Below are 209,262 nucleotides of genomic sequence, written 5' to 3'. Positions count from 1 at the left end.
TCCTTATTGGGCAGACCCCATGTCGTGGAAGGAGCACAAGAGCCTTGGGATTATGGTTCCATTGACGAGCAACTGTAGGGTTATTCTTGCTGACTGGGTTTGGGGAAGGTATCAGCGCCCGGGAGGGTACGTGGATGTCACATACCCTCACCCCAAGCTCAATGGCGGAATCTGAAGAAGGCAGGGACTGGATCGAGCTTCCACCTAAGGTGGGGCGGAGCCAGAGGAGACCTGGGTTGCGCGAGTCTCAAGTCTGAGCTATCCATCGCTACAGACCCACCCCTGGGGGGCGGGGCCATTGCTCCGCTGGATGAGTCTTTGTCTGTCCCCACCACCCAACCTGGCAGCTGCTCCCTCCAGGACAGTCGGCGCGTTCGAGGCCTCGGCAAAGCCCCATGAGCAAGGTCTGTCCCGTGCTGGAAGTCAGGCAGACTGAATGGGAAAGCCTGTGGTGAACTCGCACCACCCAAGGCGCTCCGTGTCTTCTGCATCTTGTCGCACATCCACGGAAGTCAGAGAGATCGTGCTGGTCGAACCGCGTTAGTGGGGAGGAAATTACACTGTCTGAAGAACAGTTTTCACTCTCGGCCTCTCCCCAGCGGGCGTGTCTTCCCTTGAGACGATCCAAGACGTCTCCTCCTGGGGCTTGGGGTGGAGGCCATGCCCAGGGACGCAGAGCCTGGCTTGTTTACTTAGGCACAAGGTGGACCGAGAGCAGGGAGAGGTGGCAGAGACCAACTCCCCTAGCTCCAGGCCCGGAGGGGCATAGCATCCTTAAAAGTGCACTGCCAGAGTAACCAGGGTGCTGTGGCTCAGAAGCTTGCGTGTAGGTGCAAGAGCCCAAACATATCCCAAAGGCCCTGGAGAAGAGTGCAGAGATGTCTCAATATGTGGACTGGCAACCTGAGCTACCAGGGGACCCTGAGGAGAGCCCAACTAGGCCTAAGGTCAGGAGGACTGGGATCATGCAGAGAGAGCACTTGAGACGTTTATCGTGGATTGGCTCATCCCTGAGGTCATAAAACTTTTCCTGCCCTGTTCTCTGTACTCATACCTGTGCTGGTCCTGGGGACACAGATAAATTAATCTCCCTTCAGGCATCAGGGAGGGGAGGCCAGCAAAGCTATAATCACTGTGCAGAGATTAGGGCTGTGCCAAGAGCTCAGAGAAGGTACATAATCCCCCTGGCTGCAGGCTTCCCAAGAGTCTAGGAGGTATTTGGAGAGATGGACAAGGAGTACAATGGTTCCCTGCAGAGAACAGATATCCAAAGACTCAGAGACCAGAAAGTATATGCAGTGAACAGAAAGCAAAGGTAAGACCAGATGAATGGCCAGAGTGCTGCATGCCACTCCAAGGTATCTGGACTTATTCCTGAGGGCAGTGGGGAGCCATGAAAGGGTTTAGAGCAGCAGACTTCCATGTTCAGAATTCTGAACGAATCACTGAATTGAGTGGAGAGGATAGAAGCAGAAGGTAACAGTAGTCAAGGAGAGAGAGCGAATGGCATTAAGTAGGTGAAATATCCTTCCAATAAGCTGTCCTGCCTTCACAGGATCTCAACTTTGAAGACCTAAGTGTGGAATTTAGAGCCCCAACGCCACACTAACTGCAAACTTCTGCCCAGGGAGATGGCTGGTCTATATGTAACATGACCCTTAATATAGTAAAAGGCCCCAGAAGCTTCACCAGTTCACATCCTCCTCCTCATAAAACAATGCAGTTTCAGGATGTGTTCCCCCAACCTCCCCATAATACCTCCCAGGTTGTCATCTGGAGAGAGAAAATGTGCCTTCTGCTTCCAGATATGACTTTACCTGAACCAGGGGCTCAGCCAACTGAGGGGAAAGGCAAGAGGAAGACTGACCATAGAAAGGTCCACCCCAGCACTGGGAAGGGGCTACAGAAACTACAGATGGCTTGAAAAACCCACCCATTCATTAAATGGTCAGCAATGCCTCTGTGTTCCAAGCCACCGTGCACCTGGAGAACACATAAAAGGGGCCATGACTTGGGGAAGGTTTCTGCTCTGGAGGAAACTGAGAACCCTAACCTGGAGTGATAAGGGCTGGGGCAGGGGTGGGCACCAACTGCAGCAAGAATGTCACCACCTTTGTGAGAAAGGCAGCAATGGCTGAGAACTCTGCAAGCTGTGACGAATCAATATACACACATCATACACACACTCCCCATTCCCTTTCCTTAGCTAAGGCCAAGACCTCCCTCAGAAGCTCTTCCTCAGGCCAGCTCCAAAGCTTTCTGAGATGGCAGGAGACCATATGACCCACCTCCAGCCCTCTGAGAACCCTGCGAAGCCAGGAGGCCCAGAGACCCATTTTAATAGAGAGTCGCCCAGACTGGGCCAGGCAGGTGGACACAGGCTGCGTGCATTTCTGTCCAGCCCCTCTCCCTCCTGTGTGAATGCCAGCCAGGCCTAAGTTGAGGGAAAACCATCTCTTTCATAAGCTTCACAAGCTTGGCTCTGAGCCCCCATGACTGAAGGCTCTCCTGTGGCCTCTGAGCCATGGGATGGTCTAGTTAAGCTCAGTCCAGCCCCCCTAGTTCCACATTAGGGGGAATAGAAGCCTTGGAGGAAAGTCAGAGTTTAGAAAAGCTCTTTCTCTCCACACCACACATTCCCCCTCCCACCCCCACCCCACGAGCTCTTATTTGATTTTTCTTCTGTGCCCGCTCCCCACCCCAACATCCAGACTGACCAAAGGGGACACAAGGACTGCCAATGAGCAGCTCCCTATCTGTGCAGAGGCAATAATGCCAGCCAACTACAAGTGAAGAAAGTAGATTGCTGGAGTCAGCACATGGCACTGAGAATACACGGTCAGCACTCTGTCCTCAAATGCTAGGCCAAGGAGTTTGGACTTGATCCAGAGGGCACTGGAGAGCCAGGGAAGACTTCTGAGCAGGAGTGACACCTGGAAGGACTGAGCGGGCAGGACTGCAGGAGCAAGGGATTCCCTGCTTGCCTTTGCACCAAGTCCAATCTGCTTGCTGTGGCCTTCGGAAGACCTGCCAGCCCTCTCCAGCCTTATCCCTCCTTCTCATGCTCATATTTAAACCATTTGTCCCCAGAATGTGATAAGCTAAGAGGAAGTCGTCAATCAAAGTGGCTGGACTGATGGATAAGTGTGATGGCTACTACCCCAGAGAGGGGTTTGGCATCTAAGTGGCATGAGTTTAAGGTGGGCATGATGAGAACAGTGAATGGAGCTTTCAGTCCTGACTGGGCCCTCCAGTTGGTCCCAGGTCTTGGTCAGGTCACTTTGACACCAGGGCAGGTGGTAGTTAGGTGGGATAAAGTGAGACCATTTAAGGGGCAACATATTCAACCAGGATCTTTTCCAGACGTTCTCAGTCAGGGAACACATATTAGTCCCTCCCCACTCGCTCCCCTGAGACTGACCCTCTCCCCACTACTTTTCCTGGGCCCTTAAAGTCCCCACACTCTAACCTCTATATTCACAGCTGACCTCTCCTTCCCCATAGTCCAGAAATGAATCCAACCCCTCCAGAGAAGGGGCTTCCCCAGGGAAATCAGACTGGTGGGAGAAGAGGTCTGAGCACAGAGCCCAAGCCCCCACGGAAATGGATCTTAAGACTTGGTACCTGGCCCACACAGGGTCCTCCCACAATCTCTGACTAGCTCAGGATTATGGAAGGGGTCCACTGGAGCCTCTCCGTCTTTCCTGTTTTGGGTGGAGTATCAGGAAAGACCAAGGCAGCTTTTTGACTAAAACAGTTTTTTGAAAAATCAGAAATAAATGGTGCCTAAAGCTTGAGGGCTGAGACTGGACCAAACCTCGGTTTCTCTCCTGGGTGGGGGCCCTTCTCTGGAAGTTAGTCTGGCCTGGGAAGTTAGTCAGGTCAGCCTTGGTATGGAGTGACCCCATTAGCTACAGTCTCTACCGCAGGGCTGGTCTATTTATCTTCCAGTCAGCCTCAAGCAGGAAGCCTTGAGCCGATTCCACTCCCAGCGAAGGGCCCTTGGGCCCAGCAAGGACTTGCCCAAGGTCAGAAGTAATGGGCTCTGGGAAGCAACGAGCAGTGCTAGCGTGGTATTCTTATCTGCATGCAGAAGGGCAAGTGTGGGTGCAGGGAGGGGCTGCCCAGGACGCAGACAGGGGCCTCACCGGCCCAACCCCTGACTCGGGTCAACAGGGCCAGGGGTGTGGACTAGCACAGGGGCCTGACCCTGAGGAGAAGGGAGGAGCACGGCCTTGGCCAAGAGGGGAATCCCCTGTCCCCACAGAGCTTTGCAAAGGGGAGGAGAAGCAGCCTGTTTACAGCTGAGGAAGCAGGGGTGGTGCTGGGCAGGGACCTTTGGTCAGAACACCCGCCAGGTCAGAAGGCCCCTCCCAGTAAGCGGGGGAGGCCCCACAAGATGTGGTAGCCGATTGTTTGCTTCTCACTGCCAAGAGGAAATTAAAGAGAATCTGCCACTTCCTTCCGGCCCAAAGGGGGATGGTGGGGGCGGAAGGCGGGAGGGGGGGAAGGGGGTGGTGAGCCGTGTGGGCGGGCAATTGCAAGGGCCCCAAATTGCTGTCACCAGCAGTCTCCCATGTCCTCTGCCCAGAACAGGTACCTCACAGGTCTGAGCTCCAGCTAGGTGGGATTTAGACCTAGCAATCCACACTTGCCTGGGCTGGACCCTTACTGGGGTATCAGATATCCTCATCGTCCCCCCAGATTCTCTATTACCTCTCAACAGGAAAAGCAACTGATGGCCAGTGCCTCAGGTTTACCATCAGAAGAATGGGCTTCTTGGGCTTTCCTGGTTCAGCTCAAGTCCAGTGAGCATTAAAGGTGATACCCCAACCCCCAGCTTTCTAGGATGAGGAGAAATGTTTTAGGAAGCGCCAGCTCTGCAGAGGGTGGGGATAGAATAATTATGCCAGGACATTAGTCAGTATGTGAAGGTGCCAAGGCTGAAGCAGCCAGCCATGGGTAAAGGTGGAGGGTGTCTTTATTGCACTGTACCAATGTCAGGTTGGGAGGTGCCACCTGAAAAGTTCCTGTTTTCAAAGAAAATACTGAGGTCACTGGGAGTTTTGCTTGCTACTCAGACCCACCAAGGGAGATGGGCACTCGGGGCACCCCTTGGCCTGAGCTCCAGGTGCTGGCCTCTCAATTCCTGCTGAGCAGGGGCAGCAAAGTGTCCAATGGCATCTGGCTGACACTCTGCACCCACAGCCATCCTAGGGCCAGGCCCAAGGAGGGGGTGACCAGGGGAGGGATGGAAGTCACCAGCCTTGCAGGGGGCTCTCTTTACCGCTTGCCAAGGCTACAAAGGGCTTCTTGCAGAGCTCCCCAGGCACAGCTGGCTCCTGAGCTGTGGGGTCCCCAGGGTCTTGGTCAGAGGCCTCCCGCTTGCGCTTGTGCAAGGAGGGGCTCTCCTCACCCAGCCGACCCTCGGGGAGGCCCTGGCTCCGCAGACAGACGATGGCTGCAGCCTGCTCCGCCAGTTTCTTGGACTTGTCCCTGGGCAGATGAGGCATGGGGCAATAAGGCAGGGAGGCAGGCAGACCGGTTATAGGACTAGAAGTTGGGAGGCCTGACTCTACACACCCATGGCAGAGATTCTGACAAAACTGGGGAAGGGGTCATCGCCCAGGGACACCACTGCCCAGGTAAGCCATCCCCCAGCCCTCCCGGGCTAATGCTAGGATCAGACACCACCCCACCCCTCAACCCACCTGGCCAAGCCTCATGCCCACTGATGAGGAAACTCACCACAAGGTGGATTGGTACTTCTGCTCAGCAACAGTGACAACAGAGCAGAAGAGGCGATCCATGGGGCGCTGAACCTGTACAGAGAGAGCAAAGGAAACAGGGATGGCTGCAAGAGGGACAAGCCCTGGACACCCACCTGCCAGGGTCACAAGAAAGACAGATAAAAGGAAGTACTTCCCACCTAAGTCAAATGAAGGCTACCTTTATTACATGCTCCTCCCCAGTAGAAGTGTCTGGTGCATTTTCCAGGGAAGAAATGCAGATACACAGTCAATGAACACGAAATAGCCAGTATGCCTGTCAGGAGTTCTGTCATGGACCTAAGCAAAGGGCCATGAGAGCCCTTAGCTGCATGTGACTACAGAGCTTCCTCCTACTGACATCTGTGTGGGCCAGGTCCCCCCAGATGAGGAGGAGTTCACCAGATGGCAAAAGGGTGAGAAAGGACGATGGTAAAGGGGACAAGGACTGGGGCAAAGATGGTACGCCTGGCAGAGAGACCAGGTGATGTGGCAGACGGAGAGCCAAGTGGATGAGACCTGAAGCAGAAAGACATGTGAGGGTCTTGTGCTCCGTGCTGAGGTGGTAGGGCTTGATCCCAAAGGCGCTGGGGAGCTGATGAGGATGTGAGCAAGAGACAGAGGGCAGATTCATTTTGGAAAAGTCACTCTGGCAGAAGGGGACACAAGGCCCAGAAGGTACAAGGTCAGAAGGTCAGTCCAGAAGAGACAGAGCAACCCAAACAGGCATGCCCATAGGGACCAAAGGAAGTGAAGCAAGACTGTCTCAAAGTTTCTACTGAGGGGCCCCAATTCTATGCCCCACTGGCTGAGGCCTGGCCCAAAACATGTCAGTTTAACTTTTAGATTTGAGCATCCTGCTTAAGCCAATCAGTCCTTTCCAGAGAAATCTCCCGTGTCTAAGCAACGCCACCAGCAGGGACTGGCCCAAGTGGCCCCTTACTTATGGCTCTAGTTCAGTTTCAGTGGCCAGAAGTAGACAACAGGTCTATGTCAAAGGGAAGGAACTCGCAGCAACTGGCCCACGGAGGGCAAAGCCAGGCTCCAGCCAAGCAGTCTGGAGTTGGTACGAGATGTGGATGGCAGCAGCTGTGAGAGTGCCAAGGGCTGGACGCAGGGCAGGCCACAGCCAGGAACTCACCGTTTCATATACAGGCTGTGCCAACTTCTCCCTCCGGCACCACTCCAGCAGGCACATCTTAGGGGTGATCTGGGGCGAGTATGCTCTCCTAGGGTAAGAGAAGAGGGAGTCATGGCCCATCAGCACCCCATTCCTCAGCAGCGGCCCTACTCAGGTCCTGGTAGGAGCTGTAGGAACTGAGACAACACACTGCTGCCTTAAGACCCCTGTACCTATTCCCCTGAGCTCCCATTTCTGTCCTACCAGTGGCTTGGGGCCTGAGTTCTACCTAAAGGGAAGATGAACTTTAGCTGCTCAGAGAATTGGGGTGGGAAGTGAACTCCAGCACTCTGAGCTCCAGCCTGGAAAACAGCCTTCAACAGCCAAGAAGGAAGGTACAGTTTTCCTCTCAAGACAAGGTCAGGAGCGAGGGGGTAGGAGTGGGGAACACGACTAGCCACATGGTGGTCGCAGGAGCTAGCTCAGTGCCCACCCTGCTTATGCCCACCATGTGCCAGGGTGATCCCCTGCTGCCTTGGGCACAGTAGGCTCTGGTTTCAGGGACAGTCAGTAACAGGGTGGCAAGTGCCATGTTCCAACTTCCCACTAGGAGCTCTCCCTGGATATGACTGCTCAACAGCTGTGCCCACATCCTTGCTCCCAAGTCATTGCCAGACAAGAGTGACTCCTGGTCTGGGCCCGGGGACCAGAGAAAGGCTCAGATCCCAGATCACAGAGGACAAGGATGGGGGCCCCATTCAAAACTGAGTCGCAGTCTGAGGCAATAATTGCTATGAAGCTAGTTCTGCCTAGAGAGGGCATCACAGGGCTAGCGAGGGGTAGTGACGGTGGGCTACTCAGCCAGGTGAGGACCAAGGTCTCAGTGCTATTGGGGAGCACCTTATAGGCAGCTAGTTCCTCAAGACCAAGGAAAAAACACAGACTTGCAGGAACAGAAGGGAACAAGTCCCCCCGGCCTAAGGTGGGGGAGGGGGTAGGTCAGGGAAATGGTCTAGTAACCCGAGGGACAACATGCACACCTGACAGTGCGGCCTGGGCTTTCAGGGACTATCTGCTCCAAAGTACTTTCTTTGGGCTGCTTCAAACAGAACAAGCGGCCAAACCAAGGAGACCTGTGATCCCTATGCTTGGCATTCACAATGTGCAGCAGCCAGCTTGTTGGTCCAGTCGGCCTGAGGACACTGGCCCTGGCCCAAGCTGGAGCCAAACTGGACACCTACCGGTCAAACTTGACAGCCATCTTAATGACGCCAGAGGTGTCTTCGGCTGGCTCTTCTGTCTCCTCTGGGCTCCTGGCCAAGAGTTGGGCCCGCCGGGCCTCCAGCTCTCGTGTGGTCTCCTTGTAGAAGGCACCAAGGCCAAAGGCCTCACTAGGAAGGGACAAGCAGAGCAGGGCAAGCCCCTTAATGGCAGGAGCCCAACTACTGCAGGAGCCCAAGGTCCCACCAATGAGAAAGGCCCCCACACACCAAAGTACCACCCAGCCTGGCCATCAGAGAAGGTGCTTCCTACCTTCCCTATGGTCACCTGAACAGAAAGATGGCACGTGAACATGGGCCCCTGAGGATGAGCACTGGAGGGCAGGCCGGGCTGAGGGAAAAGGTTCTGAAGGTCACCTGTACCACCTAAGCCCAGCTTCTCTTCTGAGGAAGAACACACAGGCAGCTGTCCCTAGTCCATAAGGGAAGACACGGAGGCCTGACCACCGACTGGTTCCCCACTTCCTGCCCTGACCACAAACAGTTAGGCCAAGCCTTAACTGAGGTACCATCCAGAGCTACAGAGTGACACTCTTGACAGTTATCCTCATGAACTCACAAGATACCTAGGTGAAGTTGGTTAAGCTATGTGGGGTAGGGACAGAAAGAACACCACAAGCCCAGGGTAAGGAGGAAGGTTCTGGCAAGGCTCTTCCCTCCAGGAAGCATTTTGAGGGCTGGAAGACGTTCACAAAGATGGATGCCTGTGGGCAAGCATGGTTCAGAAAGGCTCTGGAGGAGGGAGGGTGTAGACAGCTAACATGACAGAGAGTTGTCAGGCAGAAGAACCGGTACAAGCACAGGCAGACAGGGAGCTCTGGGAACAGGCACTAGACCAGGTAGTGAGGGGCCCCAAATATTAACCACCTGAGCTGAAGCTCTAGCAGATCTAGAGGACCAAGAGGTGGCCTCTTAGACCACAGAGTGACAGGATGTGAGTATAGGCTCAGGCCAGGGCCTCCATTCTATAACCCCAACTCTCCTAACCATTGGATCTTGGTGGCCTGCCGTGAGAAAGAGCCCAGCCCTAGAATTCCTCCATCCTACTAGTGCCCTAGTTCCCGAAGCTCTGCTGCTGAGATCAGTCCAGGAATGGGAAGTTCTAAAGCTCTGTAAGTACCCGCTTCTGCGAGGCGAGGCTGTACCACTTCCTCACTCCAGCACATCCACCTCCAGGAGCAGTCTCCCAGGCACCCCTGGTAGAGTTAGCTTCAGGCTCAGGGTCAAGTCTGGGTAATGTCTGCAAGGCCAGATGAACAGCCCATTGCCCCTCTCACCAAATTTCCTGGGAAGACTGGGCGGCATGGAGCAACCTTCCCTGGGGCGACTCCAGTTGTTCACGTAGCATCTGGCACAGGCAGTACTTGGTGTTGGTGTGGTGGTTGTCATACTGCACCGCCTGAGAGAAGAACTGCCATGAGCCCCCCGCCTACCAGGCAGGCTCTGAGGCCTGAGCTATGCTCTGATGGCAGGGAAAGGGGCTCTGAGGGGATATCAGAGGTGTGCTTGCAGCCAAGGCAGGGTGACTCCATAAAAGAACCACCTCCATCCTGGCCACCAACTCCTCCAGTTAGTGACACAATGCTTGAGGCTCACAGCTGAGAAGCACACTCTACCGGACAGTCTGACTAAGGTCCAGATGTGCAGGGGGCCCCTCCTGCATCAGCTACCACAGAGGACCTGCTGCTGGGCATCCTCCAAGGTGGGGAAAGGGGACCAGCGCCTGGTATGGCAGGACCAGTGCCAGGACTATTCCTTGTAACGTAGTGGATACCGGCCCTTCCCATATCTTAAACAGCCTGTCTCCAATTTCCCCCTCCACAGGAAAAGCACAGCGCCATCGACCAAGCATGTTCGCATGTGTTACTCATCACTTCATCGAGCCAGACAAGCGTGTGGTGCAGCTGTTACCACTACTCAGACTGGGAAATACAGGCTCCAGGAGGCAAGACAACTACCCAGGGACATGCGGGAGCTGGCCTGGCTGCGGCAGGCCGGGAAAGCAGTGGGTAAAGGGTGCCCCAGCCTCCCAGAACCCACCCTCACTTTGCCCCCAACACCCATCTAATACCTCCACCTGGTCTTATGTCTTTGTTGCCTTGCAGACATCATGGTACACTCAGGACAGAGCCCACAGGGGAAAGCCCTGGCCACCAGCAAAGCCTTCATTCAGCTTGTCTGGGACAGGAGGCACCTGGCCGGACCAGAAGCAGCCTTGAAAGCTGCTCCCTTTCTCTGGCCCAACACACTCTCTTGAGGAGCTGCCAAGGGACAGGCTGAGCAGGAATGATAACATCACCTTTCGCCCACTGAGCAAGTTAGGCTAGGGAATGTGCCTTCTCTGCCACAGACTTGCCAGCCAGCCGACCTAGACTGAGGAACCCCCAGCTGCCTCTGGCTGACCCAGGCCACTGGAGAGCCTGGTCATCAACCTGCCCAATGGGATACCAAGAACCAGGGAGATGAAGGCCAAAGCATCAAGCAGAAGGAGCTGTAGAGCAGAGGCTGCCCAGCTTTGGACACAGGCCTCAGGGCCTGTCACCCCCAGCTTGCACAGCCCTGGGGACACCAACATGCCATGGCAGCCACAACTGCCCAGGCATGGTCATGGTGGTCGGAGGATCTGAGAAGCTCCTGACCCCCCAGGCAGGTGGAGCTCCAGGACTGAAGAAGAGGGAGGACGTCTGCTTGGGGTGAGGGCCATGCTCTCCACTCAGGCCCAAATCACATCTCTGCCTACAGACATGCACAGCTGGTCACACGATCCCACAGAGTTCCAGGGTTGTGCCAAAGGGATAGGGTAGGTGCCAAAAAACTCCTTTATTGGGAAATGCCCCTGGCACTACCGTTAAACTCCTGGTGAGAAGAGAAAGCTATTTCTTGAGAAGGTTAAAGTTAGGCTATTTCCCAAATCACAGGTTAAAGCATTCTGGCAATCAGCGAGACAAGAGTTTTAGTTGTTTGTTTGTCTTTTTTAGGGCCACACCCACTGCATATCGAAGTTCCCAGGCTAGGGGTCAAATTAGAGCTGTGGCCGCTGGCCTATACCACAGCCACAGCAACTCAGGATCCAAGCCACATCTGTGATTTATACCACAGCTCATAGCAACACCAGATCCTTAACCCACTGAGTGAGGCCAGGGAACCCGTGTCCTCACGGATAATCAGATTCGTCAACCACTGAGCCACGATAGGAACTCCAAGAGTTTTAGAAGTGATTATGACTGATGACCAGGTGACACATCTTTAAGGAGAGAATCTGTCCTCAAGAACAATAGTTACAATGGCTCCTCCTGGCTGTGGCTGCTCGGGCTGACCCACTGGCATGAGCATCTTCAGTGACACACAGGCCACTGTCATTGTGCATCTGTATGTATGTATAGGGTGCAGAGGGGTGACAGGAGACTAAGAGAAAGGCATCATGTATTTGGGGCTCCAAAAGCATCCTGGATCCAGAGGCCCTTGCCATGACCCCCTCATCTTGGAAGCTTTAGAAGAGGATAATGGCACCCGTCCCCAGCACCCCACTCTCTTCACACCACATCCAGGGAGACCCAATGCTACACTATACTAAAAAGAAAAGGAGGGGGACAACCTGGGCTTCTGGGGGCTGGAGGCTCACCCAAAGCAGTTTCTGTAGAAAAGTGGTGAACAGTAAGAAATGTTCGTTTTAAAAAAGTACAGAGGAGTTCCCCGGTGGCCTATTGGTTAAGGATTTGGTATTGTCATTGCAGTGGTTCAGGTTACTGCTGTGGTTCAGGTCTGATCTCTGGCCTGGGAAATTCTGTGTGCTGCCGGCATGGCCAAACAAAAAAAAATGCATAGACGTACGTATCTGATGTACTTCTGCATGACCTCCTCCAAGGGTCGTGGACCCTCCTTGAGGAAGACAGACGGGTTCCACATGGCTGCTCGGGCCACCATCACTGAAGAAGCTGCCGTGGCTTGTCGAAAGTCCTCTATATCCAAATACTTTTGGATGTGGTCGTGAGATCCTCCACTGAAAAGCAACAAAGGGTTGAGGGGTAACCCGATCCTCACACCAGCATTTTTAGAAAAAGGCTACTCCCAGATCTGCCACTTACTGAGTGTGCGACCGCGTCCTTCGGTTGTGGGAGCTTTGGGAGACTGGAGACTGTAACACACACCCCACTTCGGGCTCAGGAGCACCAAGTGAGGTAAGAGCAAAGCAGCTCAAACGTTCCTGGTACTTAATAGGTACTCTGGAAATTTTACCTTCCGCCCCCCCTCCTCCTGAACAGTGGCTAAAGCCAGCCCACATCCGAAGGACAGGGGTCTGTAAGTGGATGCAGGATCACAGGAAAACCCCCAGGCTGGGGCTCCCGTATGCCTACTAATGGCTGGGTCAAAACCCTGGAGAGGGAACAGACACAGTGGTGGTCATGAGAGGAAGGAAAGAGGCCCAGGTTGGTCACAATTTCCCTTCTTGCCACCCTGCAAGGGCCCCCTTGGAAATCGCTCTGTCTTTGTCTGTTTTATTAGGAGCTAGGCAGCAGCCTCAGCAGAGACAGCACTGTGTGCAGGGACAGGGGTAGAGGGAACCCCCCTCAGGTGACAGCAGCAACAACAGGGTCCAGGGTCTTGCACAGTCCTACCCTTTCTCCAAGCCATCCGCTAACACTCCTTGGAAGTCCAGGCCTGGCTCCCTCCCTCCCTACTCCAGTTAGGCATGCCTTTTGTCAGGGCTTCAGAACTTCTTTGTTCCCAACCTACCATCAGGCAAGTATAGGGCTGAGATGGACTCCCGACTGGCCTATACAGGCCAGCTCCCTGGTGACAAAAGGGCACTGCTGTCCTATGCTAAACGTTTGGGTTGATCATCAGTACCTCATGACCGCCAGCCTAGTTCCTAGTCCTGTCACTGCCCAGATGTGTACAAGGTTTTTGTCTTTTGCTTTTTGCTTTTTGGCTGCACCCTCAGCATGCAGAAGTTCCCAGGCGAGGGATCTAACGCGTGCCACAGCAGTAGCCTGAGCCACAGCAATGACAACCCCAGATCCTTAACCCGCTAAGCCTCCAGGGAACTCCACTTGTCTAGGCTTTAGGCTGTGACCTGCCTCAGGCCCCCTGAGCCATGGCTCCTGTGCTCTGGCTTGGGACACCTCACCCTACATCCTGCACATTTAACTCTGGGTGTGGCATCACCTTCCCTGGGTCTGTTTCAGGAGCCACTTTCTTGCTCTTTGCAAACACTCCCACCTCTACCAGCCCATCAGAATGTCCTGGGCCCATGCCTACTGCATCCCTACATTGGGCACTCACCAGAGGCCAAGGGTCATGATAGGCACTTCTCAGGCTCATTCCCAAGTTCATTTTGTTGTTTTGTTTTGTTTTTTGGGCCGCACTCACAGCATATGGAGGTTCCCAGGCTAGGGGTCTAATCGGCCTACACCACAGCCACAGCAATGCCAGATCCTTAACCCATGGAGCAAGGCCAGGGATCGAAGCCGTAGGGTTCCTAGTCGGATTTGTTCCCACTGCACCAAGTTCATTTCTTTTCCTTTTGCCCCACTCTTTTTTTCTTTTCCCTTCCGGTTACTTTTTGATACTATCTTGTTACATTTTTGTATGCCAGTTCAAATCCCTTCTGAGTGAGATGAGGCATAAAAAGGTAAAGGAGGAGGAAGAAGGGGGGCTTACTTGGCTATGACAGGAATAGAGAGGGTTTCTGCGATGGCTTTGATGGCTTCACAGCTGACAGGGTGCTGAGGTCGCTCCTCCCGCTTCCTTGGAGATAAAGAAAAGAGATGGGGCTGAGGGCTGAGTGCAAAAGCCAAGGCACAGTTAGCACAGGGTTACATTAGCAGGGCCCTACTGTCCTCCTTACTGAACCTCAGGAAGGCCGTGGGGCACAGGAACAGGGTTCTGGGTTACAGGGGCCAGCTCTCCCTGACCTCTGTCGTGTGGGGCAGGGGCAACACAGGTCCACACTGAGAAAGCAAGTCCAGCTCTGGGAGGCCTGCAGGTGAGGCATGGCTGCAAGAGCCGAGGAGGTGGGTGATCACCGCCGTTCCCTAGCTTCCCCTCACCCCCACCAGAGATGAGGGACAGTGCCTTAAGAATTCTGCCCCTACTGTCCTGGTCTTGCCTTCTCCGAGGGACTGGAAACAGCTGCCGCCTCTCAGTCTGGCCACTCCCACACAGCTGCCTGTGCTGAGGCCAAGGCGGGCAGCTGATCCTGGGGAGAGGCACCTGGTACAGGGAAGGCCTGGCAACCAGGGCAGGCCACACTCCCTGGCTGTCCCAGAGAGCCACAGGGGAGGTAGGACCACAACCCGAGACCCAGTATCCAAGGTCAGCTACCGAGAAGTTTTTGTGTACAAATGAGTGAATCTTAGGGATGCCAAGGTAAGCCCCGACCTGAACTGTGCTCAGGGACAAGCCAGAAAGATGGTTGACCAGATAGCCCTGGTCCAGGTCTGCCTGGGTGTGTCCCCTCTGCTACACTCCTCCACAAAGATTCGGGGCCAAAGGGCCTTAGAGCCCCCTCAACCCAGCCTCCACATCCATCTCCCTACACACCCAGCAGCCCAACTCTAGCCCACCCTCAACAGTTTTAATGGCCAGAAAGCCCCTCCTTAAACTAGCCCAACTGTCTTCCTAGTGTTTCCAACTCCTGGGAAAAAGGAGTAGCTTTATTTATTCAGAGGACACTATATGCCAGTCACTATGCCAAGGCTGCATATTCACGATCTCATAAAAGCCTCACAACAACCCTATAAAGCATAAATTATCTTAATTTCCAAATGATGACTATGGTGCTCAGAGAGGTTAAATGATTTGTCCAAGGATACACAGCCAAAAAGCAACAGAGCTGGGATTTGAAACCAGGCAGTCTGAGCCAGGGGCCTGCTGCCTAAAGGAGGGGCTCCTGTGTAAGCACGTGGCCTTTCACTTCCCCCTGCTGGCTTCAGCACGCACAGCTCTGCTCTTCTCTGTTTTATATGTGGGAGTTCTAGGTTCCCTTTCCTGAAATAGACAACCAGCAAAAAATGGGCTGCTTTTACAAGACTCCTGAACTCAAAGGAACATAACTCAGAAGAGAGGTTGCTCTGGCTGAAAGAGTGATGATCTGGGATTCCATAGAAAAGTACAACCTGGACACAGGGAGCAAGGTGGACTAGGAACCAAGAGTTGCCTCCAGTAACACTTCTGCCCTCAGTAGCAAGCACATCAGCTACAGATATAAGGACTGTTAAAAAGTAGTCACCGTGACAGCTGACAGTCCAACAAAGGCAGACAAAAGAGGCAATGGCTTAAAAGAACAGCAATCTGCCCGTGGTCATTAGAGGGAGAATGCAGTGGAAAGAAAATGAGATTCAGAGTCAGAGTTCTAATTCCACCACTTCCTGGCTACGTGACACAATTTTGAGCAAATCACTCAATCTCTACCATTTACACATCCTGAGCGTGCGGGGGGGGGGGGGGGGGGTTCCTCCTTCCTCTTGGTCTCTTTGCATCTCTAAAGCTCATGCAGTGCCTCCCACCAGTAGATGCTCAAAGAATGAAACAGAACAATGCAGCCCAGCAAAAGGTTTGACTGCCCTCAGGATGTGACAGGGATATCTAAGAGCTGGGCAGAGCTAGGCTGCATGCATAGAGGAGCTGTAGTCATCTGGGGTCCGGAGAAGAATCCTTAGGATGGCTGAGAACCTTCCTGCAAGTCAGTCACTAGAAAGGTAACCACTCACCTCCCATGAACTGCAATGGCAGCAATGCCAGTCCTCTCTATCCGCTTCACAAGGCTCAGGGTATCTTCCAGCTGAGGGAGAGGACCACACAGGGTGATTACTGAAGCCAAAGAGGGAGCAGCTGCCAGCTCCTAAAGTGGGATCACCTCTACTCCTCCTCCAAACCTACCTCAGCCCCTCAAGAACCATCCACATCTCACAGAAAATGGACCTTCAGATGTACCCACACCACCCTTACCGACGGCAGGAGGCGAATCTTGCAGGTCACAGGTCTGCGTGTCCCTTTAACAAGAGTGCTGAGGATCTGCAAAAGGAGAACACAAGAGTGTCTGTCTGCTTCTTCCAGAACAAACACCACAACTGCTTGTACTAATGAGTTCTGCTCCAGACCTGTGAGGCCCTATGTCCACGTCTGTGTCCACGTGAATGCCTCTGTTGTGTACATATATATGTAAACTCCATAAGGGAAGTTCACCTTTTCTCTACACTAGAGCACCAGCCCCAGCAACCCCTTGCCTGGGACACAGTGACATTCATCACTTGGTAAATGAATGAATGAATGCGTGAATAAATGAATGCATGAATGGATCTGCATGCATCCTGTGTGGAACACAGTGATCCTTTGCCAGGGCAAACATCAGAACCACCTGGACAGCTTAAGAAACGCAGAAACTTAGACTCCACCTCTTATTCCCTGAAAGAGTTTCTAGGGGCAGGGCTTGGGCATCTGTGTTTTCAAAAGGCTCTCTGCCCAATACACTCCCTCCTCAAAATGATTCTGCGCCCTAACCCTGGTAGAAAACACATGGCTCACAGCTCCATTCCAGCTTCAAGGCAATGGTTCCTGAATGCTGTTCCAGGATCTGCCAAGTGAGGGAGCAGGGAAGATTGAACAGGTCCTGGGCCCTATCCCCAGGAACCCCTCTCTTTAGGGGAGTCAGATATATAGGAAAGAAACTGGCAAAAGGAAAAGACAACACTGTCAACATATTAAAAAGTATTTATTTGGCACAGTAATGGCAAAGGACTTCAAAGGAAGATCAAGAAAGTCATACAGCAAAGTGTCTGGGAAATAGCGAGACCAGACCACATAAGAGCTAGAGATTGAGAAAGGTGTAGATGACACGGCATGTCTGCAGCATGACTCTCTTCTCCCCTCATCAAAAATTTCTGGCCAAGCAAGCCAGGGGGAAGGTGACCCCAAGAGCTCTCTTGTAAGAAAACTGATTGCCTGTCCAACAAAGCAAGGGGGGACATCCAGGCAGCTGCTGCCAGTCTTGGTTTTAGACAAGTGGGGGCAGCAGAGAGCCGAGTTACAAGAACCAGTGAAGGAGGCCTTTCTCTCAGGGACAGACTAAGGCAGGTCCCTCCAGGAGACATCAGACCAAGAGGCTGGGCTGATAGATGGCTGGACAGATCATGGGCAAGACAGGGCCTGCTGGCCTAGGCACAACTGCCAGGGACTGGCAGGAAGGAACATCCCCAGGTGTTGCACCAGGAGGCAGACGGGGCCTGAGGTCTTAGAGTCACTCTGGCAGGGCTCAAAGGGGCACTTACCCTTTAAGGCGGGGGAGGGACTGCCAGATCCACGGAGACACAGGATAAAAATTCTCACTCTGGTCCTCTCCCTCAAGCTGACAGTATCATCTCTGGGAGTTTCCTTTGCAAGTGCTGACTTAACTTCCTCTATCTTTGGTAATTTAAGCAAGCAACATCAGCTGGTTCGATCTAATTCTGTTTTGCAGAACTTCTCTTGGTGTATTTTATCCAAACAGCTGTCTTCAAGTACCTTCTTCAATATTTTTGTTCATTTCAGAGTTCCCGTCGTGGCTCAGTGGTTAACGAATCAGACTAGGAACCATGAGGTTGCAGGTTCGATCCCTGGCCTTGCTCAGTGGGTTAAGGTTCCGGCGTTGCCGTGAGCTGTGGTATAGGTCACAGACGCGGCTTGGATCCCACGTTGCTGTGGCTCCAGTTTAGGCCAGCAACTGTAGCTCCGATTAGACCCCTGGCCTGGGAATCTCCCTATGCCGCAAGTATGGCCCTAGAAAAGACAAAAAAAAAAAAAATTTTTTTTGTTCATTTCATGTGTGTGTTCAGGACCAGGAACAGAATTAGTAGCCAAAAGTCCCAGGCACTTGCAAGAGTCACACACACTGAGGGGAAAGGGCAACTAGAGTCTATCTTCCTGTCACGCTCCAGCTGAACCTCACTGAGACCCAAGTCTCCCAGAATTAAGCTATACCCTTGTCTCTGTGGTGTCAAAGTCTGTGGCAGAAGAGGACTTGAGACATGCCTATATCTGAGCAGATAACAGCACATCGACCCATGGGCAAGCTCAATCCATCAGATCCACCAGCTGACTCAGAAAAAGCAGACTTTGGAGTTCCCTGGTAGCTCAGCAGGTTAAGGATCTGGCATTGTCACTGCTATGGCTCTGGTTACTGCTGTGGTGCAGGTTCAATCCCTGGCCCAGGAACGATAAAAAAAAAAAAGAAAGAAAGAAAGAAAAAAAAAAAACGGAAAAAGAAAAGCAAGGAGGATGGGAGAGAATAAGCTTGGGAACTAGTGAGACCTGAGTTTAGTCCTCGCCCTGCCGATTGTTAGCCATGGCCCCAGTGCAGTGCAAACAAGGAGGAAACCCAGGGAAGCTGGGGGCCCAGGGAATCTGGGGCAGGAATGAGAGAGAAGATACTACTGATATAAGGTCTTAAACTGAGGTTCTTAATCCAGGGAGGGTACACCAGAGTTACACGGGAGGCTTTTTCAAAAGATTAATACCCAATTCCCTGCCCTTATCTCCCACAAGAATGTATGGAATTTTTCATAGTCAGCATCCTTTTAAAAAAATTATTGTGCAAAAAAAAAAGGGAGTTCCCGTCGGGGCGCAGTGGTTAACGAATCCGACTAGGAACCATGAGGTTGCGGGTTCAGTCCCTGCCCTTGCTCAGTGGGTTAACGATCCGGCGTTGCCATGAGCTGTGGTGTAGGTTGCAGACGCGGCTCGGATCCCACGTTGCTGTGGCTCTGGAGTAGGCTGGCAGCTACAGCTCCGATTAGACCCCTAGCCTGGGAACATCCCATATGCCTCGGGAGCGGCCCAAGAAATGGCAAAAAAAAAAAAAAAAAATTATTGTGGAGTTCCTGTTGTGGCGCAGTGGAAACTAATCCTACTAGGAACATGAGGTTTCGAGTTTGATCCCTGGCCTCGCTCAGTGGGTTAAGGATTCGGCGTTGCCATGAGCTGTGGTGTAGGTTGCAGATGCGGCTCGGATCTGGCGTTGCTGTGGCTGTGGTGTAGGCCGGCAGCCATAGCTCCAATTGGACCCCTGACCTGGGAACCTCCATGTTCCACAGGTGCGGCCCTGAAAGACAAAAGACCAAAAAAAAAAAAAAAATTACTGTGGTAAAATAAACATAACATAAAATTGTTACACAGCAAAAATTATCAACTATACGTCTAAAAATTTTTAAAAATGAAAAAAACAAACATAAAATTGTCTGTTTTAACCACGTTAAGTGGTTAAATTCAGTGGTATTAGTTCACAATTTTGTACAACCATCACCATTATTAATTTCCAAAATTTTTCATTGCCTCAAACAAGCATACTTTTTTGAAAAAAATGTGTGTGGGTGGTCCTGAGATGCTTCCACAGATGGAACCATGGACCTGAAACACCAAGCCTGGAAGGACCTACAAAGCTCCCCCAGTTTACCAGCACAGTTTGAGCCTGAATCAGCCCACTCATCCTGGGTCTCATCTGGCTTTACTGCAGAAGCCTGCCACCTCCCTTCCATGAGACAAACCTCGTTCACTAGTCTGACCTGGCTCATCTGACCACCCCACCAGTCAGAGAATTAGGGAAATGAACTGAGCTTCTGAGGTGGGGTGTTAACTCTGCTGCTTCATGTGTGAAATGTGCCCCAAAAGGGCAGGGGCGAGGACAGAGGCAACAGCATGAGTGGGAGCAGTCAGAAGACTGGAGGACAACAAAAATTCCTGTATGTATATGGCATGAAGCAAACCAACTGCTATCAAGGCCCCTTCCCCTGTGTTGTCCACATCCACTCCATCCTGCATAGAGGTGTCTGACTGGAGGTTCCTAAGTCCAAGTATCCACTTGCCTGTGGCTAGACACTTAGAAACTACACCCAGGCACCCTCAAGCTGAGATGCTACTGAGAGGAGGCACTGATGCTGGGGTAGCAAGACCATGGCTCTAGACTCAGCTTCACCTGCTTATATTTCCTACATGATCTTGAGCCAAATTGTTTTTATCTTTCTGTGCTTTAGTTTTATTATTCTTTTTTTTTTTTTTTCTTGTTTTCTTTTTTCTTTTTTGGCTGCCTCATGGCATATGGAGTTCCCATGCCAGGGATCAGATCTAAGCTGCAGTTGTGACCTACACACAGCTATGACAACACTGGATCCTTAACCCAGATCCTCAAACCAGTGTCCCAGCACTGCAGAGACACCACTGATCCCAATGTGCCACAGCGGGAACTCCTAGGTTTTTATTATTTTTGATTAAATGGAGAGAACAAATGCCAACCTTGTCTACTTTGAAGGATTTGGGGAACAAATGCTGGAATTACTATGGAAAGGAAATTACCCTATAAACAGTATCTATGCCTGTCTGCACACAGGAAAAATAAGAAGGCACCTAGCCCATAAACATGCTGGCCTTCCTATATCCCAGACGCGGTGGAGCTGGAGGAATATACAGGGTTGAGCTGCTTACACAGCAATGGCAGCTCTTATTGGTGGTGCCTTATCGCAAGCTGCTCTAGCCTGTCAGAGGGCCTGAGAGATTTAGAGCCCAGAGATGGAAGCAGGGATGGAGAATGAAAAGGAAATCAAAGGAGCTAAGAGGAGCAACAAAGAGAAAGCTGGTAGACTGAGAGAGGCCAGTAAATGGTGCATATTATGCAGCAGAAAATGTTACTCCTACCCACCCAGACAGTCCACAACACTGGGTGGCACACATCAACCTGACCCTAAGGCCTCATAAACCAGGCCACCAGAATCCCCAGGGGAAGGGGAGCAGAGGAGATTAACTTCAGCTTACCTTGTATGGCCCTGGCCTGGCCTGCTCTCAAAGGCTGATGGTGGACTCTATCCATATGCACCAGACCCACTGCTGCTCTCCTCAAGCCCCCTGGGAAAGGCCAATCCCCCGCCTGCCTACACACTGACACACACGGCCACTGAGCCTGTCCTAAATCCACAGGTCGCCTGGCCTATCCTCTTATGATCTTCTCAGAAGGGAAAGAGGCAATACAGAGGCGGCTCTAAATGAGTCCTCAGGGCCCCTGGCTCTCTGTTGCTATGTCCCTACCTCTGGATTCTAATGGACTCCAAGGCCACTGTAGGCTGGTTCAGGGACTCGTGAAGCTGGTTGCATGTCCAAATCACTGGGAAGACTTAGAAAAAATTTCCAAATTTTTTGAATGACTGATTCTCTAAATCTGGGGGAAGAGTTGGGGAGGTGTTCCAGGCAACTCCAGTTCATATGCATGTTTAAGGCTCTCTGCTTTCACTCATGCAGGACTTACCTTCTCAATCTTATCAGGATCTGATAGCAGGGCAGCTCCCATTCCTCCCTAAGGAAAAGCACACAGAAGAGCTTCTTGTAGCTGGAGGAGGATGGTTCCTCCCTGCGGAATGGCAGCCTTGCAGCACCCCAGCACTTTGCCTCCAAGGGACAAAGGTCCATGGGCAATCAGCACTTCTCCTACGCAGCGTCCATGCCCTCAAGATGGGGGATCAGAGATCGATGAATTCTAAAGTCATCATTCTAATCCTCTCTTAGCAAGACCCAGAGATCTGTGTAGAAGTGGGTTCTGAAAAATCATTTTCCAGAACTGCCCATTTCCTACCTAGGGTTTCAGTGCCTTAATAAACTAAACTCCACCATCTGCCAAGCCCTTAAAAAAACAATGGATCATTCTTCCTTTGAAATGAGATCAAATGCACCTTCTAACTAGCTTACTTGTCTTGACACCACCATTACCAGCAAAGCCACTCAGAGGCACACAACCTTGTCCGGGCGCTGCTCCTCTGCCAGCAACAACTGCCCGTCCAGCCCTTAGCACCCAGACCAATGTCAGACTCTAACAAAAGCCCCAGCTAAGGGAAACCAACCACCCCTGGAGTCATTTAAGTCTTAACAATAACAAAATAACAACAGTGATTGACTCCTGATGGTGAGATTACTAACGATTTTCCTGGGATTTTTTTGTTTTTGTTTTTTTTGTTGTTGTTGTTGATCTCAGGGCCCCACTGGGACATATGGAGGTTTCCAGGCTAGGGGTCAAATCAGGGCTGTAGCCGCCAGCCTACACCACAGCTCACAGCAATGCTGGATCCTTAACCCATTGAGCAAGGCCAGGGATCAAACCCCCAACCTCATTGTTCCTAGTGGGATTAGTTTCCGCTGTGCCATGAAGGGAACTCCAGATTTTCCTGCTCTTTTATGTACTTTCCTTTTGTGTGTGTGTGTGTACTTTCCTTTTGTGTGTGTGTCTGTGTGTGTGTGTGTCTTTTTAGAGCTGCACCTTCGGCATGTGGAAGTTCCCAGGCTAGGAGTCAAATCAGAGCTGTAGCCACCAGCCTACGCCACAACCACAGCAACACAGGATCCAAGCTGCACCTGCAAACTACATCACAGCTCACAGCAACACCAGATCCTTTACCCACTGAGGATGGAACCCATGTCCTCATGGATACTATCTGGGTTTGTTACCACTGAGCCACAACAGAACTCCTATGTACTTTTCTATATTATCCAAGTTCTGGAAAATGGTATGAATTACTTTAATAATCAGATGGGGATGTATGTTAAAAATCTAAACCCAGAGTTCCCATGGTGGCTCAGTGGTTAACGAACCTGACTAGCATCATGAGGATGCGGGTTCAATCCCTGGCCTTGCTCAGTGGGTTAAGAATCCAACATTGCCATGTGCTGTGGTGTAGGTCATAGATGCGGCTCGGAGCCAGTGTTGCTGTGGCTGTGGCATAGGAGAGCAGCTACAGTTCTGATTTAACCCCTAGCCTGAGAACATCCATATGCCAAGGGTGAGGGCCTTAAAAAAAAAAAAAAAAAAAAAAAAAAAGAAACAAATTCTGTGTACAGACTGCATATTAATGAATACTCACAGGATGTGCTCAGAAGGTTTAAATTCAGTTACAACAGTTTAATTTCATATCTAAGGATAACACATTAGAACAAGAGAGAACACTGAACCAGCACAAACTGAGCCTGCATTTCAGAGGAGACAGGAAGAGCAGTGGAGCTACTAGCCCTGGACTACCTCAGATATAAATCTTGGTGGCCTTGAGGAAGCCCTAGCCACTCACGCTGGCTCATCTGTCCTTCTCCTCACATAATCCAGCCCTTCCTTGTAGAATCGCAGGATCTAAAACCAGTCTCAGTGCCCCTTCTACAACGATGGCTTTCCCAATTGGTATTTCCTTCCTTCCTTTCTATTTAACCTGTTAACTTGCTTTTTGCAACAAGCAAAACATTAAAAATCATAAAGGTTCAGAAGAATAAAGAGTAAGAACTCTCCCTCCCTGAGAAGGAGGGAAAACTACACAATTTTTTTTTTTTTGGTCATGCCCACAGAGTGTGGGCATTCCCTAGCTAGGGTATTGAACCCAAGCCAGAGCAGCAATCCCAGCCACTGCAGTAACAATGCCAGATCCTTTACCTGCTATGCCACAAGGGAACTCAATTCATTTGTTTAATATGATTTCAATTTTTGAATCATAAGAAGAGAGCAGATATTCAGCTGGTATGTACTGGTATGCCACATTGGGAGGTATCTGTTCTGACTGGTCAGTGCCAGTGCTGCAACAGTTGTGAATTATTATTTTGAGTAGCACCACTACAATGGGTATTTATTCCCTGTGCAAAACCAAATAAAACCTTAGTTTCCTTCCCCAGGGGAATCAGTGTCACTAGTTTCTAGTGTGTCTTTCCAAATATATTCTATGAAAAGGAAAAAAAAAAAAAAATATATATATATATATATATTCATTCCCCATCCCCCACGTATAAATGTTGATACACCATATACAATTCTGCTCCTTGCTTTTTTCACTTCACGATCTGTGGGAGAGTATTCCAGTTTCAACTCTGCGCTATATATAACTCAGAAGCACTAAGGAGTAATTAGAAGGCAGAAAAACAGCCTGATGTTTTCAACTCCTCACAATTTCAAACCTCCATGATTCCTAGAACAGCTATGCACAAGGCCCTCTTGTTTTCAAGCGCCTAAAGGACCTTTCCCTCAGGCAGTCTCCAGCCTCCTGACCTAAAACAAAGGTCCCCAGGGCAAGTAACTCCTGACAGCAGAGTGGCTGACATTTGCTATGTCTACACTGCAGACCCTGACCTTGCACCCTGTGATAAGGTTCCCAGGGGCAGCCCTGCAGGAATCCCTGTGGTACTGCACACTCAGTCAACTCTAAGGAATCCTTGTTATCCACTCCAAACATCCTTTTCTTCCAGCAGTCCCGTGAACCCTGAAGACCAACCGTCCTCCTGGCTGCCAGCCTTTCCTCCCTCTACCCTCATCACTCACCTCACTTCCCAACGCTCCCAGTCAAATCATTTGACAGCCAAGCGCTGTCAAATTCTACCCCAGTTTGGCTTCTCTTCTTTCCACCCCTCGCCTCTCCTGTGGACCCAGGACACTTATCTCCTATATCGTGTTCTGACCTCTAGCTTCTTTCCACTCGAATCCACTAGTCATATGGCTTCCAGATTAGTATTTCTAAATATTCCTGATGTATTTATAGAGTATATTTAGAAAGACACAAGAAACTAGTAACACTGGTTTTCCCTGGAAGAAGAAACTAAGTTTCTGATCATGTGTCTTCTCTGTTCAAAAAAAGGTCGGAGATATCTAAAATCAAAGTTCAGGAGTTCCCACAGTGGCACGATAGGATTCCACTGCAGTGGTTCAGGTCACTGCAGAGGCTTAGGTTCAGTCTCCACCCACAGCAGTAGGTTAACAGATTCAGCACTGCTGCAGCAGCAGCGTAGGTCACAGCAGTGGCTCAGATTCGATCCCAGGCCTGGAATTTCCATATGCTGCAGATAGAACCATAAAAATATAAACAAAATAAAACAGAGGTTCAACTAATCTGGTCCCAAACAAGATGTTCAAGTCTGTGTCCTCTGCTTCCTCTTTACCTCCCACCCCTCAACACTCTGGTCAAATCAAGGTTGTCGTCATGGGCCACTCCCTTTGCACACAGGGTCCCAAGTCTCCTTATCAAGGAGCACATTTCTCCGTAAGATCCTGAGTTTAAGGGCTGCCTTTCTGCTCTTATTCATTTCACAGCAGCCTTATATATCAGAACTTTTCTGATATGACAATGGGGACATATGTATTGCATCCTCTATTTTTTTAATAATGTATGTCTTGGTTTTATTTATGAAAAGATAAAACCCTCTTCATAGTCTTCTTTCTTTTAACATTCACATCATTTGTTTTATTACTTAGGCACAAGTGCTGTGTGTGTGTGTTTATGTATATATGTTTATGCGTGTATGCACGTTAAAATTTCCTTAAGCATTTAAGGAGTTGCCATCATGGCTCAGAGGTAAGCGAACATGACTAGCATCCATGAGGACACGGGTTTGATCCTTGGCCTCGATCGGTGGGTTAAGGATCCGGTGCCGCTGTGAGCTGTGGTGTAGGTCAGAGACACAGCTCAGATCCCGAGTTGCTGTGGCCGGTGGCTATGGTTCCAATTGGAACTCGTAGCCTGGGAATCTCCATATGCCGTGGGTGTGGTCCAAAAAGAAAAAAAAAAAAAAAAAAAAAATGATGGAGTTCCCATCATGGTGCAGTGGAAACAAATCCGACTAGGAACCATGAGGTAGTGGGTTTGATCCCTGGCCTCGCTCAGTGGGTTAAGGATCTGGCATTGCTGTGAGCTATGGTGTAGGCCGGTGGCTATAGCTCCAATTCGACCCCTAGCCTGGGAACCTCTATATGCCGCGGTGCGGCCCCAAAAAGACAAAAGACAAAAGATGAAAAAAAAAAATTTCCTTAAGCATTTGAGGGTAATAACATATATTATAGCCCTTGACTCCTAAATATTTCAATGTGTTTTTTTTTCCTTTTTCGGCCAGCCCATATAGAGTACTCAGGTGAGGAATTGATCAGATTCAAGCTGCAGCTGCAACCTGTGGCAACAATGGATCCTTTTAACCCACTGTGCTGGGCCAGGGATCAAAACTCCATCCTGATTCCTGCTGATCAGATACACTGCTGATCTTGCTGCTCCACAGGGGGAATTTCAATGTGTATGTATCTCTCAGGAATAGGGATGTTCTTAACATAACCACAGAAGTTAACCACTTCATATATTTAAACTGCTAGAGTATTTTTAGCAAATTTACCATGCTCTATATTCCAATTTTGCCAGTTGATCTAATAATATCCTTTTGAACATTCTGCCTATTCGTACAGGATCTAGTCCAGAATCAGGTACTATACTTAGTTGTCCCTTGTCAGTTTCCTTTAATCTGCACCCTATATTTGTGAAGAGTATAAAGAAATCAGTTTACCTTGGTGGAATATTCTTTTGGACAGCCCATGTTGACGTCAATACCAGCCACATCATTTTCTCTGGAAAAACATGAAGGAGAAAAACTAATAAATATTCGACTTGAGGGCAGGATGTAGAGTCAAAGGCATGGGTCTGCACTCATGAAATTCCTGCTATGTCCCTGGCCTCTGAAACACACCAACCCTCAGGGTCAGAAGCTGAAAAATCATATCTCTAAAATGTGCAACTGCTTCCCCTTCTGAGCAGAGCTTCAGAGGAAGAAGATGAGGTGCTCACACACGTAGGAAGGGTTAGTCGTAGAGGACTTTGCCAGATCTGAGTTGCATCAGGTAACTCGAATACCGAGTGACAGCCACATTGCCCTCGATCCCAGAGTTCCCATTCTACCTGGGTCATGAAAGCCATTAGCCAATGCACAAAAGTAACATGAGCACAAGAGCCCTCTCCCAGAGCACTGGTTCTAGTGGAAGGTGCGGGACTATCTTAGTGTGTTAGGCTGCACAGCTGGCTTCCTCCAACAATCCTCATGTGTAGAAAGAACCCTGTCCTCCTATTTTGGTACATACACAGTTAACTAATGCCTGAGTTCCTTCTCACCCTTGTTGTAATTGATAACAACAGCTCATACTTACTAAGCACTCTCTGCGTGCCACATACTGCAAAGACATTGATATGCATCGTTTCATTTACCCTTCCCTATAACGCAGAGGGAGGTGGTACAACTAGTCTCATTTCACAGATGAGCAAACTAGGTTCTCAGTGAGGTTAAGGAACTTACCTCAGGTCCCACAGTCAGCGGGTAGCAAAGCCAGAATTCCAAGCCAAGCCTGTTTAACTCAAAAGCCTGTCTCCTTAACCACATTACTCTCCTGCCTTCATTAATTTAGGAAGCAGTCTTATCTAAACTTCATGAAATTTAAAGACCCAGGGCTCATAGTCCATGAGAGTCCCTGGAAAGGGAGCTTCATGAATAGACTCTAAAAAATCAGCTCCCAATCAGAGGTTCTCTGGGGTCCAGACGCAGGGACTGGAGTTCCCGGGCAGCCCTCAGATGGCACAAATAGAAAAGGAAACCTGACACTCTTAACCTGGAAACCAAAGGTAGTAGGCTAGGAAGCAGGAGGGTAGTCACCTCCAAGTTTACAGGACAGTGAGACCTCACAGCCCACAGGAGAGGCAAAGATAGTCCTAAAGAGAAAAGAACTTACACAAGCTTGGCCACGGCAAGGGCTCGCTCTGCATCTGAAGTCCCCTGGGAACACAAGAGGCTGTATCAACCACTGCCCTGACACAGGTACAGATGCACAGACAAACAAACCTAGGCATGCCATGCACACATGCACACACACACATACACATGCACACCGGTGGAATCCAGCTGGCATTCTCTTAAACAGCTGGCCCACTGGACTAGCTCACTGTTGATGGCCAAAAGTGGACGGAGAAGGCTGAGAAAATGCCATCCATGCTGGGATTACTTTCAGACATACAAAAATGTTGGGACAAATTTATAGTGAACATTCATATACCCATCACTTTGTTAATATTTTTCTATATTTACTTCATCATTGTTACCAATTCTTTACAAACCTAAACATCACTCAGGAGGTATTTCTGAAAAAGTACCAAGAAATACCCAAAGCGGGAGAAGAGAACTATAGAATCACTACAACCCTAGCACAAATCTTAACTACTCTTGAGCAAACCTCATTTCTTTTAACGGGAAAACATGCAGACTACATAAAACAAAGATCAGGATCTGAATAAACAATGCTAGGGAATAAAGATATATAAGTCATACCAAAGAGACAATCCCTACAATGAAGGAAATTAAATTTGAGACCGTAAGCATGTAACAGACTCCTAATAGCTGGATTTTCATAAACTGTTTCCAACAATATAATCACTCAGGAGCATATCTTTGAAAACCAGTAAAGCAGGGTCTTCAGAAAGACTGAAGACCACCATGCAGTGGAGCCCAGGCAAGTAACACTGGCCTGGCCCAGGGCAGGAGATGGGAAATGTGCTCCGCCTTGGGATCTCATACCATCTGGAAGACAACCCTGCTCTGCTCCCTTTCGCAGGTGCGGAAGACCACTCGGTCATCAGGAGCGACAAAGTCCACTGTGCTGAGCGCCTCTGCAAGAAAACACAAACACACGGGGCCACCCAATGAAAAGCAGGTTCACCTGAGCCTAATCCCTGGAAGACAACTCAGCAAAAAGTATCACCTTGAAGGGAAAAATGAGATGCTGGAAGTGCACCATTCTTAGAAGAAATCATTGCATTCAGGGGAGACTTCTGACATGCTGGTGATGGTCTACTCTCTGACCGAGGGATGGTTAGTTACATGGTTGCTCGCTTTACAGTTACTTGTTAAATTGCCTTCTTGTGTTTTATGCACCTCTCTGCACAGTATTTACAATTTGCCATTTTTTTTTTTTTTTTGCTTTTTAGGGTTGCACTTGTGGCATATGGAAGTTCCCAGGCTAAGGGTCAAACTGGAGCTGCAACTGCCTGCCTTCACCACAGTTACAGCAATCAATTTGGGATCCAAACCCCATCTGTGACCTACACCACAGCTCATGGCAAAGCCGGATCCTTAACCCACTGAGTGAGGTCAGGGATAGAACCTGCATCCTCGTGGGAACGAGTTAGGTTCACTACCACTCAGCCACAACGGGAACTCCTGAGGTTCAGCAAAGATAATGTTTCTTAATTACTTACCATGCAGTAGGTACTATGAGTGGAAATTTATGACACAGTCAATCCTCATTATTTGCAGTTGTGTATTTGCAAATTTACCTGCTTGCTAAAATTTATTTGTAACCCCCAAATAAATACTTGTGGCATCTTTGTTATTCACAGACGTGCATAGACTGCAAAAAATTTCAGTCACCAATGCACACATTCTCAGCTGAGGTCAAAAAGACAACGCACTGCCTTCTTGCTCTCATCCATAAACAAGTGCCTTTATGGTGGTATGTTTAATGCCGCCTTTTTTTTTTTTTTTTTTTTTTGCATTTTTGTGCTTCTTGTTGGTGATCTCACTGTTCAAAATGGCACAGTGTTGCAGTGCTGTCTAGGGTTCCTAAGCATAAGAAGGCTGGGAGGAGTTCCTGTTGTGGCACAGTGGAAATGGATCTGACTAGGAACTATGAGGTTGTGGGTCCAATCCCTGGCCTCGCTCAGTGGGTTAAGGATCCAGGGTTGCCATGAGCTGTGGTGTAGATCACAGACACGGCTTGGATCTGGCGTTGCTGTAGCTGTGGCATAGGCCGGCAGCTGTAGTTCTGATTAGACCCCTAGCTTGGGAACCTCCATATGCTGTGGGTGTGGCCCTAAAAAGCAAAAAAAAAAAAAAAGAAGAAAAAGGCTGTGACGTGCTCTGCAGAGAAAATACACATGTTAGACAAGTTTATGCAGACATGAAATCATAGCGCTACTGAGTGTGAGTTCAATGTTAATGAATCAACAGTATATATTAAAGAATTGTCTTTTAACAGAAACATACATAAAACAAGGTTATGTATTGATCTGTTAATGAATTAGCTTGCAGGAACCTAATCCTGTATTTTCCCTAGGAGCAACATTCCAGTATTCACTAACTTGGTGTTTACAGAATATAACTATTGCAAACAACAAGAATCCCTCATGCTCTTCACGATGAAGCTCAAGAGTAAATACTAACATTATTAGCTTTCAAAGATGACTAGCACATGGAAGAGTCCAATGTGGCAGATAGGAGAATATGCCTATCTCAAAGGCTATCCTAAGAAATAAATGAGATATTTAATGCAAGTAAAGCATTGCTTTCTTTTTCTTTCTTTCTTTCTTTTTTTTTTTTTTTTTTGCTTTTTAGGGCCACACCTATGGCATATGGAAGTTCCCAGGCTAGGGGTTGAATCTAAACTGCACCTGCTGGCCTATGCCACAGCCACAGCAACTACGGATCTGAGCCGCATCTGCAACCTACACAATAGCTCTCGGCAATGCGGGATCTTTAACCCACTGAGCAAGGCCAGGGATCGAACCTGCAACCTCATGGATCCTAGTCAGGTTCGTTAACCGCTGAGCCACAAAGGGCACTCCAAGCATTTCTTAAAGGGAAGCTGTTATTAGCATCCCAGCACTGAACAGATTAGAAGGTTTAAAAGGTGGGGTAAAGGCAGAGACGTGTTGGGAGAGATAATGGAAATGATCGCTAACAGCAGAGACTGCTCATGACTGATAGCGACAAGTCTGAGAGAAGAACCACAAAAACTTAGTTCATACTACAGCTTTATGTTTAACATGAAAATACTGAAAGTCCTGTTAAAGTACTGCTGAAATCAACTCTGACACAGTCATCTGCAGGTACTGATATGGGAAAACATCCCAGTAGAAAAGTAAGTGGCAAAACAAGTATCATGATCCCAAGTGTGTGTAGGGGGAAGAGTATATGTAAATACGTCATATTTTTATACATACACTTTATGAAATGTGTAAAAAGTACATTTTATTTCTCTTTGTGATTATTCTCCAAGTATGGGATTATGGGGGATTTTCACTTTTCAGGTTATATACATCTATAACACTGAATTCTTCATAACACAAATAAAACATAAATCTAGGAGTTCCCATCGTGGCTCAGCAAAAACAAATCTGACTAGTAGCCATGAGGTCTCAGGTTCCATCCCTAGTGTTGCTGTGAGCTGTGGTGTAGGTCGCAGACGTGGCTCAGATCTGGAGTTGCTATGGCTGTGGCATAGGCCAGTGACTACAGCTCCAATTGGACCCCTAGCCTGGGAACATCCATATGACATCGGTGCAGCCCTAAAAAGACAAAAATATGTGTATATATATATATATATATATATGTGCGTTTGTGTGTGTGTGTATATAAATCCAAAACAAAGACAAAATTGACAAAAGTTCTAGTGAATTTACATAAGATTTCACAATGTGGGATGTGGAGAGTTCCCTTTGTGGCACAGTGGAAATGAATCCGACTAGTATCCATGAGGATTCGGGTTCAAGCCCTGGCCTTGTTAGTGAGTCAGGGATCTGGCATTGCTGTGGCTGTGGTGCAGGCCAGCAGCTGCAGCTCCAATTCAACCCCTAGTCTGGGAACTTCCATATGCTGCAGGTGCAGCCCTAAAAAGCAAAAAAAAAAAAAAAAAAAGATTTCACAAATGTGTATACATTTCAAATGTGTATACATTTCAAATATCTCAATACCACAATTCTAATCAAAGCACAATCAGTCTCATCAATAAAGCAGAAGCAAAACCACAATTCAGCACAACCACTTCCATTTGCAAGTACTTACATCTCCCTTATCTTATTTGATCCTCTCTCCAACCCTACAATTTAAGTAAAGTAGGGATTATAATTTTCATCTTATAGCTAAAGAAACTGAGGCAGAGAGGTTATGTCTGCCTCAAGAGAGGTCACTTGTCCAAGGTCATAGTTAGAAAGCAGCAGAGCCAACACCAGTGCCGAGGCTATCTTGACCCCAAGCATCCCTCCTGTTCTATGAAACCTGGTGATTTCTACGCCAGAAAGCCTGCAGGTAGAAGGCATTCTCAGCCTATTTCACATCTGGCTATTTGTCACAGTCTCTGGAGAATAGTGACTATTTTCAAGAGAGCATATGATCCACAAAATTACAAAGCTGGGCAAGGAGCACCCTGGAGGACACTGTCACCTGGGCAAGGGCAGTGGTAGCACAGCTTGAGCATGACCGGGTACACACACAATCCTGGGACCAGAGGTGCACTCACCATTGACAACTCTCTTGCACTGAAGCATCTTGAGATCTATCAGCTCCTGCAGAGGAATCAGAGGGCACCTGTCAGTCTCAGACACGCAGGTCCTGCGCACAGTGGATAGACCTTCATCACACACTTGCTGGAGGCTGCTTCGGTCATCCTACCACCACATCAAATCATGGCTTTGGGGAGTTCCCATTGTGGCTCAGTGGGTTAGGAACCCAATATAGTCTCCATGAGAATGTGGGTTCGATCCCTGGCCTCGCTCAATGGGTTAAGGACCTGGTGGCATTGCTACAAGCTGCAGTGTAGGCCTCAGCTGCAGCAGCGTAGGTGGCAGACACGGCTCCAATCTAGAACGCTGCTTAGGCCCACAGCTGCAGCTTCAATTCCACCCCTAGCCTGGGAACTTCCATATGCTGCAAGTGAGGCCATAAAAAGAGGTAGGGGAGAAAAAAAAAAGAAAGAAACATAAAAATCATAGCTTTGGGGACACATAGTTCTGTCCTCCCCCACCAAGCATGGCAAGCAGTGACCTGAGTGAGCTCCCTTCTGTCAGCTGCTCCTCCCAGGGACCTTGCAGAGATTGGTGCCTATAAGGAATGAGCCACCATTCAGGGAGTCAGAGAGAAGGCAATAGCCTAGGACGTGGACGTCTAGACTTCCCTCACCTCCTAAGTGAGCTCCCGTCCATCCCCTCAAAGACCTTCCCACTCATCCCTGTGCAAATGGCAAGCAGTGACGGTCTCCCAGGAAACATCCAAGGACAAAAGTGGGACCAGTGAACAGAAGCACAAAGAGGACGATCTGAGATTGACACAAGAAAAAATAGTGTAAAACCCCTATCTAACATGGGTCATGCTTTGTGGAAACGAAAGGGTAAGCACCTCTGCTCTGGAGATATTCAAAGATTCAGGAAAGAAAGGGAAAATAGGGTTCTTCAAAACCAGGATTACAAAAAATGAAGGGAAAGCTCATGTCCCCCGAAGGCTTGAAGTCCTCTACCTCTTGGTGGGAGACAAGACTGCTTTGCTTTGTTCAGTGATCATTTCAGCAGAAGTGGAAGACAGATCTGAAGAGCCAGGCACTGCCACACTGCCCAGCAGCTCAGGCCCAGGGTTCTGGGAGTCCAAAAGAAGTCAGAAACTCTCAGCCTTGGAACTCATCCTCAGACTGACTCCCTGTGAGTCTAAGCAAGTCACGACCCCAGCCAGGTGGGCAAGATGGCCTCTGCTCCCTCAAGGGAGCACTTAGGGCTAAGGCGGTCAAACAGGACCTATGGTATCCATGGGGCTCCCCTTCCATATCCATCATCCAGGTTAATACACATTCTAGGTATTTCTGGGGCTATTCTCTCCATGTTTTTCCAGGTCATGAAGTATCTGATGCTCACCAGGCCTGACCACGCAAATCACCACCAAGCAGTATGGATACTTGGTAGGCATCCAAGCCCCAAGAATCAGTGTGACATCCTGAGAGCCCAACACAGAGCCTTTTGGCTAGCGACCATCGTTGCAGGGGTAGGCAAGAGGGCAAGTGGACAAGTGGGCAACACTGAGCGGCCGTGCTTACAAGAAGATCTGCAGCCAGGCTGAGCTTCGGCAAGAAATGCGCAGGGGAAAGTGAGGCAAGCCCTTGGGGGGCCCTGGCCCCACTAACAGTAACCTGATCTCCTCAGGGTTCCTCAAACCCCCTGCCAAGCTCACCTTTACAACCTCACCGCCTCTTCTTTGTGTGCTAGTTACAGATGCACCTGTCACACCTTTATCATTAGACAACGAACACCCAGAGGAAGGTTCTGGGTTCACACAAAGGTGAGCTCTGAGGACCCTGACTAGGGAGCCTAAGCCCCAAGAGGAGAAGCTGAGGCAAAATGGCCCTTGAAATGTCTTATGCTCTTCTCTGCCTCCTCACTACACTAAAGGAGCCTTTGGGGCCTGGAGACAGTCTCATTTCTTTGTGGAATTAGCATCTAACATGTGCTCACTAAACATCTTTGGAAGCCGGCTTCGATACTTTACACACAGCAGATGCTCACCTGTTTGTTACATGAAGAAATCCATTTAAATTTTCACCAATAAAACCATAAGTGTGCCTGGTCACCCATATACCCTCAACACTATTGTTTACTGATTTTATTTATTCTAGATAGTTCTCTGGGTACAGAGTAGGACTTCATAGTTTTTCCCACTGCATTTCCTTAATTGGTGAAAACAAACATTGCTTTTTCATGTGGTAGTGTTTCTCATCCATACATTTTCCTACCCAACTGCCTTTCTTTTCTCTTTGGCCGTGCCCACAGCATGTGGAAGTTCACAGGCCAGGGATCGTACCACAGTCGCAACCCAAGCCCTGCAGTGACAACACCAGATCCTTAATCCACTGCACCACAAACTCCAACAACTGATTTCTCATGAGAAACAATGAAGGCCAGAAACCAAGAAGGTGGAATTCCCAATGTGACTCTGTGGATTAAGAACCCATGTGGATTAGTATCCATGAGGATGAGGGTTCAATCCCTGGCCTCACTCAGTGCGTTAAGGATCTGGCGTTGCTGCAAGCTGCAGCATAAGTCATAGCTGCAGCTTAGATCCAGTGTTGCCATGGCTATGGCGTAGGTCGGCAACTGCAGCTCTGATTTGATCCCTAGCCTGGTAACTTCCATACACTGCAGGTACAGCTTAAAAAGAAAAAAAAAAAAAAAAAAACAGGAAAAGATACTCAATATCATTACTCATTAGGAAATACAAATCAAAACCACAATGAGTTCCCTGGTGGTTCAGTGGGTTAAGGACCGGCATTGTCACTGCAGAGGCTCAGGTTGACTGCTGTCGCTCAAGTTTAATCCCTGGCCTGTGACTTTTTACATGATGTGGGCTCAGAAAAAAAAAAAAAAAAATCCACACAATAAGATATCGTTTCATAGCCATGACAATGGCTATAATCAAAAAGACAGGAAGTGTTGGCAAGGACATGGAAAAAATGAAAACCTCATATACTACTAATGAGAATGTTAAATGGTATAGCAGATTTGGAAAACAGTCTGGCAATCCCTCAAATGGACCAGGCACATTTAAACAGTTACCATACAATTCAGTAATCCCACTCATAGGTTTATACTCAAAAGAAAAGGAAATATGTCCACCCAGAAACTTGTACACACATATTCACAGCAGCATGGTTCATAAAACCAAAAGGTAGAAATAATCCAAATGCCTATCAATTGATGAGCCAATAAACAAATTGTGGTACAAACATACAAATGATTATTATTCAGCCATTAAAAGGAATGAAGTACTAGGAGTTCCCATCATGGCTCAGCAGAAACAAACCCAACTAGTATCCAGGAGGACACAGGTTTGATCCCTGGCCTTGCTGAGTGGGTTAAGGATCCAGAGTTGCTGTGAGCTGTGGTGTAGGTTGCAGATGCAGCTCAGATCTGGCATTGCTGTGGCTGTGGTGTAGGCCAGCAGCTATAGCTCCAATTCAACACCTAACCTGGGAACTTCCATATGCTGCAGGTGTGACCCTGAAAAAAAAGGAGTTTCTGTCGTGCCTCAGAGGAAACAAATCCAACTAGGAACCATGAGGTTGCAGGTTCGATCCCTGCCTCGCTCAGTGGGTGAAGGATCTGGCGTTCCCATGAGCTGTGGTGTAGGCTGGCAGCTACAGCTCTGATTAGACCCCTAGCCTGGGAACCTCCATATGCCGTAGCTGTAGCCCTCAAAAAGACAAAAGACCAAAAAAAAAAAAAAAAAAAAAAGGAATGAAGTACTGATACAAGCAAAGATAATGGATGAACCTTGTAAACATTATGCTAATGGAAAGAGATCACACACATAACATATGATTCCATTTATATGAAATGTCCAAAACCAGAAAAGCTGTAGAGACATAAAGCAGATTAGCGGTTTCCAGAGACTGGGGAAGGAAAAAAATCAGAGAGTGATTGTTAATGGATATGAGGTTTCTTCTCAGTGTGATGAAAACAGTCAAAAATTGACTGTATGGGTGGATACACAATTCTGTAAATATACCAAAAGCCAATGAATTATACACTTTAAATTGGTGATTTATGTGGTATGTGAACCATATCTCAATAAAGATGTTAAAAAATGCTTTGAGGAACAATTTTGTGTCAATTGGCAAAACCAGAACATGGAAGATAAATTAGGAAAAAATACTATATAAATATTAAATTTACTGCAGATGATGGCTCCATAATAATAGTTATTTAGAAGAATAACTTTGTTATTAGAAAACACCAATGAAATTTGAGAAGTCAAAAATCACTGTGCATGAAACTTACTCTAAAATAGTGAAATCAGGAGTTCCCATCGTGGCGCAGTGGTTAATGAATCCGACTAGGAACCATAAGGTTGCGGGTTCGGTCCCTGCCCTTGCTCAGTGGGTTAAGGATCTGGTGTTGCCGTGAGCTGTGGTGTAGGTTGCAGACGCGGCTCGGATCCCATGCTGCTGTGGCTCTGGTGTAGGCCGGTGGCTACAGCTCCAATTAGACCCCTAGCCTGGGAATCTTGGGCCTGGGAGTGGCCCAAGAAATAGCAAAAAGACAAAAAATAAAAAATAAAATAAAATAAAATAGTGAAATCACAGTGCATGAAACTTACTCTAAAATAGTTTAAAAAAACAAAGAGAGAGCACAAATTATAAAACAAATCAAGCAAAATGTTGACAGGAAGCTTATCTGGGTACAGGGTATAGGGATGTTCTTTGCCCATTCCTGCAATTTTTTCCATAAATTTGAAAATTTTTCCTAAGTTTTAAAAAATTACCCATTCTGATACAACCACTATGGAAAACAGTATGGAGGTACCTTACAAAACTATACATAGAACTACCATATAACCCAGCAATCCCACTCTTGGGCATATATCCGGACAAAACTTTCCTTGAAAAAGACACATGCACCTGTATGTTCATTGTGGCACTATTCACAATAACCAAGACATGGAAACAACCCAAATGTCCATCAACAGATGATTGGATTATGAAGATGTGGTACATATACACAATAGAATACTACTCAGCCATAGAAAAGAACAAAATAATGCCATTTGCAGCAACATGGATGGAAGTGAGACTCTCATACTAAGTGAAGCAAGTCAGAAAGAGAAAGACAAATACCATATGATATCACTTATATCTGGAATCTAATATACGGCCAAATGAAACTTTCCACAGAAAAGAAAACCATGGACATGGAGAAGAGACTCATGGTTGCCAAGGGGGGAGGGGGAGGGAGTGGGATGGAGTGGGAGCTTGGGGTTAATAGATGCAAACTATTGCCTTTGGAATGGATAAGCAATGAGATCCTGCTGTGTAGCACTGGGAACTATGTCTAGTCACTTATGATGGAGTGTGATAATGTGAGAAGAAAGAATGTATACATGTATGTGTAACTGGTCACCTTGCTGTACAGTAGAAAATTGACAGAACACTGTAAACCAGCTATAATGGAAAAAATAAAAATCATTATAAAAAAATAAAATAAAAATACAAAGATAAAAGACAAAAAATTAAAAATCACCCATTCTGAAAAAGGGGGGAGGAGGTATGCTGTTGTGGATCAATCAACTAGTATCCATGATGAGGGTTCAATCCCTGGCCTCAATCAGTGGGTTAAAGATCCAGCATTTCGGAGTTCCTGTCATGGCTCAGTGGTTTTAACAAATCTGGCTAGGAACCATGAGGTTGCGGGTTCGATCCCTGGCCTTGCTCAGTGGGTTAAAGATCTGGCATTGCTGTGAGCTGTGGTATAGGTCGCAGACACAGCTCAGATCCCGAGTTGCTGTGGCTCTGGCATAGGCCAGCAACTGTAGCTCTGATTAGACCCCTACCCTGGGAACCTTCATATGCCATGGGAGCAGCCCTAGAAAAAGCAAAAAGACGGAAAAAAAAAAAAGATACAGCATTGCCGCAAGCTGCAATGTAGTTCACAGACACAGCTTGGATCCCATGTTGCTGACTGTGGTGCGGGCCAACAGCTGCAGCTCCAATTCTACCCCTAGCCTGGGAACTTTCAAATGTCACAGGTGTGGCCCTAAAAAAAAAAAAAAAAAAATTACCCATTCTGGGCAAAAGACTTGAATAGGAATTTCTTCAGTGATGGTATACCAATGACCAAGAAGTATATGAAAACATGTTCAACATCACTAATCATCAGAGAAAGGCAAATCAAAACCACAGTAAGTATCACCTCACACCCATTAGCATGGCTACTATTCAAAAACTCCTAAATAAGGAGTTTCCATCATGGCTCAGTGGTAACAAACCTGACTAATATCCATAAGGACGCGGGTTCTATCCCTGGCCTCACTCAGTGGGTTAAGGATCTGGTGTTGCTGTGAGCTATGGTGTAGGTCACAGACATGGCTCACATCCCGCATTGTTATGGCTGTGGTGTAGGCTGGCAGCTACAGCTATGACTGACTCCTAGCCTGGGAACTTCCATATGCCTTGGGTGTGGCCCTAAAAAGACAAAAAAAAAGAAAGAAAGAGAGAAAGAGAAAGAAAGAGAAAGAAGAAGTGCTAGCAAAGATGTGGGGAAATTGTGTACTGCTAGTGGTATTGTAAAATGGTGCAAAAGACAGGGAAAACAGTATGGAGGATCCTCAAAAAATGAAAAATTTAACTACCATGATCCAGCAAATTCCACTTCTGGATGTGTGTGTGTGTGTGTGTGTGTGTATACATATCCCAAAGAACTGAAAGCAGGATCTCAAAGAGGTATTTGCACACGTACATTCATAGCAGCACTATTTAGAATAGTCAAGAGATAGAAGCAACCCAAATGTGCATTAATAATGAATGGAAAATAAAAAATAAAAAAAAAAGGAGTTCCCATCGTGGTGCAGTGGTTAACGAATCCAACTAGGAACCATGAGGTTGCAGGTTCGATCCCTGCCCCTGCTCAGTGGGTTAACGATCCGGCATTGCCGTAAGCTGTGGTGTAGGTCACAGACTCGGCTCGGATCCCATGTTGCTGTGGCTCTGGCGTAGGCCAGTGGCTACAGCTCCAATTGGATCCCTAGCCTGGGAACCTCCATATGCCACGGGAGCGTCCCGAGAAATGGCAAAAAGACAAAAAAATAAAAAAAAATTTTTTTAAATAATAATAATGAATGGATAAGCAAAAAGTAGTATATATACAATAGAATATTATTCAGTTAAAAATGGAAGGAAATCCTGTCACATAGTACAACATGGATGAACCTTGAGGACATTAAGTGAAATAAGCCAGGCCCAAAAAGACAAATATTACATTTTTGAGTGAAATAAGCCAGGCACAAGAAGACAAATACTACGTATTTCTATTTACATGAGGTATCTAAAGTATTCAAATTCACAGAAACAGAAAGTAGAATGGTGGTTACCAAGAGCAGGGTAGGGGAGGAAAGGGAGTTGTTGTTTAACAGGTATAGAGTTTCAGTTTTGCAAGATGAAAAGGTTCTGGAGAAGTGTTTCACAACTACTGAACTGTACACTTAAAACTAATTAAGACGGTAAATTTTATGTTATATGTTTTTTACTACGAAAAGAAAGAAAATTTTAAGTACCCATTTTGGTAATCGAGGCCTCTTAAGAACAATGCCTTCTCCCTTCATCCTGCTTATTAAAAAATTTAAGTCTAACAGGCAGGTGTCCTTTCACAGTCTGGACCACTGGAGTCCCACCGTTCTTATAAAAAGGAATAGGTTGGAATTCCCTGTGGCTCAGTGGGTTAAGGATCCAGCATTGTCACTGCTGTGGCTCTGGTTACAGCTGTGGCACAGGTTTGATCCCTGTCCCAGGAACTTCCACATGCCGTGGGTGCAGGCAAAAAAAAAAAAAAAAAAAAAAAGAATAAGTACATGACATCTGATAACCTCTAGAAAACTTCATCAGTAGGGCAGATCTTGGTGGGGAATCAGACAGCTCATCCCCTTTGCTGAGATGGTCCTCCTTTCTTCACCTCCAAATGCTGAGGGCTTTGCAGGGCTTTTAAGGAGGTGCCTATGCCTGACATGCCCGAGGTCCTACACTAGGTCCTGAGAGGTGGGTGGGGTGGTTTGACTAATCCCACAGATGGGTCAACTCATGTAAACACTATAAAATTATCTAAACAGCTGGCCTGCAGAGCAACTCTGGATCCACTAGGGGGCACCAGGCACCACACTGTGCCTTTCCCAGTCCTCCCAGGCCCAGTTTCCAATGACCACTTCACTTCAGGCAGGGGCCAGCTGGCCTTCCTGCCTGCATGCCTCTACTTCACAGGAGCTAGATTTGGGTAAAGGGCCTAGGTCTCCTCTTGCAGAGGTCCCTTAACTTGTTCATAAGCATGGTGACTCTCCAGGAGCAAGCGCTCATCCAAAATCAAGCAGAGCTCTGGAAGAAAGGATTAGTGTCACAATCATTAGGAAAACCAAGCTTTGAACAATTAGGAGGGCCCTTTTTTGTTGCTGTTGTTCTTTTAGGGCCACATGTGTGGCATATGGAAGTTCCAAGACTAGGAGGTGAATCAGAGCTGCAGCTGCCAGCCTATGCCAGAGCCACAGCAATGCAGGATCTGAGCCACATCTGCAACCTATACCACAGCTCACGGCAATGCTGGATCCTTAACCCACTAAGCAAGGCCAGGGATCAAACACACATCCTCATAGATACCAGTCAGATTTGTTACTGCTAAGCCACAATGGGAACTCCTGTTTTCCAAATTTTTTATTTTATTTATTTATTTTGTATTTTTAGGGCCATACCCATGACATATGGAAGTTCCCAGGCTAGGGATCAAATGAGAGCTATAGCTGCCAGCCTACACCACAGCCACAGCAATGCAGGATCTGAGCCACATCTGCAAACTACACCACAGCTCACAGCAATGCCGGATCCTTAACCCACTGAATGAGGCCAGGGATTGAACATGTGTCCTCATGGATACTAGTCGGGTTCGTTACTGCTGAGCCATGATGGGAACTCCATGGAGGGGCACATTTAGAAGTCATCACATAAATCCTGAGTCCAGGATTTCCCAAATGCTTGAAAACAACTCTAGGAATTCTAAACAAAGCAGCTGATGGAACAACTGGAATCTGCAGGCCAGCTGTTTCACACTACCCAGCTTTCAGGACCCACATCACAGACTGATTCCCCCAGGGCTACGAACACATCTGTGGTCCCAGAAAAATACTGCTCACATAGGAAAAGTGTACGCCAAGGGAGATGAATATGTCAATGTACACTACTGCCTTTTCCTCACTTCTAGCAACCCCCAGAATCTCGCCCCAGACTAAGTTTGAGTCCAGGTGGTCTGGTGACTTAAAAACCTGAAGCCCTTACCACCACTTGGTCCAACAGAGGAAAGCAGCAGGATGGCCATGGTGAAGACACAAATGAATCTGAAAATAAAAGGTTAGCACTCAACGGACCCACCTCTACTTTTCATGAAGGCACAAGATTAGGGAGAAGAACATGAAGGGTCATCAGAGTAAACAAATAATTGATAGAGATAGTATGCAAAGCATGGGTAGGGAAGAGAGGGGCACAATACATCCTGACCTAGAGAACTTTCTGGCAGCCTGGAAGATTTGTGACTCTACACTAACAACCCAGCTCATATTTTGGGGGATTCCTCACTTCCACTTTGACAAACCACTTAAAAATCAGGTCTTGGAGTTCCCGCCATGGCTCAGTGGTTAACAAATCTGACTAGCATGCATGAAGACGAAGGTTAGATCCCTGGCCTCGCTCAGTGGGTTGAGGATCCAGCATTTCTGTGAGCTGTGGTGTATGTAGGTCGCAGACGCGGCTCAGATCCTGCATTGCTGTGGCTGTGGCCTAGGCTGGCAGCTGTAGCTCTGATTTGACCCCTAACCTGGGAACCTCCATTATACCACAGGTACGGCCCTAAAACGCAAAAAAAAAAAAAAAAAAAAAAAAAAAAATAGGGTCTTAGGTCTCTGTGACCCTGAACTATGGAACACCCTTTCTTTCTTTCTTTCTTTTTTTTTTTTGTCTTTCGTCTTTTGTCTTTTTAGGGCTGCACCCAAGGCATATGGAGGTTTCCAGGCTAGGGGTCCAATCGGAGCTGTTGCTGCCGGCCTACACCACAGCACAGCCACACGGGATCCAAGCTGCATCTGTGACCTACACCATAGCTCACAACGCTGGATCCTTTAACCCACTGAGTGAGGCTAGGGATCGAACCCGCAGCTTCATGGTTCCTAGTCGGATTTGTTTCCATTGCGCCAAGACGGGAACTCCCTGGAACACCCTTTCGGACGCCCACCTTCAAAACATACACTCTCTCCTTCCCATTTCACCTTGTCAGCACACTATATGCCTCTGTCCCTGCCCTGCTGTAGATACTGGCATGCCAATCCCCAGCCATGGGCACCCCCACCAGGCTTCTCAGCCCTCTTTCCCATAAAGCTGCAAACCAGTACCATCATGAAAACCTGTCTGCCAGGCACACCTCCCAGTACCCAATTCCTACGGAATAGAACCAAAACACCTTCGCTTTCTTCCCAAAGGTCCCTAGACCACTCCTGCCATCCTCATTTCCAACAGAAGGCTGGCTCCCTATATCGTGTAAAACAAGCTTCTGGGGCAAAACCCCTCAGCTTCCCTTCCTTTCATCGCCTTCCCTCTCTCCTCCTTGCCCTATCTCAGAGGAAGTCAGGTTCTCACCACCTCATCAAGAATCCTGTCCCCTCCAAGACCTGTTGTTACAAATTCCTCCAATCCCTCCAATCTCCAGGCCTCCCTTCATTGCTAAGCCCTTCCTCTTATGCTACAAACAAGCGAGTTGCCAAAACCCAACTTCCTTCACCCAGCTTCCTTCTCCAGCTATCTGTCTGTAAACTTCCTCCCTTCATCTCTTCAATTCCTGGGTGGTAGCCAACAGCCCTATCTCTGCTTCCTCATTTTGCTGCTCAGTCCTCAATCTGTTAACCCCACAAGTGTTCATATCTATGTGCCACTTTATTATTTTATTAGCTGTCCTCTAATTTTCAAATCAAATACCTTCCTAGTCTTTTTACAAGTGGATTTCTCTGCATCACCTGACACAGTTTAAAAAAAATCTGAGTTTTGCCTTCCCTGACACTATACTCCTAATTTGACTATTTCTCTCACGCTTTTACTATTCCATTATTAATTACTGCCTCACCACCACATGCAAACACACCACACACACAACCCCAGTACATCAGGATATATTCTTTTTTTTTTTTTTTTTTTTTTTTTTTTTGCCTTTTCTAGGGCTGCTCCCAAAGCACATGGAGGTTCCCAGGCTAGGGGTCCAAACGGAGTGGTAACCGCCAGCCTACACCACAGCCACAGCAACGTGGGAACTGAGCTGCCTCTGCGACCTACACCACAGCTCATGGCAATGCCGGATCCTTAACCCACTGAGCGAGGCCAGGGATCGAACCCACAACTTCATGGTTCCTAGTCAGATTCATTAACCACTGACCCATGACGGGAATTCCATCAGGATATATTCTTCCCAAATCCCCTCTTAAGCCCTCTCTTCTCTCTATACCAGTGGCTTTCTTTCTTATTTTTTCCTTTTTTGGCCACTCCATAGCACACAGAATTCCCAGACCAAGGATCAAATCCAAGTCATAGTTGCGATTTAAGTGGTAGCTGGGGCAATGCCAGATTCTTAACCCCAGGCCAGGGATCAAACCTGCATCCCAGCACTCCGAAGACACAACCAATCCCGTTGCACTACAGTGGGAACTCCCCAGTGGCTTTTTTTTTTTTTTTTTTTTTTTGGCTTTTTGCCTTTTTGCCTTTTCTAGGGCCACTCCTGTGGCATACGGAGGTTCCCAGGCTAGGGGTCCAATCGGAGCTGTAGCCACTGGCCTACACCAGCCAGTGGCTTTCTTTTTAATTAAACTTTTTATTTTGAGACACTGGAGATTCACATACAATTGTAAGAATGTGAGCTTCTATGTGCCCATTGCCCAATTTCTCTCCATGGTAACATCTTGCAAAACTGTAGGACAGTGTCGAAACCAGGATGTTGATAATACTTCCAACACCACAGGGATTCCTCGTGTTGCCCTTTTATAGCCACATCCTCACCCCACCACCCTGGCTCTTAAAGACAGAAACACTTGGGTAGCTACTTTAACCTCTCATATCCACTAGAGGAACACATCAGGATTGGGGACTGTGAGGGAAGCTGGCCAGATAATTCCAACACATGCCCAATTGAGAACTACTGCTCTTACTCCCTACCCGGTATCAGCTACCCTTGTAACTCTGTTTTTCCTAGAAGATGCTTGCTGAGTCTGGGTCTAAGTCCTAAAACTCTCCAGAGCAGCCAGTAAATAGCCGGCCCACTAGCTACTTCCACCAGAAAATTTTGTGGCTCCCAAAACAATCCCATCCAGCTTCCCTCGCCTGAATCTGGCCCTTTTCCTCTCTTTCTGACCTTGAGGTCACTCATTCATGTACTGCATGCACATTAAGTCCTACAGGGGCCAGAGCAGAGACCTGACACGACGCTCATCCATCCACCTGGCCCGGGTGACCACAATGCTTCTGTGCAGCCCAGGCTCCTGGTGCTCAGCTGGGTTCATCCAGCTCCTAGGTGTCATGCGTGTTTGTTCTGCTGCCTTCAGGGAGCCCTGTGAAGGGAGTGCCCACTCTGCCTCCCCTAACTCCTGACCACTCCCACCCACAGATGGGGAGGCTGCGCTTGAAGAAAAGCTCTCTGGGAAAATCAGGAGCCCCTTACCTCACAGTATACAATGTCTGCTCCATAGTCCAGGGCCAGCAGCCGCATTGGGAGAGTCCCTACCCGAACCATAGGGGCTAAGATGAGTTTGTTGTGGTAGCACAGGGAGAGGCTGTTCACAATCATTCCTGAAGAAATGGAGAACAAGAATCAGAAATTCAAATGAAGAAAATATCTTCTGGGAGTTCTCGCGTGGCGCAGTGGAAACGAATCAGACTAGGAACCATGAGGTTGCAGGTTCCATCCCTGGCCTCACTCAGTGGGTTATGGATCCATATATAGGTCGTAGATGTGGCTCCAATCTGCTGTTACAGTGGCTGTGGCGTAAGTCAGCAGTTGTAGCTCCGATTAGACCCCTAGCCTGGGAACCTCCATAGGCCTCAAGCGCAGCTCTAAAAATCAAAAAAATTAAAAAAAAAAAAAAAAAAGAAAGAAAATCTCTTCTGTTATCCAGAGCAGGCTTTCCTTCTTCCTCCAAAACGCAGCACTTAACGCACTTGTTTTCCTTTTCTCTGATCATAAAAATAATGCATGCTCATTCATAAATCCAACTAATATTTACTAAGTGTCTAGTCTGTGCCAGTCACTATCCTAGTCTTTCAAGATACATTAGAAAACAAAACAGGAGTTCCTGTTGTGGCTCAGTGGTTAACAAACCCGACTAGTATCCATGAGGTTGCAGGTTCGATCCCTGGCCTTGCTCAGTGGGTTAAGGATCCGGCATTGCCATGAGCCATGATGTAGGTGGCAGACATAGCTCAGATCCCGAGTTGCTGTGGATATGATGCAGACTGGCAGCTGTAGCTCCAATTCGGCCCCTAGCCTGGGAACCTCCATATGCTGCTGGTGCAGCCCTAAAGAGATAAACAACACACAAAAAAAGAAAAAGAAAACAAAACAGACAAAAAGTCCTGCTCTGGTAGAGCTTTCACTCCAGTGGGGAAACAGGCAAAGAGAAAAAAAGAAGCATAACAAATAATTAATACAGTATGTTCGATCCCTGGCCTTGCTCAGGATCCAGCATTTCAGTGAGCTGTGATGTAGGTCGAAGACAAAGCTTGTATCTGGCGTTCCTGTGGCTGTGGCATAGGCCAGTAGCTACAGCTCTGATTTAACCCCTAGCCTGGGAACTTCCATATGCCACAGGTGCGGCCCTCAAAAGATTTAAAAAAAAAAAAAAACACTCAGATGTCTTAAGGGCATCTTCTACTAAGTTTGTACAAAACAGGAGTTCCCACTGTGGTGCAGAGGAAACAAATCTGACTAGTAACCATGAGGTTGTGGGTTCAATCCCTGGCCTCACTCAGTGGGTTAAGGATCTGGGGTCACTGTGAGCTGTGGTATAGGTCGAAGATGCAGCTCGGATTTGGCATTGTTGTTGCTGTGGCTGTGGCTGTGGCTGGCAGCTGCAGCTCTGATTCAACCCCTACCCGGGGAACTTCCACATGCTGCGGATGCAGCCCTAAAAATAAAAATAAAACTTAGAGAGTAAAATCAACTATACTTTAATAAAAAAATAAATAAAAATTAAAATAAACTTAGGGAGTAACCAGGCAACATAAGTTACCATGGCAGCCCTTGCAAAATATTACCAAATGAGATTGTTACACCCAGAAGCTTACACTTTTTTCCACAATAAGTAAGCCTGCCTTATTTCTAAAGCACTATGCTATAAAATATATATCTCAATAGCAACTATAAGTTACTCAGTGTTTGCTGTGAGCAAGAGGAAAAGAGAGGGGCCTTACCAGTATCTAAAGAAATCACAAGAAGAATCTAGGGCCCATGGACAGAGACAGAGACAGACTTAGACTCCCATCCCTGTGATATTTTTGAGGTAATCCCATTATAAGGGCTCAAGCATGAGAAAGCAGCCACTAATGAGCTACTCTGTCCCAAATATCTGGACAAAAGTCAAATGTAAATACATACCTATGTATTATTTTTTTCAGATAATTCCTTCAATGTGTCTGTTCTGGCTTGGTGCAAAGCAATTCTTTGTTTACTATCTGAAAAAAACAGTGGCACACATCAATGGATAAAATCTGTCAGAGCAGACATCCAAGGAGCTCTTCAGCTAAGGAACAGGGAGCTCTGAGTTCCTAGAAAAATCATAAAAGCAGTGTGGAATCACATCTTGGAGCATCCTTTATATGAACTCCCTTTAGCATATCACCATCAGTGGTAATCAGCCTGTATATGAACCTTTCAATGACAGAAAACCCCAGCACTCTCAAGACAGATTTGCACAATTTTAGTTGCTACAGCCATCTTTCAGAATCTGACTCCCTGTCACGCATCAGACCCAGTCTGCTTTTTTAGAATGGTACATCCCCACAGCATACCTCATCTCTTTGCCATCCGGCACATTCCCCAAACACATGAGGACAACTCTCCCTAAAGTTCTCTTCTCCAGCATCACCCTCTTGAATCACTCCTTCCTGTGTTTATGACTTGCAGGGCCTTCCTGAGGTTTCCTGATCCCAAAGCCATGATAAGCAACAGCATAAATATGCCTGCTACAGAATGAGCAGGACCACACAAGAGTCTGGCAAATGTCACTACCTGAAATGAAAGCACATGTGGTAACCTCAGCCTCTCTTCAGTCCTCATCCTCTACCCAAAGTTTCTCAACAGCACGCTATTGACATTTTGAGCCAGATAATTCTTTTTTTGGAAGGAGCTGTCCTGATCATTATTTAGCAGCATCCTGGACTCTATCCAAAGGAAGAGCCTATAGCACCTCCCCAGATGTGACAAAAATGTCTCCAGCCATTATCAAATGTCTTAGGGGAAAGGTGGGGGCAAAATTACCCTCAGTCAAGAGCCACTGCTCTATCCAATGATCTTGTTCACCCAAAACTTCTCCTCTGCTGGTTTAACAGGTAACTCTCCAGAAAATTTAATTGTGCGTCAAAACGCTATCTGAAATTTAATAGTATTTATAATGGTATTTGATGATACTACAACTCATTCTCCAGAAGTTAGGAACCACCCAGATGCTTTATCTACATTTACCTTATCTTTTTACCCCAGGCACTGAAGACTACAGAAATGATCAGACACCCATTTTCTGGATCTGTTCAAGTACCAACAGTGTAGGGCTTTTTTGCAACCTGAACAACTAAATTTAAGTAAAATATTTTGTCTGACCATGGCTTTGTGAGACAAACCACATACTGGTAGCAGTACATGGTTCACTACTAGTCAAGTAATTTAGGTAAGGTGAGTGGGAAGCCAGTGGAGGTGAGCGAGCTAACTGAAGAAGTAGTGGGTTCTTGATGAGAAGTTGGAAAGGGTGACAAAGGAGTGGAGAGTGAACCACCGCTGAAGAGGAAGGGGAAAAGTATGAAGAAATGAGTTCTCTTGAAATAAAGACTGAAGAGAGGATACTCTGAAGGCCATCAGATTGCTCTCTGGGCCCTCAGCTCTCCAAGGGCCTGGTGGAAAAGAGTTAATCTAGGTCCCCTGGCCTGATCATTCATTCAAACTCTCACTAACTACTTGTATTAAAAGACCTTACACGGAGACCACATCTGGGAAAACATCGCCGCACCCTAGGAGTTTACAGAAGGGAGACCATAACTGGACAAGATATCACAGGAGCTCTGAAGGCGACAGAGAAGAATCGCAGGGATCGGACATCATACCGCCAGAAGTCCTCCGCCCTCCTGGTTCGTAATGCCAGGACCTCATCGCCTCGTAACGCCGAACCCCAGTACTGCCTCAATCGTGCACCTCTCCCCACGGTTGGCCCGAGCCCGGACGTCACCACCCCCGGTTTGGGCCTACAGACCTTACAGCTGCTGAACTCTACAGATCTTTCCTCGCTCCTCACAGTTCGCCTATTCCGCACGCTTTACTGAGCCGCGTCAGCCACCGTCCTCAAAGCCTTGGCGCATCTGTGACGTCACTGCATTGCGCCTCTCCGGCAACACGGGGACCATGGCTCTAGCACGTCAGCTTCGGCTGTTATCGCTCGTGACTCGGTTGCATCTGGCGCCTCGACGGGATCTAACGGTCCGCGGTCCCGACGAGCCCCTGCCAGTGGTGCGCATTCCGCGGGCTCTACAACGGCGTCAGGAACAGCGGCAGAGGGGGCAGCAGGGCCCCCCGCGGCCGGTCTTGGTGAGACCTGGCCAGCTGCTGATCTCGGCGCGGCGGCCGGAGTTGAACCAGCCCGCGCGTCTCACGCTGGGCCGTTGGGAGCCCGCACCACTCGCTTCACGTGGCTGGAAGAATCGGCGCGCCCGCCAGGACCACTTCTCAATCGAGCGCAAGCAACAGGAGGCCCCAGCGTTGCGGAACCTCTCGTCCAAGGACAGCTTTGCCGATCTGGGTCTGGAGCCCCGCGTGCTGAGCGCACTGCAAGAGGCTGCTCCCGAAGTCGTTCGGCCCACAACCGTTCAGTCAAGTACCATTCCCCCTCTACTTGGTGGCCGCCACATCCTCTGCGCTGCGGAGACCGGCAGTGGCAAGACTCTTGGCTACATGCTACCTCTGCTTCAGCGGCTCTTGGGCCAGCCAAGCCTGGACTCCTGTCGTATCCCTGCTCCTCGAGGCCTGGTTCTTGTGCCTTCTCGAGAATTAGCTGAACAGGTACGGGCCGTGGCCCAGCCCTTGGGCAGCTCCTTGGGCCTCCAGGTGCGGGAGTTAGGGGGAGGCCATGGCATGAGTAGGATCAGACTGCAACTATCCAAACAGCCTCCAGCAGATGTACTAGTGGCCACTCCGGGGGCTCTGTGGAAGGGCCTGAAAAGTCAGCTGATCAGCCTGGAGCAGCTCTCCTTCTTGGTGTTGGATGAGGCAGACACACTATTGGATGAAAGCTTTCTGGAACTGGTGGACTACATCTTGGAGAAGAGCCACATAGCAGAAGGCCCAGCTGACTTAAAAGACCCCTTCAATCCCAAAGCTCAGTTAGTGCTGGTAGGGGCCACATTTCCTGAAGGTGTAAGCCAGCTGCTGAGTAAAGCTGCCTGCTTAGACTCTCTAACCACCATCACCAGTTCCAAGCTCCACTGCATCATGCCTCATGTCAAACAGACATTCATGAGGCTGAAGGGGGCAGAGAAGGTGACTGAGTTGGTGCAGATCCTCAAGCAGCATGACAGAGCATATAGGACTGGGTCCGCAGGAACTGTTCTGGTGTTCTGTAATAGCTCCAGTACTGTGAACTGGTTGGGATATATTCTGGATGACCACAAAATCCAACACTTAAGACTTCAGGGACAAATGCCAGCCTCAATGAGGGCAGGTATCTTCCAGTCCTTCCAGAGGGGCTCCCAAGACATACTTCTCTGCACAGACATCGCCTCTCGGGGCCTGGACAGCACCCAGGTGGAGCTAGTTATCAATTATGATTTCCCTCTTACCCTGCAAGACTACATCCACAGAGCAGGGAGGGTGGGCCGTGTGGGAAGCAAGGTGCCAGGCACTGTCATCAGCTTTGTGACCCACCCTTGGGATGTGAGCCTGGTTCAGAAGATTGAGCTGGCAGCCCGCCGGAGGAGAAGCCTTCCAGGACTAGGGTCCTCAGTGAGAGAGCCTTTGCCTCAGCAAACCTGATTACAGCCGGCTTTAGTATGATGCCAAAACAGGGATCTTTACCTGTGTGTGTTGGGTAGGTGAGCACACTAGTCATCGCTCTGGACAGCCTGCTCCCCTTCCTGAAGGCCTGGGCTGCTCTCTGGCTTCAGAAGATAAAGCTCCTGGCCAGCACTGAAAGGTGAACTGCTGAGCGTGGCTGTCTGTGGTCTTTCATGTGAAAAATAAAGTCGATTTTGGCTTTGTATTACATCATGATTTCTAACAATAGTGATGTTTTTGTAGGCATCCCTTGGTGATAGTTTCCACTGGGGCAGAATTTGTTGTATTCTGAGAAGATTTACACTCCAAACCTCCACCCCTAAGATAAAGGTTCTTTGAATTGATGTTTTAGTTTAGATTTTATTTCCTGCCCCCAAAACATCCACTAAACCATTAAGAGGAGAATGGGATGTGACTAGCAGTAGAGAAACATCTTCTTCACCAACAATGGCAAGCTTAGGCACTTTCGGTGAAATCTGTCTGGGAAGTACTGGCAGACTGACACGGGGTATTGCTAGGTGTGCATTTCCAGCTCTCCCTTCTTTCTCATCTCTTGGTGGCAGAGGAGGAGAGAAGATTAAACTTTTTTACAAAACTGGCAAAATAAGCTTATGGCCTCCTCTCACTATCTCTTAGGTTTTAGTCTCTGCAGCATTATATAAGCTTTGCCTAAATAATGAACAGATGAAAGTCAAATGTACTATTTCACAAAACAACTTAAAACCACTTGCACACTGAGAAGGATTAAGTTGCAGAGAACAGAAATGGACCCAGAACAACCTTTACCAAAAAAGAATATTGTGCTACATGTACAATCATAGCTCTTTGCATATAAAGAAACAGAAGAACAAAAGAACTTGCTCAAAATCACACAAGTAGGATAGAATCTGGTCTGTCTGTCCTAAAGGTTGTGTTTTTTAACCACCATGCTAGCTTTTGTCACATATGTTTCATGCACAGAATAACTACATCTCTCTTTGCCTTGAATATTCCCTCTTTACATCTATGCCTAGTGCAGTTTGTTTTTTTGTTTTTGTCTTTTTGCCAGTTCTTGGGCCGCTCCTGTGGCATACGGAGGTTTCCAGGCTAGGGGTAGAATCAGAGCTGTAGCTGCCAGCCTACACCACAGCGACAGCAACTCGGGATCTGAGCCGCGTCTGCAGCCCACACCACAGCTCACAGCAACGCCGGATCCTTAACCCACTGAGCAAGGCCAGGGATCGGACCTGCAACCTCATGATTCCTAGTTGGATTCGTTAACCACTGAGCCACGACAGGAACTCCCTAGTGAAGTTTTTAATATTACCCACTTTGTCTCAAAGGCAACCCAGGATAGACAGTAATTTGGTCACTCTCTCCATGGACCCGGAAGTTTGTTAAAAGTGCAGATTCCTGAGCCCTAATCCAGATCTGGATAAGTTTTCTGAGGGTTAGCCCAAGAATCCACGTATGTCTTTTTAAGTTGTTTTGTGGAATTCCCAGGGGAGTCTCCCACACTCTTACGTTAATAAACCATTTATTCAGCCTTCCCCAGAGGCCTAGCCAGGTAGTAGCCCCACCACATCAGAAGGATGCTCTCAAGCAAGTAATCTCCGGAGGCTTGGAGTACTCGAATGATCTCATACTGGCCCACCTACCACAACAAACCTCCAGAGCCTTCCTCTGCCTATTTTCCCTTCTCCCACTCCCAAAGGCAGTCTGCTCTATTAAGGCCTGACTTTGGCTGTCCTAACATGTACTCGCTAACTCAAGCAATTTAGGAGTAGAGAGAAGATGCTGTGGTCCTCAACCAGGGTTGCCCAACCTCTAAAGTAGCAGCCCAAGCAATCTCTACCTTCTGGGCATATCCCCTCTGCCACAGTTCCAATAAACAAATGTTCCATCTTTGCTCTTTCAAGATCAGCCACAGGAAGCCCCTCCTTAAAGTTATCTTTCATTGCCACACTGCATCAAAGGCTGACCCAAAGAGATTGTTTCCTGTGGGCCTGATAGGCTAAGGAGAGAGCTGTCTCTCTGCTTCTCTGATTCAAACCAAATCATCTTAGTAACACCTCTTCACAGGGTTGATGACGTTTCTCACATGGGCTGCTGCTGAGCCTGTATCATATCTTTTATGGTGGTAGGAGAGAGGATTATAATCTTTGAGCAGAGAGGGGAATGTAATGATTAGATTGTCATTTTGTCATGAATTTGTTTTGAATTTCATATTAAAATGAGCCCATTGGAGAAAAAAAGAAAAGGAGTTTCCGTTGTGGTGCAGGGGAAACGAGTCCGACTAGGAATCATGAGATTCCGGGCTCCACCCCTAGCCTCACTCAGTGGGTTAAGGATCCAGCGTTGCTGCAAGCTACGGTGTAGGTGGCAGACACGGCTGGGATCTGGCGCTGCTATGGTATAGGCCAGCAGCTGTAGCTCCAATGTGACCCCTAGCCTGGGAAACTCCATATGCCATGGGTGCAGCCCTAAAAAAAATTAAAGGAAAAAAAAATAAAGGGCCCATCATTCCCACTGTGTGAAATCATTCAGAACCCTCAGGACCCTCACTGAGCAACTTTAACATCTCTCCCAGTGTCATTCTGAAATGGGGTGAGCGTGCCCTTACACTCCTATAAGCTGTAAATCCAGAGCCCCCACATGAACCTACCATTGAGCAGGATACCTTTCCACTACTTGTGTAACCTTAGCAAGGTCCCTTAACCTCCTAGTTTTTTGAGTGCTCAGCTATAAAAGTGTGAGGGTTCTATTATTTGTTTTTGTCTTTTTAGGGCCACACCCATACAGAGGTTCCCAGGCTAGAGGTCCAATCAGAGCTATAGCCATCCGCCTACACCAAAGCTACAGCAACATGGGATCCAAGCCATGTCTGTGACCTACACCATAGCTCACAGCAACGCCAGATCCTTAACCTACTGAGTGAGGCCAGGAATCAAACCTGAGTCCTCATGGATGCTAGTCGGATTTGTTAACTGCTGAGCCATGACGGGAACTCCAGGGTTCTATGAATTTTTATTTGGGGCAGGACAAGATTGAGAATAATGTGTCTTTGCTTTTATTCTTCCAAAATGGAAGGTCTTCCCTCACCTCTCCATGGGTCCAGATCTCACCTGTCCTTCAGGCTCACTGCTAAGGAGCCTTCCCTGAATCCCAGTCTACATAAACCTCTGCCTCTCTGACTTAAGTTTACTGCCATACAACCTAATTCTTCGGTTAATCTTGCCTCTCAAGCCAATCTCAGAAGGTGGGCTTCTCTTGCCCTCCTGTGGCTCCTAGGGCTGTGCTCCCTAGGAAGTGGCTACTAGACTTAGGCAGGGGTGGGGAGGCCCAGGTGTGAGGGGCCAGACAGGGCACCTCTCTGCCTCCACCCTGCTCTCCACAAAACCCTGAGAGCCTGCAGCCTGCCCCTCAAGTCACAGCTTCCTTGTATGACCTCACTGGTAGTGATGACCTCACAGACCTTCTCAGTTTCCATGGCAGTGTAACTACGCAAACGTGCTGCTCTCGGAGAAACCTGCCTACCAGTTCTCCACCAGATTCCTATCCCTTTGCCTACCTGAGAGAGAATGTCTGATCGGATCTTCTATATTCACTCTAACTTGTCCTCTGTCCCCTGGGAGGGCAGCGCAGCAGGTAGGCCAAGCTCAAGCATCTGTACAAGAGGCTTGGTGGACACACAAGCTCACCTGGCTTCTATGTGTTCCCTTTGGGTTCGCCCACCATACACACCTCAGTACTTTCCCTTGGGGAAAGTGGCCTGGGGCACCCTCAGGGACCCACAGTGCTCACAGCTGAAAATAAGTGAAATGTCATCTCTGGAAAGTGTGCAGAAAAGCTCTAATCTTTGTAACTGTAGCCTTCCCCTTTGGGCTACTGGATGCTGTCATTCAGACCCTTTCCTGATTGGCCCCTTAGCAAAAGTCAAGTGCATTTTTGTTGGCAAATGATAAATGGGGTGGTTTGAGGAAGAAGGCCGCTCCTTAACTGCACTTTTAAACCCAGGCAGCTTTGTGCTGTCCTGTAGACATCTACGTGGGTCCCCTCAAGACACATCCCAAACTGAGCTGCTAAGTACTGGGGGAAAGGGTGGTGCCATACTGGTGGGAAGAATGGAAGAACCAAGAGGAGTGATGAAGTGCTAAGGAGCCTGGAAGGCTGAGGAAAGAGTGTCCCAGGAGGTGGGGTTTACGTAAACCTAGACTGGATACCCACATACTGGTTCTGAATCTCATGGTCACTCTGCCTTGTGTTTGGCCTTTTTCTAATCTAGGTAAAAGTATCAGAGGACTAGAGTTCAGTGTGGTTGAAACAGGCAGTATGACTAGGGCCCAGAGGGGTTGCCAAGGTGGGAGGGGCTCTTAACCAATTTATATTAGATTATTTTTTTCTGGAGTTCCCGTCGTGGCTCAGTGGTTAACAAATCTGACTAGGAACCATGAGGTTGCAGGTTCGATCCCTGGACTCGCTCAGCGGGTTAAGGATCTGGCGTTGCCGTGAGCTGTGGTGTAGGTCACAGACACAGCTCAGATCCCGAGTTGCTGTGGCTGTGGTGTAGGCTGGCAGCTACAGCTCCGATTAGACCCCTAGCCTGGGAACCTCCATGTGCCACGGGTGCAGCCCTAGAAAAGACAGAGAGACCAAAAAAAAAAAAAAAAAGATTATTTTTTTCCAAAACTTGAAAGCCTCAGAAGTGACAAACCTTTAGAAATGTTTTCTCTTTTGTGGAAGAGAGAGATGGAGAGGATCCTGATGGCAATTATTTTCTGGTCCTACTATTTTTTCCGGGAATGACAAATAGATTTCCTCATCTACCACAGCCATCAGCTCTAGGAATTGCCTTTGCAGCCAATGTCCCTTCTCTAGGGACTCGTTAGAGGTGATGAAACAAGGCTATGTTTTGGATATAAAGTAGACTAAAGGGTTTCAGCCACAAACTGGGAGAGACATGAGAAAAGGGAGGGTCTGGCAGGAGATGAGCACAGTTCTGATCATTTCTGATTTTCTTTGCAGTAGCAGTGGCTCCCATCTCTCCTCCTACACCTGGTCACTACCATGTCCTCTACCGAGGGTGTGGAGAAACCCAGGTGGGCTGGCATGGAGAGACGTACTGCCTGGTTGGTGGCTACCGGGCCTATGGGGATGCTCCTGTGTCCACCCCAACAAAGGCAGAAGCAGAGAAGCCAGTCCCCAGCCGCGCTCCCAAGAGACGGCGACCTCTGGCAGAATCAGACAAAGACCTAGGTTGTTCCAGCCCCAAAATTCGGCGACTGCAGCATAGTGGCAGGAGAATGACCCCTCAGAAGCTTGCTGGCTGAGCTGCTCTGAAGAGAGGGCCTAAGGCAGTGAATGCCTCTTCCTGCAGTGATCCCCCCACTGCCCACTACCAGAGATTAGAACCTGTGCTGTTCTTCCTGAGCCTTCCTCAGCAAGAGCCTTCTTCCTTCCAAAAGACTGCAAGCAAGGAGCCTCAGAAACTGAGGTTTGAAATGAGAGTCTGCTCTGAACATCCCAGGGCTGAGGCTGGCCTGGAAGAAAACCTGATGTTTCTTCCCCCCAATCCTTAGGAGTCCCTTCGTGGGGAGACAAAAAAAAAAGTCTACCTTCTGTGAGCCAAGGAGGATCCAGGAACAGAGAGAGGGTGCAGAGTGGCCTCAGCAGGGGCCCAGTCTACCTCCTGGGCTCCTTCCCTGAGCTGTTACAAGTGGCCACCAACACAAACCAGGGGGCCCTGGGCTTTTTGAAACTGAAAGAAATTTCAGAAACTGTGGCTACCCAAAGAGTCCCCTGCCTGGGATCTCAGGACCCAGGAAGACTTGCTCCCTGGGGCAAGAACGGGATGGAGTCAAGCAGCACCTGCCCTGCCCCAAGGCTCACAGGCTCCTTCATTCTCAGCCCTTTCTGGCCCCAGATGGGTCCCTTTCCGCTCAATAAAATGTTTCTCTGTAACGGCGTTTGACTTGAAATCCAGCTTGTCCAAGGCCAGGCCCTAAACCTCCCTGTTCCATTTATTGTATATTCTCAAAGGGAGTACGTGGTCCTCTGAGATCTTTTGCCTCTAAAAAGGACTCTTGGGTGCAATTTCTAAGTGGCTCCTGCAACGACGTGTGTGTGTGTGTGTGTGTGTGTGTGTGTGTGTGTGTGTGTGTGTGTAGAGGAGAGGCAGGGCTGAGAAGATGCTGTTCCGTCTAGCCATTCATCCATCCTCCAAATCTATATTGAGCACCTGTTACATACCAGCCACTGTTGCTAGTTGCTTCGGATATTTCACTGAATGAGATGATCGAAGGCCCTCTCCTCATGGCACCCACAAACTAAAGGAGACAAAGAATATAATTTCATGTAATTATAATTGCTATGAAGAAAAGTAAAGTAAGCTAAGAGGATAAAGTGATGAGGGATTGCTATGTTACCCAAGGTAGTCAAGGGAAGGCTCCTTTGAGGAGGTGACATTTCAGTGGAGATGTGAGGGATTGTGAAGAGCTGAGAGAAGAGCATTCCTATGCTCAACAGGGACCTACCGCGGAGCACAGGGAAATCCATGCAATGTTCTGTGATAACCCGTATGCGAATGGAAATGTGCATAAGTAAGGCTGAATCGCTTTGCTATACAGAACAAATTAACACATTATAAATCAATTACTTCAATAAAATTATTTTTTTTCATAGGCAAGAAATAGATTAATTAAGATAGAGTGCTTGTGAGAGATGCAAGCAGGCAGGCAAGGAGGCTCTGCCTCAGTAAAGTTCTTTTTATTTTATTATTTTTATCTTTTTGCCTTTTCCAGGGCCGCACCCGAGGCATATGGAGGTTCCCAGGCTAGGGGTCCAATCAGAGCTGTAGCCACCAGCCTATGCCAGAGCCACAGCAACACAGGATCCAAGCCACATCTGTGACCTACACCACAGCTCACGGCAACGCTGGCTGGCTCCTTAACCCACTGAGCAAGACCAGGGATCGAACCCAAAACCTCATGGTTCCTAGTTGGGTTCGTTAACCACTGAGCCACAACAGAAACTCCGTGGGAGGGATCTGAGCAGGATAGTGAAGTGATCTGATACAGATCCTAAAAGGACCACTCTGCTGTGTGCCATGGCAGTGAGGTGCTGGCTATTATCAGTAGATTGTCTCCCTCTCAGCAGCTAAGGGAGCAGTTGGTCCAGGAGAGTGGGGCTGGGGGAATATCAGCAGAGAATAAAAAGCACAAAGTTTGGGCCCGCGTCCCAGGCCCACCTGCCTCATCAGCCCGTAACAGAAGGGGTCCTGTCAGCAGCTCTTAGCCCCCAGGCCCAGGTGAAGACATCCATCCTCTGGACACCACACTTGTCCTTAGGGGCCATATCAGCAAGACTGTTGCTCCTCACCCTGACACACACCCTCAAGGCTAGGACAGGTCCTGCTAACTTAAGAAGTTTTCTGAAGTTCCCATGTGGCTCAGCAGGCTAAATATCCAGAGTTGTCACTGCAGTGGCTCAGTACAGGTTCGATCTCTTGTCTGGGAACTTCCTCAGTGCCTCCATGGCTCCCAGAAAATTCCCACTGTGAGTCTCAGTTAACCCACAAAAGACAGCTAATACCTCTTCCTGCAGTGACCTGCACTGCCCAACACTGGAAATTAGAAGCTTGATGAATCTCCGATACTCGGTGTGACCGAGGTAGACTCATGGTTACGCTGGAGTCAGAGAGACTGGCAATTTCCAAGCACGAGGCAAGCAGACTCACCGGGGTTCGTAGGGAAATGAGAGACCCCCAACACCCACACCAGTCCTACTGAATACATTGTTAGGGTGAAGCCTGGAAATCTGCGTTTTTAAAAGCTTCCCATAACTACCAGCTTTAGGGAATGCAAGGGATGGAGCAACGTGTGAAATGACACCATGAGATACAGTCAGCAAATTCCTAAACACAGAAGACTCTAAAGGACAAAGGACATGTTTTTTCAGCAAATAAACTGCAAGGAATAAAAATAAGAGGAGGAGTCCCTGCTGTGGCTCTGTGGGTTAAGGATCTGGCATCGTCATCGCCATGGCTCTGGTCAAAGCTGTAGTATGGGTTCAATCTCTGGCCCAGGAACCTCCACTGAAGGTGAGGCCAAAAAAACAAACAAACAAAAAGAAATTAAGCAATCAGATTTGAACCTGGTAGAAAATCTATGATATTAAGGAAGCATTGTTGACTTTTTAGGTGCCATAATAGTGTGATGGTGAAGTGATCTGTATTTATTCATATGTAGGAATACTGGACATATAACATTATATTAGTTTCAGGTGTACAATATAATGATTTGCTATCTGTATATATTGCAAAATGATCACCACGATAATTCTAGTTAATATCTATCACCATGTATGGTTACAAATTTTTTTTTCTCATGATGAGAAATTTTTTTTTTTTCGCTTTTTAGGGCCACACCTGAAGCATATGGAAGTTCTCAGGCTAGGGGTCAAATCGGAGCTTCAGCTGGTGGCCTACACCACAGCCACAACAGCACAGGATCTGAGCTGTGCCTGCAACCTACACCACAGCTCAGGGCAACGCTAGATTCTTAACACACTGAGCGGGGCCAGGGATTGAAACTGAATCCTCATGGATACTAGTTGGGTTCATTACCGCTGAGCCATGACAGGAACTTCTTGTGATGAGAACTTCTAAGATTTACTCTCTTAGGAATTCCCGCTGTGGCTGGGCAGTAACAAACCCTTCTAGTATCCAGGAGGACACACGTTGGATCCCTGGCCCTGCTCAGTGGGTTAAGAATCCAGTGGTGCAGTGAGCTGTGGTGTAGGTCCCAGATGCAACTTGGATTGGAGTTGCTGTGGCTGTGGTGAAGGCCGGCAGCTGCAGCTCCAATTGGACCCCTAGCCTGGGAACTTCCATATGCCATAGGTGCAGCCCTAAAAAGCAAAAAAGAAAAGAAAATAAAAGAACTACCACATGATCTAGCAATAAAAAAAAAAAAGGCCATAAAAAGAAGGAAGTCTTGTCATTTTTGACAATATGGATGGACCTTGAGGGCATTATGCTAGGTGAAATAAGTCAGTGAGAGAAAGACAAAGACCGCATGATCTCCTTTATACGTGGAATTAAAAAAACAACTTATGGACACAGAGAACAGTTCGGTGGTTGCCAGAGTTGGGGTTGGGAGGCTACAGGTGGATGGGTGAAATAGGTGAAGGGGGTCAAAAGGTACAAACTTCCAGTTATAAAATAAGTGATGGGGATGTAATGTACAGAGTGGTGGCTAGAGTTAATGATACTGTATTACATAGTTGAAAGTTGCAAAGAGAGTAAATCTTTTTTTTTTTCTTTTCCATTATGGTTTGTTACAGGGTATTGAATATAGTTCTTTGTCCTATAAAGTAGGACTTTGTTGTTTATCCATTCTATATAGTTTGCATCTATTAATTCCAAACTCCCAATCCATTACCCCCTAACCTGGGCAACCACAAGTCTGTTCTCTACATCTATGAGTCTGTTTCTGTTTAGTAGATAAGTTCTTTTGTGTCATATTTTATTTTATTTAGTTATTTTTTGTCATTTGTTTTAGGGCTTACCCACTGAGCAAGGCCAGGGACGGAACCCATAACCTCATGGTTCCTAGTCGGATTCGTTAACCACTGCGCCACGACGGGAACTCCGGATCTTTTAGACTATAGTTTTCTCTGGATATATGCCCAGGAGTTGGATGGCAGGATCATATGATAACCCCATTTTTTAATTTTTTGAGGAAATCTCTGTACTGTTTTCCATAGTGACTGCACCAATTTACATTCCCACCCAGTTTAGGAGGGTTCCTTTTTTTTGGCTGCTCCAAGGCATGTGGATTTCCCCAGCCTGGGCTCAGATCCAAGCCCCACTTGCAAACTAAACTGCAGCTGCAACAACGCTGGAGCCTTAACCCACTGTGCTGGGCTGGGGATCGAACCTGTGTCCAGGGCACCACTGATACCGTTGCACCACAGCAGGAACTCCTAGGAGTCAAATCAGAACTGCAGCTGCCAGCCTACACCACAGCCACAGCAATGTGGGATCCAAACTGCATCTTTGACCTACACCACAGCTCAAGGCAACCCTGGATCCTTAACCCGCTGAGCACAACCGGAGTTCCCAGTAGTTCTATTTTTAGTAGTTCTCCAAAATATTTTCCATAGTGATTGCACCAATTTACATTCCCACCAACAGTATGCAAGGGTTCCCTTTTTGTCACATCCTTGCCAACACTTATTTCTTGTTTCTTTGACAATAAGCATTCTAAAAGGTATGAGGTGACAATTGATTATAGCTTTGATCTGCATTTCCCCAATGATTAATTATGTTAAGCACATTTTCAGGCACCTACTGGCAGTCTGTACATCTTCTTTGTTGGTGGTGGTGGTGTTTTTTGGCCAGGCCCGTGGCATGCAGAAGTTCCAGGGCCAAGGATCAAACCCATGCGACAGCAGCAACTAAGTCCCAGCAGTGACAATCCCAGATCCTTAACCTGCTGTGCCACAAGAGTACTCCAATGATCCAAGTTTTTAAAAAAGAGCTTTTGTCTTTTAGAGATGCAATTTTAAATATGGATGAAATAAATGCCTGGTTTATTTTTAAATATTCTATAGAAGTGGATGGGTAAGGTATAAATGAAACAAGAGGAGCCATTAGTTGATAACTGTTGAAGCTGGGCAATGGGTGCACAGGGGTTCAGTATACTCTTCCCTCTACTTTTTTGTATGTTTGAAAAATTCCCCTAATAGGTTAAAAGAAGTAAAAATGAAAGCTTCTCAGGCACAGCCTAATGTTCGGCCAGATTTGAAATAGTGAGGGCTTCACAGGGTAAACTAGTTTATGCAACCCTGGATCCTGGAAGCCATGCAGAGGGCAGTCTGCCCATATAACAGCAGGAAGCAGGGAGGACGTCATGGCAGGGTGTGCTGTGTACAGAGTGGTGTGCAGAGGACAGGCCTGAGAGGTGAGCAGGCTAGGTTGAGCAAAGAAAAAGCAAGTCTGAACTTGAGGCTAAATGAGAAATTGTATCTGTTATGGAGCAAGCATTCACTTGCTCAGGGCTGGCTCCCAGCACCTGGGGCCCCCGCAGCCCACTCCTCTGTGTGATAGATAACCAGAGACTTGTCCAGTCCCTTCATGGCACACCCCAGCAAAGAGCCAGCACAAGAAGGTGATCAGTAGAGAATTTTTTTTTTTTTTGTCTTTTTGCTATTTCTTGGGCCGCTCCTGCGGCATATGGAGGTCCCAGGCTAGGGGTCGAATCAGAGCTGTAGCTGCCGGCCTGCCCCAGAGCCACAGCAACGCGGGATCCAAGCTGTGCCTTCGACCTACACCACAGCTCATGGCAACGCCGGATCGTCAACCCACTGAGCAAGGGCAGGAACCGAACCCGCAACCTCATGGTTCCTAGTCGGTTTCTTTAACCACTGCGCCACGACGGGAACTCCGAGAATTATTTTTTTTTTAAGGGCCACACCTGTGGCATATGGAAGTTCCCAGGCTAGGGGTCCGATCGGAGCTACAGCTGCCAGCCTACCCCACAGCCACAGCAACGTAGTATCCGAGCCACATCTGCAACTTACACCACAGCTCACAGGAACGCCAGATCCTCAACCCACTGAGCGAGGCCAGGGATGGAACCTGCATCCTCACGGATACTTGTCAGATTCATTCACCGCTGAGCCACGACAGGAGCTCCCAGTAAGGGATATCTGGATAAACAGGTGGGTGTAAGAGGTTCTCCTGGAGAGAGGCAACAGCTGGAAGGTGAGAAGGAATCAGCTGGAAGGAATCCTGCCTGACTTGCCAGGGGGGAACCACTGTGACTGTGTGCCTGCCCAGCAGCTGGTCTCCCCATATTCCTCTTCTCAGCCAGGTTTTAAGAAGGGTTCTGTCCCAGGGCCAGTGGGCTACTCTCTCTGCCACTGTTGGCTTCCCCAGATGCCTGCCTTATATCCCTCCTCACTGAAGACAGAGCCAACCCTGGGAGCCTGGCTGTAGCGGACAGGAGGTGAGGGGCCACTACAGAAGCAGACAGGGCTGACATTACCAAGCAGCTGGCAGCCATTCTCCAGAGTCTGTCCCCACGGGGCTTCAAACACCCACAGAACAAGCCAAAAGAGACAAAGACCCTAGAGTTCCTGTTGTGGCTTAGCGGTTACAAACCCAACTAGTATCCATGAGGACATGGGTTCAATCCCTGGCCTCGCTCACTGGGTTAAGGATACGGCATATCTGTGAGCTGTGGTGTAGGTTGCAGACACGGCTTGGATCCTGCATTGCTGTGGCTGTGGTGTAGTCTGGCAGCTGTGGCTCCAATTTGACCCCTAGCCTGGGAACTTCCATATGCCTCAGGTGCAGTCCAAAAAAGACAAAAAAAAAAAAAAAAGAGAGAGAGAGAGAGAGAGAGAAAGAGAGAGAGAGAGCAAGAGACAAAGACCCTGCTTGAATGAGTCTGGCCTGGAGTTCCAGAGAGCCCCAGATAACAGAAGGCTAAATATATTTTTCTTCCATAAAATCTCAGCCCCATTGTCCTCACAAGCTGTCCCAAATCCAGGAATTCCACCACCCAGCATTCCAGATTTGGGTTCAGGAAAGTCCCCTGACAAAGGGGTACAGAGGTTAAAGAAAAGGCACTCATCAGCTGGGCAGCTGCTTTGAACTGGTGTGGTCATAGAGGGAGAACAGAATTAGAGAAAGCAGGGCTCAAAAAATCTGGGGATACAGGAATCTTAGTTTCAGACCCCAGCTCCACTTGCCAGCTTTTGGTTAAGAAAGTTAAGTTCATCTAACCAAACTTCAATTTTCTCACTTAGAAAATGAAGCTGGTAACTTATGGTTACCAAAGGGGAAAGGGGTAAATTAGCAATTTGGGATTAATATATACACACCACTATACATAAAACAGATATAACCCAACAAGGACCTACTATAGAGCACAGGGAAGACTATTCAATATTTTATAATAACCTAAAAGGGAAAAGAATCCTAAAAAGAAAAAGAAATACATATAACCATCACTTTGCTCTACACCTGAAATTAACACAACTTTGTAAATCAACTATACCTCAATTTTAAAAAAGAAAGGAGGAGTTCCCGTCGTGGCGCAGTGGTTAACGAATCCGACTGGGAACCATGAGGTTGCGGGTTCGGTCCCTGCACTTGCTCAGTGGGTTAAGGATCTGGCGTTGCCGTGAGCTGTGGTGTAGGTTGCAGACGCGGCTCGGATCCCATGTTGCTGTGGCTCTGGTGTAGGCCGGTGGCTACAGCTCCAATTAGACCCCTAGCCTGAGAACCTCCATATGTCGCGGGAGCAGCCCAAAGCAATGGCAAAAAGACTAAAAAATAAAAAATAAATTAAAAAAAAAAAAGGAGTTCTCTTGTGGCATAACAGTTTAAGGATGCAGCACTGTCACTGTTGTGGCTCAGGATGCTGCGGTGATGTGGGTTTAAACTCTGGCCCAGGAGTTCCCATCGTGGCACAGTGGTTAATGAATCCGACTAGGAACCATGAGGTCGCGGGTTCGGTCCCTGTCCTTGCTCAGTGGGTTAGCGATCCGGCATTTCCGTGAGCTGTGGTGTAGGTTGCAGACGCGGCTCAGATCCCACGTGGCTGTGGCTCTGGGGCAGGCCGGCAGCTACAGCTCTGATTCGACCCCTAGCCTGGGAACCTCCATATGCCGCGAGAGCGGCCCGAGAAATGGCAAAAAGACAAAAAATAAAATAAAATAAACTCTGGCCCCGGAGTTTCCACATGCCACAGGCATGGCCAAGAAAGAAAGAAGGAAGGAATGGGGGTGGGAAGGGAAGGAGGAAATGAGACTGGTAAAACCCTACCGTGCAGGCCACTGTAAAGACTGATATGCTACTAAGGGCTAGCATAGCTCCGGGCACACAGAAACTTTGGCTTCTCTGATGTGTCATCACTGTTGTCACAGCTCCTTGTTCTATGAAGGGAGGGAAGGCAGCAGCCTCCTGAGCACCCAGTCAGCTCGCTTTTCAATGAATGCTGGTTGAGCGCTTGCTGTCTGGAGGTGTGGTGCCACATGCTGGAATACGGTGGTCGTGGCCTCACGGAGTTCTCTTGCCAGCTTCAGCAGGGGCAACCACTTTAGATCGCTGTGGGAGGCAGAGGAAGGAGGAGATGTTCCAGCAAAACCTGAACCTGAGCAATCAGAGGTTCACCCATATCCCTGTTTTTATCGAGGATAAGTCACCAAAGAGGGTTTGCATTTGGCAGAGTTCTCCAAGGTACGCTCAACCCTTCCTGGTGGCAAGAGTTCCTGTGCTGACCCAGTGCTACTATTTGGAGGGCGAGGGCCAGTGTGGACCAAGGCATTAGGCAGCCTGGCTGGAATGGCCAGAATTTAGAGGGCCAAGAAGTTTGTGCTATTTGTTGAGACTAGAAAAGCAAATGAGAGCAGACTCCCCAGGATGGGAAAGCCAAATAAAGGAATTTCTATCCACCCTAAGAGCAACGGGAAGCCACAGAAAAACCTTAGGTTGAAGGATGACACCAGATTTTTCGGAGAGAAATAGGTATGGCTGCTCTGTGGAGAATAAACTGGAGGCAGGGAGACCAGGAGGAGGTGAGAGATGAAAATACCTTGTTCTGTAAAAGAGGGAGTGGGCATGGAGAGGAGACACACCTGGGAGATGTTTGGAGGGTGAAGCAGCAGGACTTGAAATTGCCCTGAAAGGGGGGGAGGTGTGGGCAGAGAGTAGGTGACATTCAAGTTAGCTCTGGAGCCAGGACCTGGGCTTCCATGCCTCCACCATTTCCACTTCTGCCCACTGCCAGCAGCATCTGGAAAACTTTTATCATAGTCTCAACCCCTAAACTGTCCTGGTGTTCTGGTCTGTCCACTGATACTGGGGGCTCCTAGGGGACAAGACTTCGCTCATGTGCTTGTTTCCACCTGCCCAGGGCAGGACACAGAGATGTCTGTGGGTGAGGTTAAGGAGAGACCACCCTGTTGGTTAACACATACTTGCCACTTGTAGGATCTGGATATGTCCGTGTTTCTGTGATCAGCTTTGTATGATCACCTCAAGGCCACGGCCAGCAGTGCCCACCTGTTTAAGGACCGAAGGTGAATGTTATAGAAGATTTACTGTCTGGTTGATCTTGTATAGCGACGGTACTTACCTTCTCTAGCTCAACACAGCCTGTCTGGAGCTCCTGGGAGTTTCTGTAGTGTAGTGGTTGTCACGTTCACCACGCACTTCCCGGGGGGCTCTCTAGAGTGGAACAGACAAACTGTTTATCCCCTAAAATTACATTTTTGGTCTGGAAGCAGCATATCCAAGAGTTTCTCCTCTCTCTCCCCCCAGCTGCAAGAGTGACTATGGGGGCTGCTGACCAGCAAGGGGGCAGCTGGGGAGGGAAGGGATCAAGGTCCGAGTTAGGTGTCCAAGACAGCCGGGGCACCAATACACCCTGCTGTTCTCTGAAGCAGAGCTGGAAAGGACGCACGCTCTGCAGTGGGGCTGCCAAGAGAATCCTCCAGCTGCAGTGAGCAGGACACAGACTCACCTCCACCACAGCGCTGCTAGTTTGCCCTTCCTCCTGGCCTGCAGGCACTGGGCCACACCAAATGCAGGATCCCTCAGCTACACACAAGCTGGGACCCTTCCACTCCTGGGGAGCTCAGGACCTCTAGTCCCCCTGGAAGAGTTTTACTCATTTCCTTTTTAGGGCAATTTCTAGGGTCTCCAGGGCTCAGACTGAGGTCACTACCACTGCACTGCTCATTCCTGCCACCTGAAAAAGGTTCCAAAGGTGGAAGAGTTCTAGGGGGTGCCAAGGACTAGAGTAGAACCTTGAGGCTGAAGATAAAGGAGTCTGGGTACAGTCCCTGAAGCATCTCAGTGGTGGAGCTTCTTTGGGAAGGCACATCCTCGGTGTACATGTGTGCCTGGGGGTGGAGTGAGGGAGCTGTTCCTAGAGGAGGCAGCTAGGGCGAAGGCCTGAGGCTGAAAGTGGGGAATGGGGTGGGACCTCTGAGCAAGGATAGGAACTTGGCCCTTGAGGTTTCTGGGAGAGCTAGAGCCACAAGGAGCACGAGAAAAGGCCAGTTTGGCTGCAGATCCCACCTCCCAGGTCTTTCCTCGGGACTTATACTTCCTCAGGAAGCCCCTGCCTTCCACACTGAGGTAGGAGGGATCCTGGCCAACAGGTCAGCCAGCAGCTGTGGGAGAAAGGGTGCTGGAATGGAGGCTCTGATGCCATGGAAATGACTGCATTTCCTTCCCCTCAAATAACCAACTGTCTGGATTCCTGCTTTGTTGAGTAAAAGCGTCCTTGACTCTCCCCAGATGGTTGCTCAGATCACATCACAAAAGTCTCTCGATTCAGGCCCTGGGGAGGTGTAGCAACTCCTGAGGGAGCTCCTTCCTGAGGCTGACTGCGGAAGATGGGGGAGGGGAGCCCCTGACAGTTCCATTACTGACTGAAGTCCCCACGGGATTGTCGTGCAGGCAGGAGAGTCAAGTAGAGGGAGAAAGGTGGGGGCAGAGGGCCCCTTCCTGAATCCAGCATCCACAAGGTTAACTCTGGATTTCCAGAAACTATCTCCTCCCCCACACCCACCCCACGTTGCCCAGCACCAGGAATCCTGGAGACCACAGCACTGTGGCCATAGAGACACTCGCACGCAGCCCTCCGGGTGGGCGGGGCAGGCTGCCGGCAGATGGGGACAAGATGTGCTCTGGGAAGGCCTGGGGCTGAAGGCCACTCTCTGAGAGAAGCACCCCAGACTCTCTCTCTTGGAGAGCAAGGTTAGAGGTAGGGGGAGAGCAACCTGGGGCGGGTCCCTGGCGCGGTGCGGGGTGGGAAGAGGAGCAGTGGCAGAGGGAACCTGCGAAGGGACGCGAATGGGCTCTCGGAGGCCAGCTTGGCCCCTTCTCAACAGGGGGCAGGAGGGCGGTGCCGCCCCCTGGCGGACGTGCTTGAGGGATTGCGGCTCTCCTCGCGCCTGGACGTGGGTGCGGGAGGGAGGTCTTGGGACAAGGTGCGCTCTCCTTCCGCTCGAGGCTGCGCCCCTGGGTAGCCTGTGGGGATCGGCGGAACCCCATCGTCCGTCCTTCCCAGGCTCTGGAGACCCGCCCTTGCCCGCTTGCCCGGCCCCGCGCAGCATGCGGCCCAGGGGCCTCCAAGGTCCCCGCGAGCTCCGCCAGCGGCCTCTGCTGCATCTGCTGCTCCTGCTGTGGCTGCTGCTGCGGCCAGTAACCCGCGCCCAGACGGCGCCGGGCGCCCCGAGCGCCCCCACCGCGCCGGGAACCCCCAGGGCCCCAAGTCTGCCAGAGCGTGCGCGGGCCCTGATGCGGGACTTCCCGCTCGTGGACGGGTGCGTAGGGCGATGCGGTGGCTGGTGGGGCCCTGGCCGTTCCCTGAGCGGGGAAGGACACCCAGAGCAGGCAGAGCTACTGAGGAGGCTCCCTCACACCACCCCTGGATGTCCTCTCCCATCATCCATGGGTGCCCTTTCCCTCCTCTGTCACCCCCGCCCCTGGTGGGAACCCCTTGCCCAAGCATCAGTTGGTCTTAGTGTGACCAGCTGTGTGAGAGTCAGAGATGGGGGAGCCTGGGACAGCCCAGGCCAGGCAACGAACGTGTTCTGCCTGATACTAAAGGCAAAGGAGCCCAACCATTTGCCTTGACCTCCCTCCAGCCACAACGACATGCCCCTGGTCGTGAGGCAGTTTTACCACAACCGGCTACAGGATGTTAATCTGCGCAATTTCAGCCACGGCCACACCAACTTGGACCGGCTTAGAGATGGTCTCGTGGGTGCCCAGGTACCAAAGGGACACACACGTTGCCACCATGGCTGCTGGGGAATGTGGGGGATCGTGGGGGCCTCAGAGACAACAAGTTAGTCACATGGGAACTCAGTTTCAATGATGAACCTAGAAAGTGCCATGATATGGATGCTGGGGGCTACCGGGGTCATGCCGAGCCAACCTATGGCCATCCAAGTACCACAGAATGAACAACACATTACCTATGACTTCTGGGCACAGTGAGTGCTGTGCTAGCTGTGGAGGCTACGAGAAACCCAAGGAATTCCACAGCAAGCCCTGCCCAAACCAACCCCTGGCCTTCTCCCAGTTCTGGTCAGCCTACGTCCCATGCCAGACCCAGGAACGAGATGCTGTGCGCCTCACCCTGGAGCAAATTGACCTCATCCGCCGCATGTGTGCCTCCTATTCTGAGCTGGAGCTTGTGACCTCCGTTAAAGGTAGACAGACTGGTGGTGGTAGGTGTTAGGGACTTGATTAAGCTACACTTGTCTCTGAAAATGATCCTCTGACCTACCTGCCCCCAGCTCTGAACAGTACCCAGAAGCTGGCTTGCCTCATTGGAGTAGAGGGTGGTCACTCACTGGACAGTAGCCTCTCCGTCTTGCGTACCTTCTATGTGTTGGGTGTGCGCTACCTGACACTCACCCACACCTGCAACACACCCTGGTGAGCACAGGGAAGATGGTATGGGCCCAGTGCGGCAGAGATCGCCCAAGATCACGCTGGGACCCACACTCGAGCTTTACCCCTGGGATCCGCCCTGGAGTCAGGAGGGGAGTGGGGCTTTGCAGAACAAGACTGGATCCCCAGAAGGGCCCTCCCACTGCCAGGCATAGCCAAGTCTGGGTCCCTGCTCTTGCTCCAGGGAGTGCAGGTGCAGAGGGTCTCAGTGGACCTTCTATCTAGGCTCTAGTAGCAAGCCACAGCCACTAGTCAAACTACCTCCTGGCCATCCTGCAGGGCTGAGAGCTCGGCTAAAGGCATCCACCTCTTCCACAGCAACGTCAGCGGGCTGACCAGCTTTGGTGAGGTGAGGACCCTGGTTCCATACCCTGCCCCACATGAATGTACATGCCCTGCCTGTTCCCTACAGATAAATGCAGCCCTGATGCCCTCTCCCCAACCTGTCCCTGCAGAAGGTGGTGGCAGAAATGAACCGCCTGGGCATGATGGTAGACTTGTCCCATGTCTCAGACGCTGTGGCCCGGCGAGCCCTAGAAGTGTCACAGGCACCTGTGATCTTCTCCCACTCAGCTGCCCGGGGTGTGTGTGAGAACGCTCGGAATGTTCCTGATGATATCCTACAGCTTCTGGTGAGAGAATGCCCTGGCTCTCAAACCTAAAGCAAGAGGTTCAAACCGGAAGCCCTTGAACCTCATCCTCTACTCCCTCAATCTCATCAAATCCCAGGCGGAACATCTGTCTCCCAAACCCGAAATCCACAGCCCCTGAATTCTTGAGCCCTAGGTAGGGTTCTAGGCGGTAAATATTTCTATAAACCTGCAACCCCAAGACCAAGACACCAGCCAGACCAGGGCTGAGGCTCCACCATTCACACAAACTAAGACGTCTCCTCTGACCTCAGAGCCAGGGCTGAATACTTCCTCAAGGGAGTGGAGAAAGTGAAAAGGCAGGTGATTGTGCTGGGGGTCAAGCTGAGTGTCCATTTTTCCACCCCTGCAGAAGAAGAATGGTGGCATCGTGATGGTGTCCTTGTCCGTGGGGGTGGTACAGTGCAACTTGTTAGCCAACGTGTCTACTGTGGCAGGTAAGCCCCACCCTGGGCTCTCTGAACAGCTCTGATTTGGACATGAAGATGGATGCAGATTTGAGGAGGACCCCAGAACAGCCTCAGTGGTTTGATCCATGTGTTGGCAATAGGCAAAGCTCCCCCAAACCCAACAACGGACAGCACACAGCACCTTGCTGCCATGTGCAACTGGAGCTGCAGAATCGAAACTGATACTGATGGGTATGAGAGAGGCAGTCAGACATAGGGCCCAGGTGCCACCCATCTGCGCCTCTGCAGGGGGCTCCTAAGGTGCCTGGCCCTGCCTCTGGCCAAGGGACTGGGCAGCTCCTTGAGGATCTGGGGTCTTTGTCCGTTGTACTCTTGGCCCTCTCTCATCCTCCACATCCATGAGAAGGAGACTGGGAGGCAGGGTGACTCTCGGAAAGGAAATGCCCCGACAGGTCGCTCTGGGGTCTACTTCAAATCTGAAGCCAAGACCAGCTGGGATGACTTCAGGCCAAACCTCAGGGCCCTCAAGTTGGCACTCCAGGTGCCAGGCCATGAAGGAATTGGCCTATGTGGCCCACAGGCTGTAATAAGGGGAATCAATGGAGGCCAGTCCCCACCCCCACCTCTGCCCTGGAAGCCCCACACTGCTTGCCTTCCATCCTTCAGATCACTTCGACCACATCAGGGCAGTCATTGGATCCAAGTTCATCGGGATTGGTGGAGATTATGATGGGGCTGGCCGGTGAGTGCTTCCCTGTGGCTTGACTTGGGCTGGTTGTGGAGCAGTGGGGTTTTCACAGCCCCCATGGCCACCAAACTGTGGTCCTCATGCATGGCCTTGACAACAGCTTCAAGTCTTCTGGAACAAATGGCATCTTCCCTCTCCCAGGGACCGTTTCCTGGGCTCTCCTGTTTGTTTTTTAGCCCACTGGCCCTACTCTAGGTCATCATATTTGGCTAATCCACCAGATAGAGCTCATCTGCCCAGCATCTGCACCCATCTGGTGCCAGCAGACCCACAGCCTCTGAGCAGACTCTTAGCAAGATCTGGTATGGGCCGACCATCTTCTCTGCCTGCAGTTGGGTCTGTGTATGCAGAGGGTCAACCTAGTTCTTAAACAGCTTCTGTTTGTTGGAGTTCCCCTCGTGGCACAGTGGTTAACGAATCTGACTAGGAACCATGAGGTTGCAGGTTCAATCCCTGGCCTTGCTCAGTGGGTTAAGGATCCAGCGTGAGCTGCAGTGTAGGTCGCAGACGAGGCTCGGATCTGGCGTGGCTATGGCTCTGGCATAGGCTGGCGACTACAGCTCCGATTAGACCCTTAGCCTGGGAACCTCCATGTGCCGTGGGAATGGCCCTAGAAAAGACAAAAAAAACCCAAACAAACAGGAGTTCCCATCGTGGCGCAGTGGTTAACGAATCCGACTAGGAACCATGAGGTTGTGGGTTCGGTCCCTGGCCTTGCTCAGTGGGTTAACGATCCGGCGTTGCCGTGAGCTGTGGTGTAGGTTGCAGACGCGGCTCGGATCCCGAGTTGCTGTGGCTCTGGCGTAGGCCGGTGGCTACAGCTCTGATTCAACCCCTAGCCTGGGAACCTCCATATGCCGCGGGAGCGGCCCAAGAAATAGCAACAACAACAACAACAAAAAGACAAAAGACAAAAAAAAGACAAAAAAAAGACAAAAAAAAAAAACAACAACAACAAAAAAAACGTTTCTCTTTGTTTTGTAAATGGAAGGAAAATTTGCCTTCAGTATAAAGTATAGATCTTAATAGTACAATTCAGTGAGTTTTGATGAATATTCTAAGGAGCTTCTGGGGCCTCCTTCTGAAGGATAAAGAGCAGGGGTAAATCATTTACTCTCTCCAGGTTTCCATTTCCCATATCTGACCGCTGACCAGGGCTGGGGTTCAGTGAATCCTAGACACATAGGGCTTTGGTTCTGACCCAGGACCAAGGAACAGGTCTGCAGCCCAATAGCTGGCTGGCTGGCTGGCGGCCACACAGGTTCCCACAGGGGCTGGAGGATGTGTCCACATACCCGGTACTGATAGAGGAGCTGCTGAGCCGTGGCTGGAGTGAGGAAGAGCTCTGGGGTGTCCTTCGAGGAAACCTGCTGCGGGTCTTCCAACAGGTGGAACAGGTATGCTGGGCTGGGCAAATGTGTAGCTCTGGGGTCTAAGCAGGTATACTGGGGAGAGGGTTCTGTGGGAGCCACTACCCACCAACTGCCACCACCAGGTACAGGAAGAAAGCAAGGGGCAGAGTCCTTTGGAGGATGAGTTCCCGGATGAGCAGCTGGGCAGCTCTTGCCGTTCCATCCTCCCGCGTCTGCATCAGAGGCAGAATCTGGCTCCAGACCAGAAACTAACCAAGACTCCTATGAGTAGGAAATCCATTTTGCCACCTAAGTGGCCATTCTCAAAATCTTCACCCCACATGGCCCCAGGCTTCACAGTTATTACTGCCTTCCCAATCATCATTCTGTGGCTCTGGTGATTCACTTAATCCTGCCAGATGTCACTTTGGCACCACAGACATCCCACAACCTTCCCTCACATGCAAGCACAAACATTTCCTGAAAATAAATGTTTTAGAAATGGAATCACCATGTGTATCCTTCTCTGGGGTGGGGTCTTGTGGTGCAGGCTCCCAATATTGGTGTTTGCTGGGGGACCTTTCAGTTCAGCCACAAGATCCTCAAGGAAGACCTGTTGGCAGTGGCCTGAGGAAAGCCAGGTAGTTTGGCTCAGCACTGGAAGAAGACCATGGGTGGCTCTGGCTGCAGGAAGGTGGACCTTACTCGGGGTTCCCCCCAAGTAGCTCCTGACCCACTGACCACCACCTGGGGATCTTTCAGGGAATTCTGGTTCAGACTCCCAAGAAGAGAACCTGCCTAGATCACAAATGATCTTTGTTCCTATTTGGACAGAGCCCAGAATGTCAGGCTACTTAATGGGCCATGGACCTCCAATGGCATCACTGCTTTGGATGTGGACCCACCCTCTCCCCTGCTTCTTAGGGACTACTTCTCTCTGGGCACCTCAGGCTACTTAAGACAATCACCCCATCTTCCCCCGGTCCAGTTTGTCTTTTTTTAGGGCTGCACCTATGGCATATGGAGGTTCCCAAGCTAGGGGGTCAAATCAGAGCTGTAGCTGCTGGTCTACGCCACAGCCACAGCAATGCCAGATCCAGTCTGTGTCTGTGACCTACACCACAGCTCACAGCAACACCAGATCCTTAACCCACTGAGTGAGGCCAGGGATAGAACCTGCGTCCTCGTGGATACTAGTCAGATTTGTTTCTGCTGAACCACCATGGGAAGTCTCCCCAGTTCATTCATGATAACCATGACTGCACTAATAACAGCCAAAATTGAATTAATACATTGAGTTAATGAGAGCTAATAATAATAATGTGATAATAAATAATTATTTAATAAAAATAATAGTTCATATTAAAAATCTACACATATGCCATGACTGAGCAATTCCATCCCAAGCATATATCCAAGAGGAATGCATACATATGCTCCCCAAAAGGCATAGGAAAAAACATTCATAGCAGCACTGTTCACAGTAATGCCAAATGCATTTCCAAGTCAAACTTCAAGGAGCCAAAGACAAAATATTATCTTAAAGGCTGCCATATTAAAACAAATTCCATTAACTGGTTAAATTAAAGTGACAACTGAATTTTCAACAGAAATAATGGAAATTTGTACACAGTGGAGTACCTTTAACCTGATGAATGAAAGTAAATATTAATGTTGAATTCTGTGAACAGTAAAAATATTCTTCAAAAATGAATAAAAGTAGGAGTTCTCTTGTGGCACAGGGGGTTAAGGATCTGACACTGTCACTGCAGTGGTTTGGGTCACTACCATGGTTTGGGAACAATCCCTGGCCCAGGAACTTAAACATGCCGCAGGCGTGGCCAAAAAAACAAGAAAAAATTTAAGAAAAGTAGAGGAGTTCCCTGGTGATCTAGTGATTAGGACTCAGTGCTTTCACCACTATAGCCTGGGTTCAATCCCTGGTTTGGGAACTAAGAACTCATCACAAACCACTGCACATAGTGGCCAAAAAAAAAGAAGAAGCAAAGTAAACACATTTTCAGCCCAACAGAAGTAGAGGGAGAGAGGAATTCCCTGGCAGTACAGTGGGTTAAGAAGCCGGCATTGCTGCGGCTGTGGTGTTGGTCCGCAGCTGCAGCTCTGATTTGACCCCTAGTCTGGGAACCTCCATATGCCACAGGTGAGGCCCTTAAATTTTTTTTAATTTTATTTTTTAATTTTTTGTCTTTTTTTTAGGGCTGCACCTGTGGCATATGGAGGTTCCCAGGGGTTGAATTGGAGCTACAGCTGCCAGCCTACACCACAGCCACAGCAACGCCGGATCCTTAACCCACTGAGTGAGGCCAGGGATCGAACCTGCAACCTCACGGTTCCTAGTCAGATTCGTTTCCACTCCACCACGATGGGAACTCCGATTTTTTTTTTTTATAATTTCATTCCAAATCCTTCCAAGCTGAGCTGATCAGCTCAGGGTCCATTTGGGAGAAAACTGGAAGAGGTGGAGGTTACTATGAGTTAGAAGCTTAGAGAGGGCCTTACGTTGGTTGCTGGGGCTCAGACCTCTGAGGATGGGGCTCTGCTCAGTAAGGAGGTTCTGAGTGAGCGTGACGGGGCGACTCTACAATGGCCAGAAGAAATTGGAACTTGCAGCCAACTGCCACTGCTGGAGCAACACTGGCAGGAAGAGAAAAAACAAAAACAAGGAGTTCCCGTCGTGGCGCAGAGGTTAACGTATCCGACTAGGAACCATGAGGTTGCAGGTTCAGTCCCTGCCCTTGCTCAGTGGGTTAAGGATCCGGCGTTGCCGTGAGCTGTGGTGTAGGTCGCAGACGCAGCTCGGATCCCGCGTTGCTGTGGCTCTGGCGTAGGCTGGCAGCTACAGCTCCGATTAGACCCCTAGCCTGGGAACCTCCATATGCCACGGGAGCAGCCCAGGAAATGGCAAAAAGACAAAAAGACAAAAAAAAAAAAAAAAAAAAAGAAATGAGAGAGACAATCCCCTTTTCTTCCCGTCTTCCCATTTCCTTTTCTCTGGTGACTCCCATTGGCAGAATGTAATAGGAAGCCAGCTAGGCAGCTAGGAAATGTGGTTTCAAGAGTTCAAGGCCAGAGTTCCCATCGTGGTACAGCAGAAACGAATCCGACTAGGAACCATGAAGTTGTGTGTTCGATACCTGGCCTCACTCAGTGGGTTAAGGTGTAGTGAGTTAAATGAGCTGTGGTGTAGGTCGCAGATGTGGCTCGGATCCAATGCTGCTGTGCCTGTGGTATATGCTGGCAGCTGTAGCTCCAATTGGACCAGCCTGGGAATATCCATGTGCCTCCGGTTTGGCCCCAAAAAGAAAAAAAAGAGTTCAAGGTGAGGGGAGCATCCATCATGTTCCCAACGACGTGGCTCAGTGGAAACGAATCTGACTAGCATCCATGTGGACACAGGTTCAATCCTTGGCCTCTCTCAGTGGGTTAAAGATCCAGCACTGCTGTGGTTGTGGCTGTGGTATAGGCCAGCAGCTACAGCTCTGATTTGACCCCTCGCCTGGGAATCTCCATATGCTGCAGGTGAGCGGCCCTAAAAAGACCAAAACAAAAACAAAAACAAAAAAAACAAAAACACAAACACAGAAGGCTGAATCTGGAGTTCAGAGACAATTGCTTAATAACCAGAATTTTCAGAGGCATGATTCACTCCTTCCTTTCGGTGTGTTCTTTTGTGTTCGAACTCATCAGGTTCTCCCTTACTCTTAGTGGACCCTGGATACTAATCTCCATTTCATTAGCCCCACAAAACCCCTAGTTGGAAGAAATAGCCCAAAGGCCTGGCCCAACTCTGGGTATCCACCCTCCCTGGATCCTCAACAAATAATTTTTCAATATCTTATTGACTCCCTGATGCCTTCAGGAAAATCGTCTTTATATTTGGCCCAACCTTTCTAGTTATTGTCAGAAGGAATGTAACTTTGATTTACTTAGTCAACCAAAACCAGACATTTGAAGTTGTTTATGCATTGATTTGATAACCTTTTAAAATTAACTATAAATGTGCTCGCTTTTTTTTTTTTCTTTCTTTTTAGGGCCACACCTGCAGCATATGGAAGTTTCCAGGCTAGGGGGTTGAATCAGAGTTGCAGCTGCCAGACTACACCACAGCTACGACAATGCCAGATCCGAGCCACATCTGTGACCTATACTGCAGCTTGTGGCAACGCCAGATCCTTAACCCACTGAGCAGGGCCAGGGATCGAACCCACTAGTCGAGTTCTTAACCCCCGAGCCACAAAAGGAACTCCTCTCCTTTCACCTAAAACTAATATAGGAAACAAATGTATGTGAAAAGCTGCACTTTTGATAAACTATTAGAAAAGTCATCATTCATTATATTGTTTAACATCGCTTAAAAGAAGTCCTTCATGGCAGGTTGGCTCAGATGTATGAGAGACCAGAACATAAACAAATATTCCCCTACACAACTTACCTTCATCCCTCCTGAGCTGAGGAAGGTAAGCTGGAGACATCTGGGGAAGACTGTGCCTTAACCCCAAGGCATGAGAAAGAGGTAGCAATGTACAGAGGGCAGTGGTTACCAGAGGCCAAGGTCCTTCGGACACCCAAAGGGGAGGCCCAATTATCAGAGAGCCCAGAAGGGAGAACAGGAGACAGAGGCAGATGCAAAAGAGAGGACACCCAGACTATACTTCAGTCTGTGTGGTTGGTCCCTCTCAGTCTGCTGGGAACTGATCTAGGCTCGAGACGCTCAAATGCCACCCAAATGCAGTTCTGAGGTCACGTCCCCCAAACCACGACTTTTTCTGCAGAAAACAATGAATTATACTGGCCAGGCCAGCCTGGAAACCAACTTGTCTTCAAGGAAGATTTCTGCCCCAGGTAAAGTCATGTGTCAGACTAAAGCCTCAGGCTCTTAGCACCAAGGGCACTAACCCAACCTTGTCTCTCTACTCTGTGCCTTGGAGTATCTCTTCCAGCTTCTCCCCCTGCAGCACAATCGTCCGGCTCAAATGATTGTGGGCTGGCCAATCTAGGATACTGTCTCCACTCTCCTGCTGGATTCAAGCCCCATCCTTTCAAGGCTCAGCTGCTGTTCTAGTGCCTCCATTTCACTCTTACCATCATGGCCAGCCCTCTCCAGCACTGCCTTAGACTACCCTCAGCAGGATGACCACATTACAGAAAAAGATGGGACATAATTAACCAGAGAGGAGTTCCCACTGTGGTGCAATACAATTTGCAGCATCTCTGGAACACTGGGGCAGTTAGATCCCCTGGCCAGCACAGTGGATTAAGGATCTGGTATTGCCACAGCTGCGGTATAGGTCGAAACTGCAGCTGAGATCTGATCCCTGACCTGGGAACTCCATATGTGGCAGGACAGCGAAAAAAGAAAAAAAAGAAGTTGGCCAGGGAGTTGGTAACCCCCTTTCCAAGACAGCTACTGCTAACTAAGGTTTAGTATGTGTATTTCTCTAAGAGTTTTTTTTCCCCCGCACATATTAACATATGTACAGAAACAAATTTCAATATGAGATGCTAAAACAAAATGGTCTTCTATAGAGTTCCCGTGGTGACTCAGCAGAAACTAATCTGACTAGTGTCCATGAGGAAGCAGGTTTGATCCCTGGCCTCACTCAGTGGGTTAAGGATCTGGTGTTGCCCTGAGCTGCGGTGTAGGTCACAGACTCAGCTCAGATTCCGTGTTGCTATGGCTGTGGTGTAGGCCAACAGTTACAGCTCTGATTGGACCCCTACCCTAGGAACCTCCATATGCTGTGGGTGCCGCCCTAAAAAGAAAAAAGAAAAAAAAGTTCTCCCATAAAAATTGCTCTTGAATTTCACTTTTATTAAAAAATATAAGGAATCTTTCTGGAGTTCCCATCTTGGCCCAGCAGAAATGAATCCGACTAGGAACCATGAGGTTGAGGGTTCGATCCCTGTCCTCAGTCAGTGGGTTAAGGATCCAGCATTGCTGTGAGCTTGGTATAGGTCGCAGACTTAGCTCAGATCTGGCATTGCTGTGGCTGTGGCATAGGCTGGCAGCTGTAGCTCCGATTAGACCCCTAGCCTGGGAACCTCCATGTGCTGCGGGTGCAGCCCTAAAATATATATATATATATATATGGAATATTTGGAATCTTTCTTCTGTCAAAACATGCAGGTCTAACGGACTCTTCTGAGTTCTAACTCTTCCTAGAGTTTCATGGAATATTTAATTAGTAGCAGGCAGAGCATATCCCTGCAACTAAAACCCCACATGGATCTGAGACCTGTCTGGCAAGAAGTGAAATTTGTTCCATTCCTGGGCCCTTCCATTTCCCCAAAAGACCTCCTTCCGAAGTCGTAAGATCCAACAAGCTCGGCAGCAGGTGGGTACAGGGCGGGGGGCGCGGGGGCGAAGGGCGTCTCCGATGCGTCGCTAGTGGGCGCTCCAGGCAGAGGCCGGCCATGTTGAGGCGGGAAGGCCCTACCGCCTCCTGGCGGCCACGCTGTGCGGCGGCACTGCGGATCCCCGCGCGCCCCACCCAGCGTTCTGACTCGAGACCCTCCTCAGGAGACCACGCAGCTGAGTCGCCTACGTCAACGGTCGGGACCCCATCGTCGCCCTCTGACCCTGTTCGCCCCTCAGGCTCTCGAGCCCGGCCCCTGCCCGCCTGTTCGATCCCTCACAGAATGCAGCCCTTAGGCCTCAAGAGTCCCCATGCGCTCGGCCAGCGGCCTCTGCTATCGTTGCAGCTCCTTCTGTGGCTTCTGCTGAGGCCAGTAACCTGCGCCCAGACCACCCTAGGCGCCCGTAGCGCCCGGACCATGCGGGGAATCCCTAGTGCCTCAACCAGGCCAGACAGGGCCCCTATAGCGCCAGGCACCCCGGGAGTCCAGAGTCTGCAGAAACGCGCAAGGGCCCTGATGCGGGACTTCCCGCTTGTGGATGGGTGCGTAGCTGTAGCTGCAGTGTGCGGGCTGAACCTGACTCTGGGCAGGGGAGGATGTACTAGGCATGAAGTGCTAGTGAGAAGGCACCCTTACACCACCCCTCTCTCCTCCATCACCCATGGGTGCCTTTCCCCCTATTACCAGGTTGCTGGTGGAAACCGTCCCCAACCCCAAGAACTGTGACTCAGGACAACTGTGTGAGGTGGGGAGATGGGGTGGGATAGGACAGGCCTAGGCATGCTGACATGTCCCCACTCTAACTTTGTCTTAACACCCCAGCCACAACCACCTGCCCTCACTCCTGAAACAGTTTTACAAGAACAAGCTACAAGGTGTTAACCTGCGCAATTTGAGTCTTGGCCAGACCAGCCTGGACAAGCTTAGGGATGGCCTCGTGGGTGCACAGGTACCACAGGGACACAAATAGTGGCCAGTGGGGAATATGGGGGCCACAGGAACCTGGGTAGACAGACCTCTGGGTGACTATCATAGGAAACACTATGTGCCATCACGTAGCTGCTGGGGAGTGTAGGGGTGGTGCAGGTCAAGACAGGACAGCTGCACAGGTGCCCAGGTTCTGTGTAGTCACAATACCCAGAAAGTGATCAGAAAATCCCTGGTGAGTGTGGTGACTCTGAAAACAAAAAGGATATGGTGGACTGGCCTCAGGGCATTCACATTGCACATGGACAAACAGCAGGCAGTGATGTGTCATGATTCCAGCTTGGCTACTGACAGCAAGCTGAATATTCATCATGGTACCACAGGATCAGGCAGGCAGTGCTACACTCGGGGCCACTGACCCAAATGAGTACCTTGGGGGCTGAGGAGGAGTAGCAGGCCAAGGACATTGGAGACCACTCTGATCTCATTCTGGACCCCTGGGCCAACCCCTAGTTCTGGTCAGCCTATGCCCCATGCCAGACCCAGGACCAGGATGCTGTGCGCCTCACACTGGAGCAGATTGACCTCATTCATCGCATGTGTGCCTCCTACTCTGAACTGGAGCTTGTGACCTCAGCCAAAGGTGGGCTGGGGAATGGTTAAGATAGTCAGGGGCTCACTCTGCTGGTTCTGGCCCTGGTCTCCGACTACTTGATTCCCTTCCCTCTTCTAGGACTGAGCAGCACTCAAAAGCTGGCCTGCCTTATTGGCGTGGAAGGTGGTCACTCACTGGACAGCAGCCTCTCTGTGCTCCGAAGTTTCTACCTGCTGGGAGTACGCTACCTGACACTCACATTTACCTGCAGCACACCCTGGTGAGCAGAGCGCCAAGCCAGGGTGGAATAGTAGATGTAAGGTGGGGAAAATGCCAGAGAGACGAGGACAGAGGGGGTCCACAGAGGGAGACTGGATTCTCAGCGTCCCTCCCATTCCCGGAAGGTGGCTGGTCCAGATCCCGCCCTGTTCTGGATATGGGATGAATGGACAGAGAGCCTGGATGTCCAGGCTGTATTAGCCAGAATGTGGCCTGTTAGACTGTCCTCCCGTGGCTGTCTTACAGGGCAGAGAGTTCCACCAAGTTTCAACACCACTTCTACACCAACATCAGTGGGTTGACAAGCTTTGGTGAGGTAAGGACTCTTGTTCCATAACCTACCCAACCTATCCCCTACAGATATGTGCACACATATGTGACCCTCCTGACCCCTCCCCTCAAAAACAAACAAACAAAAAAAAAAAAACAACCACACCTGTCCTTGCAGAAGGTGATAGGGGAAATGAACCGCCTGGGCATGATGGTGGACTTGTCCTACGGGTCGGACATCTTGGTGCGGCAAGCCCTGAAGGTGTCAAGGGCCCCTGTGATCTTCTCCCACTCAGCTGCCAGGGCTGTGTGTGACAATATGCTGAATGTTCCTGATGACATCCTGCAGCTTCTGGTGAGTAGCCACCCCAGCCCTCAAACCCAGGGCGAGGCATGCTTCAGCCAAAGATCCTTGACCTTGAACAAAGCTACCAGCCCAGGCCTCACTTACCTTTAGACCCAAGGCTGGTTAACTCTCCGTCTCTGAAAGTCAAAGCCAAATAAGTTCTACCCAGAGATCAAGAGAGGTAAGCTCACTTTCCTAACCCCTGAAGCAGAACTCACCACGTGTCCTACCAGAGCCCCCAGGGCATAGGTGGCAGGCCATCAGGCCAGAAGGGCCAAGCTGAGTGTCTATTCCTTTATCCCTGTAGAAGAAGAATGGTGGCATTGTGATGGTGTCACTGTCCATGGGGGTGCTGCAGTGTAACCTGTTTGCTAATGTGTCCACGGTGGCAGGTGAGTCCCACTTCAACTCCTTGTGTGGTTATAGCTTGGCCTGTGGCCACTGGGACAGCCCTCAGGGCAGCTCTGGCCATCTAGCGCACCTGCTGGGCATTAGGCAAGACTCCCAACAGCCCAGGGGAGCAGACACAGCTGTTCACTGCCCTTCCACCCAGATCTGGGGCCACAGTAAGTGCTGATGGGTACAGGGGAGGCAACTGCTTCTGCCTCTCACTTTTGCTGCCACATCTCAGACAGGCTAGGCAGAGTCCTGCAAGCAGACCCTCAAGGAACTCACCCAGAGGCAGGACGGCTTCTGGGCAGGAAAAGACCCAAAGGGGTGGTTGCTCTGAGGTTCACTCTGGGTCCAGTGTCTAGCCTGTGACCACCTGAGAACTCACAGTAGGAATACTCTGTGGAGTTGGCTACTGTGTCCTGGAGTGCTGTTGGCAGGAGAACTGGCCATACTGAGCTTCCCCAGACCTGGGCTGATCCCAGGGTCTGACTCCAGCCTCGTGGTGCCCACCACGAACTGTCACCCCCTAGATCACTTTGACCACATCAGGGCAGTAATTGGATCTGAGCACATTGGGATTAGTGGAAATTATGATGGATCTGGCCGGTGAGTGTTTCCCTGGAGTTCATCTTGGACAGGGCTATGGTGGGGAGTCCTTTAGTCTCAGGTTCCTAGCCAATGGTCCTCCCATCCTCAGGCCTCCACCACCACAGACTCTGGTCTTTCACCTGCCATCTTCCTGCTCCCAGGGTCTGTTTCCCAGACTCTCCCCGTCCCTCCTGTGGCCCAGTGAGTCAGATCATCACCCTTGTTAAGTACCTCACCCCCTCCCAGGAGAACTCATCTGCCCAGCATATGCTCCACCCCAGCCCAGCCAATCTGCTGTGGACTGAACATCTGTTCAGCAGGTTAATGCTGCACAAGCCCAGTCTTCATGGAACTTCCGAAGTTGCATTCAGTAGCCTGAAGAATATAGTCCTTAATTTCCCATATGTGGTTGGGGTTCATGTGAGGATGGGCCCTAGGCCATGATTGGAGCTGAGGGTCCACAGCTACCCAGCTGGTGGCCACACAGGTTCCCACAGGGGCTGGAGGACGTGTCCACATACCCAGTACTGGTAGAGGAGCTGCTGAAGCACGGCTGGAGGGAGGAAGAGCTTCAGGGTGTCCTTCGTGGAAACCTGCTGCGGGTCTTCAGACAAGTAGAACAGGTGTGCTGGCCTGGACAAAAGGATGGTTTCGGTGGTTTGAGCAGGTGGGGGTTGCTGCGGAAGCCACAGGCTGCTAACTGTCACTCCCCAGGTGAGAGAGGAAAACAGTGGCCAGAGCCCAGTGGAGGATGAATTTCCAAACAGGCAGGTGGGCAAGTCCTGCCACTCCCACCTCCTGACTCGGCCTCAGCACAAACACCTGGCCACACACCAGGCGGGAAACAAGTGGCCAACCAGTCAGGCCCCCCAGAGGCCCTCAAAAGCCTCCCCAAACCTCATTCTAGGCCTGGTGGCAGCTGCGACTTTTTCAATCCTCATCCTGTGGCACTAGTGACCTAGGTAGTCCCCCAGAAGTCACTGTGGCAACGTCTCACAAAGTTCCCCTCCTAGTCCTCCAGGCACAAGCATATATATGCTGAGAATAAACATTTTGGGTACAGAGCCAGGTGTGAGTGTCCCTTCTTCATGGGGAGGGGGACTGGTCTGGTGGTCTCTTGATTGGTGAGGAGTCTTGTGTTCAAGTTGGGTGTTTCCCATTGGCCAGCTTTGTCACTCTCAGGAAGAGCAGAAGCATCTTACTTTTTTTTTTTTTTTTTTTTTTGCCACACCCATGGCATAACCTTATCCTTTTAAAAAAAAAAAAAAAAAATTTCAGGACTACACCTGTGCAATATGGACGTTCTCGGGCTAGGAGTCAAATCGGAGCTACTGCCAGCCTACGCAACAGCCACAGCAATATGGGATCCAAGCCACATTTGCAACCTATACCACAGCTCATGGCAACGTCAGATCCTTAACTCAGTAAGTGAGGCCAGGGATCAAACCCGCATCCTCATGGACACTAGCTGGATTCCTTTCCACTGCACCACAATGGGAACTCTCACAATCTTATTCTTATACTAAAAGCCTGAGCCCACAGAAGAGCACAAAGGAATCAAGTTCAGAGTTGATCCCATCATGGAGTGTGACAGTGGGTATTTCTCTCTTTAATTTTTTTTCTTTTTAGGGCTGCACCTGCAGCATATGGAAGTTCCCATGCAAGGGGTCAAGTCAAGTCAGCCTACTCCACGGATACTGATACCCAGGATCCAAGGTGTGTCTGTGACCCACACCACAGCTGACGCAATGCTGATCCTTGACCCACTAAGCAAGGCCACCTGAGTCCTCAAGGATACTGGTTGAGTCTGTTTCTGCTGTGCCACAACAGGAACGCCCATAATTTTTTTTTTTTAAGAAGGTGATACCTGGTATAGGATAAACTATCTTGCTTGGAAATATCAAGAGAGAAAAGTGTGTAAAATTTTAGATTTTTCAGGTAAGGTCCTCTGACTTTTTGTTCAATTGATTTTTTAATGGAGAAGGGGAAAGCAAGTCTTTTTTTTTAGTTGCACCCATGGCACATGGAAGTTCCCGGATCAGGGATCAAACCCGCGCCACAGCAGTGACATAAGCTGGCTGTAGTAAGCAATGCCAGATCCTTAACCTGCTGCACCACAAGGGAACAAATCCGACTAGGAACTATGAGGTTGTGGGTTCCATCCCTGGCCTCACTTAGTGGGTTAAGGATCCGGCGTTGCCGTGAGCTGTGGTGTAAGTCGCAGATGTGGCTCGGATCTGGTGTGGCTGTAGGCCGGCAGCTGTAGCTCTGATTGGATCCCTAAGCCTGGGAACCTCCATATGCTGCGGGTGCAGCCCTAAAAACAAAACAAAACAAAACAAAACAAAAAGAAGTAAAAAGGAGTTTACTGCCATCTGCTCAGCTTGCTACAGACTTTCCACTTTGGCCACTTTGCTTTTCCTAACCCATAAGGATGGACCAGAACCAGATTTAAATTATTTCCATGGGAACTTGAATTTAGGAGAGAGACTATGGTGCCAGCTATTTTATAAGCATGACAATATAAGTGTGGGTCCATTTGAATTCTGTTCCATTTAGCTGGGCTATTTGTTTATCGTAGTATTGATACCACAGTCTTAATTACAGCAACTTTAAAACAAGTCTTGATATCCAGCAGAGTGAGTCTTCCCACTTTATCGTATCAGTGTTTGATTAGATATAAATGAATCTACAATGAATGATATAAAATAAGGGATTTATTATAGGAATTAGACTTTATGCACATGTAGGAGACAGTGGAAAAGGCTGCTTGATCTGGTGTTGGGTCTTAAATCTGTACAGGTAAGCTGGGCCAGAATTACTCAGGAGAGCTAGATGTGAGGTAGAGGAGAATAAGGATGAAGCCATAAGGACAAACTGGAACAATTGGATATCCATTCAGGGAAAAGAAAAAGAATATTGACCCCTAGCTCACACTATACAGAATGTAACATATCAAATAAAATTACTTTGAAGATGTTATTGGTCCAAATGCAAAAGACAGGAGTATTACATACTTCTTAGAAGGTATAAGACTCTTAGAAGGAAAATATATTTGTGACCTCAACATAGGGACACTGAACATAAAAAATATCAATAACAGGAGTTCTCTTGCACGGGTTAAGGATCCTGTATTGTCACTGCAGTGGCCTGGGTTGCTCTGTGGCGCAGGTTCAAACCCTGGCCTGGGAACTTACATTTGCCATAGGCGTGGCCAAAAAAAGGGAGGATTAATCATAGAGGGGAAGACTGATAAATTGGATTTCATTAAAATTAATAACTTATGTTCATCATAAAAATACCGTTAAAAAGAGTGGAGGAGGAGTTCCCGTTGTGGCACAGTGGTTAACGAATCTGACTAGGAATCATGAGGTTGCAGGTTTGATCCCTGGCCTTGCTCAGTGGGTTAAGGATCCGGCATTGCCGTGAGCTGTGGTGTAGGTCTCAGACGCGGCTCAGATCCCACGTTGCTGTGGCTCTCGAGTAGGCTGGTGGCTACAGCTCTGATTGGACCCCTAGCCTGAGCACCTCCATATGCCGCAGGAAGAGGCCCTAGAAAAAAGGCAAAAAGATAGAAAAAAAGAGTGGAGGAAAAAAAAAAAAGAGTGAAGGAGTTCTCTGGCAGCCTAGCGGCTAAGGACTCAGCATTGTCCCTACTCTGGCTTGATCCCTGACCTGGAAACTTCCACATGGCATGAGTGCAGCCAAAAAAAAAAAAAAAAAAGGACAGAGAGACCCCTAAAAAAAAAAGTGAAGTTCCCATTGTGGTGCAGCAGAAATGAACCTGATTAGTATCCATGAGGTTGCGGGTTCAATCCAGTGTCGCCGTGAGCTATGATGTACGTCACAGACGAGGCTTGGATTCCATGTTGCTGTGGCTGTGGTGTAGGCCAGCAGATGTAGCTCTGATTTGGCCCCTAGCCTGGGAATTCCATATGCCACAAGTGCGGCCCTAAAAAGCAAATAAGAAGAAGAAGAAGAAGAAAGAAAGAAAGAAAGAAAGAAATGCCTGCACATATGTGCACTGAAAGACATGAACAAATATATTCATAGAAGCACTATTTTTAATTATTTCAAACTGAAAATAACCCAACAATAGAGAAACCAACTCCACAGAAGAGTCCATAACAATGAAAAAGAACAGATTATAGCTGGACACAACAACCTGCATGAATCTCACAAAATAATCTTGAGTGAAAGAAGCAAGACACAAAACAATACCTATCATATTATTCCATTCCTATAAAGTACAAAAACAGGCAAAGCTGATCTATGCTGTTAAAATCAGGATAAGGGTATCCTCAGTGGCGGAGGTAATGACTGGAAGAGGGCATGAGGAATGGTCTCAGGGTTGTTGTTAAAGTGCTCTGTCTTAACCTGGGTGCAGGTTATATGGTATGTTCATTTTGTGAACTATATGCTATATACAATTACAGTATGTAAACTTTCCTGTAGGCCTCTGCTATGCAGTTGTGATTGGAAGCAGAAGTTCTGTCTCCCCACCCCTTGAACCTGGGCTTTGTTTCTGCTTGACCAGTAAAACATGGCAGAAGTGATGCTGTGCATGTTTCCAGGCCTAGACCTAAACTGTTAGCTTCTACTCCCTGCTTCTAGGGATGCTTACTCATGGGCTGTAGCCACTACACAATGAGTAAGCTGAGCAGTCCAGACAGAGGTCCACATGCACAGGACCCAGTGCCCTGGTCCACAGCCACACTGAGCTCTTAGCCTGCAGTCAGTAACAATTTGCTTGTTATCTTGAAAGTGAGTCCTCCAGCCCCAAATGATGCCATGTGGAGTAGAGACAAGCGTTATTCAGCTTAAGATTTGTGAGCAATTTTTTTTTTTTTTTGGTCTTTCTTTTCAGGGTCCCACCTGCGGCATACGGAGGTTCCCAGGCTTGCAGTCCAATCGGAGCTACAGCTGCCGGCGTATGCCAGAGCCACCGCAACGCCAGATCCCAGCTGCATCTGCAACCTACACCACAGCTCATGGCAATGCTGGATCCTTAACCCACTGAGCGAGGCCAGGGATTGAACCCACGTCCTCAAGGTTCCTAGTCGGATTCATTAACTGCTGAGCCACGACAAGAACTCCTAAGTGTCCTACCTTAATGAATCTATTTCTTGCCTATTACTTTGTCTCTTGCTAAATTCCTTCTGTGCAGAGGCATAAAGAAACTGAACCTCAGTAAGTCCAGATACAGGTGAGTGGTTCTAATTTAAAAACTGTGGGTTCAAGTCCCAATCTGGGCCCTGGCTAGGTTCAAGCCATAAAGTAGTGTCAGTTTCAGAACAATTACATTTTTTTCTATCTTATATTTATTTTTCTTTTTTATATTTTCTTGGGCTTTTTGTTTGTTTTGTCCACATTGTGGCATGTGAGAGTTCCCAGGCCAGGGAATCAAACTATGCCTCAGCAGTGGTCCAAGCTACAGCACCAACAATGCCAGATCCTTAACCCAATGCACCACAAGAAAACTCCCTCTTTTCTTGTTTTATATTACTAATATTCTGCCTTATCTTTTGTAATGTGTATTTTGAATTTTTGATCTATGAATTCTAATGATTTTGAATTTTTTTTTTTTTTTTGTCTTTTTGCCATTTCTTGGGCCGCTCCCTCGGCATATGGAGGTTCCCAGGCTAGGGGTCCAATGGGAGCTGTAGCCACCGGCCTACGCCAGAGCCACAGCAACGCAGGATCCGAGCCACCTACACCACAGCTCACGGCAACGCCGGATCCTTAACCCACTGAGCAAGGGCAGGGACCGAACCCGCAACCTCATGGTTCCTAGTCAGATTCGTTAACCACTGCGCCACGATGGGAACTCCTGATTTTGAATTTTTGATTTATGAATTCTAATGATTTTCCTGATAGCAGCTTTCTTTTGAAATGTCTGTGCTTCTCAAGGACTGTTTCTTTTTGCCTGTGAGTACCCTGAGATTTCAGGCTACTTGACCAGTCACTAGTATGAGGGAAGTTATATCTGAGCTACAGAGTCCCCCAGAGTCTAGAGCTGCAGTTGGGCTGTAGTGGCCTATCTTCCCCAGATAGCACCTGATCCCACCCCTGAGGACAGAGGCTGGTGGGAACTATGCGGAACCTTTACAGAGCACTTGTTCACTCTAGTCAAAAAATATGTTGGGGCCAGTACTGAGGATACCAAGGTGACGAGACCAAACTTGTCCTGCCTATGTGAAATCCACAGCCTACTGGGCATGAAAAACATTAAAGATCTCCATCAACACTTTTCTCCCTGCAGTGGGTGCTATGAAGGGAAAGTGCCACTGGGTAACCCAATCCTGGGAAGGGTGTGGTGGGGTGATGGGATGGTGGGGTGAAGTCTTCTGGGGAGGAAATGGTACTCCAAGCCGAGGCTTCCCCAATACCCAGGAGTTTGGTAAAGGAGGGTAGAAGCAGAAGGTAAAAAGGCAATCAGTCGGAAGGAACAGCAAGTGCTGTGCAGACACTTTTTGAGTTCGGGGAAGTGAAAGAGGCCAGAAGGGCTGAGGTTGGGAGCAGGATGGAGAGAGACACAGCTGGAGAGGCTAAAGGGGCCAGATGGAGCAGGGCCTTTTGGGCCAAGAGAAGAGACTGGGCTTTCTCTTCAGAAGAGGCAGCTCTACCATGAGCAGGGAGCCCATTGGGAAGGCTGCTACTGTGAGTGGGCAGCTGAAGGTGCGTGAAGGACAAGCCAAGGCAACAGGCTCTGGTCAGGATGAATGTGGGGTAGGGGCCAGAATGGTGGTCAGCTCGGAGGTCCTCCTGTAGAGCCCAGAGACTGATCCCTGATTCTGTTCCAGAGCTGGAAGTCAGAGAGCGCAGAGTCTGAGGCAAGTTGGGAAGATAACACTAATTCTGATGTTCTAAAACCCTGTGAGTCATAAAAGGGGAAAAAATGGAGACAGAAGTGTGAGGTGGGCTCTGTGGTTTTCTGACAGAGAAACAAATAGCTGAAAGAATGGCCTAGAAAGATAAAGATGTTAAAGTAAAGCCAATTGGATAACATATCTGAAGCAATGGAGTAGAAAGTGAAAAAAAGTTAAGAGTCAAGAAGCAAAGAGCTTGGGTAGAGGAATGAAGTCCCAGGAGGTGAGATAGTAAAAAAGAAACTTAGAGAACTTGACTAAAGAATCCAAGGCAATGTCCAAAGAGGCAAACAAGGTCTGGCCAGGGGGATGGGCGTCCTTCCTACCAAGCCTCTAGTGAAGGGGCAGGAATCCCTAGCAGTCTCCAACAGGGAAACACTGGAAGGTGTAGGGAAGGGACGAGAAGGGGGCTGATTTCCAGAGACACAGAGGAGAGGTGGGAGACAGATGACAAAACGGGGAGGGGGTACTCAGCAATGGCAGGAGGCCCTGCGCAGGGCTGTTATGACCTCTGCCGTTCTGCCTACCCTTCTTCCTCCCTGAATAACAGAAATGTCACTGAGCACTCACTGGGTTTAGAGCACAGAGCCAGGGCACCCAACATACCGTCTCACCGAGCCCTAAGTCAGCCCCAAGAGGTGGAAGCGTTATTTCTCCATTTTACAAGTACCACAGCTGAGGCTCAGAGAGGGCTGCTCGCAGCCCAAGGTCACACAGGAATCGGGCCTCCCCAGGGAGTGGAGCAGTGAGTCGTACTCCCGCCGCCTCCGGGGGCTTCACTCCGGTGGGGGCCGGCAGGGAGGTGGGCAGCGGGGGCGCTCAGGGAGGAGCCGGCCTGCTCCCCGCCCCCGAGGGGCGGCCCGGGGGGCGGGCGGAGGAAGTGAGCGCAGCGGGGTGGAATGCGAGCGGGCGGGGCGCACCAGCCCGGGGTGGCGGGGACTGCCCGGCAAGCGGCGGGTGCGGCGTGGCCGAGCGCGCGCGATGCCTCACTTCACCGTGGTGCCGGTGGACGGGCCGCGCCGCGGCGACTATGACAACCTCGAGGGTCTCAGCTGGGTGGACTACGGGGAGCGCGCCGATCGGGAGGACTCGGACGGTGAGGGCGCGCCAAGAGGGGTCCTGGGCGGGGGCAAGGGAACCGGCAACCCGCGGACCGCTCACTTACAGACGCCGGATGTACACACGTCGATGCGGGCCCAACTTTTCTTACTTTGCGCCGCCGCCCCCCAGCCTTCGTTCAGTCAGTGTGTGCAGCCCCGATTTTCCTGGTCCCCGGCGCCCGCGATCGGGCCGCCCTCCCCGCCCCAGCTCCTCCCTTGCGGGTCACAGGCGGGGGCTGCAGACGTGGCCGACGGAGGCCAGGCCAACGGGGCCGCCTGGGACGCGAAGAGCGCCGAACCTCCGTCTCTGGCCCTCTCGGGCTAGGAGCAACGGCGGCAGCCCAGGCTCCAGCCCCCTCACCTCCTGTGAACTGGCCCTGGCCTCTTCTCTCGCCTACACTTTGGTGCTTCAGCATCTGTTTCCCGGAGACTACCCTCTTCTCCTTCCCCTCGCCCCTTCCCCTCGCCCCTTCCCTCTCTGTGCCTCCCAGCACTAGGGCCCGGGAGAGAAGGGTGAGCCTGCCTGAGCAGGTCTGTAAGTAACTGCTGGCCAGCAGCACTTCTGTTGATCCCAGCTTACATCTGTAGGTACAGTGGGAATCTGTGGTGCACTCCCAATGGGAGCAGGCTTGTCCAAACACTTGATGTGAAATAACTTGTTTAATTCTCCCAATTTCTCTTATGGTATAGGTTCTGTTCCTCACATTAGGAAGGAGGGAACTGAGGCAGGGAGTGGTTATATGACTTGCTCCAGGGGATTCAAGTCCAGTGGGAGATTCCAGAGCCCTCTTAACCTAGATTTTAGAACTGGGCCTGAAGGTAAAACCCTCCTCCCTTCTCCTAGGTTCCTGCCTCTCCCCTTGCCTCTTTCTCCTCCCTCAGGAGGCCCCTATGGGCTGGCCTTGCTAGGCCCCGCCATTGGAGTGTGAACATTGCTGAGAAAGTGTCTGTGTGTATAGCAGTATATGCATGTGGGGTTGTGCCTGTGCAAGTGTTAATAGCTGTGGGGTACCACAGAGTGAAGGTTGGGTCAAGATAGCACATTCGCTTCCTGGGCCATTTCCTGCAAGGTTTTTGGTGATGAGGAGAGTGTTGTGACTGATAACAAATGCTTACATCTGACTGATTATGATGGAGATATGCAGGGAACATGTGTGTTGGTGGCATATATGTGCTGATGTGATCCTGACCTGTCTCTCATCGGTGTGTGATGGTGACCTGACTGAGGTGATCCATGCTTGATGCGGGTGATGGCTATATGTTGGTAACCTAATGGCCATGTGTGGAGATGGCACAGGGCAGTGGCACGGGCTGCTGGACATCGTGGAGATTTTACAAGTCTGACAGCTATGTGGGTACACGCATCTCAACCCCTACCTCATGCTGTCACCTGCCCCTAGCCTTGGTCCAGCCATCAGAGCAGAAGCCAGCCTCCATACTTGCTCCTCTGTTAGCCTCTAAAGGCTCTCTCTTCCCAGAGGCTGGGCTGGGCTGCATCCCTAAGATCAGCCTGGACCAGTAGGTAGGCAGAGCTCTGGCCCCGCCTTGGCCTCTCACAGGGTGACTACAGGGACCTGGACCACATTGGCTAAGTCCCTCCAGGTCCCTCCAGGCTAGGCCAGCTCCTCCCACTACCTCCCCCATCCTTACTCCTTTTCAGCCAGACCTTGACTGCGTCTGCAGTATGGGGGACACTCTGCACCCTGGTGAGTGATTATGATCCTTCTCAGTGGGGACAGCAAGGGTCAGGGGCACAAAAGCAGTGACACACAGGTCCTTCCCATGGGGGGCCCACCAGTCTGGTATATGAGTTTCTCAAGGTCCATACCGCTGCTCCAGGGGTGTAGATGGGCCTATTCACGCAGCCTACTATGGCCTGTGTGGAGGGGATGAAGAGGTTCTAGAGGGGGATCCCTGGCAGATACCTGAAAGCACAGGGATCAGGAATGTTACCTGGATTCCTACCTGCAGCTGGTGTATTCACAGCTGCTGGCAGGCACACATACATGTGTATCTCACAGGCAACCCCCAGGCCCAGCTTCATGCTCTGATTCACCAGGGGTCTCAGGTGGTATCTGAGCAGCTTGGCCTGGCAGGCATGCCTAGACCTGCCCTGGAATTTTTGGAATAGCTGAGGGCAGTACAGATATCCTGGCACTGCTTAGACCACCCCACCCCCCTTGCCCAGTTCCCACAGTCCTATGGGAGCTGTACTTAAACGATGCTTTGGAGAACGCCAAGGAATCCCTGCAGAGTATCTGGCACCAGACTCCCTTTTCGGATGCAACTGGGCAGTTTGAAGAGTGCAGGTTATTAGCTCTATTTCGTGGAAAAGGAAACCAAGGCAGCACAGAGGGTAAGCAAGTGGTCCTCACACAGAGGGAGGGTCAGGAATCCAAGCTAGGCTGCTGGCCACTGAGCCCCAAGAGCCTTGATTATGCACACCCTGGCCAAATTGCAAACCCTAGACACTGTTCTCTAGTTAAAGGCTTGTACTTTTCCCTGAGGTGCCTTCTGGGATGGATGGGGGTCCAAAATAGGAGTAGGGAACCTACAGTCAGCTCCCACCTGGCTCTGGTGGATTCTGGGACCCTGGGTTGGCCTTCTCACTGGGTGATCTTGTCTCTGAATCTCTCTGAGCTTTCCTTGTTACTAAAAGGGAGTAAATTGTATCTGCTGGTATGTTACTGTGAGGACTAGAGGTAAGCCTTGGAATGGCTCTGAGCTACCTTGCAGTCATGGCTGAAGTGACCTGGGTCTTGGAGGACTATCCAAGGGCATTTGGGGGGAAGCGCTGTGTGCTCAGCTCTGTTTCCTGGCTGCTAGTGCACTCCTCTGAGAGAGGTGAGGCAACAACAATGGGGCAGGCTGCAGTGCAGGAGTTTAGATAATTTATAACTTACTTTCAGCCTGCATCCACAAAAGGATCAGAAAACATATCCAACAAAAAAACCTCCCCAAAGAACTATTACTGTCAGAAAGGTCAAAACCATGCAGAGGAAAGTGGCAGGGACTCAGATTAGGCAAATGGTGACCGCACCTAAGAAATAAATTTAGCTTGGAGACTCCTGGCTGCCAAGGCAGAAAGGGCAATAAGATGAGCTCTTATAGTTGCCCTTTTTTTTTTTTTTTTTTTTGACAAAATGAAGCCTCTGACTTATTTAGGGAAGATACGTTTTTTTTGTTGTTTTTTGTTTTCTTTTTGGTCGCAGAAATCCTAGGGTCCTTTTCAGAGGCTTCACACTGATGGGCCATTAAGTGTAATGGGCAGTGTTAGTGGGTTTTCAGATTTTTCTTTTGGCTCCTGATCCTGAACAAGCATCAAGGGCACAGCAAATGTCACAGGGTGTCTGAGGAGCTACATGACCCCATGAGGCTTTAACATGGTTCTGTGTGCTTGCTTGACCTCCTACTACTTTTGCCCATTGTGCCACTGGCATTTACCTACACACAGACATGTAGTTCCTAGGACTGAGCCACTTGGCTTATTGGGCTAGTCTAGGTTTCTAGATAAGGTGATGCACCACTTTTATGTGCTGTGGGAAGGAATAGCTGATTTGCCCTGGCAATTGTCATCAGCATGCTTTACCTGTCAGTCTCTTTGGGCAGTAAAGAATCCACAGTGCAGCACCTGCTGAGTAATCGTTGGCTCAGAGAAAGTGAGTTAACTCTCATACTGACAGCAAGAGGATGTATCAGATGGAGGAGAGTGTATCATTCTGTATTCTTAGCTGCAAACAAGACTGCAAACAAGACTATTTAACCAGAAAAGGCTGGCTCTCACAAAACCAGGCATGGCTGGAACACGCCACAAGTCTGGATCAGTAAAGAGACTTTACTGTTGCCACCTCCATCTTTGGACACCAGGCCCACACTGCTGCCGCAGTCACTGCCATCCAACACCAACATGTCAGCTTCCCGCTTGCATTGAGCCCTCTAGCCACTGCCACTGCAGCTGCCAGACTGTCTGAAGGGGTTTTTCCCCTTAGCAACTAGAAAAGGAGTACTTGGTGTCTTTACCTGCTTGATGGAAGGCTGGGAATGTCACCCACTGAGTCTCACAAGGGACACAATTTGGAAAACAAGGAAGAGCATGAATGCTGGGTGGTTAGAAAAAGCAGCCAAGCTTTAAGAGTTGAGGCAGGCTTCGGAGTTCCTGCCATGGCTGGGCGGAAACGAATCTGACTAGCATCCATGAGAAGACATGTTCCATCCCTAGCCTGGCTCAGTGGGTTCAGGATCCTGCATTGCTGTGGCTGTGGTGTAGGCCAGCAGCTACAGCTCTGACTTGATCCCCAGCCTGGGAACCTCCATATGCCATGGGAGCGGCCCTAGAAAAGGCAAAAAAGACAAAAAAGAAAAGAAAAAGTGCATCTGGCTCCTTTCTGTGAGGTTTTCTTGGCGCTGAGGCACTGCGGGGGCGGGGGGTGGGAGGGAACTCTGTTGGTGGAAGCACCTAATTTGGGGCAAGTGACAGGGATTTGAGAACAGGAAGGTCAACAAGCAGACCCTGCCAGCAGTCCCTGCTCAGTCCCACACTCACCTAGTCAGGCTTCTGCCAGGCGCTCCCAGACCCTAGACCGCTCTGTGCGCAGCCGCTTCTGCCCTCCAGTCTCCTGCTTGCCCCTCCCAGCATGCCTTGGGCGGCCCTCCAGGACGCCCCTGCGCAGTGCATGGTGGGGTAGCTAGCAGGTGGCCAGCTGGCCATGGCGGCAGAAGGTGCCCTGTGTGGCTTCATCTATCTGGAGGGCAGTACCCCGGGGGACACTGAGGATACTGAGCCTTTCGCACCCAGCACACTGGGTATTCCAGAAGGGCCTGGAAAATTGGAGTGGCTGGGGTGGGGTATGGGTTCTGACAGCTGGTTCTGACTGGGCCACGCCCCTCAGCCAGCAGACTCCGCCCCTTGGTGTTAACGCGTCCTGAGCTAGTGCCTCTGGGTCCCTCACACCTGTGTCCTCTACTAAATGAGTTTCACCTGTGGCCACTCTGCCAATTCTGGCCCTTTACAGGGGGCTGGGAGGTGATGATGGGAAACTGAGACCCTGCCTGGTAAAACTGGCTGGCAAAGTGCTCCACAGAGACAACAGCAGGCCTGCCAGAGAGGAGTGCAGGATGGAGGCTCAGGAGGTGGCCCCTAATTGGGATTCTGTTCCTCTCTCCACAGGACATGGCAACCAGAAAGAGAGCAGCCCTTTCCTTTGTCCCATGGAGGCTTCCAGGGGAAATGACTACTGTGACAGGAACTTGGCACTGTTTGAGGTAATTGAGGAGCCATTCTGGGCCACAGATGTGGTAGGCAGGTGGGCGGGCAGGGACCTGTCAGGACCCAAGCCTTAGCTAAGCAGGCAGGCTGGTTGTTGTGCCTCCTTTTGTCTCGGCTCCTCCTCCAGTCTGCCCTTGTCTGTCTCGTCCGTTTGGCAGCCAGGCTGCAGTTCCTGCGGTCTTTTGAACTGAAACTGCTTTCCCAGAAGCCACTGACAACCCCACCCCATTACTACCTCCAGGAATGTTCACTCTTGACTCCCATGCAGCCCCTCAGCAAGGTGACCACCTCTCAGGATTTCTTACCTCAGGATTTCCTTTGTCCCTGTCACTTCTAGGACTTCTCACCATCCATGGCTCTTCCCTCTCCTGTGAACTCTTTCTTCCTTTCCTTTCTGGTTGACTCCTCCATCTCTGACCCCATCAACTTCGCTGAGCCTGGTCCTTCTTACTGGATCTGCCCCCTTTTGCCACGTATGCAATCTCAGTGGACATCTCTCTGCAAACACTCCCAATTTTGTGCCTTTGAATCTGAACTTTATCATTTTCAGACTCAAGCTCAGAGGTTAGATCTGGATTGAAGTCATGGTTCAGGCCTCTAAATTATGACCAGCACATTTGTATGTTGCATGGACATCTCAGAGGCTCCTCAATTTCTATATACCCCAAAGACCTGCGTCTTCACTTCTCACCCTAACCAGTTTCTCCTTTTCTGTAGAGTCAGAAGGGAGCTGACAGATAGGGAAAGACTAAATGTGGGCGAGAGGCAGGCAAAGGCCCAATGCTAGGGAAGCCACTGGAGCAAGGAAAGCTTAGACTTGGTGGGGGAGCTTGAGCCCTGGGAGGCCTCTTGACCAGGCCCCACCTGCAGATGCACTAAGGGGCCAGAATCCAACCTTGGAGATTGAGGTAGATTACTCAGGACACCTGGGGCCTGGTGGGGAAGACGATCCAGGAGGATCTGGATTTGGGCAAATGAGAGACTTCACTTGTCCCAGACAGCCCTCTCTTGATTTCCTTGGTTCCCTGGGGTGACTAAGAGTGGCGTTTTGTGTGTGAGAGTTCAGGAAGATGTAAGTCCCAGAGGCCCACTGACAGCTGGGAGGTGGCCAGGTAGAACAGGCTGGATGAAGTGTAACATTCCCCTGTCTGCTAGCTGTACCCTGCCCCACCCTCTTCCCCAAGGCAGGTAGTTTTCGCAAATGGGCTGGTAGTGACTGTAGCCAAGGTGGGGCAGAAGGAAGCAGCCTCCGGGCTGAGCCTTTGAGTGCACGTGTTGGGGTGTGCCACCCACACCTGACCAGTTGGCTGCCTTGGGCTTCCCCAGGCAAGAGCCCAGGCCTGCCTCAGGGTTTGGCAAGGAGCCAGAGGCCAGCCTGCTGGCTACACACAGGTAGCCTGGTGCCAGCTGTGCCCATTGCCAGATTGCCCCATGGCTCTGTTTACAGGAAGAGCTGGACATCCGCCCAAAGGTATCATCTCTTCTGGGCAAGCTCGTCAGCTACACCAACCTCACACAGGGTGCCAAGGAGCATGAGGAGGCTGAGAGTGGGGAGGGCACCCGCCGGAGAGCAGCCAAGGTGAGCTGGTCAAGTGCAGGAGAGAGGCCACTCCTGAGAAGATGGATTCAACACTGTGGAGTTGAAAGTTTTCCCATGTGGTTGTCAGCATCCTGGGGGAAGGAGGGGCCATGTGTGGTGAGCATGGAGGATGGGCACTGAGTCCTTTGGACTCAAGGAGGCTTCAAGGGGTAGGCCAAGGAGGAGCCCCTCAGGGCATAGGACCAGTGAGTCCTTCAGAAATAACAGTGAAAGAAAGCAACAACTGCATTTACTTAACCCTCTCTGTGTGTGAGGCATCATGCTAAGCATGCCAAGCACTGGTCTTTTTTTTTTAAGAGTCACACCCGAGGTATATGGAAGTTCCCAGGCTATGGGTCAAATCAGAGCTGCAGCTGCTGGCCTAAACCACAGCCACAGCAATGCAGGATCGAGCCAAATCTGCAACCACCCCAGCTCATGTCAATGCTGGATTCTTAACCCACTGATCAAGGCCAGGGATCGAACCCTCATCCTCATGGATCCTAGTCAGGTCTGTTATCGCTGAGCCTCAGCGGGAATTCCCAGCACTGTGTTCTTACATGTCATCTTCACACCAAAGCTATGAGGCAGGTGATATTATCATCTTCATTTTACTGATGAGAGAAATGAGTGTCAGGGTGTTAAGTTGCCTAAGGTGACTCAGCTAGACAAGATCAATGCATAACATGAGGACTATAGAATGCCATGTCGATGGCATCCCATCAGGATGGATGGAGAGCCTTTGGAATCAGAAACCTGGTTGTTCCTTGGGACAATGTGACCTAGAGAAACTGACTAATAAACCCTTCTGCCCCTCACTGTGTTGGCTCTGATGGCAGACCCCTCCGACAGCCCCTGGGTTCCTTGAGCACCAGGGCTGGGGGTGATAGGAGCATACGACTGCCTCCTGGGGCTTCCCTATCCCTCTCCTGGTCCAGTACCAGTTGCTCTCCAGGCCTCTGGCCCTCCAGCCATCCTCTGCTTTTAGGATGACTTCACTCAGCTCCCCTGTGAGACGGGGCTATGTTTAACTGAAGGCTGGGGTTTTTTTCCTCTATATTTTCACTTTGGAGGCAAAGAGCTTTCCCTCCACATCTGCTGACTCCCTGAAGTTTGGGAAGCAACTGTTGTTTAGAAGGAACTTGAGTCTGCCCTAGCTGTAGTAATCTTGCTTGAGATCAGCACAGGCAGGAGGAGTTCTTGGTTGGAATAAGCTGAATCTCCAACCTCAGATCTGCCCATGAGATTTGGGCCTTACTGAGATGGGCCAAAGAGAGGGTAGACCAGGCTGAGGTGCATCTTTCACGCTGCCCTTCTGGGAAGCCGACTGGCACACACTTAGAGGGCAGCTGAAATTTTGAGGTCACACAGACATGACCCCCTACGCTATCCCGCTGGCTGTGATTTTTTTTTTTTTTTTTTTTTTTTTTTTTTTTTTTTTTTGCTTTTTAGGTCCTCACTCACGGCATATGAAAGTTCCCAGGCTAGGGGTCTAATAGGAGCTGTAGTCGCCCACCTACACCACAGCCACAGCAACGCTGGATCCAAGCCGTGTCTTCGACCTACACCACAGCTCACAGCAATGTTGGATCCTTAACCCACTGAGCAAGGCCAGGGATCGAACTTGCAACCTCATGGTTTCTAGTCTGATCATATCCGCTGTACCACAACAGGAATTCCTGCTGGCTGTGATTTTGCTGGTATTTTCTGAACTGCAGATTAGCAAAGAACCCTATCTCTGGCTATTCCAGTTTAGCTCTGCAAGTCAGGGGAGGTGGGATCCTCAACCTCTGAGAGTATTGCCTGCAGTGGGTGGTAGGATCCTTGGGTAAGAGCCTCCTCCTTTGTCCCTTCAGGCCAAGTCCAGGAAGCTGGTGTCTGGGAGTAAAAAATTCCCTAAGAAAAACTAGTGTACCTCTCAACAAGGTGTCGGAAGAAATTCTGGGTTGGCGAAGGGCCATGGTTCCTTGACCTTATGAGGAACCTGTGAGGATGCTGGGGTCCGGCCTTATCTTACCTGCCCAGCTGACCTGGCCCTAGGTTAAAGATGCGAGAGGATGACTGAGTGTCCCAGCTCCAGTGGCTTTTCCATGGAGGAAGGAGGAAACGGGTCAAGTCCATAACAAGTCAGTAGAAAGCTAGGGGGCTGGGGCCACCAAACTGTGGCCCTCACCCAGGCAGGTCTGAGCAGGCGCCTCAGAAAAGGAAGCTTGAAGCCAGAAGGGTAGGCCTCCAACCGGACCATGCCAAGACCCAGGGCAGCTTCTCCATGGCAGCCGCTCTGGCTGTGGCCTGGTGACCTTCTGAGGCTGCCAGAGGTTATTTAGAGATGCAGAAGCATTTCCGGCCCTGCCCTTTCCCACACTGTCCTTTTCCCATAGTGACTCAGCTCTGATGGGGGGCTGGGAGCTGCTACTATTGAGTGGGTGGTCCAGGGCCTCTGAGAAGGGCTCAGATAGAGCCCAGATGAGGTGTATCTGTCACCTACACTGTGCAGGATAGTTTGAGGGACCAATTGTTTTTACTTGGGCCCTTCCAGGCCCTTTTGGGGTCCTTATGCTACACACAGATCCTGTGCCAGGTGCCTGGACCCTTGAGAAGAGTTCCTGTGGCCACATAGTTCTTTATCCCCAGCTCCAGGGTAGCAGGCTTTGCTGGGGCTCTGGCGGAGGCACTCTCTGGGCTGCACTCAGGTAAGGCTCAGTTCTTCAAGAAGGCACTAGCCCTGACTCTGCTTCAGCTTCTGCCCTGGCCTCCTGTTTAGCCCCTACCCTGCCTTAGGTAGTTGAAAAATCCTACCTGGATACGCCCGTTAGACCTTCCTTACCTGCCCTCCAGCCTGAGCCCCTGTTCTCTCTGCAGGATTTTCCCTTCAGGTTATCCCAGAGGCCTTTTGAGGCACCTCTCACTGGGCTTAGGAGCACCTTTTGAGTACCTGTAGGGCCCACTGATGATAGAAGAGTGAACAAGCCAAGTCACCCCCAGTGTGGTCATGAGCCATTCGAGTGAACAGTTACCATGACCTGTTCATGATCACTATGATGGAGGGTATATCAGGTGCTAAGGAGATGCAGGAGGAAGTACCAACTCCACCTAAGGCAACCTGGTGAAGTCAACAGTTAAGTCTCCTGAAGGTTTAACTGAAGAGAAATTTGCCAGGAGTGCAGCAGGAGTCACCCTTCGAGGCAGAGCCCAGCACATGCCCTGGTTCAGAAGCTTTGAGGGACTGATGCTGTCAGGGGCTGAGGCTGACAAAGGTAATGGGGCATGCCTGGTGGCTCAAGCCAAGGCAGAGACCTGCTCTGGCAGTAGAGTGGGCTGGGGTTTGGAAGGATTGACAGACACAAGAAGGCACCACCTAGGTGCCCTGGTGTAACGCCCAGGTTCAAGGGACCAAGGCTGAGGGAACGCAGGTGGATCTGAGGGCAGCTTGAGAGGCAGATTAGACAGGACTCAGTGTCTGCTGGACTGGAATAGGGGCTTGGAGAGAGGGAGGATCAGGAACAACTTCTTGGACTCTGGTTTGGGCGATGCAGGGCTGCTGCATGAGAAGGTGAGGATAAGACAGACCTTACTTTCCAGAAGTTTAACAAAGGAGAGGAAGGGGAGGGTGCGTTGCTGTGGCTGTGGTGTGGCTGATTGGACCCCTAGCCTGGGAACCTCCATATGATGCAGATGCAGTCCTAAAAAGCAAAAAAAAAAAAAAAAAAAAAAAAGGATTAGGTTTTGTACCTTCCCAGTCCTGAGCTGTTTCTTCATGTATCAAAGTCAGCACAGGGAGTTCAGTTGTGGCAGAATGAGTTAAGAATCCAGCATTGTCATTACATTGGCTCTGGTTGCTGCTGTGGTGCAGGTTCAGTCCCCAGCCCAGGAACTTCCACATGTCGCTGGTGTGGCTGGAAAAAAAAAAGTCAACACAGATATCCTGTCACATCCCCACCCCATGCTCCCCAGGACTACACTTGGGATGTCCCTCTCCATCCTGTTCTCTGGTAGAAGGCCCTGGGGGTAGGGGACTGCTGAGTGACTGGGGGCCAACCTTCCATGGGGCCTCTGGGCCCCTCTGACGCTCTGTGTCTCCCCGCTCCCCTCCTCACTCGCTCCATAGGCGCCCAGCATGGGCACCCTCATGGGGGTGTACCTGCCCTGCCTGCAGAATATCTTTGGGGTCATCCTCTTCCTGCGGCTGACCTGGATGGTGGGCACGGCTGGGGTGCTGCAGGCCCTCCTCATTGTGCTCATCTGCTGCTGCTGTGTGAGTATCCCAGCTGGGACAGGGCTGTGGCCACCCCACAGCGCTGGCCCAGCTGAGCTGCTCATCTCTGCTCTCCTTCCCACAGACCTTGCTGACAGCCATCTCCATGAGCGCCATCGCCACCAACGGGGTGGTTCCAGGTGGGTGAGCACCACTCAGGCCTGAGGTGGGGATGGGCCCAGCATCCATCTTGTTATCCCCAGGAACCCTCATCACCCCCCTCAGACAGTGTTTAGTTCTTGACTCCATGACAGTCCCATGACTTAGGAGCATCTTTGCTTAACGGAGTTTGAGATTGCTGTTGTTTTGTTTGTTTGTTTTTTAATATAAAAGTAATTTTTTAAAGAGGGACTTGGGGAGTTCTCTCATGGCACAGAAAGTTAAAGATCTGGCATTGTCACTGCTGTGGTTCGGGTTGATGATGTGGTGCAGGTTGCTGCTGTGGTGTGGGTTATCCCTGGCCTGGGAGCCTCCACGTGCCATAGGCAACAGGGCCCAAGCCAAGGACTCTGGACCACACTCGATTACATGGTAGACAGTTCAGAAGGTTTCGACCCGGGTGATAAGATTGGACTCGGTTTTCAGAGACCCCATTTATTTATTCACTCAACCTTGTATTTATATGAGTATGAACTCCTGAATATTTATTTTATTCTTTCATTCATAATCTAGTACTATCATTTATTTTATTGCTTGAACGGTTCCACTTTGGCTATTTGGCTATTCAAGTTGGCTCCATGTTTGAATACTTTTTCTTTTTTTCAAATTACAGTTTTATTAGTATTAGTATAAAATTATAGGGGGTAAAGGCAGTATATGTTTACCATAAGAGGATTTGAAAGTGCAGAAAAATGCAGAAAAGAAAATTGGAAGTACCCCTAATCCCACCATCCTGTGTTCATAACTTTTAGCCTTTTGGTACATGGTCTTGTCAAGTTCTTGAGACCTATTGTTTTCCCCTGTGTGTGTGTTTCCCAAATACTAAAACAGTTCACTTGATTTTTTATTTTATTTTTGTCTGTGCCCACAGCGTATGGACGTTCCCAGGCCAGGGACTGAACTCACTTCACAGCAGCAACCCAAGCTACAGCAGTGACAATGCCTAATCCTTAACCCACTGTGCCAAAAGAGAATTCTAGAATTTTACTTGATTTTTTAAAACAGGATTGATATTACCTAATTTATGAGATTATTCTACTCTTAGGTTCTATATTTTTACTTTGGTAAACATTATTGTGGTAAACAGCCTTGGATACCAATCTGTGTTCATGCCTCCCTTAGGAGAGGGTCCTAGAGATGGGATTACAACATGAAAGGGGTTAGTGCTTTTTTTTTTTTTTTTAATTTTTTTAATTTATTTATTTTTTAAAATTTTTATTTTTTTGTCTTTTTTGCTATTTCTTGGGCCACTCCCGCGGCATATGGAGGTTCCCAGGCTGGGGGTCTAATCGGAGCTTTAGCCACTGGCCTACGCCAGAGCCACAGCAACGCTGGATCCGGGCCGCATCTGCAACCTACACCACAGCTCACGGCAATGCCGGATCGTTAACCCACTGAGCAAGGGCAGGGATCGAACCCGCAACCTCATGGTTCCTAGTCAGATTCGTTAACCACTGCGCCACCACGGGAACTCCGGGGTTAGTGCTTTTAAAGCTTCTTGATCCCTGTTCCTAGACTTTTCACTAGAGAAAAGAAGTTTTATCAGAAGTAGATTCAACAAGCAACATGGTATCACTCTTATCCTCTGCACCCACTCTGGCCCCAGGGCCCAGTGTTGATTCACATAGTTGTGCCAGGGGTGTTAGACTCTGATGGAAGCACAGCTTCAGGGCAGGAGGATCGGCGTGGACACTTGTCCAGTAGCCAGCTCTGGGAACAAAAAACTAAACAGGATACAGTCCTTGTCCTGGTCTGGAGGAGTCAGACTAACGGACATAGCCCTTGGGAGGGGTGATGCCTGCTGAGATTGGACACACCCAGCCAGGAGGAGGCTGTGGGGACTGACCTAACTGCAGGTCAGTCAGGGAACTGACTTAACAGGCCAGTTAATCTTTGCTGCCGACCTAGAGCTGCCCCAGCAGAGTAGTCATTTCATTGGCCTGTGCTGAGTGTTGGAGTCAGATGGAAATCAGGTCCAACCCCTGCCTGGTCACTTACTAACCATGCAGCCTTAAGCAAGTTTCTTAACCCTTCTGCTCATCTGTAAACAGGAAAAGCAATCCTTGTCCCTTAGGGCAATTGTAAGAGTTTGTCTTGGAGGAGGCCTCTTTGAAGAAGAACCACTCTTGACCTGTTGTACCTTCTCTTTTGTAGCTGGGGGCTCCTATTTCATGATCTCCCGCTCTCTGGGACCAGAATTTGGAGGCGCTGTGGGTCTGTGCTTCTACCTGGGAACGACATTTGCAGCAGCCATGTACATCCTAGGGGCCATTGAGATCTTGCTGGTGAGTCAGGCTAAGCCCTGGTCAGTTCCGCTCTTGTCCAAGCAGTCCCTTTCCCATAGGCCCAGGCTGCTCATGCCCCGCCTCACCTCAAGTCAGGGTCTGGGGCTTATAATGTGAGAGGCCTCCCTGAGGGAGAAAGATCTAAATAAGAGTGAACAGGCCCAGCACCTTGTTCGGAGGTCAGTGCCCCCTCGTGTGCTCTGACTCAGCTTCCTGCTCCCCACTGAACTCCCCTGATGGTGGGAGAAGACGTTGGGCACAGTGGGGAGCTCAGGGTAACAAGTGCCCACCCTGGGCGCCCAGACAATAAGAGATGTTTAAAGGGACTGCCTGCTTGTTCCCACCTCCAGGTCCTCTGCCAGTAGCATGGAGCCTGCTCCTGGGTCTTCTGGGGGTTTTATATTTTGTTTATTTTTCTATTTCACACATTCCTACATTTGTTATTTGGATTTCTTACATAAGGAAGTCTGTCCTTTTTTCATTTATTTATTTATCTATTCAACCATGTATTTATATGAACTTCTGCATATTTTATTTATTTATTTTTTTTGGCCATGCCACGGTACTGACCATGGCAGATCCTTAACCTGCTAGGCCACCAGGGAACTCCTCCTGCATGTGTATTTTATTCTTTGGCTCACGATCCTGTACTATCATTTATTTTGTTGCTCCTCTAACTGTTCCACTTTGGCTATTTAGATATTTTTTTAGAACATTTTCATCACCCCAAGAAGAATCCTCATAGTCTTTAGTGGTGACTCTCCATTCCCCCTGCCCTAGGAACCCATTAATCTGCTTTCTGTCTTCAATAAGATTTAATCAGGTTTACCTATTCTGGATATGTCCTAAAAATGGACTCATATAATATATGGTCTTTTGTGACTGGCTTTTTGTGGATACTCTTTTAAAAAGAAATTCCCTTATGGCAAGGAATTCCCTTATGGCAGTGGGTTAAGGAGCAACTTCAGCCGCTGCAGTGACAAGGAGTTATTGTCACTGCAGGAGTTCAGGTTGCTGCTGTGGCTCGGTTGGTTTCGATCCCTGGCCTGGGATCTTTCACATACCTTAGACATGCCCAAATAAATAAATAATATAATAAAACCCCAAATGATAGGATTGACTCTCTACATAGGAAGATTGAACCTCCTTTATCTGTCTTGTTGTTTCAGACCTACATTGCCCCGCCAGCTGCCATCTTTTACCCAACAGGCACTCATGACACATCGAGTGCCACCTTGAACAATATGCGGGTGTATGGCACCATTTTTCTGACCTTCATGACCCTGGTGGTGTTTGTTGGTGTCAAATATGTGAACAAGTTTGCCTCGCTCTTCCTGGCCTGTGTGATCATCTCCATCCTTTCCATATATGCTGGGGGCATCAAGTCTATTTTTGACCCTCCTGTGTTTCCGTAAGTAACCTGGGAATACATCCAGATGTTACACTGACATCCCCCCTCCCACAGAGATGGCCTTTGATGCCTTGAGTTGTAGAGACTGCAGGGTGGGAACGGACTGGGGTCTCCAGCTGAGCAGGTGCTAATGCTTTCATCCCCCCAACCCGGCAGAGTATGTATGCTGGGCAACAGGACCTTGTCCCGGGACCAGTTTGACGTTTGTGCCAAGACAGTCATGGTGGACAATGAGACAGTGACCACGCGGCTATGGAGCCTCTTCTGCCACAGCCCCAACCTCACCGCTGACTCCTGTGACCCCTACTTTCTGCTCAACAATGTGACTGAGATCCCTGGCATCCCTGGTGCAGCTGCCAGCGTGCTCCAGGGTGTGTCCTCCCTTCTGCCCTCCTGCTCCTGACCCCCAGGGAATGAGCATGGAAGGATGGAGGAACACAGAGCCGTCGTTGTGTGGCCAGCTCAGGACTGGGGGAGGGCAGTTCTGGCTGCCTTCCCGGCCCAGCAGTGTCCTCTGAGCCTGGCTTCTGGCAGCTAGGTTTTGGGTGAACGGAGCCTGTTTGGCCAGTGTCCCAGCCCTACAGCAGCCCCCAGAGAGTTCTGGCAGCCCCTGTCTCCCCAGCCACCAGCCTCTGACCCTGCCTGGGATTGTTCTCACAGGAGCCATAAAGGGCCTCTGTCTAGGAGGCAGGCAGTGGTGGGGCTGATGGTGGTGGTTCAGCCACCTTTGCCTGTCAGACTTCTAGCAAGAGCAGCCCTATGGCTGACGCCATGGCCGCTGGGCTAAAGTCAGCCCCTTGAGCCCCCAGAGCCTCTTATATCTGCAGCCTCTGGCTGGGCTGCCGTAGACTTCCCCGGGAAGTAGTTAGGGCTGCAGTGCTGATGCTCTGCCCCCACAGAAAACCTGTGGAGCGCCTACCTGGAGAAGGGTGAAGTCGTGGAGAAGCATGGGCTGCCCTCCACAGATGCCCTCGGCCTGAAGGAGAGCCTGCCCCTGTACGTGGTGGCCGACATCGCCACCTCCTTCACCGTGCTGGTCGGCATCTTCTTCCCATCTGTAACAGGTGAGCGCTTTTGCCCGTCCTCCCTGCCCTGCCCCCACTCCCAGGGAGCCCTGAGGGAGTCTTGTTGTTTTTGGAGGCATTATGGCTGGCTCGAACCGCTCCGGGGACCTCCGAGACGCACAGAAGTCCATCCCAGTGGGGACCATTCTTGCCATTATTACAACCTCCCTTGTGTGTATCCTTTCCAAGCCTGGGGCAGGTGGGGAGGGGGACAGCAGGCACTTGCCTGGGAATAAGTCACCTGCTGGCACACACTCTAGGGGTGGGTACACAGCGTGAAACCCTCAGCTGCAGGCTGCAGGCGGTCCAGCTGCCTGCCAGCTATGGTCCGGGTAAGGGGCACTTGGGCCCCGTGGGAAGTGAGTGGGGCAGCAGTGGCAGCAGAGGCCGAGCTCTCCTTGACACAGCTGCAGACTTCAGCAGTGTGGTTCTCTTCGGCGCCTGCATCGAGGGCGTAGTGCTCCGGGACAAGTGAGTGAGCTGGGCCCCTCCCTGTGGCGATGGGCCCAGCTTTTGCCTGCCCTGACACTGGCGCCCCTCCCACACCTGCTCCCACACATGTCCTCAGGCTGCTGGTTGCCAGTGGAGGTCTGTGCTTCCAGGTGGGTCAGGACCCACCGGGACTTTGGCTTCTGGAGGTTGGTGACTTCAGGATTGGGGCTGGTGGACTGGCCTCTGCTGGAGGGCCAGAGCTCCGTCCACTATAGCCATCCTTCCTGACCCCTGACATCCCTTACTCTGGGCGGTCCTACCCAGGGTTTGGGGCACTCCTTGCACGGAGCATGGCTTGAGCCTGGCCCTTGCAGGTATGGTGACGGTGTCAGCAGGAACCTGGTGGTGGGCACGTTAGCCTGGCCTTCGCCCTGGGTCATCGTTATTGGCTCCTTCTTTTCAACTTGTGGCGCTGGTCTGCAGAGCCTCACTGGGGCACCGCGCCTGTTGCAGGCCATCGCCAAGGACAACATCATCCCCTTCCTCCGGGTGAGCTTTCTGCACTCCGCTGCGGCTGGGTGCTCCTGGCCCATCACACTGAGCAGGGAAGAGAGGGAGGGGTTCTGGCGCGTTTTATCCTGCCCCTCTCTGGGCACAGCTGCTTGGGTCTAGAATCCTCACAGCTTATGGCTCATCCACAGCAGAGAGGCCTGGACAAGTGGAGGCCTGTGTACCTATGGTACCTATCAGGATAAGCATGGGTGTGACCTGAGCCCCAGAGGGACTTGGAGATGATGGAGGCCAGGCTGTGACCTGTCGCCTGATGTGTGGAATGGGGGCGGTGGGATGAACTTACTCCTTCCTGACCTCACTGACTCTGGTGCATGCAGGTTTTTGGCCATGGCAAGGCAAATGGCGAACCCACGTGGGCACTGCTCCTGACAGCACTCATCGCTGAGCTGGGCATCCTCATCGCTTCCCTGGACATGGTGGCCCCCATTCTATCCATGTGAGCTGGGGGCCAGGGCAGGGAAGGGTGGGTGTCAAGCTATAAGGGGAGATGTGGGCCTGGCAGAACTCAGCCTTTTTCTGCCTTCTGGAGCGAGCCTGGATTTAGAAGCTTTAAAGAGACCAATAGGTTCCACATGCCTCTGAGGATAAGGGCAAGCACTGGTCCCTGGCATCTTGATGAAGCTACCACTGCACCATCCATCTCTTTTCAAAGTTGTTTGCTTTTATTTTTATTTTATTTATTTATTTTGCTTTTTAGGGCCGCATCCGCAGCGTATGGAAGTTCCCAAGCTAGGGGTAAAATCGGAGCTCCAGCTGCTAGCCTACACCACAGCCACAGCAACGCAGGACCCAAGCCATGTCTGGGACTTACACCGCAGCGCACGGCAGCGCCAGATCCTTAACCCACTGAGCGAGGCCAGGGATCAAACCCGAAACCTCATGGTTCTTAGTTGGATTCATTTCCACTGCGCCACGATGGGCACTCCCTGCTGGTGCTTCCTCTTGCTTGTCCAGTTACAACCAAACCACCCTTCACTGCCCCACTCAGCCTGTAGGGTGGATAGGGTCCTCCTTCCTCCCAAAGCAGCCCCCCAAGCTATAGCCAGGCCTGTTGGAGTCCGTGCTCTCTTGTTACCCCATCACACCTCTGCCCATGGCTGCCCAAACATCACAGCACATACCCGAAGCTTTTCTTGCCACAGTCATCTTGGCTGGTGGCCCCTTACTACCCAAGGCAGAGGATGTATCTCAGGCTTTATTATGTGGCTCCTTCTGGCAGCCCTAAAGGGACTGACTGGTCCCACCTCATGGGAGCCCCTGCCCCCTGGCACGCCCTCTCTGCCAAGTCCTCTTGCCTTCTTGTCCATCCTTCCTCTCTCTCCAGCTGAGGGTGGAGGTTGGCGCCCCCACCCCTCCCCTCTGCTCTAGGCTGTCTTCCCTGGAGGGCTCATGCAGCAGGCCTCCCCCGTCCCCCACCCACCACAGCATCCCTCAGGTGTCCCATTCAGTGATTCAAAGTGGCCCTTATCTTCTGATTCATGACAGCCCTTCATGACAGCCCCTTATCCAACTGGTCACCCAAGCCAGCAACCTGAATATTGTTCAGCCATCTCCAGACCTGAGCCCTCCTCAGCACCATCTTCCACAACTCTGTGCTCTCTGCTCCCCCTGCCTGCAGCCCCCTCCTCTCCTCTGCCTGTGAACACTTGCCTGTCCACTAAGACCTGGCTCTGTGAACACTGCCGCAGTGTCCCATCTGCATCAGGCCACAAGAGTGAGTGTGGTGAGGCTGATAAGACCTGCCCGAGCCCACGCAGGACAGGACCATGACGTCCTAGGTTCTAATCCAGGCCCAGCCTGAGGAAGGGCAGGGACACCAGGTACCTGGCTGCCAAGGAGGCCACTCTGTACCAGCCACTCCCTGTGCTGCAGGTTCTTTCTAATGTGCTACCTGTTTGTGAACCTGGCCTGTGCTGTGCAGACACTCCTGAGGACCCCCAACTGGAGGCCTCGGTTCAAGTACTATCACTGGTAAGTGCCAGCTGGGCCCCTGAGCCAGGGCCTCTGACACAAGAGCTACCGGGGAAGCCAGGAGCCCCATTCTGGATGAGGTGGAGTTTCCTGCGCTCCAGTTGCTATCGGTGAGAGATTGAGGGGTCGGGGGGAGTTAGCCTGGGGCCTTGTTGGTCTTTCCCTGATTCTGGCCCTTTCCCCATTCTCTGGCCCAGGGCGCTGTCCTTCCTGGGCATGAGCCTCTGCCTGGCCCTTATGTTTGTCTCCTCGTGGTACTATGCCCTGGTCGCCATGCTTATCGCGGGCATGATCTACAAGTACATTGAGTACCAAGGGTGAGTGAGGGGCTGCCGCCTGTTTAGAACAGTTGGGGTGGTCTGTTGTTGGGTTGTGGGGAGCGAGGCCTCCTTTGCAGCCGCCATGGGTGCCAGGGTCCAGAGGCTGTGACTCGGGGCCTGGCCTCCCTCCATCTCACATACATACGGACACAACCTGTGGGTGGGACCAGGGGCTCACCAGCTTGTGGCCTCTGCAGGGCTGAGAAGGAGTGGGGCGACGGGATCCGAGGCCTGTCCCTCAGTGCCGCCCGCTATGCGCTGTTACGGCTAGAGGAGGGGCCTCCTCACACCAAGAACTGGCGGTGAGTCACACTCAGTCTGGCTGGGGCCACTCTAGGTTCTCAGGGGACACTGTGAGTGTAGGCGGGCCAAGAGGTGCTGGCTCCCCATCCCTAGTTCATGTTCCCTGTCCTGGGTTGCCAGGGTCACCTTCCTGCCTGATGGGCCCCAGATCCCTGCTGCCCAAACCTGTGGGGGCCTGTGGGCCAGGAAGGGAAAAGGCAGGCTCTCCGGAACCCCTGACCCTGGTCTCAGGCTGCCTCTCCATTTGGCCACTGCAGGCCTCAGCTGCTGGTGCTGCTGAAGCTAGACGAGGACCTCCACGTAAAGTACCCACGGCTCCTCACTTTCGCCTCCCAGCTTAAGGCCGGCAAGGGCCTGACCATCGTCGGTTCTGTCATCCAGGGCAGCTTCTTGGAGAGCTATGGCGAGGCCCAGGCTGCTGAACAGGTGCCTGCTGCAGGGTGGGTTTGGGGGACAATGAGCCAGACTAGAGAGGTCTGGGCCGCAGCTGACATGTAAGGCAGAGGACCAATCCTGGCCAGCCAGGTGGACGGCACTGCTGCCACTTGAGACCTGGAGTAAGTTGCGGGGGTGGGGGGAGGGGGGTATGACTATCCCATTGTGAAAACCTAGCCTCTGGGTGGGCAGCCTGCCCCTATCCCATCCCCTCTGCCAAGCAACTCTGGGCCATAGGAGCCTTCACAGGGAGCACAGCAGAGCAGACATTGATGCCTTGCCTCCTGACCTTGGTATATTCCCCGCAGACAATCAAGAACATGATGGAGATTGAGAAGGTGAAGGGCTTCTGCCAGGTGGTGGTAGCCAGCAAGGTGCGTGAAGGGCTGGCCCACCTCATCCAGTCTTGCGGCCTGGGTGGCATGAGGCATAACTCCGTGGTGCTGGGCTGGCCCTACGGCTGGCGACAGAGCGAGGACCCACGTGCCTGGAAGACCTTTATTGGTATGTAAGGGTCAGGGCCTGGGCTCGACCACAGGGGCCAGGGGTCAACTGGGGCCAGAGGCCAGGGGGTCAGGGCTGATGATCAGTAGTGTCCCTCCTCCCCAGACACTGTGCGCTGCACCACGGCCGCCCACCTGGCCCTGCTTGTGCCCAAGAACATCGCCTTCTACCCCAGCAACCACGAGCGCTACCTGGAGGGCCACATCGATGTGTGGTGGATTGTCCATGACGGTGGCATGCTCATGCTCTTACCCTTCCTGCTGCGCCAGCACAAGGTGGGCCAGGCAGGTGGGCCCTGGAGCGGGGAGCTGGGCCCTAGGAAGGGTGGGGTGTGACTGAACCACCACCTGCTGTTGCCACAGGTTTGGAGGAAGTGCCGCATGCGCATTTTCACAGTGGCCCAGATGGATGACAACAGCATCCAAATGAAGAAGGATCTGGCCATCTTCCTGTACCACCTACGTCTTGAAGCCGAAGTGGAGGTGGTGGAAATGGTGAGCCACCTGCCCAATGGAACCCTGTGGATACCCTGCCCCACGTAGTCTGGTCCTCACGGCTTACTCTCTCCCCAGCCTAACAGCGACATCTCTGCATACACCTATGAGCGGACGCTGATGATGGAGCAGCGCTCCCAGATGCTGCGGCAGATGAGGTTGACTAAGACTGAGCGGGAGCGAGAGGTCAGTGGCCGTCTTGGTTCAGGGCAGGGCAGGGCGGGCGGCAGGGTCAGGCCCTTGGAAACATCATCGGGTGGGAGGGTCAGAATGACTCATCTCAGCCCCACCCATTTCCCTAAGGCCTGTTGATCATGCTGGGCAGCCAGGCCCCTCTCTCCCATGGCACCAAGGCAAACTCCTCCCATTGTCCTCAGGCCCAGCTGGTCAAGGACCGGCACTCAGCCCTGCGGCTGGAGAGCCTGTACTCAGATGAGGAGGACGAGTCTGTAGCTGGGACTGACAAGATCCAGATGACATGGACTCGAGACAAGTACATGGAGGCCGAACCCTGGGACCCCAGCCACACCCCTGACAACTTCCGGGAGCTGGTGCATATTAAGCCGTGAGTGCAGCAAAAATGGACTCAGCCACACTGGGGGATGGGGTGGAGGTTGGATGGGGCAGACAAGCTCTGTGGGTGGACTGGGGTGGGGCCCACGATCAGCTGTATTATCTGCAGGGACCAATCCAATGTGCGACGCATGCACACGGCTGTGAAGCTCAATGAAGTCATTGTCACACGCTCCCATGACGCCCGCCTAGTCCTGCTGAACATGCCGGGCCCACCCAAGAACAGTGAAGGCGATGAGAACTGTATCCCTTTGTGGAGAGGCAAGGGAGAGGCGGGCAGTGGGGAGGGGGACATTGTATGAGGTCAAGCCAAGAGCTCCTCTCCTGGGTCCCCCTTGGTGTTTCCCTGGGTGCTGCCTCCTTGACCTGATACCCTACAGACATGGAGTTCCTGGAAGTGCTGACCGAGGGCCTCGAACGGGTGCTGTTGGTACGCGGCGGTGGCCGGGAAGTCATCACCATCTACTCCTGAGCCCAGTACAGACTTGCGGCTTAGAGTAGAGGTGTCCAGGGTAACAAACAGCTCCCTCCCAGCACCCACCCACCAGCTCTGCTTTGCCCTGCCCTGCCCTGGACCCAGCTTTGCTAGGTCTCCTTGGAGACCGGGCCCAGGCCTGGCAATGGAGATGGAGCCGAGGTCCTGTAGGACCCTGAGAGTTTTGGGGACTTTCCGGTCCGCAAGAACCCCAGGTTGCCTGTCCTGACCGGAGAAGACTGGTAGGGACTGTTGTGGGCTCTGAAGGCAGCTGGCCCAGGAGCACTATTTATTGCATATTTATTGTTCAAATGTCACTATCAGAGAGGAGGGGACGGACAAGGGAGGGTGTCTAGCCAAGTGCGCCTGCAGGAAGATCTGGCTCAGGCTACTGTGGGCAGGGACCCCCACCAAGCCAAGCTGAATGGAACCAGCCAACTGAAGCCTGACTTTTCAATAAAAACACTGTGTACTTCTGGGCCTCCTGCTGCCCTGCTCTGTTTCTCCTGGCACCAAGGGAAGAAGGCGGAACTGAACCCAGGCCCAGAGCTGGCTCCCTGAGGCTGTGCCCCTTTCCGGCAATCTCTGGCCACCCCCATTGGCCAGGCTGTCCCTCCCACTGGTCCTGGGGCCCCTCCCACCCCCATTCCAGATAAGGCCAGCTCAGGACTGCTTCACTGGGCACTAGGCACTGGGGCCGGAATGGGCCTGCCCGGCTCCCCACGGCAGTGGGTCCTGCTGCTGCTGGGGCTGCTGCTCCCCCCTGCCGCCCCCTTCTGGCTCCTCAATGTGCTCTTCCCCCCGCACACCACGCCCAAGGCTGAGCTCAGTAACCACACACGGCCCGTCATCCTCGGTAAGCCCCCACCAGGCCCCCGGTACACCAGGCTGGACCTTGGGGAACCTGGACCCCAGCCCCTGGTAGCAGAGCCTGCCAAGGCCCTCTGCCCCCCGCATTAGCCCTGATCCCTGCCGCAGTGTTCGGAGGGGCCAAAGGCTTGACCTGCAGAGAAATCAACCCCTTCCTGTGCCACACTGTTCCTGTATCTGAGTTGTCTCTGGGTGGAGTGGAGGGTGGGTATGCCTGAGGGCTTGGCCAGGGCATGACAGGCTGTGGTCAGCTGCAGCCGCCGGACCCTGGGCCAAGCCCCACCACTCCTTCCTCAGCCCCCCCAGCAAAGGCAAGATGCCCAGCCCAGGAGAGCAGGAGAGGCTTGTCAGGTCCTGCCCCCTCCTCCTAGGCCCAGTCCCCACTCCCTCATACTATTTGTTCTCCCCTTGGACTTTGGCAGTAATGGAAAGCCACGCTAGATGTTTGCTTTGTGGGGGCAGGGGTCAGTGGCCTTGGCCTCTGCACCTTCCCTGCCTGAGGGGAGCCTGGGCTTTGGGGGTGGGGTGGGAAATGTGATCGAAAGAGTGTATCCTGTCTTTAGTCCCTAGAGGTGAGGGTGTGGGAGATGAAGTGGTGGGGCTGGTGACTGCAGTGTCCGGGAGGTGAGTCTCGGGTGGGGTCTACCGCGGGGAAATCAGAGGAATCCAGAGTGAAGGCTAGTGCCCGCAGTACCTGGCTGCCTGGGGAATCAGCTGGAAGCCAAGCTGGATAAACCAGATGTGGTGAACTGGATGTGCTACCGCAAGACAGAGGACTTTTTCACCATTTGGCTGGATCTCAATATGTTCCTACCCCTTGGGGTAGACTGCTGGATTGATAATACCAGGTTCGTGCCATCCCCCCGGCCTAGCCCCCTACCCTGCCCCATGGCTGCTGGTCTGCTGAATGTCCCACTGCCCCCAGGGTTGTCTACAACCGCACCTCTGGGCGCGTGTCCAACGCACCCGGTGTAGAGATCCGTGTCCCCGGCTTTGGCAAGACCTACTCTGTCGAGTACCTGGACAACAGCAAGTTGGCAGGTGTGTGTACTGGGGGGAAGGGTGGGGCTCTAGGCTGTGGTGGGCTTGCTGGAACCATGGCCAGAGCCCCCCATGCCACTGCCTCCCCACCCCAGGTTATATGCACACACTGGTACAAAACCTGGTCAATAATGGGTATGTGCGGGATGAGACCGTGCGGGCTGCCCCCTACGACTGGCGGCTGGAGCCCAGTGAGTATCTCTGTGTATGGGGGGCTTGGGGCAGGGGAGGTGGCCCCTAACCCAGCTGCTCTGACCTGTCCACCCTGCTGCAGGCCAGCAGGAAGAGTACTACCTGAAGCTTGCTGGGCTGGTGGAAGAAATGCATGCTACTTATGGAAAGCCGGTCTTCCTCATTGGGCACAGCCTTGGCTGCCTACACTTGCTCTATTTCTTACTACGCCAACCCCAGGCCTGGAAGGACCGCTTCATTGATGGTTTCATCTCTCTTGGAGCTCCCTGGGGTGGCTCCATCAAGCCCATGCTAGTCTTGGCCTCAGGTGAGCGGGCCTCTGATCACTTGCGCCCTGTGGGGAGATGGGAAGTGGAATGAAGCTGACCGTAGGCCTGCCCTCACTTTCGTTTGTTCTCACAATGCCAGGCTGGGGGTCTTGGGTCTACCACCTCTAAGGCACAGTCCCTTTCATTGGCCCTTTAAGAGCAGTGAGCTGGCCTGGATCATTAGAGTGGCTAACAGTCTGTCTCAGCAATGACAAAGGAGAAGTAAACAGAGAGGAAGTGTACCCCAGCAATCTGACTCATAGCTAAGGCTGACTGAGGTCTGTTCCTTGTGGCCCCAGGTCCTGCCCACCCAGCTTTCAGCTGCCCTTGGAGTCCCTCCTGCCCTTGTTTGAGGAGTCACAACTACCACCTATGGAGCACTCGCTGTATACTGAGCACGGCCATACCTGGCCTTACCCCTAGGAGCTTAAGGTCTGGTGAAGGGAACACTCCCCAGACTACATTAGTGAGTGTCAAACAAAGATTGGTCTCATTTCATTCTTCCCACCATATAGCCCTGAGCCCTGTACAGCACAGGCCACAGGGGCCAATAGACACCTGCCTGAGAAAACCGCCAGCACTGTCCACCACACAGACACACACACCCTCAGGAAACCATTCTCTGTCCTCCTATCGAGGCCCCACAGCTCTGCCTCACAGAGGCCCCATCAGAGCCGCCCACTTAACAAGCACACACACAATATCTCCTAAATGCCAGCCATTTCTACTCTATCAGTTGGAGTCGTTGTTCGGATTGGACAAGGACAAGACTGAGCATCCAGATGAGCTTGGGCTGGGTGAGTTGTGTAGCCGGGCCTGGCTCCCTCCCCCACCTTGCTCTGTGTCCACAGGTGACAACCAGGGCATCCCGATCATGTCCAGCATCAAACTGAAAGAGGAGCAGCGCATGACAACAACCTCCCCCTGGATGTTTCCCTCCAGCCACGTGTGGCCCGAGGACCATGTGTTCATTTCCACCCCCAGCTTCAACTACACAAGCCATGACTTCCAGCGCTTCTTTGCAGACCTGCACTTTGAGGAAGGCTGGTACATGTGGCTACAGTCACGTGACCTGCTGGCAGGCCTCCCAGCGCCTGGTGTGGAAGTATACTGTCTGTATGGTGTGGGCCTGCCCACACCCCGCACCTACATCTTTGACCACGGCTTCCCCTACACGGACCCTGTGGATGTGCTCTATGAGGATGGTGATGACACTGTGGCTACGCGCAGCACCGAACTCTGTGCCCGCTGGCAGGGCCGCCAACAGCAGCCTGTGCACCTGCTGCCTCTGCCTGGGACACAGCACCTCAATATGGTTTTCAGTAACCAGACACTGGAGCACATCAATGCCATCCTGCTGGGCACCTACAGAAATAGCACCCCAGTATCCCCAAGCACCAGCACAGGGACCCTTCCCCCTGAATAAAGACTTCTTTGCTGCTCTAAGTCCTGGCATGTGTGTTGTGGGTTGAGGAAAAGGCGCTAGGATCCACACATTGGGATTCATTCATCAGCAACTGTAGGCCTGGTGAGCTTTGCTAAAAACGGGTTGAATTGGGCACCTTGTTTTTTTTTTTTTTTGGCCTTTTACGGCCATACTCATGGCATATGGAGGTTCCCAGGGTAGTCAAAGTGGAGCTGTAGCTACAGCCACAGCAACACAGGATCCAAACCATGTCTGCAACCTGCACCATAGCTCCTGGCAATGCCAGATCCTTAACCCACTGAGCGAGGCTAGGGATCAAACCTGCGTCCTCATGGACACTAGTCAGATTTGTTTCCGCTGATGGGAACTCCAGTTGCTTGTTTGTTTTGTTTTGTTCTTTTAGGGCCACACCTGCAGAACATGGAGGTTCCCAGGCAAGGGGTTGAATCCGAGCTGTAGCTGCCTGCCTACACCACAGCAATGCCCGGTCCGAGGCGCATCTATGACCTACACCATAGCTTGTGGCAGTGCTGGATCCTTAACCTACTGTTAAAGACCAGGGACTGAACCTGTGTCTTCATGGATCCCAGCCGTGTTTGTTACCGCTGAGCCACAACGGGAACTCCTGAATTGGGCACCTTGAGATGTACAGCTTGCCATTCTTCTCTTTAGGCAGCCTGCTTCATGCCCGCCACTGCTCTGGGAACTGGAGGCAGCTGCACACACAGCTGTGGAATAAAGGTACATGGAGCCAAGAGGGCAGGATAGGGAAAATGTAAGCTGTCTCTCCTAGCTCCCAAAAGAACAGGCAAGACCCACCTCTAAACAGGGACTTGTGAGAGCTAGGGGGTGACAGAAGCACAGGAGTTGAGAATCTGTGAGAGTAACAGCCACTAAATATGTCATTTCAATACTGAAGTTTTAATTAATTTTTTCACTTTTAGGGCCACACATGTGGCATATAAGTTCCAGGGCTAGGGGTAGAATCGGAGCTGCAGCTGTCGGCCTATGCCACAGCCATAGCCACCGCAATGCTAGATCTGAGATGCATCTGCGACCTACACTGCAGATGGTGGCAACATTGGATCCTTAACTTGCTGAGTGAGGTCAGGGATGAAACCTGCATCCTCACATACAATATATCAGGTTCTTAACCTGCTGAGCCACAATAGGAACACCCTGAAGATTTAATTTTTATGGAGCCTAAGAGCAGCATGCAGCTGGTACAGAGTTTAAATAGGAAAAAGATGAGTTCCCCCTGTGGTGCAGCAGAAACGAATCCAACTAGGAACCATGAGGTTGTGGGTTCTGTCCCTAGCCTCGCTCAGTGGGTTAAGGATCCAGCGTTGCTGTGAGCTGTGGTGTAGGTCACAGAGGTGGCTCAGATCCCGCGTTGCTGTGGCTCTGGTGTAGGCTGGCAGCTACAGCTCCGATTAGACCCCTGGCCTGGGAACCTCCATATGCCGTGGGCACAGCCTAAAAACCATGAGTCACAAAGACACATGTACTCCGATGTTCATTGCAGCACTATTTTCAATAGCCAAAACATGGAAACAACCTAAATGTCCATCAACAGAGGAGTGGATTAAGAAGATGTGGTACATATACACAATGGAATATTACTCAGCCATTAAAAAGAACGAAATACCAGCATTTTTAGCAACATGGATGGACCTAGAAATTATCATGCTACGTGAAGTCAGCCATACAATGAGATACCAACATCAAATGCTTTCACTGACATGTGGAATCTGAAAAAAAGGACAGACTGAACTTCTTTGCAGAAAAGATACTGACTCACAGACATTGAAAAACTTATGGTCTCCAGAGGAGACAGTTTGGGGGATGGGGGGATGTGCTTGGGCTGTGGGATGGAAATCCTGTGAAATCAGATTGTTATGATCATTATACAACTACAGATGTGATAAAGTCATTTAAGTAATAAAAAATAAATTTTAAAAAGGACAAAAAGACAAAAATAAATAAATGAATAAATAAATAAATAAATAAATAAATAGGAAAGAGTATGACCAGATTTCCAATCTAGTAAAAAGCCCCGTCTCTGCAGGGTAGAGTGTAGCCTGTGCTGGAAGATGAGGGGCAGGAAGTGTGGGGAAACCAGGGAGGCCAGTGTAGAATCTAGGGGAGAGATACTGCTAGTTGAGATAAGCAGTAATTAGGAGAAAGATCTGGATAGATCAAGGGTCATTTGGGAAGTGAAAAAAGGCTTGGCCATGGGTAGAGCCCAGAATGTGTATGGGCCACCAGATGAACAGCCATGGCACCGTTCCTGAGAGAGAGAAAACAGCACCTGAAACAGGGATGATGGAAGGATCGGCATTGCCTTGGCCAAGGATTGAGCCTTGGAGTCTGAGGTTTGATGGAAAAGGCTAAGGCAGCAAAATAGGCAGGAGTTGGGAGAAGGAGAGTAATAAAAGACAATAGGCAGCTGATGCTGTTGGCAGGCCAGTAACAATGAGATCAGAGACTTGGTCAGTGTGACAGCCTTGGGGCATTGGGACTTGCAATTAGAGTTGGGGTCAGAGTAGGCAGAGCTCAGGGCTCAGGCGGGACAATGGCCAGAAGGGAGGTATTTGTTGCTGTATCAGACAGAGGCCTGGGAGCAACATGGAGAACCAGGCAAGGGACATCTCACCCTTGCCAAGCTGCATAGGACCAGAGGTGAAGGTGAAAGTGAAAGAGGATGCAGAAAGGAGCCATCATGCTGTGAGGAAATGTGAAAGCGAAAGCAGTTAAGCTCAGTCGTGCAGGACAAGGACAAAGGACAAGGCTGTGGCCTTCTTTGCTTGGTGCTGGTCCTACTCCTCTGACCTCCATACCCCTGGACTGCCCTGCCCACCTGGACATGCAGAAGATAGCGCTAGAGCCCCTAGGGGGCTTTTCCTTTGAGAACTGCCAGAGGTGAGTGGGGGGATGATTGGTCCCCAGCTGCCTAGGTCCTCAGTGAGGGTCTCTGGGAGTGGGAGAACCAGGATCTTTAAAAGTAAGACGACGACTTGGGTTCCGAGGCTTACATGGAGAAGTGAGAGAAACGTGGACGGAGTTGGAGAATGTGATTGGGGGAGGGGGATCCCATAAGAAAAGAAACCTGAGACTTTTCCCTCCGTTCCAGAAATGCATCCTTGGAACGCGCCCTCCCTGGGTTCCGGGTCCCTCACGCACTCAAGACGGGGACCACCATTGCAGGTCTTGTATTCCAGGTGAGCAAGAAGTTGTGACTGTGGGGCGTGGAGGGGCGGCCGGGAATAGGAAGTGGGCAATGACCTAACGGCTTCTCCCCTCTTCTCCAGGACGGGGTAATCCTGGGCGCGGATACGCGGGCCACTAACGACTCGGTCGTGGCGGACAAGAGCTGCGAAAAGATCCACTTCATCGCCCCCAAAATCTAGTGAGCATTCCTCTCAAGAACTGCCCCTTAGTTCCCCGTCCCTGGTCTCCGCACACCTTAGCCCCGACCACATGGACCCTCCCTTCACCCTCAGCTGCTGTGGGGCTGGAGTAGCCGCGGACGCCGAGATGACCACGCGGATGGCGGCATCCAACATAGAGCTACACGCACTATCCACCGGCCGCGAGCCGCGCGTGGCCACTGTCACTCGCATGTTACGCCAGAAGCTCTTCCGGTGCTGGAGCTGGGCTAAGACGACCCTGGGGAGGGGCAGTTGCAGGGAAGGTGGGGCTGATAGGAGGTGGGACAAGAGGAAGGACAGGGCTGCGAGGTGCCGGGAGACCGGAAGAGGTCAGCCTAAGAGGAGTTAAGAAGGCAACCGGAAGCAGCAATGTCAGTCATGGGGCTCCAGACCACGGGAAGGGGCGGGGCTCGGGTGCAGGACCATGGAGGGGAGGGACCTGGGTCCTGGTTTGTTTGGCTGACTGCGCCCACTTGCGGAAAAGGTACCAGGGCCATGTGGGCGCGTCGCTAATCGTGGGCGGCATAGACTTCACAGGACCCCAGCTCTACAGCGTGCACCCCCATGGGTCCTACAGCCGTCTGCCCTTCACGGCCCTAGGTGAGCCCTTCCATCCCTTCCCCACGAATCCCACGTATACCATCCTGGCCTCCCGTTTCTCCCGCGACCATGCGGCCGCGGCTGACCTCAGATACCCCTCCTGTCTACAGGCTCCGGCCAAGATGCAGCCCTGGCAGTGCTAGAAGACCGGTTCCAGCCCAACATGACTGTGAGTGACATCTGCGCCCCACTAGGCATTGCATTGGTGGGAAGTGCACTTGGGAGCTGGGGAAACACAGAGGTACCCTGGCCTAATCCGGAGGTCAGGAAAAGCTTTTCAGAGGTGATGACTGAGTACAGGAGGAGAAGCCAGTGGAGCGAGGGTGGAGAAGTGCAATTCCAACAGACCACTGTCAATGCCAAAGCTTGGACTGCATGGAGAGGTCAAAACTCAGAGAGGACCATTTAGAGCTAAGGGAGGAGAGAACAACAGGTGGGGTCTGGAGTCTGGGTCTTGTTTTGAGGTGGATGGAAAGAGGCATATGTCACTTCATAGGTGCCTAAGGCCCAGAAAGAAAAAGGAAATGAGCCTGGGATTGGGGGCCAAGACTACACTGGGTGAGTGAATAGGCCCCTGGAACCAGAGCCACAGGTGTGACTCAGAGAAGTTTGTGAAGATGGGGCATTGGGAACACCGGGTCTCTGGAGAGAGGGAAACTGACACCCGGGGAGAGGAGCTTGAGGTGGAGATGGGAGTATAAGGTGAGAGCAGATGGTAAATAGCAGTGCCCGAGTTCCCGTCATGGCTCAGTGGTAACGAACCTGACTAGGATCCATGAAGATGTGGGTTCGATCCCTGGCCTTGCTCAGTGGGTGAAGAATCTGGTGTTGCCACGAGCTGCGGTATAAATTGCAGATGCGGCTCAGATTTGGCGTTGCCGTTGCTGTGGCTGTGGAGTAGGCAGGGAAGAGATCAGCAATCTCCAGGCTATAGCCTAAGGGTGATACCACAGTGTCCGTCAGGGCTTCACACATGCATTGTTACAGCTGGAGGCAGCACAGGGGCTGCTGGTGGAAGCCATTACTGCAGGGATCCTAAGTGACCTGGGCTCTGGGGGCAATGTGGATGCATGTGTGATCATGGGGACCGGTGCCAAGCTGCTGCGAACACTGAGCTCTCCCACAAAGCCCACAGAAAGGTAAGAGCATGGAAGATGGGGGAACAAAGGAGAGGATAGGGTGGCAGCAAGGGAGATGGGCTGCAAAGAGAGGATTGACCACGTGATGGGCCCATTTTGAGAGGTCATCTCTTCTTCCCAGATCCAGCCAGTATCGCTTTGCCCCTGGGACCACAGCTGTCCTGTCCCAGACAGTGATGCCGCTGACCCTGGAGCTGGTGGAAGAAACTGTGCAGGCCATGGATGTGGAGTGAAGTAAGCCTAGGCTTACTTGGAATAAGGAACAAGGAGGAATAAACCCAGAAAACACCAACACCTAAGCAGATTGCTGTGTTGTTCTTGGGTAGAAGGAGCAAGCAGCTAGCAGGGCTCTGTGACTAAGGTCCCTGCAGGGGCCACTCATGCCTATGGCTGCAGTGCCTGGCCTAGGGTGTGCCCTTCACCCATCACCTTAGGCATCTCTACCCCTTCAGAACCCCAGCCCTGGCAAGCATTGCAGGCTCAAGGCCAAGGCCCCCTCCTTACTCTCCCTATCATGGAGGCTCCCCCTACCACTCCGATGCCTTGCTCTTGCCCTCTAGTCACTGGAGACTGTTTTACAACCTGAAAGGCCCCATATACCCCATAAGAGCCTGGCTCATCACTGGCCAAGGACAAAGCCCACGGTGCTCAGTTAAGACAGGCCCACCATGCCCCCACTGATGGCTAAAATCCTGATGAGGAGCTGCTCTCTGACTCCAAGGATAAGTTCTCCAGTGCAATCCTCACCCCTGCAACACCTTTATATGTGAGACCCCTCTGATGACCAGGCACACCTAAGGTGCTAACAGAATGCTGGACTTCTGTTTGCACGTGTTGGACTGTGAATAGGGGGAGTGACTCCAAGTTTCCTGGGTTGACAGTGGTCACAGGGCCCATGTGAGAGATGACATTGAAGACTTCTGCTAAGCACCCACTGAGTGCCAGCCCAGGTGCTGGGTGGCAGGAGCATCCTACCCCGGGAGAGAATGGCTGAGCGCCACTGAAACTTTGGAACTGTTAAGAGTCTGCCCAACATCTGGGGAGCGTCTAGTCCGGACTGTATATCCCTGGATCCCTGACTGCTTTTTTCCCTAGTATTTTATTATGAAGATTTTTTTTTTTTTTTGCCATTTTTTTTTAAGAGCTGCACCCGAGGCATATGGAGGTTCCCAGCTAGGGGTTGAACTGGAGCTACAGCTGCCAGCCTATGCCACAGCCACAACAACATAGGATCCGAGCCACATCTGGGACCTACACACAGCTCAAGGCAATGCCAGCTCCTTAACTCACTGAGTGAGGCCAGGGATCAAACCCGTATCCTCATGGATCCTAGTCGGTTTCGTTAACTGCTGAGCCACGGAGGGAACTCCCTATTATGAAGATTTTAAAAACATAAACATTGAAAGAATTGTACACTGAACACTGATATACCCACCACAGACTTTACAGTTAGTATTTTGTTATATTTGCTTTATCAGATCTCTATCCACCCCTCTAGTCAACAATTAACTCATCTTATGATGAGTTCTTAAATCAGTTGAAGCCCTCACACCCCTAGAAGGAGGCAAGTCAATTTACCTGTTGCAACTTTGCACACAGGGTGTCTTCTCTCCTTCACTTCAGCGTCAGCTTGGAGTTCTACTATGATGGAGGTAGATATCAGAGGTTTGTCCATGGGAGCTCCAAGGCCTGGAGGCTGTCAGAGATTTGATAGCTGACTCGTGACCTCCATCCAGGGTTGGCTAGTCACCAAGAGCTCATACCTTGCCTTCCTGTGCACGAGGCCCCTCCCACACAGCATCTCATCACAGAGTGTGGGCTTTGGCACCCAATAAATGAAGGTTTGGGTCCAAAGTCACCAAAAGGCAGGAGAGTCATCATCTCTCTGTGCAAACTGCCACTCCTGTTCCAAGATGATAAGGAATTACTGAGATGATATGTTAGGATTCACAACCCGCCAGAGCCCCTGACCTGGTGGCCACATGGTCTTGGCCCTCCACAGCAGAGCTGCTATAGCTGGACATTCTGTGCACCACTCAGGAACACTCCTGGGTGCTGGGCAGGCTTATCTGAGTCTGATGCTTCTGACAGCCCTGAGAGACTTTCCTGATCTCTGCCACCAGGTGGTCACGATAAGCTTAAGCATAAGCCATACGTACCTGGTGCTCAGTACTTGGGATGTGAGGTTTTTCAGGGAGCCAATCGCAGGCCAGGCTTTGGGGGGTGGAGGTGAGAGCCTCACACCTGGAATCTGTCTGATAAGTCAAGGCCTGCCTGGGTGGGGGGCCTTGGCCTAATGAGACCCTCCTCCTGGCTAGCGTGTGGGAAGGGGATAAACCTCTGCAGCTGCCTGGCTTCAGTCCCAGGATTTTAGCCCAAGGACAAGGAAACCCATAAAGTCAGGCCCAGTTTCCAACCTCATTTGTACCACAATGTTGCTGCTCAGCCTGACCCTTAGCTTGGTCCTTCTCAGCTCCTCCTGGGGTGAGTGGGCCTGGCATGCCTGACTCAATGGCCTTCAGGCAATCCAGCTCCTAGCACTAGCACAGGAGCTCAGGGAAGTGGCCAGGTTGGCTAGAAGGGAAACAGGTGTATGGAGTGGGCAAAGGAAAAAAGATGTGCCAGGGTTGGGAGAAAAGAGGTGGGCAGAAGCCAGTCTCAGGGTTTAGAAAGCTGAGAAGTGAAGGCTGGACTCATAATTTAGGAAAAGCCCTCCGGCTACATGTGAGGTACAGACTGTTGAGGTTGCCAGAGGCGGTGGAGGCTAGGAAGGAGACGGTCCTAGGGACCATGGAGAAAAATAGCCTAGGCTGGGGAGTTGGGTGGAGCTGGGGAGTAGTTTGGAGAGAGATGTGGGAGAATGGACAGAACTTGGGGACTGACTGGATGGGGGCAAGTGAGGTAGCTAGAGAGGCCCGGAGGTGCTCAGAGAAGGAAAGTGTAGTGAGGAGCCCTCTTGATTTGGACCCCTACAGGGGGCAGCCTGGGGGCACCCAGGAGGAGGAGAGGTGGGTTGGGATGTGGGAAGCAGGTCCTCACCAGCCCAATGGCCAGGCTGCGGCGTTCCTGCCATCAAACCGGCGCTGAACTTCAACCAGCGGATTGTCAATGGAGAGAACGCAGTGCCAGGCTCCTGGCCCTGGCAGGTGTCCCTGCAGGTACATGAACCCTGGAGGTGGGGCAGAGTCCTAGGGGTTTCATGCCTGGGTGTAGCCTGGGCCCACCCCCACTTCTGACCCCTGACCCCAGGACAGCAACGGCTTCCACTTCTGCGGTGGTTCCCTCATCAGCCAGTCCTGGGTGGTCACCGCTGCCCACTGCAATGTCGTGTGAGTGCTTCCCCTCTACCTGCCTTGCCCCAGCCCCCACCTCCCACTTCCTTGCCCTGGAGGCCTCTCTCTTGTCACTCTGCCCTCCCTGTGGCTGCCCAACCCCACTCTCACTGCAGCCCTGGCCGTCACTTTGTCATCCTGGGAGAGTATGACCTATCATCCAGCACTGAGCCTTTGCAGGTTCTGTCCATCTCTCAGGTAAGTGCCTGGGCTGCGGACAAGGAAGAATGGGCAGTGCAGGTGTGTGGGCTCTGAGGGTGAGGAGTTCAGGGCACACCCTGGGCCAGCGCCCTCAGCACCCATCAACTTGGGGACCTGTGCCCATCCCCATCCTATATGGTCCCTTCCTGGATCCACAGGCCATCACGCACCCTTCCTGGAACCCTACTACCATGAACAATGATCTGACTCTACTGAAGCTCGCCTCCCCAGCCCAGTACACAACACGCATCTCACCAGTTTGCCTGGCTTCCTCAAATGAGGCGCTGCCCGAAGGCCTCACATGTGTCACCACCGGCTGGGGCCGCCTCAGTGGCGTGGGTAGGATCTTGGGCCAAAGATCTGGATGGGAAAGCAGGCTAGGGACAAGCCATTTGGGGCCTAACCACCCCTTCCCGGCCTACAGGCAATGTGACTCCAGCACGCCTGCAGCAAGCGGTTCTGCCCTTGGTCACCGTGAGTCAGTGCCTGCAGTACTGGGGCTCCCGCATCACTAACTCCATGATCTGTGCAGGGGCCTCAGGAGCCTCCTCATGCCAGGTGAGCGCCGACACCCTGTCTCGTCCTCTGCATTGTCCTGAGGCACCCTGAACTCCCATGCTGACTTTTCCCCTCTCCTTCCATCAGGGTGACTCTGGAGGCCCGCTTGTCTGCCAGAAGGGAAACACGTGGGTGCTTATTGGTATCGTCTCCTGGGGCACCAGTAACTGCAACGTGTATGCGCCTGCTGTGTACACTCGGGTTAGCAAGTTCAACACCTGGATCAATCAGGTCATAGCCTACAACTGAGCCTGCCACAGGCCCTCTCCCCATCTCAGTCCAATAAAGACCCCAGGCCCTGTCCTCTTGTATATTCCTGTCTGTCCTCCTGGATCAGGGAAAAGGAGAGGCTTTTGGGGGTCCCACTCCCTACATGGACTTTGTCTTCTGGCCCGGCAGTTACTGAGGGAGTCAGGATCCTCCTGGACTAGCCATGTCCAGGCTAGGCCCCGCTCCCGCCTCCTCCTGGGCAACCCCTTGGCCCAGAGCAAGGAGACTGGGCTATCAAAATGAATGGGCAGCCTTCCTGGGGGAAGGCAGCCTGTTTATTGAGTACAGAGGATACATTACAAACTGAGTACACGAAATAAATAACTGCACATTCTCCATCCACAGTCCATGGTGTAAAGGCCCAAGTCTCCAAACTTCCACTTCCTACCCTCAGGACCAGGCCCATCCTGGCCAAGAGAGGAAATAAATCCCCAAGGCTTCAGGCCCCCAGAGGCACTTGGGAAAGTGGTAGGAATTCTGAGGCCATAGGGATTGGGCTTTCCACTGCCTTGTGCTAGGAGCACTGGGGACAGAAGAAGAGGGTGCACAAAGCATGGATTATGTGGCCCAGAGTGGTCTCTTTGGGCTTGGTTTCCCACTGGAGGTGGCACATGCAAAAAGAAGACAGCCCAGCCCAAGGGTACTGGGAAGAACTGAGGGCCAAACCCTCCTTGCTGACAGGGGCCCTGAAGTCCAGCTAAGGCTAAAGCTGGGCCCTGGCTCCTTCCTACCCACTGAAAGCAGCTGTGGAGGGAGAGGGCTTGGGTTCCACCCCGTGTGTGGTGGTGAAGAGGTACCATGACTGAGAAGAGGAGTCTGGCTCAGACCTCTGGGAAAGCAGCCACCCAGTTCCACAGTCTTGAGATTCAGTGGGGCCCAGACTAAAACGGTAATGCTGTGAAAAGAAGCAGGGACAGACTGGACTGAGCAAGGCTACCAGTGAGAAGGCCAATGCCCCAGGCACTCAGGGTTCAGAGGCAGGTCACACAGTATGGCTAAGTTCCAGGGCGAGCTGTGCAGAAGCTCAGCAGAAGGGGAGAGAGTTGAGCAGCCGGGGCATCCTCCCTCAATACAGCAGCTCCTTTCTTCCCACTTCCTCTTAGAGGATAAAGGGAGAGGAGGAGTCATTCCTAGGCTGCCCATACTTGTACCAAACACTAGATGGCACCTTCATGCAGCTGCAAAGGAGGGAACAGCAGAGCCTGGAGAGGCAACTGGCAGTAACAAACAAGAGTGGAGCTAGGGCTGACGCTGGAATTCTGACTGTGCTCTCCCCGCGAAGCCCTGCCCTTTGCTTTGGCCCAGGTGCCCCCATCCCCCAGGTAGCAGCAGTGGGGCTCCTTTTAATCCCCCACAGTTGGGAAGGAGGCACTTGGGGAACAGAATGGGCTTCCAAGGGGGAGAGGGAAGTGACAGGCTCTGCAAAGGAGGCACTGAGAGTGGTAGGCTGGTGGGCAAACTCTCACAGTCAGAGAGAGGCTGGAGCCTGGAGCAAGCCTGCTACCAACATGGCCACACAGTCCAGAGGGCCAAGGACCATACCATGGCCCTACCCCCAGAGACCCTGGGAAGCCTGGGGTGGGGAGGGGTCCCTGGGGGCACCATGAAAGAAGTTCGCTGGGAAGTGGAGGGGTATTCAGACTTAGCTAGGGGTTGAGAGACCAACCATGGCACAAGCTGTGTGCCTACCTGGGCCTCTCACTGGAGCAGAATCATGAGATCAGGATGCCATGGAATGTGGGGAGCCAGGGAGGAAGGCTTGGTGGAGCAAAGAGGGGATTTCAGAAGTAACTGTCCCAAAGAGTCCTGGGAATACAGGACACCCTTCTCTGGCACTGCATGCCCTTTTGATCTGAGGAAGAGCCAAGAGGTGAGAAGGCTGAAGGCCAGGTCCTGCCTTTCCCCCAATTTGTACCAGAGCAGTTGCCCACCAAATGGAACATCAGGGCCAGGCCAAGCTCCCAGTTCAGAGGGCTCAGAGCCTCCTGGGCTCCCTCCACTTTGTTGTGCCAGGCACAGGCCCAGAGTGAAGATGGGAGCCCTGAAGGCAGGGAAAAGGGGCTGGGGCCATTCACCTACCACTGACCGTACAGGCTTATCTCTAGAGAAGGTGTCGGGCCCAGATGGCACAGCAATGTGTGGCCAGGCTGAGGCCATGCCATGTCTGCTCCCCAGCCAGGTGGGTCAGCCATTGTACTGCTGCTGGTAACGCAGATTGAGCTCCCGAAGCTCTCGCTCTCGCACTCGGCGCGACTTGTTGGAGTGTGTAGAGCGGCTGGAACGTGTGGACTGGGCAGATTTGGTGCTCTGGCAGCGCGAGGAGGCACGTTTGAGGAGGTTCTGGGAGATGGAACGGTGCAGATTCTTCATAGAGGAAGAGGCTGCCATGCTCACCACCCACGGATGCCTCAGGGCCTGCAATGCAGTCATACGGGCGCCGGGGTCCACTGTCAGCAGGCGGTCAATGAAGTCTTTGGCCAAGTTGGACACGCTGGGCCAGGGCTAGAGGCCAAGGACAAGCATTACAGCAAGCATACTCAACAGCGCCCTCCCCATCCCCATGATGTCAACACCACAGCACTAAGACCTGACCAGTGGCCCTGTACTCTCTCTGCTAGAGAGAGTCACTGCCTGGCTCCTCCCATATAGACATTCTGGACCTCCCCTTCCCATCCAGTGCAGGCCCTAGACAATGAGCTGAGGATGCTCTCTGGATGATAAGGAATGTGACAAGGAGGAGGAGAACCCCCTCCACACACACACCCCACAAAGAGCAAACTTCTAAGGTGCCCTGGACTCAAAGCCTGGCTCAAGGAGGTGGCCCCCATCAAGACCACCCAACCTACCTCAGAACCACTATAACTCAGGGGAATCTAGTGAGAATTACCCAAACCTTCCACCATATCTTGAGCCAGACTCAAGCTCCCATCCCTGGATACCCATACCAGGCTACTTCCTAGTCTTTAAAGACAGGGTCTATCCTCATTCCAACTGAAAAAGTGCTCAAAAAATATGACCACTGCATTCTCTGCATCAGACTCAGCCTCTCAGCCATGGGGAGAAAAGGAAACAATAATTTTTTTTTTCTTTCTCTTTTTAGGGCCGTACCTGCAGCAACATGAAGGTTCCCGGGCTAGGGGTCGAATCAGAGCTATAGCCGCAAGCCTATACCACAGCCACAGCAACACCAGATCCAAGCTGCGTCTGTGACCTACACCACAGCTCAAGGCAACACTGGATCCTTAACCCACTGATGAGGCCAGGGACTGAACCCGCGTCCTCATAGATGCTAGTCAGGTTTGTTTCTGCTAAGCCACAATGGGAACTCCAGGAAACAATCATTTAAGGCAATTAGATTTCTCAATCTGCTGGGTAGGGGATGCTGGGGGCCTGGTAGGGACCAGGACCCTTCTCAGGGGTGCTTCTCATGTCTGCATGACCTGAGACACACAAGGGCTCATGGCAGTGCCCTGTGCCAGTCTCAGTACATTTTGTGCTCAGCACAGAGCTTGCTCTGCTCTACCTACCCATGGCAGCCTCATCTCAGCCACACATACCAAGCAGCCAATTATCTCAGGGCCTCAGCCTGTACATCTTGTCCTCACCTAGCTGAATCCTCAGGTTCTCAGGGTAAAGAATACTTTTCCACACTTCCTCTTAGCCCCCAGTGTTAAGCAATTATTCTAGCAATTTCAATTTAGACCATTAGACCACACCTTAGCTCATCTCCAGTGCCTGGTGCTGGCCATACAGGAGGCACTTAGCAGACAGGAACTCAGTGAATAAATAAGCCATGGATGGCACCTGATGCATGCCCCCGGGGGAGCTGCTTCCAGGACATGGGGCTCAGATGCCTGGGCCCTTGAGTAGGCTGGAGGAAGGCAGACATAGGACTGCTCTGAGTCTCTGAATCTCTTGGGAGCACTTTGGCACGAGCTCTGACACTCTTCAAAGGGTGAGTGGCTTGGACTTTTACTGAGCCTGCTGCAGATGGCGTGGCTGGGATACCAGGGTACCATCACATTCCTTCTCGCCAGGCGAGAGGTCTGACTGTTGTACCCCATGGTGCCCTTCACCTTGGGGAAGCCCTGAACACACTCTCCATGGGGCTCAGGAAAGTCTGAGAGTCCACATTTGGGGCAGCTGCATGCCCACTCAGCAGGCACACTCACACACTCACTATTGCTACCTCCAGTCTGACTTCCTTGATCTCCAATTCTGCCCCCATGCCCTTCCCACGGGGGCTGGTGGGTGGGGTGATGTAGAAGGCAAGAAAAAGATTCCAGTGGAGTCCTGAAGAAGGGGTGGGGCTACTTGTAGTTGCTACCTTTACTTGCCCTTTGAAAGGCAAATCTCAATTTTTACTGAGCTGAACTGGAAGAAAGTAACAGAAAACCCAGATTTCAAACAGCCACCTAACAAGGTCCTCCTCACCAGTGGGCCAGCTCCCATTGCTTCCCTGGGAGCTATTGGCCCCCAGGAGGAGGGCAGTCAGGGACTAAGGAACACACAGCCCAGGGAGGTCCATACATACCACGCTATCTGAGACCGGGGCGGCGGGTGGGGGCAGGGAGCAAGAGCCCTTCCACGCTGGAAGCCTGGTCCAGGTGTCCCTGCAGGTCTGTGTACTCAGGGCTCCAGTACTGAGGCTGAAATGCAAGGCGACTGGACCACTTGCCAGAGTAGCTTTGGGCTCACAGTTTAAGAAAACCCCATGGCTTGCGGCTGCAGAAGCCACTGTGAAGGGCCAGCCAATCTAGACCACAGATACTCACTGTGGCCCCTGTCCCTCATTTGAAAGATAGAAAGACACAGGCATGTAGGGCCACTGGTGGACACAGCAAACCTAGAGCTAGAACAGGTTGGTTCATGGGAACACCTGTGCTTGTGCTGCACTGGGGCTTTCATGGTTCCCAAGAAAAGGAGAGATCATGTAGGGAACACACTGCAGCTCAGCCTGGCCTGTTGGTGGGACAGCTCCAAGACAGAGCTGGCAGCCCAGGCTGGCCAAACAGGGCTGGGACATGGATTCTGTCCCTGACCCATGGTCCAGTCAGGACAGAGAGGCAACTCCTCTGCAGATGACAGAATAAACAGTGGTGAAGCTGGACTCGCAAGTTAGGAACCTGAACATGGATGGATCCATACCCAGCCAAATCAAGGCCTCCTGCCACTCCAAACCAGGCCCACACGGTCTTAGATGGTTCTCTCACCAGACCCACACTGTGGGCTTAGGCATCTCCATCTCCAGAGTGACACAGGTTCACAACAGGCATCAACCCCTGCTGCTTGTTGCTACTAGCGCCAAAGTGAGCCAGATGCATCTGCCCTCCTCCTCCCCAGGCACTCGCCACTCCACAATCACCTGCTTCTGCAGCTGTGTGAGGAGTACTGATGGGCTCATTAGTCTAAGGGCAAGCCCATCCTCTCTAAGCAGGCCCCTGGTCTCCCTATCTCCGAAGAGCTGTGAGCAGCTAGACGTGGGTCCCCTTAGCCAATGTGACTCGAGCTATCATGACCTGAGAACCAGGTTGTGTCAATGGTACCCAGCTTAACCCTCACACACTGAGGGACCAGTGTCCATCAAGTCAAACACAGGATGGTAGTCCTCAAGCCAGCCCACTGACAGCAGGGCAGGGGCTTATGCTGACCTCCAGAAGAATGGTCCCTGGGAGCCATGCTGAGGCCTCTAACAGGCTCAAAAAAAAAAAAAAAAAAAAAAAAAAAAAAAAAAAGGAGGCTTTTGACCAAGTCCAATTCAGCACCTCCTAGGAAAGTGATCAAAACTGCAGGTTAACCCATCTGCTTCCCCAACATGCTTGGGCCTCTGGAGCCACATGAGTATGTCTGTCAGCCTCTGAATCACTGGCCAGGTAGCATTCTATTCCTCACATCCAGCCAGGTGAGGAAAAGAAAAATGGGCATGAGAAAAAGAAAAATGGTGAACTGTCCTGTCCTTCAGTTCCCATAGATCCAACTGATGGCTATGGGTAAAGGAAAGAATGCTTGCCTCAGTATACCTAGAGCCAGATCAGGGACACACGTGGGCCCCAGGCGGCTGACAGAAGGGACAGGACCCAGGAACCACCTGGCCAGTCTCCCAGAGGCTTCCAAGTGTTTCTGGGTTCCCAAGGAGCTGGGCATTGAAGGAAATGTTAAAATGTCAGGCATCACAGCGCCACAGAAACGAATCCGACTAGGAACCATGAGTTTGTGGGTTCGATCCCTGGCCTTGCTCAGCGGGTCAAGGATCCAGCGTTGCCATGAGCTGTGGTGTAGGTCACAGATGCAGCTGATGTAGGTCATCAGATCAGATGCAGATCTGATATTGCTGTGGAGTAGGCCAATGGCTACAGCCTGGGAACCTCTATATGCTGCAAGTGCGGCCCTAAAAAGACAAAAAGACCAAAACAAACAAAAAAAAAAAACAACAAAAAAAAGTCAGTCTGCCTTACCAACACTCAGGTCTCCCTGCTGTGGGATCAGAGGACACCTGCAATACCCGAGTTGACAGCCAATACCTTCCTTCCCACAAGCCAGCCCCTCAGGAGCTATGTGGATGAGGGTCTGACTGACCCAAGAGGAGGACAAGGAGAGGCTGCAGGAGGAAGGGCAACACCTCCATCCTGTTTCTGACCATCCAGCTAGCCACTCTACTCCCTAGCCAGTAATCCCCAGAGTCCGTGCAGTTCGAGTACCTACTCCTAATGCTGCAACACCAAGAAGCCAACAGAGTAGAGGAAGGACCTCTCTCATGTGCACTTCCTCACCAACTGCACTCTCCTCATCACCCTGCCTCTCTGGGACCAGTCACTCCTCAGCAGCAGAATCCACCTCTCCCTTCAGAGGGAGGCACCAGACCAGAAAGGGCTTACCATTCCACACACTTCCCTTGACCCAGCCCCATCTACTTGCTCTAGTTCTAATGTCACAAGGGCCTGGCAAGAATGTTACCAAAGCCACTACTGTGGTTCTGCCCTGAGCCCAAGGGCTAAGGGAACAAGGGCTGGAACCAGGTTGCTTGGCCTAGATTTCAGAGAGAGGAAGAAGCTGCTTCCTTTCCAGCAGCAAACACAGCTCACAGGGCTCACCTTAGATCCCTTCTGGCAGGCAGGTCTGACCACTCTCAAGTGAGGGGAGAAAAAGGCCTGGTGTCTCTTCTGGATGGCATTTGGTGACAGACTGAAGTGTTGGGCTGCAGGCCCAGTGACCTATGTGCTAGGTCTACCTTCTCCACTGACCATGGAGAAATCACTGTGTCCTCATGTTTAATATGAAGAAGCTGAGTGCAATGAATTCTAAGTCTCTTTCAATTCCTAAAGTCCTAGATTCTAAGAAGATGGTTCCCTATCTTTTTTCCTCACTTCACTGCATGTGAGGAACAGAAGCAGAGCATCAACCATTTAAACTGACTTGACATCTTGACCTCTATGGGTTCTTTTCCAGCCCATGATGACTCTAGGGAAGGTTCCTTGGCAGAGAAGGAGCCCCCGGAAAGAGCTGACAGGGAAAGGAAGGGAGGAAAGAAGCCTGCGCCTTGCTCCCATGACTCAGTTCTTCCCTCAGCTTTGTCTCAAGATGTGTTTTCAGACCCAGTATTCTCACCCTCAAAGACCTCCTTCCTGTATTGACATGGGCCTGAATGAGAGGAGAGAAAAGGGCACAGAGGAAATTTTGAGAAATTTACTCAAGAAGGCAGAACTATTAGTATGACAAGAACAGCACATTCTGCTGTTGACCATAAGGAAAAGTGTTTTGAAAAAACCGGCAGAATTAAGATACTGTGGCAGTGGAGCCAGCATCCCCTTCTCTGCTTAAGATACCATCTTCCAGACGAGACAGAATCCAACATCCTGGGACTAGGTGGGGGTGGGGGAGGACCTGAGTAGCATAAAAGAGAAAGTCAGTGCGGTAGAGAGCCTGACAGGAGAGAAAGAAGGAAGATAAGAGAGTTATTAAAAGAGGCAGAGAATGAAGATAAAAATAAAATGCAGGAGTTACCCTGTGGCTCAGCGGTAACAAACTCAACTAAGCATCCATGAGGATGCAGGTTTGTTCCCTGGCTTCGTTCAGTGGGTTAAGGATCCGGTGTTGCTGTGAGCTGTGATGTAGGTCGCAGATGAAGCTTGGATCTGGTATTACTGCGGCTGTGGTGTAGGCCGGCAGCTACAGTTCAGATTTGACCCCTAGCCTGGGAAATTCCCTACGCTGCAGATGCAGCCCTAAAAAAAAAAAAATTAAAAATAAATAAAGTGAGAAAAGGTGTGACAACTTAAGGGTTAGTGAAGCTGCATTCTAAAATTTGAGTAACGAAATAAAATCTTGTGCCCCGACCTGTGTCTGCCCAGAGTCTACAAAGTGGAGGACCTGAAAAGGAGGGAGAGAGTGAAACTCAAAAGAGAGGAAGAAAAAAAAAAAAAAAGTGAGGAAGGATGGGAGTTGCCTGGTGGCCTATGAGTTAAGGATCTGGCATTGTCACTGCTGTGGCTCAGGTTGCTGCTGTGGCACAGGTTTGATCCCTGGCCCAGGAATTTCGCATGCTGTGGGTACAGACAAAAAAAAAAAGAGTGAGCAAGAATGTGTGTGCTTGCTTTGGAACCTGGGATGTTAGCAACCTGTGTCAGCAATCAGGTAGTATCTACTTTCAATAATGTCCTAGAACAGCCTTAGAGGTACTGATTTCAGAGCCAGCTGCACAGTGGTCTCCTCTATCTCCACTGAAGTGAGGTGATTTTCAAGGCCCAATCTGGTCTGTTTGTTTTTTTAACTTCCTCCCATTCTAATTTCTGAGGCAGTTTAGATCTCTGGTGGTTTGTTAGCATGTCTCCCATACTATGGCCTCTGTTTCCAGAGATCTGTTTCCCTGGAACTCGGGTACACAGGACTCAACTCAGGGCAGGCATTTGGTCTACGTGGCAGGATGAGTGAAGAGCTGAAGGTGACTCAGCCTTCTGGTCCAAGCCAGCCAGGCCACACTGGAGTGATGCTCAGGTCTGGGCACCACACTCACACTGGAAGAAACTGAGGCCAGGCAAGAACGCACAAGAAGGGTGAATTTGTGGAAGGAAGGAGAGTCTGGAGAGCAAAGCCGGTGGCAGGGTGATTGGACCCGGTCACCTTTAACCACCTCAGTGGCGGCAGGAGGGAGATGAGTGTGGGAGGCTCTTGGCAGATTTAAAGAGTCAGAATGTGGGAGCGGAGTTCCCGTCGTGGCGCAGTGGTTAACGAATCCGACTAGGAACCATGAGGATGCAGGTTCGGTCCCTGCCCTTGCTCAGTGGGTTAATGATCCAGCGTTGCCGTGAGCTGTGGTGTAGGTTGCAGACGTGGCTCGGATCCCGCGTTGCTGTGGCTCTGGCGTAGGCCGGTGGCTACAGCTCCGATTCAACCCCTAGCCTGGGAACCTCCATATGCCGCAGGAGCGGCCCAAGAAATAGCAACAACAACAACAACACAAAAAACAAAAAGACAAAAAAAAAAAAAAAAAATGTGGGAGCAACAACAGCCCTGGCAGCTCCCAGAGGAACTCAAGGGCCTAGAAGCAGTAAGGCCCGTGAAAGGGCAGAGCTATCCAAGTGGAGAGAGACAATGGAAAGATCGGGAGAGGGAGGGGATGGATGGGGCTCTGGGAGCTGCTCAGAATACAACCCACAATACACCTCTTTGTTGGAGAGGCCTCAGCAGGGGGTGGGAAAGAGCAATGATGAAAAGAGGCTCTGATCCTGGGTTAACAAGATGCCACAGGTGGTCAGAGCAAGGCATTCTGGCAAAAATGGCTGAATACAATGTGGGGAGCATCTGTTTCTGCCACCACAGGAGGTAAGTGTGTAACCAGGGCAACAACAGCAGAGGGATGGCTAAAGGACAAGGCTCCAGGGAGCCAAGTGTAGCCCAGGGGTGGCAGATGAGGGAGCTGCTGCCCCTCTCCACTCAGGGCCAGCCTCCTGCCCCCACAAGATGAGAGCCACCCTTACCTTCCTCCAAGAGGTCTCTGACCAAAGGGTCCAGGAAGCGGCCAGTGCCCACACCCAGTGGACCAAACCATGCCATCTCCCAGGGTCCAGTCAGGGATATGAACTGAGGACATCTGCTCCCGCAGTAAGGAAAGGAGATGTATCTGTTGAACACCTACTGTGAACCAGGAGCTTTGGTGAGGTAGGGATGGCCCCTCCAGAGGAATCCCTCCTGGACAAGTAAGGGGGCCTCTGCTCACCCTACTGGGATCCTCGCAAAGATCCAGCGGCATCATCCCGCACTGGACACCCAGCAGCCACCAGCAACCAGGCAAGGAGGAAGGGCTCAGGTATACCTCACAGCAAAGAATTCTAAATCAGTTTGTGTTTTCTTGTGCTGTCAGCCATTGAGACTGCCATGGGAGGACCAGCCTCTGACTTGCTGCAGAGGACAGCAAGAGAAGAGTGGTGAGCTGAAGGTCTGCTACGGCCCCCAGTCACACCAGAGGTGGGAACATGAAGCAATTAAAGGAATCCAGCTGAATTCAAGCACAAGCCCAGAAATATGTCACCTGCCTCCTTGTATTTCGCTCTTCTGACTGCACACGTCCAGGTTCCAGCTCTCCCACATCTCCAGGCAGTCTCCCCATGGCTCTGGGGCAAGGTCCTATCCCTGCTCACCCAACAGCTCCTTGTCAGAGCATATGAACCAGGCTGCACAAGCAGCCCCCACAGGCAGTGGCCCCCTTCACCTGGAGAGCACCAGGACACACCACAGGCTATGCACCTCATGTTATCAACAGCATCCCAGGTCAGAATATAGCAAGTGTTAGAGTCACTTTAAGAAGGAGGAAAGAGGGAGTTCCCGTCGTGGCTCAGTGTTTAACGAATCTGACTAGGAACCATGAGGTTGTGGGTTCGATCCCTGGCCTTGCTCTGTGGGTTAAGGATCTGGCTTTGCCATGATCTGTGGTGTAGGTCACAGACGTGACTTGGATCTGGCATATCTGTGGGCTCTGGCGTAGGCCGGCAGCCATGGCTCCAATTAGACCCCTAGCCTGGGAACCTCCATATGCCTCAGCTCAGGTGCAGCCCTAGAAAAAGACCAAAAAAAAAAAGAGGAAAGAGGAGTTCCCATCGTGGCACAGCAGAAACGAATCTGACTAGGAACATGAGGTTCTGGGTTTGATCCCTGGCCTCCATCAGAGGGTTAAGGATCCAGCATTGCCATAAGCTGTGGTGTAAGTCGCAGACGAGGCTCAGATCTGGTGTTGCTGTGGCTCTGGCGTAGGCTGGCAGCTGTAGCTCTGATTAGACCCCTAGCCTGGGAACCTCCATATTGCTGCGGGTTCGGCCCTAGGAAAAAAAAAAAGAAGGGGGAAAGAGCTGGGATGGAAATGGAAATGTCAGTTCTGGCTCTGGGCTCTCATCCTACTGCAGGGCTACCAGAAGTACCGGATGGTGTAGCTCACTGCCCCCTGGGCCCAAATAGAAGGATGGTCTGGCTGCAGCCCAGGAACTCACCCCTAAAAAGCAACTTGCCACCAATACAATTCCCTAGGAAGTGGCAGATTGGCCCTGCAGGTGGGCTTCCTCTCCCACCAAGATTCTGTCCTCTGCCAGGCAGCACTCACTCTCCTAAACAAGGTTTTGTAAGAACCTTTGCCCAAGCCCACGTGTTCCTAGTGCAGTCACCTGGGCCCACCCACAGCTCAGAGACTGTCCAAGCAGAGGAGGGTGACAATTAAAGGCTGCTAAATGCGGCAGACAGCAAAGCGGCTGATGACATCGCTCTGTCATCAACTCCATAAGAACCTCTTCATCCGTCCTGCCTCTAGGAATAGAACTCTTGACAAAAGCAATGACATTAGGCCCACAACGTCACATTTCATGTCAAATGAATCACAGAATCTCCAAGTTGGCGGGACCATAACAGTCTTCTAGTGCGGTCTACAGATGGTGACTCATCTTCTGTGTCACTCCCTTTAGAAGCAGCTGCTCCAGCCCTCCTAGGGCCTCCTATAACAGGAAGCTCCCTCTTTCAAGGTGACTCTTTCTTTGTAGCCTCAAGCTGCTCTCAAAATCACAAAGGCCTTCCTCACATCTGGCCAACATATATCTCCCTATCCCTTCCAATATGACCTCAGCTTGGCCCCCTCTACTCCCGCACCTCTGGGCACTGGGTAAAAACTCACATTCTCCTCTCAAAATCAACTGTCACAGCCTTCTCCTTCCCAGGATTCTCTCCTCTTTCAAGACTCCTACCTTTGCTTCTAAGCAGGTCTGGCCAACAGCCCCCTAAGTGCATCACGGGTAAGCTCTCCACTTCTTCCTGGAGTCTAGCCCTAGAAGAAAACACTCCCAGCCAGCAGGAGCATCCCACTGTGCCTGACAGCTAGTCATTTCTGGGTCCTTGCCTAGGGCATCACCAGCAACCACTAGTGCTTCCCTGGGAGAAGCAGGCGAAAGTATTGGGAGCATATATATTGATGTACATCTTGTCCTCAAGAACCTTACAGGCTGGGAAGAAGAGAGATGTCCACAGACAACAGCCTGGGAAAGCACCAAAACAAGGAAGGCTGAAGCATGTGTGTCAGAGAAGACTGTGGGCATGCAAAGGCCAAGAACTCTGAAGCCAAGATGCCTAGATTCAAATCCCAGGCTGCCACCTTCTGTGAAGTTACTTAACCTCACTAGCCTCAGTTTACTCATCTGTAAAATGAGGCGATTACATCCCTTGGTGAGATTACTACAGAGATTAGACATGTTGGGTGTAGGACCCTCAGACCTGTGTCTGGTACTCAGCAGACCACACAACGGGAGCGGTCAGTACTATTCTTAATGGAAGCAGTCTTTGAATTCGATGATTGAGAGCTGGTCAAATTTCTAAGGCTGACATTGGGAGAAGGAAAATCCTGAGCAAAAGCATAGTGTAGGGAGTGAAAGGAACAAACATCTTGGGCCCATGGTGTGTAGACAATGGGGTGGAGCACGGGGCCTGGGCTGAGGCTAGAGTATCTAGAGTGTCAGCATCGTGGGGCAGGTGCTGAAGGAGGCTCCACCTGTGTGCTTCCTTCAACTGCCGGGCCCCATGTGCAGACGTCAAGGCAGGACTCTACACACTCCCTGGGTCAGAGGGCAGCCTGGGGTACTCTCTCATTCTGCCTTATAAGCTGACGCTCCTACTGCACAGCTGCAGGAAGGTTCTGTCCCCCACTTCTACTCTTCCTAAACTATGGCTCACATGTACCATGTGGAGCCCACTCTCTGGAATCCCAGATCTGCTCCAAATATCCCCAGGACACCAGGCTCCCCCATCACAAATGAGGACCACTCCAAAAGCCTCCAGTCGGTCTTCCTCCTGCTGGTCTCCCACAACACTTCCTGCTATACTTGCCCTTCACCATCAAGAACCCAGAGGGCTCCCTGTCACCTAACACACTGAATCCCCAAATAATCCCTGGCACTAACTACAGAGCTTCCAGCAACAAACACCAGGCCTGGCCAAGCCTTGTCAATCTCTGCTCTATTACTCCCAATCTCCTGTTGACTCTGGAGCACAGTCAGCAATGTGCCCTTCTCTGAGTTTCTCTCCTCTCAAGGCCCACTTCCTGCAGGAAGCCTTCTATTCAAGTCCACAGAAACCACTGAGCCTGACAGAGGGTTGCATGGGCAGAGCCCTTGGGGAACAAGCACACTGGCTAGGGCCTGGTGTACAAGAGAGACCACTATAAAGGGGCAGGGTGCCTATTAGAAAGGCATCGAGAGCTACAGCACTTAGTAGTTACTGTCAGGTGAGGAGCCTATACCTACAAGCCTTGCTGAGCTCAAAGTGGGGGATCCTTCATTTGCACAAGAAGCCCCCTCAAAATGGCATGCTTTCTTAGACAGGTTTTCTGGAACAGCTTTGCTCATTCCCCCAACCTACCCCACCCGGTCTTTTTAGGGCCGCACCTACTGCACATGGAAGTTCCCAGGCTAGGCTTTAAATTGGAGCTACAGCCGCCAGCCTAGGCCACAGCCACAGCAATGGGATCTGAACCTCGTTTGTGACCTACACCACAGCCTACAGCAACGCCAGATCCTTTAACCCACTGAGCGAGGCCAGTGATCAAACCTTGGTCCTCATGGATACTAGTCAGCATCGCTACCACTGAGCCATGACAGGAACTCCACTAGTCATGTTCTTAACCTGCTGAGCCACAATGGGAATTCCAGGGCCCTGCTCACTTAGATGGCCTTCATAAGAGCAAATGACTGTCACATGGCAGCAGACAGTTGGCTGGGTAAGGATAGGGGCAGGGCCCAGCCCTAAGAAGGGGGGCCAGTCCAGCCACCTAACCGGAGCCCCATGGCCCATGTTCGGACCGCCCAGGCCTGAGGCAGCATGTGCCTGCCAACCAACGAGGATTCATTCTGTGGCCATTTCCTATTCCCAGTCCTTTCTCCCAACAACCTCAAGCTTCATGGGGATAGGGAACAGGCCTTCACGTCTTCATCTTCGCCAGTGCACTTACTGGTAGGCAATGACCAGCAGAACATAGGCAGGTGCCTGGTCTCCAGCTCAGAGAGCCTGATCTAATGATGAGGCCTCCTCATCCAGGAAAACACCCCAAACAAATTCCTCCCAATCCAGAGCTCTCTGCAGATGATGGCAGAATCTGCTCTTGGGATCAGCTGAGCTCCTGATAACGGACAGATGCCTTCAGTGCCGGCCAGGGACTTGACTTGGACAAGGAACTGATGCTCTCAGCTTCCAATGAAGGGTAATGGGGGCCAAAAGCTACAAAGTGCCCTACTGTGCAGCAGAAACTGGCACAACATTGTAAATCAACTATATTTTTTTATTATTATTATTATTATTATTGTCTTTTGTCCTTTTAGGGCCGCACTCGCGGCATATGGAGGTTCCCAGGCTAGGGGTCTAATCGGAGCTGTAGCCGCCGGCCTACACCAGAGCCACAGCAATGCCAGATCTGAACGGCATCTGCGAACTACACCACAGCTCACAGCAATGCCAGATCCTTAACCCACTGAGTGAGGCCAAGGATCGAACCTGCAACCTCATGGTTCCTAGTCAGATTTGTATCCACTGCGCCATGATAGGAACTCCTCAACTATATTTTAATTAAAAAAAAAAAACAAAAAAAAAAAAACAAAAACGGAGTTCCCGTCGTGGTGCAGTGGTTAACGAATCCGACTAGGAACCATGAGGCTGCGGGTTCGGTCCCTGCCCTTGCTCAGTGAGTTAACGATCCGGCGTTGCCATGAGCTGTGGTGTAGGTTGCAGACGTGGCTCGGATCCTGCGTTGCTGTGGCTCTGGCGTAGGCCGGTGGCTACAGCTCCGATTGGACCCCTAGCCTGGGAACCGCCATATGCCGTGGGAGCGGCTCAAGAAATAGCAAAAAAAAAAAAAAAAGACAAAAAAAAAAAAACCAACCAACAACAACAACAAAAAAAACCGTGGCACAGTGGGTTAATGAGTTGGCTTGTCACTGTGGAGGCACCAGTTGGATCCCCCCACCCATTGAAGTGGGTTAAGGTTCCGGTGTTGCTGGCAGCTGTGGTCACAGCTCCAGCTCAGATATAATCTCTGGCCCAGGAACTTCCATATGCTGAGGGTGCTGCAGTAAAAGAAAAAATAATAAATAAATTTTATTTTTTGCTTTTTTAGGGCCGCACTTGCAGCATATGAAGTTCCCAAGCCAGGGATCAAACTGGAGCTGGAGCTGTGGGCCTATGCCACAGTCACAGCAACAAGCAGCATCTGCAACCTATGCATCCTCGGATGAAGCCTGTCTTTGTCCATCAGAAGGTACATGAGTCATCACCACTTCCTTCTGGTTTTATGCACTTGTTCACAACTGTGGAGGCTGCTTTCACGAGCGGGGCTCCATTTCTACTATCAGATAAATGTGGTGCTGTACCTGTCTTTTTATCCCCACCTTCAAGAGCTTCCTCGGATGAAGCCTGTCTTTGTCCATCAGAAGGTACGTGAGTCATCACCACTTCCTTCTGGTTTTATGCACTTGTAGACTATGCAGCTTTTCATCAAACTGCAAGTATATTATATACAAGAGAGATTGAAAAATTAGTCCTGAGTGTTTAAATCCACCACTGGAAGAGTGACTAATCCACCTATACCTTTTCTATGGAGAATTATGTGCTATTGGGTAACTTTTAGCTCTTTAAAGAAAAAGGGGGGGGGTGAAATTTAACAGCATCACTTCTATGAGAAAGTCCCATGGAGAAGTCGGGTCAGAAAGGCATCTCGTGTACTCCTCTAGGAACCTGTGATTGCCATTCAGCGTGCTCCAGCATTGTCTGGTTTCCAGATTGGATCTGGAGCTGCTGTTGGATCACTCAGGCATACTTAGGATTCCTCTAAATGGGTCCAAGCTGCAGTCCACGAGCAATAACAAACTACCCCAGAAACTGCTCTTTACTCTGTGCTTAGTAATGGGATTTGTGAAACACACTAAGGTGTTCATTACCTGTGACTTTTTAAGAAGTCTTCTTTCTCACTAGTTGATGTGGAAGAGAGAGCATGTGACACAGCCAGTATGTGGTGGAGTGCTAGGGTAATCCTGTTTACAATAAATCGCCTGAATTTCAAAAAAAAAAAAAAAAAAAAAAAAAAAAATCTGGAGTTGCTTGGAGCAACGCCAGATCCTTAACCCACCAAGCGAGGCCAAGACTTGAACCCTGATCCTCATGGATACTAGTCAGGTTCTTAACCTGACAAGCCATAATGGGAATTCCTTAAATAAATTTTAAAAATAAATTAATTAATAAATAAGTTTTTTAAATTTAAAAATTAAAAAAAAAAAAAAAAAAAAAGTCTAGGGAGTACCCCACACCCTCTGGGAACTCCAGATTTATGCCACCTGATTCCAGGAGAGCAGAAAGCAGTGTCTCAGTATCCAGTTGGTGGCCACAATAGGAGCAGAAAGCCTGAGTCCATTCCCCACCCTACTCATCTGTCATTCTCTCATCCTCAGACAAAAAGCCAATTAGAAAGACTGTGCGACCTCCAATTAGATAAACTGCTTGATCAACACTGCCAGAATCAGGAACTCTTAAGCAAACCTATGGACTTCTTCCTGGAAAGTGTCTTTCCTTTGTCAGCATCTCTTGGAGAACCTCCCTCCTTCCTGTAGCTAAGCTACACCACACAGAGCTCCAAGGGTAAGCCAAGCACAGCCCTGGTGCAACAATGCCTCAGTGAGGTCTTTTGATCCGTGATGAAACCTGGCCTAAAGGGTAAGCAGCCCTCTCACCCTCTGTGACCACCCCATCAGAGTCTGAGCCTCCTGGCCAGTCAGTATTTGTTTTGTTGAATCCATCTGGAGCAAGGATGAAAACGTGAAAAACTTTAGGGGAGGAGTTCCTGCCATGGTGCAGTGGGTTAAGAATCTGACTGCAGTGGCTCAGGTTGCCAGAAAGATTCAGGTTCGATCCCAGGCCTGGCACAGTGGGTAAAAGGATCCAGCACTGCCACAGCTGTGACATAGGTCACAGCTATGGCTTGGATTCAATCCCTGGCCTGGGAACTTCTATATGCTGTGAGGGTGTCCATTAAAAAATAATAATAATAAATAAAAACTTTAAGTGAGAGATGGACAAAGTCCCAGCTTGTCTTTGGCCTGTGGTCAGTACAGAGCTGACCTGAAGAGGAGGGCTTCCCTCCCTTCCCCACACCACACTGATACACAGGACTCGGGGATGCCCCTCGAGAGGGCCAGCTCCCATGCCCACTGGAGGGATCCTTCACTGACCCTCCCACATCCCAAAGCTGAGAGGGAGGGTGATGGAGCACAGGATCTCAAGCGCTGAAAGCGCTTGGCCTCCATGAGGCTTTGGGGCAATTCCTGTAGGAAATGCTGCTATGGACCAACTGGCTGAGTCCAGGGAGGGCCTAGTCCAGGCTGTTCAAGAGGCACAGACAGCAGCACAGGCTTGAGAGAAACACTGTGGGGAGCCCTCTGCAAAGACCACTTGAGGGAAGGGCCCTCACTCACTACCTTGGCAAAATCCTGTCATTCTGCAAAAATTACCTCAACTCCCACATAAAGCCATCACACATTCTGTTCTTCACAATCTCTCCAACTACAGCATTTTATTCCAGCTTGCCATGCTTGCTGTTTCCTTGTCTCCTACCCAGTCAGCATCTTGCCTAAGGGCCAACCAGTTTTTTCTTGTTCTGCACTTCCCTTCAGCTCCCAGCAGTGCTGAAAGCTGACAGATCTTTTCAGGCAGCAGGACTATCAATGGAGCCAAAGTAACAAACTGGTGGCCTGCTTGTTGAATAAGGCCTATCAGTGAGCATCCGCTGAGTTAAACACAAGGTGCTGCCTAAATATGTGAATTACATTTCAACATTTTTAAGATCAGATTTTCTGGCCTTTTCTTTTTTTTTGGCTGCACCCGTGGCACGTGGAAGTTTCCAGGCCAGGGATCAAACCCACACCACCACAGAGACAACACCAGATCCTTAACCCACTGAGCCACAGCAGGACTCCTCTGGCTTCTCTTTAAAAAAGTGGACTCGGTGTACCGAGTCCTCCCTACTTTGTGGCAAAACCAGGCCGGGTTGAAAAGCAGCTATTTTGCTAGACAGGGCATGGTTACTAGCTTGCCCCCATCCTCTGGGGCAGATACTATGGTGGCCCTGCCCCACTTCCTCTCAGCCCACCCCTGAGCTTGCCTGCGCTGTCGCTCTGCAGGTACTGGAAAAGAAATTCTTGACTCATACAAGAATCACTTCATTAATAATTACCCTCTCTCCTGTCCCTCAGTGGTACAATTCTTTTCTTTTTTCTTTTTTTTTTAAGGGCCGCACTCACGGCATTTGGAGGTTCCCAGTCTAGGGGTTGAAGTGGAGCTGTAGCTGCCGACCTATGCCACAGCTACGCCAGATCTGAGCCACATCTGTGACCTATATCACAGCTCACAGCAAGGCTGGATCCTTACCCCTCAGTGGTACAATTCTGAGGCACAATCCCCATGATTATTCACAGGGTGCTCTGTGGAACTGAGTTCCAATGACCCACAGTGGCAGTCCACTCCTTCATGTACCCTTCATTATCTTTTTTCCTTTCTGCCTCACTTTCCCCACCCTCCACTTGTGCTTAATGGAACCACATCCCAATTAAACTATCTGCTCCCAAGTCCTTGTCTCAGGGCTCACTTTTGAGAGAACGCAAACTAATATACTCTACTAGTCTCACCTTACCATTTTCTACATCACCTGCCTGGCCCCAAGAACATGGTCCTCATAGCATGTCCCCTTGATCAAGGCTACAGGATAGGAACCCCATCCCTACTCAAGGGCCTCCCAACATCCAGGGACAGGGCAGACTCACCTCTCCAGAGTAACTGTACTTGCCCCTGAGGATCTGCCGGTACAGCCTGGTGCGGTTGTCATCCTCAAAGGGCATGGTGCCACTGAGCAGGATGTAGGCAATGACGCCCAGTGCCCACATGTCCACGGAGTTGGTGTAGGGCTTGCGGACCAAGACCTCAGGGGCAATATACTCGGGTGTGCCACACGTAGTCTTCATCAGGCAGTCGTCACCCTTCTTGCGGGCACTGGCCAGGCCAAAGTCGGTGATGATGATCTTGGAGTCAGTGCCTGGATGGTAGTAGAGCAGATTCTCAGGCTTGAGGTCTCGATGTGTGATTCCCAGTGCGTGCAGATACCGGACGCCATCCAGCACCATCTGCAGCACCCGAGTGGCGTCACGCTCAGTGAAAGAACCCTTGGCGATGATGCGGTCAAAGAGCTCTCCACCAGTGGCCAGCTCCATCACCATGTACACGCGCTCCTGTGTCTCAAACACCTCCACCAGCTGGATGATGTTGGCGTGACGCACCCGGCGCAACACACGGAGCTCTGACTCACACACCTCCCGCCCCTCCCGGTACTTGGTTTCAATCATCTTAATGGCATATGGCTGCCGGGTTGCCCGATGCTCCACACGTACCACCCGGCTGAAGCTGCCTCGGCCAATCAGAGCTTTGATGTCATACTTGGCCGTCACGCGTGGGTCGAATTTGGCCCTGTACTTAGCCACCCTGGCTCTGCGTGGTGGTTCTGAGGGAGGCTCTGTGCGGCCGGTAGTGGGGGCACCAGGGCAGGGGTTGGCACGTTGACTGCCTGCTGGGAAGCCAGCTTTGAGAGGGCCAACACTTTCCACCTCTGTGATGAAGTGCTTGTATACATCACTCTTAGTGCCACTGAAGGGCTCCACCTTCTTGACCAGATCCAGCTGGACATCCTTGGGCGGCTCGGGAAGGACCTTGCTTGTCCCACAGCCCATCACGGACACGGGGGCATCCTCTCTAGCGAGGCTGGCAGGACCTGCTCTGCAGGCAGTGCCCCGTCTACACCTATACAGACAGAAGAAAGGACAATTCAGCATAGCCAGGGACACTTGTGAAGGGATACCAGCCATCCTCCTCACCCCTTCTCCTTGCCCCTGGATAAAGCAAGCCTAAAGACCTGACTCTAATATGGTTCCCTACAAGGGAGGATGGCTTTGGCCCCTGTGTGCTCGGCGCACCATGGAGGATCTAAATGAGACTGGGTCTACATGGTCCTGATGCAACCATCTCCCTGGGTCTGATTTTTTTTTTTTTTTTTTGGGGGGGCCACATCCTTGGCATGTGGAAGTGCCTGGGCCAGTGACCGAACCTGTGCCACAGCAGTGACCCAAGCTGCCGCAGTGACAACACCAGATCATAACCCTCTGTGCCACAAGAGAACTCCTCCCTGGGTCTGATTTGCATGCTGCTCTTCAACTTGGAAGAAGGGCAAGAACATGCACAGGCTCTGCTATTGCTGTCCCCACCCTCCTCCCTACTCCACCTGGGTCCCTTATCATAGGCGAAGTCCTATGTTTTTTAAAGGTTAAAATCATTCCTCTTATTACTCTGACTCATCTTTTATGAAACAGCAGTATAGAGTGTTGGAGGCCCATTCTCCAACACTATCACCCACGAGGCTTCTCCAAGGCCCCTTCCCTCATGGATATCTTCCTTGCCCTCCAGGCCTCCTGGGCCTGTATGAGTTAATTCCCTCATCCCCTGCAACAACCACCACCACCCACTGCCCTGCGTCTCTGCACTAACCTCACTCTTTCCTGGATGGCTCCCTCTAATTTACTAATCTTCAGCTTGGCAGTTTAATATCCTGTTCCAGGGCCTATCACTTCCCCAATTTACCACACAGATGGCTAAAATACCACAAAAGTCCCAGAACTAGCTAAAATCAATCCCAATGAATTGAGGACCACCAGTCTTACTTAGCACACTGCCACCAGGTAGCCACCAAACTAATTTGGGCTTCACTTAAGAGGTAGAGGGAATCTTGACCTCAGAAAGGACACTAACAACTTCATCCATATGAGACTCAGGCTGTGGATTGGGGTAGTCTGCTTCCCTGGGATGAGGATCCAGGAGTCTTCCCCATTTGTTTCCCAAAGATGTTCTGACTATTAATATATTGTAGCTGGTGGAGCCCTGGACAAGAAGTACTGAAGTACCACTTCTATTACCTTTTTTTTTTTTTTTTTTGCTTTTTAGGGCCGCACCTGCAGCATATGGAGGTTCCCAGGCTAGGGGTCTAAGTGGAGATGCAGCTGCCAGACTACGCCACAGACACAGCAATGCCAGATCCAAGCCACGTCTACGACACACACCACAGCTCACAACAATGCCAGATCCTTAACCCACTGAGCAAGGCCAGGGATTGAACCTGCAACTTCATGGTTCCTAGTCAGATTCATTTCTGCAAAGCGGCGACAGGAACTCCCACTTCTATCACTTCTATCTAGGCTGCCCTTCTCTATGTCTATCCAAGGGCCCCATGGGTGAGAATTTCCTATTATTTATGACATGCAGAATTGGGGATAAAATGATTAATTCAAAGAAAATATTTACTGAACACCTACTGGGGATAGGAGAATGAGTAAGATGTCCAGTGCAGGTTATATTTTAACATACCTAAAACAGGTAATTCATGTCAATAAACTCATAGTCTAAATGAAGAGCAAAAACTAAATGAAGAGCAGAACATAAAAACAGGAAATTCTGCATGCTGCCAGCAAGGTAAAAAAAAAAGAGAGAGAATGCTGTTGCCTGGTGAAATTCAGGTTGTCAGGAGAACTCAACAATGTAGGATGATGGTGGTGACAGTTAGTAAAAGTCCTTACTTGGAGATTTTCATCAAATATGTGGTTCAGAAGCTACTCTCTTCCCTGAACTAGTGCTCTATACTTCAATATCTTATTTTCAAAGCATAATGTAAACATATACAAAAGGAAATGTAAAGAAAAAAACCCTCAGTTTTTCTTTCATTAAAAAGAAGAAAGAAAGAAAAAAAAAAAAAAAAAAAAAAAGAAGTGTAGCTGTGAACAGGAGGAGGGTCAAAGTGGACTGAAAGGGCAGCCCAGACAGTGTGGTGGAATGGAGAACTGACAGGGACTGGAGGCCAGACATAACAGGTGAAAGGAAGGAGTAGATGGCACCTCAGGCCCTTGATCGGGCTCCTGGGCAGAGGGGCAGGAGTGCAGCAGGAGGGACAGGTTTGGGAAGCAGTGGGAAGCGTTCAGTTCTGGATGTGTTGCAGTGGGATGGCTGGATGCAGAATCTAATGGTCAGGGTCAGAGATTCCACGCTACCAAGGGGCAACACCAACCCAGCCCCACTCCCCTGAAAAGCCAGTGAAAGATCCCATGAAAGGCAGCAGAGGGAAACTCAGGGAGGTTTTGCTAGGGCACCTTGAAGGTCACATAGAACCCAAAGAGAGGCCCTGAGAGAGTCGAGGGCCTGAATTCAAGATGGTGGCCATCTCCTCCAAGGAACAAGCTTACCTCTAAAACATAACCAAGACCTTGATTACCAATCCATCAGATAAAAAGACCAAAGATCAAGGGCTTAGCTTTTAATCATATGTCACTATGACTCTCAGCAGAATGAGACTGATCTTTCCTCATGTAAGTGGAAAAGATTCCTCGACCAATACAGTTCTCACCCAAATGCCCAGGAGATCCCACGTAGCAGCTGAGGAAATCATATTTAAACAAAGGCATTTAGAAACAGGGTTGTTTTTCACAGAGACCAAAGATAGAACTGTGGACTTTGGGAGTTCCCGTCAAGAACTGTGGACTTTGGAAGTTCCCATCATGGTGCAACAGAAACGAATCTGACTAGGAACCACGAAGTTGCGGGTTTGATCCCTGGCCTCCCTCAGTGGGTTAACGATCTGGTGTTGCTGTGGCTGTGGCATAGACCAGCAGCTGTAGCTCTGATTTGACCCCTAGTCTGGGAACCTCCATATGCTGCAGGTATGGACCTAAACAACAACAACAACGAAATAAAAATAAACTAATTAAATTAAATTAAATTTAAAAAAGAACCAGGGACTTTGGAATTTTGCTGTCTCATCTCTTTTTCAGGGAAAATAAGACTCAATGCAGCTCAGGAAAACAAAAAACAGCTCTTGGGTCAGGATTCCTGAGGCAGAACATGGGCCCTGACCCCACAACACCATACCGTAGCAATGTCTACTACCATTCAGAGAGAAGAGAAACTGCATGATTGACCCGGCATGGCTACTCAGATGTTACTTCTTCCTGGTGAGAAGGAAGAACCCTAGATCCACAAGATTACTGAGTCCAGGTATACCCACAGCCTTTTTGTTTAAATCTGCATACCTAGTCTGGTCCTGATGAAAAAAACTAAGATTTACAAAAGAAAAGACCTGACTTTTCACTTTAAACAAAGCCTGAATAAGAATCTCGAGTCAGCAGTACAAGAGCCAAGGATTTTCCCGCCTTTGACCTTGCTTCTTTGCTTCTGTGACACAGTTTCTCTCATATTTGTTCCAATTAGAAACTCTTCAAAGATAGGTGGATGCTAATACTCCACACTTCCAACAAGACAGATCCAGAGTGGAGGAGAAAGGATGCCAGCTCTAAGAGCAGGGAACTGCTGATAATCTCCAGGTGATCAGGGCTGCTCCACACTCCAATCACATCTGTTAAATTCTCTTTTCAAGAGTTCCCTGGTGGCCTAGCAGTTAAGGATCCAACACTGTCATTGCTGTGGCACAGGTCTGACCCCTGGCCCATGAACTTCCACAAGCCATGGATGTGGCCAAAAAAAAATTATCTTTCCTCATCAGTTAAGTGAAAAGGCAAACATAGGGACAAAGGAAGTGGCTGGCAAACCCCTCCTGAGAAGAAGGGCAAACTTCTTCTGTCCTCAGCTCTCTCTCCTGTGTGTGCCCCCAGCAGAGCACCCAGGCTGGGAGCATGGGTGGGTGGCGATGAGTGAGGAAAGCCTTAGGAAGCCACCACCCAGGAAGGTCACACTATGCCAGCTCTCACAAGTCACCATCCTGTTTCATGACACCAATCCTAACAAATCTTTCATAAAGTATTGAACCCTCCAGAGTCAGCCTCTACACCCTCAAGTCCCAGCCTGATCCAAAGCACTCCTCAAAGAAGGTAAAGGTGCTGGACAGGGTGCAGCACTAACACTCTACAGAAACAAGAAGCCAAAAAGGTAGAAACTTGTCCAAAGCCAGTCGACAAATGGATGATGACAGCTAAGTACAAACTCAAACCTGGTTCTCCATCCAGAGTTCCTTCTACCAAACCAGAAAGACTCCAGGAGTGCTTGGGGCCCAGACAAGCTCAACCTCTCCAGGTCAAAGCCTCAATTCTTCCTCATACCACACAGCTGGTGAATCACTGAACATTTACTGAGTATCTTTTCTGAAGGGCATGTCTTCCAAAACCTCCATTCCAAGTACAACCTTGGTCACACTGCTCGCTGCTATACTAGATTACCTCTTCTTTTTTTTTTTTTTTTTTTTTTGGCCTTTTGTCTTTTTTTTTAAGGGCCGCAACCTGCAGCATATGGAGGTTCCCAGGCTAGGGGTCCAATCAGAGCTATAGCTGCCGGCCTACACCACAGCCTCAGCAACGTCAGATCCCAGCCGGGTCTGTGACGTACACCACAGCTCATGGCAATGCCGGATCCTTAACCTACTGAGCAAAGCCAGGGATCGAACCCGCAACCTCAAGGTTGGTTCCTAGTCGAATTTGTTTCCGCTGCGCCACGATGGGAACTCCCTAGATTACTTTTGATCACTAGAGTTGGCAGCCTCTTGAGGGAAAAGGCCACTTCTCAGGTTTCTAGAACCCTCTGGTTCCCAACAAAGTGCTGAGCTCAGAGTAGCCATTTGAAGTTTGTTAACACTTAATGAAAGATGGTCTGGCTCTCAGATTTCTTTTTGCTGCAGGGCAACAATCCCAGAACCTCAGAAATTTTCAAGTGGCAGGAAGAGGCCAGATTGGTGGATAAACCAGAGTCATGCTCTTTGGACACTTGTATAAATGTTCTCAACAACAAAGGAAGCCAGAGATCTTAGGTCTGTTTGGGTCTTACAGATTGTTACCTGAACACCAAAGCAAGATTGTCTACAATTGGCCAGACCCATCTGTGGGGAGGCCAGGGGCCTAGGGGGAGGGGACAGGCGGGGATGGATCCTGAGACAATTTTCCTGGCTACAGGAGTGTGTGGATGTCTGCCAGGCAGGGCCCACAGGCACCCAGCCCAACACCTCCTAAGACTGTTCTCCACAGCAAATGTTTCACCTTCAAAGATCTCTATATTCCACTCCTGCATTTTGAAAGAATGTCTATTGAAATGAAGTAGGCAGTAATCTCTCAGGAATCCCAGAAATAAGTAACTTAAACAGCACTTCTAACCATCATGAGGCAAGCAGAGACGGCAGGTGAAGAAGCCTGTCACTTTAGACCAAAAAACCCTGAACAAAGACCTCTGCAACCTTAGAAGCAACCACACAATTGCTTTCTAAAACAGGGACACCAACATGAGACCCAGAAATTTCTTTCCTTTTTTTTTTTTTTTTCTCTTAAAGGGCTGTACCCGTGTTATATGGAAGTTCCCAGGCTAGGGGTCAAATCAGAGCTGCAGCTACCAGCCTAGGCCACAGCCACAATGCCAGATCAAAGCTGCATCTGTGACCTACACCAAAACTCATAGCAACATTGGATCCTTAACCCACTGTGCCAGGCCAGGGATCAAACTCGCATCCCCATGGATACTAGTCGGATTTGTTGCCACTGAACCACAACGGGAACATCCATAAATCCATTGATACTGACAAAGAAAGTTAAGTCATGGCTCAGTGGAAATGAATCTGACTAGCATCAATGAGGACACAGGTTCGATCCCTGGCCTGGCCCACTGGGTGAAAAATCTGGCGTTGCCGTGAGCTGCGGTATAGGTCACAGAAGTGGCTCGGATATGGTGGTGTTGTGGCTGTGGCCGGCAGCTACAATTCCAATTTGACCCCTAGCCTGGGAACTTCCATATGCTGTGGGTGTGGCCCTAAAAAGACAAAAGAAAAGAAAGATATCCGTCAATTTTATTGAATGGCTTTGTGCTGGGATCCATGTTCCTGATGTATTAAGTAGTTAAAATATTATGTGATGCATGTGTTCAATGAAGCATTAAAAAAAAAGGTACAGACATTTACATGGCAAAAAAATATCCCGGAAAGGTAGAAAAGAAACTGTTGACAGTGCCTGCCTCTAGGGTATGGAAATTCAGGGAAACAGGCAGAAGGAAGGAAAAAAGTAAGGGGGACTTTTACTTCTCACTTTACATACTTCTGTGCTCTTGCTGTATTTTAAAATTACCACATAATACATTTTTCTTCTGATGGGCAAAAAATAGGTTAATATAGGACACTTGTGAAGGATACAAGTGGGCAGTCAGGAGGGCTCTGCCTTGAGATCTAAATGGGCTACATTTTTACGATTAAAAGAAAAGTAGGAAGTGCAAGAAGACCACCTTCCTCTTATTCCTTTGTAAAGACATTGTAGAAAAATGGGGCGCAAGGGGATAATCATGCTCCAGGTCTTCTGTGAGCTGGAGGATAGGCTGCCAAGTGAGGATCTGGGGCTTTGTGCAGGAAAAAATTCAAAAGCAAGCCACAGAAACGTGAAATCAGAAACAGACGTTCCATAGACTGAACATGGTCTGTCTCAGAAGATGAGAGTGTCCCTGGGAGAAACAACCTCCACGGACAGAACGGGACATCTCAGAAGGCTAGAGGCCCAAATATTACATTTTCAACGTTAAAAAATAGATATAGGGAGTTCCTGCTCTGGTGCAAAGGGATCAACAGCATCTCTCAAATGCCAGGACACAGGTTCAATCCCCAGCCTAACACAGTGAGTTAAAGGATCAGGTGTTGCCATAGCTGCAGCTAGGTTCCAACTGTGAGCTGTGGCTCAGAGCTGATTTCTGGCCTGTGAACTCCATATGCCACAGGGCAGCTTAAATAAATAAATAAATATGCATATGTACATACATATATACACACATATATAGTAGAAATGTACAGACTAGTATATGCATTAGAAAGAAAGTTGGAGGAATAAACAGCAAATTATGCCAAATATATGCCAATTATTAAAAAATGATTAGTGTTTGTATTTAAAGACACAGTTCACTATTCATTTTCACAATGTTTTAACTTTTAATATTATTTCATAATAAAAATTATCACAACTTTTTTTTGGAATATTGTAACTCAGGACCCGACTTCTCAAGGACTCTGGCTATGTACCACTTCTCTACATGGTAATAACTAGTGAACAGAGACTCCTGCCTTGGTGCTGAGAGAGAGTGACAAGTTGAAAAGTTTGTTTTGTCCTCCTCATTTTATCCTGACCCCAACTCCATCTGAAACATCCCACTCACTGCCCATCCCATCATCAGAAATACAGACTCTGGCAATGTACCTGGGGTTCTCCTTCCAAATCCCAAAGTTCAACCCGCAAATATTTACTGAGCTCCTGCTGTGGGCCAGGAACTCTGCCAGGGGCTGTGACAGACAAATAGAAGGCAGTTATAATCTCTGCTCTCAAGGAACTTACAGCCCAGATTGTTCCAGACAAATGGTCCCCTCATCCATTACTCTTATGGTGCCCTGTGAGGCCACTTCAAGGCTTGAAGCCTGGAAGGAGTCCCTCTGCAATAATTTTCCCATAGAAAATGAAAATAGCACATTTTTCTACTTTAGCATCACATGGGATACCATGGCAACAGAGGGCTGTACCAAGAATTAGCTCAGTGATGACCTAGCCAACACAAATTGGCTTAATACTCACTGAGTAAGATTCTTGGAAGTAAAGAAAGTTCAAATAAATAAGTCTCTCTCCAGGTCTCAACAAGCAGAAATGTCTCCCTTCTTTCAGGGCTGTACTCCTCAATTTTTCTCTGTGTATCCTGGGGTCAATGAGACAGCTATTCTCAGCTATTTCAAAGCTTAAGGGTCAATAATTTGGCACACCTATAGCCAATTCACATCATACAGTTGGGAAGCTGTGAAGAGGATCAGAGTTGCCCACATAACATGCTCACATTTATAAAATAAAACAGAAGTCCAGGAGCTCCCATCGTGGCGCAGTGGTTAACGAATCCGACTAGGAACCGTGAGGTTGTGGGTTCGGTCCCTGCCCTTGCTCAGTGGGTTAACGATCCAGTGTTGCCGTGAGCTGTGGTGTAGGTTGCAGACGCAGCTCGGATCCTGTGTTGCTGTGGCTCTGACGTAGGCTGGAGGCTACAGCTCCAATTCGACCCCTAGCCTGGGAACCTCCATGTGCCGCGGGAGTGGCCCAAGAAATAGCAAAAAGAGGAGTTCCCGTCGTGGCGCAGTGGTTAACGAATCCGACTAGGAACCATGAGGTTGCGGGTTCGGTCCCTGGCCTTGCTCAGTGGGTTAACGATCCGGCGTTGCCGTGAGCTGTGGTGTAGGTCGCAGACGCGGCTCGGATCCCACGTTGCTGTGGCTCTGGCATAGGCCAGTGGCTACAGCTCCGATTCAACCCCTAGCCTGGGAACCTCCATATGCCTCGGGAGCGGCCCAAGAAATAGCAACAACAGCAACAACAACAACAACAACAGACAAAAAGACAAAAGACAAAAAAAAAAAAAAAAAACAGAAGTCCAAACCACTCTCTCACTCACTTAACTGTGAACTTCTGAGTGGCAGAGAACCTCAGTACATAGTTAGGATTTCACAGACACTAGTACCTTCAAGGGTATTCCATTCCAGGTGGGGTGCAAGTCTAGCTCAGTGTAAGAGGTAAAAAGATTTCCTGAAAGCTGCACTTCCTAGAGCTCATTTATACCACTTAACAAGTGCAGCAGCTGCAATTAGAACTGGACGATGTACTTATTCAACAAACCCCCTCTCCAGTGAGTCAACAATCCAAATCTCTTCTAGGGGAACAGCCAATAGCAACTGCCCTGAGTAGAAGCACAGTTTTGTCAGAGCTTTTCCTGATGACCAGAAATTACCTCAAAGACATTGTATAACATAAGTAGCTTCCTACACAAAGCTTAGCCTGAAGAGCAAACAGGCTTACTAAGACAAGATCTCTTTTTGGCAAGGGACACACTCTGAGAAGAACAGCGACACTTCCATTTCCTGAGTTCCAACTGTGCTAAGCATCTTATATGCACTCTCACTCCTTTCTGCAACCACATAAAGTAGGCATCATTATTCCTATTATGGGATGAGAAAACTAGGACTCAAAGAACCTTAAGATCTCATAAAGGTCAAGAATTCAATCTAAGGAGTCCCTGTAGTGGAGCAGCGGAAACCCGACTAGGAACCATGAGGTGTGGGTTCGATCCCTGACCTTGCCCAGTGGGTTAAGGATCCAGCATTGCCGTGAGCTATGGTGTAGGTCACGAAGCTCGGATCTGGCATTACTGTGGCTTTGGCATGGGCTGGCCGCTGTAGCTCTGATTAGGCCCCTAGCCTCGGAGCCTCCATATGCTGCAGGCATGGCCCTAAAAAGCAAAAAAATAAAGAACTGAATCTAAGTCTTCTAACTCCAAAGCCCACCAAATCACCCTGCCTCCCCAAGGTATGGGCAATGAGACTGCAACAGGAATTATGTGCCACAAGGCAGAGCTAGCCCTTCCCACTGAACAAAGACCCAACAGTTTCCTGAAGCAATGACAATGATCTTCAACCAGGGATCAAAGTAAAGTCACCTGGGGATTTCTTTTTTTAATGTATAGATTCCTACCAAAATCCAGATATTCTGAATCAAAATTTCAGAGACTGAAACTCTTTGTTTTTCTTTTTTTTAGGGCCGCATGTGTGGTGTATGGAAGTTCCCAGGCGAGGGGTCGAACTGGAGCCGCAACTGCCAGCCTACAACCACAGCCACAGCAACTCAGGAACTGAGCAGCGTCTTTGACCTACACCACAGCTCAAGGCAGCACTGGATCCTTAACCCACTGAGTGAAGCCAGGGATCTGGTGGGGTTTGTTACCACTGAGCCACAATGGGAACTCCGAGAGAATGAGACTCTTGAATTTGTATTCTGAAAAATCACCCCAGGAGATTTTAGACAACAAGGTCGACAAGGCTGCACCACCTACCGCATGCACACGTGTGCATGTACAAACAGGACATTCGCATTTGCTGGGCCCATCTCAGGCCCTGGCCCCTGAAAGGTGCTCAAAATAATATAGCCGAATCTATATCCATTCTCAACCAGCAACCTATCCCAGTTGGTTCAGCTCCTACTTTATGCCAGACACACAGCCAGACACTCAGAGGCAGACAGAAGACTCAATCCCCAGACCAACCATCAGGTGACACAACACAATAAACTCCAACATGAATAGAAATTCAGAGGAGTCAGGGGTTCCATGAGAAGGGAGGCTTTTCCAAGGAAATGAAATCTAAGGCAGATTTTATAGCTTTTTTTTTTTGCTATTTCTTGGGCCGCTTCTGCGGCATATGGAGGTTCCCAGGCTAGGGGTCAAATCGGAGCTGTGGCCGCCAGCCTACGCCAGAGCCACAGCAACGCAGGATCCGAGCCGCGTCTGCAACCTACACCACAGCTCACGGCAACGCCGGATCGTTAATCCACTGAGCAAGGGCAGGGACCGAACCCGCAACCTCATGGTTTCTAGTCGGATTCGTTAACCACTGCGCTAAGGCAGATTTTAAAGGACAGATGTAAATTTTCCATAGTGGTGGGTGGAGGTGGGGATGAAGGAAAAGAAAAGTATTACCATGCCCGGGTGCGGCCCTAAAAAGACAAAAAAAAAAAAAAAGTACTACAAAGTGAGAAAATTGCATATCTAAAGCAAGAGTGTATTAAAACAGAACTAAAGGCAGGTTCACATACCCCCCAAAACAATGTAAACAGGAAACAGAAGTGGCTAGGATTTCGGGATTATACCTCTATCAGATTATGAAGAGCCCTGAATGCCTTGCTATGAGCTTTGGCCTTTATCCTGTAGGTACCACGGGGCCAGTTTTAGGCAATGAAGGATTTATTCAGATTTTTCATGTGGGAATTCAACTTCATAGCCTCATGGAGGGAGAGTGAGCGTGGAGGAGTTGGACTTTGCCTGCTTTTATAAAAGCAGAGGGACAACTAATTTACAAGGCAGGCGAACCGGACGGACTCAGACCTACTCTTCCCCTCAAAATAAACAAGGAAGCGACCAGCCGTCCTCCGGGCCCCCTGGCGTTTGTTCGCAAAGGAGTGGGTGTGCAATAGATGCCGGACATGAGAAAGTAATGAGGACAACCGGGTCAATCCACTCTGACCTACGCCGGCTGGTTGAACAGAAGGCGAAACAGCAGACCATGACCACCTGGCTCTTGCGGCCTCAGAGACGGGCTACCCAACGCAGCAGCAAGTCTCAAGGCCAGTCCAGCCTCGAATACCGGGGCCCTCGAAGAGCGGTCTCCTGGCCTGCTCCCTAGTCCCGTAGGCCCCGGCGCCCCGGGCACGAGCCGAGGGCTCTCAGCTGGATAGGGACGGGCCCAGTGCTCCAAGAAGCGACCGTTGCAGCAGCTCGTCAGCCCCTCCCACCCATGGGGCCGTCGCCTGGGCCCAGCCGCCTCACCTCGCACGGGCGGCGGGCTCTTTGGCGTCTGAGCACCTGTGCTGACCCTCTCCGGGCTGCGGTTACGGCACCCGCCGCCGCCGCCGCCGCAGCCGCCGCCATCCTCAGGCGTCAGCGTCGTGGCGTCATCACAGCGCGCGCTTGACGCCAAAACAAACTCCGTACGCCCACTGGGCGGGGCTGGGAAGGACTCCGGAGGGCAGGGCTACGCGCTCGGAGCGTTGTCTGTCAGTCAACGCTTTCAGGGCGGGGCTGGGCTCTCTCCCGGGAATAACGGGTGAGTCTTTGTGTCGCTCCGAGAACCTTGAACTTAGGTTTGGCAGTCACAGTAGATAGTGGGGAGAATGTTTTAAGATCCTTGTTAGGGAGTTCTCCTTGTGGCTCGGCGGAAACTAATATAACCAGCATCCATGAGGACTCAGGTTCCACCCGTGGCTTCGCTCAGTGGGTTAAGGATCCGGGTGTTGGCATGAGCTGTGGCGTAGGTCGCAGAAGCGGCTGGGATCTGGCGTCGCTGTGGCTATGGTGTAGGCCTTCGGCTACAGCTCCCTTTAGACCCCTAGCCTAGGAATCTCCATATGCCGCGGGTTCTGCCCTAAAAAGGAAAAAAAAAAAAAGAAAGAAAGAAAGAAAGAAAAAGATTGTAGTTAGGAGAGAGGGTGCTTTATAGTGCGAGATTGGGGATATAGTGCAATTCAACAGAAGTTTCTGGAAGTTCCTCTGGAATTATGCAAAGGACAGTCTTAATTTTTTTGTTTGTTTGTTTGGTCTTTTGTCTTTTTAGGGTCGCAGCCGCGGCATATGGAGGTTCCCAGGCCAGGGGTCTAATTGGAGCTGTTGCCGCTGGCCTACGCCAGAGCCACAGCAACGGCCAGATCCAAGCCACATCTGCGATCTACACCACAGCTCACAGCAACGCAGGATCCTTACTTAACCCGCTGAACAAGGCCAGGGATCAAACCTACAACTTCATGGTTCCTAGTTGGATTCGTTTCCACTGTGCCGAGATGGGAACTCCAGGACAGGCTTAAATTTAATTAATAAATTATTTTTTAAACTACAGTTAAAATAATTCAATTGTAAATCAACTATAATTAAAAAATAAACTAAATAAAATAAAATAATTCAGGCACTCAGATATGTTGAATTTGACCTCCATCACAGAGGAGTTGCAAATGGTTAACTTAAAGATCGATGAAATCAGTTTTAGGCCAACTGTGTAGTAACATTTTTTTTTTTTATTGTTTTTCTTTTTAGCCAGGCCCAGGGCATTCCCTGGCCAGGGGTCAATCTGAGCCACAGCAGCGACCTGAGCTGCTGCAGTGACAACAGCAGATCCTTAGTCGGCTCTCCCACAGGAGAACTCCTTGCTTTATTGTTTTTGTTTTTGTTTTGTTTTTGTCTCTTTAGGGCCGCACTTGTGGCATGTGGAGGTTCCCAGGCTAGGGGTCCATTCAGAGCTGTAGCGGCCAGCTTCCACCAGAGCCACAGCAACACCAGATGTGAGCCACGTCTGCAACCCACACCACAGCTCACAGCATCACTGGATCCTTAACACACTGAGTGAGGCCAGAGATCAAACCCAAAACCTCGTGGTTCCTAGTCGGATTCATTTCCACTGCGCCACAACAGGAACTCCCTCCTTGTTTGTTTTAATTTTTGTTATTATTGTTACTGAATTTAAGTATATTCTGAAACTGCACAGCAAATACATTAGAAAAAAAATGTTACCACTGATGATTCTCCTATAGGATCGGAATTATCTCACTACTTTACAATCAACCCAGATTTCAGGGCGAGGGAAATAGGTATCTCAAGTGATAAGGGGATTTTTTTTTTTTTTTTTTTTTGTTCTTTTTAGGGCTGTACCTGTGGCATATGGAAGTTCCTAGGCTAAGGGTCCAATCTGAGCTATAGCTGCTGGCCTACACCACAGCCACAGCAACGGGGGATCCAAGCCAGGTCTGTTACCTACACCACAGCTCACAGCAATGCCAGATCCTTAACCCACTGAGTGAGGCCAGGGATCAAACCGGAATCCTCATGGATACTAGTCGGGTTTGTTACTGCTGAGCTACAAGGGGAACTCCAAGAAGGGGATTATAATCTCCATCCATCTTCATTTCATTCTGTTCATTTATTAAAATCTTTACTGAGCACTTACTTCATAACATGGGATTGCCTTTGTATAAGCTAATTTTGTATTTTAAACCTAAATATGTATTAACACCAATAAAATATCACAGTCTGTTTTATATAGTAGGATATCACAAAATATTTTATTAAAAAAAAAAAAAAAAAACACCTTAGGAGTTCCCATCATGGTGCAGTGGAAATGAATCCAATAGGAAACATGAGGTTGCAGGTCCGATCCCTGGCCTTGTTCAGTGGGTTAACTATCTGGCATTGCCACAAACTGTGGTGTAGGCCGGCAGCTGCAGCTCTGATGTGACTCCTAGCCTAGGAACCTCCATATGCTGGGGGTGTGACCCTAAAAAGACAAAAGGCCAAAAAAAAAAAAAAAAAAAACCCTAAAAGTTACTTCCAGGAGTTTCCATTGTGGCTCATCAGCTTAAGGAGCAGATGCTGTCTCTGTGAAGATGCGGGTTTGATCCCTGGCCTTGTTCAGTGGGTTAAGAATCCATCGTTACCACAAGCTGTGGCATAGGTCACAGAAGAGGCTTGGATCTGATGTTGCCATGGCTGTGGCGTAGACAGGCAGCTTCAGCTCCCTTTCAACCTCTAGCCCAGGAATTTCCATATGCCGCAGGTGTGGCTGTGAAGAAAAAAAAAGTTACTTCCACATGTTTAGTATGATGATTAAGGGAAGGGACTTAGGGACCAAATAAACTTGGGATCATATCACACCTCTGACACACAATCGTGTAAGCTTAACATCTCCCCTCCTTAAGCCTAGTATTTTTTAAGCCTCTATATAATAGGCATCATAATCGACTTCAGTAATTGTAAGTGTTGAAAATAATATAGAATTCCAAGGTTGAGAGAGGTTAGAAAGCCGCACAACACCTCTATTTTACATTTGGCAAATTAATTCAATAATTCACTTCAATATTGACTCCTTGCTATGGGCAGGTGCTGGTCTGTGCTCTGGTGAAAAACATGGTGCCCTGAGATGAAGATGTATATTGATGCAGAGGGGACTGGGCTTAGGATATTCAGCCCCCAGACCCTCCTCTGAACAATAAGCTATTCCATGTTGCAGAGCTGCAAATGTGATAAGCGCCATTACCATGATGCTCCGGCCTGGGCAGCTGTGTCTAGGGCTCAGTCCATTTGGCTATCAGCCCACCCCTTTCCTCCAGCTCTGGGATAAAACACACAAAGCTCTTAAGCCCCTGGCCAGAAAGCAGATTCTATCCCCAGCCCCACCCCCACGCACACACTCCAGGTCACTCAATTCCAGGGAAGAGCAGGGACTTAGGGAGCAAAAACCAGGGGAAAGTAGGTCACAGCAGGAGGATGGTAATCCCCCTGATGGCTGGCCAATGCAGCCCCTGCTGCTGCAAGCGGGCTGCTCCTGGTCACCCACCAAGAGTGGCTCTGGGAAGACTTTTGGGGTTTGGAGCCCCAGCACCACCCTTCCCAACAGTAAGCCCAGGTTAAGGAGGCTGCCCCAAGAAGACACATCCTCCATTCTGAAGTCATTCTCAGTCCAAGCTCTTGCTGACTATAAAACTTTTTGTGCAAGACTAGAGATTCTATTTTTTCATTCCACACACTCTCACAAATGCACTTATTATACTCATCCCTAGGTTGGGTGCTAGAGATACAAAGAGGACCCTTGGGGAATCCACAGTAGGGCATTCAAACCTGGACCCAGACACTAACGGGCCAGTGAGCCACTGCTATGAGTACTGAGACAGAAGAAAGCCCAGGAACTGTGTGGAGCTGTAGGAGGCGTCTGACTCAGCTTGGAGGCAGGGTTAGGGAGGAGGTGATACAGAACAAGAGGTAGGAGTTCACCAGGAGGAAACGGGGAAGGATATTCTGAGCACAAAGCCCCAGAGGAATAGGAGGCTGGCCTTTCCTTCTGGAAGATATTGGTGATCAAAGGGGGCAGATCTGGGAGGGATTTTTTTCCCCTAAACTTTCTCCTTCAGGTGATGTGAGAAGATAGGTAAGGAATGGTTGGGAGAGAGAAGTGGGAGGAAAAGAATGGGTAAATGACGCACAGGAGCAAAGACAGAGCAGTGAGTTACCTGAGGCATCTTAGCTAACAGGAATGGGAGGGTGCCTGGGAAGCACTGATGGAATAGGGCTCCTGCGTGAGTGAGTGGAGGTCTCTGGAGGCACCTGTCACACTGGAGCCTAAACAAGGGTCCCATCAGGCCTGATTCTGTCTTGGGGGCAACACCCTCCCAGTATAGACTCTAGTGCAAGTCTTAGTTCTGGACTCCAGAACCCCTCCTCCCCCTACGCCTGATTCCTTGGGCCTCTCTCTAACTCAGCCCCACTTTTCCATCATTGCTAAGTCTAGCATCTTTACCTCCTATCACCCTCTATCATTCTCCTTCTCTGAAACCTCCCCTTACCCCAAGGACTGAGTAGGTAGATGATTCCTCTGTGCTGCTGGAGGGGCGGTGATGGAGTAGACTGAATAAACTATCCTACATCTAAAACCAGCTGGCTTATATAGGCCTTGTAGACTATGAAAAGAAGTTTAATATCAGGATCAGTTTTTTTATTTAGAAAATGGAGAATGAAATGGCGAGAGTGAGAGTAGAAGCCAGTGAAGAGGCCATGGCAGTGCCTACACAGGTCCTGGGGAGGTAGCTTGGACGAGGGTCCTGGCAGTGGAAGAGGATTGATCAAAAGAGAGTCTCACCGTCTGAGGCCTCCTCCTTCCCTCAGGATTCTGCCCAGCCAATTCTTGTTCTTCCTCTCCACCAGGATGAACAGGGGCTCCTCACACATCATATGCTCATCTGTGCTTCCAGAAAGTCTTCTGGGATTGTTTAGACCTCACATTGCCCACCTCTTCTCAAGTCACAAGTTAGTGGAGATCAGAGGCCAGAGGAACCCTCACTGTGACCCTAGTGTTTGCAGCCCCAGGTCATCTCAGAGACTTGAATGTAGACTCCAACAGGGGCTCCCCACCTTGTAGAAAACCAGGACCCCATAGAAGGAAAGGGTACTTAATCTGAATTGGGTCTTGAAGGCTAAGATGGTAGTTCAGCAGGAGAAGGAGATGAGATGGTCAAGAGCCTGGAGGCTGGAATGAATCTGCGAGTGGGGACAATGTACATGTACCTCACATGGTGCTAGGAGCCAGGAAAGGAGGGGCAGGTAGGGCTAGGAGTGCCAGGTGCCTGGGAGGACAGAGAAAGATGTACATTCCCGCACATCTTGGGTCACCACCAAAACTCTTGGAACTTGCTGGCAGTGGAAAGCTTTGCACTGCCCCTGGGAAATGAGTGTTTGTGAGGAGAAAGACAGAGTCCCCTGTGAAGGCTTTCAGCCCCGCCCATCTCATCCTGGGGATCAGCTTCTCGAGGCCTCCACCCCAGGCAAGCAGGCACAGCAGGAAGAAAAGAAGGAGCTTAATACAAATATAAATACCTTTAATGAAAGCCGAGAGTGCTCTGAGGAGCCCCGACAGCAGCCACCCGAGCTGGGTAGGAGGAGGGGGTGCTACTACCTGACCAGACTGGCTAGGCCAGAGGTCCCAGGAGGCAGGCAAGCACCAGAGCAGCTGCCAGCAGTGGGGGTGTGGGCGTTGGGGTGGGTGGTGCAGGCGCTGTTGCCCTCAGTGTCTCCTGGTTGGTCTCCGGACCCGCGCCCCGCTCCTGAACACGCACAGGGGTGCCACACAAAGCATGCAAGTTGTCTGGGTGTGGGGCCCGGCGTGCTTCTTGCTGTAGTGACTCCCACACGGCAGCTGCCTCCTCTGGGCAGCCCAATAGGACTTGTGAGGCACAGGTGTGAAAGTCATTCCAAGACCTGTTAAGGGTGTGGGGTTAGGGGAATTAGGTGAAGCAGGGGGCTTTGGGATGGGAAGAAAGAAGTTCAGGCCTAAAGGGAGAGGGAGTTGGGCTGCAGCCCTTGCACCTGCCCATACCTGCAGACAGTCTCCAGCTCGCCTCCGCTGCCCATGCCGTCCCCCAAGCGGATGAGACACTTGGCGAAGCCCTGGTATATGGTGTCACAGCGGCCTGGGCCTACTGTGGCTGCTGCCAGGGGACATACAAGGACTAGGGGTGGGGGTGGAGAACAGTTGATAAGATGAGCTGACACACCTGCACCCCCGCAACCCCAAGGGGCTTGTTTACTAGGAAGTGCTCTGGGGACATGACTCAGCGTGAAAGGGACACCCCAGGGAACCAAGGGGCACGTCTGGGAACCACCTGCCCTGACCCCATTCTAGGTGGACCTGGACAAGATAGGTGGGTATGGGGGAAGAAGTCTCCCATGGGTTGGCTCTTTCAGCTTCTGGGCTCCAGGTCATGTGAGAATGGTCCAAATGAAGGAGTACAGACACAGTAAAAGGGGCCAGGGCCCCCAGCAAGTTCCAGTTTCTTTGCAGCCTAGACAAGCTTTATTTGGCTTTTCTATCCCCTCCCCAAAGATGGCTAGGAGACCCCAAAGATGGCTAGGAGACTTTAGAGCGGGTTGGGATACAGGCCTGACCCTACGAAAGGACCTCAGAGATCTCCACAGTTGGTCTGGGAGCCTTGTAAGGGGCCAGCCCTTGTCAGAATGGGGACTGAGGAATTTGGAGTTCTTCCCCCCAAACTAGGGTTCAGTTCACACCCTTCACTTTACATCCTGAAGCTGCTGGCACACATTATCCCTTCCCTGGAGCCTTCCCACCTCCTCCCCACCCTGGCTCTCAGCGCTAAGGAAGGCTGTCCTTCAGCTCCCATACAACCTACACCCAGCCTGGAGAGAGGGTGTGCCGGCACTCACCAAGGGGCAGCAGCAGCAACAGCCCCAGTGCACAGGGTGGTTGCCAGCGGTGGCGACAGCAGCAGCGGCGGCAGCAGCAGTAACAGCAGCAGCACATCATCCCTCGCCGGGAGCCTAGTGCCAGAGCTAGCAGCTTGGAGTGCAGCCCTTCGGCCCAGCCCCCGAAAGGGGGGGACTGTGATTGGATGGGAGACAGGGGCGGGGCTCAGGCCAACCCCGCCCTCAATTCCCAGACCAGCGAGGAAGGAAGGTACTCCAGAGAGGAGAAACCAGGGGCACAGGGTGGTGCTGTGCTGACCCCAGGGCCCTTGCCTCAGAGACTGAGAAGGGAAATCTGGGAAGGCAGTTTGGGCAGATGAGGGTTGAGTGTCTGGGCCCCTGGGGTGTGCTGGCCTAGACAGTCCACACAGGAAGAAGAGGGGGCAGGTAGCAGAGGGCAGTTATCAAAGTCACACCAAAGACACATGGAAAGCACACACATACTCCATTTTATTCCAAAAGCATTTAATTGAATTTCTCAATGTTTTTCAAAACAAAAAGACCCAAATTGGAGGTAAAAAGGAACATGGAAAATTCAACTCAAGTGGTGTCACAATCTCGGTGGTCATGCTCGAGGCATGGCAGAACCCAAGAAGGCACAACACCCACCCTGGGCCCAGCCTAAACCTGCTGGCTACCAAAACCTGTAGACCACAGCCAGTGCTACCCCCATTCATCATGCCAGAGGTGGGAGCCTGAGCAGGTTATGGGTGGACATGACCTGCTTTGACCTAGGCCCGTCTTCTGGCCTTCAGTGCCATCCAACCCCTGGGCGAGGCAGGCTTAGCTAAGGGAGGCTGGGGGTCATAAGGCCGTGCAGCATGAGGCTGAGACGCCGGGCCGCTTTGCCAAGTGAGTTGTGTGGCTCAGCCTGCAAGAACTGAAAGAGCTTCTGGCGCACCTGGGCCATGACGGAGCCCATGTGGTCCCGAGTGATGGGGTCACTGTGGTCCAGGTGCATCACAGCCTCTTCTAGGTAGCTGGGGGTGGAGGAAAGGGACAGGCTACAGGTGGCCTCCAGCAGATGGGAGCGCCCCCTGGTGGTAATGAGGCCCGGAGAGGCTGCTTGACAATAGAGGTCTCAAAGGGCGAGATGGGTGGGGGCACAGAGGATTGGAAGAGAAAATTAGGGAGGTGATCAGCCAGGAATGGGAGTCTCTGTTTTGAACTGTTCCCCCACCTTCACCCCAGCGCTAGTCCCTGACTATGTTCACTTACCTGAGCTTGAGGTCAGTTCGAGTGCCAAGGTCAGAAGCCAGCTGCTGGATGAGTGAAAGAAGTACAGGCTGGGAGAGGGGGCAGGGTGGCTGCCCAAAAACCTGGCCTGGGTCCACAGTTTCACACACATACAGCACCAGGTTCAGGTCAGCAGCTGTTAGGGCCTGAGTAGAGAACAGAGTTTATAACTAATGTCAGGATAGAATGCCTGCTTGTTATCTGGCCACGTGGCCTGGGAGAGAATGACCAGAGTAGGTCCTAAAAGCTCCTGAGGGGGACGCTCAGAGGCGCAGAGAGAGTACAGTAGGGCTGTCTTGTTACTCTAGGGGATCAGAAATGCTCTCCTGAGAAGGGTGGTTATGAAGCAAGGTGGGCTGAGGTAGAAAGAAAGGGATCCAGGGTCCAGGCAAAGGGAAAAAGCAGGGGAAAAGTCCTGGAGGCCAAAGAACCAAAAAGAATCCTTTGGGGCCCAGACCCCCCCCCCCCCAAAAGCCTGGTGGGTAAAATAGAATCTATGTTCTGTGGACCTTGTAAGGAAGACTCCTGACTCTAGCTGGGCCTACTGCCCGGCTTACCTGCTGGAAGGCCTGATTGAGGTGGCCCTGCTGCAGCAGCTGCAGGATATGGGCTTGCTGGGCTTGGCAGTCGAGGTGGGCAGCAGGGACAGGTGTGCCAGCAGCTGAGCGCATGGCCTGCATGATGCTAGAGGTGACGGCGGCCTGCTGCTCCTTGAGTGCCACACTCACCTCACCCTTAACAATGCGCTGTACCTGTGCTAAAATTGACTCCTGCAGGCTGCAAAGGCAAGCGAGGGAGATGAGGTCAACAGGGAGTTTAGTCTGGCCCTCAATAAATGCACCACCCAGCTCAGTACCCTGACCACATACCTGCCCACAGCCACGTGAAGCTGGTGCTGCACCTCAGCCCGAACGCTGCTGGACACAGTAGCTGCCATCTGCTCAGTGGCCCCCTGCAGTGTGCTGACCAGGCCCCGCAGCTGGGCCAACACAGGCTCCCGTGCCTCTTGCTCTCGTGCCTTTCGGCTCTTCATGTGGCTCTCCAGCTGCTGCAAGTCTGAGAAGTCACCACAGAGGCCATGAGAGGGAATGGTGGGGAAAAGAGGACAGGCCCTCCCATCTTGGGGCATCTGACCCCACTCACATTCCTGTGTGCCCAGGCGGAAGCTATCATTGATCTGCTGGAACATGGCCTGGCAGCTCTTCTCAAAGGCGGGCAGCACCACGCTCTGGAAGGCTTCACGGTAGGCGGCCTGCATTGGCCCCTGTAATGTGTCTGCAGCTGCTCGGGCAATGGCATCTGTCAGGTTCTGGTGGTGGAGGGCGGGGCCAAGTTGAAAGCCTGGGCCCAAACCCACCAACCACCACCTTCCCTCATCTTAGGCCCTACAGCACCTTGGACTTGAGCAGCTTGGAGATACTCTCTTTCATGCTGCCCTCCACGGCTGTGAGTTTGGTGGCCACAGAGTTGCTCAGTTGGCCTGCAACGGGCTCCAGGCTCCTCGAGACACCTGGGGCAGGGTGAGGAGAGGGAGGTAGAGCCATGAAAGGAAGCTTGACAGATCGGGGGCCCCACTCCCAGCTGGCCCACCCAGAAGATGTCTCCATGCAAAACTCACAAGGAGGCACCGTCTTCTTGATCTCATCCCGTATGCTGCGCTCCAGCCGCCCAGCCACAGCTGAAGACAGCGCTTGTGACAGCTGTTGCGTCAGCTGCTCCTGCAGCTGCCCACCCCGTTGCTGCCCCTCGGCCAGCGCCCGCTCCAGTCGCCGTTCTGCAATATAGCTAAGGAATAGGCCTGGAGCAGCTCCCATATCCCTTGCTGGACCAAGAATGCTGCTGCTGCCCCATCCCCATGCCTTGCTGTGCCACCACCCACAAGGATACGCTCCTGCTCATGCCGTGACTCTAGGGCACGTTCCACGTGGCCCATGACGGTGCTCTGCAGGCCTTCAAGTTGGGTGCACAGACGCTGCAGCAGCTCTTCCTGGCTGTGCCGCAGCTGTGCCAGCTCTCTCTGCTGTTGCCAAATGAGAGCTGGCCAGTCCTCAGGGGTCTCTGCCACCTGCCAGTAGCAACAGTCATGTGATGCCTGCGCCACCCATCCTCCCGCACAAGACCAGGGGATGGCCCAGATCCCAACCCCTCACAGGCAGGAGTCTCTGAAGCAGAAAGGGTGTTGGCCCACTCACCTGGTGCTCTGTGAGCCGGGATCCCATAGACGAATCCCTGCCATAGGTGAGAAGCACCTCAGGCCACGTCAAGCAGGCAGCCTGTAGACCACCCCCCTCCCTGGCCCCAGGTCCCCTCCTACCCATCATCCTTTTTGCCCTTCCTTTTGAGCTTAGGTGAGGCCCGAGGGGATCCCTTGGTCTTCCAGTCCTTGGCTGGAAGACGTGGAGTGGGAACTTTGGTGCCAAAGCCCCCTGCAGCAGAGGCAAGGCTGGCCACCTCATCATCGTGGTCACTGTGGGAGAGGGAGGGAAAGTGATAGGTACCTACCCACCTGCTGGCCCTCTCAGTGAGAGGAACAGTGCTCACCTTTGCTCAGCACTGGCATCCTGGCTGTCATGTTGCTGCAGCAGGTGATAAGGTGGTCGGTGGAAGGCCAGGCTCTTGTGCTTTTCCTGGAGGCCATTCCTGGGGCTGGGGGACAAGCCGATTTAGCAGTGGGCAACACTACCTGAAGCCCCTACCATCAGCACTTTCCCCCTCCTGCGCTTCTCACCTCTCTGCCAGGCTGCTGCAGGTCTCACGAGTAATGTCTGGGGCCGTAGGCCAGACCTGACTGTCAGGGGCTGTGGTTTCCTGGGTCAAGGCTGCCTCCAGAAGGGAAGGGGCACTATGCCGATCCCCATCCCCAGGGCCTCCATCCAGGCTAAGCTGGGGACCAAGCTCGGGCCCCGGCCGGGGCCGTGGGGACAGGAGGTGCAGTGCTGAGGCAGCTGAGGCCATACTGTCTGGCTCTAGGCCCTCAGGAGCAGAGGAACCAAAGCCACGGGACAGTGCTTCAGACGCAATCTCAGGGATATCCTGGGATAGGGCAGTGGAAGCTGAGGAGATGACATCAGGGGAGCGGGTGCGAGTTGGGGAAGCCTGGGGTAGCCCCAGGGGCTCCATTTCCTGTAGCTCCAGGGAGAGTGCAGAGGCAGCAGTAAGCACCTGTGGTGGACCAAAGACGGGATCTGAGGTGGTGGGAAGTAGGGAAAGTAGGGGAACACAGGAATGAAGCACTGGTGTTTGCAGTGATGAAAAATGGGACAGTAGGGCAAGGGGATGTATATCAAAAACGGCCATAGCCCAGGAGGAGAGGAGGTGGTGATGAAGAGGCTGAGAATCTGCCCTCTAAGGATGATCGAGGGCTGAGATGACCTCAGGGGAAAAATGGGCCACCTGAGGCAGAGCAGGACCCGCAGACAGGAGCAGGCAGTAGAAGGAGACTGCTGCCAATCTTCCCACTGCCATAGACCTGCTACTGTGCACTGCACACACACCCCCACACGCACCTGCCCAGGCCCTTTGGGAGTCAATTTGTCAGCCGGACCTGGGAGCAAGCCAGGCAGGAGGCCCCGTGGGCTTGCCTGCAGGCTGCTGCTGCTGCTTATTGTCAGACCTCCATCCAACTGTAGCTTGGGGCTCAAGGTCAGCTCCTCAGGTGGCCTGGTGGCAGAAAGGATGAGGAGTAAGCATCCAGAGCTTGGCATCATTTGGCACCAGCCCCTGCCATCCCCTAACTCTGACCCTCACTTCACCTGGGCAAGGAAGGGTCCACGGCTGAAGTACTGCTCATGGCAGACACAGCTGTGAGAGAGGAGCTGCTGCTGCTACTGCTGCTGCTGCTGCTGCTGCTGCTGCTGCTGGGAGATGCAGCGATCTGGGGAGATGTGGAGAATGAGGGCTGTGGCTGTGGAGGGACACTTCCCGGTGCCCTTGCCCTCAGGCCCACACTCCTCCCCAGCACACCTGCTGCAGGGAGGCGCTAGGTGTCATGAAGGCGTCAGGTGTCATCAGCTTGGGCTTGGTCTCATTGCTCAAACTAAGGAAGTTGGCAGGGGCCGGCAGCTCTACGATGCGTCGGAGGTCAGGCTGTGAGCCGTGAGTAGTTGATCCAAGGCCCTCGGACCCCAGTTCAGACCGAGACTCTCCAAACGCTGTGGGGAAAGCTGCCACTTGAGTCAGATCTCAGACCCCAGTCAGAACCTGCTTCCCTCTTACCCCCAACTCACCAAAGTCCTCATGGGCAGGGTGTGTTGGGAGCGGGGCCACTACGTCTGGGTTCAGCTGTGGCTGGAAGCGGATCTGCACATCTTGCAGTGCCCTGAAGGAAGAGGATGGGAGAATAGGAGAGTCAGAGTCAGGAGGGTCAGGAGGGGGCACAGATAGGGCACAGGTGGGCCTCCCCAACACACTCACTTAGTGTGCACACAAAAGAGCTTGATGAGCACACCGGCTGCAGACTCCATGGCCCCGGCTCCATGGGTCCCATCTGCAAGGACAGTGTGGACAACTAAGCCCCTGGCCCTCTGTGCCTTAGCACTCTCCTACATCCCAACACATACCCCTACCCCTAAGCAGCTCACCAGCCCCTAGGCTGTCGGTCTCCTCCTCGGCAGGCAGCACCTCAGTGTGCCGCAGCCGGCAGCGACTCACGACCTGGATACCAAAGCTCAGCACAGGGTGGGTGAGCAGGAACTCAGAGATGGAGCTGAAGCAGGCACAGCCCTCCTCCTGGTTCTGCAGCAGTTCCATCACATAGAGGACCTGCACAAGTATTGAGTTCAAAGGTGAGCCACCACACACACCCTTGTCCTTCCTGATGATACCAGCTCTGCTCAGGGCGCTCCCACTACAGCCCACCTTCCGTTGCACATCACTGAGAATCAGGTATTCTGCTGAGAGGTCCAGGCAAACCTTGAGGCTTGGGGGCACACTCACTGAGCTGAAGATATCTGGGGAGAAGCTGGAGGGGCCACAAGGCAGGATGAATGAGGCTGGAGAGTGGAAAGAACACATATCCCCAACCCTGCCCCACCCCACAGCCCCTGCTTACCGAATGGTCTGCAGGCAGGTCCAGGATACCGTGCACCACATCTTCAGCTCCCGATTCTGGTCAGCACCAGTAATGAGGAACCTCCAGAAAGGGACCCTGAAAAGCAACAAGGCGATGAGTGGCTGGCTGGGCCCCTGTTGGGAGCCCAAGGTCCAGCCCACCACTCGCCTGCCTGCCCACTCACTCACTCAGGATCCTGCTTCTTATGGTTGTCACAAAACAGGAGGCAGGAGAGGGGCCGCCCATCATGAGGCTTCCATTCATGTAGACACCTGCAGGCAGGTATATGAGGGGCCTGAGTGAGTGATCTGACCCTTTACCCGGGGCAGTGGGGGCACCCTGGTCCCTCAGGCCTTGCCTTACCGTGGCTCATCCTGCCCCTCAATGTAGATCTGCCAAAACTTGACGAAGCCATCATGGCTTGCCGTAGCCAGGACAGTCCCATCAGGTGAAAGGGCCCCTTCACTTAGGCACTGAGAAGAACCCAAAAAGCCTTACTTTACCACCTGACTAGAGGTGGGAGCAAGCTCTTCTTAGGTGAGGATGGCAGGGAGCTCGGCTGACCCACAGTGGATCTGCATGTCTGTGTCAAAGAATGAATGAATGGGGGTGGGGGTGGGGGCCCATAGAGGAGATGAGCTCCATGGCGTGAGCTCCACAGGAAAGGGTCACTCTGTGCTCAGAGTTCCATGGACAGTGCTAGAAAGTTGCCTGGGCAGCTGTGGGTACAGGTGTGGAAACAGATGAGGGACATGGGGGAAAAGGAGGCGGCAGCAGGAAAAGCAGTCAGTTGGAGCCTTACTGTGCTGTGGCCTTTTACCACGATGAAGCCCTGCTTGATCTGGCTGACATCCACAGGCCAGGTGTTGTGGTTGGAGCGGAGCATGTCCAAGTCCCATACCTCAGCCTGGCAGGAACAGGAGGTGAGAGTTCAGCCCATGGCCCTCACCACTACTGCTCAGTCCCCTCTTCTCTCCCCGTGCCCAGTCCCCTCACCCGGTCCTCATGCAACAGGGCCACAGTTGGGCTGCCCTCTTCACAGCAGTCCTCACTCTCTTCAGGGATGAAGGGGCACCAGATGATCCTGCGGAAGTGGTTTAGAGGCGTACCCTCTGGCTGTCGGATATGAACCAAGATCTCTTCTCTGAGCACAGTGTTAAGGGCTAGCTCTTCTCTGAGCACAGGTGGATGACGAGGTAGGGTCTAGCAGACCCAACTCCACCCGCTTTTCTTCAGTCCCCCATCCCACCCTGGGAAAGGATACTGAATTTTGCCATTAACCAGGGCCAAGCGCCACACGAACAGGTTGCCTGCCTCATCCAGGCAGGCTAGTTGTGGGGAATTGACGTGTGCAAAGGCCAGATCGGCCACGCTGCCTGTGAAACCTTTGAGCAGGGTCCGTTCCGAAGTGCTGACACTGATCACCCGCACCATTGCTGAGCCATTGTTGGCAGCTGGAATCAGGAGAGCAGTAGGCCATGAATAAGTACCCAGGCTCAGGCAACAGCAGAGAAACTCTGCCCTTGTCTGCCTCTCTGCTACCACCAGTCTCAAGCTTGGTTTTCTCACTCGGCTCCAGAAGGCCTGGCAGAGCTGGGGACAGCACAGACCTTTACTTTCCTAAGGTCTGAGTGGGCTTAGTGATGTAACATTGGAACTGGGGCTTCTAGTAGAACACCTCCCTCCTTCCCCCTGCCCCTACTCACCACGAATGGCATAGGCCAAGAAGGAGTTAGACACAGCAATTAGGTTGCCATAGTAGTATTTCTGCTCCCAGTCATACTTGGCGACAGGCTGGATTTTTACCTGAGAACCAAGAAGAAGGTCATAGAAACTGAGGGCTGGAGCAGCTTTCCTGGAGCTGAGGTAGTCCCCAGCATCCCTGGGGACAGTAGTGGCCACATGTGTGAGCTGAACCACCAGTCATAACTCTTGGGGTCAGATTCCTACAGAGACTAGCAGCCAACCCTGGCTTCCTGAGACTGGGTACACTACCTATCTATCTAGGATGGTCCCCATAGGAACTAGCAGAGTGGAAACAGGGACGGGCATCCTAAGCGTACCCCATCTATTACACATACCATGTCATCCTGGTGCCCACCTTGTTGCTTCCCCGTGCCTTGCTCGAGATGCTAGAGTCGCTGCTGGCCACAATCTCCACCTCCTTGGCCAAAATCCCAATGCAAGTGGAACTGTCGTCTCCTGAAAGGCAGCTGGAGGGTGGGGTACACAAGCATATAACTTTTTTTTTTTTTTTTTGTCTTTTTGTCTTTTCTAAGACCGCTTCCCGTGGCATATGGAGGTTCCCAGGCTAGGGGTCGAATTGGAGCTGTAGCTGCCAGCCTATGCCAGAGCCACAGCAATGCGGGATCTGAGCTGCAACTGCAACATACACCACAGCTCATGGCAACAACAGATCCTCAACCCACTGAGGGAGGCCGGGGATCAAACCCGCAACTTCATCGTTCCTAGTTGGATTCATTAACCACTGTGCTACGACAGGAACTCCTAACTTTTTAGGGCCGCACTGTTGCATATGGAAATTTCCAGGCTAGGGGCTGAATCGGAGCTGCAGCTGCTGGCCTACACCACAGCCACAGCATCACTGGATCTGAGTCACATCTGTAACCTACGCCACAGCCTGCAGCAATGCTGGATCCTTATCCCACTGAACAAGGCCAGGGGTCGAACCCACATCCTCATGCATACTAGTCAGACTCTTAACCCACTGAGCCACAACAGGAACTCTCCACAAATGTCAACTCTTGTTCACCCAAAGTCTTGATGGGCAGGGTTGGGAGGGGGAGAGGATACAGCCATTCTGGTGAAGGTGTCAAATCTCAGATGTCCAGCTCTGCCTGGTCCACTATTCCCCAAACCCACAGCTCTCCCTGCTCACCTCCCTCCTTGGGAATGGCGCTACTTCCATGCTAAACCAGTAGCCCAAACTTCAGATCTAGGCCAACTTCTTGAGCTTGTCCCTGCTCATCGTCCTAGTACAAACTCAGTGTGGTTAAGTGCTCCACCCTAGGTCATCTAGTGGGGAAGTAGCAAAGGCTGCTGGACCCCCTCCCTTCATCTTATGCCTTCAGTCAGTAAATGTCTCAAAGACCCCATCACCACCCCTGCCATCTCCCAGACACTCACATGACCTGCTTTTCCTGCAGATTAATAGGTGGCATGGCTCGGAGACCAGGCTTGTTTGCTGAAGTACCATCACCTGAGCAGAGGGGGTCTGGGACCAGGAGCCCGTTGAGGTCTCCATTGTAGGCATTAGATGGTCGCTGGCTCTCTGCACTGGGGCCTAGGGGCAGAAAGGGCCACTATGACAAGATTGTTTCACCTGCCCACTGGCTTCTCCTGCAGAGCTTCATTCAAGAACCATGAGGTGCTCTAGGAACACTCTACAAGGTAATGTCAGTGGGAAGGAGGGCTCTTTGTTCAACTCTTATTCCATAAACACTGATGGTGAACCCGATGTATGCTAGGACCAAGGATGAGCATGGGGCTTTTCTATCTAGGGGAGGAGTATAAGTCCTCAAGTTATCATGGCCTCTTTAAGGCCAATTAATACGCAGCCCTGGGTCAGCATAGAGGGACTCTATGTACTTGAGGGAGGGCAAAGGAAGGGTCAGGACAGACTTTACAGAAGAGGTGCCATCAGAGCTAGTGCGTGATTTATTTACTTATTTTCTTTTTCTTTTTTGGCTGCCCCAAGGCATATGGAGTTCCTGGGGCCAGGGTTCAGACCTGAGCTACAGTTGTGACCTACACTGCAGCTGTGGCAATGCCGGATCCTTAACCCACTGTCCTGGGCTGGGGAATCAAACTTGCATCCCAGCGCTTCAGAGACACCACCAATCCCACTGTGCCACAATGGGAACTCCAGAGCCAATGTGGCAATAACACACAAAGATGGGAAGGATGGAGGGAAAACAAGGCTACAGAGGTCTCATGTATGAGGCTGGTTGCTTAGATTTTCCTGTAGTAATAAGAGCCATAAGAGTTTTAAATGGGTAAGTGAATTGGTCTGCTATGCCAGAGGATTGACTGCTCTAAAGTAGCATGCAGGAGAGTTGAGAATTCAGGTGAGAGGTACCAGGGCTTAGACCAAAGTAGAGGAGGGGCTGGAGAAGAGGGGCTGGGCTCCTAAGGCATGGAAAGACATGATAAGACGTGAGAATAAGAAAGGAAGGAGACTGCCTCACACAGAAATGGCTCAGAAGAACCCACCCTAGAGGAATGGACATGAAGGAGCTGGACAAAGAGGAGAGAAATTATGGGGTAGGGTGTGAGTCAGGAGAGACAGCATTTCAGTTGTCTGCCATTGACTGATTCAAGTACCCGCATAGGTTCTGACACCCCTCCAAAACTCCCAGGTGGCAAAGAGACTAGGGCTTTCTATTCAGGAATATGGCAAGTTTTTCATCACAAAAGAGCCTGGGGTCTGACATGGTTCTCCAGTGAGTAGAGACAAGCAAGGGTAACTTGGCAAAGTGGGAAATCAAGTACCAATCAATAAACAAGGAGTTAAGAGGAAAGCCCACAGGCCTCTTCACTTACATTAGAGCCACCTTAGCTGCTCAGGGTAAGCTGACCACTTTGCCTCCCAAGCAGGCTACCATGAGGACAAACAAACAAACTACACAGCATTACCCACACCAGGCTCTACCAAACCTTTGGGGAGACCAGTCTGCACAGCAGCTGACATGAGAGGCCCAAGCCAAGCTTATGAGTAAAGGCAGCAGGCACTCCAGGCCTGGGGAAAAGGACTCAGTGGTAGGCAGCATGTGGATTTTCTATAGGAGGGAAAGGTCCTTAAATCCAAGACTGGGCACCAGTGCATGCTTCCAAAAGGAGTCAGTTTGGGCCTTCCAGCAGGTTTAAGAACAGGATCTGAAGACACACCAATTCTCAGCTCTGGCCACTGCCCATCCACATCACCATCACCTACCAGTTTCTCGACCACTACAGCTTTTCACAGGCCCCTGAACCTGCCAGGCAACTTTGGTAGTCACACGTGTCATTTCCTCTTTGTAGAATGTTTTTTCTGACATCCAAGCCTCTGTCCAAGATGCAAGACTTAGCCTAAACATTGTCTCCTCTCTCAGATCTGTTCTTAGGCACTTTCCAGCCCCCTCTCCACCTACCGTCTCCCCATCACAGTCCCAAAACCCTTCTTTCAGAGACAAGAGCATTATATTACACCTCATTAGCTCTTGTGTCCAGGGGGCTCACTGAGGGCAGGAGCAGCTGTGAAGCACCACTGCAAAGTTTAAATGAATGGAAATAAACTGGGGCTTGCAGATCTTTGTAGCCTAATCCAATCAGGATTGTGAGCTCGGTGATATATCTTAACGCCAGAGAGGACACAGAACTGGGGTTGGTCACCTTCCTCCTGAAAATGGGTTTCAGGCCTGGAGTCTGTTCAAGAAGGAAGGGCAAGGTGCAGAGGGGGATCAGCGGCTCCTCAGCATAAGCGCCTAAATCTAGACCCAGAATTTGGCATACAGAGCCCAGACTAAGCGTCTGAACTAGGGCAAAAAGGGTAGGAAACCCGGACCAGTCCCAAGAACACTAGAGACCCTGGGGCCAGGAGACCTAAGGGGCTCTGCGGATTCAGAGAAGGGGCCTCACTTTCAGCCAAAACGCTGAAGGACGAGGCAGAACGGCCGGACTCCGGGACAGGGAAGGATTGCACACGGGGGTCTGCGCCCTTTGGGAAGCACGCTCAGGGATGTGCCGCTCCCACCCTCGTCGCCCTCGCCGGCAGAAAGGATGAAGAGCCGGTCCTCAAGGACCCTTGGGCCATGAAGGTGGTCGAGGCTCGCGCCGCCCTTCTGCTTGGTCGCCGAGGGCCCACCCCCACTCTCCCAGCTCACCCCCCGCGGGCCGGTCCAGCTTGAGGATGTCCCGCAGGTGCTGCGTGGCGTCCTCGATGTCGATGCTCGCGCAGGAGGAGGCCATGGGCCCAGCCGCGGACGCCCGGTCCGCACCGCGTTCGTTCCGCCGACGCCGCGCACCGTCCAGGGGCGCACAACCCAGCCAGGGCCAGACAGTGGGACGCCAGTCACCACACTCCGTCCACCTGAAGCTCGCAAACCGCCGCCCGCGCCGCGTCCCTGAGCCCCGCCAACCCCACCAACCGCCTCCACTTCCGGCCCGCCCGAGCTTCGGCTCCCGGAACCTGCCCTGGGCGGAGAAGAAAGGTTCCGGGCTGGGGGTGGCCGCCACGCACCCTCCTGAAGCCCGTCCCTACCGCGGTCCCGCCCCGGGACTAATAGGGTCGGGGTGAGGGGGAGGAGTTCCGCAGGGCTGAAGGAGAGCAAAATGTCCAGCTACCGGACCGCCCAAAGCTCTGATCGCCTCAGGATATCCCACCTGGTCCAAATCCACTCCCTATGGGCCTAGGACCAAGTCAATTCGGTTGCCAAGGTGAATCACTCAGATGCCCCAGGAACAAGTTGGATTGACAGAAGCCTCGGTTTCCCCTTCAGGAAGCGTGTGGTTGTAACCCAAGGCCTGACGGGATCTGAGAAATCCTGGACCCAGGAATTGCATGGGCAGGGGAGATTGTCTCCACAAACATCACATCACTCCTTAATGTCCCCCAGCATCCCCCTGCATGTCTTGGCACCCTTGGGCAAAAAGAAAGTAAACCATAGTAATATAAACACCTCTTTATTGCAGACATTTCAGGCACAGGTACATGGAAGAAGCTGTATTGCCGATTTTATACAGGGTGGTTTAAGAGGCAGCAGGTTTCTGCCTCTCCCCAACCTCCTCCACCCCCCAAATAACACAGCAGCCTAGAAATCCGTCTCACTGAAATCTCCTGAGTATGCTGTCTTTCCAAACAGCACACCATCCAGCTCTGTGCCCAGGGTAGCCAGGCAACAAGTGGGGGTCTGAGTTAAGTCCTTGGCTTCCATCCAGAGTGCAGGAGGGAGGGAGGTGGTGTTCAAGGTCAAGCAAAGCTGTGGTGCCCTCACCAATCCTAAAACCCCTACAGGACACCAGCCCAAGTCCTTGGATTGGTCCTAGCCTGTGGTTGCTACCCTGCTACCAGTTTTACACCACCAAGGCCTCAGGGCTAAAGGGCCAGATTTGTATTAGGCAAGTCCTGTTCCCCAAACTGAGGAGCAGAAACTGCCTCAGTATTAGAGATTTCTTGGGATTTGAAGATAATGTGAAGGGGTGGGTGGGTGTGTGGTAAGGGAAGGACTAGGAAGAGGCCTAGAGATGCCTTGCAGAGGTCTCAGAGGTGAGAAATCCTAGAACCTGAATCACTCAAACTCAGATTGCGTTCTTTTACAGCTCTAAATCTATACTCCAACTCAACTAGGCCTGGATCTGTGGGCATTGGAGGCTGGCTATTCAAGGCACTCCCCTTTGGGCAATGATATCCAAAGCAGCTGGTACAGCATCTAGGCTGCCCTCTGCTTGGCCTGGGATTTATGGGGCACACTAGATGTGATCCTGACTCTTCTGTAGATAAAACAGGCCCCTCATCCCTCAAACCTCTGCTCACTTGGTCTTGCTGAGCCCTCAGTCGAAAGGGACTGAACCTAATGGGCCAGTGGGATTCTGGGTCATTTCACCCATCATTAGGGCCCTGATGAGACCCAGTAGAGAGGTCAAAGGAGGTGTCAAAACTGACTGCAGAGGCTTCACTACAAGGGAAGCTTCAGGCCAGACCTGAGCTCTCCCAGTCTGCAGCTCACTTTCCCAAGACCAGGTGGGCCCTGGAGGTAACACCGTGCCTTCAGGACTTCTGAGAGAAGTCAGTGTTTTCTCCTTGCAACAGGTATTGCTGAGTTGGGGCAGAGGTGGGACAGTAAGACATGAGAGAGCCAATGCGGCAGGGTAGTTATTGATGGCCAGCCAACTGTTAAACTAATTAAAACAATTTAAACTGTTAAGAAAATTTTCGTGGTTTTATTGTATCATGAGGCATTGAAACATCTGAACAAATCAATATCTGGGCGGTGAGGCAGCTGCTTTTTCCTTCACTTCTTTGGGTTACTAGAGCAACTTGTCAGTAGATTTAAAAAAAAAAAAAAGACAACCTTTTGCATTACTTAAGTCTTTCCAAGGCATGCGCTGGTACAACACAAACTTCTCCTGTCAGATGCAACTAGCCTAGTGTCCAAACATCATGCACAATACCTCGGTGGTAGCAGCAGCGCACTGCGCCCACTCCCACCGTGGCCCTGCTCATTTGTGTATGATATTTGGAGCATCTGGAGGAGTGTGAATAGTATTGGGAAGAGGAGGGAGAAGGAAACAGCATGAGTGCCTGGCTGGGAGGAGGTCAGCCAAAGTTGTGCAGGGCAAGCCTGAACATGTCATTGGTGCAAACCCAAGCATCATTGATGTTCTTTAATAGGAACATCTGGTGGAACCCCATGATGGGGTCTTCGTCAGCCTGTGAGGAGAGAGAAAATGGTTCAGTAAGGTGGCCAAGGACTAGGAAGGGTATTCAGTGGGAGGGAAATGCTGATTTTGGGATCAGGCCCTACTGTCTTGGACTCAAATCCTAGGAGAAGTTTGAAGTCAACAGGCCTTGAGAGGGGGAAGAGAAAATGCAAAAGAAACAGGAGCTCCAGGAAACTGCTTTGCTCAGCAAGTCGAGGACCCAGCAGTCACTCAAGGAGTGGTGACATGGACTCCAGTAGGGGACTGTTACTTGGCACCAACCTGGCCCATTCAAGGGTCAGCTGCCTGCAGAAGGCCCAACGAAACCTCAGGGCAGTGCAAAGACCCAGTGGCTTGGCATTACAGACTCATCCTGCTTCTATATGTCTTGTCCTTTTCCCAAAAAAGCCTCTAGAGCAGTGCTCTCCAATAGGACTTGCTGCAGTAACAGAAATGTTTTACATCTGCACTGTCTGATAGGCAGCCACAACTGACTATGTGCACTTGAAATATGACTGATGTGAAGAATTAATTTTAATTTTATTTTAGTTAATATAACTTAAAAATCACATGTAGAAGATGGCTACTGTACTGAGCTATGCACTCTAGGCATCACTTTTTCTGGGTGCCCCTTGAGAAACAGGTCATATGACAGGGAGGGCAGGGGCATAAGGCTCTCCTCTGCCTGCCCATTCCTCCCTAGCAGCAATATTATGACTACTGTGAGGGAGAAATACTCTATTACCTTGAGCTGGCCCACAACCATGCTGATGATGCAGCTATCTGGTGTGGGCTGATGGTCTTGTGCCGTGATGCTATGCTGGATTTTCTGGAACGGAAGGCTCTGTAAGAGAAACAGCAGGTGGTGGGCTGCAGTCATTTAAGTGGGGAAGGAGCTGCCTACAGCCCAGCCCTGGCCTGGCCTTTACTTACAGATAATTTCTCCACAATGGCAGTTTTTCCCTGGAATTGCTGTCCTTCCCACGTAAGGCATGAAGCGTCAATCTGAAAACCAGGAAACCTGAGGTCAGGGCTTCAGAGCACAAGGAGTATCTCTGAGGCCCTGAAAGGACCCTGAAAAGGGTCTTCCTTGGGGAAATGAGTTCATGTCTTAGTTTCCCTGTTTGTAAAGAAGGGAAAAGAGGATAGCTTCCAAACTGTTAACTATTAACAACTTCCTGGAGTTCCCACCGTAGTGCAGCAGGTTAAGGATCCAACGTCATCTTTGCAATGGCTCAGGTCACTGCTGAGGTGCAGTGTCGGTCCCGGGCCCAGTTCAGTAGGTTTAAGGATGTGGCATTGCCGCACCTGTGGCTCAGGTTCAATCCCTGGGACTGTGTGACCAAAAAACCCAAAAAGCAAACCAGAAACAACTTCCTCTATTAACAATTTCTTTAATTATACCCTATAATCACACAGTTCAAGCTCTGAAAGTCTAGGTAACAAAATACAAATTTATTAATAAATAAGCTCATTTTCCACTTTTTTTTTTTTTCTTTCTCAGCCATGGCAAGGCACATGGAAGTTCTGAGGCCAGCGATCCAATCAGAGCTGCAGCTGCGACCTATGCCACAGCTGCAGCAACACCTGGATCCTTAACACACTGCATTGGGCCAGGGAAAGGAACCTCATCACTGCAGAGACAACACCGGATCTTAGCCTGCTGCACCCACATCAAAAACTTCCTTCCACTTTTTGGAGTTCCTGTTGTGGCTCAGTGGTTAACAAATCCAACTAGGAACCATGAGGTCACAGGTTAGATCCCTGGCCTCACTCAGTGGGCTAAGGATCCAGTGTTGCCGTGAGCTGTGGTGTAGGTCACAGACATGGCTCGCATCCTGTGTTGCTGTGGCTGTGGCATAGGCTGGTGGCTACAGCTCCAATTAGACCCCTAGCCTAGGAACCTCCATATGCCACAGGTGCGGCCCTAGAAAATACAAAAAGACAAAAACACGCACACACAAAAAAACCTTCCTTCCACTTTTTAATTCAAGAAGTTATATGGCCTCTGATAGGCATGAGCTCCAGGCTGGCTATATGTGGCCAGGGGTCAGTCAAAAGCCATCCTCCTGTGGGGTCAATCAGCACCAGTCTCAGGAAAGCCTCAGAAATAACTTTGAGGGAGTTCCCATTGTGGTTCAACAGTTAACAAACCTGGCTAGTATCCATGAGGTTGCAGGTTCTATTTTTGGCCTCGCTCAGTGGGTTAAGGATCCAGCATCACTGTGAGCTGTGGTATAGGTCAGACATGGCTTGGATCCCGTGCTGCTGTGGCTATGGTATAGACCAGCAGCTTTAGCTCCAACTGGACCCCTAGCCTGGGAACCTCCATATGCCACGGGTACGGCCCTAAAAAGACAAAAAAAAAAAAAAGAAAAGAAAAGAAAAGAAATAACTTTGAAACATCCTATGTCCATCACCGTCTCTAGAACCCAGACTGAGTTCCACAGGGGCCCTTCCATGGGATCAGGGAGGGGTGGAAGCTGACAAGGCCTAGCCTGGGACCCTCTCTGTCATCAACATGTAACTTATTAGCTTTACCCCCTCCACATCTCCCCTGCCACAACTTTTGGGGGCAGAACTCAAAAGTGTCTCTGCTACTTACTAGCTATGACATTAAGCAAGTTACTCCCCCTATCCCCGAGTCTCAGTTTCCTAATTTTTTTTTTTTAATTTTAATTTTTTTTCCCATTATAGCTGGTTTAGTGTTTTGTAAACTGTCAATTTTCTACTGTTCAGCAAAGTGACCCAGTCACACATACATATATATATACATTCTTTTTTCTCACATTATCATGCTCCATCGTAAGTGTCTATAGATATAGTTCCCAGTGCTATACAGCAGGATTCAGTTTCCTGATCTCTATAGGGGTCATGTGTTAAGGATTATATAAAATGAAATACATAAAAGTACTCTTAGAACCTTGCTAACTCTTCTCTAGGTCAGAACTGCCTTAATTGATTTTTATTATTTTTGCTTTTTAGGGCCACACCCATAGCATATGGAAGTTCCCAGGCTAGGGGTCGAATCAGAGCTGCAGCTGCCAGCCTAAACCACAGCCACAGTGACACCAGATCCTCAACCCACTGAGCGAGGCCAGGGATTGAACCCGCATCCTCATGGGTACTAGTCAGGTTCGTTTCCAGTGTGCCACAATGGGAACTCCTTAATTGATTATACTTTTTATTTATTTTTGTCTTTTTGCCATTTCTTGGTTTGCTCCGGTGGCATATGGAGGTTCTCAGGCTAGGAGTCGAATCAGAGCTGTAGCCACCAGCCTATGCCAGAGCCACAGCAACGCGGGATCTGAGCCGCGACCTACACAACTCACGGCAACACCGGATCCTTAACCCACTGAGCAAGGCCAGGGATCGAACCTACAACCTCATGGTTCCTAGTCAGATTCGTTAACCACTGAGCCACAACGGGAACTCCTCCTTAATTGATCTTAAAAGCAATGAGGTAGAAGTGCCAGGACCCCAGAGTCAGATCAGTTTGAGTTTTAAAAATTCTTTATCTATGATAATGACAATCAAATACCTGTGCTGGATTTGGCCTTCCACTAGTAAGATCCCTTTCTTCAAAATTTCTGAACTGGCCCTGATTTATTGGTGGGAGGCACAAAGTGGTTTGCCCACAGCCTAGTCAGACTCTGAGAGTGTGCTGAACGACTCTTATCACTCTTATATTGGGCCAACTGCTGGGCATGGCCTGACCACATTTATGTCTTGGGCATGGTCGGACAATACAGGTAACTCTTGGTGTATATGAACATCATTAAAAGAGCAGCAAATAATGCCTGCATAGATGGGTTTCTCAAGACACACAGCCTCCTTGGACTAACCCCATCTGTTTCCTATGAGCATTCAGAGGCTTTGGGCCTCCAAAGTAAGCCGGACCTGGGGCCTCCAGGAGAGATTGGCACTGCACTAATGGTGCTCATAGCTGCTTCCTCCAGAGGGCACCAAGAGCCCTAGCCTGTCTGTTGCTGCCCAATCTGGAATAGAGATACTCCTAGGACCATAGACTGGCAGCCCAGAGCCCAGGGCACCAGGGAACTGGGCTAAGCCCCAAACCCCCTGTCCCATGGACAGTAGCTCAGATAAAAGGGTACAGCCAAATCCAATGAATGCTGTCAGAAGCTGTGAACTGGAGGAACTGGCCCATCATCTGAACTGATCTCCTGGGGTCCCATTCCAGTCCCAGAGCTGAAGACTTACATAAATTGCGCCTAGTTGGGTTCTGTCGTTATCAAATAACTGGTAGTAATGTTGAATGAAGCTGGATCCAATCTGCTCCCAAATTGGCTTGTCTCCCATTCTGGAGCGTCACCCGGCCTCGTTGAGACCTGCAAGGCCAGCGAGAGAAGCATTGGTACCTTGGTACTGCAGAAGCAGGAGGTAGCCAGCTACTGTCTCTTCACTGACCCCTACCACTCCCAGATCTCCTTAAGCAGATTCCTTTGCCAAGGCCTGTTCCCCCAGGGACCATAGAGAGGGCTCAGGGAACTGACAGGTGATCCCTCAACACAAACCAGTGCAGGAAGCCCAGAGGTGGACCAGACTCAGACCTTTTTTCGAGGAGTTCTGGTTGATGAAACAGAGGAGTGCTAAGATCGTGGATGGGGAGAGGGTGGGCCAGAACAAAGGAAGGTCAGAGCAAGTCTAATGGAGGGATGGGCTTTTATCTTTTTTTTTTTTTTTTTTTTTTTTTTTGTCTTTTTGCCTTTTCCAGGCCCACTCCCGTGGCATATGGAGGTTCCCAGGCTAGGGGTCTAATTGGAACCATGGCTGCTGGCCTACGCCAGAGCCACAGCTATGCCAGATCCAAGTCACATCTGTGACTTACACCACAGATCATGGCAATGCCGGATCCTTAACCCACAGAGCAAGGCCAGGGATCGAACCTGCAACCTCATGGTTGCTAGTCGGATTCGTTAACCACTGAGCCAAGATGGGAACTCCGAGATGGGCTTTTAAAAAGGAGCTAAGCATGTCCCCAAATCTTTTCATTTAATGCTCTTAGCAACCTGCAAGGCCAGAGTTACTGTTGTTCTTCCCACTTTGCACCTTGGGAACTACTGATTTCTGCGTGTGGAGTGTCTTTTATTGCAGGCTTCAGACCCCCTCCCTGTCAGCACTCAGTCCCTCAACACTGCACCAGAGCCTTACAGGCAGGTGGAAGAAGACCCAGTGTGAGTGGGAGGAAATGGTTCCTCAAGGGCCCACCTGCCATAAAAATAGCAAGTGACACCACCTTTATCTTAAGGGGGCAGTTTACTTCTCCAAGGCCAAGTGACATCTCTTCATTTCTTCACTGATGGGGGTTATACCTACCCACTTCAGAGCTGGGGCCATGAGTTCAGAGGATCACAGGTAATAACTGAGGGGAAACTAAGTCTGTGAGGGGGAAACCTGTCGTACCTTTACATCCTCATCCCAGCACTGGCTTCATCAGAAGGGGCTGCCCTCTCTGATCTGAGGGGAGAGGAGCCCCCCTCGTGACTACAGACACCAGAGACCCAAGGCTACTAGATGGAAAAACCAAGCCCCAGATGAAAGTCACTCAGGCTTTGCTAGGTCCCTCTTGGATAGGGAAGCCGGTGTCTCACGGCAGGATCCCAGAACAACAAGCCTGTATAGTTTTGTTGTCTTTGACTGTATAGGAGCCCACCACCCTCTCTCTTGATAACAGGACTCTGGATCAAAGCAGTAAGGAGGTGGGTTTGGCCTTGGCAGACAACCGTTAGTGGCAGTGTGATGCAAGTCACTGCCCTTCTTAGGGCCTCAGTCCCCTCCTTTCCAAGGGGGTGGAACCCTGATGTTGCCATGTTTGCAAGTCTCACTAAAGGAATGCTAAGTGCTAGCTTGCTGCAGTCCTTATGACCTCACCAAGGCCAGAGGACCCAAGGGGAAGGACACTGTAAGGGAGCAGTGACTTAGCCCAAATCTAGCCAATCTCCCAGCCTGTGACCAACACTCTAGCCAATGGGGGTCCAGGAGGCTGAGCCGGCTTTATTTTAGATCCCCTAGGAGGTGGTGGCACTAAAAATAGCAGCTCAGTGCTAGGATGACTAAGAAATGTCCAGGAAAGTCTAAAACAAGCAGAGGAGAGAGCCTGGACAGGGCCAAGCCTGCGTGAGACAGGGTGTGTCCCAGTTTACACTCTGCCAAGAAACAAATCAACAAGTGGGAAGAACATAAGAGTGACAGCTGGTCTCAGCTGCTGTCTTGGTCATGTTTCCAAGGGGTCAGACTGTGAATGTATCTACACATAAACTTGGGTTACTGGAGACAGGACACAGCCCCATATCTCACATCTCTGACCCTTCCAACCTAGAATTCACAATGCTTGGCTCACTCACTGCAGCATGATCCTACTGAATCACACCCCTAAGATGCCTTGCCCCAGCCCCTCTGCTAGAGGAATGGATGAGGGCCATCTCTCCCTCAGTTCGCAGTAATCCTCAGGGAAGCAAGCTCTAAGAAGAGATCTTGGAGAAAGGAGTATACCAATCAGAAGAAACAGCATTAGCAAATGCCTGCGGCCACTAAGAGATAAGTGCAGGAAACTGGGAAGCTGGAGATGGAGGGTGAGGGGAAATAAGGCTAGAAGGTGATCCAAAGAAAAGTGTGAGTTCCCTGGTGACCTAGTGGTTGGGGATTCAGCATTGTGGCTGCTGTGGCTCAGGTTTGATCCCTGGCCCAGGAAGTTCCGCAAGCCATAGGCATACCCCCACCCCCACCCCCCAAAGACAAGAAAAGTGGCACCATACGGTGGAACAATACGGAGAAGGAAGTGTGGGGGTGTTTTTTCCCTTTTCTACATTGTTTTTTGGGGGGCTTTTTTTGTTTTTTTTTAGGGCCACACCCATGGCATATGGAGGTTCTCAGGCTAGGGGTCGAACTGGAGCTGTAGCTGCTGGCATATGCCACAGCTCACAGCAACGCCAGATCCTTAACCCACTGAGCAAGGTCAGGGATCAAACCTGCAACCTCATGGTTCCTAGCTGGATTCATTTCCACTGTGCCACAATGGGAACTCTTTCTGCATTGTTCTTAACAGTGTAATAACTCGTTAATACAAAAACTACTTGGGGAGTTCCCGTCGTGGCGCAGTGGTTAACGAATCCGACTAGGAACCATGAGGTTGCGGGTTCAATCCCTGCCCTTGCTCAGTGGGTTAACGATCCGGCGTTGCCGTGAGCTGTGGTGTAGGTTGCAGATGTGGCTCGGATCCCTTGTTGCTGTGGCTCTGGCGTAGGCCGGTGGCTACAGCTCCGATTCGACCCCTAGCCTGGGAACCTCCATATGCCGCGGGAGCGGCCCAAGAAATAGCAACAACAACAACAACAACAAGACAAAAGACAAAAAAAAAAAAAAAAAAAAAAAACTACTTGGCAGAAGTAGTGGTGGAGTAGAGAGGGTGGAGGGATTAAGGAAGAGAAGAGCCCTTTGGCCCAGTGCACAGGGCAGGGCAGAGTGAGCTCTCCTGAGGAACATGACTGTTCCAAGGCTCCTAGAAAGTGTGAGAAGTAACCTTCAAAAGTATATGGATCAAAAGACTTTGCTTTAAAGATGTCAGGTGGGACCACTGAGGCCAACACCAACCTCGTTTTAAGCCTGCATGACTCTGATGTGTGTATGTATTTCCATGCAGTGATCACACAGCCAGATGATCAGATTCCACTGTTACCCCACCTTACACATGGGAAAAGTGAGGTTCAGCAACATGAGGGCTGATACTGGGTCCTCTGGTTGAGGCCAGTGTTTTCTTTCTGCTAACTTTGCATCCCTCAGCTCTAAACCACAAGGCTGGCTATGTCCCTCCCCTATAACACCCTGACCCTAGGGTTAAACCCAAACCCCCAAAGCTCCATAGGTGGTTATCCATACCTGTCCCTGACTCCTCAGCCATTCTCTCTTACCTCCATCCAGCTCCACACATAAATGCACTAGAACTCACTGTGCTTGCTCCAGGTTTTTGGGGTTTTTTTCCTGACCACATCCTTGGCACGTGGAAAGTCCTATGCTAGGGACTGAACCCATATCACAGCAGCAACACAAACCACTGCAGTGACAATGCTAGATCCTTAACACGCTGCGCCACAAGACTACTCGGCTCCCTGTGTTTTTTCACACGAGTCAGTCCTCCGGCTGGGATGCCACCTCCCCTTATCTGCCTGGTCAGTTCCTACTCCCCCCTCAGGTCTGTTCAGATGCTACCCATTCTGGACCTCCTTCCCAGACTCAAACGTTGACCCTAACCCCAAGTGCAAACCATATCAGCACACCCAGGGCCCACTCCTCTGCCTAAATGCCGTGGCTCTGGGCTCTAAGGATTCCTATGTGGTTCTTGCCACACCCTATCCCACCCCCTCAAGCCCCCAGCACAGAGCATGGCCCAGAAACTACAGGATTTATAGTTTCTGACTCCAAATCTTCCACAAAGGTTTCAACTCATGGCTAGGAGGCAGCATTTCTGAGTAGGGGGAAAGCTCCCCTCCCAACCCTATGCAACATAGAGGAGTAGGAGGCCAGGCTGGCAGGATGTTCCCCAGGATGGCCAGCGTGCCCAGACTTTGTTTCTAATACATTTACTGTGAAAGCAAAGAAACAAAAGCCAAGGCTTAAAGGCAGCCTCACATTAGACTTGGGACTGACCTTCAGGACGGCTTCTCCTATGGCTCTTCCAAGAGGGCCGCTGACCACACCACCTCCTGCTTCACCTCAACAGTCTGCAGGCTGACTGAGGCCAGGCTCCACAAGGAGCAGAAATGACCTTGGTGACCTCTCGCCCACTTAACACCAGACTTCACGGACCCTTAGGTCTCTGTGGGTGCAAAGACCCTCTGAGAATATCTTAAAAACTGTGGCCCTCTCCCAATAAATGCGTACAAAGGCAGAGTTCTTGCTGTGGTGAAATGGATTAAGAACTCAACTGCAGCAGCTGGGGTTACTGCAGAGGCAAGAGTTTGATCCCTGGCCTGGTGCAATGAGTTAAAGGTCTCAGCACTCCACAGCTGTGGCACAGATTCAATCCCTGGCCCAGGAACTTTCTATGCTGTAAGTGCAGCCATTAAAAAAAAAAAAAAAAAAAAAAAAAAAAAAAAATTTGCAGAGGCAGAGATGCCCCAGACTTGTGAATGCTCACTCCTGAGGTTGTCATAGACTCCAGGTTAAAACTTCTGGTCAGAGTTCCTATCATGGCTCAGAGGAAATGAATCTAAAATCCATGAGAATGCAGGTTCGATCCCTGGCCTTGCTCAGTGGGTTAAGGATCCAGCGTTGCCGTGTAAGTCACAGACATGCCTAGAATCTCCTGTTGCTGTGGCTAGAGGAGACCAGTGGCTATAGCTCCTATTAGACCCCTAGCCAGGGAACCTCCATATGCCCCGGGTGTGGCCCTAAAAAGATAAAAAACAACAACAAAAAGGATAATGGCAAATATACACCCTCATCCCCTTAATAAAGAAATCAATAAATTTTTTAAAAAAAACCTTCTGGGGAGTTTCCGTCGTGGCTCAGTGGTTAACGAATCCGACCAGGAGCCATGAGGTTGTGGGTTTGATCCCGGCCTCGATCAGTGGGTTAAGGATCTGGCATTGCTGTGGCTGCAGCATAGGCCAGCAGCTGCAGCTTCGATTAGACCCCTAGCCTGGGAACCTCCATATGCCGAGGGAGCAGCCCTCGAGACGGCAAAAAGACAAAAACAAAAACAAAACAAACAGAAAGAAGTTCCCGTAGTGGCTCAGTGGATAACGAATACCTGGCCTTGCTCAGTGGGTTAAGGATCCGGTGTTGCTGTGAGCTGTGGTGTAGGCTGCAGACGCGGCTTGGATCCCGTGTTGCTGTGACTCTGGTGTAGGCTGGTGGCTACAGCTCCGATTAGACCCCTAGCCTGGGAACCTCCATATGCCGTGGGATCGGCCCTAGAGATGGCAAAAAGACCAAAAACAAACGAACAAACAAACAAAACAAACCAAAACAAATCAATCTTCTGGTCCAGGAGATCCCATTAAGTAACAGAAAACTTCATTTTTATCCTCAATTTTTTTTTTTTTTTTTGCTTCATAGGGCCACTTTCGTGGCATATGGAGGTTCCCAGGCTAGGGGTCTAATCGGAGCTATAGCTGCCACCCTACATCACAGCCACAGCCACACGGGATCCGAGCCGCGTCTGCAACCTACACCACAGCTCATGGCAAAGCTGGATCCTTAACCCACTGAGCAAGGCCAGGGACCGAACACGAAACATGGTTCCTAGTCGGATGCGCTAACCATTGCGCCACGACGGGAACTCCTATCCTCGAATTTTGGATCAGTGTTTCCAGTATTTCAAAACTTACAACAGCAGTGTCTGTTTTCGCTAATGTGTATCAGAGGTAGAAATACGCTAAGGGCTTTACATGCATTTGTCCTGACACCCTATCAGTCAACTTCCATGTTAGAGATAAGCAAAATAAGGCCCAGGAAGGTCAGCTAATTTGTGCAAGGTCACAAACCTAATATACAGTACATAGGTTCCATTTTGGATGGAAGCAGGTTTAGTGGACTTCAGAGCAAGGACTCCTAGCTACAACTGGTCTGGAAATAAAAATGAACAGCACGTAGGGCTGAAGCCCCAATCTCTGACCTTAGCTTTCTAAGGACAGGTGCAAGACAGGCCTGAATCAGGGCTTCTGCTTCGAAACAAAGGGACCAGGCAGACACCAAACAATAGGCGTTTTCATGGGTATGATCTCACAGTTTTCCCAAACCTTCAAGGTCACAACCCCATTCTACGAACTCGGCAAAGCAGAGTTAGATCCTGGACCTGAGGCAGAACTAGGGGCAGGAGAGTGATGGGGAAGAGAACATTCTAACTCCAGTCTTATGCACAGAAGGATGCTCACCTGGTTGAGAGCCCAGGACCGAGGCCCACAGAGAATGCCAGCAGATGTGCTGAGCTTGTAGTGGGATCACTGAAATCAGCACCAACCACAGCCATTAGCCTCACACCTACTGTCTGCCAGGTCTCAAAGAGCCCTGAAGCAGAGTCTGGGAAGGACTCCCCCAACAGGTGGGACTGACAGACAAACGTGCCTTAAACCCAGAGCACAGGCCTGTACTTCGGGGAGTAAGCGGGAATGTGCTGGGCAGCAACCCAGACAGGAAGACACCGCAGGGTGCCTGTCCTTCAGGAACAAACTGTCCCCCACCTTTTTTGTATTTTTAGGGCTGCACCCATGGCAATATGGAAGTTCCCAGACTAGGGATTAAATGAGAGCTACAGTTGCTGGCCTACTTCATGACAACACGGGATCCGAACCGTGTCTATGACCTATACCACAGCAGAGGAAACTGCCCCTCTTTCTATGATCTGAGAGGTGCTGTGCATCATGTCCTATGGCCCTTTAATGACTTCCTTTCCCATTCTCACTGACAAAGTCTCAACCACTTATCCTGCCTTCGAGGCCCTAGATGACCTGGCCTCCTTGCTGTCCAACCTCGTCTTCTACCACCCACTTCTTCCCTTTCTCTGAGCCACTCTGGGCATTTTCCTGCTTAGCCTGTTCTCACCTGAGGGCTTTGCAGTTTTTGGTCCTACCTGGATCACTCATCTTCCTAGATCTTCATGTGCCTAGCTCCCTGTCACAAGCTCCTTGTCACATAAGTGTCAGCTCAGATGTCACCTCCTCACAGACACCTTCCCAGACCACTCAGTCAAAAGCAACCACGCAGTTACTCGTTTCACCACCCTGGACGCGCCACTGCACGAGATCGTCACACTTACATATTTGCTTATGGTCCATTTTCCTGACTAGGGCACCCCTATTCCCATGGTCTAGCCCAGCCATTCTTCTCTGGAGAAGTGAGTTCTGAGCAAACCCTTCTCAATTTAAGTGGCCAAGTGACCCACTTCTCCTCCACTCACACTTTCTATACAAGTTGTTAGGAAACAATCCTTTACCTTCCAGCCAGCCATCAGTCTGAGGCCTGTGACAAGTGGGTGTGACCTCAACCTCGTCTCACCTCCCAGGTCCTGACCACCAAGCGGCAGCTGTGGCAGAATAGCAGGCACACTCTCACACCCTCAAAGGCCTGGCCTCTATCCTACTCTCTCTCATGGTTGACCCTTTGACCCTGTCTCCTCATCAGTAGCTATGAGGATGTCAGAGGTAATCAACTGAGGGTACAAAGAGGACCAAACTCTAAGTAGTCACTGGCAGGTCCCAGGTGAACACTAGGTCAAGAGCTAGGAAGAAGAAGGTGGGTACCTCAGCCTCCTGTAGACATCACACTAAGGAGCAGCCTTGACCCCTGCAAGGACCAGCAACTTCCTTATCCACCACACTCTTGCCTGAACTCTGGAAAGAAATTGGCCAAGGTATGGTACCCAGATGGCTGGTTAGGACAGAACCCTTTTCAGAGGCAGACCCCTGAGGTCTAGGTGCCCCCAGCACCCTAAGGACTTTTCCTTCTCTTCTATTTGGAGAAAAGGCTCCAGAATTTTCAGGCCACCCTCACTAGCCCAGAAGCCAAATCCTGAGACCCACATTCTGGTCTCTGCTCTGTACTTAATTAGTCCCTGAATAGCCTCCCTTTCCCAGGTGGCTAAAAAAGCTCATGAAGCCCTGGTCCTAGACAGCTCCCATCCATGAACTTGCTGGTCTGTGTACTGTAAGTCAAACTCCCATAAGCCAAAGAGTTACATGTGTTCTCTTTTTTGAGCCTCACATCCCTGCCAAGTAGGTATGATTACCATAACCTTGTAGATGAAGAAACCAAGACTCTCAGAGGTTAAGAAAGAATTCAAGGAGTTCCCATCGTGGCACAGCGGAAACAAACTGACTAGGAACCATGAGGCTGCCGGTTCAATCCCTGGCCTCACTCATTATGGATCCAGCGTTGCCATGAGCTGTGGTGTAGGTCACAGATGCGGCTTGGATCTGGCCTTGCTGTGGCTGTAGCATAGGCCAGCAGCTATAGCTCTGATTAGTCCCCTAGCCTGGGAACCTCCATATGCCACGGGTATGGCCCTTAAAAAGCAAAAAAAAAAAAAAAAAAAAAGAAAGAATTCGAGACTATACAAAGCCACTGGCACTAGCACTAAAAAGTCCAAAAAATTGGCCTGGACTGGAACAGGTAAGAGTCCACATCAAGTGGCAAAAATCACATAGGTAGCAAAATAAAGCCGTGAAGAATGGAGCCCAGGCCTACTCTTCCCCTCTGAAACCTTTCTGTCCTGATAGGTATGAGTGCGCTCCATGCCTATCAGGACAGAAAGCTGCTAAGTGCATGGCAAGCCTGTCAAAGCAGGTTCACAACCTACGAAAGAGAACTTGCATTGATCTGGGCCTAAACCACCTCGGTAAAGTGGAACCAATGTCTCTACAGAACATCCTTCCAGGGGGCCGGTTTCTCCCCTGGTGAGACCCAGGAACTTTAATGGAGTACCTGAGGCTTTAAGAAATAAATGTTCCAGGAGTCCTCCTGTGGCACAGCAGGTTAAGGATCCAGCATTGTCACTGCAGTAGCTTGGGTCACTGCTGTAGCAAGGTTTGATCCCTGGCCCAGAGGAACTTCTGAGTGCCACAGGCATGGAAGGAAGAAAGGAGGGAGGAAAGGAAGGAAGGGGAGAGAAGGAAGGAAGGCCCACCCATCAAGGAGGTTCTGCTCAACCCCAGCAGACAGAAATTCTGCCCAACTTTCAATGTCCATCCCTGTGGAAAACTTTTTGGATCCACTCCCCTCTCTCCAAAAGGACTATCCCCTTTCACCTCTGAGGAGGGTGCCTCTGTGTCTTACTCTGGGAAGATGTCCCGATAGTTATCACTTGAATAGGTGACCTGAGAGGGTCTCCATGAGAGGCAGAAGCCACAAACTCAGGCAGGCAATGAGAAGGCCACAGACCATGAAATGCTGCTGAGGTTCTCAGGCACTGGGATAACATTCAGCAGAGACCCCTGGGGGATGGAGGAGCAGGCTACAGAAGACAGCTGCTAGACTCTACAGCCACAGCAATCTGCAGTGGTGGCATTCAAGTCACTCAAGGGACCCCAGACTTTCCTGTGCCCAATTTCCCAAGGTACGCCTTACTCTTTGGTCTCCCCAGGCACTGGGGAGGAGAGTGGGCCCACTAACAGCCTTTGTTCTTCAGGGCTCTAATTGTTCAGAAACTCCTCTTTGGCACAGGGCCAAAAGGCCCTTTTGAGTCCTTTCAACTTAGCCCTCAGTACATAATAGAAACATCACATCAGACTCCTCCATTCCCCACCACCAGGACTTGGTAGGATTTATTATTCTACCTCCAGCCTCAGCCCAGGGCCTGACATATACAAAGGACCCCAAGAATGACTGCTGAATAAGACAGATCTTCAGCAAGAAGTTCCCGTTGTGACTCAGTGATAACAAACCTGACTAGTATCCATGAGGATGCAGGTTTGCTTCCCAGCCTCGATCAGTGGATCCAGTGTTCCTGTGAGCTGAGGTGTAGGTTGCAGACATGGCTTGGACCTGGCATTGGTATAGCTGCTATTCAACCCTTAGCCTGGGAACTTCCATAAGCTGTGGGTGTGGCCCTAAAAAAAAAAAAAAAATTCAAACAAGATACTAATACCTCAATATTTCCAGAAATTTTTTTTTCTTTTTTGGCTGCCCCACAGCAATATGGAGTTCCTGGGCCAGGGATTAGATCGGAGCCATAACCCTGAACCTAGTCGCAGCTACAGCAACACTGGATCCTTAACCCACTGTGCTGGGCCGGGTATCGAACCTTCATCCCAGCGCTTCCAAGATGTCGCTGATCCCATCGTTCCACGTTGGGAACTCCTAGAATTTTTTGACATAAGATGCCTTTCAGTTCTAAATTTAAGAATTCTTTCACTTAAATCAATCTTCCAATCCCAACTCACCAACTGCAAAGACAGCAGAATAAAGTGAAATGTGGCTCAGAGAGAGGGTTCCATGTCACTAAGAGACCTAGTTTTTTGTTTTGTTTTATTTTGGGTTTTTTTTTTTTTTGTCTTTTTGCCATTTCCAGGGCCACACCCATGGCATATGGAGGTTCCCAGGCTAGGGGTCTAATCGGAGCTGTAGCCACTGGCCTACACCAGAGCCACAGCAACGCAGGATCTGAGCTGCGTCTGCGACCCACACCACAGCTCACGGTAATGCCGGATCGTTAACCCACTTAGCAAGGCCAGGGATCAAACCCGCAACCTCGTGGTTCCTAGTTGGATTCATTAACCACTGCGCCACAACGGGAACTCCATAATGGACCTAGGTTTGAGTTGTCTGAGAACCCAGCTTCCTTATAGCCTGCCCCCTTGCTTATGCAGCCATATCCTGACTGTCCCATGCCAGGCCCGACCCCCCAAGTCAGTCCTACATGAATAGAGAATGCAGACTGATTCTAAAGAACCTCAAAGCTCTCCTCTTATCTCTGAGACACAGATGGCATGCCAAATTCCAGAAGGGTCAAGGATTTCTGGGGGTCAGGATGCCTAGCAATGGCAAGCTGATCAGAGACAAAAGCTATAAGGAACTTCTTGAAGGACTGGAATGAGAGGGAGGGACCTAAATTCCTCCTACTCCTGGGTAACCATTGAGAAGGAACAGGATCTTTTTGACCTTGAAGAAGACCCTTGTGATCAAGTCACCTGGGGTTTTGGAATGTGTGAACTAATCCATAGCCATAAAGTCTTATTCACCTGAAACTAGTGTCCTAGAAAGAACCACCCCAGACAATCTCAAAAAGATCTTGCAACAACTGTTTATAGCACTGAGAGCCAACCACACTGACCTTATGTGTGTCCAGTGGGTAGTCCCTCCTTGCTGCCCACCTGCACTGGCAAACTAGGCCTCTCCTGAGCCTGCTGAATGAACCTGACTTCCACTTGCACGTGGGCTAAGATGTGGAAGGAGAGGTGAGTTCAGACGGAAGGCAGGCCCTGGTAAGGAAATCTGGACAGACCCTTGCCTGTCCTCCTTAATCAGAGAGAATGCAATTTGACTGCAGGAAAACCTGAAGGCTAGAGTTCAATGACCAGAAAAATACTACCTGGGGAAAAACTCAAGGAATAAAAAAATTCAGGGATGGTGGCCTTCTGCATCATGGGCCGAACTCAATTCTCCAATGCTGAGGCCAGGTCTGCAAAGATTCAGCTGCGTCTTCAGTCCCTGCAAGAGCTGTGGCTCAGAAGCTGCACTGGGTCAGAGGAATCAAGGTTTGACACACTATGTTTTCTCCATATTCCATGGTCTTCTCTGGACTTGTCCCTTACTACTCAACCAAGAGTGCCTTTACAAACCCTGCCAGAAGACTATTCTATGGCTAGATATTCCCCTTCTCCCGCAACTCAATGGAGTCTCTGGAGTCATCATTACAGGCAATTTCCGCAGGCCCAACCAGCTTCCTGCCTGTTCACAGGTGGCTCAGCTGTCGAAAAGTGAGCAAGCAAGTGAGGGAAGCCTGACTTTGTGCAGCCCCCAGCTCTAGTTCTGCCACCTAGGCTTCAAAAGACTCTAACACTTTCTCTTTCTTTTTTTAATTAAAGTACAGTTGATTTACAATGTTGTGCCTGACAGAGTTTCAATCTGAGCCCCAGAGTCCAAATGTGCCCCATGCCCAATGTTGCTTGCAGCCCAGCCTCCTGCTTGGCACTAGGCTCATAGACCTCAGATCCAGATTCTACTTTCCCCTCAATTAAGCCCCAACTTATCGTTATCATTCTTACAGAATCATCCTCCTCTGTGGGAGGAGGTCAGCTGACTCTGGGAGGGGAAGATGCAAGGATTAGACTGTGCCCAAGAGAACTAACAATGTGTTGGAGGCTCAAAAATTCAGCCTCACCTCCCTCGCTTCCTTCCTCCCTCCCTCCACTAACACAGCTGGCCAACCCACCGACGCTGGGGCCTGGTCACCGATAGAGAGAAGGGCCAGGGAAGGGGCTGAGGGTGTCCGGAGCCGCCTCATCACTTCGGGCCAGATCCTCCAAGGCTGGCTGGGGGTGTTGTCCCACGTGGAACCCCCTCCTGTTCCAGATTCCCTGATCTTGCCCTCTAGGGAGAAGAACCTTTGCTTGAGTTCCAGAGTGGGAAATAGGTTTCGTGCACCCTCAGAAGGCAAACAAGCGAGGGAGTGTTCACCCATATTCCAGCTGAACTATGGTTGTGAACTGGGTGAGGGTAGAGCTGCGGCAGGTGGGCGCCCTCACCCAATGCTGACTCCGGAGCGGGCCGGATGGCACTTGCCCATCCCCGGATCCTCGGCAGGGGGGCAGCAGGACGTGGGGCTCGGGTCGGCCCGCTAGCCTGCCGGCAGAGTTTGCGGGACTTGGGCAGGCCGAGATAGGCCAGACAGGGCGGGGCCCAGAGAGCCCCATCTGGGTGGTCCAGACCAGAAAAAAAAACCTAGCCCCGGCGCAATCGGGTGTGCCCGCCACACGCACGAGTACACCCGAAATAGGTTCCTGGCTGTCCCTCTGTGTTTCCCCCGGCCGCCGCCACAGAGGACCGGCGGGAGGCGGAGCCGCGCTCGACACATGGCCCCGGCCCCGCGCGGCTTCGGGCGGCCGGGGGGGGGGGGAGGAGGGGAGGGGAGGGGCCGCCCCGGGACTAGCTGCGGAGGCTCCAGGCGACCCGGAGCGCGGCTCCTGCGGCCCAGCCCCAGCCCCGGAGCGCTAGCCCCAACACTCACCCGAGGGGCTGGCACGATGGCGGCAGCGGCGGCGGCAACCTAGCGCGGTCTGCGACGGACTGTCCCTTCCCCCCTGCCTTCCCTTGCCACTCCGCTGCACTCTGGGAAACGGAGTCCCCCCATTCTCCTTTCCGGCGTAGGTGCGCCGGGAGAAAACTACAGTTCCCGACGTCCTATGCGCTGCGGCCCAGACACGGCCCGGAGCGCGGGAGGTGATACTAAGTCAGGGAAGGAGGCTGCCGGGGCGAGCCCCTGAGAATTGTGGTCTAGCGGAAGCCTCTGGAACAACTCGAGCTTGGCGCCAGGCTGGGGTCAGGGCTCTGTTGTCGCCAGGTCCCAGCCGGTCCGGCACCGCCCCTATTGCGCGGCAGTTCAGTGTTGGCCCTGCCTCCGTGAGATCTGGGCCTGGCCCCAAGTTGGCCTAGCAGCCCCTCCCTGGGCCCCTGAGCTGTTTCCGCCTGCAAAACCCCCTCCCCTTTGGCGCTCTGGCCACCCCTTTGACTCTTTCTGAGCGGTGCTCTAAGGCCCGCTGGGGTGGAACCCATAGCTTCTGTTCCAGTACTTGCGTCCTGCCTAGTGCCAGTTGGACCCAAAGCCGATTTCAAGCAGGAGAGGCCTTTCTTGGGCTGGAGACTCAAATACCAAGTGGGGCTTAACTAGAGACAAGATTACTCTTAAGATTTCTACAGTTAGCGTCTACAAAACATTCTCAAGGGGTATTTTGGAGCAGGCAGGGCAACTGAGTTTCATTTTATTAATAAGAAAAGAGAAATAACTGGTTTGCTCAAACTTTCCCCATGATTTAAGTGATGAAGTTGCAATCTCTCTCTCCCACCCATTTCCCTTTTCTTTCAATGCCCATTTTCGTCGTTTCCTGGGCAACACATACATTTGAAGTAAGCCTTTTGGGAAAATTCTCTGCAGCTAACCTGGGGGTAAAACAGCTACAAGGCTTCTCCTGGACAGTGATCTTGCGGTACTCTTAGTTCTTCCAGAAGAGTTTTACACCTTCACAGATCCTCACTCCTACCCCCACCCTTCCTCCTTGGAATGGCTGGTAAGACTAGGCCAGGTTTCTGTTTTTTAAATCCCAGATCTGTATTAACTTTGCCTGACTAGATTCTTGTCTTATTACTCAGTCATTGAGACACTGCATTGCCCTGCTTGTGGTGTATTTAGGACCTCCTTTGCTCAGCTTTCTTCCTTTCCCCAGAAGCTGAAATACCTGCTAGGTTGAGCGCTCACAATATCCAATACAGGACAGTCCTGGCCAGAATCTGGCCCTCACCTTGTCTTGAGAGTGCTGCTGAGAGGCTCAAGTAAGCCAAAGCAGAAATAGTGTAAGTCCTTTCAACAAACAGGAGCTTAAGGATACACTAAAGAACCCACGTTGAGCCTGGGAAAATCCTCACTCCTAGTGAAGAAGAGCAGGGACAGTTAAGAAACTGATCCATTAGCTGCTTGCAAAGGGTTTCAGTCCCAACTGGCCTGGAACAGCACTGCTGGGCTTTTACCACATTAAACTTGCCAGAACTAACCCTACAAGAGATACAATCCCTTCTGTAACTAGGCACAACCTGTGCCCCACCCGTCCTCCTCACCAGAGACTTGGGATGTCAGTACCAAGGAGCCAAGAAAAGAGCAGAATCTAAAGGGACATTTTTGAGTCATTCCAGTTCGAAGCCACAGGGAAAGCCCTCAGGGTAAGTGGCATTTTCTGTAACAGAGAAAGGAGTAATGTTGTATGAAACCTAGTTAAGTGTCCAGCTGTACCCCAACACCTATAGAAACATGGCTAGCTTTAAAGGCATTTGGAACTGGCTTTGAGCTAAAGTACTTGGAACTAAAGATAAAAACGTCATTCTGCCCCTATAATATCCAATCTAAGAAAAGACATTAACAGGCAAGAAAATGAGTCGAGGTCACAAATCCCAATTCCTATCGTTAAAGTCCTCTATGGATCCACCTCCTTCACAATGAAAGTGTACCCAGGTTAAAGTTATTTGTCCAAGAGTCCATGGATGGTTCTAGTAACTGCATTCCCATGTGTGCCAGACACTTTACTAGGCCTAAGGACTACCTATAATGGTGAGCAAAATTCAACTCCACCTGAAAATTCATAAGGAATTCAAAACCCTCATGTAAGTGGGCTGCCACAATTCAGTTTAGTTCTTACATGTTCCTTCTCCCAGATGAAAGAACACAAGGGCCCTCCCATGGACAAACCAGGATAATTTTGGTGAAATTTCCAAACTTTCTGGGGTGAGTCGGAACTCTGTGAAGACCTTATAAGGCCAGGATCTGTATACTTAGAGACCCTTTGTGGACAAACCTGGTCACTGAAGCATCTCTACTTTCAAGGTCAGACTGGTCCTTGAGACCTAAGATGGAAAAAATAGAGGCCTATCAGGAAGCCCATCTCCCCATGTTTCGGGGACCCTTAGCTGAGTCCTTATAAAAATAAAATGGCGAAACCCAAATAAAAACCTTACTTTCTGTTTAATTCGTTTTGCCAAACAAACACAGTGAAAACTTTAGTCTGACTAATTGTACAGAAAATAGAATTTGTAACCAGTAGCAAACATAACAGTATAGACCTAAGTCCCTGGCAAGCTGGATATCCATCAAGTCACCCAGACGGCCTCCTGGGAAGGAGGTTCTGGGAGGCAGAGGCACAGATCTGCCAGTTCCAATCAGAGTTACAGGGTACACCTGGAAAGGAAAAGCACAAAAAGTAGAACTGATGTTACTTGGATCTCTTATCACTACACAGGTAACTTTTCTCTGATTGCTGGCCAAATTCAAAGGTGTTGTCTTCCCAAACCCACAGTCCCTGGGCATCCAGCCTGCATCCCTAGGGTATAAGTTTCAAGTTCAGTGGTTCTGAAGCCTCTGCTTAACCAGAACCTGCAACATAAACTTGGAGGTGGGGGTGAAGGTGGGGAGGAGTAGACAAAGTCATAATCGCTGGTGTCACCAGTGTAGTCTGAGGTCCCAGACTTCCTTTAGGAGGAAACAAGAGAGGGTGCCAGGTCACCAGCAAGAGTCCAGTTAAGCCTCAGTACTGTTAACCAGTGTCCCAGAAATATGAGAGAGTTCAACAGCGGTGGCCTGAGGTCCCCCTAAGATGGTAGGAGTCCAGGAATCCCGAAGGCCGTAGGGGGACTCGTTCACATTCCGTGCTTCTTGCGGATGACAGCCATCGCCAGCAGCCGATCCTTCTCGCGGAGTTCTTCTCGGAGTTTGGCCTCAGTGAGACGCAGGTGACGGATGCTGCCCTTCATCTCCTTCATCTTCACCTCCATCAGCGCCAGGATGTCCCGCTGCTCGTTCAGCTTGCGCAGGAGCTCCTCCTCCGTGGTGCCTGATGACAACGAGTAAGAGTGGTCGGAGCCAGTATCAGGGAAGCCCTCTTCCCCTACTACCACCAACTGGGGGCCCATGGGGCACTCAGCGGCCTCCAGCCCCGCTGTAGCAGCCTCTAGCTCCGACGCAGCAGCTGCGGCGGCTGCGCCCTCTGCGGCCGCGAACTCCACTTGCACCGTCAGGTCGATGGGCTTCACGTCTTCTCCCGTGGGAGTGGTGGGCGCCGGCTGGCCAGATCCAGGAGCCTGGCTGCTGTCTACCGCGGCCTGAAGAGTGAGGAGCACAGCCGCAGAGGCAGACACTAGGTTCGGCTGCAGCTGGCCCGTCTGGGCAGTAGAGGCTGACGGCGACGGTTGCGGCGGCGGCGGCGGCTGCTGCTGCTGTTGTTGTTGCTGCTGTTGTTGTTGTTGCTGCTGCTGCTGCTGCCTGCGGCGGGCGGCTGCAGCCCCCGCGGGTCGCCGTGCTACTTTGCGCTCGTTGACGCCGCGCAGCGGGAAGATGGTGGGGACCCGCACGGTGTAGGTTTTGCGGCCGCCCTGGAAGTGGACGCTGCAGAGACGGTGGCCTGTGGTGGGCTGGAAGGTGGAGAAGCACCCACTGACGCCAGCACGGGACACATTCTTGAGCCAGAGGCGCCGCAGCTCAGCGTCCTTGGGGAACGTGTAGAAGTGCAACGCCTTATCCCGGTGCGAGTTGTTGTAGCAGCCCGGCACGCAGCACGTAAAGCCAGGCATGGCTGCGCCGCGCGGCCCGGCCCGGCCCACCGGCCTCCAGAGCCTTTCGACGGCCGGGTCTATCTGCCGCCGCCCGCCCCTCGACGGGCGGCGCCGCGCGAGGCCTTGGGCGGCCTCCCACTACTGCCGCCCGGTGCAGCCGGCCTGGCCCGGCGTCCCGTGCCCAGAATACGCCTCCCGCCGGCCCGCGCCGAACCACCCGCCCAGCCGCCCGCCTGCGCTCCGGAGTGGGCCCCGGGGACGCCGCGAAAGACCGCCTGATAAGGAGGACTACGCCCCCCACAATGCACCGCGCCAGAAGCAGCTCACTTCCGGAGCGGGGGCGAGATTATTCCGGCCCCTCTCCGGGGCACTGCGACAGCCCACGTAGAGCAGATTCTTCCCCTACCCGGCTTATCCTCGGCGGAGCAGAGAGACCTATTTGGTTAGAACGCTGACTCTTGGAGCGCCCTTCTTAAGGACCCAGAATCCTGAAGCGGATGGGGGGGGGGGCAGGGTCGGGCGGTGAGTGTTTCCCTAGTGCGCATGCGCCGAGGGCATGTGCCCAGGAAAACTACAAATCCCTCAATACCTTGCGCTAAACTTGGCGGCTGCGGCCTGGAGCGCCGCCTAAAGGAGCGGTCTGGTTACAGCGGACCAGGATTCGGAGGACACTGTGCTGTAGCCGGAAGCAGTCATCCAACGCTGGGCCGCTGAGTCCGCTGCATTCCTGCGGGGGAGGGGAGGAGGGACCTAAATCTCAGCGCCCCAAAAGAACCTCTGGAGTCCCTTTGTCTGTGTTGGAGGCTCTCTTCGACTCAGCCGCCGCTTTTGTTGACTCACTTATTGACTTAAACATAGTCATCACTAGGCGCCTACTGTTCGCGGAGCACAGTGCAGGGAATAGGAAACCCTGCCGGAGCCGGACAGACCTGGCCTATCTAGAGGGATAAGGGTCCATCTTTTGGATAAAATAATGTGAATGCACGCTAATGGATGTCTTATCACAGAAATCAAATCTCCAAAAAAGTTACCAAGACGCGGGGTGGGGGGAGTCCCCGTCTTGACGGAGCCTAAAGGAATCCGACTAAGAACTGCGAGGTTGCCGGTTCAATCCCTGGCCTCGCTCAGTGGGTTAAGGATCCAGCGTTGCCCTGAGCTGTGGCTTAGGTCACAGAGGAAGCTAGGATCTGGCGTGGCTGTGGCTCTGGCGTAAGCTAGCAGCAACAGCTCCGATTAGACCCCTAGCCTAGGAAATTCCATACACAGAGGTCTACAAAGAAAAAAAACGAGGAAAAGCTTGGGAAGGCTCTTGCCCCAGGAAGCAGCCTATGATATCCTGAGGCAGAAAGCAGCTAGGCTCCAGCCTTAAAGAGCCTCAGGGGTATCCAGAATAAGGAGAAGCACCTAAGGATACCAAACTGGGCCAAGTTAAAAGGTTTGTGATTTTATTATGCTAGCGACTGGGAACTGCTGGGGGGCGGGCGTCGTTAATGAGAAGATGGGCAGGATTTGTATTGTAACAAGTTACCTCCCATTACCTCGACCTCTCTGTGGGCAAAGTGTTCTAAAGGGCAAGGGCGGCTGTGGAGAACCAGCGAGAAGGCCAGGCACTCATCGGGAAGAAATACCTATAAGCTAGCCCTACTTTGCGGAGTTCCCTCTTTCTCCCGCTTATTGCCCTTCTTCACCGTTTCTCCGGCCTCTCCCTCTTCATTTTTTTCTCTTCTAATTGCAGACCGTAGGTATGAATTCAAAGCCTAGTATACATTATTTCTAATTATTTTATATAAAAATGAAATTTATTAGGCTTTTAAAAAGCTTGAGAAAAGAAAATAATAGCACTTCAAGTTAACTTACTTTTTGTTGTTGTTACTCTTTTTTTTTTTTTTTTTTTTTTTTTTGTCTTTTGTCTTTTTAGGGCTGCGTCTGTGGCATATGAAGGTTCCCAGGCTAGGGATCAAATTGGAGCTACAGCTGCCTGATGCCGCAGCCACAGCAAAGCGGGATCAGAGCCACGTCTGCAACCTACACCACAGCTCACTGAACGCCAGATGCTTAACCCACTGAGCAAGGCCAGGGATCAAACCCCAATCTCAAGGTTCCTAGTCGGGTTCGTTAATCACTGAGCCACGAAGGAACTCCCCCCCTTTAGTTATTCTTTATTGTAAAATGGATCCATACTTAAAATGTTTTAGAAACATATAGGACAATGGGAAAAAAGAACTATTCTTCCGGTGCCAGCACCCAAACATTACCTATTTTGAAGAGACAGCAGTGAGTTATGGCTTGACGCGAGATTTTAATTCTCTGCTCAGGAACTGAACTTGGGTACCCTGGCTGAAAAGGAAGACTCCTAGCCACTAGACTGGCTAGAGGCTAAAAGAAGAATGGCCCGGATTGTTGCCCTCACTGAAAGCAAGGATCTTTCAAGGAGGCAAAGACTGTGAAAACAAGTACAAAGTTTATTGTTAGAACATTTGGGATAGCATATAGAAAAGTAGTCTCTTGGAGTTCCCGTCATGACTCAGTGGTTAACGAATCCGACTAGGAACAACGAGGTTTCGGGTTTGACCCATGGCCTTGCTCAGTGGGTTAAGGATCTGGCATTGCTGTGAGCTGTGGTGTAGGTTGCAGATGTGGCTCGGATCCTGTGTTGCTGTGGCTCTGGCGGAGGCTGGTGGCTCCAGCTCCGATTATACCCCTAGCGTGGAAACCTCATATGCTGCTGGAGCAGCCCAAGAAATGGCAAAAAGACAAAAAAAAAAAAAAAGAAAAAGGAAGAGTAGTCTCTTGGAGTTCCCATTGTGGCTCAGTGGTTAATGAATCCAACTAAGAACCATGAGATTGCGGGTTCAATCCCTGGCCTCACTCCGAGGGTTAAGGATCTGGGGTTGCCGTGAGCTGTGGTTTAGGTCGAAGACGCAGCTCGGATCCCCCATTGCTGTGGGTATGGTGTAGGCCAGCAGCTACAGCTCCAGTTAGACCCCTAGCCTGGGAACCTCCATGTGCTGCGGGTGCGGCCCTGGAAAAAGACAAAAAAAAAAAAAAAGAAAAAAGAAAAGTAGTCTCTTTAAGACAGAAGCAGGAGTTCCCGTCATGGCACAGTGGTTCACAAATCTGACTAGGAACAATGAGGTTGTGGGTTCGGTCTCTGCCCTTGCTCAGTGGGTTAAGGATCCGGCGTTGCCCTGAGCTGTGGTGTAGGTTGCAGACGCGGCTCGGATCCTGCGTTGCTGTGGCTCTGGAGTAGGCTGGTGGCTACAGCTCCGATTGGACCCCTAGCCTGGGAACCTCCATATGCCGAGGGAGCGGCCCAAAGAAATAGCAAAAAGACAAAAAAAAAAAAAAAGACAGAAGCAAAGCAGTAATACACACCCAAAGAATGAGTGCTGGTGCCTGCGTCCTCCTGAATGAGTAGTTTGCTAGAGAGATGATTTAAATCACTTCTATCGGGCTGTTCTTCCGGGTCTTTGTTTTCCTTTGGCCAATTATCTTGGTTTGTTTCTCATACCTGACCAGACCCAGGGCCCTCACCTTTTGGCCCAGATGGATTCCAAAGCAAAGGGTTGTGGGAAGGTTAGCTAGGCTTATTATGGCCTGGAATCCCCTCTCTTTCTGAACCAGAGGAATCTTTCTGTGCATGTGGAGTTGGGGTCTCCCTGACCACGAGTATAGCAAATATGATCTCTCTCTTTTTTTTTTTTTTTGCTTTTTAGGGCCCCACCCGTGACATATAGTTTGGCAGTAGAGGGGTAGAATTGGAGCTATGGCTGCTGGCCTATGCCACAGCTCACGGCAACGCTGGATCCTTGACCCACGGAGCGAGGCCAGGGATCCAACCCGCAACCTTGTGGTTCCTAATCTCATGACCACTGTGCCATGATGGGAACTCCCAATTTTTTTTTTTTTTTTTTTGCTATTTCTTGGGCCGCTCCTGCGGCATATGGAGGTTCCCAGGCTAGGGGTCTAATCGGAGCTGTAGCCGCCAGCCTACGCCAGAGCCACAGCAACGCAGGATCCGAGCCGCATCTGCAACCTACACCACAGCTCACGGCAACGCCGGATCGTTAACCCACTGAACAAGGGCAGGGACTGAACCCGCAACCTCATGGTTCCTAGTCGGATTCGTTAACCACTGCGCCACGACGGGAACTCTGGGAACTCCCAAATATAATCTCTTCCTCCTTTTCCCAAGCAGGGTTTAGCTACTCTGTGCCCCTGCCATTACCATTTCTTAGTGTCCACAGAAAACAAATTCCAGTGATTTACCTTGTTCCTCGTGGGTTTTGTTTTGTTTTGTTTTGATGTTTTTAGGGCTGCACCCAAGGCATAGGGAGGTTCCCAGGCTAGGAGTTGAATCAGAACTATAGCCACCTGCCTTTGCCACTGCCACAACAACGACAAATCCTAGCCATGTCTTCGATCTACACCACAGCTCATGGCAATGCTGGATCCTTAACCCACTGAGCAAGGCCAGGGATCAAACACATGTCCTCATAGATGCTAGTTGGATTTCTAACTGTGAGCCACGACACGAACTCCCCTGTTGTTATTTCTATCTTCAAGTATGAACAGGTGGCTGGTTGTAAATGTCTACTCTGGAACCTAACTATCTCCTGCCTCAAGAAGTATAAACAAGAGGCTAATTGTAAATGTCTGTCCTAAAGCTTGTCTATCTCTTGCCTCAATAGCATTGCATTGCATTTCTGTTTACAACCCTGTGGTCCTTGGTTATTTGTGTGGATTTCACAGAACCATTCTTCTGACCTATGCAGCTGAGGTCCACAGCTTGAGCCCCTTCAAATTCAGAAATGCATTCTCCAGTATGTGTAGCTCATAATGAAATATATCCATTTATTTGGGTGAATCATTTATACAACTGTAAAAACATGAATACACATGCAGTTCCCTTCATGACTCAGCAGTTAACCAAGGACCCATGAGGATGCAGGTTCGATCCCTGGCCTCGCTCTGTGGGTTAAAGATCCAGCTTTGCCGTGAGCTGTGGTGTAGGTCACAGACGTGGCTCAGTTCCTTGTTGCTGTTGCTGTGGCGTAGGCCAGCAGCTACAGCTCTGGTTCAACCCCTAGCCTGGGAACCTCTATATGCCATGGGTGCAGCTCTAAAAAAGCAAAAAAAAAAAAAAAAAAAGAAAAGAAATAGTACACACTTTTTATATGATTAAATATTTATAGAATGTATGCAATAGAGATAAAATTCAGCAAAAGATCATTGCATCTGTTATTATATATATATTTTTGGTCATATAGTTACTGATACGGTTCTACTCCTACTAGTCTCAAGACCTACCTTACTCAAAACATGTGGGTGAGGAGTTCTCTTGTGGTGCAGCAGGTTAAGGATCTGGCATTGTCACTGCAGAACACCAGCTCTGGTTGCTGCTGTGGTGGGTTTGATCCCTGGGCCCAGAACTTCCACATGTTGTGGGCATGGCCAAAACAAAAAACAACCAAACAAAAAGTGTTGGTGAGCGGTCAAACTGATGTCATTTCTTTATGTACAGAACACTGAAGACTGTGTTCTATAAAACTCTACCTTCCAGTACATAAAATCATTGCTAATTTACATATCAACACTAAAAAAAACATCTGGAATGCAACACATGCCTGTCTCCCTGCCCACCTCTACTGCACTGCCCTGCCCTGCTCACCTTCTCTCTCGTCACCTCTGGAAAAAGGCAAGAACATTTGTCACACGTCTCCCTCCTTCCAATCATGTCTCCCCTACAATCTGTTCTTCACGTGGGTGCCAAAGAAAATATGATTATGTAATAGCTCTACTTAAATCTCTCCAGTAGCCTATTGCATTTAGAATAATGTCCAGGAGTTCCTGTCATGGCTCAGTGGTTAACGAACTTGACTAGCATCCATGAGGACGCAGGTTTGATCCCTCACCTTGCTCAGTGGGTTAAGGATGTAGCGTTGCCATGAGCTGTGGTGTAGGTTGTAGATTCGACTTGGATCTGATACTGCTGTGGCTGTGGAATAGGCCGGCAGCTACAGCTCCGATTCGAATCCTAGCCTGGGAACTTACATATGCTTGGGTGTAGCCCTAAAAAAACAAAAAAAACAAAAAAAAGAAAGAAAAAGAAAAAAGAAAATTAAAAAAAAATAGAATAATGTCCAAACTCCTTTCTAGAACTTGCAAGACATCTTATATCTGGCCCTTGACAATCTCTTTCACTCTTCTCCCCCACTTCATGAACCCAGTGTTTTGGTGTTTTTTAAGCAAATAGGAAATTGGAAGTTTAAACAATTATGTAAACACAGTAAAGATAATCTATGCAAACTCATTAGAATAATATGTGCAAAGGTAAACTCATTCTCAAGTTGTTTTGAGAGTATTTTTGTTTTTTGTCCCGTAATGTACAGGTAGGGCTTTATAAATAATAAATAAATACTCCACTTAGGTGTTTTTTTTTACTTTTTACTTTTTTTTTTTTTTTTGCTTTTTAGGGCCACACCACAATGGGAATTTCCAGTACTCCCCTTAGGTAGTTAAAAGTGACTGTGGAAAAGAGCTTCCAAAGGGCTAGCAATTCAAGTCAGATAACACAAAGGTCAAACCTAAATGAGAGGAAATATATGATATTCCTCTGCAGTTCTCTTATTTTGTAAGAATAATGAATAATAATAAGACAACAATAAGAAGAAGAGGAATACAAGAATCTTATTTATTTATTTATTTTTTAGGGCTGCCCCCGCGGCATATGGAGGTTGCCAGACTGGGGTCCCATCAGAGCTGCAGCTGTCGGCCTACACCATAGCCACAGCAACACCAGATCTGAGCCGTGTCTGTGAACTACACCACAGCTCACGGCAACACCGGATCCTTAACCCACTGAGCAAGGCCAGGGGTTGAACCCACAACCTCATCGTTCCTAGTCGGATTCGTTTCTGCTGTGCCACGACGGAATTCCAAGAATCTTAATTTGTTCTTCATCCTCCCCTTTTTTTTCCTGTCTTTTTTAGGGCCACACTCATGGCATATGCAGGTTCCCAGGCTAAGGGTCAAATCAGAGCTGTGGCTGCCGGCTTACGATTCAGGCACAGCAACTCAGCATTTGAGATGCATTCTAGGACCTACACCACAGCTCTTGGCAATGCTGAATCCTTCACTTACTGATCAAGGCCAGGGATTGAACCCAAGTCCTGTTGGATGCTAGTCAAATTTGTTTCCACTGAGCCACGATGGGAATTCCTGATCTATTTTTTTTAACACAAGCACACATATGCCCATGCTTCTTTCCACTATCTGATCGTTTACACCCAATTTAGGAGCATGAGGGAGAACTCCACAGGAATATCAGAATTCAAGCTCTGGAGTTCCCGTCGTGGCTCAGTGGTTAACGAATCCAACTAGGAACCATGAGGTTGTGGGTTCGGTCCCTGTCCTTGCTCAGTGGGCTAACGATCTGGCGTTGCCGTGAGCTGTGGTGTAGGTTGCAGACTCGGCTTGGATCCCATGTTGCTGTGGCTCTGGCGTAGGCTGGCGGCTACAGCTCCGATTCGATCCCTAGCCTGGGAACCTCCATATGCCGCGGGAGCGGCCCAAAGAAATAGCAAAAAGACAAAAAAAAAAAAAAAAAAAAAAAAAAAAAAGAATTCAAGTTCTAATTCAGTTCCCATGATTTTTTTTTTTTTTTTTTTTTTTTTTTTTTTTTGTCACACCTGTAAGCATGTGTAAGTTCCCAGGCCAGGGATCGAATCTTTGCCAGAGCAGCCACCCAAGCTGTTGCACTAACAATGCCGGGAGCTCCCTTCGTGGCTCAGTGGTAACAAACCAGACTGTATCCATGTGGACAGGGGTTCAATCCCTGGCCTTGTTCAGTGGGTTAAGGATCCGGCATTGCCGTGTGAACTGTGGTGTGGATCACAGACTTGGCACCGATCCCACATTGTTATGGCTGTGGGGTAGGCCAGCAGCTGTAGCTCCAATTTGACTCCTACCCTGGTAACTTTCATATGCAGTGGGTGTGGCCCTTAAAAAAAACAAACAAAACAAACCTCCCTGATGAAAATTTAAGAAAGTGGAGGAGGGGGCTCTCAATTGGTGAAAATATGGTAATGGAATCTCCAGCACTGACAGATTTTTTGAGAGCTGGAATTCTTCTCATAACTGCATATATCTGAAGATAACATCTCTCCTGGATCACAAACAGCCCACTAGTCGCCAAGCCTGCAAAATGCTCTCTTGTGATAGGTATGGATGTTACAGACACATTGGTCTTTGCAAATGCAAATCTGACCAGGTCACATACAGAATATTTTTTGCTGCTGTTGTCATTTCTCTTTGGCTGTGCCCAGACGCCTTCAGAAGTTTCAGGTCCAGGGATCCAATCCACGCCTCAACAGTGACAAACCCAGATCCTTAACCCATAGCACCACCAAGGAACTTCAACAGTTATTTTTTTATTTTATTTTTTTTCTAGGGCCATGCCTGTGGCATATGGAGGTTC

General features: G+C 50.6%; 14 protein-coding genes and 2 long non-coding RNA genes across 49 annotated transcripts; 9 read left to right on the top strand and 7 right to left on the bottom strand.

Annotated features, from left to right (window-relative positions):
- Window positions 1-4,921: 4,921 nt before the first annotated feature.
- On the bottom strand, window positions 4,922-48,835 carry DUS2 (dihydrouridine synthase 2). 13 transcript variants are annotated; one of them, XM_084960096.1, is made up of 19 exons: window positions 48,768-48,835; window positions 47,317-47,536; window positions 46,904-46,980; window positions 44,972-45,099; window positions 36,533-36,764; window positions 32,236-32,281; window positions 28,518-28,609; window positions 27,679-27,722; window positions 26,469-26,529; window positions 21,436-21,483; window positions 16,119-16,184; window positions 15,881-15,951; window positions 13,830-13,916; window positions 12,000-12,168; window positions 9,446-9,567; window positions 8,130-8,279; window positions 6,910-6,997; window positions 5,749-5,822; window positions 4,922-5,496 (listed from the first exon to the last, which is right to left on the bottom strand). In XM_084960096.1, exons 6-19 carry the CDS (start codon window positions 32,261-32,263, stop codon window positions 5,259-5,261), a joined length of 1,338 nt encoding a protein of 445 aa, XP_084816222.1. In that variant the 5' UTR covers window positions 32,264-32,281; window positions 36,533-36,764; window positions 44,972-45,099; window positions 46,904-46,980; window positions 47,317-47,536; window positions 48,768-48,835; the 3' UTR covers window positions 4,922-5,258. The 13 variants fall into 13 exon arrangements, 9 of the variants coding, with proteins under 9 accessions (XP_084816222.1, XP_084816218.1, XP_084816221.1 ...); XM_084960092.1 differs by lacking the exon at window positions 36,533-36,764 and having other exon boundaries at window positions 48,622-48,835; XM_084960095.1 differs by lacking the exon at window positions 47,317-47,536 and having other exon boundaries at window positions 48,622-48,835.
- Window positions 48,836-48,901: 66 nt separating this feature from the next.
- Window positions 48,902-50,770, top strand: DDX28 (DEAD-box helicase 28). The gene has a single exon (XM_003355776.5). The coding sequence runs from the start codon at window positions 48,917-48,919 to the stop codon at window positions 50,537-50,539; it is 1,623 nt and encodes a 540-aa protein (XP_003355824.1). The 5' UTR covers window positions 48,902-48,916; the 3' UTR covers window positions 50,540-50,770.
- A 206-nt stretch (window positions 50,771-50,976) lies between these two features.
- On the bottom strand, window positions 50,977-94,553 carry LOC110260945 (uncharacterized). Of its 2 annotated transcripts, XR_002344576.2 has the most exons (7): window positions 94,475-94,553; window positions 82,484-82,595; window positions 81,200-81,282; window positions 65,689-65,780; window positions 64,377-64,658; window positions 56,789-56,865; window positions 50,977-51,112 (listed from the first exon to the last, which is right to left on the bottom strand). It is a non-coding gene; the product is annotated as an uncharacterized LOC110260945 (long non-coding RNA). The 2 variants fall into 2 exon arrangements; XR_014805841.1 differs by lacking the exons at window positions 81,200-81,282; window positions 94,475-94,553 and adding an exon at window positions 89,997-90,130.
- DPEP2NB (DPEP2 neighbor) lies at window positions 54,090-56,500 on the top strand. The gene is made up of 2 exons (XM_013988516.3): window positions 54,090-54,187; window positions 55,565-56,500. Exons 1-2 carry the CDS (start codon window positions 54,121-54,123, stop codon window positions 55,867-55,869), a joined length of 372 nt encoding a protein of 123 aa, XP_013843970.1. The 5' UTR covers window positions 54,090-54,120; the 3' UTR covers window positions 55,870-56,500.
- On the top strand, window positions 67,230-72,693 carry DPEP2 (dipeptidase 2). 6 transcript variants are annotated; one of them, XR_001303628.3, is made up of 11 exons: window positions 67,230-67,319; window positions 67,633-67,888; window positions 68,213-68,339; window positions 68,653-68,782; window positions 68,870-69,011; window positions 69,306-69,375; window positions 69,482-69,658; window positions 70,029-70,113; window positions 70,753-70,828; window positions 72,040-72,231; window positions 72,330-72,693. XR_001303628.3 is itself a non-coding variant. In XM_003355779.6 (11 exons), exons 1-11 carry the CDS (start codon window positions 67,232-67,234, stop codon window positions 72,585-72,587), a joined length of 1,545 nt encoding a protein of 514 aa, XP_003355827.2. In that variant the 5' UTR covers window positions 67,230-67,231; the 3' UTR covers window positions 72,588-72,693. The 6 variants fall into 6 exon arrangements, 5 of the variants coding, with proteins under 5 accessions (XP_003355827.2, XP_013843966.1, XP_020949779.1 ...); XM_003355779.6 differs by having other exon boundaries at window positions 72,096-72,231; XM_013988512.2 differs by having other exon boundaries at window positions 67,230-67,326; window positions 72,096-72,231.
- Window positions 78,512-83,026, top strand: DPEP3 (dipeptidase 3). 2 transcript variants are annotated; one of them, XM_021094118.2, is made up of 10 exons: window positions 78,512-79,106; window positions 79,387-79,513; window positions 80,005-80,134; window positions 80,225-80,366; window positions 80,612-80,681; window positions 80,814-80,990; window positions 81,289-81,373; window positions 81,905-81,980; window positions 82,450-82,585; window positions 82,677-83,026. In XM_021094118.2, exons 1-10 carry the CDS (start codon window positions 78,622-78,624, stop codon window positions 82,914-82,916), a joined length of 1,668 nt encoding a protein of 555 aa, XP_020949777.2. In that variant the 5' UTR covers window positions 78,512-78,621; the 3' UTR covers window positions 82,917-83,026. The 2 variants fall into 2 exon arrangements, 1 of the variants encoding a protein (XP_020949777.2); XR_014805757.1 differs by lacking the exon at window positions 81,905-81,980.
- SLC12A4 (solute carrier family 12 member 4) lies at window positions 89,760-112,511 on the top strand. 2 transcript variants are annotated; one of them, XR_014805004.1, is made up of 24 exons: window positions 89,760-89,927; window positions 95,099-95,193; window positions 96,645-96,776; window positions 100,885-101,031; window positions 101,117-101,171; window positions 103,345-103,475; window positions 104,645-104,886; window positions 105,043-105,257; window positions 105,786-105,950; window positions 106,027-106,125; window positions 106,364-106,421; window positions 106,757-106,931; window positions 107,273-107,391; window positions 108,828-109,036; window positions 109,124-109,243; window positions 109,444-109,548; window positions 109,807-109,975; window positions 110,293-110,488; window positions 110,594-110,763; window positions 110,851-110,982; window positions 111,061-111,168; window positions 111,360-111,547; window positions 111,665-111,798; window positions 111,936-112,511. XR_014805004.1 is itself a non-coding variant. In NM_213949.2 (24 exons), the coding sequence occupies exons 1-24, from the start codon at window positions 89,813-89,815 to the stop codon at window positions 112,025-112,027; spliced, it is 3,261 nt and encodes a 1,086-aa protein (NP_999114.1). In that variant the 5' UTR covers window positions 89,782-89,812; the 3' UTR covers window positions 112,028-112,081. The 2 variants fall into 2 exon arrangements, 1 of the variants encoding a protein (NP_999114.1); NM_213949.2 differs by having other exon boundaries at window positions 89,782-89,927; window positions 108,828-108,926; window positions 111,936-112,081.
- A 164-nt stretch (window positions 112,512-112,675) lies between these two features.
- LCAT (lecithin-cholesterol acyltransferase) lies at window positions 112,676-115,887 on the top strand. 4 transcript variants are annotated; one of them, XM_084958146.1, is made up of 7 exons: window positions 112,707-112,886; window positions 113,592-113,748; window positions 113,826-113,941; window positions 114,037-114,132; window positions 114,216-114,440; window positions 114,741-114,873; window positions 115,293-115,887. In XM_084958146.1, exons 1-7 carry the CDS (start codon window positions 112,733-112,735, stop codon window positions 115,294-115,296), a joined length of 885 nt encoding a protein of 294 aa, XP_084814272.1. In that variant the 5' UTR covers window positions 112,707-112,732; the 3' UTR covers window positions 115,297-115,887. The 4 variants fall into 4 exon arrangements, with proteins under 4 accessions (NP_001432225.1, XP_084814272.1, XP_084814271.1 ...); XM_084958145.1 differs by having other exon boundaries at window positions 114,741-114,907; NM_001445296.1 differs by lacking the exon at window positions 114,741-114,873 and having other exon boundaries at window positions 112,676-112,886.
- A 2,735-nt stretch (window positions 115,888-118,622) lies between these two features.
- On the top strand, window positions 118,623-121,333 carry PSMB10 (proteasome 20S subunit beta 10). Of its 2 annotated transcripts, NM_001044565.1 has the most exon segments (8): window positions 118,636-118,789; window positions 119,001-119,088; window positions 119,179-119,276; window positions 119,371-119,511; window positions 119,783-119,898; window positions 120,009-120,067; window positions 120,886-121,037; window positions 121,159-121,333. In NM_001044565.1, coding segments are annotated over 8 exon segments (822 nt in total). In that variant the 5' UTR covers window positions 118,636-118,733; the 3' UTR covers window positions 121,271-121,333.
- Window positions 121,334-123,461: 2,128 nt separating this feature from the next.
- CTRL (chymotrypsin like) lies at window positions 123,462-125,437 on the top strand. Of its 2 annotated transcripts, XM_021094117.2 has the most exons (7): window positions 123,462-123,521; window positions 124,092-124,195; window positions 124,287-124,366; window positions 124,486-124,567; window positions 124,729-124,909; window positions 124,995-125,128; window positions 125,216-125,437. In XM_021094117.2, the coding sequence occupies exons 1-7, from the start codon at window positions 123,470-123,472 to the stop codon at window positions 125,375-125,377; spliced, it is 795 nt and encodes a 264-aa protein (XP_020949776.2). In that variant the 5' UTR covers window positions 123,462-123,469; the 3' UTR covers window positions 125,378-125,437. The 2 variants fall into 2 exon arrangements, with proteins under 2 accessions (XP_020949776.2, XP_020949775.2); XM_021094116.2 differs by lacking the exon at window positions 123,462-123,521 and having other exon boundaries at window positions 123,949-124,195; window positions 124,287-124,567.
- Window positions 125,438-125,630: 193 nt separating this feature from the next.
- PSKH1 (protein serine kinase H1) lies at window positions 125,631-157,467 on the bottom strand. Of its 7 annotated transcripts, none has more exons than XR_014805779.1 (6): window positions 157,349-157,467; window positions 144,718-145,744; window positions 141,847-141,957; window positions 141,280-141,408; window positions 129,933-130,047; window positions 125,631-127,900 (listed from the first exon to the last, which is right to left on the bottom strand). XR_014805779.1 is itself a non-coding variant. In XM_021094115.2 (4 exons), the coding sequence occupies exons 2-3, from the start codon at window positions 145,672-145,674 to the stop codon at window positions 141,877-141,879; spliced, it is 1,038 nt and encodes a 345-aa protein (XP_020949774.1). In that variant the 5' UTR covers window positions 145,675-145,744; window positions 157,349-157,467; the 3' UTR covers window positions 125,631-127,900; window positions 141,847-141,876. The 7 variants fall into 7 exon arrangements, 2 of the variants coding, with proteins under 2 accessions (XP_020949774.1, XP_020949770.2); XR_014805780.1 differs by having other exon boundaries at window positions 141,298-141,408; XR_014805778.1 differs by lacking the exon at window positions 129,933-130,047 and having other exon boundaries at window positions 141,298-141,408.
- Window positions 157,468-162,913: 5,446 nt separating this feature from the next.
- NRN1L (neuritin 1 like) lies at window positions 162,914-164,394 on the bottom strand. The gene is made up of 3 exons (XM_005653247.4): window positions 164,276-164,394; window positions 163,428-163,560; window positions 162,914-163,309 (listed from the first exon to the last, which is right to left on the bottom strand). The coding sequence occupies exons 1-3, from the start codon at window positions 164,373-164,375 to the stop codon at window positions 163,021-163,023; spliced, it is 522 nt and encodes a 173-aa protein (XP_005653304.1). The 5' UTR covers window positions 164,376-164,394; the 3' UTR covers window positions 162,914-163,020.
- Window positions 164,395-164,762: 368 nt separating this feature from the next.
- On the bottom strand, window positions 164,763-176,780 carry EDC4 (enhancer of mRNA decapping 4). Of its 2 annotated transcripts, none has more exons than XM_084959872.1 (29): window positions 176,483-176,780; window positions 173,748-173,904; window positions 172,702-172,813; window positions 172,307-172,406; window positions 171,865-172,054; window positions 171,597-171,744; window positions 171,403-171,507; window positions 170,964-171,073; window positions 170,789-170,872; window positions 170,601-170,696; window positions 170,408-170,510; window positions 170,131-170,311; window positions 169,964-170,036; window positions 169,777-169,868; window positions 169,514-169,713; window positions 169,303-169,424; window positions 169,057-169,210; window positions 168,279-168,712; window positions 168,092-168,196; window positions 167,865-168,017; window positions 167,743-167,779; window positions 167,438-167,615; window positions 167,169-167,324; window positions 166,945-167,060; window positions 166,694-166,859; window positions 166,420-166,606; window positions 166,108-166,327; window positions 165,533-165,696; window positions 164,763-165,294 (listed from the first exon to the last, which is right to left on the bottom strand). In XM_084959872.1, exons 1-29 carry the CDS (start codon window positions 176,565-176,567, stop codon window positions 165,102-165,104), a joined length of 4,221 nt encoding a protein of 1,406 aa, XP_084815998.1. In that variant the 5' UTR covers window positions 176,568-176,780; the 3' UTR covers window positions 164,763-165,101. The 2 variants fall into 2 exon arrangements, with proteins under 2 accessions (XP_084815998.1, XP_003126974.2); XM_003126926.6 differs by having other exon boundaries at window positions 169,514-169,701.
- Window positions 176,781-177,265: 485 nt separating this feature from the next.
- Window positions 177,266-196,765, bottom strand: NUTF2 (nuclear transport factor 2). 2 transcript variants are annotated; one of them, XM_003126922.6, is made up of 5 exons: window positions 196,702-196,765; window positions 183,240-183,367; window positions 179,952-180,023; window positions 179,764-179,862; window positions 177,266-179,028 (listed from the first exon to the last, which is right to left on the bottom strand). In XM_003126922.6, the coding sequence occupies exons 2-5, from the start codon at window positions 183,336-183,338 to the stop codon at window positions 178,915-178,917; spliced, it is 384 nt and encodes a 127-aa protein (XP_003126970.2). In that variant the 5' UTR covers window positions 183,339-183,367; window positions 196,702-196,765; the 3' UTR covers window positions 177,266-178,914. The 2 variants fall into 2 exon arrangements, with proteins under 2 accessions (XP_003126970.2, XP_084816321.1); XM_084960195.1 differs by lacking the exon at window positions 179,952-180,023.
- Window positions 183,707-192,075, top strand: LOC146402271 (uncharacterized). Its single transcript, XR_014805851.1, has 2 exons — window positions 183,707-186,136; window positions 189,344-192,075. It is a non-coding gene; the product is annotated as an uncharacterized LOC146402271 (long non-coding RNA).
- A 3,106-nt stretch (window positions 196,766-199,871) lies between the features above and the next one.
- On the bottom strand, window positions 199,872-200,801 carry THAP11 (THAP domain containing 11). The gene is given in 1 exon segment (NM_001246182.1): window positions 199,872-200,801. A coding segment is annotated over 1 exon segment (930 nt).
- Between the last annotated feature and the right edge of the window lie 8,461 nt (window positions 200,802-209,262).

Source organism: Sus scrofa, chromosome 6 (assembly GCF_054392235.1).
Source record: "Sus scrofa isolate SSC_HxYL_T2T_F1_AM1 chromosome 6, Sscrofa_HxYL_maternal_Yorkshire_Landrace_v2.0, whole genome shotgun sequence".
Taxonomy (NCBI): Eukaryota; Metazoa; Chordata; class Mammalia; order Artiodactyla; family Suidae; genus Sus; species Sus scrofa.
This window is presented reverse-complemented; position numbering and strand designations above follow the sequence as displayed.

Coding starts and splice junctions, on each gene's coding strand:
- DUS2 (XM_084960092.1), bottom strand. CDS start 45,097: ATGATTGTGAACAGCCTCTCCCTGTGCTACCACAACAAACTCATCTTA. Junction 8,280..9,445: donor CAGTCTTCCCAGGAAATTTG/GTGAGAGGGGCA, acceptor GTCCCTTCCTAG/TGAGGCCTTTGGCCTTGGTG. Junction 5,823..6,909: donor CACAGCCTGTATATGAAACG/GTGAGTTCCTGG, acceptor CTCTCTGTACAG/GTTCAGCGCCCCATGGATCG.
- DDX28 (XM_003355776.5), top strand. CDS start 48,917: ATGGCTCTAGCACGTCAGCTTCGGCTGTTATCGCTCGTGACTCGGTTG.
- DPEP2NB (XM_013988516.3), top strand. CDS start 54,121: ATGTCTGATCGGATCTTCTATATTCACTCTAACTTGTCCTCTGTCCCC. Junction 54,188..55,564: donor CTGGGAGGGCAGCGCAGCAG/GTAGGCCAAGCT, acceptor TTTTCTTTGCAG/TAGCAGTGGCTCCCATCTCT.
- DPEP2 (XM_003355779.6), top strand. CDS start 67,232: ATGGGGACAAGATGTGCTCTGGGAAGGCCTGGGGCTGAAGGCCACTCT. Junction 68,340..68,652: donor ATGGTCTCGTGGGTGCCCAG/GTACCAAAGGGA, acceptor GCCTTCTCCCAG/TTCTGGTCAGCCTACGTCCC. Junction 69,659..70,028: donor ATGATATCCTACAGCTTCTG/GTGAGAGAATGC, acceptor CCACCCCTGCAG/AAGAAGAATGGTGGCATCGT.
- DPEP3 (XM_021094118.2), top strand. CDS start 78,622: ATGTTGAGGCGGGAAGGCCCTACCGCCTCCTGGCGGCCACGCTGTGCG. Junction 80,367..80,611: donor TTTACCTGCAGCACACCCTG/GTGAGCAGAGCG, acceptor GCTGTCTTACAG/GGCAGAGAGTTCCACCAAGT. Junction 81,374..81,904: donor TAATGTGTCCACGGTGGCAG/GTGAGTCCCACT, acceptor GTCACCCCCTAG/ATCACTTTGACCACATCAGG.
- SLC12A4 (NM_213949.2), top strand. CDS start 89,813: ATGCCTCACTTCACCGTGGTGCCGGTGGACGGGCCGCGCCGCGGCGAC. Junction 108,927..109,123: donor CGGTTCAAGTACTATCACTG/GTAAGTGCCAGC, acceptor TCTCTGGCCCAG/GGCGCTGTCCTTCCTGGGCA. Junction 109,549..109,806: donor CCTCACACCAAGAACTGGCG/GTGAGTCACACT, acceptor TGGCCACTGCAG/GCCTCAGCTGCTGGTGCTGC.
- LCAT (NM_001445296.1), top strand. CDS start 112,733: ATGGGCCTGCCCGGCTCCCCACGGCAGTGGGTCCTGCTGCTGCTGGGG. Junction 113,749..113,825: donor TGCTGGATTGATAATACCAG/GTTCGTGCCATC, acceptor CACTGCCCCCAG/GGTTGTCTACAACCGCACCT. Junction 114,133..114,215: donor CGACTGGCGGCTGGAGCCCA/GTGAGTATCTCT, acceptor ACCCTGCTGCAG/GCCAGCAGGAAGAGTACTAC.
- PSMB10 (XM_084958710.1), top strand. CDS start 118,734: ATGCAGAAGATAGCGCTAGAGCCCCTAGGGGGCTTTTCCTTTGAGAAC. Junction 119,089..119,178: donor TTGCAGGTCTTGTATTCCAG/GTGAGCAAGAAG, acceptor CCTCTTCTCCAG/GACGGGGTAATCCTGGGCGC. Junction 119,512..119,782: donor TTACGCCAGAAGCTCTTCCG/GTGCTGGAGCTG, acceptor CTTGCGGAAAAG/GTACCAGGGCCATGTGGGCG.
- CTRL (XM_021094116.2), top strand. CDS start 124,084: ATGGCCAGGCTGCGGCGTTCCTGCCATCAAACCGGCGCTGAACTTCAA. Junction 124,196..124,286: donor CCTGGCAGGTGTCCCTGCAG/GTACATGAACCC, acceptor CCCTGACCCCAG/GACAGCAACGGCTTCCACTT. Junction 125,129..125,215: donor CAGGAGCCTCCTCATGCCAG/GTGAGCGCCGAC, acceptor TCCTTCCATCAG/GGTGACTCTGGAGGCCCGCT.
- PSKH1 (XM_021094111.2), bottom strand. CDS start 145,674: ATGGGCTGTGGGACAAGCAAGGTCCTTCCCGAGCCGCCCAAGGATGTC. Junction 127,901..144,717: donor AGTACAGTTACTCTGGAGAG/GTGAGTCTGCCC, acceptor CTTGGCCTCTAG/CCCTGGCCCAGCGTGTCCAA.
- NRN1L (XM_005653247.4), bottom strand. CDS start 164,375: ATGATGTGCTGCTGCTGTTACTGCTGCTGCCGCCGCTGCTGCTGTCGC. Junction 163,561..164,275: donor GTTGCTGCTGCTGCCCCTTG/GTGAGTGCCGGC, acceptor CCCCACCCCTAG/TCCTTGTATGTCCCCTGGCA. Junction 163,310..163,427: donor GAGCTGGAGACTGTCTGCAG/GTATGGGCAGGT, acceptor CACCCTTAACAG/GTCTTGGAATGACTTTCACA.
- EDC4 (XM_084959872.1), bottom strand. CDS start 176,567: ATGGCCTCCTCCTGCGCGAGCATCGACATCGAGGACGCCACGCAGCAC. Junction 172,407..172,701: donor AGGCACGGGGAAGCAACAAG/GTGGGCACCAGG, acceptor CTTGGTTCTCAG/GTAAAAATCCAGCCTGTCGC. Junction 169,714..169,776: donor CCCTGCCCATGAGGACTTTG/GTGAGTTGGGGG, acceptor CTCAAGTGGCAG/CTTTCCCCACAGCGTTTGGA.
- NUTF2 (XM_003126922.6), bottom strand. CDS start 183,338: ATGGGAGACAAGCCAATTTGGGAGCAGATTGGATCCAGCTTCATTCAA. Junction 180,024..183,239: donor CCCAACTAGGCGCAATTTAT/GTAAGTCTTCAG, acceptor CCTGGTTTTCAG/ATTGACGCTTCATGCCTTAC. Junction 179,863..179,951: donor CCATTGTGGAGAAATTATCT/GTAAGTAAAGGC, acceptor TTTCTCTTACAG/AGCCTTCCGTTCCAGAAAAT.